The 243,793-nt window shown below is 41.0% G+C and overlaps 15 protein-coding genes and 2 non-coding genes across 23 annotated transcripts; 5 read left to right on the top strand and 12 right to left on the bottom strand.

The window, feature by feature from the left end:
- The first annotated feature begins 323 nt into the window (after positions 1-323).
- On the top strand, positions 324-4,752 carry LOC139199550 (extracellular calcium-sensing receptor-like). The gene is made up of 9 exons (XM_070828592.1): positions 324-433; positions 617-911; positions 1,068-1,154; positions 1,431-1,700; positions 1,858-2,064; positions 2,649-2,924; positions 3,310-3,537; positions 3,629-3,752; positions 3,842-4,752. Exons 1-9 carry the CDS (start codon positions 324-326, stop codon positions 4,750-4,752), a joined length of 2,508 nt encoding a protein of 835 aa, XP_070684693.1.
- A 2,228-nt stretch (positions 4,753-6,980) lies between these two features.
- LOC139200133 (extracellular calcium-sensing receptor-like) lies at positions 6,981-12,937 on the top strand. The gene is made up of 9 exons (XM_070829366.1): positions 6,981-7,105; positions 7,418-7,712; positions 7,869-7,955; positions 8,237-8,506; positions 9,283-9,489; positions 9,596-9,871; positions 11,500-11,727; positions 11,827-11,950; positions 12,027-12,937. The coding sequence occupies exons 1-9, from the start codon at positions 6,996-6,998 to the stop codon at positions 12,935-12,937; spliced, it is 2,508 nt and encodes an 835-aa protein (XP_070685467.1). The 5' UTR covers positions 6,981-6,995.
- Positions 12,938-14,946: 2,009 nt separating this feature from the next.
- Positions 14,947-20,170, top strand: LOC139199547 (extracellular calcium-sensing receptor-like). The gene is made up of 9 exons (XM_070828589.1): positions 14,947-15,168; positions 15,464-15,758; positions 15,920-16,006; positions 16,219-16,488; positions 16,848-17,054; positions 17,148-17,417; positions 17,904-18,131; positions 18,231-18,354; positions 19,260-20,170. Exons 1-9 carry the CDS (start codon positions 14,960-14,962, stop codon positions 20,168-20,170), a joined length of 2,601 nt encoding a protein of 866 aa, XP_070684690.1. The 5' UTR covers positions 14,947-14,959.
- Positions 20,171-21,669: 1,499 nt separating this feature from the next.
- LOC139199549 (extracellular calcium-sensing receptor-like) lies at positions 21,670-26,040 on the bottom strand. The gene is made up of 12 exons (XM_070828591.1): positions 25,775-26,040; positions 25,343-25,584; positions 25,144-25,235; positions 24,740-24,919; positions 24,426-24,614; positions 24,024-24,290; positions 23,733-23,951; positions 23,359-23,568; positions 23,119-23,242; positions 22,641-22,834; positions 22,171-22,452; positions 21,670-22,092 (listed from the first exon to the last, which is right to left on the bottom strand). The coding sequence occupies exons 1-12, from the start codon at positions 26,038-26,040 to the stop codon at positions 21,670-21,672; spliced, it is 2,688 nt and encodes an 895-aa protein (XP_070684692.1).
- Positions 26,041-28,026: 1,986 nt separating this feature from the next.
- Positions 28,027-32,475, bottom strand: LOC139199548 (extracellular calcium-sensing receptor-like). The gene is made up of 11 exons (XM_070828590.1): positions 32,210-32,475; positions 31,710-31,951; positions 31,452-31,543; positions 30,915-31,094; positions 30,619-30,807; positions 30,016-30,519; positions 29,635-29,844; positions 29,395-29,518; positions 29,021-29,214; positions 28,550-28,831; positions 28,027-28,449 (listed from the first exon to the last, which is right to left on the bottom strand). Exons 1-11 carry the CDS (start codon positions 32,473-32,475, stop codon positions 28,027-28,029), a joined length of 2,706 nt encoding a protein of 901 aa, XP_070684691.1.
- A 4,029-nt stretch (positions 32,476-36,504) lies between these two features.
- On the bottom strand, positions 36,505-40,635 carry LOC139200132 (extracellular calcium-sensing receptor-like). The gene is made up of 11 exons (XM_070829365.1): positions 40,382-40,635; positions 39,764-39,981; positions 39,562-39,656; positions 39,220-39,399; positions 38,916-39,104; positions 38,273-38,797; positions 37,935-38,144; positions 37,739-37,862; positions 37,441-37,634; positions 37,037-37,318; positions 36,505-36,927 (listed from the first exon to the last, which is right to left on the bottom strand). The coding sequence occupies exons 1-11, from the start codon at positions 40,633-40,635 to the stop codon at positions 36,505-36,507; spliced, it is 2,694 nt and encodes an 897-aa protein (XP_070685466.1).
- Positions 40,636-41,691: 1,056 nt separating this feature from the next.
- On the bottom strand, positions 41,692-97,214 carry plch1 (phospholipase C, eta 1). The gene is made up of 23 exons (XM_070829126.1): positions 97,028-97,214; positions 89,257-89,378; positions 73,956-74,102; positions 71,075-71,318; positions 70,495-70,624; positions 68,192-68,362; positions 67,571-67,664; positions 64,570-64,773; positions 63,718-63,838; positions 60,689-60,860; positions 58,306-58,413; positions 56,046-56,201; positions 55,236-55,298; positions 52,643-52,737; positions 51,460-51,557; positions 51,175-51,354; positions 50,505-50,612; positions 49,681-49,805; positions 49,388-49,472; positions 48,101-48,247; positions 47,586-47,665; positions 46,421-46,808; positions 41,692-45,546 (listed from the first exon to the last, which is right to left on the bottom strand). The coding sequence occupies exons 2-23, from the start codon at positions 89,333-89,335 to the stop codon at positions 42,839-42,841; spliced, it is 5,703 nt and encodes a 1,900-aa protein (XP_070685227.1). The 5' UTR covers positions 89,336-89,378; positions 97,028-97,214; the 3' UTR covers positions 41,692-42,838.
- A 1,337-nt stretch (positions 97,215-98,551) lies between these two features.
- c18h3orf33 (c18h3orf33 homolog (H. sapiens)) lies at positions 98,552-102,383 on the bottom strand. 2 transcript variants are annotated; one of them, XM_070829690.1, is made up of 5 exons: positions 102,222-102,383; positions 101,681-101,740; positions 100,835-100,994; positions 99,614-99,774; positions 98,552-99,460 (listed from the first exon to the last, which is right to left on the bottom strand). In XM_070829690.1, the coding sequence occupies exons 1-5, from the start codon at positions 102,381-102,383 to the stop codon at positions 99,206-99,208; spliced, it is 798 nt and encodes a 265-aa protein (XP_070685791.1). In that variant the 3' UTR covers positions 98,552-99,205. The 2 variants fall into 2 exon arrangements, with proteins under 2 accessions (XP_070685791.1, XP_070685792.1); XM_070829691.1 differs by having other exon boundaries at positions 98,552-99,463; positions 102,222-102,370.
- Positions 102,384-103,088: 705 nt separating this feature from the next.
- Positions 103,089-121,700, top strand: LOC139199668 (mediator of RNA polymerase II transcription subunit 13-like). The gene is made up of 30 exons (XM_070828760.1): positions 103,089-103,928; positions 104,684-104,918; positions 105,858-106,026; positions 108,892-109,037; positions 109,160-109,357; positions 109,593-109,787; positions 109,893-110,049; positions 110,147-110,254; positions 110,350-111,066; positions 111,177-111,393; positions 111,917-111,947; positions 112,063-112,184; positions 112,341-112,431; positions 112,523-112,719; positions 112,820-113,019; positions 113,403-114,292; positions 114,404-114,571; positions 114,703-114,926; positions 115,043-115,238; positions 115,329-115,704; positions 116,582-116,798; positions 117,892-118,083; positions 118,174-118,397; positions 118,510-118,652; positions 118,751-118,909; positions 119,021-119,203; positions 119,318-119,463; positions 119,854-120,018; positions 120,563-120,663; positions 120,761-121,700. Exons 1-30 carry the CDS (start codon positions 103,863-103,865, stop codon positions 120,891-120,893), a joined length of 6,366 nt encoding a protein of 2,121 aa, XP_070684861.1. The 5' UTR covers positions 103,089-103,862; the 3' UTR covers positions 120,894-121,700.
- A 7,657-nt stretch (positions 121,701-129,357) lies between these two features.
- LOC139199994 (histone H4 transcription factor) lies at positions 129,358-133,888 on the bottom strand. The gene is made up of 9 exons (XM_070829218.1): positions 133,703-133,888; positions 132,605-132,831; positions 132,411-132,522; positions 132,182-132,334; positions 132,014-132,088; positions 131,449-131,569; positions 130,619-130,757; positions 130,392-130,516; positions 129,358-130,239 (listed from the first exon to the last, which is right to left on the bottom strand). The coding sequence occupies exons 1-9, from the start codon at positions 133,851-133,853 to the stop codon at positions 129,807-129,809; spliced, it is 1,536 nt and encodes a 511-aa protein (XP_070685319.1). The 5' UTR covers positions 133,854-133,888; the 3' UTR covers positions 129,358-129,806.
- A 5,013-nt stretch (positions 133,889-138,901) lies between these two features.
- Positions 138,902-143,986, bottom strand: map6b (microtubule-associated protein 6b). The gene is made up of 3 exons (XM_070829689.1): positions 143,228-143,986; positions 141,807-142,020; positions 138,902-139,414 (listed from the first exon to the last, which is right to left on the bottom strand). Exons 1-3 carry the CDS (start codon positions 143,908-143,910, stop codon positions 139,205-139,207), a joined length of 1,107 nt encoding a protein of 368 aa, XP_070685790.1. The 5' UTR covers positions 143,911-143,986; the 3' UTR covers positions 138,902-139,204.
- A 1,460-nt stretch (positions 143,987-145,446) lies between these two features.
- thap12b (THAP domain containing 12b) lies at positions 145,447-149,117 on the bottom strand. The gene is made up of 5 exons (XM_070828580.1): positions 148,818-149,117; positions 148,019-148,139; positions 147,801-147,908; positions 147,655-147,691; positions 145,447-147,550 (listed from the first exon to the last, which is right to left on the bottom strand). Exons 1-5 carry the CDS (start codon positions 148,904-148,906, stop codon positions 145,599-145,601), a joined length of 2,307 nt encoding a protein of 768 aa, XP_070684681.1. The 5' UTR covers positions 148,907-149,117; the 3' UTR covers positions 145,447-145,598.
- A 620-nt stretch (positions 149,118-149,737) lies between these two features.
- Positions 149,738-149,809, top strand: trnap-agg (transfer RNA proline (anticodon AGG)). The gene has a single exon. It is a non-coding gene; the product is annotated as a tRNA-Pro (tRNA).
- Positions 149,810-150,086: 277 nt separating this feature from the next.
- On the bottom strand, positions 150,087-150,158 carry trnap-cgg (transfer RNA proline (anticodon CGG)). The gene has a single exon. It is a non-coding gene; the product is annotated as a tRNA-Pro (tRNA).
- A 238-nt stretch (positions 150,159-150,396) lies between these two features.
- dyrk1ab (dual-specificity tyrosine-(Y)-phosphorylation regulated kinase 1A, b) lies at positions 150,397-162,076 on the bottom strand. Of its 6 annotated transcripts, none has more exons than XM_070828581.1 (12): positions 161,253-162,076; positions 159,327-159,396; positions 157,459-157,655; positions 157,064-157,156; positions 156,731-156,919; positions 156,375-156,522; positions 155,982-156,268; positions 155,667-155,813; positions 155,373-155,513; positions 154,934-155,237; positions 154,473-154,597; positions 150,397-154,045 (listed from the first exon to the last, which is right to left on the bottom strand). In XM_070828581.1, exons 2-12 carry the CDS (start codon positions 159,337-159,339, stop codon positions 153,458-153,460), a joined length of 2,232 nt encoding a protein of 743 aa, XP_070684682.1. In that variant the 5' UTR covers positions 159,340-159,396; positions 161,253-162,076; the 3' UTR covers positions 150,397-153,457. The 6 variants fall into 6 exon arrangements, with proteins under 6 accessions (XP_070684682.1, XP_070684683.1, XP_070684687.1 ...); XM_070828582.1 differs by having other exon boundaries at positions 161,724-162,076; XM_070828586.1 differs by lacking the exon at positions 159,327-159,396 and having other exon boundaries at positions 161,253-161,331; positions 161,724-161,791.
- Positions 162,077-171,875: 9,799 nt separating this feature from the next.
- LOC139199907 (CD166 antigen homolog A-like) lies at positions 171,876-207,731 on the bottom strand. Its single transcript, XM_070829106.1, has 16 exons — positions 207,567-207,731; positions 182,057-182,163; positions 181,599-181,815; positions 181,383-181,447; positions 180,865-180,952; positions 180,447-180,620; positions 178,768-178,892; positions 178,524-178,656; positions 178,069-178,181; positions 177,848-177,974; positions 177,043-177,164; positions 174,562-174,694; positions 173,766-173,795; positions 173,191-173,302; positions 172,166-172,301; positions 171,876-172,074 (listed from the first exon to the last, which is right to left on the bottom strand). The coding sequence occupies exons 1-15, from the start codon at positions 207,628-207,630 to the stop codon at positions 172,199-172,201; spliced, it is 1,713 nt and encodes a 570-aa protein (XP_070685207.1). The 5' UTR covers positions 207,631-207,731; the 3' UTR covers positions 171,876-172,074; positions 172,166-172,198.
- A 31,146-nt stretch (positions 207,732-238,877) lies between these two features.
- LOC139200550 (zona pellucida-like domain-containing protein 1) lies at positions 238,878-242,700 on the bottom strand. Its single transcript, XM_070829869.1, has 10 exons — positions 242,604-242,700; positions 242,094-242,314; positions 241,576-241,760; positions 241,411-241,483; positions 241,180-241,277; positions 240,605-240,685; positions 240,136-240,304; positions 239,942-240,044; positions 239,184-239,204; positions 238,878-239,014 (listed from the first exon to the last, which is right to left on the bottom strand). Exons 1-10 carry the CDS (start codon positions 242,698-242,700, stop codon positions 238,878-238,880), a joined length of 1,185 nt encoding a protein of 394 aa, XP_070685970.1.
- Positions 242,701-243,793: the final 1,093 nt, after the last annotated feature.

Here is a 243,793-nt window from a genome sequence, read left to right as displayed (position 1 = left end):
ACAAATTCATTCTGCATCAATTCCAGATCAATCTCTGTTGAACTGTGTTTCAAGCCCTGCCCCTGCTTTTCCATATGCCCTGATGGGTGGTGTACAAGATTAAAGAATGCTGCAGGTCAATAAAAAGGGCTGACATAGAATTAAACTTGATGACTAGTCTCAGAAAAGGGGTGAACAGGAGACAAGTCATGTGGGCATTTTTTGATTTTAACTCGCTCTTACTCATGTGTTTGATATTGTTGTATTGCTCCTTTTCTTTTGTTGTGTCTTCCACTCTTCATTCTTCCTCCTGCCAGCTACAGGGACAGTTTCATCTAAATGGGATGCACAAGGATGGAGATGTAATTCTGGGTGGTCTGTTTCAGGTCCATTTCTTTTCTGTCTTTTCTGACCTGTCCCTTAACTCAGAGCCACAACAGCCTATCTGCCACGGGTGAGTCAGTTTCTGCTTTTTGCACAATGTAATTTTGAAAATCACATATTACGCTGAAGAATTGCATTGTATGTTCGTGCCATTCATTTTAAACATTACTTTTTGCACAGTTTCTTTGTTTTTTATCGTGTATTTGAATATTAGAACATTGTCTTTATCAACAATCAACTTTTTTGTTGGTAGTTTTGATGTTTCAGGATTCAGACAGGCCCAGACCATGGCCTTTGCTATTGATGAGATCAACAGAAACTCCAACCTGCTCCCTAATGTGACTCTGGGATACAGTCTTTATGATAACTGCCTCACACTAGGAATTGGATTCCGTGCAGCTTTGTCCTTAGTCAGTGGTCAAGAGGAGCAGATTATATTAGACAAGACCTGTGCAGGAGCCCCTCCTGTCATTGGGATTGTGGGTGATTCCTCCTCCTCACGTTCTATTGCCATCTCCACTGTCTTAGGTTTGTACCGAGTACCTATGGTAAGTTTTCTGCCTTACTGACTAATAATTATTTTAGATCATTTTTAATTTCATATTCAATATCAATTGTAATCCTGACATAAACTACTCAAAAATATAACAAAGCCGGTTAAGACCTTGAATGTTTTTAGGATGTGCAGTCTGTGTCTTTCACAGGTGAGTTATTTTGCCACATGTTCCTGCCTCAGTGACCGGCAAAAGTTTCCATCCTTCTTCAGGACGATCCCAAGTGATGCTTTCCAGGTGAACATGTGTCAGCAAAATGAAAATACTCAAAGCATGAACAGTTAAGAGAAAGAAAGTCCCTGCACTGCAATGAAAAATATATTTATCTTGTGTAATATGTCATGTTTTTATATAAAATATATTCCTTTTGCTTGATAAAAGTCACATTCTTTGTGTCAGTGAGGGGTTGTTTGGTCTCAGGTTACAAAGCTGAAAGGAAAACAGGTCCCGCAATGCATGTGGGACCTGTTTGCACTAATCCTGCACTAATCCCTCCACTCTGTGTTCATTCAGGTGCGTGCTATGATTCAGATTCTAAAACACTTTGGCTGGACTTGGGCAGGCTTGCTGGTCAGTGATGACGACTATGGACTCCACGCTGCCCGATCCTTCCAATCTGACCTGGCTCCAGCTGGTGGAGGTTGTCTTGCTTACCTTGAGGTTTTGCCTTGGGGCAATGACCGAGCTGAACTAAGGAGGATTGTGAATTTGATGAAGAAATCCACGGCTCGTGTGGTCATTGTGTTTGCACATGAAAGTCACATGATTAACATCATAGAAGAGGTTGGGCTTTAAATACAAGTTAATGATTACTCAATGTAAAGATTCAACTTTATGTTTTTTGTTAAACTGAAAGATTTATGTAACAATAGCATATTGGCCTTTAAGTAATACATTTGATTAAATTCTTCTAATTGTTCTTATTATTTTTGTTTGTTAGGTGATGAGGCAGAATGTGACAGGCCTGCAGTGGATGGCCAGTGAAGCTTGGACAGCAGCTGCTGTGCTCCAGACCCCCCGCCTCATGCCGTACCTGGGTGGTACACTTGGCATCGCAATCCGTCGAGGAGAAATATCAGGGCTCAGGGAATTCTTCTTACGAATACGTCCCGACCTACATCATAGCAATGACTACGAAGATAACTTGGTGAGAGTTTAACCTTACTACAGGGTTCACAAAAAGTTAGGGATATTCGACTTTCAGGTGAAATTTATGGAAAATGTAAAAAGTTAATGCTACAGTGATATTATATCATGAAAGTAGGACATTTAAGTAGAAGCATGCAATGGTAGTTTCTTCATCTTAAACAATTTATTGAAAAAAAATCTAACAACAGTGGAGGGTAAACGAGGGTAAATGTAAAATTGGGATGTGGCCAAAGGACGTCCACTCCTCTCCTTTCTGTGACTCTTCCAGTCTCTGTATCACTGTTGCAACCTCCTGATGACACTCTGTGACCCTCTAAGCTCAGTGGACACTTCTGTCTGAGGACCTGTTTGAAGCCTCCAGTGTTGAGGTGCTGCTGATCAATAGTCAGGTGTCGTCTTGGTCTCATGATGTCAGAATGTGAACAGCATGATGAGGAGGACTGTTAAAATACCAATTCTACCTGAAGCAGGAAATGTATTGATGGTGGTTCATCCTGAAATTTCACCTGAAAGTCAGTGTATTTTTAAGAATTATAATGTGTTGTTATTATGTGTGACTTTCTATTTTGAATATATTTTCAGGTAAATCGGTTTTGGGAATTCACATTTCAGTGTAGATTTGCACCACCTCCTTCAGGCTGGGTAGCTGCTGGGGGAGCACTATGCACTGGACAGGAAGATCTAGAGGATGTGGAGACTGAGTTCTTGGATATTTCAAACCTCAGGCCAGAGTATAATGTGTACAAGGCTTTGTATGCTCTGGCATATGCCCTTGATGAGATGCTGCAGTGTGAGCCAGGGAGAGGGCCTTTTAGTGAGCACAGCTGTGGCAGTTTGCAAAGACTGGAGCCATGGCAGGTGTGTTAACACTTTACCTTGTAATATGAATGATTTTTTTACAGATTAGCATTTAGGGTATTAAAATAAATACAAAGCTATGAGGCTACTAATCAGAAAGTGCCAACAGGTGAAAGGATTTCCCCTACCACTGAGTGATAGCAGTGGATTGTATTATCAGGTCCCAGGCAACAATATCTTGTCACTAGTTTTACAGTGATGTGGATCAACTTTACAGGAAATGCTCTCTTGGAATTGTTCATGTAAATTATATGTTTATGAGTGTAGTATGCACTTTGATTATTGAATACTGCTGTATACCACTGTTTTCACCGAGATCACATATAATTCCTTTTTTTATTTGTCCACTTCTATTTTCCATTATCCCTTATTCTCAAATTCATAGCTTGTGTTTTACTTAGAAAAGGTCAACTTCACCACACCATTTGGTGATCAAGTGTCTTTTGATGAGAACGGTGATGCTTTACCAATATATGATATCATGAACTGGCTGTGGCTCCCTGATGGAGGAGCTAAACTACAAAATGTGGGTGAAGTTAAGAGGTCGGCCTTCAAAGGTGAAGAACTCACACTTCATGAAGACAAAATCTTCTGGAACTTTGAATCCAAAAAGGTTATTTCTGCTTTTTCAGACAGCTTTCCTTTTTTGACTGTTGATCTTACTGTCTAGTAATATAGTGACAGATGTACTTTTCTCCCTATAGCCACCCCGGTCAGTGTGCAGCGAGAGCTGTCCTCCAGGTACCCGGATGGCCAGAAAGAAAGGGGAGCCTGAGTGCTGTTTTGACTGCATCCCTTGTTCTGAGGGAAAAATCAGCAATAAAACTGGTGGGTATTGTTTGAGTATTTTCATTTTATTTGACATATATTATGTACTGTACAGCAAGAGTGTATCACACTATTCCCCCATTTATTAGACTCCATCAAGTGCACCAGTTGCCCAGAAGATTTCTGGTCCAGCCCCCAGCGTGACCACTGTGTTCCTAAGAAAACAGAGTTCCTCTCCTACCATGAGCCTCTGGGTATCTGTTTGACAGCTGCTTCATTGATGGGCACATGTATCTGTGCTGTTGTCCTGGGGATCTTTATTTGTCATCGCAGAACACCTGTAGTACGCGCCAACAACTCAGAACTGAGTTTCCAGCTCTTGCTATCACTTAAACTCTGTTTCCTGTGCTCACTGCTGTTCATTGGCCGCCCCAGACTTTGGACTTGCCAGCTGAGACATGCAGCATTTGGTATCAGTTTTGTACTTTGTATCTCATGCATCCTGGTGAAAACTGTGGTGGTTCTGGCTGTGTTCAAGGCCTCCAAGCCAGGAGGTGGAGCCAGTCTCAAGTGGTTTGGTGTTTTGCAGCAAAGAGGAACAGTTCTGGTTCTTACTTCTATTCAGGCAGCAATCTGCACTGCCTGGCTTGTTTCTGCCTCACCAGCTCCTCATAAAAACACTCAGTACCACAATGACAAGATAGTTTATGAGTGTGCAGTTGGGTCCACAGTAGGTTTTGCAGTGTTACTGGGCTACATTGGCTTACTGGCTATCCTCAGTTTTCTGATTGCATTTATGGCAAGGAATCTTCCAGACAGCTTCAATGAGGCCAAACTCATCACTTTCAGCATGTTGATCTTCTGTGCTGTGTGGGTGGCCTTTGTCCCTGCTTATGTTAGCTCACCAGGTAAATACGCAGATGCAGTGGAGGTATTTGCCATCCTGGCCTCCAGTTTTGGCCTCTTGGTAGCACTGTTTGGACCCAAATGCTACATAATCCTGCTGAGACCAGAGAGGAACACAAAGAAAGCGATCATGGGTCGGGGAATTGAGTCGTAAAAGTAGCTCTTTATTTCATAAGACTGAATTGATAATGTATCCTCCATATAATACAAACAAACAGCCAGAAAAGTAAGTTAATAGTCTGATGCCAATTAAATGTTTTTGAACATGAAATCCCTCATCACTTGGATCATATGTGTGGGAATACTTAAATACAATAACATATTGTATTATTTCAGGATGTGGTTAAAATACAACGTTCTTTAATATTTGATTCAAATACCATTATTTCCTGTAGGACTTTTCATGGTGCAAATTAATCTTACACCTGATTAAATTATGAATTACTTTTTTTGAATTATGGAGATTTCTGAATCATTTGGGTTCATTCACCCTTTTCTGATGCATTCGTTTTTTATTTCAATGGAGCTGATGTGGCCTCATTGTAGCACTGTTTGGACCCAAACATTACTGAGACCAGAGAGAAACACAGAAAGCAATCATGAGTCGGGGGCGTCATAGAAAAAGAACTTAATTCAATAAAATGTAGGTTAATAATGATGGCGAATGTAATGATATAGAGAGAGTCGGGCTGATGCCGCATAAATGTCTACTATTTGAATCGAAAATCTCTCATCATATGTTTGAGAATACTTTAACACAGAAATTGATTAGATTTTTTTCCAGAATGTAGTTAGCCTATTTATCTGTGAATACACTGAGCCTGTTTTATTAGGCTATATTAACAAAACTGTATACATGTGTCATGTAGAGAGAATCTGAGGAAACCAGCTGAACGTGCAAAATTCGTTTGGAATGAAATGGTTAACATTTTGAATTAGTTATATTTTGAGTATTTTACAGGCTTACATCGACTTTAATTAAAAGAGCACAGAAACAAGTCAATGGTAAAAATCACTTTGTAAACTTACATTTTGTGTGGTGTATTTGTGTGTATTGTGGGGGGGGGGGCAACCAAGAACTGTTCTGTCATTGTCATATGAATAAAAATCTGAAAATTTCAGAGAAGACGGAGTGATGACTTCTACATTACTTAAGAAAGCTGATGTGATTTTATTTCAAAATGACCTTATTACCAACAAACAGGAAAACTGTATCCTTTGTAATTTTTGGGGTAGACCTACTTGACCTAACTACGAGGCACATGTGTGAATTTACTTGAGAACAGACATCCAGGTAATAGTCTATGTTTTTGGATATCATTGACAACTATCTGGTGTCAGCAAATTTCATCACTGAAACTTACTTGTGTATGGCTTTGTGGCTCCGCTTGCCATTAGTGGACAGAATTCACCCACCCTAGATGTCATTCACTTGTGTTTTAGTGTAACTGTATGTTGACAGTGTTGAAATGATGAAAATCATTTTAATAAAAGTTTGTGCAACTTGCATTAAACCTCTTCAAAAGGTAAGCATTTCAGCCCTGTACATGGCCTCCCTTCATTCTAGAAAATATAGTAAGATAAAACAGGATATGAATCACAACACATATACTGTATGTATATGGTATATGCACATTGTTCTCATATTGTTCTCTGTACTTACAGAGCAATGTGTGTCCTCAGTCATAATCTTGCCAAAAACATCCTGGCATTGAATAATCTGTATGTTTGAGTTCCTCTCAAACATAACTTGAAGGAACATGAAGGCGAAACATTATTTCACTACTGGTCTTAGTATACTGCTACCATCTAGTGGACAATTGATTAAACTCAGTTAATGTTTTATGGTTACTTCCACATACTTAGGGCTGATTTGTGCATTTGGTGATTTTAATTTGGTTATGCTTGTCACACTCATTAATTGGGGATTGTACTCGGACAGAGATCCTCTTCTGATTTGTATCTGCTTATGTTTTAAACTGCAGAGTAATGCAAGTAGTACAGTACTGAGTGTTTTACAGAAAGGTGAAACAGTATGTCAACTTTATCTACAATATCAAAGTCCACTGAATCTGAAATTCAAAAAGGAAAAAGAAATCAGTCTCAAATAAGATACATTTCAGGTCCTGCCCCTACTTTTCCTTATGCACTGATGGGTGGGAAAAAAAACAATAAACAACAGTACAAGTCAATAAAAGGGATTGGCAGAGCAGTAAAAGCCAGTAACTGGTCCCAGAAAAGGGATAAACAGGAGGAAACATCATGTGGGCATTTTTAGAGATCAACACGCTCTTGCTAATGTATTTCACATTATTTTATTCTTACTTTTCCTCTGCTGTGTCCTTCCCTCATAATTCCTCCTCCTGTCAGCTACGGGGACAGTTTCATCTAAATGGGATGCACAAAGCTGGAGATGTAATCCTAGGTGGGCTTTTTGGGATTCATTTGTTTTCTGTCTTTCCTGACCTGTCTTTTACCTCAGAGCCACAACAGCCTACCTGTCATGGGTGAGTCTGGCAGGGACACAGCAAAAAACAGAAACTGAGGAAAATCAATTTCATTCCTAAAATGTGTTTATGAAACTTAGACATTACTCTGTAAGAATTATGTTGCATATTCATGCCATTTTAAACATGTTACTTTATAAGCTTACTTATTATTGCATATTACTTTGTGTAATTATTCAATATTGTAATAATTGTTGCAATTCAACTGGCTTAATTGTTTGTTATTTCTATAGTTGTACAGCATGTACATGTCAGTTCAGTTACTTTATTGTGTTGTAGTTTTCAATTGTAATTAGTGGTATTTTTTGGTAGTTTTGATGTTTCAGGATTCAGACAGGCCCAGACCATGGCCTTTGCTATTGGTGAGATCAACAGAAACTCCAACCTGCTCCCTAATGTGACTCTGGGATACAGTCTTTATGATAACTGTGTCACACTAGGAATTGGATTTCGTGCAGCTTTGTCCTTAGTCAATGGTCAAAATGAACATTTTCTATCAGACAAGATCTGCATAGGAGCTCCTTCAGTCATTGGGATTGTGGGTGATTCCTCCTCCTCACGTTCTATTGCCATCTCCACTGTCTTAGGTTTGTACAGAGTACCTATGGTAAGTTTTCTGCCTTACTGACTAATAATTATTTTAGATAATTTTTAATTTCATATTCAATATCAATTGTAATCATGACGTAAACTACTCAAAAATATAACAAAGCCGGTTAAGACCCTGAATGTTTTTAGGATGTGCAGTCTGTGTCCTTCACAGGTGAGTTATTTTGCCACATGTTCCTGCCTCAGTGACCGGCAAAAGTTTCCATCCTTCTTCAGGACGATCCCAAGTGATGCTTTCCAGGTGAACATGTGTCAGCAAAAATGAAAACACAAAAAGCGTGAACAGTTAAACAGTCAAGAGAAAGAAAGTCCCTGCACTGCAATGAAAAATATATTTATCTTGTGTAATATGTCATGTTTTTTGTGTGTCAGTGAGGGGTTGTTTGGTCTCAGATTACAAAGCTGAAAGGCAATGGTTAAACAAGCTGCACTGTGAGACCTGTTTAGCAGGTTTTTTCCTGAAAGATTATTCCAGCCTCTACACTAATCCTGCACTAATCCCTCCACTCTGTGTTCATTCAGGTGCGTGCTATGATTCAGATTCTAAATCACTTTGGCTGGACTTGGGCAGGCCTGCTGATCATTAATGACGAATATGGACTCAACGCTGCCCGATCCTTCCAATCTGACTTCGCTCCAGCTGGTGGGGGTTGTCTTGCCTACCTTGAGGTTTTGCCTTGGGGCAATGACCGAGCTGAACTAAGGAGGATTGTGAATGTGATGAAGAAATCCACGGCTCGTGTGGTCATTGTGTTTGCACATGAGAGTCACATGATTAACCTCATGGAAGAGGTTGGGCTTTAGATATAAATCATTTATATTTATAACTTGATTTAATTATTAAATGTAATGTTTTGTTTCTCAGGATGAATGATTTAGGTTACGATAATATTCGATGTAGCTAATCTTTTAAAGTTGCTGTTAGCAGGGTTTTAGACTGACATCACTTACATTAATCACACTGAACTGCAGTTATGACGATATGCATCATTTTGCACATAATACTGTGTAAAACATAGGATCTGTGTTTGAATGAGCAATACAAGACATCAACTGTGTAAACTGTGTATAATATATAACACTAGACACTACTTTAGGAATCACTACTGACTCATATGAGTGAAGAATATGTGGGCAAGGGACAACAATTTGGGTGACAGAAGTGTTTTAGTTCCCATTTGTAGTCCAAGATGTATTGACCAGTCACATTTGAGTCTGTGTGAACAGCAAAATGCATTGACCACAATACAATCATGGAAGCCATCTGCTTTTGCGACAATTAAGCCTTTTATTGGCTCAAGATTTAAAAGCCAAATAAAAAGCTAAATTGTCATATGTAAATAATGAGATTAAGTGAAATGATTAGCGGGATTAGCTGAAATGTCAAAAAGAAGAACTCCAGATATCTGTTATATAAATATCCACAAGCTACACCAGAAACCCTAAAACTTTGGCCCTTGCACCTAGAGGTTAAATCGTTGTCAGACGATAACTGATGGCTTCAGAGATTACTGCTAGTGTGGAATGGTATTATGGTTTCATATATTTGGTGTAATTACATTACACAGGTGGTGAGGCAGAATGTGACAGGCCTGCAGTGGATGGCCAGTGAAGCCTTGATAGGGACTAATGTTTTCCAGACCCCCCGCCTCATGCCGTACCTTGGTGGCACACTTGGCATCGCCATCCGTCGAGGCGAAATACCAGGATTCAGGGAATTCCTGTCACAAATACATCCTAACCAACACTACAACAGTGACTATGAAAATAGCCTGGTGAGACTTTAACCTTACAATCTAATGACAAATTGTAACTGGTAATAATTGGGATAATGTGTTTTTATTATTTCTGCTAACATTTTCTTATTTTAATGCATTTCAGGTAAATCAGTTTTGGGAATATACATTTCAGTGTAGATTTGCACCACCTCCAGCAGGCTGGGTAGCTGCTGGGGGAGCACTATGCACTGGACAGGAAGATCTGGAGGATGCAGAAACTGAGCTCTTGGATATTTCAAACCTCAGGCCAGAGTATAATGTGTACAAAGCTGTGTACGCTCTGGCATATGCCCTTGATGAGATGCTGCAGTGTGAGCCAGGAAGAGGGCCTTTTAGTGAGCACAGCTGTGGCAGTTTGCAAAGGCTGGAGTCATGGCAGGTGTGGTATCAGTTTACACTCCACCAGTTTACATTGTGGCAAGCTGTAATTCACTCAATTCAGGAAGGCAGTAACAGTTTACACTCGCACACCCAGGCACTTCACCACACTTATGGTCTCTGCTAATAATGAATGCGTGTGAAACCATGGGAACATAGCAGAACACACTGTAAAACACACTAGCTTCATTAACATGGCAGGAACAGGCATCCGCATGAAACTTGTCCATGAATCTCTCATCCAGTAGGAGGCTGTCCCTACATGTCCTCTCCCTGGGATCCTTTGTAGCCCCCACTAAGATGCTTAGTTGTCGGCAGCTGTGGCTGTAGAGCTTCACCAGAGCACCAGGTGTAAAGTCCTCTCCTCTGCAGCAGGAGTCCAGCGTCCATTTCAGAGACGCAACATCTGCTTGGTACTGTCTGGTCAGCTTACGCACCTCCTGCAGCCGCCTTCAAAGTTTATAAAAGTAGTCCTGTCAAGGTTCACCCCGAGGCTATGGTGAGGAACCAAACACCAGATCCATAGGGGTGTAGTGGTCATCCCAAAACATGAGGGGAGTACTTCGTTGATTCCCTCTGTCTGCTGTCACTGCTGTCTGGTGTGTCCACAAGACCAAGGGAAGATGTTGGTCCCAGTACTGCAGGCTATGATTGGTCAGGATTGTCAGTTGTGTCAACAGTGTACAGGTCCCAGTTTATTTTTACAAAACGTATTCATTCTGAACTAAACACTAAGGTCTGGTCACTGTGCAGTTACTCGGGCTCACCAAAACAGCAGAACTTTTCACTGACTGGGCGTTCAGCTGTGGTGGGTGCACTTTGGTCACTAACTGTGAAAAAGGCCCAGGACATCAACACTCACATGCTACATAGAGCCCCCACCTGCTACTGTTGCTTTTATTGGTTATCAGCCAGTTTTTTCTCCTTTATTGCTGAGACACGTATTACTTATGGCAGAATTACACATTTGAATTTGAAGTGCTTGGATTAAAACAGACCTTGAGCAGATTGCTGCCTGTGACATTTTCCGTCCACCCAGATCAAGCACTACGCCAGGCGGGGTGATCACCCCAGGAGTGAGCTGGGATAAGAGCCAAGCTAACTCAGCTTGTATGTTAGGCTAACGTTCGGTTGCGGGAAGATCAATTGAATGAAATGGCACTTAGGCTGCCTAAGCAACAAAATATCAGACACAGTTTTTGATCATGTCTTAACAGAGACCTGGTATCAGTCTACTGCTCCTGACGGGCGTACTACCACGCACCAGTAGAAACCAAGGCTAATATATTTCTAAGACAAGAGGATAGGCACATAAATTATTTGATGTTTCTTAATTTAATGGCTATTAAAAAATCAAGGCCCATCTTAATTAACTAGCCCTTACTGCTCTGTAGACAAGCTGGAAGAGGTAAAGTAAAATACAATATAATTATACTGAATGCAGCAGGATGGACCACATTCTCATTTTGTTCTGTGACAGTTTTTTGACTGACTAATGAACCACTAACCAGTTGGACAGATTGAAAAAGGTGATGGCTTTCTTCATAATCATTTCAAAAAAGGATTAAACTCTGTGTAACCTCTGAGTCTTTTATACTATTAATCTGCATTTCTCTCATCCATTTGCAGCTTGTACATTATTTGCAAAAGGTCAACTTCACCACACCATTTGGTGATCAAGTGTCTTTTGATGAGAACGGTGATGTTTTACCAATATATGATATCATGAACTGGCTGTGGCTCCCTGATGGAGGAGCTAAACTACAGAATGTGGGTGAGGTTAAGAGGTCGGCCTTCAAAGGTGAAGAACTCACACTTCATGAAGACAAAATCTTCTGGAACTTTGAATCCAAAAAGGTCCCTTCTCATTTTTCAAACACACTTTTTTTTTGCTCATGAATAACTCATTACAGCAGTGAAATGTAGAATAACAGATAATTATTTTTCTCCCTATAGCCACCCCGGTCAGTGTGCAGTGAGAGCTGTCCTCCAGGTACCCGCAAGGCCAGAAAGAAAGGGGAGCCTGAGTGCTGTTTTGACTGCATCCCTTGTTCTGAGGGAAAGATCAGCAACAAGACTGGTGGGTATTCAGTTTTAAACATTGTAGTTTGGAGATATAATAAACACATATCTCAAGACATTCCCTGTTTTCTTAGATTCCATAGAGTGCAGCAGTTGCCCAGAGGATTTCTCATCAAACCTCCAGCGTGACCACTGTGTTCCTAAGAAAACAGAGTTCCTCTCCTACCATGAGCCTCTGGGTATCTGTTTGACAGCTGCTTCATTGTTGGGCACATGTATCTGTGCTGTTGTCCTGGGGATCTTTATTTGTCATCGCAAAACACCTATAGTACGAGCAAACAACTCAGAACTGAGTTTCCAACTATTGCTGTCACTTAAACTCTGTTTCCTGTGCTCACTGCTGTTCATTGGCCGCCCCAGACTTTGGACTTGCCAGCTGAGACATGCAGCATTCGGGATCAGCTTTGTGCTTTGTGTGTCATGTATTCTCGTAAAAACTATGGTGGTTCTGGCTGTGTTCAAGGCCTCCAAGCCAGGAGGTGGAGCCAGTCTCAAGTGGTTTGGTGTTTTGCAGCAAAGAGGAACAGTTTTAGCTCTTACTTGCATCCAGGCAGCAATCTGCACTGCCTGGCTTGTTTCTGCCTCACCAGCTCCTCATAAAAACACTCAGTACCACAATGACAAGATAGTTTATGAGTGTGCAGTTGGGTCCACAGTAGGTTTTGCAGTGTTACTGGGCTACATTGGCTTACTGGCTATCCTCAGTTTTCTGATTGCATTTGTTGCAAGGAATCTTCCAGACAGCTTCAATGAGGCCAAACTCATCACTTTCAGCATGCTGATCTTCTGTGCTGTGTGGGTGGCCTTTGTCCCTGCTTATATTAGCTCACCAGGTAAATATGCAGATGCAGTGGAGGTATTTGCCATCCTGGCCTCCAGTTTTGGCATCTTAGTAGCACTGTTTGGACCCAAATGTTACATTATCCTGCTGAGACCAGAGAGGAACACAAAGAAAGCGATCATGGGTCGTGGAATTAAGTCATAAAAGCAGCTCTTTATTTCATAAGACAAAATGAATCATTTTTCTTCACACAATACAAACATGGAGTCAGAAAAATTGGTTAAATAGCGATAGCAAAGTTAAGATACTGAGAAAGTGTGGCTGATGCAAAATAAATATATTTGAAACAGAAATCTCTTATCACTTGGATCATATATGTCGGAATACTTAACACATCTCTATTCTATATCCTTTGTGGTGTCCTCCACGGTGGAAATTAATTTTACACCTGATAAACTTCTCTCATTCACTCTTTTCTGATGCATTTATTTTTACCTGACTGGAGCTGATTTCGATATTGCTCCTCTAATCTCGTGAAATTCAAATCAGATCAAATGTTACAACTATTAATCTTTTCTTGAGTGTAAAGGAATTTTAATAGAATCATACAATATATATCAAAAGCAAGCAGTGAAGCTGAAGGCTGAATGTGAGCCTTAAATGTTTTAGTAATCAGTGACATACTGATTGTTCAAAGTCCATTGAGTCTTTTTTATTAATCATTACCAGATCCCTCAAAATATAGTATTGTTGTGGTCATTTTGTGTCTTAATAGAGTAAATGTAGGTGTTTAGGAATACAGTAACACATGAAGCAAAAGTTTACACAGGTAAGTGTAGTTCTATGAGAAGGAATGGAGCCTCCAGGTTGGCCCATAAAGGTTTGTAGAGGAAAATGAGGAAATCTGTCTCATTAGAATGGACTCATCTAATCTATGAATGAATGTTGTACCCTAACACAGCTTTAGTGCAGCATTTATCCCTGGTCAGATCTAAAATTAAAAACAAATCTTTGATATTTGCTTAAAGGACATTTCCAGCAATAGGGTATTACACTGAAGTTGGGGGACCAGCAAGAGACTAAAAATTGATCAGGATGCAAATGCAAATTCCTACATTTCCTATTGTGCAACTGTATGATACCTTTCATTAGACCCTTCCCAGTAGAAACCAGCTAGCTTGTAATGCTGGCTTTCTGTTTCTGTAACACAGGCTTTCTGCCGAAAATGTCTAGTCTCAAAACCAAAGCTGAAAATACATGATGAAATCATCATGGTTATTTTTTCAAACTTGAAACTGCACAATTGCTTTTACCGTCTGCATAGTTTCCTTTCTGTGATGAATAACCTGAATTTTATATGTAAAAATGTTGTAAGGTGTCTTTTAAGTAACACTTGGTAGGAAATGCAGGAAGAAAGATTATTTGCCTTCTGAAGTTTCAAGGACATTTTGGTGCGAAAGAAATGAGATGAGTGTATAAGTATATATGTATGTATAAGTTTATTTCACCAAATGTCTTAGTGTGCTGCTACCATCTAGTGGACATTTCATTAAACTGTTAATTTTGACAGTAAATTCCATATACTCAGGACTGATTTGTGCATTAGGTGAATTTAACTTGGTATGCTTGTCACAAACAAAGTTGGGATTATAATGAGCACAAAGTGGCTCTTTCGAACATAATTCAAATTGTGGAGTTTTTTGTCATATTGTTGACCCTCAGGGCCACCGTACTCTTCTGATAAGTATCTTCCCAGGATTTAAACTGCAGTGTGTTGTTGTATTTTACAGCAATGCAAGTAGATGTTTTACAGGGACATGAAACAATATATTTCACTACAACATACAGATCAAAGCCCACTTCCTGTCATATTAGCAAAAAAATAGTAAACACGTAATGATTGTCATTTACATTTTAGTATGCATCAGTCATTACGGTCATCCACAAGTTAGATAATGTTTGGAAAGGTTGCTAACATAGCTGTGTTGAGTTATTAAAAATGCACAAATTTATTGCTTCAATAACAAAGTCAGTCTCAAATGAAATGCACTTCAGGCCCTGCCCCTACTTCCTTATGCCCTAAAGGGTGATGTAATAGAATAAACAGAGCTGCAAGTCAATAAAGGGGGTTGACATAGTAGTAGAAGTTGATGACTGGTCCCAGGAAAGGGATAAACAGGAGGAAAAGTCATGTGGGCCTTTTCAGAGATCAGTCTACTCTTGCTTATGAATTTAATGTTCTTCTATCCTTACTTTTTCTCTGCTGTGTCTTTCCCTCATAATTCCTCCTCCTGTCAGCTACAAGAACAGTTTCATCTAAATGGGATGCACAAAGCTGGAGATGTAATCCTAGGTGGGATTTTTGGGAGTCATTTATTTTCTCTCTTCCCTGAATTGTCTTTTATTTCAGAGCCACAGCAGCCTACCTGCCACAGGTGAGTCTGTCAGGGAAACCGCTAAATGCAGCTACGGGGGGGGGGGGGGGGGGGGGGGGAATCAGTCTTATTTGCAGAATGTTTCTTTGAAAATTAGGTATAACTCTGAAAGAATCATTTTATACATTTATTTCATTTTAAACATATTTTGTTGCTGTTGTTATTATTTTGTTGTTGTTTATTTAAGTATTACAATAAGTGATGCGATTCCCCTGGCTTAGTTGTTTGTAAAATCTATAGTTGTATAACATGTTCATGTCAGTACACTTACTGTATCATGTTTCTTTTCTTTAAGTTTTGATGTTTCAGGATTCAGACAGGCCCAGACCATGGCCTTTGCTATTGGTGAGATCAACAGAAACTCCAACCTGCTCCCTAATGTGACTCTGGGATACAGTCTTTATGATAACTGCCTCACACTAGGAATTGGATTTCGTGCAGCGTTGTCCTTAGTCAGTGGTCAAGAGGAGCAGATTATATTAGACAAGACCTGTGCAGGACCCCCTCCTGTCATTGGGATTGTGGGTGATTCCTCCTCTACACATTGTATTGCCATCTCCACTGTCTTAGGTTTGTACAGAGTACCTATGGTAAGTTTTCTGCCTTACTGACTAATAATTATTTTGGATCATTTTGATTTAATTTCACATTTAATGCCATTTGTAATCATGACGTAAACAACCTGAAAAAAATGACAGAGCCGGTTAAGACCCTGAATGTTTTTAGGATGTGCAGTCTGTGTCTTTCACAGGTGAGTTATTTTGCCACATGTTCCTGCCTCAGTGACCGGAAAAAGTTTCCATCCTTCTTCAGGACAATCCCAAGTGATGCTTTCCAGGTGAACATGTGTCAGCAAAATGAAAATACACAAAGCATGAACAGTTAAACAGTCAAGAGAAAGAAAGTCCCTGCACTGCAATGAAAAATATATTTATCTTGTGTAATATGTCATGTTTTTTGTGTCAGTGAGGGGTTGTTTGGTCTCAGATTACAAAATTTAAAAGATTATTCCAGCCTCTGCACTAATCCCTCCACTCTGTGTTCATTCAGGTGCGTGCTATGATTCAGATTCTAAAACACTTTGGCTGGACTTGGGCAGGCCTGCTGGTCATTAATGACGACTATGGACTCAACGCTGCCCGATCCTTCCAATCTGACCTTGCTGAGTCTGGTGAAGTTTGTCTGGCCTACTCAGAGGTTTTGCCCTGGGGCAATGACCGAGCTGAACTAAGGAGGATTGTGAATGTGATGAAGAAATCCACAGCTCGTGTGGTCATTGTGTTTGCATATGAGAGTCACATGATTAACCTCATGGAAGAGGTTGGGCTTTAAATACAACTTAATTATTACTCAATGTCATGATTGATCTTAACATTTTTTTTGTCAAACTGATGGATTTAGGTGATAATCACATTTTGGAATGTAAATGATAGATTTAATTTAATTCAACTCATTTGTTAAAGGTGTTGTTAGGAGGGTTTCAGAGGGAGATCACTTACTTACACCAATTACACTGAATTCCAGTAATGATGATATGCATCACTTTGCCCATAATACTGTGAAAACACAGGATCGCACCTGTGTGTATGATTCAGAAGATTTGATTTTGATGACACTACTTTAGTGGCACAGCAATATGACTCTGTCTATTTATATATTTGATGTAATGCAATACACAGGTGGTGAGGCAGAACGTGACAGGCCTGCAGTGGTTGGCCAGTGAAGCTTGGACAACAGCTACTGTGCTCCAGACCCCCAACTTCATGCCGTACCTTGGTGGCACACTGGGTATCGCCATCCGTCGAGGAGAAATACCAGGATTCAGGGAATTCCTCTTACGTATACGCCCTAACCTACATCACAGCAATGACTACAAAAATAGCTTGGTGAGAGATGAGTTTAACATGACTGATGACAAAATACAACAATAATATATTGTTATTACTTCTCTTAACATGCCTTATTTTGATTAATTTCAGGTAAATCAGTTTTGGGAATTCACATTTCAGTGTAGATTTGCACCACCTCCTTCAGGCTGGGTAGCTGCTGGGGGAGCACTATGTACTGGACAGGAAGATCTGGAGGATGCAGAAACTGAGCTCTTGGATATTTCACACCTCAGGCCAGAGTATAATGTGTACAAGGCTGTGTATGCTCTGGCGTATGCACTTGATGAGGTGCTGCAGTGTGAGCCAGGGAGAGGGCCTTTCAGTGAGCACAGCTGTTTGCAAAGACTGGAGCCATGGCAGGTTTGTTATCAGTTTACAGTCAACCTGCTCACATTGCGGCGAGCTGTAGTTCACTAAACTAAGCAAGCCAGTTTGCTTTATTAACAGAAACACGCACATTAACAGTTAACACAAGCACACCCAGGCACTGGCACAATACGGAGTGTAACAGCTGTGCTAGTAATCAATGGATGTGTAAACTATGGGAACACAGAAGAATATAATGTAAAACACACTAACTTCATTGACTTGGCAGGGACAGACATCAACATGAAACTTAATTCTATGAATCCCTAATATTCATAGCTTGTTTATTACTTAAAAAAAGTTTAACTTGTTCACCTAAAAAATGAATAATGTAATAATACTAAAAATAGCAGTCTGAAGCACACTAGTATTTTGCTTTGTAACAGTGATGACTGAATAATGATAAACCACTGTATGAATGGAGTCCGTCACATTCTGATTATTTTTCTTTTTTTTATTGATTCTTTCATCCATTTGCAGCTTGTACATTATTTGCAAAAGGTCAACTTCACCACACCATTTGGTGATCAAGTTTCTTTTGATGAGAACGGTGATGTTTTACCAATATATGATATCATGAACTGGCTGTGGCTCCCTGATGGAGGAGCTAAACTACAGAATGTGGGTGAGGTTAAGAGGTCGGCCTTCAAAGGTGAAGAACTCACACTTCATGAAGACAAAATCTTCTGGAACTTTGAATCCAAAAAGGTCCCTTCTCATTTTTCAAACACACTTTTTTTTTGCTCATGAATAACTCATTACAGCAGTGAAATGTAGAATAACAGATAATTATTTTTCTCCCTATAGCCACCCCGGTCAGTGTGCAGTGAGAGCTGTCCTCCAGGTACCCGGATGGCCAGAAAGAAAGGGGAGCCTGAGTGCTGTTTTGACTGCATCCCTTGTTCTGAGGGAAAAATCAGCAACAAGACTGGTGGGTATTTAGTTTTAAACATTGTAGTTTGGAGATAAAATGTTGCGGAGCACCGGAGTGGCCACGTTTTATTACATTAAGCAAAACGAATTAGTATTGCGTGAGTACGAGATAATTCATTCGCACATTTTGATTAATTAATGTGCATTTTCTGATTAGTTCATGCAAACGCTTAAGCACGTTTGTGTGCGCGTTTTAATTAATTCGAACAAGCGGTTTAATTAACGAGTTTGCACGTTTTGTTTATCCGTGCGCACTTGATATGCAGTGTATAATGCAGTCTGTCCTCAGTGGCAGCTGTCACACACAGACATCTTGCACACTGTATGAGCTGGACTTCCAGCGTCTGGCTGAGAGCTTGTGCGTAATTTGCATTTCTCAGTCCTTTCGGGTCAAACCCCGCATGAGTTGCTCTTAGAGGGACTGAGGCTGACAGGCTTACAGAGATAGGGCCAGTAAAGAGACAGAGAGGACTGGACGGCCGACAAAAAACTTCATGGATTCTGCCGGAGTCCTGTAACGCGGTGGCTCAGCGCTATTTGTCACATGGCCAGTATGCTGCACCAGTGGAAACATGCCGAGTCAGAGGGCAACCACATGGTTTCTGAGAAGATCCTCCCGGGAAGCGCATTACGCACTATCTGCCAGTCCGGCTCACACAGTGTGCAGGATGTATGTGTGACAGCTGCCATTGAGGACAGGCTGTGTTTTGGGAAGAACTAGTCTGTTGTACTGGATGTCTGTTTATCCACTTCTCATGCAAATGCACAAGAATTAATTTATTGAACGAGTTATATCTCGTGCTCATACAACTCTATTTCGCGGGCCACTGTAGTAAAACGTGGCCACCCCGAGGCTCCATGTTGAAATAAACATGTATTTCAAGACTTTCCTCTTTTCCCAAGACTCCATCGAGTGCACCAGTTGCCCAGAGGATTTCTCGTCTAACCTCCAGCGTGACCACTGTGTTCCTAAGAAAACAGAGTTCCTCTCCTACCATGAGCCTCTGGGTATCTGTTTGACAGCTGCTTCATTATTTGGCACATGTATCTGTGCTGTTGTCCTGGGGATCTTTATTTGTCATCGCAGAACACCTATAGTACGCGCCAACAACTCAGAACTGAGTTTCCAGCTCTTGCTGTCACTTAAACTCTGTTTCCTGTGCTCACTGCTGTTCATTGGCCGCCCCAGACTTTGGACTTGCCAGCTGAGACATGCAGCATTCGGGATCAGTTTTGTACTTTGTATCTCATGCATCCTGGTGAAAACTGTGGTGGTTCTGGCTGTGTTCAAGGCCTCCAAGCCAGGAGGTGGAGCCAGTCTCAAGTGGTTTGGTGTTTTGCAGCAAAGAGGAACAGTTCTGGTTCTTACTTGCATCCAGGCAGCAATCTGCACTGCCTGGCTTGTTTCTGCCTCACCAGCTCCTCATAAAAACACTCAGTACCACAATGACAAGATAGTTTATGAGTGTGCAGTTGGGTCCACAGTAGGTTTTGCAGTGTTACTGAGCTACATTGGCTTTCTGGCTATCCTCAGCTTCCTGCTGGCATTTGTAGCAAGGAATCTTCCAGACAGCTTCAATGAGGCCAAACTCATCACTTTCAGCATGCTGATCTTCTGTGCTGTGTGGGTGGCCTTTGTCCCTGCTTATGTTAGCTCACCAGGTAAATACGCAGATGCAGTGGAGGTATTTGCCATCCTGGCCTCCAGTTTTGGCCTCTTGGTGGCACTGTTTGGACCCAAATGTTACATAATCCTGCTGAGACCAGAGAGGAACACAAAGAAAGCGATCATGGGTCGTAAAAGTAGCACTTAATTTCATTAGACAGAGTGAATCTCTTTTCTCTAGATAATACAAACATACAGAGAGAAAGTTAGGTTAATAGTAATAGAAATGTTAAGACACTGAGAAAGTGTGGCTGATACCAAATAAATGTATTTAAATCTGAAAACTCTTAGCACTTGGATCATATGCGTGAGACTGTAGGTCTAGATAAAGTACAAAGCACTTTCAAATGCTATTATTGCCTTTGTGACTTCCTATGGTATACAATAATCTTACAACTGATTAAAATGTAAACGACTTCCTCTGAATTATGGTATTCATTATTATGTTGTTTACTTTTGACCTGACTGGAGCTGATGTGGGTATTGCCCCTCTCAGAGTCTCCAAAGATCAAATGTCACAAGATCAGTCTTTAAAAGAAAAAGAAATCTTCTGTCTTGAGCGCAAAAAAAATTGCAAGCAACGTTAATAGAATTATATGTACCTAACCTAACATGTACCTAAGGTCGCCAATCGTACATTGCAGTCCATGGTTGATACCATAAACCTGTAGATCACAGGGTGCTCCTACCAAAGAGAAAAACATTTAATACAACCAAACTTCGTTCATGGGAGCTCAAACCCGTCTTTATAGGATCTCATCTCCCATTGTCTCCCACATAATTCGCACACTGTTTTGGCTCCCACTTCTGAAAAACCCAATCTGCTCTGAGTGGTCATTCATTGTGGGAACATCACATTTTCATTCAAAATAAAGTAAATTCACTGGATTTTCATTTCCTCAGATGATGGGAGGGTATAAAGACTGCGGTGTGGGTTCTTGCAGCCAACAACAGACTACTTGTTTTGCTCTTGCCTTCAACATCTTAGTGTTACACAAATGAAAAACAATGGCGGACAGTGAGGAAGATTCAGCTCTGGTTTGAGGAACTAGCGAGCAGACTTCAGACTTAAAAAAAATCAGGTCTGTTTTGTTGTGTTCAACTTGCAGAACATATATAGTAGCTTTCTGATTTGCAGCACGTTTCTGTTGTCCACTTGTCTTTTTTTGCAGTCCATTGAAGTCTCATTGCCACTGTAGTGAATGATATGTCTCCCCAGTATTGATTATAGGCACTTCACAACAATGTGTGCATCAAGGACAGATGCTGATATATTTCATTAATTTACATCCATGATACAATCTGTGGTCTGAAATTTAACAGAATCCAGTGCAAAATCCATATTTACAGATAGTAAAACAAAGACAACAATTTGATATAAATGTTTTTTTTTTATTCTTCCAAAGGTTTAATGTCTTCAGGCATTATATAGAGGGCCTCAGGTAATGAACAATAAAAACACTTAGCAACGATGTTTACTGTCATTATATGGTATTTATTATTTTTCGAAAATCAAAACTATAAACTAACTTTATTTTATTTATGTACAATACTATAATGAAGGCATGAAAACTGAAAGGAAAGCATGACTAGAAGGACTCAAACAATGGTCGTATAGTGAATATGTGTAATGTTCACTTATCCATGCTACTTGGCCAGCAGCTGCTTCTTAGTGTTTTTCTCTGGCCTCAAAAGAATGATGAAACACTTCGGTGCAAAAATGCAGAACAATAAACCGTAGCTAGATGCCAGGATTGCAAAGATCTCCACAGCAACAGTGTATTTCCCAGGAGAGCTAATGTAAGCAGGGACAAAAGCCACCCAAACAGCACAGAAGATCAACATGCTGAAGGTGATCAGTTTGGCCTCATTGAAATTATCAGGGAGTTTCCGAGCAAGGAAGGCCAAGAGGAGACAGGTGCAGGCCAGCAGACCAATGTAGCCCAGAACCAGAGAGAAGCCAACCACAGAGGGCATGGCACACTCCAGGGTGACCTTTGACCCTTGAAAACCCAGATTACGTCGAGGCACGGGGGGACTGAGGGACAGCCATACGGCACAGATGATAATCTGAATAAAAATACGTTATAATGAAATTGGTGTTGTGCTGTAGAAACATTGTAAGCATTAAAAGAAAAAATGGAGTACCTGTATGCAAGTGAGAAGGCAGACACTTCCCCTCTGTTGGCGAGGACCAAACCACCTAATCAAGCCTTCAGCACCAGGCCGAGCTGAGCGGAACGCTGCCAGAACCACTATGGTCTTGACTTGGAGGCAAGAAACACAAAGTACAAAACTGATCCCAAAAGCTGCTTGCTGGAACCGACAAGACCAGACTGCTGGACGGCCGATGAACACCAGTGAGCACAGGAAGCAGAGCTTCAGCGACAGAAGAAGCAAAAAGCTCAGTTCTGAATTGTTGGCTCGCACCTTAAAATGAGAAGTCATAAAACATAAAAGACAAGCACATTAACGGCCAAACGGGGAATGATTCATAAAAAATATTTTGTATACTAATGGAATAGTACACATTAGATATAAGGGAAAAAATGAAATGGACTATAAACAACAGCACAACAATGAGGTACACGTATTAGTTTTACAACAGAGATTCTCACCATAGGTGTCTGACGGTAGCAAAGGAACACCACAAACACAGCTGTTGTCACTACGGCACCAGACACAGCTGCTGTAGTCAGAGTAATGCCCAGAGTTTCATTAAAGGAAAGGAAGTCCAGCTGGCGAGGGACACAGGCAGTTCGTTCATCATTGGACCAGAAATCAGATGGACAGAGCTCACAGTGAAGAGAGCCTGAGAGGGAAAAGACAAAAGAGGGTAAAGCAAACAGGGGAAAAGTGCAGATTATCTTAAAGCAGACAGATTCAGGAGTCACAGTCATCACATTTTGCAAGCTGCGAGACATGAGTTTCTCATGTTTTATACTCTATTTTCCTCACCAGTTTTATTGCTAATCTCCCCTCTCTATTAAGAGTTATAGAAAGTCAGGGTTACTACATATTGAATTTGAACTCTGCTATTGTAGAGCTTATTAGTTAGAATGTTTATGGGATATTCTTGTGTAGAAATTTCCTCACCAGTTTTGTTGCTAATCTCCCCATCTGCACATGGGATACAGTCAAAGCAGCACAGAGGTTCTCCTTTCCTCTCTGCCTTTCTGGTGCCCGGGGGACAGCTCTCACTGCACACTGACATGGGCACCTAAACAAAAAGCCAAGCCCTCCTTTAAAGGTCAACTGTATTCTAAACAGCAGCAAAAAGTCAATGAATTAGATTTTGTTACTCATCACAATTTGCATCACTTTCCTATCTAATACCTGATTGGATCCTGTGCTCCACTGAATAGCTGTCTCATTAAGACGGAGGTAAAATCCATCCACACGACCAACCAACACAAGTTGTTGTGGCCCCTCAGGGGTGCTCTGCCAGTTGACAAGGTCATACTTTGCTGGAATATCAGCTCCTTCAAAGTATAACCTTTCACCCTGTGGTGTGGTGAAGTTCAAGTTGTTCAAGCGCTGCAACAGCTGGGAAATCATCAAATTAAATTGCCAGTGTAACAGCTCACATTGCAACTGATACAGCCAGCCATGCTTATGACCACTGTATTTTTAGACTATAGTAAATTTGACATAGAAATTTAAAAGCAGGTTGTCAGGGTACCTCTTAGGGAAATGCTGATAATGCTTACCTCGATGGGTTTGATGGGTTTTAAAGAAGAACAGGTGGAGCTGTTGTTTCCAGGAGGACTGTCTTTGTCAGAGCAGGAGAGAAGGCTGTGAAGGGCGTGGGCGGCAGCATAAACAGCAAGGTAGACATTGTATGCCACTCTTAGCTGGGAGGTGTCAGTGAAGAGATTCTGCACTCCCTTCAAGGACTCTGTCCCACTGCAGGGTGGTAGTGAAGCTTTCTGAAGAAAGCTATAGGAAGAAGATGAAGTATACATATTTAAAGGATGGACAGACCTGAGTGTAGGGGTTACAGAATTGAGGAATGAAGAGGAATGTGAAAAAGGAAGTGTGGCCCCAGGACTGCATCTGAACTCAGCTTCCCAGAATTCCCTCAAGAACCCATCGTCTGAATGACGAAATGGATGCAAACTTCTGAGATAGCTTTCAAATCCAGGTATAGGTGAACTTCGAATGGCCACACCGAGAACACCACTTGCCACTTTACTTGTGACAAGATTTTGCAGAAGATCAGCACTGGTGCTCCACGCCTCACTGGCCAGAAACTGTCTGTCAGTCACCTGGTGATTGCAAAAAGACATGATCAAGATAAAAAATATTTTTAAAAATCCTTAATGTTATAGAATAAAATGTCTCAGTTCTGTATTTACTATAATTTACTATATTCAATACACAGGTTTACTTCAATCACTCACATTTATCTTGGCTAGTTGCAGGAAAAGTTCCCTCACATCTGTGTACCAGGAAAAGATCAGAATCACTCTTGCTGTTGAGGCCTGAATAGTGAGTGCTGCACGTCTGGCATCATTCACAATGTTTTGCCTTTGGAGAGTCTCTACAAATGCCAGACACACCCCTTTTCCCTGAGTCTCCTCCTGAAATATCTGACATATACAGGTAAAAGGAACAGATTATATTAAAGATATCTATGTATCTATGTATATATATATATGTGTACATTATAGATATTGTAAAATACTGAAACAATCTACATAACAAATGGAAACACCTTCACTGCCATGTGGCCATAATTACTGTTTGCCACCACTGCACCAATCCAGGTCCAGTTGAACTGTACAGCAAGCTGAGCAAAGGCTCTGGCTTGGTAAATATCACTGGGGATGGTCCTGAAGAAGTTTGGAAACTGGTGCCTGTCACTTAGACAGGGGCAACTCGACAAGTAGCTAATCTGAAAGGTTAAAAAAGTTACATCATTAGTTACTTTAATTGAAATGTAAATTTTTTGTCTTAAAAGAAACATATTGTTGACACTGATTTCTATTCAGACTTTTTGTCCCCATGCCCAAAAGTTGTTATGTTGTTTCCTTGTTCTAGGAGAAATCAGAGAGCAGAACATAAACAGTGCTTCAGGTTACAGTATATTGTTAATGCTGTATTAAAAAAAAAACTCACTAAAGGTACAGAGAGTGGCCCCAGGATTCTGGAGAGGATCTTGCCTGTTATGGATGAAGCACCACCGATAATTAAGGGAACAGGGTGGTCGCCTGATGACAGGATTTACAGATCAAATTAGGGGTCGTTGCATTAGAAAATAATATTTATAGAACCAAATATTACAGACAAATTGAGATATAGCCACACAACAAGATACCTCTCCTTTTTCTGACTTCCTCTCCATTCCCAGCAGAATAATCTGGAGGGTCTGTTAAATTACATCTGCTGCTGTCTCCTCCAACCAGTGACAGCGCTGCCTGGAGAGCCCATGGTGGTCGGCCACAGCTATCAAAAATACGGTACCCCAGCTTCACACCTGGCAGCAGTGTTGTACTATTATTGATTTCCTCCACTGCAAACACCATAGCATATACATTTTGCAATGGAACACGTTCTAAACTGAGACCACAGGAGAGAAGGAGATGAGAAAAAGATCCGTCAAAATCTTGCGTGATGCTGTAGAGTCACCAGAGAAAATGCAGGTCTCATTTTTGTCACACAAAAAATACAGGAAATGCAAAGACTCTAAATATTCTTATACTATCGTTAGAAATCTACAATAATCACAGAGAACTGTAAAATCGTTTACCCAGTGCAAGGTTCGTAGTGCGGGAGCTCAGTGTAGTCGTGGTCTATAGCTGGAGGATTGTAATGAAGACTAAAGAGCCCTCCAATGACTACATCTCCATCCTGGAACAGACCCTGGTCACTCGGTGTACCCCACTGAGAACAAGTCACTGTCTGAACCACCTGCAGTCCCACCCTGAGCCCCAGCTGTCTGCCCACAAGCCCCACAAGGAGCAGGGATGGAGCTGAGGGGGGCCACAGAGTGAAGAGCCAGGTGAACCAAGACATGGATGCAGCTGTTCTGCACAATTAATTAGATGGCAATATTCAATATATGGCAGCACAGGTCCTGCAATGAAAATGTCAAATCAGATCAAATCCCTCCCAGTGCTGCAGAAAAAAGTTAATACATCCACCTGTAAAGCGAAACATTTGGAAGTTCAAAACTCAAACTTTCATGCACCAGACAAGACTTGCCTTTGCAAGTGACAAGGTATCTAAACTGTGACAGACCCCCTCCTCCTCTCAACAGTTGAACTGTTTATGTGGGTATTTATAATAGATGTAAAGCCTTTTTCCAAGCAAGTAAACATCATGGCACCTGCACACAACCCCAAATCACTCCTCTCAAGAGTGACCGTAAAAAAATAACAGCATGATTGCAAATGATTAGTGTTTGTGTTGGGAGATGGTAGAAGCAGAGGGTGTTTGTTGGTGCAAACATATTATTTCATCGTTTTTTGAACTGAGATCTTCAAAACTTTTTCTTATATACATGATCAAACATATGTGTTTTAACATTTGGTTCAAATAGCCTAACGTATAATTCTTGTTGATGCACAGCAGTTCCTGTTGTTTATTGGTGAGACAGACACAATGAGATAGTGAATGGACAAGAGAATACATGTAGCCCTTTTGAAGTTTCAGATTATAGCCTTGTTAACATTTATTAAGGCACACATGAAAGTACTCAATATGTGCCAGTTCCCTCAGTCCTTATTCAAATTCAGTTCAGTTTTACTTGTCCTGCATGGGAAGATTGGCTTACAGCGTGCCGTGCAGACAGTTCACATTGTAAATATTTTTGGAAGCCCCCGAGAGGCAAGTGAAAATCTGGTAATTGTTGTTGTTGTTTATTTGTTTTATTTAGGTTTTGGGTTTTTTTTTTGTTTTTATCTGTGAAAACACATTACAGTGATCTTTTTCTTTTTTTGGCCACAGCAGTCCACTGCTATCCAATGCTCTAAATATAACTAAATACATTCGTGTTTTCTTTCAAGTAAATTTGAATTTTTCCATGCATTCTAAACTCGTACATATTTTACTTTAATCAGTGTTAATCTGCCGTTATCTCTTGCTTAACTAACCTGTTAGTCCACTGCCTAGGGAGTAAAAAGCATGTTGTCCCTGGCTAACCAACAGCTAAAAGCTGGATTAAGTCGACTGCATAACTAAAATTGATATACTGTAAAATTAGTCAGGGTAACAGGCTCAGTTGGATTATCCATTCCCCATGGACTGTGTAGAAGAACATAGCTTCTCGGTTTGACAAATGATGCCAATGCAGAAGTGCCTTAAATCTGCATTCTTTCTAATTAGCAGCAGGGAGCTGCTCCATTGGCCACAAACAGTTTAATAATTATTTTTAGGTATTACTCTCAAATTTCACAAGTACTCCAACATGAAATGATAAAGTTCCATGGAATCTCCCATTGTCCGATAACCCTTTTATTACATTTCCTACAATACTTCAAATGGGCTCATGTCTGTGCAATTTAATGTAACTTGATGTAAACTCAAAGCTCAACATCAGCGTCAGTGGCGCAACCTGTGATGCAGACAAAAAAACACCACCTTGGGACTTAATTTATGTTTATTAATGTGGTTATTTTTCTTATTTTGTACAAAGCTTGTCACATTTAGTAATTGTTGTAAACACTGAAGTAAACAGACTTATGTTTTCATTTCATGTTATCTATAACATCAACAGTTAAGTGATGGGTGAGTACACCTCACATTGCATGGTTAAAAATTATAGCAGAAATTCATCATTTCAGGATATGTAACATTTTAGAAAATTCAAAAAGTCGAGATTTTTTACTATTTTTATTATATAGTATTATATGAATAAAATGAATGCATGCAGATGTCTTGCTTTATTGAGATAGGACAGTGAATATAGATTGGAAGACAGACGAGATGAAATGCAGAAAAGGGCCCAGACTAGATTCAAACCCTACTACAGTCAAAACGGCGTCTTATTGGTAGGTGATGCTACCTGCTCATCAAGTATTTCTTAGTGTTTTTCTCCGGCCTCAAAAGAATGATGAAGCACTTTGGAGCAAAGATACAGAAAAGCAAACCGTAGCTAGATGCCAAAATTGCAAATATTTCTACAGCAACAGTGTATTTCCCAGGAGAGCTAATGTAAGCAGGAACGAAAGCCACCCAAACAGCACAGAAGATCAACATGCTGAAGGTGATCAGTTTGGCTTCATTGAAATTATCAGGGAGTTTCCGAGCAAGGAAGGCCAAGAGGAGACAGGTGCAGGCCAGCAGACCAATGTAGCCCAGAACCAGAGAGAAGCCAACCACAGAGGGCATGGCACACTTCAAAGTGACCTTTAACCCTGGGATATCCAAGTCAGCTTGAGGCACTGGAGGGCTAAGCGACAGCCAAATAATACAGATGATAACCTTGATGGAAAAAAGCATTGCACAAACGTCAGGTTAATGTATGTAAAATGCTGTTGTAAGTAATAATTTTGTCATCCGAAAGTGCATCTGTAACTCTGACCTGTATACAGGTAAAGAGGCAGACACTTCCCCTCTGTTGGCGAGGACCAAACCACTTCATCAACGCTTCAGCACCAGGCCGAGCTGAGCGGAACGCTGCCAGAACCACTATGGTCTTGACTTGGAGGCAGGAAACACAAAGTACGAAACTGATCCCAAAAGCTGCTTGCTGGAACCGACAAGACCAGACTGCTGGACGGCCGATGAACACCAGTGAGCACAGGAAGCAGAGCTTCAGCGACAGAAGAAGCAGGAAGCTCAGTTCTGAGTTGTTGGCTCGCACCTTAAAAGTAGAATTGGGATTACAAACAAAGAGCAGCGCAATAACAATGTAAGATGGCTCGATTTGAACAAATATTAGTTATGATATACATTACTGCAGAATTCCACTTTACCAATGTAAATACACTGAGGACTAGGAGTTGCAGATAATAAATAGTGTAATCTCCATTACATTACTCTGGACTCTCACCATAGGTGTTTGACGGTAGCAAAGAAACACTACAAACACAACCGTTGTTACTGCAGCGCCAGACACAGCGACTGTAGTCAGTGTAATGCCCAGAGTTTCGTTAAAGGAAAGGAAGTCTAGCTGGCGAGGAACGCAGGCAGTTTGTTCATCATTGGACCAGAACTCAGATGGACAGAGCTCACAGTGAAGAGAGCCTGAGAAGGAAGTCACACATAAGAAGGAAGAAGGGAAAAAGTATATGAGGAAAATTGTAGAGAAGCATTATTAAGAGTTATAGAAAGTCAGGGTTACTACATATTGAATTTGAACTCTGCTATTGCAGAGCTTATTGGTTAGAATGTTTATGGGATATTCTTGTGTAGAAATTTCCTCACCAGTTTTATTGCTAATCTCCCCATCTGCACATGGGATACAGTCAAAGCAGCACAGAGGTTCTCCTTTCCTCTCTGCCTTTCTGGTGCCCGGGGGACAGCTCTCACTGCACACTGACATGGGCACCTAAACAAAAAGCCAAGCCCTCCTTTAAAGGTCAACTGTATTCGTAACAGCAGCAAAAAGTCAATGAATTAGATTTTGTTACTCATCACAATCTGCATTACTTTCCTATCTAATACCTGATTGGATCCTGTGCTCCACTGAATAGCTGTCTCATTAAGACGGAGGTCAAACCCGTCCACACGACCAACCAACACAAGTTTGAGCGGCCCCTCAGGGGTGCTCTGCCAGTTAACAAGGTCGTACTTTGCTGGAATATCAGCTCCTTCGAAATATAACCTTTCACCCTGTGGTGTGGTGAAGTTCAAGTCGTTCAAGTGCTGCAACAGCTGGGAAGCATGAAAATGTTGAAATAGTAAAGATTTAACTTTAAAGTACAAAAACAATTTTCATATGGCAAATACAACTGCCTAATGTCCCCATTAAGAATAGCAATCCCTTGAGAGAAGAGAATCCAAAATGTATTGCATAAAATTACTGGAATAGACATAATTGGGCACCTCTATGTGTTTGATATGTTTTGGAAAGGAACAGGTGGAGCTGTTGTTGCCAGGAGGACTCTCTTTGTCTGGGCAGGAGAGAAGGCTGTGAAGGGCGTGGGCTGCAGCATAAACAGCAAGATAGACATTATATGTCACCCTCAACTGGGAGGTGTCAGTGAAGAGATTCTGCACTCCCCTCAGGGACTCTGTCCCATTGCAGGGTGGTAGGGAGACCTTTTGAAGCAGCCTGTTAGCACGAACTGGTGATGAGGAGGCATATGAAGACAGAGGTGTGGCCCCGGGAGTACAACCAAACTCTTTTTCCCAGAATTCTCTCAAGAACCCATCGTCTGGATGATTAGATGGATGCAAACTTCTGAGATAACTTTCAAATCCAGGTATAGGTGAACTTCGAATGGCCACACCAAGAACACCACTTGCCACTTTACTTGTGACAAGATTTTGGAGAAGATTACCACTGGTGCTCCACGCCTCACTGGCCAGAAACTGTCTGTCAGTCACCTGGTGATTGCAACATGAAATGATCAAGAGAAAAATTTCTTCAATAAGATCAGTTCTGTCATTATTCACAGATTATATATATTTTTTTCAGTGGCTCACATTTATCTTGGCTAGTTGCAGGAAAAGTTCCCTCACATCTGTGTACCAGGAAAAGATCAGAATCACTCTTGCTGTTGAGGCCTGAATAGTGAGTGCTGAACGTCTGGCATCATTTACAATGTTTTGCCTTTGGAGAGTCTCTACAAATGCCAGACACACCCCTTTTCCCCGAGTCTCCTCCTGAAACACCTGAAATGTGGATTACAAATGAAAAGTATTAAATATTGTATTTATGTAGCTTTCTTATAGCCTGTAGATGTCATAACATGTCTCCTACAACAAATGGATAGCAACACCTTCACTGCCACATGGCCATAATCATTGTTTGCTACCACTGCTCCAATCCAGGTCCAGTTGAACTGTATGGCAATCTGGGCAATGGCTCTGGCTTGGTAAATATCACTGGGGATGGTCCTGAAGAAGTTTGGAAATTGGCGCCTGTCACTCAGACAGGGACAGCTAGACGTATAGCTCACCTAAAAGATAAAAAGAGAAATACATAGTTATTCTGAAATCTCATACACATTAAGATTGTAGTGATCTCATTTTCAAGACTGTGTGTTGCATATTACAGTAAACATGTTCTTTTTGCTGTGAGAAAAGCAGAAAGGAATTTATACATCTAGTAATAGAAAGGGAAGAAAAAAAGGTGGGAAAAGATAAATTAGCCACTACTAGTAGGTAAAAACTCTACATGTCATATTAAATACACTAGATGTTAAATCACAGTTTCACAATGTGACAGTGAAATTTTACCAATTGTTAAATAATGGTTTTTAGTTCTAATTTTCAAAATAAACACCAATAAATTTAGGGATTTTAGTAGAACTCACTAAAGGTACTGAGAGTGGCCCCAGGATTCTGCAGAGTATCTTGGCTGCTATAGATGAGGCACCACCAATGATCAAAGGAACAGACTGACCACCTGATGACATTATAAGATATAATGAAATAAAGTAGTTTGTTAAAAATAAAATGCTTGGGTCTTTTTCACATACAACATTGCAGTGTTTATGCTGTCATCAATTTACTGGGCTGCCATTAACAGAGAATGATGTAGGATCACTTCTAAGTGAATCTTGATTTAGTACCTTTTCTTTGTCTGATTTCTCCTCTGTACCCAGTAGAGTAGTCTGGTGGGGCTGCTGAATAACAGCTGGTGCTATCTCCTCCAACCATTGACAGTGCTGCCTGCATAGCCCAAGGGTGCAGGGCACAGCTATCACGAATATGGTAGCCCAGCTTCACACCTGGTAGTAAGGTTGTACTATGATTGATTTCCTCCAACGCAAACATCATAGCATATATGTACTGTAATGGAAGATTTTCCAAACTGAGACCACAGGAGAGAAGGAATAACAGACATAACAGTCAAAATGCTGAAGAGACTAATTTGTCATAATCTGTAAAAACTATAGGTATTCATGTTGTGTCACCATTTGATGAGCAATTTTAACAATATTGAAGACCACCACTAGTTAACTGCATATCGAACAGAAAAAAAGCATGGCCAATAATGGCTCTTCAATGTCAAACATATGTTTATCTATTAAACAGCGTTCACAGCAAATTATTTATTTCAGAGTTTTACCCAGTGCAAGATTCATAGTGCGGCAGCTCAGTGTAGTCGTGGTCTATAGCTGGAGGATTGTAATGAAGACTAAAGAGCCCTCCAATGACTACATCTCCATCCTGGAACAGACCCTGGTCACTCGGTGTACCCCACTGAGAACAAGTCACTGTCTGAACCACCTGCAGTCCCACCCTGAGCCCCAGCTGTCTGCCCACAAGCCCCACAAGGAGCAGGGATGGAGCTGAGGGGGGCCACATTGTGAAGAGCCAGGTGAACCAAGACATGGATGCAGCTGTTCTGGACACTTTAGATGTGTATAGTATATTCAGGTAAATCGTTACAACATGTATAAATAAGAGGTGCAATAAACAGTCAGCAGTTTCTGAAATGAAATAGGAAAGTTTGATGAAAACCCTCTTAATGCAGCAGGACAAAAGTTTTCGCCTCAAGATGTCCACCTGTAAAGCAAAATGATTCTTATGACAAAATGCATATTACAACAGATACAACTTGCATGAACATCTGACAAGGTATCTAAAGTATGACATACCACCCTCCTGCTCCGCACAACATAGTTGTTGTTCTGGGTATTTATAACAGCTGTAAAGCCCATGGTGGAATGACAGTAAACAGAATGACACTGCGACCAATCACTTTTCTCATAGGTGAGGGCAAAACAATAATAAAATGAGTGACTGCTCTGTGAAACAGAATCTAAAGTATATACCTGGAGGGCAGTGACCACAGTTATCCCAATGGAGTTAGAGTTTCATCTTAATGAATTAATCCACAGTGACTCATAAAAAACAGGACAGCACCTTTCTCTCCAGGGCCCCTCTAGGCTGCCTAACCGCACTGTTGTTTTAGTAAAGGTTCCTTATGAATTGAAATTAACTTGCTGTGTGCATTATGAATTAAGGAAAGTAAAAAAGAGAATGTGTTACATATATTTAAAAAAACATGGTGCAAATCCATTTTTTTTTCACTTAAGCAAGTGATTGGTTAGGTTTACTGGTTAGGTTTATATAGACAGCTAGCTAGCATGTGTGTGACAGCCGAGAGAGAGTTGGTTGTGGACCGCTGCCACTGACTTGTTGTTCACCTCCGAGCCTTTCTTGCAGAAGCTGATGGATGTTCAGCTCACCAGAGTGCAATGTGGCTATCCATGACTTCTAATTTGGTATCAGGCCTTGTATCATTGGCAACTAGCAAAAGACTTCAAATAAGAGGCTCAGACCTAAATGCTGAGATGTAACAGGTCTTCACACTTTTATCAAAGCATGGCAGAGGGTGGTGACTGGCAAGGCCATAGCCTCCGTCTAGATGGAGTCCCAGTCACAAGTGCAGGTATAGACCGGGTTTGTTCCCTTAGGTTGTCTTAGTTGGCATCTGCCATGTTTTGACCAGATGCTCCAGGCCCAATGCTGTCGTGCTCTGGAGATGTTGTGGATGCTTCAGGGTGTTGTTGTGATCTTATTACTTACTTTCTCCAAGGCAGACACCAGCCAACTTATTGAGATGTACTGTTTCCACCCCTTCTAAAGACAGTGAACCAGGGCCTTGAAACTGTACTTGATGGCAGTGGGGTACCCATGATCTGAAAAAATAACAACAAAATAACAACAAAACTGCACCAACTCCTCCAATTCAGGAAATAATGGTACTGAAATACGACTGGATGGTAGGAATGAAATAAATGCTCAGTGTCAGTGGCAAATCCTCAGCAAATAACAACAACAATGGCTGAAAGTTTAGGGAAAAACTGAGCTTCATTTCCAATGAAGGGAAATTCTGTGTCATCATGTTCAGATTTGTTTATGCATCTCAAAGAAAGTATTACATTGTAAACCAGGATGATTCAGTAATCTGCCGCTGGGTATACTTTTTAACCCACGACACACTGTCGAGGACTCTATATTATGGTCATCAACATGACACAGAGGGCAGTCACTGGAATCAACAGAATAACTTACTGTGAAAAACAAGGGATTTTACTCACTGGATCTGGGACAGCACAGGTTCAAAAGGCCAAATAGTGACCTCATCTCACGGGACTTTCATTTAGGGGGGGTTAGCGAGGTCCTGATGAGCCGCAGGTGTTCAACTCCTCACCTCCATCATTAATCGTTTTACAAGCAATTACATCTCATTACACACTCACAGAGGGGTGGCACAGAGGGAGGAAAGGAGGCTGTGTGCAGGTTTGCTGTTGTTGTTTTTTTCAGATAATAGCCAACTCACTGTCATTGTTTGAAACGAAAAATAAAACATTTCTACTGTAGATGAATTATGATATTGTAGCTACTATGTGCAACAGAAAACATGCACTCAAAAAACAGATTAAAGAATTATTATCATTCCTGATAAAGCCCCACTATGGCTGATCCAATATCTGCTTTAAAGACATCAAAAGATGAGAGGAACAAAAGAAGACGAGCAAGAAAGTTTGCAATAAACAGACTTTGTGTACCCATGCACACTTTGTGTCTCCATCATTACTATGGCGACAAGCTGCAGTCATCCCCTCTGAGGGAGAAAGCAGCCTATGTGAATGTGAATGTTATTCAGTCTCAAATCACTAGTGATGACATTCAATATGACATAAGCATTGTGGAAAAAATAACTGACGTACTACACCCATCCACCCTCCAAACAATATAAAATGTTGGCATTACTTTCTTTGCTAACATATTAAACTGCAATTCATGATTTCTTGAAGTGGAGGATGGTCATAACTACCATATGCAGAGAGTGATGCTTTATATTTTATGGCAGCCTATTACAATGAATGACATGTAGGTTTATTTTATTTACTCCAAAACTGACACAAGAATCGGGTAGAACATGTTGATAAGAAATCAGAGAGCTACTCTCAACAAGGCCACTCTCAACATGTCCTGACTGATGTGATTCACGAGTATAGAGGTCCAACAACTCTTCACCACATCCATCTGCCTCTCTGATGGGAACAGGAGATGGATGGGTGTCTCAGTGACAAGCTTAGACATATTGTAGCCACACTAGTCCTACTGCACACTGATAAGGGGGGAGCACAGCCACTGCCTGTGAAATCAGTTGTGAAAGCTTTTTTTTCTGCAGCTCTGAGGAAAATTTGTTTGACAAAATGCCATAGAGGGTGCTTAGTGTTGGGCTAAGGGCTAATAAACATGTATTGGATATGGAATTTGTTTATCCTCAAAGGTGATATCAGAGAGCAACACAAATACACAGCTTTTTATAAGTGCAATAAGCCAGAGAAACAGTGACTTATCATAAGGCAGCAGTGGTATATTCATATACTTTAGTTTAGTAGCAATGGTCTATCTGTAGCAATGTTTTTTTCATGACTTGAATTACAGTTGCGTATATATTCAGATGGTTTAATCTGATACGCTCACTTTGACTCCTTCTAATGAGTTCATTATAATTTACATTTGGACAGAAATTGATCTCTAACTTTTAAACTTCAGAAGAAATTAACTTGCACAGTACAAAGTTTACTGGGTATGAATTAGGGAAGTTACTGTAATACCATATTAACAGCGGGGAATGAACAAGATGCATGAGATAATTGCAAATCGGAAATGAGAAGTCCAACAAGGAAGAAAGCTTGTTGAGAGATGAGGAGAAAAGCATCAGAGCATCATTGAATGGTATAATACTTCCATCTAGTGGCTGTCCTTCAGTACATGTAGTTTAAGCAAGACAATGATGTCCATGTTCAAATACATAATAATGGGCAGCAGATTTTCATATTTCTGTCCCTGATATGATTTTGATTTCTAAAAGCCCTGCTTTTGAAGCACTTACTTTACATTGAATCACTGTGACAGCAATGACATTTGCTAATATTAACTTTGATCGTCATCATCATCAAGTGCCCATTTACCCTAATGTGAATAAATCAATCATTAAAATGTTGCGTTATTCTTATTGAAATATTTGGTTTTCAGAGAAACTGGAGACTGGAGATATATATTAAGTTGTACACTGAAGTATTTAATCAAACACTGAAAAAGAAACCAACCAAGTTGATACAAAATACATTAACAACATCTTTAGTGAGCAGCATTTAATATAAAGGTATGTTTTTCTTTAGTGGTTGATGAATAATGTAATTCTAGCCTTTAATGAAGTCAAAGAACAGCACAAATTGTAACTTAGATATTGATTTATCAATGAAAGCCACAACCATGCTGCAAGACATTTTTTTACCTTTGTACAGCAAAGTATTTTGATGAACATGACATATACCAGTTTGGAGGCACTGTCTCCACCAGACTAATATGATAAAGTGCCATATGCTAGAACCACTACCTGGCCATCAGGTGTTTCTTAGTGTTTTTTTCAGGCCTTAAAAGAATGATGAAACATTTGGGGGCAAAAATGCAGAGTAGTAAACCATAGCTAGACGCCAAAATTGCAAAAATTTCCACAGCAACAACATACTTCCCAGGAGAGCTAATGTAAGCAGGGACAAAGGCCACCCAAACAGCACAGAAGATCAACATGCTGAAGGTGATCAGTTTGGCCTCGTTGAAATTATCAGGGAGTTTCCGAGCAAGGAAGGCCAAGAGGAGACAGGTGCAGGCCAGCAGACCAATGTAGCCCAGAACCAGAGAGAAGCCAACCACAGAGGGCATGGCACACTCCAGGGTGACCTTTGACCCTTGAAAACCCAGATCACGTTGAGGCACTGGGGGACTGAGGGACAGCCATACAGCACAGATGATAATCTGGATGAAAAGTGAACACATTACATTCGTTATTATGTATTATTTATTGCTCATAAATATATGTTATTACAGTGTTTTGATATTTTGATAAATAAAATAATATTCACACCTGTATACAGGTAAAGAGGCAGACACTTCCCCTTTGTTGACTAGGACCAAACCACTTCATCAAGCCTTCAGCACCAGGCCGAGCTGAGCGAAAAACAACAAGAACCACTACGGTTTTGACCAGGAGGCAAGAGACACAAAGTACAAAACTGATCCCAAAAGCTGCTTGCTGGAACCGACAAGACCAGACTGATGGACGACCGATGAACACCAGTGAGCACAGGAAGCAGAGCGCCAGCGACAGAAGAAGCAGGAAGCTCAGTTCTGAATTGTTGGCTCGCACCTTGAGGTGAATCAGAGATGTTGCTGTTTAAAAACAACTTTTTCATTGACAAAATAATGAAGAGAAGAAATGTGACAGAATTCCAAATGCATACAACAAACTCTTGATTACATTACTCTTACCATAGGTGTCTGACGGTAGCAAAGGAACACCACAAACACAGCTGTTGTCACTACGGCACCAGACACAGCTGCTGTAGTCAGAGTAATGCCCAGAGTTTCATTAAAGGAAAGGAAGTCTAGCTGGCGAGGGACACAGGCAGTTCGTTCATCGTTGGACCAGAAATCAGATGGACAAAGCTCACATTGAAGAGAGCCTGAGAGAGAAAGAAACAGGACAGAGGGAAGGAAAATAAAACAACAAGAGTAAAATGAAGATTGCAAACAGAAGTGTCTGGTATCTTATGTGTAATTTCCCCACCTGTTTTATTGCTAATTGCTCCTTCAGCACATGGGATACAATCGAAGCAGCAGAGAGGTTCTCCTTTCCTGTTGGCCATTCGGGTACCTGGGGAGCAGCTCTCGCTGCACACTGAAACAGGCACCTACACAAAAATTCATTCATTTTAATAGCATATTTGTTGTTTAGCCTTGGGACAACTTGTTAATCTGACTACCTGATTGGATCCTGTGCTCCACTGAATAGCTGACTCGTTAAGGTGGAGGTCAAACCCGTCCACACGACCAACCAACACAAGTTTTTGTCGCCCCTCAGGGGTGCTCTGCCAGTTGACGAGGTCGTACTTTGCTGGAATGTCGGCACCTTGGAAATAAAACACATCCCCTTGTGGTGTGGTGAAGTTCACTTTGTTCAAGTGCTGCAGCAGCTGAAAGCACCAAATGTTGAAGAAACTGACATTTCAAATATTTATATGAAAAATGCTTTTACAACATTTATCAAAATTAAAAAGCATCAGTCTGGAAGAATAGATGAGGCAGTGATAATCGTGTTTACCTCTATAGGTTTGATGTATTTTGGAGAGGAGCAAGTGGAGATGTTGTTTCTTAAAGAGCCATCTCTGTCAAGGCAGGAGAGAAGGCTGTGAAGTGCGTGGGCTGCAGCATAAACCGCAAGGTAGACATTATATGCCACTCTTAGCTGGGAGGTGTCAGTAAAGTGATGTTGCACTCCCTCCAGGGACTCTGTCCCGCTGCAGGGTGGTAGTGAAGCTTTCTGAAGAGATCTATTGGCAGGAACATTTGACGAGTGGACAGAGAAATACGAAGAGAGAGGTGCTGCATGTGATTGTGTAGATCCAGGACTGCATCCAAACTCCTTTTCCCAGAAGTCTCGTAAGAATTCATCATCAGGACGATGAATTGGGTGCAAACTTCTGAGATATCTTTCAAAACCAGGCATTGTTGAACTCCGAATAGCAACACCAATAACACCACTTGCCACTTTAGAGATGGTGAGATCTTGGAGAAGATTATTACTGGTGCTCCAAGCCTCACTGGCAAGAAACTGTCTGTCAGTCACCTACAGTAAGAAGACACTACAATCAATTACGAGTTTTGTTTGTACAGTTTTGTATTTACAAATGTTATATTTTTGTTTAATGATGAGCTCTATACTAATTTCATTGTCAGTTGCTCACATTTCTCTTGGCCAGCTCTAGAAGCAGTTTCTTTACATCTGTATACCAGCAAAAGATCAGAATCACCCTTGCAGTCGAAGCTTGAATTGTGAGTGCTGCTCGTCTGGCATCACTCACAATAGTTGCTCTATGGACAGTCTCTATGAATTCCAAACAAACTCCTTTCCCCTGAATTTCCTCCTGAAATGTCTGAAATATGAAAGTCAAAACAACAGATGTGCTCATACATACATGTTATTTGTACTAAATATAAAGGAGATGCACAAGAAACTTTTCCAATTTACAGAATAATAAAACCAAACACCTGTATTGCCAGATGACCATAATCATTATTTACTATCACTGCTCCAGTCCACGTCCAGCGGAAGCGTATTGCCAGTTGTGCCATGGCCCTGGCTTGGTAAATATCACTGGGGATTGTTCTGAAGAAGTTAGGAAACTTGGGTCTGTCACTAAGACAGGGGCAGCTAGCAAAGTAGCTGATCTGAGGGAAACATGGAGAAATATTATTTTGACACTGCTTTTATAGCAATAATACTATTTTATGTTTAATTAAAATATTTTTAAAATAATGTCAGCCTTTTGATTTAGACCATAGAAAACAAATCTTTATCAGAGACTTATTTCCTAAGGTAATGAAACTCACCATTGGCACAGAAAGAGGTCCCAGGATCCTGGACAATAATATGCTTGTTGGAGACGCAGAAGTACCAATGAGCAAAGGAACAGACTGACCACCTGCTGAGGGAATCAGACATGTAATTAAATACGGACAATATTTTTATGCTATAATCATATCAGTTGTTTTCATGAATATAGCAAATGTTCTTCACACTGAATTATGCCACCTGCTGTCTTTTCAGATTGCTCAGAGGCTGTTGAATTGCAGCTGCGTGCCTCTCCTCCGACCAGCGACAGTGCAACTTGCAGAGCCCAGGGGTATCGGGCACAGCTATCAAGGATACGGTAGCCCAGCTTCACTCCTGGCAGTAGGTTGCTGTTATGATTGATTTCCTTCACTGCAAACGCCATGGCATGTGCATACTTTAATGCCTCTGGATCTAAACTGAGACCATAGGAGAAGGAAGGAATATTAACAGAATAAACTACCAAATCAGTGAAGTGAAAGATTAAATAATCATGAATAAAAAAAACAGAAAATGTCCAAAAATGTGCATATTCTAACATAAATGTATTACAGCAAATTTTAATAATTCTACTGCTATCAAATTATGCTCTTCTCAGGATATTTACTTTATATGTATATAAGAACTTGAACAATCTTAATAATGATGGACCCATTATAAAACATTATGAGTACTCTAAACACTGCATTTAATTACATAACTTTGTATCTCAGCAATTTGTAGAATAAAATATTTTAGTTTTTATCTGTATTCTAATAGAAACATATAATATGAGGAAGAGATCTTGAAACAACAATATTTGTTGTAGTAAAGTTATACCTTGTGCAAGGTTCATAATTTGGTCGCTCGGTGAAGCTCTGCTCAACAGCTGAAGGTGTGTAATACAGACTAAACAGTCCTCCAATAATCACATCTCCATCCTGGTAGAGGCTCCTGTTGGTCAGTGCACTCCACCGGGAGCACACCATCGCCTGAGTCTCCTCCAGCCCAATCCATCTGCCCACGACACTGAGAAAGAGCAGCATGAGGGCTGACGAGGACCACTGAGCGAGGAGCTGGGGGAACCAGGACATGGATGCAGTTGTTCTGGACATTTAACAAATATAGGTAACTGTTATCTGTGTGTCCAAACATGCATCAACCAGATGTGCAATAAATTCAGTCTGTGTAAAACACAATTGACATCAAACTGGACAACAGAGTGTATCAAGTGTAGAAAAAATGGTAAGGTACCTCATAAATAATGTTCAAATAAATCCCGTTGGATTCCACATGTCCGAATGTAACATCAAAGCCATGTGTCAGTTACCAACAAATGAAATGATATTATAAACACAAACCTTTTTCACATGTCTCAAAAGTTGCTATCACAAAGGTAAATTGTTAAATCTGAAAACGGTGTCTGGACTAAAACACACTTCCCTTCCTCCCGTTCTGCACAAGTGGGAGTGTTGTATTTATAATCGATGTAAAATGTTTTTGCAAGCAAGTAAAACTGATGACACAAGCAGCACACCACCCAAGATTATTCCTCTCTAGAGTGATACTGGAAAAACAATCGAAAGCAGGCAAGTGATTAGCATGCATGAAGTTAGCGCTGGTGGATGTGTGTATATGTGTGTACAGTGTGTTCCCTATTGATACAATACTGTATGATGTCATTCGACTTACCCAAGGTAACTGAGATCCTATACCTCAGGGTAAGCGAGTGAAAAGTTTGGGAGGCTGCTTAACTCTGATCTTAGTGAGCTGAAAAGTGGAGAGCAAACAAGCAGTCATTACACTGTATGTTTCCTTTTCACATAGATTTCCAAGGAATATTGTGCTATGATTGATCCATAAACAGACAGTCTAGGTCTGAACCAGTATGGGGAATTGTATGCCCAGAGCAACAGGTGTGCTGTTTGTCAGCTCTATTACACAGTAATTTTATGAGCAATTACATCCCATTATGTTTAAGGTGGCATATGGGAAAAGATGAGGCTGTTTTTGACTTACAGTAAATAGATTTTGAGCTTGAGCTGCATTCTTGATTAGTTGTCTGTAACTGGAGCAAAACATGAAATAAACATGAAATCTGTTGAAACCAAATACTTTAATATTTATTGCATTGGTAGGAAAATGCTCACAGTCCTCCAATGAGCAACAATACAAAGAAAAAAAGGATGGTGTAACACTGAAACATTAAAAAATAAAAAGTAAAAACTACTGCTTTGCCACTCTGCCCTCCTCAGCCTGGGCCTGTTGTCACTCTGTTTTTCCATTCCATTAAGTTATACAAAATAAAATAACTATAACCAACAAGAGATTATTTTTGCAGTCTGTATCAAAGCAATTATAAAAATAAAAACCTCCAAATCTTTAAAATTTGCAATCATGTTTTCAAATTCTACAAATCATAGAGAGCAACAAGTCCAAGCACGGAAGTTTATGTCCTGTATTGTACATAATACAAACAAGCCAATGTCCTCTGTTGTCCTCTCCAATGCAACTATTTGTTCTGTGCAAATGTTGTTGGGCAATGCAACATCTATTGTATAAATTGGTGCATAGTCATGCCTGACATGTTCACAGGTAACATGCACAAACATAAATGTACAGGTAAAATTGGTTCTCAACAAAAACCCATCTCGGATTAAAAACAATGACAGGAATATTTACACACAAAACAAACAAAGAAATACCACTAAAAAGAGAAGGAAGACATTTGATCTTCAAAAAAGACGAATTCCATCTAATCAAAGTAGTGGTCTGATTATACTACACATTCAAATGATACAAAGAAAGACATTCCCTCTCTGCTTAAAACCCAATTCTTCTTTTTTTTTTGCGTCACAGTCAATGTTCGCAGTTTGGACAGTACATCACAGGGACAAAGATAACAAGTATCTGTACAATCAGTCTAGGAAGCCATTTGGAGGGAATCACAATTCCCAAGTACATTTATACATTAAGCAGAATATAGACAATACATTGCCAGACTAGAAAGACCATTCACTATTGTATGGTGTACATTTCACACAGGAAATTCATGCTGTCAGAACCAACCATGGATTATATGTGATGTTTCACTTAAATTGTACAGACTATATCCTTCTACAGAAATAGCCCAGAATTACATTTATTTAAGTGTTATATGGGAAACCTACTGGTCTGTGAAAATGGGAACAAATAATGCCAAGTATTTACTTCATTGATCCTCTGGCTTTTAGGGTAACTGAACATAATCAGGAATTACGACTTGATTGGTAATGTCACTTTAGGTTATGGTGAGAGCTACAGTCTGAGTAAAAAGTAGACCTCAGGCTCTGACGCCGAGTGGCTGGAGTCAGCAGGTGGAAGGGAGTCATCGGTATAATACTGATCTCCATAATGATCCCCATTTCCATAACGTAATGATGTACAAGCTCCTTCAGGAAGTCCCCTGTCCTCCAGCTGACCTAGGTAGCCTGCTATGTAAGACCCAGTAGAGTGTCTGTTAGCTGGTGGATTCTGTGAGGCTGGTTTATTCCTCAGTACTACCCCCCCAATGCTGGCGGCGCTATTGATCACCACACCTGGCCGCGGCTTTAGAGCCTCTTGCTGTCTTTCACGGGCACGGCTGTTGATGTGACGCACCCGGCTTTGGCTCCGAGAGGATAGGCGACGGGTAAGGAGCGGAGGGGAATCACCTACATCCCTGGGAACAACAGGTGCTGTGCTTGCTGCCTGTGGCTGCGACGGTGGGGATTTTGCTTCCTGACACCACTGAGGAGCGTGGGGCTTATCTCTGTCACTGTCATCCCCCTCCAGACTGACCAGCTTTCGTAGCTGTTCTGTAAGTGGATCACACGACTGTGAATGGAAAGTTACTTCCCCCATGGCTCCCATCCTCTTTTGCTTCCTCATTTGGGGAGTGATGAAACTGCGACTAATAATGTGGTATTTGCTCTGGAAGTTGCATGATATGTCTTCAGAGGTCAGATCTCCCAGGGACTTGGACTTACATGCGCTGGGGGCTGCGGGGGCTGTAGAGTCTACGGTATCAGACCGGAGGTTTGTTGATAAAGGGCCTGAATCTGAATGCAGTGAAACTCTGGATTCAGGCTTTGACTGGGGCTTGGTATTGATGAGGGAAACGCTTTGCTTGGGGCTGTGTGATTGTGTGTGACTTTGGCAGTGTGGCTGAATGCTTCGAGGAGCTGAAGTGTCTGATGAAGGCGTAACACAGTCATAGTCCAGGTGGCTGTACACTGCGTCACAGTCTGAAGAAGGGGAATATAGGCCTCTGCGGCCTCTCTCAGAAACAGCAGATTGGCCAGGGAGGCTTTCAGAAGAGGAGAAACCATTGTGGAAGCACCTTGCTTGCTCCTTCTCCATCTGTTTATACCCTTGTCTATCTTGATGAGACCTGTTTAGGATCTGGCTGCCACTATGGCTCCTCTGCTGTGCGTAGAAACCGCTGAAGTCTCTGCTGTTGTTTAATGTCTCAGAATTGCTCTGAGGAACGGGGTAGCTGTTCTGACGTAGCGGACTAGGGTTGGAGGGTCTAGAGTTGACGGGTCTGTGGAAAGGAGAATGCTGGGAATTGTTCTGGTGTTGGTGGTGATTGGATAGTTGACAGGAAGGTTGGTTCACTGGGGAGGGACAGTGTGAAAATGCTACATGAGAAGCATGTGATGGGTATTGTTGGTGATGATCATGGTATGACGAAGGCCGTTTCTGTTGAGAGTATTTGGGAGTGGACTCGTGGTTTTGGTAAATTGCATGTCGTTTGGTTGGACTTACGAGCCCTTCCCATTGGCTGATATGTCTCGGAGAGGCCAGCATCATCTCCAATGGATCCTCATCGACATTTATCTCCACTTCTGCAAAGACATTTCCAGTCGAGTCATGGAGAAACTGGAAACAGTCCTCCTTTAAAGAGGAGCCAGGGTACCTTTTAGAAGTACCCCGCTCTGTCTCTGGTACTGGTGCCGGGGGATCAAATACTTCCTCATATACACTCTCCTCTGCCAGCATATCATTCCATCCCACATTGTTCCCTTTCCCTAAACCCTGAACCACCTTTGCTGGAGAAGACATCACGCTACTCGAGGGTGGCTTGTCCATAGTGTCAGCCTGAACATGGACTGTCTGTTTCTTTAAGTTATACACTGATATTGGCAACAGCACCTCCTCATCCAAAATGGTGTAAACCTCCTCAAGCTCAGCGGTTTCTGGGCTGAGGAGGGGGGCTGGAGCAGGAGCATCTGCCTGTGAAATTTTGCGTGGTGAAAGGATGTCATGTTTTATATCGTTTGTTCTTTGAGCTACTTTTTGGGGACTTATTAGGTGTGTCTTGTTAGAAGTGTTGGTCTTGAGAGGAGACCTTAAATCTTGCAGCACTTTAGGGGTGGTAGGCCTGAGGTTTGAGTGACGGAAAGGGGTATGATCATGAGATGATGATGTGAGATCGTCTTGGTCAACGGTACTTTCAAACTGACCAATCAGAGCTGAGATAGAGCCGCATGTATCGTGCTCATTGCCTAGGGACACAGCATCAATGAGTCTGGAGATGGTGCTGTCATGCACAGAGCTGGGACTCTTCAGATCGCAGCCCATACTGACAGGGGAAAGAGGGGCCACAGAGGAGGGGACAGAGGACGTGGATGAGGAGACTGATGTTGCAACTGTGAATGTTGTGCTGTTTGATGATGTTTCTGGTTTATCTGATCTCATATGGCTGCTTGTGGAAGAGGAGACAAAACACTTCTCTGTTCCTGCGGAGATGATCTTTGATTTGTTGACCCCATTGTCCTCTGACTGGTAATTGGCATAATCGACTTCCGCTCTCACTTCCCCTCCACCAATTACTAGATAAGAAGCCTCCTCTGATTGGTCCAATTTTTTATTTCTGTTGATGTATGTCTTAGAAGGGGTAGAGACGTTTGGCTCAATACAGAATGATGATTCGATGAAAGGGTCCAAAGAGGAAGACCTGGGTCTGTTGAAGGGGCAGCCTCCTGTGGACACAGATAATTGAACAGAGAGATTAATAAAGATAAGCTTATACACAGTTGTTTCACGTTGAACACCAAGCCAACCAACAATTGAATGACAACAATTAACACTCCAGCAAATACAAGGCAATAGCAATACACAGACAAATGGACCACCAAGTAAAACTGTGAAGGGGAAGCTGGAAAATGAGGCTTTGAGGGTTGAAAAAAAGAAAGGATCCATGTTTGCGTACATCGGATTAGGAAAGAGATGATGATCAGATGGGATTGGTTTGGTCAAATGGGATCAAATGACACAGAAATATATTTCTCAGACCACTTTGGAACAAAATACACTGGGTGGACGCAATACTGGTATGTTTTTGAACGATGCAACCTTCAGACAATAGGTATTTTGGATTACCTGCAGGAATATCCTAGTCAGTTCTCTACTATAAAGAAGCACAACAAATGAAGATGGGACAGAAAAGGCATGTTAAGGTATCATGGAGAGTAAGCTGTAGTCTGGCAGTTCACATGGTTACTGAGTTACATGAGTTTCAGAAAGTTGTAGCAGGATAAGCGAAGCAAAGGAGAGAAATTAGAATAAGTAACATCTTACATTAATCAGTGTGGAAAGCAAGTCAGTGTAAAATGTTGCTGAAAGACATGTCAAGTCTAAGCATTTTATCACAAAAATACTAGTAATTTGCAAAACACAGTATTGCTGTCCCTAAATCCAATAGTGACTCTTAATGCATCAGACTTTTGCAGATTGGTTGGTGTTGGCATTAGATAATGAATCATGAATCTTACATATTTCTTATGCTAATTAAACTTGAATTAATGTAATTTGGAAGCTTAGTTTTTCGACTGAGATAAAATGAAAAATACCCACCAATGACGGTGTCTACACCCATATCTTGCTGTTCCTTGTCTTGGGAGCAGAGGGATAGCTGCCCTTGCAGAAGCCTGTCTAGGGGCATGGATATAGGTCTGTGGGTGAGGGGGGCTCGGGGTTGAAAACGCTTCTCCATCTCTCCTTGCTTCTCAGACAAGCCCTGTCCTCCTGCTCCCGCACCTGTGCCATTCCTCTGTTCTGATATCGAAGCCACTGACTCGGATAGAGCCATCTTGGTCTTCTTCCGTCCTTTAGCTGGGGCACTGGCTGTGCGCCGCAGGAGGTGATCACTGATGGAGCGTTTCCGAAGGCCACCAGAGTTTGTATCCACACATGACTTGGAAGAACGGTTAAACAAACCCCGGATACCTCGCAGTTGAGGACCCTGAGAGTAGGAAGAACAAAACAGGAAGGAAATAAAATAAGATAACAACAAAGAGGAGAAGAAAGTTGCTTCACAAATGATAAATCAAGATGCACTTCTGACAAACACTGAACACACTTTTTCCACACATTACAATTTGATGTAAAACTGTTAATTTTCATGACAGTTTCAAGACAGTGAAAAGCAATGCCGTGTATTGAACACAGTTTACAGCAAATGTAACATGTAGCAGTCATGCTTTTACATACATCGCCTATAGATGGCACCCTCACTCCTTTAGTTATCACAACAAACAATTGTGTGGTAACTTGCATTGTGTATTATGCATGCTTACATTATGCATATTTTATCTTTGTAGAAAATGAGACAACCACAGACCACAGATGAAAAAAATATTTGGAATAAAAATGAGCTTATAAGCAAACTGCAAACTATGACTATGACTATGTTTAATGTCACACACAAACAAGTCACTGAGGATAGGGCTAAACACAAACTGCACTTTTGCATCATGCATTACTGTTTCATGCAGCACCAGATAGCACCTACAACATCAGGATACCTTGTTAGATCCTAGAAAGTGCATTATGGTAAAGCTGGGGTTCAGGACTAGGGGGCTCCACTAGAAAGACAAAGGATTGAAGGAGCATAGCTTAAATGGACTGATGTGTTGAGAGAAACACATTTATTTTCTGTTCGTCTCCAAGATATGATCTCAGTTGACAAAAGAGGCTCAGGGGGGTGCTACAATAAAAACATTGATTATACAGCACTTACCTTCCCATAGACATCATGTACTGACACATGGATGAAGATGGAAGCCTCGGTTAACCCGTCCAAGTAAACATGCCTGTAACCTGTTGTTAATGATGAAGGGAGAAAGCATGTGAGCAAGAGAGAGTGAGTGGCAGAGTGAGTACAAGAAAGAAACAGTTCTTATCAGGTGATTGTGTGGCAGTTGCCTGAGGAGAGGGCATTAGGAGTTCAGGGACATCTCTGATGGATGTGGACAACAAAAATAACATGCCCAGCCACAGGTCTTCTGCTTTACAAAGCAAACAAATCATGGTTCACTAGGCACAAGATAATGCACCCCATAGCCATAAAGCCATAAGGGAAATTATGTGTTTAAGTGTCAGTGAGTCTGGCTGTCTATTTGTGTTAAATAGCAGAACCATAGTGATTCTAATTTGCAGTGACAAACTGTGTCCCCTCTTAAGTTCATGTCATTCACACAGAAAAAGTTCCTTTGCTAATAAAAAGCAGAAAATTGTGAGGAATTTTGCACAAACCAGGCATCAGGCTGCTGAAGGCAACAGTCCGTTGACCAATAAAGTCCCGTCCAATGGGGTCGTGGTCCCAGACAAGGAAACGCACCAAAACCACCTCAGCCATGTGAAGTGTAAACGACAGAGTCTCCTCCCATACTGGATTAAACCCTGAGGAAAATACAGAAATAATTAAGATCTGTTTCATCAGTGGCTTATTAAAGCATGTATACACATAAGACATAAAACACTAGTAAAGATGGAGTTCAGTGATGTCTCGAATCAAGTATTTCATGGACCAGTGCCCTGCACACTAATCCTATAATACTGTTGAGCTCCCAGGGTTCAATAACCTTTCCCAGATGAGGCAGTTCCCCTGCCCCTGCCGAGTGCCCTCATCTGTGGAGAGAGGTTTGGGGGGGACACCAGCACACCCCTTCGTTCTGCTTCCTCTATGCCTCTAATTAATTAATCTGACTTTTGATCCCAGCAATGCACCACTACTCACAGTAAAATGCATAATCTGCGGCTATGGCACAGTTTCATCTCTGCTCTGCAGGAATTATGGAAATAATTATTTGAAGGTCACAGAGGTGAGATAGATCAGATTATATTTACCTTTCTTTGAGCGCCATACATGTGTGTATATTCTATAGTAGCCTACGTATAGAGCAATATACAGTGACACTGTATAAAACACAAGGCCATAAAAGTGTGCAGTGTTGGAAACCAACAATGGAAAAGTAATAGCATAATATCAAGGCATCATAAAACGTACAAAAATGTAGAAAATGGTGCGGCATGATAACATTATGGACAACCGATTTTTCCTTGCAGTGTATCAAAGTCTTGGGAGCTGGGTTAGATTGAATCGGGTAAAAGTCTGTAATTTAGCGTGTTGCCATTGCTTGATCAATAAAATATTTCATCAATACACCTCCATTTTGTTTTGTCAATAGAAGGAAAAGCTTGGGTGTTACTCACAACATTAATGTCATGTCAAAATGTCTTTATCGAAAAAGGCTTCTTGTTAAATGAAACAATAAGTATTTAGTGAAAAGATCCATAAATTGTGGAAATCTGATCTCCCCTACCACTACCTAAACTAGCATTTGTAGATTGACAAGATGTGACATGAAATACTCATTACCCCACCATCAGGAACCAGTCAGTCATCCATGGGAAATACATTTACAGCAGCTAGGAAGCCGCGAAGAAGGGATGCTACAATCAGATAATAAAGCTCTTATTTTCTCAGGGGTCAGCGTACAGTATTATTATATTCTTCAAACTGATCTGTGCGTGTCTAACCGTTGTCATCAACGACTCGTGTCTGCTCCTTGCAGCAATCAACTGGCAGACCGATGATCTCCACTTCAACGAATGGATCAATAATCTGAGGAGAAAGGGCAATTCATGTAACGATATTTTCTTATGTTTTTTTTTAAAGGGCAATAAAATGAATAAGATTTTATTTTATGATGCTGAATATATTTCGGCTGAGAGTAAGCTGAAAATCTGAGTAATCAAGTATACTAGTGTGTGTCTGTGTCTGTGCGTGTGTGTGTGCATGAGAGAGAGAAAAAGACAGATGGAGAATGTACCTCTCCACGGTCCCCCAGCATGGAGTCTGGCGGTTTGGGCAACTGCTGCCCACTAATGATCTTGAGAATGAGCTGCTTCTTGGGGTAAGCTGGAAGAGGGTCATCACTGAATGGGTTGAAGGAGCCTGGAGGTAATAATTGAATTATGTCATCACTCAATGCTAAACTCCGATCCTCTCTGATTGTTATGTTTGTTCCACTTTCCATATCTTTATATGCAAAACATTTAGCCTCCTCTCAATAAGCATCGGATCATAAAAAGCAGCTTTATGAAGTACATGTGCAGAAAGTCTGTGAAATCTATGCCTCTGCTTTGTTGTGCTAACTCTACTGTTGGATGGCTGACATAAAAACAGTCAGTGCTGTTTAATAATGGGGATGAGATCATCTTTACAACCTCATGTGGAGCAGAAAAAACAGACCTGAAACTCACAGCACTTCTAGTCTTCAAATCTAGTAAAGATCCAAAAGTTTCGAAAGAGTCCCATTGAATTACAGGAAACTGTACTAGTTATCACTTATAACTATTTCCTGTAACTGTGTACCAATTAAGCCAAATCTTGTGTCATCTTGCATTTGAGTATTTCACAACCTGAAAATGTCATGTATGTTCAACTGGGTAAGCCAATACAAAATACATGCAATAGTGTGCAATGTTTTTATGTAGATTGGGAATAAAAAGTGAGATAAAGAGATGCAATGTAATATTATACACTTTTCTAATGTACCTTTTACATGTAAAGTTCCCGTAGCCCGTGTTTGCGTTTGTATGTGGCGCATGTATTTTGTTTGTTTGTGTGCATACAGTGTGTTTGTTACAGTACCTTTACACATGGGAGGGGGTTTGAGGACGTAGCCACTACCTCCGTTCACCATGAACTTGGCTCTGTTGAGCTGCATCATCCTGCCCTCCGTCTGGTAGTTCAGAGCGACTGAAAGAGAGAACTTCTATTAGCTGTTTCCATTTTTTGTATAGCTGGAACGGTAAATTCCTAGAAAGTAATATTGCTCTCTGAATTTAATAAAGAAAAAAAACATAATTGGCCAGGACAGGCAGGGATTCCTTGGATCTTGGATTTCCTGGTGCTGTTTATTTCTGCACAGATAAAAATATTTAGTTCCAACTCTTTTTCATTAGCTTATCTTCTTCTTATTTATTTTTGTATTTCTCCCTAATCCTCACAAATTCCTGTTCCAACTGTAGCCCCACAAACAAACTTGCAGACACTCAGTAAGACACAACATGCAAATAGCGTTCACACTCAGACCGATTAGCCTCAGCAAACATGACCACTAGCACATTACGCAATATAGTATGTATACATTCAGTGTGTGGTGCGCTGGCTGTGTATGACATCTGCTTGTGCATGCATGTGGAGGCAGTCAATTAATTTGCAATGACAGGTTTGTGGCTGCAGGGAAGGCACCTGGTGTTTCATTAAGAGACAACCTCCACACAGGTCAAAAGCTTAGAGCAATAGACAGCTGTCTTACCCAGCTGACAGCCCACGTTCCAATAGAACTGGGGGTTGAAATTGGACGAGTCAATGCGATAGGCCGAGGGATAAATCCGTGACAGTTGCCTCTGGTTAAAAACCAGGAATTGTTCGGCTCTGTGATTGACCAGAGATTGGGCTCTGGTCTCGCTGAATGACAGAACGTCACCTGGAGTGCCTGAGGAGAAACATGGGCTAGGAATGAGAAAATGTCTTCAAGGTAAAGACTGCAACACGTCTATTTGTTTGTGGGTGTGTAGGTGTCAGAGCTTTGGTGTTTTACCTTCATTCAGACACTCCTGTGAGGCAACAGAGTTGGTGAACACCACCAGGTTTGACAGATCTCTACTCAGTTTCATTGTCTTCCTCTTCCTTCCTCCCCTAAAACAATTTCCAGATGACAGAAGACAATTGCAAGAGAGGACAGAGGAGAGTGAGTGAGCTCATGTAAAGATATGTGAAACAGCTAAGAATGATGTGAAGTGAGACATGCACACACTTGTATATGTGTTTAAGTATTTACAGTGGCAAAAGCATAGCAGGCAGGAGAGGATTGTCCATCAGTGAGGCAGCTTGCAAACCACAGGAAGGAGCATCAAAGGCAAAAAGCTTAATAAGGACCAGAGCGCATGCAGTGCAGCAAGACCTGTACACATTCACACACACACATACACAGCTACACACGCACACAGTCATGCACACGCAGTCTTGCACAAAGACAGTCAGTCACATAGCCACTCAGATGCTTGCAGAAATCTGCACTGTGACAGTTTCCCGAGGACATGCATACATGAATATGGAACCAGGGACAGAGACTGAGAGAACAAAGAGAGACAAAGGCCTTATACACAGAGAATGACTGAGGGAAGAAAACACAACTGAATCTCCATACTTCTTGCCCAATGCTCACTCATAAAGAAAGAGGAAAAATGAGACCGATGTGGACAAAGAATGTGTGGAATAGAGGACTGATGTATATTCATGCTGCAGTTGAAAATGAGCTCAATTAGAAATCATTCCCTTTCATTATTGAATCAGATCTGTTTTTTTCTAATGGAAAAAAGCACAGTGATTCTTCATTCTTCTCCACCACATTTCAGAGGGAAATATCACAGTTAACGTCACATCTATAGTTATTTTTTCATATTTACATTTTAGTCTGATAAATTAAAAAAAACAACTTGTCTGAGCAAGTAGATCTAGCCTATCCTTCCTGCTGTCCTTCATTTACGGCAACATATTATAGATAATACAAAAAAGGAATGGGACCTTTGCTTTCAGCGGTGACTCTGGAAGTCCATCATTCTTTCCCTCACACTAACACAAATGATTGCTGAAGAAGCTGTAGTGGTTTGCATGACACCACGGATGCCCTGTATTGTTCAATGCTCCCATCAGTCAGCAACAATTAATCCTCTCAGTTGTCTGGGATTGTCAGTGTTGTGGTGAAGAAGGTCAAAGGTCACCTGTTGAACTGCCCTCCGGCCTCCCGCCCAGCTCTGTCCTGACCGTCCTCCTCCTTGTCCACGCTTTGGCATGACAGCCTGGATTTGGAGTGCCTCTGGACAATGAACACACACACACACACACGCAATATGTAAACACACAACACACAAATTAGTGTGCAATGAAGATTTGCTTACTTGCCAATATCCTTGTCTTCAGTTGAAATTCTGATTCATGTTATAAATACACACCATATATGATGCTGCCTACACACAATCTCACAGTAAAGTACTTCTTCGGTGGTCAAGGGTTATTGATAATGTGCCTTTAGAAAATTACATGTTTCTGTGTGATTCACAGAGAGTGTTGTTATTGTAGTAGCAGTTTGAGTACATGTTAGTGCACGTTGGTGGGTGTAGGTACAGCGTATATAATTATAGCGACTGTGTATTTGGTGAAGTAGAGAGAGAAGCAACGTCTCTATTAGGGCTAAAGTGGAGTCGAGAAGAGGATGAGGGTCGCAGTAATAACAGGGTTTAGGCTGCTTGCCGACAGATTACATGCACCCATGTATGCACACACATATATATATACACACATACGTGGGAGGATGCATAATATGCAAAGGGGGAGACATAAAAGAATGAAGAGGAGATGTGAGTGGGTAAACAGAGGAGGGGATGGAGGAAGGTAAAGAAGCAAATGGAAAGAGGAAGAAATTCTGAGTGGGAAATAACCAGGCAGAGAAATGAGGGCATGTAGAGAGAAACAACCACACACACACACACACACACACACACACACACACACACACACACACACACACACACACACACAACACTGATGCATAAACGTACAGTATATTATACTGTAAAATGATTTTAGTTAGATTGATGCTAGGTGTGTCTCAAAAGAAGACCTGCCCCATTAGCATTAACACATTCCTTATGTGTAATTCAGAAATGCTCATAATGCATGTTTTCATCTGCAGTGATCCGCAGTGTGGAATTCGGAAACAAAGTGTGGCAGAATAAATTATGATCCTGCTGCCCTCCACAGCATGAGGATAACTCTACAAAGGGTGCTTTGTACAGTGTATGCATTTTCTGTCTATTAATGGAAGATGTATCCACTCTCTCGGCCATTTGGGAACTCCAAGGGAAAAAAAACTCGATTTGTTTGTGCAAACTGTTTAAGGGAGGTTTTGGAGGCTTTAGTTTGAGTCTCTGTTGTATTGAATACTGACACCTCTCAGCGTAAGTCGGTCTTTATATAGATACTATTATATAGATTAAGTGCTGTGAGTTTTAACAGGAAAACCTAAAGTTAAAACAGAACACACCGCATTATTTACACATTAAAAGCAGCAGCTCCTCATGGCTGGTTGGTTCTGACTTCCAGCTGTACGTCACACTCTGTATGCTGAGCAGTGGTCTGTTAGTGTCCTTCCTCTCCTCTGACCCCTGGAGTCCCACATGACAGTGCGTAGCCACGAGGCCATGCCCCCCACAGTGGTCACACTGTGGTTGTATTTTTCAAATGTTCTGAGAGGGAGAGTCCTAGCAAACTTTAGGGTGTAGTTACCCTTAACCACCATTTGAACTACATGTTCCAGCCTTCATAGTCACCTCGGTTAATTAGTGGTTCTCCTGCAGCTGCTGATTTTATTTCTCTATCAAAGCCCTGTCACACCAAGCCAAAAGCTGACAGTCGGGCATCATTGACATGTCATTGCTGGCCTTCACTTGTATTTTGTCTTGTTTCCAGCCCCACTGGCTCTAGTCGGCTCTTATAGTTGCCCTTCAGCAGATGGAAGCAGGCTAAATTAGAGGAACAAGTTCTGTCTGACTCGCTGTTCAGCAGTTCAGCTGAGAAAAATTGTGATTTTTTACAAATTTAGTGCGACTCACCTTCAAGTAAAAGACTGTGATTGTTCAAGTGTGGTGTGTCTAACAAGGTGACAGGTAAATACAACAAAGTCCAATAGATTCTGTCTAAAAAGAGAGCTGCAGAAAGTTCTGTAATTCTTCTGGTATGAACATAGACTGTATAAACATGTCGTAACCCAATGGACTGTCCTTTTCAATCCTTTTGAACAGCTGTGGCCATCTTGATTTTGGAGCCAGAAGTGGCACATGAGTTTTTTCTACTGCCTCTGATTAGTTAGTAGTCCCGCCCTAAAGCTTTGGAGTCAATTTTTCTCAACACAACGACAATAGTTTTTCAAAATGAACTTCATGCTGTTGAAGAAGTCTTGAAACTAGCAATTGAGACCATAAACTTGTTAGAAAGATGTTTGCTGACGTACAAGAATCATGTGAGAATTAAGGTTATTTTCTCATTGACTTCTATACAATTAGCTACTTTTTGTAGCCAGTGCAGTCGCCCCCTGCTGGCCATTAGAAAGAATGCATGCTTCAGGCACCGCTGCATTGACTCTTTTCAGACCTGGAGGCTGTGTCCACTTCTTTTATACAGTCTGTGGTTATGAAGTAGGGAAGTATTTAATTACCAACTAACCTGAATTTGCATTTCAGATCTCACATAAATAGATTTTTTTTTTTTTTTTTAAATGAAGCATAAATGAGAAAATTCCCCTCCCATGTTCCTCACCTTCTGCTTGAGCGTCGTGATGAAGGATCTGCTTTGGGATTTCTTCAGAACCCCTTTGGAGCTCTAGAGACGAGAAGAACACATTCAGACACTCTTTAAATCTGTGTTTGTTTGTGCTTGTTTACATTCATGTGTGTGGATCATTTGATGCGGATCTAATAACAACCGCATTAGCACCCAGTGAGTCACTTAAACCCTAAGGCTCAGTAGCTGGGGGGCTGCAACAGGCATCAGCCAGTAAAGCACAGCTGAAGAAGAGAGTGGGTGGGAAATGAGGAAAAGAGAGAAACAGAGAGGGAAATTAGAGTAAGGAAAACACAGAGGGAAAAAAGCTTTAGAGACAGAATGAGGTGAAGGGGATCACCAAGAAAGCAGGAATAGAATAAAGAGAATGGGAAACCCTGACGCACCCACTGCATTAAAATGGCTGTCAGGAAACTGAAGCTTCTAAAAATAGTACAAGAGGCATGCGGGGAAATTAAATATTAAGTAACACTGCAGACATTTAGTTTCTCATCACTTTCCATCTCTTTTGACATGCTTTGGATGAAAACACCACCTCAGCGCGAACATAGCAGTTGCTTCAGAAAAGCCTGGGGTGGTGCTGCTTCACTGTCCACTTTTATCTGTTCGTGTGTGTGTGACCTGTGAGTGGAGCAGTAACTGGTCTACTCTTTTACTTTCTTCATTTTCTTCCTCGTGACTAATGCCATGGCCTAGTTTTACCCCCCTTGTCTTCACTTTCTTCTTCTCATCAGTATTACTCTGCTCCATATGCAGCGCTACACACTGCCGGCGGGGGGTTGGTACCTGCCGCAGGTTCTTCTGAAGGCCCTGGTGCGTAGCTCGGAGCAGCGCTCGGATGCTGAAACTGTCAGTATCTTCCTTGTCTCCGATCCGAGACTCTTTCAGCAAAGAGTCCAGTTTCTTCCTGATGTGAGACTCCACCTGATGGTGACCATTGCCCTGTGTGAAATAAGAGGAGAGTTATAAAGACACAGAAGGAGGAAGAGAGGTCAATGATACATATGGGGACAGCAGATGGCAAAGAGTAGTGCAGTTTTGGAGCAAAGACACGCACTGTCTAATACCAAGCACATGAAACAAGCCGCAGCCAATATCAACAACCTGCAGTCCTGCAGCACTGCAGTCAGACCTGCTGTTCAAGACCAACCAGGACCACCTTTTGTCAAGAACAGTGACTACAACAGCAGCAAAAAATTGCAGATGTGCACATAGAGACGTGCGCCATCTACAGGCAAGGGAAGAAAATGTTTTTGAAAATTTGGCGTCTCTCCTTGCTCTCCTAGCTGTGAGAGACTGTTAAATACTAGAATATTTTCTGCTTTATTCTATACTTTAAACAGAAGATAACCACAGTATATATTCTGTTTAATGTTAGGAAGTTCTGAAAAAGCTTCATTGTATGCCCTCTTTTATGCTTTATGTTTTGAAGACATCATAAATAAAATCTCTTTACAATCATTTGGTTGGTGTTTCACGTTTTACTGCCACAGACTGCACTTTACCTCTATCAGATTATTTAATATCTATGATATGTTTCCATATTTGGTGTCATTATTTTAGCCAGAGGGAGGTGCAAGATTCCAATTTAAAACATAGACACAGACCCTTGGTAGTTTAGTCGCACAATGGTAATTTTCGCGTCTATAAATTGCAACACATTGCATTTTGGGATTTTTAGCAGAAAATAATGCACATGCCTCTGTCAATAATCTTTTCATTCAATTATAGAATTCACATAATTTGAACACACAAGTCCAAACACACAAGTAGAATGGCAGTGGGGGAATATAGTGAACGACATAGTGAATAAGGAGTGATTTCGGACACAGTCGTGGAGAACTGTAGCACTTGCGTCATCAACAGGTTTACATCTGTAGGTCTAAAATGCTACTGCTATAACTCTCCTTTACTACATCTGGCACAGATTGGAATATGTTGAATTGGCCTGACAATGGATTAACACATCGTCCTTGTGGAGAATCAGCTGTCTGTTAAATGTGAAAGAGAATTAGTCAGTGAGTTACAGCCAGGTCCACAAGATGCATTGCATTGTTTATTTAGAATGACAACTCGTAGCACTGTAAATTTTTTGCTTAAAAGGCTTACCGAAAGTAATTTTTTTCCACAGCCCGTGTATCAAAAAAGCTATTTCACACTATTAATACCATGCTGGTGGTGAGTGCTGTGAAAGCACACTGGTCTAATGAGCTCAATAGAAAACGTCTCATCAGTGGTAACCTGCCACCACCCTTTTAAAATGGCAATGATCATCCAAAGTGGCATCTGCAGCCTTGTGCCTCCAGCTAAATGCGGATGAATAATGCCATATTTGGTTACACAATGGACCCATCTGGAAAATAACTGAGTGTTTTTGAGCTTCAAATGTGGTGAGGGGAATCCTGGCACTACTGTATCATGGAATAAATGAACAGGATTAAGAAAAATGGCACAAAGCAAGTTGAGGAGAGATCTGTTGAAGCAAACAATGATGAGATTTAAACTCTTTGAGCTGTTTGTGTTGACGTAATATTTGTATCTGCACCATTAAGTATTGATTATCCACATGACGATGTTAATGATCAATAAAAACTTTACAATCATTAACATTATTACCAAATTAAGTCAAGCTCAGCAAAGTCTTTAAGATCCCATTATTTAACTTGTGTTTATGGTGCCCATATATGGAGGAAGATTCTCCAACATTACTCGCTTACTTTTATATCTTTATTTTTTATGAGGAAATATGTTGTAAAGGTTAAAATACAAAAATACAAATGTTAAAAAAGCAGATTTTTTAAAACGTCCTTTCAGTTATAATCTTTCTTATCAATCAAAACATCTTTTTAATTTGTTGGAGAATTTCATTATGCTGTTTTGCACTGATTTAAATATCAATAGCCTATGATATGAATTTTAAAAATCAAAATTAAAAGATCTCCCAAGCCCTTTTTACAAGTATGTCCGTACTGCTAACTTAAGACACAAATTTAAGTGCATCGATGGGCACAACTGGCCTGAGGATGATAAAACTAATCTGTCTTACATTACTGCTCTTAAGCTTGAAGTCATCCTCAATTTCATCAGCGCTGTCATCGTCAGACACCTCCCCCTCCTCTGCGTCCGCAGACAGATAGGCAGGCAGACGTTTCCCCTAGATAGAGAGAGGGCACACAGAAAGATGGGAGGTATCAACAACCAGAACAGCAACAACAGAAACAACAAACATACCTTTGACCCATGCATATGTCTAAGATGCAGCACTAATCCTCTCTCATCTATTTTATACACTGGAACACCCACATAGGTTGCACCTCCAAGACAAGAATAACACAACAAGAATGCAAGATGTTTAACTCAGACCTTCACTTAACTGCTCACACAAATGCACAACCTTATGTGGCTCCTTTATTGGTATTTATAGTCAGAGTGAAAGCCATTGCTGCCCCATACAAGCTCACAAGAGGGCACAAAGAACACACTAGTGCACACACGCAAACACACACACACACAAGTTGTACAATCAGTTGCAGATTCTCTGAGACATTCCCCGAGCAGCTCTTTCAGCAGAGTGGAAGCCCATTAGTGAGCCATTCTGAAGGTGTGAGTGGGAGTCAAGATTTTCTCTGCTTCTTCTCCAAAATCAATGGCAGACTCTGAGCCTCCTGCAGTACATCAAGTGTCTCACTGGCTGGCATCTCCGCCCTAGTTTTAACCACTGCCACAAGTAGTCTATGCTTTCTGCCTTCTGACTGTCAAAGACCCTTTCGCCATTTTTCTTTGTTATGTGGCTCTCTGGTCCCTCGCTCCATTGGGGGATGGAGAGAGGTGAAAGGCTCTCAAAAGAGGTCAGAGAGGGGGGAGGAAAGAGACGGAGGAAAACTGTTAGAGAGGAGCAAAAGGGCTTTATAGCAAATCAATAATGCTCTTTCACTTTTCAGACATCTGGCTGGGGAGGGACAAAGCTAGAGCCCCTTTTCCCAGGGAACAATGCATGCTTTTCTTCACATTACAGATAAAATCAATTTTATCTAGTTCCTATTTAAAAAATCCAATAAATGCTGAAAGCATTTGCTTTAGACCTCTGTTTCTTTTTATGAATAACTGCTCCTGTGCTAGAAGATAAGGATCTTCTGGGTCTGAGTCCGTCAAAGTGAGAGCTGATATATATATATATATATTTTTGTGTTTTCATTCATCTTGGTGGGTACCTGTCCTACCTTTTGGGAATAAAAGTAGGTGCTGTAAAGAGAAAAACTTGTGGAGGACATAATAACTTGCATACAGTAAAGTGTGCCATATAAATGGATAGACTTTTAAAATTATCAGATGGCTAAAAGAACAAAGGTAATGTTAGATATAAGTTAAGTCAGACAAAGACACTGCTATAAAACACCAAAAACAGAAAATTCATTTGGGATTTGTCCAAAATATAACAGATATGGAGCCAATGAAAATCCTTTTATTTAACCAGGTGAGGTCTTTGAGCCCTCAAACAGAAACAATGCTTCAGTTTTCTTTAGTTGATTTGGAACATTTCATCAGGTTAAAGTAATGAATTATCAAGCGGATAAAACCATCACACGTATTTATTTTGAGCTGTTAAAGAGAACCCAGAGTCTACAGGACCTCAAACAGAATATAAAGTTTTAAAAAAAAACTACATTGATTTTGCATCATTTTTTTTTTTACATCGAGCCGCCCACTCTGAAAAAGTAAATATGTAAGTAATAATATCATGAATCACTTTTTAAGTTAAAAATATTGCTATATTTTCAACAAATATCCAGTTGTTGCAGTCTTAGTTTTGACCAGGGAGAAATAAAGGACTTATTGAGATTCTGTATAAACTCTGCTGGGCAGCAGTGTGTATTTTTCATGGAATTTAAATATGTTTTTAAATATTCATCTATTCATTTTATTTAATTGCAGAATTGTTGCTACTAGCAGCAATTTTAAAATGAAGTAGATTGACAGCCACAACTGAGTCGCTACACGTGTTGTGTTTGCATGTGTGTGTTATCAAAAAATAAAAACCAACATCATCATCATTATCATACGCCGGCATCTCGTCCCTCTCTTCTTTCCCATCTGCGATTAATAGAATGACCTAGTTTTGCCCCCCCTCTCTGCTCTTCCTTCTCTTCATCTGTTTATGGGCAATAATTAGCTGCCTTGCAGTGTCTTTCTCATTCTCCATCTTCGGTGCAGGAACACGCACAAAGTAAAATATGGAGCGATAACGAGTGCTCCACTTTCTTCACTGAAACAAAAGGAAGGTTGTGGAGACGTGAGACACAGATGCTTTGATTTACGTGCACTGACTGTCTGGGCATATTCTTATTAAGCAATTTATTTATTAATTGAATTCAGCCCCCCTTCCATCCATCCACCCATCCATCCATAGTTTGATCCAGAGTTTTTCTTACTTTGATGAGTATCTTCCCCTGCAGGCTGTGAGGACTGGGCAGTGTTTTTGAGTCTCTGCTCAGTACATCTCCCACATCCAGTTTGTCTCCAAAGATTTCTCGCAGGTACTGAGCAATCTTCTTCTGCTGCTGGATGCTACAGTGGTTCTCTATGGACAGAATTACTGGGTACCTGAAAGACAACAAAATCAACATGCATACTTTCAGAAATTACATCAAACCAGCCAATGACCTGAAGTGAGACTGATCTGCTGACACGATCCATTTCTCATCTCCAACCAACAGAGGAGTGAGGAGGTAAATGATAAAAACACAGCTGCATAAACATCTCTTCACCTCTGTGGCACAGTGTGCAACTAGGAGCGGGGTCTGTGTGTGTGTGTGTGTGTGTGTGCGTGTGTGTGTGTGCGTTTGTGCGTGTGTGGTTGTGTTTTCGTTTAGAAAAGGTGAAATGACTTGTGGCCACACGGCAGCACAGCTCAAATGTCAGGTTTGTCAGACTGACAGCTCTCCCTCGGGGGACGGAGCCCTGCTCTCGACTCTGCTGATCCCAAAAACACACACTCACATGCGCATACACACTTATATATACACACACGCGCACCTAAACTCACAAACGGGTCCTCTGCAAAAGACAAAAAGAGACAACAGAGAGAATAACATCCAGAGTAATTTCATTTTGAAACACAGACATCCAGGAGCTCCTCTCAGGTGAAACAGTGAGGCGGTTCAATGAGCTGTGTAATGTGTGTGTGTGTGTGTGTGTGTGTGTGTGTACGTGTGTGTGATGTGGGAGAGAGCAGAGCCTCGCCTCATATCAATACAGCCAAGGGGCCATTAATCATATTAACAGGTGGCACTGATGATAAAATATAAAATATCCACTGAATGTGAAAGGTGAGAACAGCAGAGAGAGAGAGAGAGGGGAAGGAGGGGGAGATAAAACAGAGGACGTTCAATGTATTCATCTATTTTTGCTGACAGCTTTATTTCAGATTACTAATTGGCATGGTATGAGATGAGGAGAATATAAAAGGTATTTTCTAATCAGTATGAATGTTTTCTTTTAGGAGGCTACATCGAACATATGGTCTTATATCTATATCTATATATGGTCTAATTCACAGAGGAATACTAAGATCTTAAAGGTGCAGTGTGTAAGATATAGGACGATCTATTGGCAGAAATTGAAATAGTGTTTTTCTTAGGTTAGAAGGAGTCCTATATATCTACATAGGGAAATAGGGCCCTTCATGTTTTCACATTAAAGTGGCACCTTGAATGTGGTGGCGTAAATGCACGGATTGGAAAGCAAAGAAGAAAGAAGAGGAATGCCATTTTGTCTTGTGAAAAGTTTGAACGAATCATACTTATTATTTAGCACAAGAAAAAGCAGGATAGCATGAATCCACCTCAGCTTCTACTTCAGCTCGCAAAGGGAGTGGTGAGCCGAGGGGAGCGTTCTGCAATCTCTAAATCTTATACACTACGCCTCAGGAGGAAAATTCTTTGTCGACCAAAACCAAAAATAGTGCAGTGCAGTAGTAGCCCAGTCTGCTTATTTGTTCATTTGTTTCTATTTATTAGCTGATTGCTATACCAGTACCAAATAATCATGTTCCATGTTATTTTCTATCTCTAGAAAATATTATTCCTTCACTTTTCTGTGTATTTATTTAAGAATCTTTTTTTAGGTCTCAAGATGATACACATGCCTACGAAATTTGGTACATGTAGGTCAAACGTAATGTAAGGGCTTCAATTTGGGGGACGCTATCAAGCCATTTTGCCACGCACATGCTTAAGACCCATAAAATATATAATTTGTTACCACTTCTGATCCTTTGGCCCTTTGAAAAGAACATCTGAATGTTAAAAACTGGAAAAAGAATAATAATAACCCATGCATTATCATAGGTCCTCACACTGCTCGGTACTCAGGCCCTAATAACAACTGCAATAACAATAATAGTAAAAATAATGAATATCATCATCAGTTAACTATTGGCAAGAAAGCCTATATGCATATTTCTCAAAAAGTGCATCTATTCCTTTAAGACCAATATCAGTTATAGATTACCCGCTCATAACGGAAAGAACTGATAATTTGAAGTTGACAACCAGAGAATAAGTGAAGTAATAAACACACAAACTTAATAATTTTAGTGAAAGTTCCAGGCTCTCGCCAAATGTACTTGTGCTTCTAGTTTAATTATTGTACATGAACTGAATCTACTCCAATGGTGCCTTTGAATAAAATAAATTGTTTTATAGTACAGACGCAGTAAGTAGCTGCAATAGATGTCAAAGCGAGCCAATGCAGCAGCAGGAAACTGCATCATTCAGCACTTTGTTTGGGTATTGTTGGACCCAGCAGAGACAAACAGTGGCTCCTCGGGGAGCCTGAGGAAACGCTGCTAAGCAGATGGCTCAGTAATGGGTGCTAATTACTGCCAGGAATCACAGTGTTCTCTTACGAACGCAAACCTGCCCGTCTAAATGTTGCAACTTTTTTTGTTAAACCTTGTGGGGAAACCTTCCATCAGATGCATAGACATCATTAAAAGCAGTGTGAGAAATGCTAGTTTGACACTAGTTTTATGAGTCGTTCTGCTGTAGGCATATTTTAGATTAGGGTGGAACACCCTTTTATGAGTGGGCAGATCCTATTATATCTCACCCCATGGTGGACAATAATGCAACACAATTAAACAGATGAGGACACAATGTAATCAAGAATACAATCTGTGTGTGTGTGTGCATACAGAGGAATGGTTTGCTGTTAGTCCTGACGCACAGAATATTATTTGCTCTACTGAATGTCAACCAGAAATTATGTTTCACTGAGATTTCTATGTGTGAGTAAACTGAAAGAGAAATAAGTAAAACGGCATTTCCATTTGGCATTCTGGGCCATTTCCTCTCAGAACAATACCTATGGGATGATGAATGTGTGTCACGTGCAAGTGAGTGTTTGTGACATTTTATGGCAGCCACACATTCATCTACGATAGGGATCTTTGACTCACTGGTTATTTATGAAGGCATATTTATTGATGGTCTCAATGACAAACTTGAAAGGTATCTTGGAGGTCAGAGTGTAGCCGTGTTGGACCATCGGTTCTCCATCTGGACCGTCCCAACAGTCCACTGCAGGAAAAAAAAATCAGAAGAAATGAAGCATGAATAAAACACAGCATCAAGTTACTCGGTTTTCTTCCTAGGACTTGATGTGGCAGCTCCTTTGCTCAGCTATTTTGTACTCTCCTAATGAACACTGGTGTTGAATTAGTGTGAATAAATGTGACAAGCAATTGCAAAATGGTGCTATTGTGAGGAGTTTCAATGTTGCTTCGCCTGTGGGCCTGTTTCAAATTGTATTAACAAAAGTAAACATGGCAGAATTGGTGTCGGCTTTTAATTTAAAAATGTTGTAAATTGCTAAGCAGTAAACAACCTTAACAACCACAATCGTCCCTAACAGTGATTGTTTTATTCCAAACAGAGTGATAACTTTTGGTATAGGGTGAGAGAGAATTTATTGCATTCATGAACCAGTTCGTCCAACCGAAACTGGCTTTTAAAATTAGAATATTGAGGCTAATCTGACAGTGTGTGGGACCTCTTTCACAGCAGACATTTTCATATGTCACAGTAGGAGAAGCATGGGTGTTACCAATAGCATTAATAATGGATCACTTCTATCAAAGCGAGCCAGAATCCACAATACCAGGACCGTGACACTGAGGCAGCTAAATGGAATTCAGCCATGATTAATCTTATTATTTACATATGGGCTTTTCCTACTGTGACACGTCAAAATATCTTCTGTCAGATTAGCTCTGCATGGCTTCCATACTTTAATGCAGATGCATGCTTACCTTCCACACAGCGGCAGCCGGACTGCAGCACCCAGGCATACATGTCGGTCTTAGACTGAGACAGTAGCTGGTCTCCAGTCAGGTACGTGTTATGAGAGGAGGCGATGAAGTAGTTACTCAGAGGCTGCTCCATGTCTTGATTCACCGTGTGGTGCAACGGGTTGAAGATGTCACACGTTGGACTGCGCATGAAACTTGTAAAACCTAAAATAAAATACAGTTGGGAAAAATTATTTAGAATCAAAAACAGACATTGTTGAAGAATTTTGCTCAGTTTCAATCAAAATGAAATTAAAACTTTTAAAACATTTAAAATGTAATCCAAATTATCACTTTGGATATTGAAGAAAAAATGAATGGTACTCGGAGGATGAATCCCGCTGGCCTTGTCTTCTAGCTTAACCATGAGGTTGACATTTTCTTGGTGGAAAAGCTCAACAAGACATTTTGATAATGAAATTTGAATATTTCGTTGAATCAGATATCCATGGTGTCCAGAGGATGAATTCTAACGCCTGAGTCTTTCTATAACACCATCGGCAGCTCAAAGGTTTCAATTATCCATTGAAATATTTCAAGATCTACTTTTTGATTGGCACTAAATTTGGTGCTGACATTCATGGTTCCCAGATGATGGCTCCAGCTGGGTTTGGTGATCCCCTGACTTTTCCTTGATTTCAAATATTGCTATTGCTCATGCAACACTTCTGTATCACATTTACAGCAACCACCGCTGCCTCTTTTTTGAATATCATGAAATAACTTTTATATTTCAAGCTACCAACCACCAGATCATATCATGCACCTTTTAACAGCTTCCAACAGTGACATCTTCATCTTCCTTTATTAGCAGGTTTATCTCCAGGAATAAACCACAAGGATGACAGACAGCCACATTCAAACAAGAGCGCTGTGGTTTGAAACCATGCTCCTGGTGAATATACTTCACACAGCCAACTTTTTTTTTAGGTGGTACAGCATGAAGATGAATGAGAGGGAAGAAAGCATCCTTTCATCCAGAGAGGAAGGATAAAAATGAGACAGGAATACCAAGAGCAGGAGATAACCCAGACAGCAGACAAGGGAAAAGAAGTAGACTGTTAATGTGGAAAAGGAGGCTGAGGAGCAGAAACGGAAAAATGTGATGCAAATATTGGAAGAATTTTTTGCTATGGGAATTCAGTAATCAGACTGGACACGTAATCTCATGATGGTCCATCATGGTCAAATCTAGATTGTAACAGTACGCTGCATGACATGAATCCTTACACAAACTATACTGGATACTATATACAATCGCACAGATATAAGAAGACCAAATGCTGTAGGTAACAGCTCATCATATTGTAAAAAGATGTTAATGTGAATCTGTTTGTACATTGCTGTCACATCTGTGCACAATGCATGTTAAACACACACACAGTTCTGGCCTGCAGGGGAGACATCAGGCATACTGGTCTGATCAGTCAGACACACACAGTGCTAGCCTTCATGCCTTCGACAACAAGATTAGTCTCACCCATCTTCCTCCCCCTCTCATCTCCTCTCCCCATTCTCTCTCCTCTTATTTCTGTCAGACTCTCCTTTTCTCTTTCCCTCCGTCTTCATTCTGACTCCCCAATTTTCTCCCCTGGGCTATCATCCTCAAACCTCACTCCCTCCTCTCCCTCAAGCTCACCCTTCAGTTACATGTGGCGTTACTTAAAATGATGCTCATAGATGAACTCTTGCCAAAGACAAAGGGTTTTTACAATGAGGGGTGGAAACAGGGTTGACATAAATGTCAATCGAGTTGGTAAATTTACTATTAAATATCAAAATATTATTTAGCTATATTTTTTAATTTCCCTTAAATTTTAATTTAAAAGAATATGCGATTTTAATTGTAAAAACCTCAAGTGCAGATGTGTATGCATATTACAAATTTAAAAAAATCCTGCCTCATGTTACATCTCACTTAACTAGAAGATAAAGGTCTTTGAGGTTGGCAGATTCATAAATATTCAGAAGTGGTTTGATTTGGAAAAAGCAGAACGTGAGTCCCATTTTCTTTTGTACTTTGTACAGATTATGTCATTTTTCCATGAAATGGCTTGAAAATACCCAGAAATTGTCATGGGGTTAGTGGCCAGGAACAGGGGAAAAGGAACCAAATGAAGATGCAGCCAGATCTTTGAAAATTTTAATAAGAAAACACTCAACCAGGCAGGTGCAAGTGAAAATCCAGAAACAACTCCAAAAAACACAAGAGCAAAACAAAAGATGAAGTGAAGATGAATTTGACCAGGTATAATCAAAGGTTGAATGATGAGGAGAGTGAAGTCAGGAGAGGTGAACCAGGAGCAGGAGCAGACAATCACAGGGGTGGGAAAACACACAAGGGCAGGAAGTAACGAACTAAGAGGAAGCAATGAAACAATGAAAGGACAACCAGACTACGAAACACAAACACAACAGGGAAGTGAGAACCCAACTGACAAAAGTCAATAGAAGAGTCTTCAAGTGTCTTTAACTAAACATGAAGACAAAGAAGAAGAAGAAGAAGAAGAAGAGCAGATTACAGCTCCTTGTAGACTAATTTGAGATGGAATAGTTGAATACATCACTTTTTTTTTTTTAAACTTTATTCGTTCAAAATGAGCTTGTTTTGATTAATATCTTCATCATTAACCACATTCAGCATTTATCATTTAGTGTTTCAGTGTTTCAGTGTTTGCTATGATGTGAACATGTATTTTGTGCACTGGCCAATATCTCATGATTATAAACCAACCAGTTTATTTGATTGACGTCACCTGAGCAAACTTTTACTGGCATAAATCGTAGTACTATCTGATTTTGAGATCAGTTTTGAGAGGACGAAAAAAAATCTAACGAAATAACAGATTCACTGATAATGATGTTGCAAACTGACGGGTGCCATGACAGACACAGAGAGGAGAAAAGAGAAGGAATTGAAAGTAAAGATGTGAAAGAAGCCAGTGAAATGGGAGAAAGTTACCTTCAATCCCCATGACGCCTCTTTGTTTATTCTCGTCAGACGCCTCAAACTTGTCAATAATTTCTGCAACATACTCTGGAGTCACATTGGTCATCTATAGAGAAAAAAGATTAACAATGAAGACTCTTCAGATATATCAAATAAAATGGATGAATCCTAGAGTAAATGCTAAACAAATTGAGGGTGATTTTTCAACACATGTGTTACTATTAAATAAGTTGTCAGCCATGTCAAACAAGCAGAGTCCAGTATTAACATTAAGCATCACAGAGCGGAGACGGCAAATACAGCATGATGAAAAATGACACCGCTGCAGTGTCAGAGCGACAGGAGTGTGTCGGAAAGACAAAACGCACTGAAAGATAAAAAGAGCAAAGAAAAAGGCCCCCATGAGACAAACCAATTTTAGGTGTGATAGATTGGTTTAGTGGAGCAGATTCCTCTGGGCAGACAGCTGAGACAGAGGGAGTAACATGTTAGACTAAGGACAGGAACATTATCAGTCTCTTTTCTGTGGCTGGATCTCTGAAGACAAAGTGGTTTGGACACCTCATCATCGGGTTTCACGTCACCGGCCGAGCGTTTTATTGGCTCTAACTCAAGAACAGGGTAACCTCTCACCTTCTGCTCATTGCGCAGGAAGTTGGCCAACTCATCTGCTGTCAGGTGGTCCTTCCTGTCACTGTACGCCATCATCAGCAGGAACAGGTCCCGTCTCATAGACATCATCTTGTAGAAGACGGAGAACTCCTCGTATGTCAGCGTGCCCTGCTGATCGTCTGTGTCTGCTTCCTGTGAGGGTGAGGAAGTGATTTGTAATTGGTGACACATCTCAAGCTGCTGTACAAAATATGTTATGTGTTTTCCTTTACACTTTACTCATTGTTACAAGAACAAGTGTATCATGTTGTGAGTGATGTTGTATGTTCATTTGTTTCTCAAATGTAAGGATGGTTTTATTGTAGCGCTAATGTTGTGTCTGTTGCTGCCAGTGTCAGTTTAAGGAGACATTTTTAGCTTTGCTGTGTTATTCCACCTATAATCCTATCTTCCTATTTTCTCAACAGGTTATATAATAAAAAATACGACTTATGAGACGTTTCAAATTCACAATACTGCATATTTCTCTATGCATATTCAAAATATATGCAATGGCTGGTATCGTTGACAGCTTCCTCCCCTGGTTGTAGAAGCAGTCAGAGCTCAGTAGGTGAGAATTAATGTAAGGATGTCATTTTCTTACACTACCTTGCTATATTCATGGTAAATAATGACAGAAAACGGCGACAAATGGTTGTAAATCCACTTACATATTACATTAGATATTCTTTTCTCTCTTGATCTCTTGTTTTATCGATAAATGTGAAAAATGAGCTGCAAATTAAGGCAGGGTGGACATGTCACTCGCCAATATCAGCCCTGCTAGTATATTGATCAATTCACACAGTCCAAAATTACAAGGTGTGTAGACTTGTCAGCTGTGAACGTGTGCAAGAAGGAACAGCCCTCTCGTCTTTTTTTTTTTCTCTTTCATCTCTTGCCATGTTTCTCTATTTTTCACACTGTACAAACGCAAACTCACACCAGCAAGCACACACGCTGTGCCCGTCTTTAGGACACAAACACATTACCTCTCCATCCCTAACCTCATATCTCACTACATGTTGCCCGAGGACACACACAGCATGGCTCACTGCTCTCTCTCTCCTGCCACCTCGCTCTGTCTGCTCAGTGGGATCCGCCGTTTCATATTACCTGGATCTCACGAGGGCCCCATTCGACTCCACACCAAATCTAATAATACCAACTAATGCCTCTATCACACTCCCATAATGAGCTCGCTGTAGACATTGGGGACTCGATCACAGATAGAATCTACACACAACCAGCAGGATAAATCACTGTGATGGACTTTATCAGAAATGCATGGACAGAAAAGAAAACAGATTCACAGTATTTTAAGCAACTGCGCAAGCTGTTCATGTGGCAATGCTGTTATCTGCCAAAGCTTACTTGGAAAGAGATAAAATAATGAAATTTCCTATCTCATCTAAACCCAAAGAGTGAATTATTTTATGGCACGAAATTATAGTTTAGCCCATTATGACGAGAGGAAACCATTTAAAAATCTGCTGTAAACTACTGTGGGTGGAGAGGAGGAGGCTTTCAGGGGAAGCTTTCATCAACTGCAATGAAAATATACACTGCAAGGCAGTTTAAATTTTAAGTTTTAAGATCACTCAGAGCTGAAATATAGATTCCCTGTGGTCAGTAGGTGGTCACAAGTTGACCCATATTGTGTTTGTGGACAACAGATAAAAGAGGAAAGTGAAAAGGTGTCATTAAACAGTGCACTGTGTCACTGCACGCTGTAACTCATATTGGATAAGCCAGCAGACACTTCACGTGGACATCTGACATTAGTCAATGTGACTCTTTTAAAAATTGAAGCGAGCCTCTCCTTACACAACTTCATCCTTTTCCTCTAAGAGTGTCTCTTTCTCTCTTGTACGAACATATGAAATATTTCTCAGACATTAATTTGAATTATACAAATGCACATAAAAATAAAAAATGCAACAGCAATGTGATGTCCATGATCTTAAATATTTATACGTAAGGAATTGAATGTGTTCAAATGAAAGAAAACCTCTTTGTTATTTAATAAGAGGGCTAGATAGATGTTTTGGTAATGAATTTTCGTTCACTGATAAGGTGATGCCTTAAATTGAATGTAAGAACAATTTATTGTATATGTGAGATGTAAAATCATAAAAGTCTTTGTGAGTTTGTGTGGTTTTTGTTCTGCTCAGATGTATCCCACACTTTTATCTCATCTTATCTTGGGATTGTAGGGTCTTTTATTTATAAAGCACTGGCCAGGATTTAACAGTGAATGAACTGATGTGGCCTCATTTTCTCACCTGGAACATTTGTTTGACCTTCCTGCGCGGCAGATTGACATTCAGCTTGTGGAGAAGTTGGTAGATCTCTTCGATGTTCAAGAGACCGTCTCCGTTCTTATCAGCCTCCTCAAACGTCTGCTTCAGCCACGTCTCACACAAACGCACATTAAGGAAGATAAAGTGTGTATCGTGTGTACGTAGAATGCGTATGTCTGAAGAAGTATTTAAACGCATTATAATATTATTTTTAGGTGCTCTAATTCACACAAACACGCCAGACTCCAAAATGTGTCTGACCAAGAACGCTGGGTTACAGGTGGATCAAAACAAATATAGAAATATGTCCCTTGCCATCTATTAGTACTGCATATTTGTCTTGAGAGTGTTTGAGTAGCTGTTCTCTATATTTATAGAGAAAAACCTTGCAACTCATATTTTGATGGCCTTTCTTTTCAAAGATGTAGAGCTTCCTTCTAAGGTGATAAAAATCTCTCAAACAAAATGACAAATACAAAATTGTTTTCCTTTCTATAAAACCTGTGCGCACATGCCAAGGTGCAGTGCTTCACCTGACAGCAGTCATTTGTTTAAAGGATATTGGTCGTGTGTACGCTGCCGTTTGGCCAGCGAGTCCTCATCACTGATCCCGGCCATCAGGTAGCGGAGGCCAGTTATCCAGGTTCTGGCCTCTTCTGCATTCGATGTCACCAGGTCGAGGGACTCCATATGGTTTCCATGGTACACTGTGAAACAGCAGGCCGGGTCGAAGCTGCCATCTGCATGTCGATGGAAGATGTCCGACTGACCACCCTCTGTCACTTTGTACAGGGAATCAATGGTGACTGATGGAGAGGGGAAGTGGGATGGAAAAGAAAAGACCAGTTTGATTATTAGTGGAAAGACTGTAGACTGACACTGTAGTTTAGTTTGATTCAATCTCGCATTCACATTGCTGCAAATACTCACTAGAACACCAAATGTGTATTAATCCATGGCTGAAAATAGACACTAAAAAATGCTCTATGTACTCTTGTTTGCATTAAAACTTTAGTGTCCAGCTGCGTTCTAGAGATTTACTCTTCAGAATGAGCTTGGGGCTGAGTGGGAAAGAAAGTGTACAGAATATATTGAGAGATGGAGAACAACATTGTTGGCTTTGGTCTTTTCCTATGATTTGCAACAATAGTGAAAATACAGTCTAACGCTTGCCATCGCAATATAATGACTAATGGAATAAAGCAGAATAATCAGTTAAGTGTGAAATAAAAAAACTGGGAAAACAGCAAAAACTTGCAAAGCTTTTTGAAAAATAACCCCTATGACCAAAATTATGTGAGTTGCTCCTTTTCTCTGCTTTCTTCTATCATGTGTAAAAACAGACAATAAACAAACTGAGCATACAGTTTCTGTAAGCTATCACTGTCTAATTAGATCGGAGTCCAAAGAATCTTTGATTGGCTTTGCTGGGGAAGATAAACGGCCCTATGTAAATGTCGTGTTCTACATATTTACACATAAACTCTGGCTACCTCTTCACCACACCTAATTTCCCTGAAGTATGATCCATTAACTCTTGTCTCATTCACTTAAAACAATTAATTCATGATCCTGATCAATGCACTAATGTGTTTCCCCCAAACAACAAACCTTTATGCTTTGGAAAACACCATTATGTTTAAGTAATTGATTAAAGAATTCATGATATGGGGATTTAATTAAATTAATTGCCTTCTTACTCACCTCAGAATACTTTGTCATAATCCATCCCAACATTATCTACGTCCGTTTCTCCATTACACTCACTTCTCTCATCCCTTTACATAATCTCATCTCTGAAATTCTGCTATGACTAAAAGTAACAATATGGCAGCCTTGTTTTAATCCTTCTCAGGCTGATAGCATACACACACACACACACACACATACGCGCGCGCATACACACACACATTCAAAGAAAGAATTCAGCAGCTGTTGTGTGTTTCTCTTATTAATGTCAATGGATATTTAGAGGTTTATCTAATACATCTGCACACAAACACACACACTGTCATTTATACACATGTAAGGGCAGGTCCATAGAGAGATGTATGCTTCAGCAGGTCTTTTTATAAAACCAGTGAAGTAAAATGTGACAATGATGCTTTGAGGGGTCCATGAAATATATAATAATAATCCCCTCAGAGCCGGAGCAGCGAGCCTGACACAGATTTTAGAAATTCAACAGACGTTCTGGGAAAATAGGAGGGTAGAGGCAGAGACAATCTGCAATCTACAAAGCGCTTTCTAACGTTGTACATGCTACAAAAATAAAAGTATTAGTATTATTATGTAAGTTTAAAGAATATTTCCAGTTTATCCTTAATCAACTTGGGTCTTTTGCAGGAATAAGTACAAGTTATTGTTAGGTTCTGGAAACACAAAGTGAAACAGGAAAGCAAAAGGGGCGTTCAGAATATCAACTGTACAAAGTGCAGGACTATAATCCCAGTGACCGTGGTTTGCACTATAATTAAATTTAGGAAAAGATCGATAAATGTTGATAATACCATTTTGTGTCTTGTACTTCAAGTCACTGCAGACTTTTTCTGTATTGAACCAAGACTGTGATCTTTCCTCAACCCTGATAAAGTGCTGTCAGTGCCAAAACATAACCTTAAAAACCTTTAACAAGCATTTAACTTTTCCAAACTAGTTATAAAATACATTTTAAGGGGACATGGTTGTCATTGCACTGGTGTGAGCAACACCAGCAAGTACAGTTGTCAACGTTGGATGAGGCAATCAGCCTGTAAAGTTTAATAGATAAATGAATTAACAATTTTGTTCATAGTTTTATCATTTGCCTCCATTTTCTCTTCAAAATAAGTTTGTCTAACGTGGGTTTTGTTGCTGACCGCCCTTTAGACTCCTTTTTAGCAAAGTAAGCTGACTCATCTCAGCAATTAAAAAGACACTGCTGCAATTTAGAATTGTGCTTCCAGGTTAGGGTATTTTGGAGAGATAATTGAACAAAAAACGCCGAGATATCCTGATTTTTAGTCCCCAACATAGGTCAAGCTCCAAAAAGGCTGGAGCCTCCATTTCCCACCCACGATGCCACTCAATAACATCTTTCAATAGACCCACATTATCACCCCCACTTTGCAACAGTTACAACTTTTGAGTTTTAAGAGCTCTATCCAGAGACATGAAAGATACATCAAACAACTGTTTTCACAGGTTAAGTGTGACCCCCTGTGATGAGTGAACTGACCCTTATGTGTGAAATCAGTGTGGTGGCAACTTGGTCGATCCAATGTAGAACAATTTAATGATGGAAAATAACCAGGACTGAACCACCAACTGTAGCAGCAGCATATGAGACAAAAAGAGAGTGTGTGTGTGTGTGTGTGTGTGTGTGTGTGTGTGTGTGTGTGTTTGCATGTGTGCATGCAGGTAGTTGTGTGTGTGTAAGTGTGTGTGTATCCATGCATACTCACTCTTGGCCTTCTCGCTCTTGCGTGAGGGTTTCCAGCGAATGCAGGAGCGATGATCATCCAGGTAGAAGAGTCTCACCAACCCTTTGGATCCTGCCTTCAGCTTTACCATCTGTGTCCCGGACTGCATCACACTCATGCATCGCTCCACTGCAGAAGAAAACACACAACGGCAAACACTGGGGTCAGTGGAGCACTATATTAAAGCACAAAGGGAACAGGTGTCTGGCCTTGTTTTCTCAGGAAGAAGTGAAACAAAATGTCAAAGTGTCGCACAATTAGGGGAACAGCCAGCAGCTGATGTGGGTCAGAGTCCAAACTGCAACAGAGATGCCACTGTGCAAACGCACAGGGCTGCTTTTATGTTACCAACTGACTTGCTGCAGAAAGCAACGGAGAGAGACAAGAAAGAGAGAGATCTCATAGAGAGCGACTGAGTTCATGTGAGTCTCTCTGTTCTAAGTTTCACAGAGAGCCTGAAGGCTGTTTAAGAAGAAACCTCCACATCATGCTGAGGCAGGTTATATTAAAGGCTCCTCAAAACATAAAACATAAAATTGTTTTAATGATGCAGTGGAGCTTTAAATTACAAAAAAAACAAAAATGAAAAACCTACTCTGTTGATTACCTCTGCAGATTGTTTTATGTCCTTGGGTTTTGAGATATCTGTGTCTGTGATATCAGCCTCTTCCCCAGTACAACAGACATGAACGCACATTAGTTTGCAATGAAAAGTTGCATTTATCAAATTTAAATCTAGATCACCTAAAGTGACGGGGCAACTGATTTGGGAATGAAATGTTGCTGTTGAATTGAAAAAAATATCACAAACCATCTATGTTGTTGTTTTGCAATTTGGGTGAATTCACCCTTTAAAGTGGCTTAATTGAATGCTGATATAGGTTGCTGTTGCATCAGGGCTGTTTCATATACTGTGGTGTTTATAACCATCTCTGCCCCGTCAGCTTCAACGTGTGGACACACCCCCATGCCAAATGCAAACCGGTGCTTAACACTTTCACATTGAGCTTTCGCCTTCTGCTCTTGCAGTGCACTGCTGCGCTACTGTATGCAGTATGTGTGTGTGTATCATATCATAAGAAAACTGGCAGTCATCCACAGCCGAGGGTTCCATAAAAGACACTTGAAATAAACAAGTTGGGGGAGAAGAAAAATAACAGTGGAGCGTTCTGAAGAGGAGAACAGAGGGACTGAAACAATGGTGAGAGGGGACTTTGTGTTTGATTGTCTGGCATTGTCCAGTGTCGAGAGAGGATAAAACACGACTTCAAACTTTTTACTTTTTGCGACAGCTGGTAGCAGGGATAGAGACATGGAGGACAGCAGAGAGACAGCGAGATTTCCATCTTCATTAGTGGAGTGTGTGCGTGTGTGCATGTGTTTGACATTGCATGTGTATGCATGTAGTACGTTTTATGTTTGCATGCATTATGTCCATGTTTACATGCATTGGTACATACACATATAACTTACCAGATGTAGTCTTAACAGAAAAATTAAGCTCTTAAAAACAAAAAACACTATCACATTATTACTGGTCGTGAGATGAAATGTCAGTATTTAATTAAAAGACTTCACGCTTTACAAACCTGACTGTGAAATATTCAGAACACAGGTACAGAACAATTTTTACTGTCTGAGGCTGCATCTTGCAGCTCATTACAGGTACATGCACACATTTAAATTCTTTGCTGTTTAATAATAATCCTCACTAAAAGATGATACCTGCATCCAGTTTGTTAATCCCAGTTTCTCTATCTATCCTATAAAGGCACGAGTGAGATGTGAGATGTTGATCTTAATATGTAAAATAAGTGCAGTGGTCCTTTCAAGCACAACATTAAACATTATGCAAAAAGCACTTCCTGATGTCTTTTCAACATAAATATGTGTCCCCAGTGTGTCTAGAGAGCCTCAAACTTTGAGAAAAGACTACTCTCACTTTTTCTCCAACCCCATCTGTCAGTAAAGGTGTGTGAATACACCCTGATGATATCACAAGGGGACCTGACCTCCTCCAGCCCTTCCCCGCCCACTAAAAACCTCCTGAATCCACCTCGCTGTCCTCCATTGTTTTTTCATGAAACATTAAACCATGTAAACCAGTTCTGAAAGGAAATGCAAATACCAGTATGAACTTCAAACTGAGCAGAGTATGGGATCTTTAAATGCATAGAAACACACATATGACAATTACAATAGATTTAGGATGGGGCACTGATCTGTCGTACCAGGCCACACCACATCTTGTAACTGAGGGAGTTTTTGTTGTCGGCAACTCAATGTGTGCAAACCTAACTGCCAAAAAGAAGGGAGGTGAGCACTACAAGGCTTTACACACCTCTTTGAACTTTAATTCCTAATATGACATTCAAGACGACAGGCTCATATGTATGTACGTATGTATGTATAAGAATATATTTACACTAGATCTCACTACAGATGTTATTTTCCGCTTAAAAACAAAACCATAAAAAGAAGCATGAAAAATCCAGCAGTGGAACTTAATGTCTTAAAATCTTCAGGGTTTAAAACTACAGTACAAAATGTTCTAAAGTTGTAGGACATTGGTAATCCTCCAATACACACACACACACACGCTTGTCCCACAGACACAGACACAGACACGTACATATAAAACATATAAATGCATATTCTGAGAGGACATGGGTAATTATCTTCAAAGACAACCTAAGTCAAAACTCTCATGGATCCAAAACACACATTGAATCATACTTAACAGAGGACACGCTGGGCAGAGTACTTGTTAACAAGCTCTCTGTCCTGAGGAAAGAATTAGCTTTGACACAAATTTGGTTCTTAATATTCAATGAGTTCTTGGAGTTGTAGATGCTCACTTCAGGGACAGTATTATACACAAACACAAGCATAAGCACATGAACTCCAAGCCCTGTGTATTATCTCCCAAGTTACATTTCAAATCATGAGTGCACTAATGGTCACACAATCTGCTGATAATACAATGGAGCATGTGGGAAGAGAAACAAGCAGCCAGTAAACTTGGGTTGTAATTCCTATGGGGTCTTTCCTCTAACAGACTTCACTATTGTTCTACCAAGAGAAGTTTCCACCAGGGCATCCTGAGACAGATCAGCACTCTGCCAAGGTAAACTAATGGTCTGTTTTTGAGTTGAGAAAATACATATAAATTGAGTGCAGTTATCTGCTATTTCTTGCAGTTTCCAGCAAGTCACTGGCAAAAGGAATAGGTCTGTTCTAGAGGGACAGATAGATCTGGTGAGATTAGGTTTTAACCAAGATTAACGGTTCGTAAAGGTCACGTTTTATAGCATATCATGGCTTCTATATATAAGTACACGGGATTACTGATGTGAGTATCTGACTTGACAAATGGTACAGAAAGCCACCGCGGTCAAATATAACAGAGCAGCCGTAACTAAATACAACTCAAGTCTTTGCTGTTTCTCTGAACCATACTTCAGCAACTCTATGTCTTAGTATAACAGTTTAATGGTATAATGTTTTTTTTTGCCACCTCAAGTGAGCTGAATAAAAAATGCAAACACACCACTGACATATTATCACCTTTTAAAGTTGAAATAGTAAACTTGTTGCCTATTTAGTAGGGATGTAACAACATATTCAATGTTGTGATATTGCGGTAAGAAATGTCTCGATGCCTTCGTAGGAATGTGAAATCTACCACGGTATTATGTATTATTATAGAAGTTTGGTTAATGCAGCAGTTGTTGTGTGTCAGTGAGCATAGTTACAGTGAGTTAGTTACAGAGAAAATGGACAACTAGCATCAAAGTGTATGCCAACATGTCTGTGGAAACTTCAAAAATGTAATTTACGATGGTATCAGCTAAATGTGTCAGTGAGACAAGACAAAAAGACAAAAACAGACGGGAAGACGACAGACAGACAGATTCAGACTGTGCCAAATGAATAACTAATGCTATAAAAGTGTTTATCACTGCCAACGTGTGACCGTACTCTGTCATAGAGTAGTTAAGCATATGGTCAAAGTACGGGAGTTCTACAGTGCAGCTTCATTTGTGCATAGCAGTCAGTCCATTGTGCCTGTTCTGTATAAATGAGCACAAACTGCATTTGTGGTCTTTACCGTAGCTCAAAAACTCATTGTGTATTTATTAATTCCATACCCAATATGTTTTCAGTGAACTTTGTAAAGCACTATGAGACACTCTGTTGTGATATTGGGCTATACAAATAAATTGAATTGAAAAAAAATTATGGGCAGTTGTTCTAAGGTAAATCCAAAAGATGTGATGCTTGTGTGTGCTCCTTGCCGTTATGATGCAAGGCAAAGGTAGCCAATTAGCTAAATGTAATCTAAGCTAAACTAAGGTTAGCAAGCTAACGTTACAAAGCGATCAATTGGTGTCTGGTTGCCTTGCAAACAGTAACCTAGTAAGTATCACAGAACCAGTGGGCCAAAGGAAATAAAACATGTACCGGTCAATCACGTTTAAACTTGTGTTTGTTATTTCATTGGCACATGTCCAGGATGCTAACTCACAATTATGGAGTGCAAGCATGTGCATGCAACAGGGTGCTGACTGCACATCACTTAGTGGCCACCAGTGGCATTAATAACAGGGACTTTCTAAAGAAAATTAACTAACATCTGTTCGTAATGTATGAGCAAGTGCTGTATCGTGTCATGAGAACTCTTCAGAGATGCGGAAATTTACTGGGCACGGAGAGGCTGAGGAATTAATCGTAAACAAGGAAATAGGCTGTGTTGCATTATTTATCTCACATGGCCACTTCTGAAATTCACACCTTCATTAACGATGGAAGTCAACGGAGGTTACTGATATCCACAGTCCCTGCTCCAGTGAACAGGCAAGTTCTTCAGGGTCTTCAATCTCACACTGATTCAGGCCACAAAAAACTCAGACTATAGACAAGCTTCCAGCAACACATCTCCACCCCACAAAGCAAAAAGCTAAAAGGAAATAAATAAGTCTGTATTTTCCATCCAGCTCAACAGCCAGCATGAGACAGCTCTCCAGAAATAGAGGACTGACATGTACAGGTTTCATCGTCTTTCAAAACACAGCTTCAGAGTCTAAATACTCACTATCATAGGTTCTACGTCTGTTTTTTATATTTTCTCTCATCATGTATCTATCCCTGTTACTGCTTGACATTTCTGCAGATGCTCTGCAGTTACTTTGCTCTCCATCAGCATGATAAGGACCATGAAGAGTCAAATCTCAAACCTCGTTAGGGTGAAGATTGCGAAGCAGAAGACCAAAGTAGAAAACGTAGTGGGGTTAATATCTGGCTAGGAGAGCAGCGCTGCCTCGTAATCAAAGATGAGGACTAATGCGAGTGGCTCTCAAAAGACCAGTGATGGCTGAATCAAAGGATCAGCACCCTTCACATCTTCACTCCTGTCTCTACTCCCATTTTCCCTAAAACATTAATGCTCAAACCATTAAAATTTACAGTTTAAACTTGTAATTTCGTCATTTATCTTGCTGGACATCTCATGATTTCAATCTCTATCAATTGATTTTCTTCTAACCCCACCTGACATTTATATGCAGGTCATCACCAGGTGCCAATCTTCACTTTTTTTGCTGTCTATTGCTACGGTATCTATGTTTTTTAAGTTCTCTCCTTGCAACCTCATAGAAAAGGATTCAAAAAGACAGTTGAGTATAAAGAATGTTGTTTTCAGCTTAGGAAGAGAATAAAAAACATGTAAAACATCTTTTTTTCCTACTTTTTGACTCCCATTTCTTTTGAGTGAAAAAGCGTCTGTGTGTGTGCATTCACTTGTGTGTGTGTTGGTGTTTCTGTGCGTGCACATGTAAAAACTCATCATCTCTGTCGGCACAGAGCAGAGAGAGCAGATCAAAGCTTTTTCTTGCCACAGAGGCCCAGGCAATTCAAATATATTTTAATGGGGTAGGTGAGACGTCTCTGTGATAACCTGATGAACAAAGCCTGTCCTCACTTAGATCCAGACAATAAAGATCAGGCCGGGACAGCAAGCGGCAGCATCATTCATCGTTTTCAATCTTAACTGTCATTTTTAATCTCAACATGATGTGAGATTCCTTTCAGCCATCCGTGCAGCCTCATCTCTATGATTTTATTACCACTTAGGCCCAATATTGCAATTGTCGCGTGGGTCTGCAGGAAATCCCTGTTAAGATTTGGTCTGAGGTTGATGACTGCAATGGACCACAGAACATAGATTTACCATAATTTATTCCTAACTACATAAATTCATATTCAACAGCATCTGCCTGATCCTTCATGCACTATTCATGTGACATAAGGCAGTACCACCCAAACTATCCAAGCCAGTTCAACTGTTGATGAAACACAGCAAGCACAGCAATCAAACCAAAAGAAAACCGAATGGAAGCGTGGTGTCATCATTTTTCACCTACTGCTCTGTTTCTCCTCCTTGCTCTCATGACCTGAAGGTTTGTTGTGTGTGCTGAGTTTAATCGAGACGTGGTTCAGTTTTGTTTGACTGACTGTCCACAGGACAAAATGAATGACATTTACACATTGTTGTTGCTAAAACGCACAGAAATCGATACACAAGAGAAATCGTCTCTTGCGTGTAATGAGCAGCAGCTCGTTAAGACCAGCTTTCTGCAGGTTCAAAGTTATTGTAGCGCAAAGTGAGCGATTCGATCATCCCAGGGATATTCTGATACATAAACATGTGCTCCTGCTCTTTTCTGGTGCTATAAATAGCACCTGCAAGAAAATGCAAATTCTATATTCAATATGTTTGTCCACACACACATTTAGTCTGTAGCGGGCAATCAAAAATGGAATGCATGGATTCAAAGCAAAGATATGGTAAATGAAAGGTGTAGAATATGTCACTTTAAGTGTTCAGAGGTGGAAAATGCAGTGGAATAATGACTCACTGATAATTGTTAATTTTAATTGGTTTCGTTCAGAGAGGCACACTGAGTTATATTGTCTAAACATACACATGTAGACACATAGACACACACACACTTAACTTACCAAATTGTGTAACCCTGCATTTCTGTGGAACAGCCACGATGCCACCAATATGGTAAACGTTTCGTGCAAGGAGAGTCGCTACAGTTAACACGGCCGATTTTTCAGCAGGACCATACATAAAGGTGGATGGTACTTTATGAGCAGATAATGCAGTGGTACCAAAAAGAGAATAAGAAATTTCTTCCATTTTCTCTGCAGAAAAAAGGGAGCCAGTAGGAGTCCTCCTCAGCTCAGTCCAACCATTCAGCTCCACCTGTAGCTAAAAACTCACACACTCCAAAAAATAAGCAAGCACCCCCAAAACTCCAGCTGCTGGTCCTCCTCTGTACCGTCGTCTGATCTAGTGCTGCACCTTCAACTGACTATCTTCCCTTCTCACACACACACACACACACATTTCCACCTGTCTCCTGGTCATGTGCTCTCCACTCTCACTACCTGCTCTTCCCATCTACCTCTCTCTGACACTGTTGGACAAAATTAAATTGAGCATTTAACTGCTCCGGTATTGTTTTGTAGTTTATAGAGTGATTATGAAGAGCAGGGGAGGAGGGGAGTGCGGCAGATGTGTATCTCTGCATTTCAGCTGGATTTATTAGGGTCAACCAGTGGAATACAGGGATAACAACGATGACATAACATTCATGATAATGCATCAAGTATTACTTGTAAGATCTAATGGGTTGACATGTGGGATGTGTTTGTCTCTCTGTGTGTGTGTGTGTGTGTGTGTGTGTGTGTGTACAGGAAAAGTCACCAGCAGCACATCTGTCCGTCCTGTACTAAATGCTCTTCTGTTTTACACAGGCTTTGATCTCCTGAGGTGAAGCCCTCTTCACCCACACTCCACTGTGTGTACTGACATTTTAATGTACTGGATCAGCCCATCAGGAGCAACACAATACCATAAAAAAAGGAGAATACAATTCAGTTTCATACTATTTGGAGCCTTTCCCAGCATGCATTATAGGTGCGGGACACGGAAACAGTCTGAATCAGTTGTCAGTCGCAGCTAACACAAATAGACAGATATTCACATTCATACCTGTGGGAGAGCTTGTGTATCTAATCCCCCTGATGTGTGACACTGGAAGAAAACACAGAGTAAAGGGATAATGTGCAGACTGCACACAGAAAGGAACGGAGTTAGATACTCAGCCACAATTAAATTCATTGGCTAATCATTTGCTTTACAAAAAAACAGATAAAATACAGTACCTCTGTGGTTAATGTTAGGTTAAATTTAGCCAATTAAAACTACTTGTTCAGGGAAAAGTCGCGATGATGGTTTGAACAAACTAACTTTGACAGTGGGTGGGAAAAGGGAATGTACATCTAACCACCCACCCTCTGCCTGGAAAGGTTTCACAGTAAACAGCATGACTCTTCTTCTGCTTTTGCTCATGAGAGACAACAACAATGATTCACACAACCACAGCAGGTCACTTTTCTGGAGAATGTGAGCGGGGACACCTTCGTGGCTCAGGGGTTAATGGGGAATCCACTTAGAGAGTGTTTTTAGAGTTGCTTTTGATGTCCATCACTCACATGTCTCTGATTCCGTGAGATGCATAAGGGATGCGCGTCTTATGTAGACCCCCCCCTGTTTTTTATGCTTGGAGTTGCATTCAGTGCACAGACAGCTGTTTAAATCACTCAGATATCTTATTGCACACATGTTTTGTTATCTATTTTGACTGATCAAGGCTACCAGTCTGTCCGTGAGCTTGTAAATACTAACTTTACAGGCCGATTCCCTGTACTCACTGTGTGGGCAGGGAAATAAAATCAGTGGATCAATAGGCTACATACAAACACTGTTGATTTCTTCCCATGGAGCTGACATGAAAACTATTTTGGTTCAGCAAAGCTGTCAGTCATCCTGGTCGAGGCAGGTTAGCTGGCCGCTGTCCAGCTCCCCAGGAGCTGCTGACAGAAGTCCACACGCAGGCAGCTGTTTGCAGAAGATGGAGTCGGTGTGGATTTGATGACAGATGTAAGACACTGACCATGAACCACAACATTCCTGGTTTGAATCTAAGTGGAGACTTTCTTTGCAGCTCTTTCTCCCTCATTTCCTGTCATCTCTCTACTGTCACTGCTATTTAATAAAGACATACTATGCCCATTATATAATTTTAAAGAGTATTTATTCCATTCTGGACCAGTTTGGTCTGCTTTGGACTACTTTGGTCCAGAATGAAATATCTTTGATGATCCTCTGACTTCTCTTCCAGTGCCGTTACTTACTTTGGGCAGATTGCTGGGAAATTTATACACATTCATGGCTCCCAGAGGATGAATTGTAATAACATTTCCTTACTATTCAATGTGGTGAAATCTGATCAAATTTTCATTTTGTCTGCTGGTTTGAATTACAACCAAATACCTGCAAAATTATTGACATTCCCATTATGCTACGCTGTAGTTTGTGTTTAGTGCTAATAGACCCACAAAGTGAACACAGTAAACATCATACCTGCTAAACATCAACATGCTAACATGATCTTAGCATGACGCTAATAAAAGGATGCCACTGAATAGCAGTAACAACAATTAATTCATGTCGATGAAAATGGCAGCTTATTACTGGCATTTCCTCACTATTACAGCTTCAATGCTTCTCATTCGAATGATGCTGGTGAGTCTAAACTATTGGCACCTGCGGGGACAAATTCAAATACAATTAAGTTTCAAAGCCAACTAATTACACAAAACCTGTATGGAAGAAGTGAAACAAAATTGGCATGCCCTCTTATTACCAACATAAAAGGTTAGGAAACACAAGGAATTGATGAGCAAAAAGAGGGAGAACGCACACTTATCTCACAGTCGCTCCCTTCCTCTAATTAAGAGCGCTAAAGGGAGCGCTCAAGCCACCAAAGCTACAAATGGGTTCCCAGGTCCCCCTGGGGCACAGAGTGTAGAGCGGCACCGGAATAAAAATAAACACATGACAACTGCAGCATGATAATGCATTCACCAAAGATTCTACAGGGGGCTCCCTGACTGGAGGAGTTCACAGCACTGACATCAAAGGAGGGAAGTGAAGCCTGGGTGCATGTGTGAGAAAGAGAGAGAGAGCGCATGTATGTTCGTGCATGTGTGTGTGTGTGTGTGTGTGTGTGTGTGTGTGTGTGTGTGTGTGTGTGTGTGTTCAGTATATATTGATGTTGAATGTTCCTGCAATGTGCAGGCTTCTTCTTTCTTCCCCCCAAAGCCAGGCTGGATGACAGTGAGTAAATTGAGATACAGTATCTCTGGCAGCAGACTGCCATGCAAACTGTCTGATCTCTACTGCTTCAAATGAAATGTAACCGCCTTCCTGGTGCTGCATTTTGGGACACAGGAGGATCCTAAAAGTGTCGCCTATGTAACTAAGTGGACCAAGCTTCTGGGTAGCTCATTAACTGCTGAGAGGATGGAGGAAAATGAAATAATAGCCAGTAGTTGTGGATAATTTGCTGTCCATTTCTCATTCACAGACACAGGTACACAAATAGAGCACTCTGCCCAGCTGCAGCTTCTAACCGCTGATAGCCTTAAGAATCCCTGGAGGTTTTAGAAGCTTATGCTTCACACCCACATCCTATATGCTTGATGCAAGAACAAATGCGATGTGCTGAGCAGCCATGTCAACATACAGGCAGATAAAATAGCTAATCATCAAAGAAATCCTATGTAAATGCAAATGAGGTGCTCCCTGTATATAAAAAATGTAAAGCTCGCTGATGAACAGTTCTGAACGCCATACGATTTTTGCAGAACTGGGAAAAAACAGGCAAAAAGAGAGGAGAGGAATATCAAAACCATATTTATTTTGTTACCTTACTTACATAAGAATAGACTTCATTTACATCAGGAACTACCTGATCAGATAGTCAATACCAGCTTTTGGCAGTTGACAGTTTTGAATACTCTGTGTTACGGACACGTCTCAGTCAATACCAAGAGAGTATTATGGTTTGATGATACCCTGCCATGAGGAGAGGAGAGGACTTGCTTGCAATTTGCCTAAATTTGCCGTTTGATTTTAATCTAAATTGCCAACTACATTCGATTGCCATCGCTTTCAGTACTCGAAAGTGAGTGCCAGTGAGTGTTGAGTAAGTGAGGAGAGATGATTGAAAATACAAAGAAATTGTATAAAAAAGGAGGAGAACAGCTGAAAGGATGAGAGCATGTTCCCACCCCTGGTGTCTGTTTTTCTGCCCCGGAGTGACAGAAAAGACGAGGCAGAGAGAAAGAGGGGGGGCATGCTGGGATTCATCATCATTGGTACAGGAAAGACACATGAGGAAAAACACATTTTGCATGGAAAAGCCATTTCCTCCATGTGGAGGAGATTAGCAGCCATGCATGCTCCTCCAAATCTTCCACCCTCCATTATTCTCTCTCTCAGCAAGAACTCGTAGTGCCGTGCAACTCTTCCTCACAAGTGTTGCCAAAATGAATAGAGGTAGCCCTCTTGTCCATTGAAGAAAGCAGGGGCCTCCCTCTCACACCCCAACGCTCACATAGATAAAGAAAAGCAGGCGTTGCAGGGGTGAAGACTGACAGCTTGACACATCCTGCTCTCCAAGTGCCAAGGATGCGCCATATTTTTGACAGCGAGCGGGAGAGAGTAAAAGGGCTGCTCCAACAGCCCTGGGACTGCTGGGGCTTCAAATCTGCCATCAAAGCTCGACCCAAAGCTCTGTCACAATGTGTGGTGCTAACATGCCCTGTCTCGGTTTTCAAGAGGCTCCTGTTTCTGCTGATGCCAACTACAGTCCAATCCAGCTCTGTTACTGAGCCATGGCATGTAGTAGTGCTATGTGGTCTATCAGTCAGTTATTGCTCACCAAAGCAATACAGAGACAGAACCTATAAACAGCTCATGGTTGGGTTTCTGCGAGCAGTGCAGAGGATGCAGGACCGTAAAGGATGAGGAACATCTTCACCTATGTGCTATATGGACTGAGGGCACAGCAAGTCTTGTCAAATGGACAAACTAAGAGGCTTTTCTGCCCTCTAGTGACAAGAACAAAGAGGCATTTTCAGCACCAGGGACAGTTTCAACGTTGCTGCTCTTCATCAAGACCTCTCAAATAAACTGACAAATCTGACATCAGTTTGTAAAATCACACAAGAATAATGAGAATAGTGATATCGTGCAGGCCTAATTATTTCTGACACTTGTGATAAACATTAATTATTGCACAATGAATTTGTCGTGCAAATTGACAAGCCTCAATTAAGATTCATTTCTCAAGTGTTGGTAGTTGGGTTAAGGAATTTTTCCCACAACAACATGGGCAATGGAGAAATTACGCATGGGCTTCATCCTGCTTGCAATAATAATAATAGGCATCCAAAGGAATGCGTGAGTATTCCTTTTCCACATGGGATTGAAAGATGAAATAATCAAACGACAGAAAGATTGAAAATGATCACTTACCCTTTTCCAAACTGAGATTTCTGCAAACTTCAAGTTCTGCCATTTAGGACTGGAGTTGTGTCTCTTACGAGGTCCCTCCATGCGTTTTGGACATCATGTTTATCTCCTAGTTGTAGCGATTTGAAAAACACGCCGGACTAGTAGATTTCTCCATGCTGCACGGACGTTCACATGAAACGTGCCATGATGATGAAGTGTCACTTCTTTTTTTTTTTGCCACCACACCCCCACCCCAGAAAAGAAAAACGAGCCCAGGATCAAACTGCTCCTCCGATCCTGCCTCCCTGTGCGATCTGCAGAGTGGATTCACAAACCATCAGACCCCTCACATCCACAGTCCCTGCGCGCACGTCCTCTCCTCTCACCAAGCGCAACACTGAGGCAAAACGATAAGCCGATTTTTCACACGCTCGATGGGGATGGAGAGTGGTGGTTAATAAGCAAGAGCTTAAGACTGGTGAGGAATGAGCGGGTGTGACTGATAGCGCACACACACAGCAACGGCTCAGCCGAGTTTGGCCATTTGGACATTTCATCAGCTTTGCCCGACAGCCTGGCTGAGCTGTTTTGGCGACAGTTTGAATTCCCCACCACGCTGAACTCGTGTCACCCCTGCGTGTGTTGAGTTGTTTTTTGGTCAGCTATCCCTCGGTGTAAATCCTTGGGGGGGAAAAACTTCCCCATTGCGCAGGGATGGTGCTATGACCCACTTTACGCTCTGTGTGTGTCTGCTTTCTGTTAATTTGGGTATCGATGCATCATCGGAGGCACAGCAGGAAACGGGCTTCATGAGGGGTCCGCAGTGCGCATACCGAGGATCCAAGTCCCGAAAGAGAGACAGAGAGAGAGCGCAAGTTCTGTGTGTGTGTGTGTGTGTGTGTGTGTGTGTGTGTGTGTGTGTGTGTGTGTGTGTGTGTGTGTGTCCAGTCCCGAGGGTATCCAAGTTGAATCAATTCCCTAATGAAAGTTTGGTCAGTCTGGGGCCTCCAGATTAGTCATGTTCACTGGTCCACATTAAAGCCATTTAATTTAGGATTGCAAGAGACGATTATTGAGGGACCGAGCACATACACACACACACACACACACACACACACACACACACACACAGTTGTGTTCAAATACTGAGCCAGAGGCAGAGGTTACCAAATCGATTAGTGCTGTCTGGAAGAACAAAAAGAGGTGTCTGAACACCAGTGTCACCCTCAGTTCAATTCTGCACGTGTGTGTGTTTTCCATGTGCATGCTGTGTATTAGCAAGTACTTCCCAGTGACAGCTCATTTTGATTTAAGAGTAAACTTCTCTTCTTCCACACCTGCATCTGATCACAGACAGACAAACGCCCTTCTCTCAGATTTATGTACTGTGACCAAACAAAAAACATCAGCCACTCTGTCCATTCACAAAACAACGGCAAGAAACTGGGAGGAAGGGAAAGAGGTGGAGTGAAGCAAAATCATGCGGAAAATAAAAGGGACTGGAAGAGGAGAAGAGAGGCATATGGCAGTGACAGGGAAGGACAAACTGTCAGGGACTTGAAGGAACGAATGCAGACAGACATTAACAGGATCTGAAGTTTGGTGAGGATGCAACAGCTGGTTGGTTCTGTTTTTCTCCCCCGTGTCCCTCTGAAAAACTTAATGGCAGCTTGAACATGAACACTGAAGGCTACTGCATTCGTATCAGAATATGTTATCTTCTATTAAATGGATTGGAGGGTTTGGAAGAGTGGTGCAAGCTCGCTTTTATCGGACTTTATTTCTGATTTCTGATTTCATGCTCAGTTGGCTATTAACCATTATAAAGCACCACTGAGCCATTATTTAACCAAACTTTGTGGAAGAGGCCATTGTGGCTAGAAGAAAGGGAGAAAATGGGTGAAATGCTTATAAGTGACAAAATCTTTGTTTGCAAGCATGACAGAAAGTGAAACAGGCACTTGTGTGTACTCTGCATCAATCACGTCAATCCATCATCCACAAAGTCATGCCTCATTCCTGCTACAGTTCACAGACAAAAAGAAAACACACTCGTACAGTGTGTAGCCATAGTGTAAGCACACAGTCTGCACGGGCGGTCATGGACGCTGGCTGTGGTAAGTGAAGATGAGGCTTTAAATGGTTTGTCTGCTGTAGGTGTGACAGCCACAGAGGCAGAACAAGATCAGAGATTTGTCATCGATTTGTCTGGCTGATGTGTCGGTCTGCAGCCTCACCTCCTCGAAACTCATAAATCATGATCAAAGTGATGCCATTACTTGTCTGAATGAAAAGGAACAAAGTGCACTATTTGCTCTGGTTTATTGAATCATATATACTATACTGGCATAAACAGCTTTGCATATCACCCACGAAGACAATCGTGTAGCAATACAAGAATTTTCAGCGAGGACCAAATACAGTTTCAGATCAGCCGAATTCAGCTTCATAATATTACATTCAGTTTAAGGTTTATTGGAACTCCAAACTAATTCATTCAATTAATCGGGATTCAGGATCAAGTTTCAGTTTCTAGATTCAATCCTTCAAGTTAAACAATGCAAATTCAAAACGTGATTCAAATTCAGATTTTGCAATGCAAATATTCAAGATTAGAAATTCTAATTCAAATATAATTGATTCAAATTCAGTTTCTGGTGACGCATATTTCTGCCCATTAAATCTTGGCAGTGCTGTTGGCAATTAAACGCCTGAGTACTTGAGGCAACAGTGGAGGTGAGTCTCCCTCTACTGTTCATTCCCATGACATACAGTTACCAGAAAGAACAATCTGTGAATTATATAATTCACGTGCGTGTGTGTGTGTGTGTGTGCAACATTTACCGTGAAAGACACTGTTGTCTGTCAGGAAGTGCCGGCGGTACTGCGGCTCTCCTTTCCTGTTCACCAACCAGGAGCTCATGGTGAGCAGAGAAAGGATGCAGGAGGGAGAACGACTGGATGACCTATGAAGGAGAAAAGACATGAACTGTGATGTCCAAACATTTTGCAGTGATTGAATGAATCTAAAGGGTACTTTTTAATTAAATGTAAATGATTTATGAGCCAACTCACGAATCTCAAGGCAAACAGCGCAAGAGTTTGAAAGAAGAAAACGGGTTAATGGGATGAACGATACATCATGTTAAAAGGGAAGGAAAACAAACTGGGAGCTTTCTGGACGGGGAGACAGAGTTACGATGAGGATGAACAGGAAAAGGTTTTGAGATTTTGCAGGGATTTTGTGGATTCTCGCAGCTTTTGAAAGGTGGATGTTAAATGTGTTATTAATGGAAAAGCTATGCCTGACAATCTTTGCAGAATGAACCTTTAATTACTGGAGCTGAACCAAATGTGGTGTCAAAATGAAGGCAATTAGAAGTTAATTTAATATTTTAGCACCAATTAACCATTACAATTACAGAATTTTTTTAAATCATCTGTATGTAGGAAGACACATTGACAGAGTTACACAAAGAAAGGTCTGGGTGGAATGACAAAAAAAAAACCCTCTACTGCTGTTAAACCTCACTTGTAGCTAAATTATACTAATGCAGAAATTCACCTGCATTTATCTTTGAATCATTGCTTCCTTTCTGTCTCTACATCTCCAACGTAAAAACCCTCTCTGATCCTCTTTACTACACTGTCATCCTGCAAGGTCCCATCCCTCAAGCCAGCTCTCTCCACCTTTTAGTCCCCTTTGAATTTCTTCATCTCCCTCCATGTGTTCTCATTCATCTTCTTTCCGTTACTCCCCACCATTATTCTCGGATTCCTCAATTTTCCACCACTTCCTCCTGATCACTTCTCATTCCTGCCTCTCCTACGGCCAGCTTCACTTCTTAGGGTTTCCCCACCTGTTGCTCATCTGTCTTTCTGTGATTTACTGCTACACACACACACACACACACACACACACACACACAGGAGATGTGTAGATCTGGAAAGGCTCGGAGCCTCTCGGACAGTTATAGACGCCTGGTGCCGGCTGACCTGAGGAGAGGTGACTGTCTGGTTGAGCACATAGAGCTCATGGGTCAAGAATCTATGAGGTGAAAGTACTTTCCGGTGACCCTGCCACCGCCGCACTTTAAAACACAGAAGCCTGTAACGCCTGTAGCTGTCCATATGGGGAACGACCCACAGTGCAGAGTTCAGCCAACCATCTCCGCTCTCTTACTATAGTTCTAAATTAGACAGGCAATGTTTAATATCTGTTCCTTTGAATAATGTAAGAATAACTTTTTTAATCATCAGTAATATTTTATTATTATTGATTAAATATTAAGCTGTACTCTGGAAACTCAAAGTTAGTGCTGGTGCAGGAAGTTTAGAAATAAAATGAAGAAAAGAGGAAGAAGCACCCTGAAAAAACTAAAATGAATTTAAAAAAAACAAATCATAGACCTTGAGAGAAATATAATGCTGAAAGTGCTTAAAGGAAAAACAGCAACAAAGAAAAGTAGAAAAGACCTTTAAGACTTGAATCAGTGCTCTCTGATGCTTTGGTAGAGAGCCAGACGCAGCTTTTTGACTTCATAATTTCTGCTTAACAATAAAATATTTGCTGTATGGAAGGTTTGAAAACATTTGTGCAGTGTTCATGTTACACACTCAACAAGTCATCTTTTCTTCAAAGTCATTAAACTTCACCTTGTGCCTCTTTGCTGCTCTGAACCGACTGTTGAGCACAGCCCCTTGTGGCTTACTGCTTAATTATAGAATAATGTTTCTAAATTACTGTTTGTTTTCATAACAGAGTCCAAATTAGAGATGGGAGCCGAGCAGAGGTAGATGACTACAGGCGATGTTTGAGCAGCTTTAATGGCATGTCAGGTCGTGATACAGCTAGATTATATGAGTCCCTAAACACTGAAGTCACATGACGAGAGGAGGTTACCGCAATGTGCAAGTGAGTGAGCTTCACTGGCTTTACAAGTGAGTGTTACACAGTTACACAGAAAACATAGATCATACAGTGTCTCTAATGCTGGTGCATCTGAATTCGTCATTTTGTCCATATTACAATTCCGTATGTCATTAGTTATGATTAGCCTAATACCAAACTAAAGGAATAATTCAACATTTTGGAAAATGCACTTATTCGCTTTTTTGCTAAAAGTTATATAAGATTGTTCACTCAAAAGTTCAACAATTAACATGATAATTCTCCTTTAAGTGAAATGTAAAAATGATACATTGTGGATTTAAGGAAGGATCATGTGAGGGACTATTTTCTAGCTGGAAGCAGTGACTATCTCGAGTCTTAGTTGCCAGACAACCAGTAGAGGCAGTTTTTTTGTATGGATTAAACAAACAAAACATAATGTGTTTAGCTTTAGAGGTGCTTTTAGGTGGATTTTGTTAGCCTAGGACAGAGTCACGCTAGCTGTTTCCCCTTGTTTCTAGTCTTTATACTAAGCTAAGCTGACCTGGCCAAGGCTGCTGGCTGTAGCTTCATATTCACCATACAGACAGCCAAAAACTGTTCCTTTAAAAATAACAACAGGTTGATAACAACAAATATATAAACTGAACCGGCACGAACCAAGAGTGTGTCAGTGCATGTCATGTGAGTTAGTAAAACGAGTCTGCTTCCTCGCCTTCTGACTGTAACACTAGTAGGCTTCTCATCTATAGGAGGGCCAAACCCCAGGGGAATACACTCTGTTCTTTCCTGTCTATCAGGCTACTGGGAGAGAAAGTAGCCTAAAAATAAATGTTTCACTGCCAGACTGCCTGATGATACAATATATCCCAGGCCCTAACAGGAAGTAGGTCGAGGATGCCCCCGAGTTAAAGGTTTTGTTGTAGTAGATATTTAAATCAAACGGGAGTAATACAATCTGAAGCATGTGGATGCAGCATTTCAGTCTGTCGTGCATTCCTGACAGGATAGCAGCGCAGGTCCGTTCTATACAAGGTGTGGAAGTCCATGAAGTACTTTGAGAGCAGGTCTTTGGCACTGCTGTAAAAATAAGATGATAATAAAAATGGCAGTAACAAAAGAGACACAGCTGTCTTGTAAACATTGGTAGATGTGCACAACTATTCATGTTAACACCTAAAGCATCATGCCAAAACTCAAATTCAAATAATTGTATTTATTAAATAGATTGCGGGAACATCCCTACGAAATCAAGTAAAATCAAGTCGAACACTTTTATATCTGACTTCAATTCTAATTTAAGCTCCTGGTCTAATTTATCTATTATTATCTGCTAATCTGCTTAACTGTTTGGCTTTTATGCCCCATCAGATTACACTGTAGTGATCATTGAGGTGATCACTGTAGTCATATGATCTCACCAACTAACTTAGTCAACGTAATGTTATCACAGCAGATGGAAATTGTTGCCAAAACTATAAACAATGGCAATAATCTCTTTTAAGGAGCTGGTTAGTTTGCATGGCACGTGTGACATGGCATGAAACATCCCTCATACGAACACAATGGCCCTCTCATGACACACAGACCCAAAGAGAGCAGCATCTGTCACCCCATATTGACATATGCCAAAGAGCACTCTATAAAGACATGATTAATGAGATACACAATGGTTGGTCTATTTCATGTGACCAGCTGCCATAAATGGTGAGAGATTATCGAACATGTTTGCAATTTAAAAAGAAAACGTGTGACTGGCTTATGGCTTTCTGTGAAGCACAAGCACATTCTTACATGTTGCTCCCTGTAGATTTTATCTCCCGTAACTACAAGTCAGTTGGGATGGATGAGTATCCAGACGGCCTGTAAATCACCTTGCTGTCCTACACTGAGTGGCCTGTAATTGCTTGTTAAGCAGTTATCAGATGAGAGTGTAAACAGTCTTGGTATGCTGATGGCTAGACAGATGGTTTCACGGTTCAACCTGAGCGCTCCTTAACTCATTGATGTAGAAAAGTAGCCTGAAAAGGCAACACAAGGGTAAAAGGCATTTTAATTCACGCCCATTAATTCATGGGAGAATGCTGTCTTTTTGAAATACATTGTTACAAACTTGGAAATGCTTTGCTTTAGCGATTAGGAGTGCTCAGACTCACAGTGGGGGCATGTGAAATATTTCTAGTGTGTGAGGCATCACTAAAGTTTGCATTCCTGCTAACAATTAATGAAACGTAATCATTTGTTTATGGCCCACTTTATTTTCTAGACTTAAAAGGTCACATTATCAGGTTCCAGATAATCTACATAGAATATCCTGTTCAAAACTCTTGAGCTGCATCTGACTGATTTGACTCATTATTTTCTTTATTGAATCATTTTCAAATTATTTTCTTGATCAATCAACTTAGCGGTTGCCCAATGAAATGTCTGAATATAGTGAATTATTTCACTATTTGACATCTACAGTGACATCTTCAAATAGCTAAACCTTCACTTTATAATTATTACAACCAAATAAATCCTCACATTTAAGAAGCTGGAGCAAGAGAAGTTTTTACAGTTTTGCTTGGAAAATTCTTAAAACCATACAACAACCGTTCTTTTGAAATTATTCTGATGATCAACTAATCAACTAATCATGTCAGCCCATCAAAACAGCCGTGACATGTTTTCGCCTGGCTGAGAGGAAAGAAGGAGGAAGTTGTAACGTCTAAGTTGCCCTGCCAATGATGTTTCGGCCAGCCTTTGACCTGATAAGGAGACAGAGTGAGCCTGGAGTCAGTGAGGTTTACTGAGGGGTCAGAGGTGTGTTACAGAGGGGCAGAGAGGCTATCTGAGCTTGTCAACAGACACTGCAATAACAGCACAGAGTCATAAAAACAAAAACTGTGCAAACTGAGGAATTTCGTCTGCCAAAGTGCTGCGTTCCCTCGCTGATGGACTGTCTAAAATTCAAGCTGTGATAAATATCATGAGAGCAAATGAAGCACCAAAGAGAAGTGAAAATGATCAAGTGTCAAAATATTCACTCTATAGCAAAGTACATCCTTTTATTATTCATTTAATCCACAGATGCTATTGATTTTGACCATTTGTGAGAAATCACCCATTTCAGGAGAAGATTCTGTCTCCAGGGCCAGAATATCAAGTACACCCCGTGTTGTGGAAACTGTAAGAGCTCGATCTTATTTTAACTTTCATGCGTGCTGCTGTGTGCACATATGTGTGGTAGAACGTGTGTGTGTGTGTGTATGTGTGTGTGTGTGTGTGTGTGTGTGTGTGTGTGTGTGTGTGTGTGTGTGTGGTGGGGTCGTCTTGCTCTACCGGGGAATTGAGGGATGGTAAGGTCACAAGTCAAACCCTCAGATCTATTTCAAGCAGAGACAACTCACCCCCCCCCCCCATCTCTCCCTCCTGTTCCTATCCTTTACTTTTACTCTCAGGTTTTGGACTCAAACCGTCTGCTCCACGTCCTCACTGAGAAGACAGAACTCATCTTTTCCTGCTGCTGGAGCGAGTTCTGAGTTCATGATAACACATCAGTTTAAATAAAGAGGCTCCAGTACATGGACAGTTTTCCCATTTCAGTATTTGGAGGAGGACATGAGCGAGTGCATAATCGGCCTCTGACTGAGTACATTTACTCAGTTACTGTACTTGTACTGCACAAATTACAGGCACTTGTACTTTACTTGAGTTCTTCCATTTTATAAAACTTTATACGACTGCTCCATTACAGTTCAGAGGGAAATCCTGTAGTTTTATTCCTCTAAATGTGTCTGACAGCTTTAGTTACTTTCCAGATTACAGATTTTAGACCCTTCCTGTCCAGTGAAAACCATGTATATCAAAAGGTAGTGATTTTGGATTTTTAATTTTCTGATAAAGTTTAAGATTAAGAGCTCCTTTATAAGTGGAGGAAACTCTTCTACTACTTAAGCCAAATAAACTATTTAAACCCCCTCTTGGACTGACTGTAAAATGCAGCATGACTATGCTGAAAACAGGCTTTTTAGGGACAGGGGGTTCTCACAGGATGTATGATGATCCTATAGGCCATGATGCATCACTGTAGATTGAACTACCTAATGGTGTTTAGTTACGATTAATACAACTTTAAAATGCAACACATACATTAACTGCACCTGTAACATTAATCTGTAAACATCTTAATAGTGAAGCACTAACAGGGAGCATTGCAGTGTATAATAAGTAATTTTACTTTTTATTCTTTCAATACATTTCGCTGATAATTTAGATAATTTAACTTAAGTAAGGTTTTAAATCTAGGACTTGGGTTGTAGTTTTTTTCCCCCACAGTGTGTGGTATCGACACTTTCACTTATTCCGCCGCTGAAAATAATCTACTGGAAGTCAGAAAGTCACTCTCTGCCTTTATCTTTCACCTACACAGTAAACCTTACACACGTAGGCCTACATATACACACAACCACAGTTAAGTTCATTCAATCCCTGAGTGTTCAACCTCCTGCCTTCATTTCCACCAAGAAACTTCAATTATTCATGAGGGATCACAGCACCCACAAAGAGTCATGTTTCCACTCCTACAACCCTACACCAGCAAGCTGATACACTGGTCACAATACTTCATGTCACATAATAACAAGGGAGTCACTTTACGGCTGAAGCATTCCTTCACACACACACACACACACACACACACACACACACAACGTCTACAGTACATGTGGGTGTGTGATGGAATAGCTACCCAGTGTTACAGTTGCTTGCCAGTCTGTGTTTATTGTGACAGCAGGTGAAAGCAAATGTCTGCCTCATTTGGAAGCATTTTCAATTAACAAGGCCAAACTGTACATGAAAAGTGGCTGAATTAGGACCTGAGGCCTGTATGCATGTATCAATTTACATATAAGCTTCACCAACTCTGTCTGACAAAGGCTCTCCTTGTGTGAGATGTTGACAGCACTCTGCAAGGTTTACGAGGCAGGAGCAAAGACGAGAGTTACCTTTGTGCTCTTGGGGTGCATTTCGCTGAGTGTCACACTAGCTCTCTGTCTCTTTAAATCTCTTTGTCTTTCACACCCAGCCAACCGCACACAACCACTCAAATCAAATCAAAAAATCCCCAAGGACTCTTGCTCTTGGACGGGGGAGTGCCCCTTCTTTCTCTCTAGGATGGCTACCGGCTGAGGGTAATAAAGGCCTTTGTTATGCTGCCCTGCTGCAAATCTCTGTTGTTGAAGCACAGTGGGAAGGAGCACCAAAATGTGAAATGCATGCAGCGGAAAGTGCTTCACCAATCCCACAGATGACTTATTGACTCTAGCAGCAAATAAGAAAAAAAAAAAGTACATGACAAAATTATATGTGATCACATCAGATCAGGCAAATTGTGGTTGTCAAAATGATCCAAGACTTAAAAAAAAAATGTTTGACTGCCTGTGGCTGCAGTGGTACAATAAAGATAAGGACGGAAATGTCTTGAATTTCTGTTTTACTCAGCCAGTGTCCTGGCGCACAGGTTTAACAGGTGCACATCTGCTTGGATACTGTATACAGTCTCCCACCAACAATACATTTAAAGTGACAGCTAACTGGGTGAAGCTTGCCAGAGTTAGAAAAGTTCAGTGAAACAGGTTTTTAAGTTAGTAAAATGCAGATTGTAAAATATAATGTCATGCTGTGTTTCTTAAAAAATGTGAGTCCTTCATGAATCACATGAGGTGTCACAGGCTTACTTACTTGTGTCACTTCAGATTCAGGTTTTGAAGTCAGCTTCCTCACAAGATCTTGCCACTTTCACCAGAACAGCAGTCCTTCAGGCTCCGAGCATCCATGGCACAGCACGCAAATGTAGTATAAGTCAGCGATAGTTCCGGCAGAGTGGGTTCAGGGAGAGAGAACGACCTAAGAACTTGACTAGTGTGGGCAAGTACCCACCACTACATCAAGCAGGGTGCCTTTTCGAATGACTACTACCAGTGTGGGACCAGTGGATTTGAGAGAAACCTGGAATGGATCTCGGAGTGGAGTGGTTTGCGACAAGAGAGCCAAACAGTTGGTTTCCTCTTTCACTCTGTCCAGCCATTCAAATTTAGGAACAAAAAAAGAGAAAACACACTAATCAAATTCTTGCGAATCAAAATGTAACAACACTAAATATACTGATATCCTTATTTGTCTTTTTACCAGTGTGACAATACCTTATTTTACTTCATTTTAATTAGATGAAATGCTAATATTACTATATTTGACTTTGCAATTATTCTAATTCTAGTAGCCAAAAGTGATCCTAAATCCTCCCCTAAAGTTTGAACAAACTTCTGATTGCTGATTGCTACTTTAAAATGAGTTTGGACAAAATAATGTTCACTATAATCTATGACCAAGTGACCAAGCAGTACATTGATGCCCATATGAAACTTCAATCACATCAGTTAGGAGCAGCGATCCTCTAATCTGTCCAGCATCAGAGAGCGTACTCTGCCTTCCCCCACGTTGCCTGTCTCAGCCGTGGTTTCCCTCCCACTCCTTCCCTCAGTGACAGTTCAAAGTCCTGGCAGCAACAGCCATCAGCCTGAAATGCACCTTACAATTTAAACCAGCCCACCAATCACCAGCCTCTTCAGCCGTAACAGTCGCTAGTAACATTTGCACAACAAAAGAGAGACTAGCTGATTCATCAATCCCCCCTCCTCCCTCCCTCTCACTTCACTCCCTTTCCCTTCCACTGTGACTCCTCCTCTCCCGCCTTTGTGCTCAGACCCAAAATCCCCAACTACCCCTGTGACCCCCCCCCACCCTCCCCTTTGCACTAATCTCCTTGAGCCCATTGGATCGCCCGCCTCGATGCTACCTCTCACTGCACCGAGACCCCCTCACCCTGCACCCCACAGGACACACATCACGGTCTGGCCTCATTTGCAGGCCCTTCTCCTCCTCCTCTGCCTTGCAGTGGATGAAGCATGGATAACAATGACAACACATGGGAGCACAAGGTGTAATTTCGGCAATGGTACTGCAAACAATAATGACAATCACAGGAGCATAATCCTGGACACACAGGAAATTTGGTTTGGGGCTTATTCTTCGGCAGGGGTTGATGTGCACCCACTGGAACAAAATCAACAGATAAAAATGATTAATTCCCCCGTTGTGTGTTTTTCATTAATTTCTACAAAGATACCATATAATCAAATGACATCAAGGGCAATTAACAGAGCTGGACTCTTTCCCCGCTCCATTTCTTGTGCTTAAATACTCAAATGTCTTGGTCATGTTACGGTTAAAAGGGCCCTCTTTATAGGTGCTTAAAGACCCACACACACACACACACACACCCCCACAACATGTTTACGCTCCCATGGGGTTCGAGGATGGCTAATGTAGAGGTTAGCCTTTGCGCCGCTTTGTATTTCACATTTGGTGTTTCTATAGCAACAGTGATCTCAGAGAGGGGGCAAGTGGACCCCCCTCTCCATTTGGAAAATCATTAACATACCCCGCCCCCGTCTTCTGTTTAGTGGGGTGTCCTGTGTGCACACACACACACACACACACACACAGACCTACAGAGGAGGCAGCTAAACTGTGGTTTAATGGTGATTTTAGAAATGAAAGCCGGGGGATTAGTATCAGGGTTTGGGAGGTTTTAACTACCTTTATGATCAATTCAAACTTTGAAAGACTGATATGCAGTAAAAGTAAACTACAAATAAAGAGGAATGTAAAGTAACTATACCTGTCTTACATGAGTGACGGATGGCACCTGTTTTAGCCTGGATTAAGACTTCTAAACTCCTTTTATAGGTGTCAGTGAATCCGTTGGCAATAACAGGTGAACAGTATAAACAAAACAGATCGCGTGCTGTCACGTTTTGATTATTTCAGAGCTGAAAAGCATTTCAGTCGCTAAGTGCATCAAGTCTTCTTAAAGATCCTCCTCATCAGTCTGAATAAAGCGCTGTCCCTGACAGCCACGGAGGCCCTCTCCCATAGGCTGTCCTGCTTCCACAGTCCCTTCCCCTTCCTCTCAGCTCTGACCTCTGCCCTGTGCAGCCGTTTGTGGAGACGCCAGTAGAGGCGAGAGTCCGGCAGGACTCCGAAAACGGGTGCAGTACGAGCCAGACCGAGCCTGAGGACCTCTTCGTTCATACAGTAGCTCCGTATTGACCCCTGCTGGAGAGATGTGGGAAGAAAATAAGGTGACTGCATGAAATTCAAACTCCAGTTAGTTTGACATTAAGAGTAATATTATGACAGATAAAATATTATTTTTCGGGACACGGATATTTTCCCTCCATTGGTCTCAGGTATTAGATGCCTCACCCTGCTCTGAGACACCAAGCAGTGCAGGGAGTCGTCCTCTCGGCTGATTAGTTTTAACCAGACTGTTTGGGCAGGAGACAGGTTCTCCTGCAGCCATACCCTGCCCTCTGGAGTCAGCTCCACCCCTGCAAGATGCACCAGCATCGGGGATGCACACACACCTAAAAGAGACAAAAAAAGGGACATTTATCATATGTTTTACAGCAACGCAAAGGTTACTATTAGTGACCTGTGAGGTTTCACCTTCACTTGTACATACATAGTCTATTTTTGATCATAGTGCTGATATGATACCTGAGTTTTCAGTTCCTTTCCTTGTCACCTTACTTTGAGAAATATAAACATGGTTTTCTACGATCTTTTTTAGGTTGTTATAAAAAGAGATCAACTTTTCAAATGTTGTCCCAGCACAATCGGCTGCACAAGAACTTTGCCCTCAAAAAATCGTCTAAACGTGGCAAAGATTTAGCTTCAAATCAGAGAATATGTACTAAACACTAAACAAGACAACAAATTTGACCAAATATTTGATGCGAGCTTGATACTCGTTTCTACGGACACAGTTCACTTTGTACCAAAAGACTGAGACTTTATATGAAAAATTGCAAACTTGGACCACAGCTATGAAATAAATAGTAAATTATCTGTGTGTAACAGCCACGTGCACAAATGATGGACCTAACCAGCTTTACAATGTGAGAGGTCAAGCAGGACAAAGGTAATATTTGAAATAGCCAATCTGTCAATCTGTCCATGTGAGTCCTTCACAGTGAAGGTGCTGATGGAGCGCTCTCTCTCTCTCTCTGTCTCTCTCTCTCTCTCTCTCTCACTATATTTATATATTTATATATATATAAAACTCAAGTTGCTTGTATCATTGTATCGTTCAGTGAATACCATGATTTAATAACACAGCTAACAAGCTTACCTGCCACTTTCACTCATGAAAAGATGATCAAATGCGACAGAGGCTGACTTTACAAAATAAAAAATGTCACAATGACATTCTTGGTGTAACAAGATAAAAAGAGACAAGACAAGCAGTAGGTGGGATTTGAGAGTCTGACACAGATTTGATGTGCTGATAGGACTTTTTTCATTTTTCAGAAAGTAGTTTATATGTGTAGAAAGCAACAAGCTGTTTTTCATCATTCGTCCTAATTTGTGTGTGTGTGTGTGTGTGTGTGTGTGTGCGTGTGTGTGTGCGTGTGTGTGTGTTACCTTTGTGTTTTGAAAGTAATGGAGAAAGGACTGGCAGATGAATCGGGACATGTTCCACTTCGAGTCCTCTCTCTGTGACTGCATGAACTTTCCCTCGAAGGCTGACGTTCCTCTCAATAAAACGAGCCGGGATCTCAGACACTGCTCGAAATTTGGTGAGCTGAACAGGTGGAATGAGACGAGACAGTTGAATGGAAACATTCAATGTGGGTAAAATAGCTGAAAGCTGCATAACATTCACGTCGTATAAGTCCAATATAATCGTACACAATAGGGCTACTACTAACAATTATTTTCATTATTGATTAATCTGACGATCATTTTCTTGATTAGTTGTTTGGTCCATAAAATGTCAGAAAATAGTGAAAAATGTCAATCACTGTTTCCCAAAGCCCAAGATGATGTCCTCAAATGTCTGGTTTTGTCCACGACCCAAATAAATTCAGTTTGCAGTCATAGAGGACTTAAGACAACAGGAAATATTCACATTTGAGAAGCGGACACTAGAAAATTTGGACTTTGTGGCTCAAAACCATAAAATAGTGGCCAATTCATTTAACAGTTAACACCTAATCTATAAATCGACTAATCGTTGCAGCTCCGGTACACAATGAGATTTGGATCGAAGATGATGGAGATGATGATGAAGATGGAGCATTATGGTGTTAATCAAACTTTTTGTCTACAAGAATCTACACTCAACATTCCCATTTTACTGGGGAGTATTAGTGTCACCACTCAGCCTGAGACAAAGTAGAGAAGCTATCATTTTACTCATGGACTGAGCAACGACAAATGCACATTAAAACCAAAATGTGCATCTGTGTGTTCGCCTTTCTCTCTTACCAGTTTGATACTCCGCGCTATTACGATAACACCAGCAACTGCCAGCCCGGTGCTTATGTTCTGTGTGAGAGACAAGAGAGCAGCGAAGGCTTTAGAGTTGACAGGATGACAGAGACACCATCAAACCAGATGAACATGTGCAGGACAATGACAGTGAGAAAGGCTTTGACAGATATAGAGAATAATGACACGAGGGGCATCAAATAACCCCACTGGGGACAACTGGTGATGCCTGAGAAGATATCTGGTCAGTGAGGGGATTTTTATATGTGACACCATCTGTTACAGAGGAATAGTTTGGAGGGAATTGGTCCTGAAAGTCCAGATTTCAGATTTTTCTTTTTTTTTTTTTAAATGTAACCAGATCTCCTCCTCTTATACCAATAAAAAGGCTGCCACCAGCTGAAAGACTAAATGATGTCACATGATGTTAGATGCAGGTGGCTCACGCACACTGGGGCTTTGGCCAGGGTTACCACAGTGCACGTTCATGCCCCATGCATCTGCAGTCAGCTGCAGGTCACACGAAGGAGACTCCTACCCGCACGAGTGTTAGATTATCATCTGCGAACTGGGATATTAAAGTCACGATGTTCGGAGATGACTGGTTTCCTTCCTGCCTTTGCGGTCTCTCCCTCCTTCCCTCTGCAGTTTCTGTTTCTCTGTAAGTCTCCGGCATGTTGTTGACATTTTGTCGACGCATCTGACGCTCCGCCTACGTGGGAGGGACGTACGCTGATGCTGCCTGCGTAAAGTCTCCGCCCTGTGGTTTGCTTTGGGAATGACAGGATGGCGTTGAAGTGCGCTTAAATGCATAAAGTTCAACATGTTTCTTCCAAAAAAAAAAATGCAAATCCATGCACTTTGCAATATGAATTTAAAGGTCTTGAATTGCCAAGAGTTATTTTGATCACATTAATGTAGCGCAGGTCAGAAATTGTTCATGCACATTGCAGCTCAGCTTCATAGGATGAATCTATTAGGCTAATAAAAATAACTGAGATCACATTTGTCTGCACAACTTGACCTAGATAATTTCATATTTGCAGCATAAGTCAATGCACAAAGCCAAAGGGCTCTGACAGGAAATAAAATTAGCTTCCCATTTATATTCATATTTATAATAATTAATATTAAGTGCAAAAAAGAGGATATATCTTCCCCCTACGAATCTAAATTTTCAGTTTTTTTCCAACAGTCACATGCAGCAGATGTTGCACAGTGGAGCGTGTTTAGCAGCAGACACCGCCGAGGACTGAGCACTGACTGTATGACAGATGCACCGGAGCTCTCATCTTGTAAACTGTGAAGTCATGGAGCTACTTGAAGACGGATGACGCCCCCATTACCACAAATTGGCCAATAGGAGTTGAGAGGCAGAGTTGTCCTCCTGGCCGCCATTAAAGAATTCAATCCATGAACTGAAATAATGGAAATCTGCAGGACCCATGGATCAGGCAGAGGAAAGTAGCCGATGAGTCGTCTCGTTAATTTGGCATTTCATCCGTGTTAAGAGTAGTTTTACTATGACGGAGCGCTGCGGTGGTTTTAGTGAGAAGGAGGGCGGCGTAGCTAATTGTTTTATTTAGCTAGCAAGCTAGCGCTGGAGCTCTGGTATGTTAGCTTTTGTGCTAGCAGGCTAGGAGAGATCAGGGGGAGGGGAGAGTTCCTCTGCTTTGAAATTGTTTCAGATCAGCTAGCTTGTATTAGCATTAGCACACCAGGGACTAAGCTTTCGGGGTGAAGTTTTTTTTTAGTTTTCGAGCTCGTATTTTTTATTGCGCATACAACTTTTCTAGTGTTTGATTGAACGTTAGTGTGTCCAGGTCACGTTAACGTTGACTGTTTGCTGTTTCGGTAATGTAGCAGCAAGCTTGCGGCTAACCAGATCAGACAATACATTTCAAATACGATTGATGAATCGAAGAGCTAGAAGCGTACAGTTGACGCTATCTGGCTGCCTGTCTAACGTTAGCTTAGCTCCCAGGCTAGTGGTGGCTAGCGCCGGTTAGAAGTTGTCTGTTTGACTAGCGTTAGCTAGCTGCACTTAGCAAGTTGGTCAGCGCTTTAACGGGATAATTACAACTGAACATCGCCTCGCCAGCAAGTTAAGAAGACCAGCTATTGCCCCCGATGGTGATTGAGACAATGGACCTTAACGTTACAACCACGCAGTGAAAGGATGAGTTCGTGCTTTGTACCAAACGGGGCCAGTTTGGAGGATTGCCACTCCAACCTCTTCTGCCTGGTAAGACTCTGCGCTAGCTAGCCTTAGCCATGTACTGAGAGGCCAGAAAGCCATTTTGGCTAATCAGGCAACAAGCTTTGTAACGTCAGTTGCAGACTGGCGTGAAGGCATCGGGCCTGCAACTTGCAAATCGTGATCTTGCTAACTTTCATAACAGAGACACCACATACTGCAGGGTAACCATATTGGAGAGTTTCTCATGAATATGGCATGATCGCGTGTTTACATTGCATTGGTTACAGAAATATCCAACTAACAATAGCGTTACTTACATGATGGTAACAGGTTAGGCCAACAGGGGAATGATTGGAAACCTGTTAAAACATCACATTTTTCTTAAATACAAGTGACACTGCAACATTAAACAGCATTCCTATTGAGAGATAAGTCCCACAGTTGCTGCTGTAGATTAGACCACCTGCTCTGATTTTAGACTGACTTGCAGTGGTGCGTCACTAGTTGTTAATAACTGCTGAGTAAATTGCTGCATGACAGTTACGTTTTCAGGCATGATTGAAGTGTCACATGTTCAAAGTATTGTGAAACTATCCAATATGTCATCAGGTCTCAGTTTTCAACTTTTTTTCCCCCCATTGGATGTGTTTTTCTGTATGACAGGACAGGCAGTCTTCAGCTTCATATTACTGTGTGTGCAGAGGAAGAAACGCACACATTCACTGAGTTATGCAGTCAATAACAGATAATTGGCCCAATGCTGTGTGTTCGTTCTCACATTGTTTCTTCTTTCTCTTTAGGCTGATTTGACTGGAATAAAATGGCGGCGTTTTGTGTGGCAAGGACCCACCTCTTCGCCCATCCTTTTCCCTGTGACCGAGGAGGACCCTATCTTGTGTAGTTTCAGCCGATGCCTGGCGGCAGATGTGCTGAGTGTGTGGAGAAGGCACCACACCCCGGGTCGCAGAGAGCTCTGGCTGTTCTGGTGGGGGGACGACCCCAGTTTTGCAGAGCTTATCCATAATGAGCTCTCAAGTAAGTGCATGCAACATACCCATGTTTTCTAGCAGGCTTGAACTTCAAACAAAGATGGATTCTGTAAATCTAACAATATCAGAATTGGTCACTAAAAAAAAAAAAAGAAGTTTAATTCCTCAGTGTAAATAACACCAATATTTGTACATTGATCCTAAATTTATCTCTTTATTCTCATACAACTTAAGCTGCTGGTTCAGTGTTTTGGAATTGGCACACAAGTATTCGAGATGATTAAAAAACAAAAACACCAGAGTGTAACAGTTGATGTTAACAAAGAGTGTTGCAGGCAGAATTGGTCCATTTGTGGAAACTCAGTTCATGTTTAAACATGTTTAGTGTTTTAGGATGCCAACCAATTTAAACCGTGGGTAAAGAGTTCTAATGCAGTTTTAATGATACAAAGTCAGGTGATGATAAGTTATGATAGCTGAGCTGATTTGTGGCGAACAGGTCTTAAAGTCTCTAAAGCCTTGTGGAATCCATTTGCTCCCGGCCACCGAGGTACAGACTTGTATGGTAGCATAACCGTAAGCTGTGGTGCATCACAGTCGCCTACCATAGGCTTCATTTTTTTTGATAATGGGTTCCTTTTAGCTTTGTTGGCATTCATCTCTGTGAAAAGATTCCCCTTGGGGGCTGCCACACTCACCAGAGATTGTCTCCTGTCCCAAGAAGGGTCAAGTGTTACTCTACAGCAACTGTAGATTGGTCAATATCGAGACTGGGAGAGCAGCAACAATCTCAGCTAAACTGCTATGGGGCTTAAGTGTTTCAGAATAATAACCAATAAGACGGATGTTTGAATCACATTTTTCTTATGTTCAATGGTTCAAACTGTCTCCCCCTGTGTGAATACACAGTTAACATCAGGAAGAGTCGAGGAGTGTATGTGTGTTTGTTAAAAGTATTTGGTTTAATGTATCTGCCTTATTCCAGGTGAGGAGGATGGTGAGTGGGAGAGTGGTCTGTCCTACGAGTGTCGAACGCTCCTGTTCAAGGCCATCCACAACCTGTTGGAGCGCTGTCTCATGAACCGCGGCTTTGTCCGCATTGGCAAGTGGTTTGTTAAGCCGTACCAGAAAGAGGAGAAGACCATTAATAAAAGGTATGTTCAGCTTCCTAATAGATGGTCAAATTAAAGCAGACGCTCAACTAATGATCGGGTCTCAAGTTGTTGCCGGGGTACGTTCTGTTTGGTATTGGTCGGACATATTGTTCTGATGACATATCCAGCTATGTATTGCTCTGGTTTTCCCTTTTCCCTCTTCTCACTGACTGATCTTGTCAGTGTTATTCTGCTGCTAACGAGTCTCAACACTTCCTGCAGAGGTTTCAAAATAAAATCTTTCCAGTAAAAAAAAACCGAAGAGATGATGGTACCAAGACAGCCTGAACGGTTTTAAAATGAGAATGCTGACTTGCCGATGCTATTTTTAAAGTTAAAAAAAGCCAGAAAGTCTGCTTAGTAGTCAGGAAAGAGCTAAATTAGTCACAGCAACGCTATCAACCGATGAAGCGACAGAGAAAGTCCTTTCCACCTACATCATTAAGGTCCAGCTTAGACGTAACTCAAGGCAGTTTCTTTGCAGCACAATAGAGGCCTTAAACCACAATGTTGTGAATTGTACTCGTGCTGAAGGTCTGAACATTAGTCAGTGCTTGTTATTGAAGTGCTGGGTGAGATTTGCAGCACGTGAGGCTTGGCTCTTGCTGTTGTCTTTATAAAGCTGCATTTACTGTGAAAGAAAATATTTCTTGTTGTTGCAACATTTTGTGACCATTCAAGAAATGTTAAAGATAGATGACTATGAGTGTATATTCGTGCTGCATCAGTGGGCGCATTGTAATGAAAGTTGTGCTTTAAACTTCCCATAACAATTCCTAGCCTCTGATGGCCTTTAATCATTGAAATTCCCATTTAGGATTCAACCGGCGAAATGCTGCCTGCAGACGTATTGTTTCAACTATGTTATTATAAGCTGATGGCCATTTCTGGGAATGGGACATCATCTACTTCAGGAGAAAAATAGCTTGTACAAATACACACAAGGCTTTCCTTGAGCAGCGTACACGTGACACCAGACTGTTGACTGTGTACCTGCTCCTCCATTTTTACTCCTATAAGGTTTCATACATGGTGAATACTCTGAGGTCACGTTTAACTCGTATTAATGATGCATTTACAGCTAGATCCATGTGGCTTTGAGTCATTAAGATCCCGCAGTTCTCAGAGAAATGTTTGATTCCTGGAGTTAAATCAGATGTAATGCTGTGATAGAGTATGGCAGGATTGTTACAATTTTCTAATTACATCATCAGCGTGACACACTTTTAATCTGGTTTAAAAGTCATCAGTGTAGACTTTTCTGAGGCATAGAGCAACACTTCAAGGGTAATGTTAAATTTCCACACTTTGCTCAACTGCTAGATAAAACTGGTCTGGTTGTTGTTGAAGCTTGAGGTGAACCAGCAGCGGCACATAAATAACTGTCAGGTTCAGAGTGGGACTCTGTGCAGCTGTGTTTCCTTACCTCTCATACATAAGGGTGGTGACATAGATTTAGCGTCCCCCTTGCTCTCGAACGAGGGTGCTGGTGGATCCTGGAGTTCCCTAACAAGCTAATTTGAGCCTCCGCTTTTTGGCTGCGTTGATCCAAGCTGACTTGTGCTTGATGCACAAGCCCCTTTTGGCTCGGTTCCCTCTGGCAGCTTTGCCAAGGGCTTCAGAGAGTTTTAGCAGCTATATAAAAGAGTTGTTGCAGAGAACAGGAGGGGATTTCTCACTCACTGGCGTAGTGTTTAGCTTCTGTTTTTGCATAAAGATGTCTGCAAGTGTGTTGAAACAGCAGCACAGCACCTCTAACAGAAGAGTCTGGCAGTCTCGCTGTCGCCTGCCCTCTCTGGCTGGTAAACAGGGCAGTCTTTGGAAAATGCTGAGTGTGCACTGTGGTTTTACGGCAATCAAGTCAACAAGTACTATTTTGGTGCATTTAGCCGTCTGGCCTTCCAGGAGTAGCTAGAAAATAAATATGAATATTGTTTTAACATTCTAGGACTATAATAATCTCCCGTGTGTATTTTTGACTCGCTGCTAGGAAAAGATTTGATAAAGGTTCAAACTGTGCTGGAGCAGAGTGTGTGTTATGTGCACCATTTGGGCTGTCGCGGTGAAGAAATTTCCCCTGGGGTAATTCAGGGTGGCACAATATCACTGTATTAGCACCATATAAATATATATCTTTAATTGTTTTGTGCAGATTACTTTATTCCTACTGTATCCTTAGTGGTTATATAAAGAAGCTTTGTTGTTGGGTTATTATTCGGTGTTATCCGAGGGTTATGGGTTGTGCCTATTTTCAGGATAATAACAGTGGCGCTGCGTATTCTGAGCAGGTGATAACGACAGCCTCAGTAAAACAACTTCTTGAATAACAGAGATGAGGCAGTTTCAAATAGGCCTCCACCAGCATTGTCTTGATGTACTAAGTAGGAGCTCCGTGCAAGGGGCACACGTGAAGTGGGAAACATTATGGTTGTGGCAGTTCCTCAACATCCCCTGCAGTTGGATTGTCTATAGGGCGGTATTGCCTTATGGTTATTGCGACAGCCCTGTGCACCTAATTTTAGGTATTAGCAGGCCTTCATGTCTCTGACCAGTGTCAACAGAAGCAACAGTTGTCACCTGAAAGCATGATATGGATTGAACTGCCCAGCCAAATATGCAAGGAATTATACTTCTCACCCTTTTCAGTCCTATCTTCCCCTCTTCAGTCATTCCTTAACAATGAGTGATAGAGAGTACACTGATAACCTCAATAGCATGCAGGGGTTTACATAAGCTTTGGTTGCTGCCTGCAAAGTGAAGCTTGAGTCAGGTGTGTGTGTTTTTTTTTTTTGTTTTTTTTCTAAATGATGTGGATATGCTTCTGGACGTAACTATGTGTATGTCTGTTCTTATCTCACCTCGCAGTGAGCACCTGTCTTGTGCATTCACCTTCTTCGTACACGGTGACAGCAATGTGTGCACGAGTGTGGAGATCGCTCAACATCAACCTCTTCAGCGACTGAGCGAGGAGCATCTCAGCCTCGCCCAACAGAGCTCCAGCCCCTTGCAAGGTAGGAACACAGCAGCTGTGCACAATTTAAAAAAATCTTTTACATGGCTTGTTTTTTTTTCAAATACAATTTCCACCGGAGTTATCCTACATAAGTATTGTGACCCCCCCTCTGCCCCCCAGTCATCCTGAGCCCATACGGCTTGAATGGGACCCTCACCGGCCAGGCTTTTAAGATGTCAGACCACCCCACTCAGAAGCTCATAGAAGAGTGGAGGCAGTTTTATCCCATCAGCCCCAATCCCAAGGAGGTCCAGGAAGAGAAGATGGAGGATACTGACTGGGAGGACGACTCCCTGGCAGCTGTGGAGGTCCTTGTTGGTAAGACATCATAATGTATAAAGTAAGGTGTCGATGGTTGCTGTGCTAAACTTTGTATGTTTGAAGCATGTTAAAGGATAATTTTAGTGGAAAAATTTGAGAGACGATTTTGGTAATTTAAGAGGACTTGTTAACGCCTTATACTTAAATAAAAGGAGTGAATGAATTAGTGTCTCTGCACTTAGTGTCCAGCTGTAAGTTTTTGAAATAAATAATTGTGCGTGCTTGGTTGCAGCGGGAGTAAGGATGGTTTACCCTTCCTGCCTGGTGCTTCTCCCCCTGTCGGACCTCCCCACTGTGGTCCCTCAGGGCTCAGCCAACACCTCAGGAAGCCTGTGTGGTGCTCAGCAGGGCCAGGCTGCTCACAGAGATCCTGCCATGTCCTCCGTCACTCTGACTCCTCCAACATCACCAGAGGAGGCTCAGACCGGTAAGACTTGGAGCTGCACATTGACAAGAATTCAGCACATGTATCAGCCTTTATTTCTGAGAAATTCTTAATATTGCTCTTTTTTTGCCTTACTTTCCCGTATAGATTATCAGCCTGCCCAGAGGTGGCTCAAGTTGGCATCTGCGTCTGATGGCTACAGCTCTAACAACACTCTTCATGGGGGTAAAATCCCTCGCAGGCTGGCCAGCCAGATGGTGGAGTCTGTGTGGCAGGAGTATAACATAAACCGCACAGGGCACAAGTATGTTTAGCGTCATCTCTTCCTCAAAATGAGTATTTCCAGTAATAGAAGTGCCTCCATGCTGAGTGATAAATGTCAACCTGCACCTATTTAATAGGAGGAAGTTTACTACCTTGACCAACGGAACGTGTGAGGAGGAGTCAGACAAAACTGGGCTTTGGGATTTTGTGGAGCCTGCTCACAGGCCACATTGCAACTGCTCAAGGTATGTTGAATGGAATGCATTCACAAGTGAGACTAGATTTATGTTTGTAATTAAAAGAAAGTATCTTGCAAGCAGTATTTGTTTTTTTCACACAGACATAAGAATCAGAAACAGCGATCGAGCAGCACCTCAGGACACCCGCCTTCATCAGGCCAGCCTGCCCAGCCGCCTCCCAAGCACAAGCTGGGCGAGAAGCTGGAAAAGGGGGAGAAGCAGCAGAAGAGGCCGCAGACGCCTTTTCACCACCGCAACTCTGTCAGCGAGGAGCAGTCCCTGGAGCCACAGACCCAGAGGCTTTGTTTAAGATCGCAGGAGGAGGGCTCGTATCCCAGCCTGCACCATGTGGACACTGTGCCCTCCAAAGCCCCTACGCTGCACACCCACGGACCCCCCGCAGACCTCGTCGGATCCCCGCCTCCCCCACCTCTCAGCCCACATCCCTGCGATCACGTAGAAGGTGACATGACTCCAGGTGGCATGAAGAACTCGTCCACGCCTATTCACCAACCGTTCTACCCGCCGTCAGTGGAGCCCTGTCTGCTGCCACAGAAGGGCTCGTCTGAGGAGCCTCCACTGGAGAACATGCCTATGCCCCTGCCCTTCCCCCCGGGCTACAACGAAACCATGGAGTCCATCGTTTTTGTGGGCTCAGCCATCAATCCCAATGAAGACTCCACCCACAACCCGTGGAAGTATTTCAACCTGCCCAGGAAGAAGGCCTCTAACTTCCTGACACCCCAGCTACCTGTGGATAAAATCCGGGATGATCCTGGGGCAGGTGGAGGAACAGAAAGCGTAGTATCTGTGACTGAGTAAGTTTTTAGTTACGCATCATCAGCCACATTAAAACATACGTACCTGTTAATTTTAATCGCTTGCCTGCGTCTGTCTGAGCATCCCTGTGCAATTTCTTTCTCCTCAGGTTGATGTCAGGCTCCGGGCAGCCTATGAAGGTGTCCCAGGAGCTCATCAAGACTTACGCCCAGCGGAGAAACAGCCATCTTGCCTCCGCCACAGGAGATGGAGATCACAGTGAGGAGCCGGACCCATACGCCTTCGTAGAGGGAGACGAGGAGTTCAGCTTCACAGAGAAGAAGGACAAGCCTGGAGCTGAGAGAGATGGCACCAAGAAAAACAAGGTGGGCTCCAGAGGAGGGTTGAATGCCAAGTTGGGATCTTGTGCCCTAGTAAAGTACCAAAAAGAGAGAGATATTCCAGAAAAGTACCAATTTTCAAATCACATAACAACCTTCAGCTATATTTCTGACGAGCCATGGGGCTCCAAGCACATAAGCACGGCTAAGTTTTGTTTTTACAATTTATATCCAATCAGACACCCTGGCAGACAAAAGCTCATCACATTTGTTGCAGTAATAAAGCCGCAAATGAGCTTTTATTTGTTTTTGGCAAATCATGGCAATCGAAGGTGCCCTGTAGAGTGTTCTTGTAAACAAATAAATGTCTGTACATTCAGTGTAGGTGCACGGTTGGAACAAAACAGTTGCCCACACAAACAGTTGGACAAGTAGAACTTGAGCTTTTCACTTTGCAAGTAAAAATGGCAGCAGTTTCCATGATATATCTCCTTTGTGTAGAATTATGTAATGGTCTTCCTACGACATTACAATAACTCCTGCGAATGCTTTCTTTTCTTTGACCCAGGCGGAGGAAGGAGCTGGAACTTCAGCAGAAGGTGAGAAAGTATTCTCTTTTAATTGGATTAATTCAAATAAATGTGTTAATACTTTGTAAAATATTTGGAGTTTGTCGCATTCAATGTCTCCTCTCCCATTTGTTTTGCTGTGCAGATGGCCAGGGTCCATCAGGCAGTAAACCTTCAGCCTCGACCAGCCTCATCCATGAGAACGACTTGGCTGTGTCCTACAGTGATCTGGACAAAATCTTCAATTCCGACGAGGATGAGCTCGCGGTGAGTACATCAGTATGGAGAATTAAGTTTTATTTCTCACGCTTGATTTGTCTGACGCATTCAGGGACTGCTGCCGATCCGAGCCGTCGAGCCGGTTAAATCATTGAAATCGTAGATGTGTTGTTAGTATAGTTTTGTTTTTCCTTGTCCACACAGCCTGGATCCAAAAGAACTGGAGTTGGTGCAGAGGACAAGTTTGGCTGTAAAGATTCTAAAGCAGCCACGTCGGACCCCCTGTCTTGTATAAGTAAGGAGCCAAAGCACCAGTTAATCATTTTGCATTGTAACTTTAATACACATGCTGTTTCAAGAGAAGTAATAACATGTTGTTTCTGTAGGCTCAGCAGACCTGCACCAGATGTTCCCCACCCCACCCTCCCTGGAGCAGCAGGGTTACTCTCCCATGAACACCGGGAGCAAGGATAGCCTGGAAGCAGGGGCGGGCCTCACCCTGTTGGATGGAAGCCAGCTCAACAACCACTTCAAGATGGAGGTGGAGGAGGGATTCTGCAGTCCGAAGCCATCTGAAATAAAGGTACGACATGTCATACACCTGCAAAGTATGGAGCAAGCGCAAAATTTAGCTACATCAGCGTTTTTCAGCATTTTTTAAAAAAATTTTTATTTGCCTTTAGGACTTCTCCTTTGTGTACAAGCCGGAGACGTGTCAGCCGCTCATCGGCTGTTCTATGTACGCCCCCCTGAAGACGCTACCCAGCCAGTGTCTGTTGCCGATCAAACTGCCAGAAGACTGTGTGTACACGCCCAGCTGGACCCTGGGCAAAATGGAACTGATACCCCCAGTGGCGAATGTCAATCTCCTCACCAAAGACAGGTCGGTGCATTTAGTGTTAACAGTGTGTCAGTGCTTTTATTAGCAGAGCTTGTTCGTCACAGATTGTCGGTTTATTTCAGAGCAGAGAGGAGGGGGGGACCATTTGGGGTTGAGACCACTAACTTAATTTGTGTCAGGCACCAGTATAGAGATGTGACCTAACACTTTAATCGTGTTCATTATTTGAGAGCAACACATTTACTTACTGTACATCTTCCTGTAACAGTGAATGTTTGTAACCTCATCTGATGATGGTAAAATAAAGAAAATTGATAAACATTAAACTCCAGTTATAGTATAAAATATAGTCTGGAAATGGCATTTATGACTTGGGAACCAGAACATGATATAAATTCTAATCACTGATTATTTCTCTGTAACAGTAACGTCCCCAGTGTGGAGCCAGACTACAGCCAGACCTATACCCCTCAGACCCACACACCCTTCATGTCCAGTAGTGCCCCTCCCAGCAACAGCGGCACAGGCATCCTGCCCTCCCCGGCCACGCCGCGCTTCTCAGTGCCCACGCCTCGGACACCACGCACTCCACGCACTCCCCGGGGCCCATCGAGCGTCCAGGGCTCGCTCAAGTACGACAACTCTGACCTTTACTCCCCCGCCTCCACTCCCTCCACCTGCCGACCGCTCAGCTCTGTCGAGCCGGCCACCGTACCCTCCATCCCCGAGGCTCACAGTCTCTATGTCACCCTCATACTCTCCGAGTCGGTCATGGACCTCTTCAAGGACTGCAACTTTGACAGTTGCTGCGTGTGCGTCTGCAACATGAACATCAGAGGAGCAGATGTAGGCGTGTACCTCAAGGACAACGGCGAGGCCCAGTACCCCTGCACTTGTGGCTTCAGCGCAGTCACCAATAGACGCTTTGGCCAAACAGCCGGGCTCTTTCTGGAGGACGAGCTGGAAGTGGTGGGACGGGGCTCAGACTCTAGCCGGGACACAGAGCGGTGTTTCGAAGAGCTGCGAGCAACCACAGCACACAAAGCTGGTAGCCTGACGGAGAAACCTCCAGATGAGCTAATCCTGCTGCTGCAAGACCAGTGCACCAACCCTTTTGCCCCGATGGCAGGTGTGGAGTACCCCAAACAAAGCTCAGCCCCTAGTTCATTTCTGAGGGTGGAAGAGAGAGACTGTTACAATGACTGCTACATGGCACTGGAGCATGGCAGACAATTCATGGACAATATGTCAGGAGGCAAAGTAGATGAAACACTAGTGAAAACCACCTGTCTTCATCAGTGGCCAAAATGCAAAAGTATGTATTTTTATATCACTTTCTTCTTTAAACTTCCTAACCTAGAATGCGACAAAATGTAAGACTTTGATCTAAGATCTAAGACTTTCTCATTGTTTCTTCCTCTTGTAGCTGCAGACATGAGCAAGCTATTCTCTCAGGACGTCCTGCGGGTGTTGTTGTCCCTCCAGCCTGTGCTGCAGGACACCATTCAGAAGAAGAGGAGTGTGCGCTCCTGGGGTGTTCAGGGACCGCTCACCTGGCAGCAGTTCCACAAGATGGCTGGGAGGGGATCATATGGTACGCGCAGAGCGTTTTTACTTAATCTGTCTCATCTCCAACAAATGTAGAAATTTGTTTTTGAGTGCTGTGTTTGGTCACATTGTTGTTGCAGAAGACTAACGTGAGCCCATGTCGTCTTTTCACAACAGGCACGGATGAATCTCCTGAGCCTCTGCCCATCCCCACCTTTTTGGTCGGTTATGAGTATGATTTTGTGGTGCTGTCTCCGTTTGGGTTGCCCTACTGGGAGAAGCTCCTTCTGGATCCTTTTGGTTCTCAGAGAGATGTGGGATATGTTGTCATCTGCCCAGAAAATGAAGCCCTGCTCAGCAGAGCTAAGAGCTTCTTCAAAGATCTGAGTGCTATGTATGAGGTACGCACCTGGCGGGTTCAAACTCATCCTTCTTGTACCGACATGCCAACAAAAGCAGTTTTCGTTCTCCTGAAATGATTCACAGTTTCATTTTCATATTCCCTCTGTCCTGACAGGCATGCCAGCTTGGGCAACACAGGCCCATCTGTAAGAGTCACCCAGAGGGCATGTTGAAGGTCGGCACCACAGACGGCAAGAGCATGACGGAGCAGCCCCTAAGTGACTGGTTCCTTAAGATGGCTGCCAGAGAGGGAAACAATGAAGCCTTTAATAAGCTCAAACTCTTTGCTCAAGTGTGCAGATATGATCTAGGTAACATCTTTACTTCAAAACCCAAAGTTTGCTAGTTGACACGCTTTGTAGAAATCATAACTGATCATGTTCTTTTTTACCTTCTCACAGCTCCATACCTGTCAGAGCAGTCTTTGGATAGTTCTCTATTGTCCCAGCGCAGTCCCACTGTGGCCTCCTCCTCCCAAACCTCCAGCTCTTCCAGCACCTCCTCAGGACCCCAGAGCACCAACACTACCAGCTCCAGCACCAGCTCTGCCCAGCCTGCCCAGGTCAACAGCACCCCTCCCTCGTCCTCCTCAGGCCCCCAGACTATCGGGGGAATGGCCTCGGCCAAGCCAAGCTCCTACTCGCCGTTTGGGACGGCAGGCTTGCAGAGCAACTCGTCTCAGAATGGACCCCAGTCAAACTCGCAGGGTGCAGGGGGACTGGGAGAAAACGGACCCTCTGCCAACCAGCCGCAAGGGCCCACTGAGGCACCAGAGAGGTAGGTTACCACTATAAGAGTCAATTAGTCATCCAGACGGTGGCATTACTTTTGTTTGTTTTAACCACTACAGGAAAGCATGTTTAGTTGTTTAAATACTTATAAACTGACTGAGAGAACTTCATGAGAGAAGCAGTTTATATAGGATATGCTCCAATTGCTCTTATGACTTTTAATCTCAGTAAATTAACCCGTAACCATTTTGTAATGGTATGATATGGATTTATGACATGATTTAAACTCATCTGTGTGCACTTGTTATTATATTTTGTGTTCATTTGGCTTCACTTGATGCACTGACAGTTTGGCCCCAATAATAATAGCCCTTTTTTTTTAAAAAAAAAAAAAAAAAAAAACTGAATTGATACAGTTATCTTTTATTCTGAACGTTCATGTTTTGGGACAGTGTCGTTTAAATTGTCTTGTCTTTATTAAGACATTTTTTAGGTTCACTCATTTGCAAAAATGACATGATGAATATTTTCAGCTGGCAAGAAGGAAAGTAAGGCTTCTCGGAAGTTGGAGAACAGCAGCTTTTATGCATTCTGCACACTAAGTACTTCCTGTACGGAGTACTGCATGTACACGTGTGCTGGGTATTCAAGCACAAGTGACTTTGGAAGAAAATGTGACATTGAATCCTGTCACTTTGCCATTTAGCTACTCTGACATGCAACGATATTTTATCATTTCCAGACAAACATTTTAGTTTGGATAGGCTCCTCCTCCTCTTCTGTATGTTGTTTAGAAAATGTCTCCCCTGTGGGGCTGTTTCTTAAGGGCGCAAATATAATGGTAGGATTCTGATTGCGCAGTGGTCTCTGACTGGTCTCTGTTGCACTGACACACAAATCATTATCTGCCTTTTTATCACCAGCACAATGGAGAGAGACAAAGTGGGGAAGCCAACAGACGGAGAGTCCCACGCTGTGTCATACCCGCCTGCCATCGTGGTGTACATAGTCGACCCTTTCAGCTACGAAGACGCAGACAGAGAGGTCCACTCCAGCACCTACACACTGGGCCTGCTGCGCTGCTACATGGAGATGCTCCAGTTCCTGCCTGCTCGCATTAGAAACGCTGTCTCAGTACAGGTACAGGCCACCGCTACAGCCTCAGTGTTATGATGGCTTTCTTTCACAATGGAGCGTGTTTAAGGTTGAGAAGTGTATCACGGTATTAACTCTCTGGACAAGATTAGTTCACACAGTTCTGCTGTTGAGCTTTGATTGTTGTTGTCTTTGCCCGTCTACTTACAAAAGAGCAGGTTACCGGCAGGCACAAAGGGAGGTGAGAAGGAGCAGGGGACTCATTAGCAGCCACTAATAGAGGTGGTAACTGCCACACCTGTGACATAGTGACACAAGATTACATCAACATGCCAAAGGGAGTTTTGAAACACCCGAGGTGTCAATGTGCTAATGGTTTCAGTAGTCTTTAGAGTAGTAATGGGAGAATTGAGCAGCTTTAATATCCCTCTACTTATAGATATGGCATTTCTGTATATTGTCTTATTTTGTAGTATTTATTAGAATATAATGCAGATTAAACATTTTATTTCACCAAAGCTAGCACAAGTTTCATACACTAATAGTTATTAACAACATGGATGCAAACTGCATTCAGTTTATTTTAACCTAAGCAACGCTCCAGTGGAAACGGTGTCTTATCTGGAGAACATGGTAATTGTGTACCATGTCCTTTTTTTCTGATAGTTAATAAGCCAGTATGCAGGCACACACGTGCAGTGCTGCTGCGATATGACAACGTGCTATTGATGTCTCCTCTGCAAATTGCAATTTACTCATTAATGGAGAAATGCGCTTTAGAAAATGCGTGTACCAGACGAAGCTGAATATTGTCAATGAACCCAGGCAAATACAACATTGCTGGAACCTGAAATTAGCATTTTATTTTGACTCCAAAAGAGAAATCGTTCCATTATCCTTCTAGCTGTAAGTGCCATTTAGCTGCTTTGTAAGTAAGCAAGAATGACTAGACATTACCATGTATTTAAGGGAAACTCCATTTGATCATAATTCTTTCAAAAGCAAACCAGCCACTATGACTGAAAACACAGCAAACACAAGCACTACACTCAAAAGTTGCTTACTCTAGAGCACATAAGCACAGCGAATGTGTGATCACAACTCTCTCTAAAGCACTGCTGCCATTTTTTCTTGTTAGATTGTTCCCTGCCAGTATCTGCTGCAGCCGGTGCACAGTGGGGAGCGTCACCTCTACGGCCAGCACCTCAAGTCGCTGGCCTTCTCTGTGTTCACTCAGTGTCGTCGGCCTCTGCCCAACTCCACCAACTTCAAGGCTCTGACGGGCTTTGGCCCTGGCCTTGCCATCGACATGGCGCTCAAGAACCCAGAGGTAACTGCATGTCTGAAACTGATGTGACTGTTCGTACAGGCACTCAGCCAACACAGAGGCTGACATTGTGGTGTTCTCCCCTCTGTGCAGAGGCCCGAGTGTCTGCGTCTGTATACGCCACCCTTCATTTTGGCTCCAGTGAAAGACAAGCAGACTGAGCTCGGGGAGACGTTTGGTGAGGCCTCCCAGAAATACAACGTCCTGTTTGTCGGCTACTGTCTGTCTCACGACCAGCGCTGGCTGCTGGCCTCCTGCACCGACCAACACGGAGAACTGCTGGAGACCTGCATCATAAGTATTGATGTACCCAACAGGTACGCGCAGTCATGCATAGAGACAAAAACATACGTCAGTCCCACCAGATCGATAGTTTAGTCACTGATCAAATTGTTTCTACATTCAAAGGACATGTTGTGTCTGTTACAGGGCTCGCAGGAAAAAGGGCTCAGCCAGACGAGTGGGTTTGCAGAAGCTGTGGGAGTGGTGTCTTGGTCTGGTGCAGGTGACATCGCTGCCATGGAGGGTGGTCATTGGGCGGCTTGGCAGAATGGGCCACGGCGAGCTCAGAGGTACACCCACCTGCGGTGTTTGCAGTACATGCAGTCACGTAGCTTATCTACAGTCATGAACACACACTAACGTGCTCTCATCTCTTCCCTTGTTCCAGACTGGAGTATCCTGCTGAGCAGGAGGAACTTGCAGTCTCTCAGTAAACGTCTGAAGGAGACATGTAGGATGTGTGGCATCTCCGCTGCTGACACTCCCAGCATCCTTAGCGCCTGTCTAGTTGCCATGGAGCCCCAGGGTTCATTTGTCATCATGCCAGGTAAAAGGAAATGGGAATATGGCTATTTAGACTTTGCACAGAGAGCCCAGTTACGTTTATAAACTCAACTTGAATCCAAATCTGAGTCTCTCCTCTGTCTTGTCTCTGCAGACTCTGTGTCAACAGGTTCCGTGTTTGGTCGCAGCACCACACTCAACATGCAGACATCACAGCTGAGCACACCTCAGGACACGTCCTGCACACACATCCTGGTGTTCCCCACCTCGGCCATGGTGCAGGTCAACACTAACACTTCAGAGCCCATTGACATCAACTTCAATCCTATAAATCCTGGTATGTTCTACAGCTGATGAGGCCTCAAACGAAATGTATCACTCCAATATCTTCTCGCTCAACATCAAGAGATGAAGTCAAACGCTGAGCTCTCTGCATGTTTTTCCTCTGCAGATGGATCTGATGGAATGGGCATCTTTGACCTGTTTGACAACGACATGGTGGATCCAGACCTCATCAACATCCTGCCCAACTCCCCCACAACCTCCCCCGTCCACTCTCCTGGCTCCCACTATCACCAGGGGGGAGACGGAAGCAAGGTCTGTCACCTTCTTATAACTGTGTATTATCTATCTTGTTTTTACCCTCAGATTGGAAAAGAAGTCAATATAATATCCAAATGCTGTTTTGTACGTTGTCAAATTAAATCATAGTTTGCTTGTAAATGAGGGAGAGAGAGAGATTGGAAATGACCTAATGTATTTTAATAAAGACGCACACTATTCGTGCCTTGAGCTCATTATATTATAATCTTACAGTGACTCACACAGTTGTTTGTTCTCAAGGTTACAGTATCTCACTAACAAAACCGGAATTGGTATCAGAATTCAAGTCAGTTCATTCAAACTTTGAAAGAGAGTTGTGAAGAACTCATGGAGCAGAAAACGAGTCTTGCTGTGTTCATTAATTTCATCGACGTTGCCTTGCAGGGCCAGAGTGCAGATCGTATGGAGTCCCATGAAGAGGCTCTGAACATCCTGCAGCAGCCGATGGCTCTGGGCTACTTTGTCTCCACAGCCAAGGCTGGACCACTGCCCGACTGGTTCTGGTCAGCCTGCCCTCAAGCCCAGAACCAGTGCCCACTCTTCCTCAAGGTACATTAGCACCACGTTAGTCACTCTCAAGCAGGGCTACAACTCACACTTATTTTCATCATAAGTCACCCCCCCACCCCCCCAAAGTATGCAAAAAACTGAAAGGTTCCTTCAGCCTGCTCTTGTCTGTGTTTCCACTGTGGTAGTTTTTACACGCAACTTGATGACAAACACCTCGACTCCTCAGTGACGTGGAGCACAGTGAACAAACCGTATATACTTTATAAATAGTGGCTGGAAGAAAACACTGGGAGAACTCGAGCTGTCAGAAATGTCCAGGGCTGAAGGCCCCACCCCCAAAGCTTTTGGCTTTTTGAGAGGCAAAATAATGTTGGAACTTAATTTAAATCCTGGACCCTTTGGTTTGGAACTGCAGCTACAGATTCATTGGCTGTTATTTTTCAACTTTTTTTTAGTTTATAAAATGTAAAGAAATACAGAATGCCATCACATTTTTTTAACATAATTCACATAAACCCACATAATTACTTAAACACTGCCTCAGGTTTGGCTTTAATTTGCATCTCCACCTTTGTTTTCCCAGGCCTCTCTGCACCTGCACGTGTCTTCTGTCCAATCAGATGAGCTTCTGCACAGTAAGCACTCCCACCCTCTGGACTCTAACCACACCTCTGACGTGCTCAGGTAAGCTACACAGACCGGAAGAGCCGCTTTCATAACTGCATGTTAATAGCACTTGCATGTGTTAACATTGCTGCATCTGCATCCTTCCACACGACAGATTTGTGCTGGAGCAATACAACGCCCTCTCCTGGCTGACATGCGACCCTGCGACCCAGGACCGCCGCTCGTGTCTGCCCGTTCACTTTGTGGTGCTCACCCAGATGTACAACTTCATCATGAACATGCTCTGAACTCTAACGGGATCAAACTGCGGAGATGTGATTGGATGGATCGCTCAGTCGAACCGTGGATTTCCTGCTACGAAGGATCCCCGACGCTCACGGGACTTCACACTCCATCAGGTCAAATGTGGAGGAAGCATCCCTCCTCCTCTTCCTCCTCCTCCCTGGTGTATCTCACACAACACTGACTGACTGGAAGTTTCCAATCAACCAATCAATCAATCAGATGCCAAGAATCCATTTTAGCATTTTGGAAGATCAAGGGACGTTTCATAAAGGAGAATAAATTGTCTTTTTAATGACTGTAGATTGCAATCTATGAAATTTTATCTTAATGAAATGCCTGCATATATTATTTATTGTAAGTTTTTAAATGTGGAATTTTTAATGCTTAATATCTTTTATAAATTACAAATCCTAGAGGGTGTGTACATCTCACTGTAAAGGAATTGGTTTAAAAAGTGTAATTTTCTCAATTACAACACAGAAAACCTGTTCAAGTGAATTTGCTGTAGATTGCTTTTAGAATATTATTTTTTCAAAGGGTACAGACCTTTTTATTGCCATGCTGTAAAAATGAAGTAAAAGCTGGCCTGGGCATTTGTGTCCCACCCAATGAGTGGATGAGACTTACCTCTCTTACCGCTTTGGCTCCAGAGTCTCTCGCACAGTAACTCAATGAGCTCTGAAGAGGAATTAAAAGGTACATTGTCAGATTATATATTTTATATAACAGATTTAGGTAATTGTGTGTGTATATGTGTACATATAATTGTGTGCCGCTACTGATGGTGCAGCTTCTGTTTTAGGAATAAAGTGCGTCTACCTTATTCTGTCTGCTTGTTGACTCGATTTGACAGATAAATATTTCTCCAGCAATTTTCAAAAAATAAAAAGGTCAAAAACAACTCAGGACAGTGTCCCAATTCCATACTAATGGCACACAGAATATACTACATCCATCTTTATGGCGGCTAAGATCTTACTTGATTGTAGTGTACCAAAAAAAAATCAAACTTTATAGGTTTATACTAAAAAGACATTATGCAGTACACTGATGTTAAACTGCAATTTATCTTCACAGATAAAAAGAAAAATGTCTTAATAAAGATGAAATCTTTTTTATCTTCCCAAATATGTTTTTGGAGCCATCGCATCAATCAACATTATTTTACAGCTGTCAGTGGCTCCATGTCTTTAGAACACTGCATTGTGGCACAATAGGGCATGTCGGCACTATGTTTTAATTATGCATATCAATTGTTCTGAGTATATTTAAATTCACAATACATACACTTAACTCAAACCTGCACAGAAATAGTAGTATAGAAATGACCCGGCTTTGTAACACCGGCTTTCTGTTAAACATGTAATTTCTGAGGCAAAGTTACTAAAGCGATTCCCCAGAATCCCTGATTACTAAAAATTGCTCCTCATTGAACCTCACAGATGCTCTGGCAGCACTGGTACAGAACATGTTATTTGCTGAACTATACAGATGTACAAAAAAGGCACAATGCATAGAATTTTCCATTTGGCATAATGATGAAGCCATAAAGATAAAAAAAATTGTGTCTTGGACTCCCATCCAAGAAAAAATCTTAAAAGGTACTTACAGGGAATAATGGCAACAAAGGGGCTGAACTGGTGCATCAAACACTGGATGTTCATGTCTTGGCATCCACTTCTGAAAGAGAAAGAGAGCAACATTACTTTCCCCTCCACAGCTTCCACATCAGCTGGACAAGAGTCATTTGTAATTTGGTGAATTAGGCTTTCCTAATTCACTAAATCCTACAAAAACAAGATACTGGAGCAACATTTTAATGGCTGTGCATTTACACAAAACCAGTCTAGAGTAACTTCCATTGCTGAGGGAGCTGCTGTAAGTTGTCTTGGCACCCGAGTGAATTGAGGGTCACAAAGGGCAATGGTTCGTGGCCGGGTGGGGTGATCACGGTTCCTCGACAGAGCAGCAGCTTTAACCCTGCCCATAGTAACAGGATTTGGATGGTTAGTGAGAATGGAATTAGCTAATCAAGGAGAACATGTCATCGTAAAGCCTCATCCAATCACCGTCTTATGTTCTGCTTAATGGGATCCAATTGAAGGGTAGCCTAATTTGTCTGGGGCCAGCGTCAGGACAGCGAGCCAGGTCGCAGAATTCCAAGAATCTGTTTCAATAATTAGACGCATTTCATCGGCAAACCCAAACTCTGAGGCTATATTGGGAGTTGATGTTTTTGGCAAAACAGATTTACTTAAATTGATTATGGTCTGTGCCACCTGTGCCCCTGCACTGAGCTCCAAGACATTCAAACTATCTATCTATCCGTCTGTCTGCCCGTCTGTCTGTCTGTCTGTCTGTCTGTCTGTCTGTCTGTCTGTCTCTCAAATCAATTAATCCTGACTAACTTCCTATTAGGTCATATTATATTTTATCAATCTGTCCTTTATTCCTACTGATTTTAATGATTATTTACATACGTCTTTAGGAGGACATTTTGCTCTATTTGCTCTGTTTGTATACTTTAATAAGCAGTGTAAAATTTTAAGTCATCACTTCAATGATGCATCACTTCCTGTCAGTATAAAACAGGAAAATATTTCTTTCTTTCTTAGCCTATAATGAACAGTTAGTGTGTGTTATAGAAGTGAGACCCTGCAATGGTGTTGTCATTACATAGTGAGACTTACTAAACATAATTAAGGAAGTATATGATAAATATCTCTGAAAGAAAACTAGTTAAGTAATATTATTTAATGGAATACTTCTTGCATTAAAATGCATTAAATAAACAGCTACTAAAGTACTTTTTAAATAAGCGTTGTGTTCGGTCTCTTGAATGTTGCCATATGTTGGAAATGTTGATTCTGTAACTTCAGAGCTACTTAAACTGACCTGTTGTGTCCAAAAACATTAATCTGTGTAAAACGTGTCCGTTTAATTAGGAACTCATACAGCAAAGTCAACGTTCAACACTGCTCACTTCTAATAAAACTATAATACAAATAAGAACATATTAAAATGCACAAAGTAAATTAAATACAAAAGATAAGCTATATTATATATTATATTATAAAGGTTTGCAGTTTAGGGGTAAAATATATTGGAATACCCAAAATACCATAAAGAATTACTTTTAAATAAAATAAAAATAAAAATAAAATGTTAACTAGAGCGGGGGTGAAGGGTTTGATTATGAAAAACAGCCACCACACACACATACATTATAGTGTTACAGGGGGGGGGGTCTGTTTATTTATTTGTCCTGCATCTCAATTTGAAACCCCTCCTGCTGCCACATAAGATGTCTTTCTCTAAACTGAATCAGAAGGGTTTAGGGGGCTGATGGGATTAGTTTAAGCCATTAGGAGTAGTTAATGGTCTTTCCTGGTGTTGGTAAGTAACACTGACTAATCGACCAGGGGTAGAAGACAGCTGACACTGGCTCACAGCAACAGGTGGTCCCCGCCGCTCCGGAGTCACTGTTCAGGGTCTGCACAGGGACAACAAACGGGACTCTTCCTCCTCTTGGCCGAGTGCGTCTGTACAGTTAACGTGGCTGATATTTAAACGTGGGAATATTTGTCTTCACTTTGTTGTGCTGATAAACAAGCTGGAGGAGCTGCGTGTTGTTCTCTGGATTACAACCCTCAAAACATCAGGAAACGTCAGAGATTTCACACTCACTTCATCACACAGGTAAGAAATATAGTAAATATGTGTTTGACTTTGATCAGAATAGGGAAATATTGTAAGTACAATAAAAACCCAAATATATCAGGTTTCAGTCAAAAAAACAGAAAATATGAACATATGAGAAGCTGAAACTAGTGATTTCTTTTCTTTAGGTTCACCAGGGTTATTGCTGATTAATTTTCTAATCAATTAATCACTGCGGCTTTAAGGAAAGTACTGAGATAAAGATGGAGCTCATCTGCTGGAAAATCATGTGTTTTACTAATTAAAAGTGTTTAATAGGAATTGAAATGTGTTAACCCCTGATACATGAGAATTATTTACAATGTAAAAAGGCATCAATACATCTCAGGAAGCTCTAAAGTATTAAGATTCAGCTGATGCATGATGGAGCGTGTTTTGTCTTGGCGCTCGCCGTGCCCTCTGATGACACAGCGAGCTGTTTCTGATGCCTCATTCACTCTGTTTGCGCTCCTAACAAACAGCTCCTTTATGAGATTAAGAGATTTCTGTGGCACGCTGACATGGACGAAATTTAGAGAACATAGGATGTGTAACCTCCAGCTAATCTTGTCTTTATGAGAAAGGAGGGATCAGGCTATTGGATTGCTGTGGCCTATAGAGGTTTAAGGTGCACTGACACCAACAGCAGGCTGGAGGAGTAGCTCATAAACAGGAGAGAGGCGAGCGTCTATGTGGCCGAGAGGAGGCAGCTCTGTTCTTTCATTTCAAAGCAGGTAGGGAGACGAGATTATCTACAATTACTATTTACTGAGTGACCGAAAGCCAAGATGCTTAAAACTTAAGTCTTTATGTATCTCTGGCTCCTTTTGGACGTCCTGCTTTCTGACTTCTTCAAACTTTGGCTCAGTACTCCACCCGATCATTTAAGAACAAAATGAGAACATTAAAATACAGTAGATTCATAATGTGGCTTCTTCTCTCTCCATATTCAACACAGGTATACTGTATATCGCAGTGCTCCCCATTCACCAACAGCATTACTAATCATGTGTCCTTGGAACGGATGGATACTAAATTAATTAAATGGATTGGCACACTGAATGCCACAATTGGATTACCGTCTGTAATGCAATTTAAGAAGATACTGTCATTTGCATGTCATTTGCAAGGCAAATTGCCTGATTATATATTTGACAGTTTGCATTTCTAAATACGAACGTACTGCTACTCTTAAAGAAAACAAACAAAACATGACTACAATTCTGTGAGTGTTCACTGATTCATGCCGTTTGTGTTTCTGTCTCGACTGTAAGGAGGATCCCTGAGCTGGAGAGAGAAGACATCCAGAAGAGTCTGAACCTGCTGCTGTTTGCCTGGTTTCTCCTGAACAAGTGTCACACATTACTAAAGACCAGCAGGTCTGGACTCCAGTGAGCCTAAAACCAGCTTCATTTATGCCAGGATTAAACCCGCTGATTCAAGCTCCTCAAGCTCCAAAACTCCCTCCACATTCTGGTATGACCACCGACACTCTCAGTTACATCAAAACGCTTCAAATGTTTATACTGCTATATTTGAGTTCCACCATGTCAAACTAAAAGGTTGTTTCTTTGTGGTGATTCCCTCTAGAGCAGAGGTTCTTTCAAGTCTATTCTGAGCACCAATATACACACGATTTTTTTGATTTTTTTGAATCCATCATGAATAAAATGTCCATAGATCAACTCACAAAATCGTAGGAGGGGAAAAAGTTCTTGTAACTGCAGAACTTGCTTGAGAATCATCATGTTTTTAAGTTTTCTTCAGTAACAAAGTGCTCCAGTGATAGTTGTCTTTACATCCATTAATACGGTGCAAATAGGAACTGCTAATAGCTAACTCGGCATACTTTTAATGGGGATAATTTGCCAATATGTTAAAAAAAAAAACATAGGGTAGGAAAACAGGCCGACTCTGTGGCAACATTATACTTTCTGTTAGGAAACATGTCAGACTCTTTGCTCTAGAGAGAACCATCCTGCCTGACCAGGAACTGAAAGCACACTCTCTCCAATTTCAGCAGTCCACATCATACGTGCACTCCCACCCTGCACCAATCCTTGACCATCTCACCTGCTCCAATGGGAACTCAGAACACTAGCGTAAGGAGATGTGACACAATGCTGTGCTGTTTTTGCCTGGTCATATCCACATTTTTGAGATTTCTCCCATTTCTAACAACAGCCACCAAAAATAATTTCAGCTCATTATCTTTTAACTCTTGCTACAGTTCAACACGCACCTTCCCAGAGGAACACAGAGGCCCTCTTTTTCTCCTGTCACTTCCTTCCACAGACCAGCACAGAAGTCTTTCCAGTCATCAGTGAGTCAGACAAACATCCATCAAAACTGAACTGTTCCTCATGTTTGCATCTCAAATATTGTGCGATAAACTTGCTTGGATTTTTTTTTTTTTTTTTTAAATTGGTCAACCACAGCTAATAGGTGCAAAATGCTTTCATGTGTTTTTCAGAAACGAGGAAAGTGGGGTGCACTTCATGTCTGCATAGCATGGAGGATTTATTACCACAAACAGCTCAAGGTGATAATCAAATGCATCCAAATTTTAGTCACATAAACTAGTACACCCAGGAAGTACTTCACCTTTTTTCAAAATTATATGACTAAAATGAGTCAGTTAAACTGGTTTTGGGGGATATTTGATAATAAAATCAATAAAAAGAAGACACAATGTGAAAATATATTTGAAATATGTATTTTTATATTTTTTGTCTTATTGATAACTACAAAATGTTTAGAATTAGACATGTATATACAATATTTAATTACATATAGCCTGTAGGACAAACGTCTACATTTTTGTAGTTTATACTTGTCCAAAGCTCTGGTATCTTTAAGTTAAGACATTTTGTCATAGTGAGTTGTACACTTCTGCATCCGATTCCAAAACTTATTTGTGCTTTACAACCTGCATTTGATGCATCATTTAACAGAAAATGCAGGAAAAATCCAGCAGTTTCCATCAAGAGCAGACCCCAGAGCATCCTGCTACCAGTCTACCTAACCCGCCACAACACAAAGAGTTAGACCGGCCGTCCTGCAATCGTCCAAATCTGGGTGAGTTTAAGTTCGGCACCGTGAGAAACACCTTTAGCAGCAGTATATGTCCCCTGTGTCATATTATTAAAGCTGCTTCTCTTTTTAGACTCTCTAAGGGGAAAAGCAGCTGAAAGTGTGGGCAACTTCAACAGAAGTTATCCCTCTGACCTTTACACACCTTCACCGGCGTCTTGCCACGGCCACATGACCAAGAGGGAGAAACTGGACTGGGAGAAACTGGAACAGTTCCCGAACCTGCACTGGAGAGAGAAGCTTGATGAGAAGGAGAAACACAGGGGCCATCAAACTGACACAGCGAAGGATCTACCTCTCAGAGACAAATCTTGGCCTCAAACGGTGACTCCTGAACTTGACTCACTTGACAGGAAAAGGCAGCTCGAGTGCGACAGCTTCATTAGAGCCAAGAGGGTGAAGCAGGAAAGTGTGGAGCAGTTTGATTCCTCGAAGACGTTGCACCCTCGGTTGCATCCGCCAGCGCAGCATATGAACATAAGTCATTTGTCTGTCTTGCATCCAAACAAAAGTAAATGTAATGTCACCAGAACCCCCGGGGGACTCATCTCTTATCCAGAAACACATCCCCTCCAAACTGCATCATGGGAGCCAATGTGGGACGTTCACAAGAGAATGGATCTTTACTCTAGACAACATGATCTAAAAGACTGTTCACAGAATGCCTGCAGGCTACCTCCTACAGCGCAGAGGCACAAAGAGGCTTTTCACGGGTTCCTCTTGCCAACTCTTTATCTCCCTCTCGCTCTGAGGCAGCAGGAGACGGTTTATCTCGGAGGGAGAGAGCTTCTTCACTCACGTCACGAGAGCTGTCATCTCCACCGCTGCAGACATCAGCTCCCTCATCCTGGCTTTCTGGCAACGTCCTACCTGGGGCCGTGAGTCTCTGAGGTCTGTCTGACAGAAGGAGAGCAGCTATTCCCACAACAACAATCACTCAGTTCACAGTATGTCTGGTCTGTGCATCAGTTCAGGGGAAGTCTGCACTGTCCTAGGCATTTAAAAAAAAACATTAAGGGAAGCTTTTGATTAAGGTTTCATGTACTTTTAACAAATGGTACTTTTTGCACTAGAACAGCTTTATTTGGGCAACAAAGAGTTTGGTGGTCTTGTGACCGCATCGATTTATTAAGGTGGATTTTGGCATCTTAGACTGTATTGAGTCCGTCCTTAAATCTGATCATGAATATTAAAATGCACGTGCTTGCTCATTATTTGTTGTGTTTTTTTCAGGCCTACAGACAAATACAGAAAATATCAATGCTCATGCTTTGGAGATAGGAAATGTTTTAAAATGTTTGAAAATCTGCAAACCGAAACTTGAATGCAGCCAAGTTAAGACTTGATGGAGTCTAAGCGACGCTAGTAACTCTGTAAGGTCGTACATTGACACAGCAGTGAGCTAAATGCTAGCACATTAGCATGTTAATTAGCACTAAACACAGAGTACAGCTGAGGCTGATGGGAATGTCTTGCAGGTATTTGGTGCTGGACAATTTGAATTTTGACCTGATGATGGCACTGGGCGAAAGGAGTAAACTACTGTATATCTCATCAATAGTAAATGAGGACTTTCAGTCAGGACCAAAATGGCGGGCCGTCCGCCCAATCAAACACCAACATTCCTACAACCGCGCCACAAGCGTGACTGGAAAAAATGAACAAACAAGAAAAACTTTTGTATCAAAAATGCATTTAAAATTTTAACAATAAAATTAATGTCTTCTGAAATCCTCTGTCAGGCAACATCATGGAAATATCACAGAAGGTGGAACATGGCGTGTGAAGAACATTTCGTAGAACTGTCTTTTAACTCATCTCGTTCATGTAAGCGCTGTCAGAAACACTAACTTGTGCTGAGCATTAACGCGACACACCACAAAGCTAAGCTGAGGCATCAGAGCTGCTGAAATGAAAGCGCTGCCCGCAAAGCCAGTGTAGAGATAATCATCTCACATCTCGCTGCAAAAACACTGGAGAACTTTGGCTGGAATAAAAACAGTTCCAGTGTCTCCACTGGCAGCTCTACTGCAAAACAGACTACAACAGGCAAACCAATTTAATTGCATAAAGGCTACAAGAGAGCGTACAATGGATGCATGGAGCAGCGCAGAATGGAGGAATCAGACTACGTCCATGCCAAGGCCCCTCGCCACCTCCGTCAGGGCCTGGACTGCTCCAGATGTCCCACTAGCATCACAGTCCTCCTGGGATAATCCTCCGGGCTCGTCCTCAATATGAGGGATGGTGCTCATGACGCAGTAGACAGGAGAGTCACTGCCTCTGGGGCTGGGCTGAGACGAAACATCCTCACCTCCGGAGAGCTCCGAGGAGTACGAGGAGTAGGAGCTGGAGGAGGGTGAGGACGATCCTGCGGGCGAGCTTCGGCCACTCTCCGGTGTGACTGCGGCACTCTTGTTCCGGCTCCTGGTTCTCGGAGTTTTCCGAAGGCTCTGCGGCTTTTTGGCCATGTTCTTCATGATCTCCTTCGTCACTTCTACAGTCTCAAACCGCACCATGTTTACTTTTAGGAAGCCGTCTACGTCCTTTCTGTATCTGCGAGGAAAGCACATGGAACCATCACACATAAAACATTCATTTTAATCTTTATTTATCTTATAATTACATTTGATTTACCCAATAGGGCTGAGAAGTAGAGTGGATCTATGAAAAGGTTTATTCAGCAGTAATTGGCTGTTGTAACAAACCTAAAGCGGGAGTGTCCAGAGGGCCATTTCAGCTCATGCTTCTTTCGAAGGTGAAGTGTGAGAGTGTAACACCAGGAGAAAACCTTGTCACAGATATGGCATTTATATTTGGACATCCCCCCGACCTGTTGGTAAATATTATACAACAAAGCATCATCACAACTGTCTTTACAGCAGCTTGTAATGATGACATGCTTTATGTTGGACGACATTTGGCGCTAACAAACCTCGTGCACTCTCTTGAAGTGGTGGCTCATTGTTTGGAATGTGTGGCAGGAATAATCACAGCCCTCCACCGTACAGTGATACACGGTGCCCTCATTGTGAACCTCTGTGTGCTTTTGTAGATCACGCTGGTTCTTAAATCTGCAAAAAAAGAAAAAGAGAACATATGACAACATGATTTTCTGATATGAATCCAGAGCAGCACGCTGCTTATGGTTCTTAAAAACTACTTAACATAAACTAACAACAATATTACTAACAATATATTTGGTCCAATTGTCCATAAATAGATACCATATAAATGTACTGTTGACTGTGTTTAACGTATGGGTACAGCAGCATTCCCACTGTGTTTTCAGCGAATGAGCTGCCAGCAGAGGCGATACTCGGAAATTTTTTTGTGTCTAGCTGTCAAAACCGAAATATGTAAAGATGGAGCCCAGGTTAAATAACACCAGAGTTAATCTTTCATACATATGAAAATTATTACAAAATGTTGAATTAATTCGCTACTAGAAAGGTTTTTCCATCCAATGAAATGGAGTAGGATAAGCAGATTCCTCCATAAAGGCTATATATTGGTAGTTGATTGAATTGATTAATTGAATTGAACTATATGAAGCAGATGCGACTGAGGGTATTTTGACTGAAAACTCTGTGTAGTGTCCGCCTCTTCTGTTTTCTCTGTAACTCCTGTTTTGAAAAGTGCTATACACATAAAACTGTACGTAAATAAAGTTTACTTGAATACTTTCTCAGATGTTGTTTGACGAAGTATTCAAGTACAGTTATTGTCAGCTGGACACCTAATCATCTGTTTTTGAAAGTCTACCTCTTGTCACAGAAGTCACATGGGAAGGGCCGCTCATCACAGTGGCGAAACCTGATGTGGATCTTCAGAGCTGCCAAAGTGGTGCAGGTCATGTCACAGAAGGGACACTTCACCTGATTCACTAGAAGGAAAAGACACGTAATATCAAAATATTATACCTGCTAAATGGCTCAACAGACATTTTAATTCCTTTAAATCATTACGTATAATTTTGTCTAATTAGATGAGGTAGTTCTGGGAATGTGTTACAATTCAAAAGATTATGAAATGGATCAAGACTTATCAATTTAAATACGTTAATGACAACCTCCTTCAATCTTTAAAAATACTGAGGTCAGTGTGTCAAACTTCTATCATCATAATCTGATCAAGACAGAAAAATGCACATTGAAAATTTTACTGAAACAAAACCACAACAAAATATTTCAAGTAGTGATTAGAAATTAGCTCGTGATCGAACAAAAACAGCAATTAGAAGTGTCGTTAATTAGATCTGACCAAAGCATTCCTGAATATATGAACATGTTACATTCAAACAACAGTTTAACTTGCAGAAAATGATTACCATGCTGACGAACGTGATCCCTCAAAAGCCTCTCGCTGGAAAAAGCTTTGCCACAATGTTCACATACCAGCGACTCTGTTCGAAGGAGATGTATAAAAGTACAGAGGTCAGCATTTATGCAACGCACCAACATAATAGCATCCTTGAAAAAAGAAGCGTCCCTCTCACCTACTGGCTCGGCCTGCCTGTGAAGGTGGTCGAACAGCTTTGTGTTGCTGGAGAACATGCTGCCACATGTAGGACAGGCTACAAGTCTCTCCTGAGTGTGGCTCCGCATGTGTTCTCTCAAACGGTATCTGATCTTGAAGAAAGCATCGCAGCCTGTAACACAGACATGTGATATAGACAGACAGACACACCAGGAACATCTCTCTAACCTCCACTTCCTCAGTCATACCTGTCCACTGGCAGAAGAGGGCCTGGTGTTGTTGCGAGAGAGTCTGTGACTCGGCACTTTCAACATGATTGTCCACATGTCGGTAGAACCACTCAGGATTGTTAAATGTACTCTGTACGAAGGCAAAAACAGAAATTCTATGACGACGGTGCAATCAACCATTTGATGACAAATGAATTACTAAAAATACCTACATCACACTGCTCCCACTGGCAAACGTATCCATCTGATCCTTCGGGAACCAGGTTGTTGCTGTGCACGCCTTGGTTGCAGCTGGGCAGATCAGGACGGGACTTGAGCAGCTGTGACCCGACGAACTTGAGCTTACCGTGGTAGTTGTGGAAGTAAGCATGGACCTCCAGCTCTGCAGGGCTGCCCATGGATAGAAATTCACATCCATTCCAGAGACAAGCATACTCATCTGAGACACAGAGAGAGAGAAGAGATCATTATCGCTGTGAAGAAATAACAGCTATTACAGACAAGGAGGATATTCAGATTGGCTGAATAAGGCTGGACAATCAGCTGAAAATGTACCAAAACAGATACACACCTTTAATCAGCCTAATATAAGTGATCTCAGTATGAATGACACAAAGTATGAGGAGTGCATGGTGAAGAAGTAGTAGAGAGGTAAAAATCCCAGCATGTTATAGACACAGCAGTCTATTGCAAATCTAAGCTCCTGTTAATGCCACTGGAGTACTTAAAATGAGAAGATGGGAGCCATACATGTGCTAATTAAATCCAATTGCAATATTACTTATTCTCATAGTTACATTAGATATGAAAGAGCATATTTTTATGTTCAGTATTTTAGCCAACAAATGCCTTAAAGGGCTATGAACGGCTATGTGTTAATTAAATGTTACTAAGCATCACCATTTGTGATTTCATGTATATTGGTTAGCACATAGAATTAATAAGATATTGTTCAATCTATTGTTTTTGGGGTGACTGTGACAGTGTTTTCTCTCTCCACACTGTCATTTTAAAACATCTCTTACTAAAGGTGCTTCTGCGCATCACATCTCTTCTCAAATTTGAAACTACAGTCCACAGATGAGACCCTGAGACTTGGCTACATCTTGATCCCCTCACAGGTAAATACTGAAAATGGGAACTCTTAAAGCTAATTGTCTCTGATCCTGCTCACTGTGCTCATTTCTCCTGCTGTGCTGTGATCTCTTGCGCAGCACAGACCTTGATCTCAAGTGGTGAATGCATTGGCCTGTCGTCCTGATTTCAGGTAACATCTCCTATGGGGTTTGTCTTGAATCCTCCTCACTCACCCAGCTCCTCCAAGGCATCGTTATCTCCCAGGTAGTCCTTCAAATGCAGTGACATATGATCGCTCAGCTCCTCCATGGTGTGGCCCTTGAAGTTGCACGAAGCCCACTCACACACCACCTCAAAGTTGTCCAGTCTCTTAGTTGTCATCATGATGGTGGTCGCGGTGTGCACACCCACAACCCAGACCGAGCCTAAGAACCAGATAACAAACAGCGAAAGACATTTTAGAGACAGAATAAACGGTGGCCTTTCACAGGTTAGCATACAATGCTAGCTGGAGAGGTCTGAACATTTACACACAGATTAGCTCGCCCAGAAAATGTGTAATCCGCGTTAGCTACAGTTAGCTGTCGGTCTGAATGTTACATTACCTGGAAAACAATTACGACAGACTGTTTACTAGTTAGCGAAACCACTGCAGCTACTACCTGGTCGCTTATAATTTCTAGCTCAGTGGGTTGTGTTCAGATAAAAGTTACTATCTTGGCTAACAGTCTCGCCACCGCTTAACCTCATCATATTTTCAACCGTGTAACGTGAGAAATATTTGATAACTTAATTTGTAAACACGGGCTAATTTGTCTGACACTTGTGATACACGTCGTTTCGTAAATGCTTCTTACGGGTATTAGTGTCACTTGTAGCAGCAGCAGCAGCAGCAGCAGCAGCTCTGTGTCTGTTCCCTCCTCTGAGCTTGTCTTTTGTTTATTTCCTGTCAGAGAGCCTCAAAACGGAAGTTGTTCTTCTTCGTCTGTTTTATCAAACAGCGACAAGAGGAGCCCAGCGCCACCCAGTGAAACCGGAGTCATCCAACAACTTTAAAACTGTCGAGGTGAGGAGATTTAACTCATTAAAACCATATACTGTGTAAAAAAAATTACTTCTTTTATATAGTCTATGAATAAATCAACTGTTGTTCAATTTTAGAGAGATGAATCCTGCTTTCACTGAATAAGCCAAGATGCTGTTGTTATTGATTATTTTTTGTTTGATTTTTATTTGTTCACGTACATGAAAAAGATACAAACTGATGTGTACATGAACAATAAGATGTGATAGAGGTGTGCTAAATAACCTCAATGGGGCTTGATGGACTCTCAAATAGACAAAAGATAAGATTGCACACACTAGCAGACACCCATATATACAAGTAGTAGCCTACAGAGAGTATTGAAATATTATTAAAATGACCTTTTAGTGGGCAGTTTACGAACATAAATCCATGCGGATAACATCGGAGATATAAACTTTTAAAGGCTTTCCTAAATTTTACAGGATTGTGGAAAACTGGATTGTAGGAAAACTGATCAGGTAAATATAAGCGAAGGTTCCTGTTCACAGAAATGCAAGCACTCGTTTTTTTTGGCCTTTTACCACCACACCAAACTCTACATATAGACTTCCATTAAGTCTGCACACTCCTGTGAGGCCATGACACTCTTCCTCACAGACACCCCTTTGCATCAGTGAGTGCTGAGCAAAGAAACAACCAGAATCAGAATTTTATTGCCAAGTAGGTTTTCACATACAATTTGCTTTGGTATTTTGATATTACTGTGTGATCACAGTAAATATGGTGAGATATAAGAAAAAGAAACAAATATTGCGTAAAGTTAAGATTTTCAAATATAAAATAAACATTTACAAGAAAAAATATGTAAAATATATGCCATTTAAAAGAGCTACAGTGTTTAAGAGACTTAAGAGTCGGGTCACTGCTCTTTTGAGAATTAAGGAATGTATAATTGTTTAAAGTATAAAGAATATAAAAATATGTGCAGGCTGGTGTCTATGATGCAGGATGGGAGTTAGTTTCAGTGGGAGGAAACGGTTCTTGTGGCCTTAAGTTTTGGTTTTAATGAACCAAAACTCTTAATTCAACTTTTATCTTAAGTGTTTATGGGTTTATATTGCAGTCATATTAGATTGCAATGTTTAGTAAGATCCAAGGAGGTACCTAAATGCCTAAAAGACTGAGAATTAAGTGACGACCTGATGAATTCAGCCTTTTCTTTGGTGGTCTGATTTGTACTAGTTTCTTTGTAATATTTTCATGAAGGAAACATTATCCACACATCTGTCCTTTCTTGATTGCCGCCAATAAAGAGTTTACCATGTTGTTTTTTGCTCTGGCAAGTATTCAGATGTCAGTGATATGATCAGAGTTTAGAGCCAAGCAGGAAGAGAGGTCATTTATGCCTGAAGGGATCACATTTCCCATCCAGCCTTGGGACACTTTGGACACCCTCAATAACTGGAGGTCAAGGGAAAGGAGGCCTGAGCTACTTTGGCTGACTAGCAGCCCTCATATTTCAGGTTCACGTGACGCTATGAAATTGTGCACTAGATCCTTTCCACTAGAGGTCATAATTTGCCGAGTATCAGCACCACACCATGACATGTCTTGCATTGTCTGTCCATGGACATTTCCGTGTGGGTGCGTGTCTGCTAATGTGAAGTCGATATAACTCGAATGAAGCCACACAATGTTCTGCACTGCTTGGTCAACAATGCAGGTGTTGAAAACAGCCGACTGTGTTGTGGTTCTCAATTCGTCCAAATGTGAATTTCTTTCAGGTAGGACACATTTGTGTGTCAGAGAATGATCGGGTGCAGAATCACAACCTGGGAACTCTCATCTGTATATTCCATAAACAGTGAAACAAGTGTATGAAATCCTTATTTTACCCTTTCAAGACAATATAATAAGCTATGTGGGCGACTCTGCAGCCTGCCAGACAAGTCTTTTAAAGAGAGGACAGAGCTTAGGAAGCTCCCGTGCCAACGCTGATCTGTTATTCAATATTTCATGCTGCTCTGCAAACATAAGGGCCCATAACAACTGAATTATTCATGCAGTTTTATGTCAGGATGACTGATTCACAGGAAAACTACCACCAGCATCCAAAAGCTTGTAAGTGAATGAACTGAAAAATGATCAAATAATGTTTCCATTTCGCCCTTTATTTCGGTTAAGATGGGTCTCTAGTTTTAAGACGACGCCATTTTGCATCTCTTAATTAGTGCCTGTAGTGTAAAACTAATGGAGAGAGCAACACATTGATGACATCTCATACCTACAAAAACGACCTTTAAATGGCTCTGAATGTTGGCTGATTTGGGATTAAAAGATCTGCAGGGCACAACATGCCCACTCCTTAAAAAATCTTCCATCCTGTGCTTACTGTCCTCTAGGAGTGCTGTGGGAAAGGAAACCAGGCCTGGTAAAGATTTCACTGGTTCTTAACAGATTAAACATATTGAGCTCTCTAACCCTGAAAGCTTCTTCTTCAAACTACATTATTAGCTAAGTATCAGCCTACATTGTGGTATTCTGCTGGTGCAAATTAACATAAGTAAAAGTTTAGTTTATATGACTACACGGAGGTGGAAATTCATAAACAACATTGTTAAGATAGAATTCTAAAAAAAACATGTTATTAGAGCATTCATACATTACACTTTAGGAATAATAGCTTTTCACCTTTTGGGTTAATTCTGTGTTCTCTGCACCATAGTTGGTCTTCAGATTTAATGTGATATTAATTCCAGGCCTTAACATTTTTCTAATTATTTAAAATACATATTTGAAATTACTAAATTACTCCTTATTACTTTAACACTTAAAGAGTGTCGCATCAAATCCAAAAAATATACATAAAATATACATATTTGTTAAAAAGGTAAATATCATTTAACATGTGTGCAACATTTCTGCCACTCAAAGAAAATATTTTGGTGGAGTACTGTTATTAAACTTACAAACTACATTTAAGAAATAGTCATGCCTGATATGGAGGATGCAATAAGCCATAACACAGGATTCTGTTTCATCATTTTAATCAGAGTTCATTCAGAGCAAGCTGAGGATACAAGCACAAAATCACAACATGTCTGCAGCTCTATGACATTGTCATATCATCATTTCACTCTGGTCTGACGACACACGCAGTCCAAGCCAGACAGCATATACGATGAGAGATATAGCACCAGGGTGTTGGCGTGCATGGCCGCACGCCTAGTGGTTGGGTAAGACTTGATGCTAGCAGGCAGAAGGCTGTAGAGGTCAGACACTAAAAAGTCACTCACTCTCACACACACACACACACACACAATCAAAAAGCAAAAAGTGGAAGCAGACACACGGTGGGTAGTGCTCAACTTGGCCCTCAAACACTACGGGTGTCATGGTAGAGTGTGAGGACATTTTTAGTAAAAACACCTCATGTCACGCTCACAATGAAACAGATGTGATTTGCGCATTTTCAGACAGCAGCATTATTAAGAGCTGAACTTCAAGTCCTGGCCCATTCCTTGTCCTTCAACACCTGGAGAAATCAGCCCATTCAGAGTGAAATTTATTGAGTAAATACAATAGGTTCTCCTTTTTCAGGCCTGTATGCATCTTGGGTTTTTCTTTTTTTTTTATATTTAGCACAATTACAGCGTCACAGCTCAGAGGAGAGGATGGAGTACAATGTCATCAAATACTGAGTCATTGTTAAAACCGCAGTATCCATGTTAAATCAAAATCTCTATTTAGATTGCAGGAAATGTGTTTGTGGGTGAAACCATATTGCTGGTGTGTTTATTTTATAGCTTTAACAGCCACTAGACTATGATTTTACTTACTGTATGTACTTTAGTTTTTCAGTGTGTGTGACCAGAGTCTATTTACTACACATGCATTTATATTTGAAAAGGCCTTGCCCCTACACATTTATCTTTAATGGCTCAATTTACAAGCTAAAATGTGACTGTGACATAAAGTCTGCTAAAATGTTGCTACTCAACCAAAAACTGGGTCCCGCATGCAAGCCGTAGCAATTATATTACAGTTCATTTGGTTTCTTAGCAACCAAACTGATGAAACCAGATATCATCCAGAACAATGAAATGAAAACCAGGACCATACAGCGGAGGCACTGTAACTAGGAAACGCAACCGTAAAACAGATTTTGTACTTACACAAAACCTCTCATGTGATCCAGCATCCCCTCGACATTTTCTACAATCATTTTAATATTGATCTGAATTGTCATCCATTCAGACAAAAGGTAAAAATGCCCTTTCATACACACCGTGCGTGTGTACTGTACTGATGGCTCTTTTTTTATCGTTTGATGCCAAAGAGAACTGATATAAATAATGTGCAAATTATGTGCTCAATAATATAAAGCGGTTCTGTGCACCAAAATACAAGGACTCACATACTTTCACACGTTTACACACACACACACACACACACACACACACACACACACACACACTCACACACACACTCACACTCACACACACTCACTCACACACACACACACACAGTTTACAGTGAAATTAATTGCATTATTCTAAAAGCTCAACATCAGTGCCCATTCAAAGGTGAACAATATATGACAGGACAGCAAAAACAACAGGTAAGGAAAAAAACAAAGGGAAGAAATTTGCCTAATTCGTCATGTAGCCTTTGATCGTGCACTTAAAAGTGTAGAGATGAACTACTTTTACTGTTTTGCTTCAGCCAGTCTATTGCTGATCTCTTTGCTCTTCTTTGTGACAGCTGCCTCTGGTTTGGGTTCTGGGGCGCTCACAGATTGTTTCTTCTTGGCTGACTGGGAACTAGCAATCTGCTTCTCTTTTGCTTTTTTCACCATCTTCCCTGTTGTCGTTGTTGGCGTCTTTTTTGGCTTGGTGCGAGACACTGGTTTGTCTACCTGAAGGCAAAGAGACATGAAAATGCTGAGATTACACGCGGTTTCAAAAACAGTTCGTTGAATTCAGACTGACCTTAAAGCAATAGTTCAACATTTTGGGAAATGCACTTATTTGCTTTCTTGCCAAAGATTTTGGTGAGAATGTCGATACCCCTCTCATTACTGTCCATTACATATGAAGCTACAGCCAGCAGCTGATTAGCCTAGCTCAGCAAAAAAGACTGGAAACAGGTTGGTTTCATGGCTGGTGGCCGTGACTCCAGGAAGTTTCCAGTCTTTGTGTTAATCTACTATCAGCGGTTGACCTTCTCATCTAATTCTCTGCAAGATAGCAAGTAGGGGCATTTCAAAAATTTCCCAAGTTTTACTTTCGCATGCAATACATACCTTTTTATCCTGCTATGTAAAATAATGACAGGCAAATGACACCATATGATAAAGGTGATATTTGCTTTACGTGGTTAGTGCAATGAAGATAAAAGAAATTTAAAAAGAACAGCACAAGAGGTGTATTTGTGCCTTTCCTCTTATAGAACAGTGGGTCGTGCACTTTAACATTAAAATCAACACTTAAAGAAAGCATAACATACAAAGTACATGGTTTATATTAGTATATGATGTTAGTCTCACAATTTAAAGAATTAAATATTTTGGTAACAATCCAACCATCTATAGTGGTGACAAAACCTAGAAGCTTAAGAAGCAGACGTGTGACTGGAGGATTGCTGATTTATTTCCCATACGAACTGGGGAAATGTGGATGCAGACATGAATGTGCTCTTAAGCAAGGCTCTGAGCTTCTTTCTGCTCTTCTGGATAAGTTTCCAAATGATTAGTTTGTATATATGAGTTGGTATACAGCAAAAAAGTTGCAAACATGCTCAACTTTTGCTGAGTAAATAAACCTTAAAGACTTGTATAATGTTAGAGATGAGAAATGTTTGTGAAAAGCTGTTTCTGACAGTAAAAATGATGGGCTCTATTTCTGTGAATAAAAGCATTATGATGCGTAGAGTGTAAATTTTGTTGCCAGGGAGTTAGTCAAGGTGGACTTCACACTGAGCTCCAAACTGCTGCTACGCAAATCAGACATCTAAGGCCTAAAGGATAACATCATCTGCAAACAAATGTTACCAATGTCTGATATCGAAAATGCATTGCACCACCTGCCATTGACATACACCCTCCTGTGCCTCTCTACCCACTTCTATGAAGTCAAATTCACAGTGAGCAGACTCTGGAAAACATATGAACAAAATACCATTTTGCTTAATGTAATTTGCACCATAAATTGTCACCAAAATAGAGCCCTAAACAGCGTAGATCTCTATAAACTAATCAAATATGCAGACCGCTTTTGTCTTGTTGGCCTCCACTGATTAAATAAATCCACCTCTTTTGTTTAGGTTCTTCTCTGTTACTTGATAATATCATCTAAGCTTCTTTGTTTCTTCCATTTATTAAGGAACCCACCCTCTAGCATAAACTCACAGAATTTGCTCGGCCAGTTTCTGAAACTATTGATCTGAATTAAGGGTGGTGGGTGGTGCAGGCCAAGAGGTGGGCAAACAGTGAAGATGTGGCAGATACGTTTTGCTGGGTTGTATCTGGGAGCTGGGTGATGCATGTGACTGTGGCTTGCACTGGCCAAGGCGCATACTGTGTGTGTGTGAGTCCGTGTGTGTGTGTGTGTGTGTGTGTGTGTGTGTGTACAGTATGCACGTTTGCGTCTGATCAATTTGAGGTCAGCCTCCATGCCTTCTAGAAGAAACAGAGAACACACCTGACTACAGCAGATTTAGAACAGAGCTGCTCTCAGTCTCTGAGAAGTCCTACAAGAACGAGAGAGGGAGTGGCCATATGAACACACTACGACAGAAACATTATCAACCAGGTTTTGTCTGAATTGTCGATAACATGCACGCAAACCTATGTTAAGAATATATTCAAATCAAGGCCCACTTTAATATGGGATGAAGCCATTTGTTAGTATAATCCAACGTTGGGGTTTTATTGTAACATTTAAAGTGATGCATGAATATGTTTCTGTATTCGTATCTAACATTTGCTTAATTAGCTAGTTATTGTATGTTTAGTTACAGTGTGCACAGACTGGCTGTGTAAACATTTTACAGGCTGATTATATACATTATATGCTGATTATTCCATATGCATGATGAGTTGTTTTATGTAGCTGTTTTGTTAATGTTTAATAAGTCTGTGAACCGATCACGGCGTCACTTGGATGACGTGCAAAATAACACAACATTTATGCAGCAGCTAATTTATAACTTCATGACTATAATTCAGTGTAACGGTAAATGGTGGTATCAGTATTTGACAGACCTACGCTAACACCAGTAGGTCTGTCTGTGTGCACACATGCTCTCACCTTGGCAGGTTCCTTGCTCGGCTCACTGTACAGGCTGCGTATCCTCCTGCGCTCCACCACCTTATTGTCGGTGGGCAGCGGCTTCACCTGCTCCCCCTTGAATGTGGCACTATAGCTGGTTTCCAGACTGGTCTCCTCCACTGGGGGTTTATACTGGGATGGAGCTTTGATGGGCTTCACTGGTTTTACATCCTTATACGCCTTAAACTCAGTCCTGAGAAAAATAGAAAAATCAGACAGGTTTTATATGGCTGCAACTTATTATTCTCTAAATTAATCAAATATCTTTTGGATTTTGGCTCGTTATTTTGTTGTGAGCATCTTCACTTATGATGGAGGTAGTTGCTGATTTGTTTGTCCACTTAAAAACTTTGCAGGACTAAATTGGATGGATCATATATTGACAACAGGAGACTTTTGTAATGAGCACAATGTCTCATGTTAACTACAGCTCAGCAGAGCTCTGCTGCCGGTTTATTGCTGAACTCACCGTCTTGTTTCATATCACAGGATCATATTCGCCCAATAATTTCTCCATGTTGGCTAACTGTTATTTTTAGCATCAGTGTGAAAATATGATCTTTAGATTTACTTTCTAAGCTCTCTAGGACCTGAAATGGCTGCATGTATTTTCTTCCACATGGACTTTTAAACACACCTATTATAGATAATCTGCATTATACATTATCTATTGCATTAAGAGACTATTAAAAGAATACTCAATACTCCAGTTTAGGGAATAAGAAATAAGATAAAAAGGGTAAAAAAAATAAGTATTTCTTCTTCTATACAACTGCTTGTAATCATTAATCACGCATTTCATTAATTATGTAATCAGTTTTATTGTGTACATTGTTTCTGTTATACAAACTAAACATAAAAATGAGTATTTCAGTGAGGCACACTGAAGCCAACAAGTGTCGTAAACCTGCATGCGTTACGCATCCCCAATTGAATTCAGAGGAGGCCTGTGCAGAGAAACCATGTTAGGATACATGATTACATTCAGGCCCTATTACTGGCTGCACTCATTCATGGGCCACTGCATTGATTTGGTAGTACTCTTAGGGAGGATAAAGCAGGAAAAAAAAATCAATAATGCAACCTTCATCTGTGGCAATATCAGTTCGCTTTCAAAATCACTGGAGATTGTAACAGGAGACCATGAAATACCAAATATCCCATGATGATCTCTGAGTGATGGACAGGGCAGTGTGGCATACAGAGGCTACCCAGTCAGAAGTGTTGTGTAACAGAGGATACCATGCAGCACTGTTGATCACAACACTCACAAGTCACAGAAAAGCAAAAGGAAACGCAGGCTTTTATTTCAAGGGGCTTAGAATAAAGTAAAAACACACTTCTGTCTCCTCTTCTGCTACATGATCATGTCTCTCTCTCTCTCTCTCCCTCTCAGTTACCTGTAGCTGCTGGAAGTCGACATAACCTCTTTTATCTGTCTGTTGAGGGCGTCTGCAGCTGCTCTGCCTTTCCTCTGCTCGGCGCTCACATCTGCGGGCACCTGCGCCTCCGTCTTATCCGCCGCTTGTCTCTCCGCTGACTTCTCCCTCTTCGCGCTCCTCTTCATCGTCTCCTTGGCCTCTTTCTCCTGCATCTTCTCCTCGATCTCGCTCTTCTCCACGCCGCACTCCGCCTCGGCGGTGGGGCTCGGCTTGGGGATCCAGGGGTGGTCGTGCTTCTTCGGTATAGGCCAGGGCTTGTAGTCCTTCTGATACTGAGTCTCGTTGTTGAAGGGGGCCGCCGAGCGCTGGTACTCGTTCCTGGGCTTGCAGCTGGGCTCGGGGCGCACTCTCCACGCCTTGAAGTCTTGGCGCATGACGGACGCAGTAGAGCCATCTTTGGCCGCTGCGGCACCCGTCGCGGGCGGTGCCTTCCCGGCCTCCTGCTCGCCGGGATGAGGCTGGGTTTCTATGGCAATGGCAGCGGCCCTCTTCTGCCTCGGCTGCGGGTGATGGGGGATATGCTGCACGTCGGCCACGTCCGAGTATTTGGTGAAAACCAAAGGCACCGCGATGTCCGCTTTGTCCAGCTCGGTCCAAAAGCGGTTGATGCAGCAAGCACGCGTGATGCAGGGCCATGCCATGGTGATGGAGGCTGGGAGGCTGGCAAGGACAAGATGCTCAGAATAAAACCCTTTAATGCGGGGATAATAAACGTCCTACTCACGACTCGAATACTTGCAAGCGCTCGGTCCCTCCCTCACCCTGTCCCCCCTCTCAGTTTCTGTCCAGTCAGGGTTATTCCTCTTCCAAGCTTTATCTAATTCTCACCAATCTTTGCCAGAGACTGAGGAAAGTAGAGCCCCACGCCTCCCTCTCTCTCCTCCCGCAGGCTATTTGTTCTTACTGGAAGTTTAAATGGACTTTGGGGCTTGCCGTGGAGTGCACATTGCTGTCTGGTTGCGCATCAAGGCGACCCCACCCACAGCTGTGTGATGCCTCCCAAGATGCCCGGGGTGTGCACTGTGAGTGTGCACGGTGAACTATCACCTGAGCGCGTCACAGTCTGGCCAGAGAGGAGGGAGGAGACACGTTTAACCCCTCTGCTGCCGTGGCGCACGACGCCACCTTCAGCCTCCAGCGGGTGTTAACACGAGCCTTTTGTTTCCAGTTGAAGGAAATGGCCGAACTGCAAGAGTTCTCGTTTATTATTATTATTTTTTTAAGACTACATGTTGTCAGTGTAATTTTCATTTTAAGGTCGTACCTGGATGGATCCACAACTTAAGGATGCAGGTGATTTAAGGGAGAAAAATAAAAAAAAAAGATTTTGACACAAAGTGCCTTAATTTTTGCAATCCACACAAAAAGGATTTTACTAGACCATACTAGAAAACAGGTTTTAATGAGGTTTGTGTTAAATCAGACAAGTTAATACTTTAGGTGGCAACAAAAAGATCTCTTTCCATTAAAAATTGATTAGAACATTTCCACCCCTATAAAACATAACATGGCGAGGCAAGCATTTAACTTTAGTCCACATCAGGACTCCGTTGTCCTTCTGCTCAATGCCTGTTGTCAGATCAAGTGCTATTTCAATCAGAATGGACCCTTTAAAAGAGATGAACTTTCAAGATACTGGCCAATTTAATTATCCAAAATATGCCATGCTGGCGGTACAAGCTTTTATCTATTAAAAATGGCTTCCCAATGAGCCTTAATTCAGTGATACTGCTGATGTTGGTGTAACTGCTCCCTCTTGTGCTCTCCCTGCCTCATAGTCAGTGAAAAGGCATCGGGGTGTTTCAGGGCCTCTTGACTTCATCGTGTGGTCTAAATGAAAATACTTCACTGTGAAGAAAAACTGCAAATATTTTATGGCAGTTAATTTGTACAGAAAAAACAACATCTAAAGAAAAGTTGGCTATGTCACTGGCATCCTTACAGAGATTAGCCTAAAAATAAAGCCTGACAAAGACTCTGAACTTTAGATATTTACAGCTCACACCAGTGGCCTTATGTTTCTAAACATTTTCTGGTGTAACATTTTCTTCCTGCTTACTTATTTACAGTCCAAGATTAGCTGTGATGCATTTATATACGTTACTTTTACAACAGAAAGTAAGAACAGTCATTTCTTTTTTTCTTAGAAACCGCATAAATGGCATCCATTGGTTCTTTACATCTGCATTAAAATTATTAGTACTTGTGTATATCCATGTGTACATACACATAAGACCATAAGTGAGCAACCAGAGGAGTGTGTTTATGACTGACAGTGTTTTCCGTCTCACTAATTTTTGCCCAAGAGCATCTTGATGTCTGTGACACATCATGTTGTTGCCACATCTTCCTCAGACATTTCCTCAGCCTCAGCTTCGGCCTCGGCCTCGGCCTCAGCCTCAGCCTCAGCCTCGGCCTCAGGATCAGGATCATCCTCTGGATAGAGTCTGCAATATTTGTCCACCATAACATCCAAGTCATGCTTGACATGCGTGTTAATGTTAAGCATGGCAAGGCTTTTGTTCCACTGCTTGGCTGGCACGCCGGCAAGATAAGCCTGCAGCCGTTGGCTCGCTGTGTCGCTCTTGTTGTCCTCTAATTTCAGCACTGGCAAGGTGGAGAGCACCTTGAGGAAGGAGTTCACGTTGGGAAAGAACTTGACGTCTGGCAGCTGAAGGGTTTCGTGGATGGTGGTGGGCAGGCGCACCTCTTTGCCCCTGTGCTTCCACTTGATTCTCCAGCAGTGAAGCTCTGCGGGAAGCGTGTCTGGGTTGGGCAGGTCATTGCGGTAAACGTCGGCGTAGTTCTCCTCTGTGGTGTTGAACTTCATTTGGCCCATGACAGCTGGGACCAGTGACAGACACTTAAGAGCTTTGAGGTTGGTCTCGGAGAACATGTCCTCCACCTCCTGCATGATGCCGTGAATGATGGGGACGGTCACATACTCCTTGAAATACGCCTCTACTTGGATTTCACCCACTTCGGCAGCACGTTGTTTCCGGAGAAACAGTCTCGGGAGCTTCACTGGAATCTCCAATATACTGGCCACATTCACGGCCTCCTCATACCAGAATTCATGGTAGACGTCAATGTTATCATTGACCTCGTTTAGTGAATGCAGGACGGCAGTTAGGCTATTGGCAGCAAAAAACACGTCGAGCGTTTCCCCCTGGAGGTTCCTCCCGAAGGCTCTGGTGAACGTGAGAACATTCTTCAAGATGACGACAGTGACGATGATCTCAAAGTCAGCCAGAGTTTCTGTGATTGAATACGCGTCTCCGGTGGTATCCTCAGTAAACTTCCCATCCCCGTTGTCCCGAATGCTGTCCATGCAGAGCAGCAGGGGTGGCAGCATATCCAGCAGCACGTCAAACACATTGTGCTGCTCTGTCCACCCTGAGGCACAGGCTTGTTTCAGTGCCGTCCCTTTGTCTTCGTTTTTCTGGCAGTGAGTAAAGATCGCCTTCTCTAGCTCATCCTGAGTAAATGGGGTTCTGAAGAAAGCACCAATCCTTCTCAGAGTCTCCATGACGACCTGGACATTGGGAAAAGGCAGGCTGTTCGCCAGGTGGATGTTCAATGGCGTATGAGAGCAAGGCATGTGCAATGCCAGCGGATACTTCTCCATCGCTAATACTGCCACAGCTTTCATCTTGGTGGTGGAAGTGCCAGTGGCCTTGTGGGCCTGACCACGGCAGTCCTCCATGCTGAGCCCCCAGCGGTCAGTCAGCTGCGCCTCCAGCCTCTCTACCAGCGCAGACTCATCACCATCAAACAGCATAAAGTCCAAAAACTCCTCTCGGAGGACGTTCTGCTGATTCACAAAGCGTAAAAATAGAGGCAGGTGCTTCTCGCCGGCAAATTCAACAAGGTCACCCGTCACGAGGGAGAAGAAGCGACTCTCTCTCACCTCCATCAGCATCTCCTCTCTCACCGTGTTCTCACAAACATCCAGGAGCTGGCTCTGCTGGGTCGCAGAGAGATATTCTGTGTTCACAGCTGTCGCCTCAAAGCGCTTCTTTAAAGCCTCGTCTCCAGCATTCATGCGGTAATCTAAAAGGGCCTGGAAGCTGTTGGACGCGCGTTCAGCTTCAGGCGTTTTGACAGCCAGTAACGGGATACTTTGTTTTCCTAACATGACCACAACCTCAAACAAGGATCTCAGGTATTCTCGAAACTCCTTCTCCTCTGTGGACAGTTGAGGTTCATCCTCGTTGGCTCTTGTGCTGTCCTCAACTACAGCGTCTTTTTTAGAGACGAGCTGCTCAATAGAAGATGCCACTGAGGGGAGAGGGAGACAAGGGGGGGAGCAGTAATCACTGTAAGTAAATGGATACTGAATAAAATAAACATGCAATTAATATATAAATGTTCCATTTACTTACATCTCCTTTCTTTGATCTTCCTTATATCTTCCTCAGTCTGAAATTAAAAAATGAAGTTAATGTACAAAAACAAACATTTGGTCAATCTTTTATACTTTAGAGGTGCATTTACAAATGAGCTAAGAGCTGATAAACACTCTTCTTACAAGTTCTTTAATCCGCTTGCGATGTCTGGTGTGAGGATTTCTTAGATGGCTTGTCAGATCAAATATAGTTGGAATGGCTGTATCCTTTAATACAGTCCTATAGGGGCTCTGAAAAACAATAAAGTCAAATAAGCCTCATTTGGGATGCTCACAGTTTTAGGCAAATAAGTGGAAACAACGCTCCCAGGTCATTACCTGGAATCGTGCGAGATACTCACCGTTTTACAAACCATAGCTGGGTCGAAGTGTTTGGCACATAATCTGTAGTGCTTGTTCAGCTGGTCTGATGTTTTCGCCTCGAGGTCGGCCCTGCGGCAGTTCTCTACCCAGATTCGGCATCTAAAAAAAAAAAAGACACATGATAGCAGATTTATGTGACATTTGAAAAACAGTAGCTGTCTCTGCTTAATCCTCTTCCATGAACATGTTTACAGTCAGATTCATATAGGTGTGAGTGTCCTGGATATCAAAAAATGTTGTGTTAACTCCAGCGTCCCAGTAACTGATGTCAAAGAGATAATTACAGCTCTAAGATTGAGTTAATAAATCATTGGAAAATTGTTTTCTTTCTTTATGTTGACCTATAAATATGGCACTGGCCACAGTGTGTATAGCTGAGATAACTCAGACTACATAACATACAAGTAGTAAGTGCTCATTACCTACATACAGTTTGTAGCCTATACTAGTGTCTGAGTTACCCACAAAGTAAATGAGCTCCAAACTTACTAAACTTGCCACAGTGTTTAAAGATAAGCCTGGATGTGCAACATCAACACCAACTGTGTCCACTAGTTAACATAGATACACACTGCTAAATGTTGACATATCACAGGTATAATAAAGTTGAGGACAAAACCTACCCTCACCATGAAAACAAGTTGCGTTTGGTTAGTAGCTAATTAACAGAAATATTATGATTTATCATTGTGGTATAACTCTGCCTAACAAATCGCAGACGGTTAACAGTCGTCACTTGAATAATGAAGCTGGTTAATGTTAAATAAGATGCCTTACCTCTCTGGGTCCCGCGGAAACCGAAAAAACGCCAAATCTGATTGAGTGCTTTTCCGTGTACAGTTTGGGGCCGCGCAAAAATTCGGCATGTTTCAGGCTAGGCAGCTATCTTAGCTAACTTAGCTGACTATTGTCATCTGCTAACTTTAGCGCTTTCCCTCTAGGGTCTCACAGACGGAGGTGGTCCCTAACACTAACAGACAACGTATATGAGCTAAACTTAAGCCAGACAGGCGTTTCCAGGAGTAGACTACCAAACAGTGCAGGAATAATTCACGACACATTCACAACGGTTGAATTTTGAGTAGCTCGTTTGGGAGCGCGATGTCCCGCCTACAAGGTACATGATTGGCTGTAGCTAAACTCTGAGGCACAACTATTGGTCAATCATGTTACACCGATGTGTCCTATGGGCCAATTAGAAAACATCTAACGTTCTTCTTCTTCTTCTTCTTCTTCGTTGTTTTAATACTTACAGCAGCTCTTCAAGGCACACTGCCGCCATCTACTGGCTGACTCACTACAATACAAAAGCTAGCTATTAGCAAGCTAGCTACGAGGATAACGTCAGGGCGACCAGTTTGGTTGTCTTTTTAATGACTCATCTGGATGATTTATGCAAGCTATCGTGCGATGATTCGTTTTTGGTGTAGGTCTGTAACTGACCAGATGCAGTGAAAACAGCTTGTAATCAGTAGGTAACGCTATGTGTCGCCATCAGTTCCTTATTCATTCCTCCCGTCAGTATTAACGTTAGCTACTTAAGCTAGCTAGGTAGCTAGCTAGGTATCTACCCGTGCCAGTAAAAGTTGTCGCTATAATGCCTGTGTGTAAAATAACCAATACATTAATCAGATAAAACAAGAATATATTTTTTTGTCTGGATACTAAAATAGCTGTACTTGTAACAAGGGAAGCATGGCTCGTTGGTCTAGGGGTATGATTCTCGCTTAGGGTGCGAGAGGTCCCGGGTTCAAATCCCGGACGAGCCCTGATTTTTTTGTTAAGATGAAAGGTTTTTCATGCATCGTAGCCCAAATGTGTCCACACAAACCTAATGTGTGGCCTTTGAAAGCGATACCGCCGCCAACACGTGAACATACAAAACGTCACAGGAACACGACAGAGAAATAAAAAATAAAGGCGCTGTCTGACAACTTTTGACATCACGTTGTAATTCCTCGCATTCACGTAGATTATTTATCAGTGACACTCTACCTGCTTTGTTGTCCCATTTACCCGCTTCGGTCCATGGGGTAAAAGGTTAGAGGGCTCGTCCGGGATTTGAACCCGGGACCTCTCGCACCCGAAGCGAGAATCATACCCCTAGACCAACGAGCCGGAACACTATGGGGTAGCTTCTCTGATTTTATGAAATGCTGTAAAAACACAATGTTGAGCATTTCTACTTTTCTTATTTCTGTTGCCTTCATTCATGCGGTCTAGACATGTCACCTTAAACAAAAGCACCGTGTGATAATGTACTTCAGTGATTATGTATGATTATGATACTAGGGGTGAAGAGTGAACACCTAATGTAGATGGGGTTGTCAGGGAACAATAAAGACACGCAGAGCAATTCAATTAACTTCTTTTTATATATCATACATAAGACTGTCTTAATATAATACAAAGGGCATTGTCATAAACACAGCAAAGTCTTGACTAGATCTTACAATCTGTGGATACATGGACTTATCCTTTCCCCCATGCTGTTCAATTCTATAGTGCATGTTGCATGTACAAAAAAAGTGAAAAAATGTGAACTCAAAAATGAAAAGGATAGATCCAAATTAAATACGAGGATTTCAACTTCTGTTGGGTGTTCAGATATGTCGACAAGTATACGTGTTTGTGTGTAACCCACAAACTCAACAGGCTTATGAAAGATGGAACCTTTTTTTTTTCAACCATGTGCTTCTCATATAACCAAAAAGTAAGGTTTGTGATGTACATGCACTTACAATATACCCTGTGAAAATTATTAAGGTTTGAAGATCTAGCTTTCCCTGTTTGATTCAAACCCTACCTCATAGTGTTGTCCTGATGTAGTCAAGTACCTTTGCCAAAAGGCAAGGTTTTGCCACTAAGAAAACAGGAGTTCCTGCCCACTGAATGGTCACCAAATTGACAAACATAATCAACATACCAGCAGGAGCAAGGTAGTGAGTTCTATACTTCCTTTATTAAAAAAATATAAATATATACATAAATTCTATTTCAACTATTAAAAAGGGGCTGCATTTCATGACAACTGCTCTAAATAAGAGGTCAATCAGCATGATCTGAAATAGGCGCACACTTACGAGTCACTGCAGTCAATTTTTTTTCTTTTTCAGTCTTTATTTTTGGAATGTTTAGTACCAGTATGAGTGCCAGTAATAAAACCGCTGGCAATTTCTAAATGTCTCAAATTCTGCGGGGTATGAAAAATGATTGCAAATTTGCAATTAACCTTGACATCCAGATAAAACCCCAATCTCAATATAGGTAGCTTTACATTTGTGTTTGTGGAAATACCAAGAATGATTTCTTATGATGGTTTCTCCTTTAAAATGGCAACAGCATGACCTGTGGCCTGCCCTTAATTTGAAAGGTGGCTGTGGGCAGGTATTTCTGTCTAATTTCAAAGCTGGTAAAATGAGCAACAGAAGAAAGAAAGCACTTCAAAATCCCTGATATAAAAAAAAAAATCTGGTTATTGACTGTAATGTTTTGAGGACATGCATGTCTGCCTGGGCAAAGCATGTGATTGTGGGCTGACGGACACCCTTTCCCTTTGAATAGGACAACAATCAGGGGGGATCTGCCCTACCAAATCAGAAAAATACCATTCAACACAAACTGATTTGCCACAATTATCCTTACCCTGCCAAGACAATGACATAAAGCCTTGCTTCACGGCAGAAACTAGCCAAGTTGACCAAATGATGTATGAAAGGCAGCAAAACCCTTTGAAATAGTATGATGGGGGCAAAAGAAAAACGACGACACAGAAATAGAACGCATTAGTCTCCTTTTTTTTTTTTTAAACCATCAGCTTCTATCTTGCTACTCCGGAGCCTGCAGAGTAACTACCAAATTCTCTAACATACCAAAGTTTTAAAAGACTCCCAAAATAATCTACCAATTAATATGGAAACAGGTTTGGTAAAACGTTGCAAACAAATCTGGCCAGAATACACAATAGCCAACGGTCTCAACAACGGTCTCCAGTTTTGCTAAAGTAATATATTGCAGCTGTTTGTATTGACGTTAAAATAAGATCTTGATAAACTTTGCGTCAAAGTGGTGAACTGCTACATTATTGGTTACAGACACCTATATGCTATAAAACAACTGCTTTGGTATAAAAACATATCCAAAGGGAAAATAAATTCTTGTAAAATTCACAGCATAATTTGAGGAGAAAAAAGGCAGTCACTTAACTCATTTTTTTCTTCAGTTTCCATGTTTTGGATGGAGAGACTTGTGCAGGTGGTTCTGATGAGGAACTACATGCAAAAGGGAAAAGTAACAAAACATAAAAGGGTAGACTCTGGAATAGATAGTTCTTTCCACTGCAAAATCCTTAACCAGTGAATAAGATTTTCAAGAAAGTAATGTTTAGGAGGTTGTTGTGTACAATAAGACCCTGTTATGTGGGGCCCTGCTGAAGAAGAAATCTTTGTCGTGAAAGGCCTCAAATTACCATTCTTATTTACCTTTTCTAAGTTGTTTTAATTTCCTTAAAGAATTAAGGGCTGTCTAGAGAGAAAAATAGAGAAAAGCCATCTTAATTCAAATGATAATGTCCAGCTCCATCCCATTCCAAGTCCATGAGTCATAAGGCCAAAGGGTTATCTAGAACCAGCCACTGACTGTCTTCCTTTCACTGGGCTGGATCCTTTCGTCTCCCGTGCCCATCGCTGCTCTCATCTGTGCCGGGCCCGGTTGCAGCTTGCAGGACTACGGGGGCCTCTAGGCCTGAGGGGTGGTGCTTCCCTCTCCTTTGACCCGGCTGGTGTCAGTATCCACCTGCAGGGTCTCCTCTCCACCCGGCCAGCACACGCTATAGGGACTCCACTGCTATGTGCTCCCCTTTAACAGAGTTACACAATACCGACCAACAACAAGAAATATCACCGCAAACACTTCCCCTCATTGTCAAGCTACAGGATTTACAAGCAGCTTTTTTACGAGAAATTTCACTTAAAAAGGGCAAAATAATTAAGAACCAGTGGAACAATAATGTCAGGCAGTCCACGGTTTGAACCGAAAGAGGACGCCAAGCATTTCATCACCAACAGCTACCTGCAAAACAGCTTCAAACTTCGCTCTGAAATGCTCCTTAGAAGATTTTGCCACATAATACCATATGGTGATTACTTGGTGGTTACATGAAACTGGTGAAATGGTAAGATGGATGTCTCAATCTCACTATGGTTATTCCGCAGTATTATTTTGTGCCTAATGATTGCAAAAGAAAAACTGATGAAAATTACATATATACTTTTTAACAAAGGTTTTTCTCTGTAGTAGCGGTTCAGTGATATCTCCCTTCTGACGTGAGCAGCTTTTGTTCTCAACACACCTTGTAGTAAAAAACACCACCTTAAAAATGACGCACAGGGGGAACACACAGCCAAATGTCAGTGCAGTCACGAGCTGGCCATAGAACTCTGCTGCACACACACTCCAGTCATTGGAGACTCCTCCCGGTCCATGCCCTGCCTCATGCCGAGGTGGCCTTCCGCTAGGTAGTGGGCAGGCCCTGTGTTCGTGCCCATGGAGAATGCAGGGTGCGCTGCCATGCCAGTCTCCTGCCGTGGGTTCGAGAAGGCACCTAGCCCCATGCTCAACCCACCATTCTGACCAAAGTCAAGGGCTCCGGCAGGCAAATGGCGGAGCTGGTAGGCCTGGTTGCCATGGTTCCCAGTGGAAGAGGACGACGTTGAGGAAGAGGAGGCAGAGGAAGACAGGGAGGTCATGGACAGATGGCCATGAACCACCTCCATGGAGTCCTGTGTCGAGGAGCTGTGTGTCGGGGAGGTGTAGTGGCGTGGGCGTGGCCGTGTGGCCATCATCTGCCCGTGGTGGTGATGAGTATGTGAGTGGGGATGCAGGGCCTTAGGGTGCTGAGGGGGAACATGGAAGGTGGTCTCCTGGACTGGGTGGGTCTCTCCAGTGACTGACTCTGGTCCAACGCCACCGCCCCACACCAGCGGGGGTGGGTAAGGCTGTCTTGCCTGTCAATGTCAAGCAAATAACACCAGTCAGTTGTGGAAAATGTCTGCACCATTTTTAGGGTCTCAAGTCACTATTGCTTAAATGTTATGATCTGCAAGATTCAGACGTGTCATTTTTAGCACATTTACTGAAATAAAGTTAAAAAGTTGACATAATTCCCCATTTACTAGGAGGAATGACAATTTTGTACTTTTTTTTTTTAAATGTGATTTTAAGACCACAGGTTTTCTAATTTGATGTTAACCCAGTCTTGTATTAGGACCATTAACAACAGTCAATCTAGCAACATGAAAAAAATATTCGATACATTTTTAAGTAATTCGTTTATTAGTAAAATGTATCAACTTCTTTTATATCTTAATTCACCGCCACCATAATAACTCTGCTCAGATAAAATTTCTCACAGCTCCCGGAGAACTTACTGACCTGTGGGCAGAGGCTGTCACCATCGATGGCAGGCATGGCCGTGCCGAAGTGTCCTCCACTGTGCAAGTGGTGATGGGTAGGGTCTGATCTTGCTCTGCCACTGGTACTTGTCCCAGATGACCCTCCTGAGGGTTAAACAAAAGTGTTATGAGTGTAGCCTCATCAATGCCTCACAAAATGTGTCAAATAGTGCAATAGGATTAGTTAACATTAGAATTGTCTCAAAGTTCAAATAAATTGATTTTATTAGTTTTAATGTTGTTCTTTCTGGTTAATAAGTTGCTTCAGTTCACAGTATTGATGCCGAGCTCCACAAAATCAATACCCCTTACTGAATAGATAATTGTAGGGAAGTGACATGATACGTTTGTCATGTTATCTTAGAACACAACATATGACAATGTGTTTCACTTCTTTAAATGAATGGCAGAGGAGTGGCTGAGTTTTCAGGTGGCAGTCACCTGAACTGGAGGAGGTGCTGGAGGTGGTTCCTGAAGACTGGGACTGCTCTAATGCGGGGCTTGTAGACACGCTGCTGCTTGTATTGGTCCCCTCATCCGCAGTCTTCTTGAAGAAGCTGTGCTGCAGGGCATAGTAGGGCTGGATGCGGCTCTTGGGGTCATAGTCCAACATCCGCAGGATCAGGTCCTTGAACTTCAAGTAGTCAGCAACAGCATGGCCAGACTCCCCTGCCCGTCGGCCACCTGGACCCCCTGTCTCCACACCCAGGATGGAGTGGAGCTTCCGCGAGGCTGGAGGCTTATACTGTTTAAGACAAAGTACACAAAGATTAAGAGATTTACTCAGCTGTGACTTCTGTGTTTTATCACACAATCTACCTTAGTTTTAACTCGAATTGCGAAACACAGTCAGATTCTTGGTGCAGCAAAGTGAGCTCACCCTTTTGCCGTCTTTGGTCTTCTTAACACTCCATGTACCATCCGAAAGCTTCTCAAAGAACTTCCTGGCTTTTGGGGCTAGGTCCATTATGTGATTAGGTGGGATACCAAGAACCTCGACTATTTTGTTCATCTGGTCCACCTGGGGGGGGAAGTTATTAATCAAGTTAGTGTAACATTTAGAATGTGCAAATGAAAAGACAGAACTCAACTATCACCGTCAATGAAACATCACCATTCTCAGTTATGTTACAAAACACATGACAGCTCTGAGTAGCGTTTCAGTTTCTTATACCTCATTGGCTCCGCTGAAGAGAGGTTCTCCAGTGTGCATCTCTACCAAGATGCAACCCAAGGACCACATGTCGATGGCCAGGTCATAGGGCATTCCCAGCAGCACCTCTGGGGAACGGTAGAAGCGACTCTGGATATATTGGTATATCTACAAAAAGAAAGTACTGCCAGTTAGACTCCACATTTGTCTGTCAACTCTGAATTACCCATTCATCGCGTCTACTGCTTAGAATCAACAATTATCACACACTTCACAGGGACATTCTTGCACATATTCATTTAAGTGGTGATAGAGAAAACTAGAGCAGCTAGATACCCTTTGTCCCAGTTGGCATGAGCTGCCAAAGTCCACTATTTTGATGGCACTCCTCTTGGGGTTACAGAGGAGGATGTTCTCAGGCTTCAGGTCACAGTGGATGATGCTGAGCTCAGGCGTGGCCAGGAAGAGCAGCGCCGTGCATAGCTGCTGGGCAAACTTCCGGGTGAGGTTGAGTGAGACACCGCGGAAGTTGGTATTTCGGAGTAGGTCATACAGGTTATATGAAAGCATCTCAAACACGAGGCAGAGGTGGTTCCGGAACATGAAGTGACGCTTTAGGTGAACTGCAGAAAACCACATTGGTCCCATGTTAGTTAAATACAGAAAAAAGCCTTTTAATTTCATATACATGTCTTGTCAGATCAGAGGTAAATTTCAAGAGTGGGTTACCGATGTAGTATTTCATCTCGGTATCATGTTTGTTCATGAGCTCTAGGAGGCGCACTTCAATCTGGGCTTGATTGAGGAAAGCTTTCTTGTTCTTGATGATCTTAATGGCAACCCATTCCTGCTCAGCACGGTCATATGCTTTCACAACCTAAAGAAGCCAGCAAAGCCAAGTGTCAGTGTTCCCAAAGTTTAAATCGAAATTGTTTGTTTGATAATAAACATTGAATGTTAACTGCACAAGAAAAGTAATTTGTGAGAGACCATCATTTGTTTCTTCAAACACTAGACAATTTTCTCTTTTCATATGTACTCAAACCAAGTCTGTGTGTATGTGTAAGAAGTTTGTAATTAAGCACCTGTCCAAATGATCCTTTTCCTATCAAGGAATCAATCTCATAGCGGTCCATCCACTTCTCCCCATTCTTGACGATGTAGTCATAGTTATCATCGTCATAGCCATCATTAAAGACTTTCCTCTCTTTTTTGTGACTGGAATCTTCACCCTGACCCTGTTGGTGCCGTCGCTTCTTTTTTGCATAATACACCTGCAAATAAACCATAAAACATTTAACATGGTCAAACTTAGAAGAAATAAAATATTACTCTTCAGTGCTCAAAGTTTTATGAATACTTACAATACAACAAAATTAGGATTTCAAAAGATGCATTTAATCATAAACAAAACTAACCTCATTGATGTGTTTGTATGTTTTGATAAGGTCAATGGAGAGCTTCCTCAGGGGAGCTGAAGTTGGGTCACGAAAGCACTGGGGCATGTGCCTCTGAAGTATCAAAAGGGAAAATCACAACATTTCATAAACAAATAATATGCACTATAACATGGGCTACTCTATATTGCTGATGCTAAATCTTAGTGGCCATTCATTAAATGTAATATATTACATTTTTGCACAGTATTAAATGGCTAGACTGAAAGAGCATTTGACAGGCAGCTACTCTGCCTGGTGACAGCAGCAAAAAGGGAAGGAGGCTTTCATATTACATTAAGTATTGCAATTCTTGTAACACGACACATTAAGACTTAAAGAAATCCAAGAGCTAAAGTAGGGTAGGGTTAGTGTACCTGATTGGCAGTGAGCTGTGGTGTCTGGTCGCTGTACGGTAAGACCGTAACAGATTGGTCAGTGCTTGGCTGGTGGCGGTCACTGTACTGCTGGTGCGTATGGGGCATTGGAGCAGCCATCTGAAGACCAGCAGTGTGTAAAGAAAAAGAGGGCGCAAGCCGGACGGACGAAGGTTTGCATGCTGAAGTCTCTCCTCCTGGAAGAAATTAGCACTGTTATGAGTTGCATTATTGCCTTTATCCAATAGTATGTGTAGCAAAACACTCAAAGAAGGAAAAGGGTAATAATCATGACATAGAACAGCTGCATTTCTTCATCCACAAAAGACATTTTTGGCCCAAAAATAAAACCGGTGTAGATATTTGCTACTTACTGTACAGACTTCATATAAATATGCATTATGTGTTGCTTAATCTAACCACTGAGAGCATAAAAATGCCTAAATTTACCTTTGGATGAGAAGAATATATGCAAAATGCAAATTATGCATATGTAATATTCAGATGTATGTTGAAATGATCAAGCTCACTCTTAAACACAGACAAAGATGATCATAATATGTTGAGAATAACAAGGATTAATTCATTGTTAAAAGAAAATGTCAGATTAATAAAGTGTCTTTTCTTAAACATGTAAAGTCAGAAAAATGCATCAAAGGATAAGCACAAAATAAATTGTAACAGTAATATATCAACCTTTGTGAAGAAAAAGGAGCAAAACAGCAGCTTTAACAGTGAAAAGGGGTGAAAATAAAGCATCTCCACACTATACAGTGAATCATCCTTCATTTTAAGCCAGAAGGAATCAAAAAATTATCAAATAGCATGTTCAGCTATCAGCATCTCTCACCAGACAACACAATTCACCAGTGCTACACAGTAACCACTATTCAGAATCCCAGCAACAGCACCTAATTAGCATAGCCTATCACCACAGAGATACAGCGTGATTTGGCAAGCCCATCAATGCACAGACCAATCACAACGCAGTATGCAAATAGCCTACTTTTGTTGCCAGGGCAGAGCTGCTCCCATTTTCCAATGAGAAAACAAGAAATAAACAAGAAATAAAATTGAACTTTGGCACACTTAGACGCTGCTTTCAACACAAGAGCCTGACAGCAAAATAGCTGCACAGCCCAAAACCTGCACTCCATCTGAGAGCATTAGAAAGCTGACCCAGCTTTGGAAAAGGAAAAAATACACATCCACTGACAGAAATAAGAGGAACTGTAAGATGATAGAGCACATGCAAAGACTGTATTTTAAGAAACTAAGACATCTCACACACATATATATATATCTTCATATAGATAGATAGATATATTTTATATTATTATATATTTTCATATACTATCATATATATATATAGTATTTATCTATTTTTAATAAAAAGCTCATGCTGCAAGGCTGGACCTAAATAACTGTTAAATTGTTAAATTAAAGCAAATTTCATCAAAATACAAAGGACTAAATCTAATGCATTTTTATTTTAATGTTTTTATTCACATTACACTTATAGCACTAAAATAATAAGACTGATCTGTCATGATGACTAGTGTGTTTATTTTCTTGCTTGTTCAGCTGAGGCCTAAAAACAATTGTGTCAAACAGATTTTAATCACTTTGAGTTCTGTCTTCAAGTAAAGTTAAATTGCATTGAAAGGAAATTTAAAAACAGTATCGGCCAATCTCAATAATGATTTAACATTGTTTGTTCACTTTTTCCCTTTTCAACACATAACACATATCCCTTTTTGTCCCATGATCTGTGAGTCCAGATGTCAAATTCAAAACAGTAAAATAAGTGAAAGAGAAGAAGATCTTAGGTGCACCAAAGGGTTAAGGCTTAATATATAGCAGCTAACCTGGATGCATCATCTCCTGTAAAATTTCATATCATCCTGGGAGGAGAGTCCAGCAGCAAACCACAACCCACTACAAAGAATAAAAACAGAGCATTATCATTGTGCATCTTTGTAGGGTATTTTACTTCATGGTGGTTTAACTTTTGTTAAAAAGAGAACCTCTAAAGAACAGAGGGCACCCCAAAACTTTAAAAAGTGTGCTTCGGGTAAATGTATGAACTTTGGGGGAAATTTAGAGATTACACAGAAATTCAGAATAGGTAAGTTGCTTGTGGTGAAAAGCAATTAATACCTAGGCAATGAAAATTTTCAAAACACAAAATATCTGAAGCTGTAGTGAAACTATTAAAAGATGAACAGTACACTGAGAGAGGCCCAGACTAAATAACACTTAACAAAACAAATCAGGATTAATATTGTTGTGGACTTAATAGCACATGATCTCCTCTCAGCATGTCGACAGTCAATATACCTTTTATATTATAGTGGATTTTAAGACCTGAAATACACTTTTTAAAAATAGGTAGGCCAACTGACCCAACTGAAATTACTGTACAAGATTATGCAAATTGACAAAGAACAGAAAAAGTTTGGTTTGAGCCCATTTTACAAACACAATACCTGACAACACACTAAGATAACTAGAGGGTGAATTTGACATTTTAAAAATCACTAAAGCCTGTTGGGAAAATTCATCTGTATTTGACCACAAAGCCATTTTGCAAGCGCACTTGTAGCTCTTTACTCTCCTCTAAACGTTTGATTATTCTTCATTTTCAGTACTGACATATGAACAGTTCCTTTCCTGGCTCTGCTCATCACGGCATCAACGGGCCTATTTAGGTGTAAATATAACGACAGCTAGCTTGCTATTAGTAGCCGTATCATATCATAAGTGATAGCTAAAGACCTCTGTAACAAGCCTATGTGTCATCTTCTCACGCCCAACTGATTAGACCCATTACAAAGCTGAATCAAATGTAACCCATCCAAGACAATTAAAAGCCAAACGTCCGTGTATAAAGACGGCGCCCGAGTAGCTCTGTACTTACAGATGATGGGGTAGATCTCGTCATGGTTGGGATTTAGAAAGCATATTCAGTGTTAATTTGCGTCCTCTCTTGCTACATATCGTCCGTTTTGTGCCTCCAATTCCTCGTCTAAATGGCAAACGTATTCAGGCTCACGTTACCGTTAGCAGTCTAACTAGCTAACGTTGTCGTCGTTAACGTTACCCTGAAAACTGCGGGACAAGCAAGCATATCTCTCACCAATCCAACGTTAACGCTAGCTAGTGACGCTGTGTTCAGCCAGCGGGTTGTGGGGCCCATTCAGCTGGTTCGTCAACAAGTCAACGTTAACCATTAGCCAGGTTAGCCGAATTAGCTACCAGGCGTTAGCCAGGTTAGCTAGGTGAGCTTCCGTACTGTGCAACTCTAAAACCCAAACTACACATCTAATCTAAATAGAGCTATACATTGCATTGACACTAAATCAAACGGGGCCGTTAAGCTAGCTAACACGGCAACATCTGCTTAAATCGTACAATGACAGTGTCTAATATCGCAGGGTTAACGTTAGCTGTAACGTTAACACCGTGCCAGCATGACTCTCGGTCCAAGCCCACACAATCCGCTGCACCCTCTAGCTCACAACAACCTGGAAAACCGTCCCCGTCCAACATTAAAAATAGTCCGTTGACCTACTGACTGGAGGCAAAATGTTAACGCTGGCTTCAGCGGAGTCGGCACCGCCACAAAATGTTAGCTAGCCGCCATACCATAAGCTACCATTCTCAACTTCACTGTCGCGTCCATCATTGATAACCATTCACGTTCCATATAACATACATCTTCGAAATCCGTTAACGTGAAATGTGGAGATAGCGAAGGCGAATGTCAAAGATAACATTTTAAAATTGCTCACCTCTGATGGCACGATCTTCATTTAAAGTCCAATAACCTGTATGATGAGGAAACTTATCCAGCTTGAGATTCTCCCCTCCCTGCACGGTTAGCGAGTAATGTTAACGTTAAATCCAATCCTCGTCCTCTGGTCGGCAAACTCTAAAATTATTCGCCAGCCAGATTTAATACGCTTTTCATATCCAAAGCTTTGATGAACAACATCGGCGATCGAAGCAACTTTGACTAACGTTACTATCAGCTGATGACTAGCAACATGCTAACGTTAACTAGCACGCATAACTCACTAGCTAACCTTAGCGAACTGGCTAGCTAGTTGACAAAATGAACGCAGCTAACATTAGCTACCTGCCCTGGCTAGCTCTAGCTTCTTTGGCTAGCCTCAAGCTAACAATTCTAGCTACCGCTAAATAAACGTTATGCCAAATTCTGATTTTACGTTATCTTTGCAAATTTAGCGTCGGCTACTTACGATAAATACGACAACGCAGTTAACTCCAGAGTATTTTAAACATGAAACAGAAACCGTGTCCTCTGATAATTTTGGTTAGGAATTTTGTGTCAATTTTCACAAAATGGCGCGCGGTCCAAACCTGCGCAGTGAACCGGCCCGGTGGACCAGAGACACGGACAACTGAGTTAGTGCGGCGCCGCCTAATTATTTCAACTATGTTAAAACGTCGGCCTCTTGATCTTCTTAATCCGATCCACTAGACGCATTTCGATATCCAAAAACGTCAAATATATATCCACTGACAGCATTATTCCGGCGGGAAGGGAGAACATTTGAAAAGACTGAGCTGGGAAAAAAACCCTCCTGACAAAATGGCGATGCTCTAGCTTGTTGCCATGGCAACTGTCAATCAAAAAATAAAGTACCCGGATGTACCAATGACGAATAAAATCTAACTGGCCAGAGTTGCAGGACACATATAATAACTCCAGTGGTGTCCCTGCCTGTCTTTTTAACCGTGTTTGGCCTGTTGCTACCATCCGGCAGAGATATATATCGCCTGACTGCGTTCATTTTTCCCATTTGAAACCACCATGGCCTTCATGATTATAACTTTGTGACACCTTGCTGAGTTTTCCTTTTTTTTATTTAGTATTGGCCATTTTAAGAATAACTCATTTAGTCAGGATTTTAGAAATAGAAATACTGAGGTCATAACGCCCTACACAGCCCTTCGGCCCACATATAATTGTGGACAGGGAGAGAAAAAAAAATATCTAGAATAGTGTTTTATTACTCTTCATTTATTCTTTACTCTGTTCTTGATTTATCATGATGTGTGCATAATTATTCCATCTTTGTGTTTACATTTTGAGCTGCCGTGGAAGAATAGTAACAAAAGACAGGGAATTTTGTTCTAAAAACTTTGGAAGAAATCTTCTGTATTTGTCTAAATACGAGTCTCAGATAAACTTGGAATATATTTTGAGGAGTCTTTTTTTAAGTTTTATTTAGTCCCCCATCACTTAGGTTGAAATAGCTTCAGGAACTTAATGGCCAGTTTGAACAAGAGGAATGCTTACAGGAAGGCCAGCCTGTTTCAATGCACATATGGACACCTGATTATTGATTAAGTTAAAGATACAATATGTCACTACAATATAAGAAATAAGTGCACTTCAGTTTTAGTGGGTAAGAAATAAATTGATTAGGGCAGCTTGTCTGCTGAACAACAAGTCAAATCTATAGCCATTTATCACAAGCCTTTTCAACATAAGCCAAAACACTCTTTAGTACGTCTCTGACTGACAGCTTTGCATACAAATATTATTTCCCTGAATGGTCCATTCACAAGAGGTTCAGGTAACACACTAGCATGATATCTGTGATCTGAGTGAAATTGTCAGCTTATGACTTCTGCTGGTTGAATTAAAACCCTTTAGGAAGATAATTTTTGTGTTTCATTTTAGCTTGACATTTTCAAAAAAAAGAAAGAAAGAGAAAACAGAAAAAACTACAGCTTTGCTGGAAACATTTGAATGGTCTGTGACACTGGAGTCGTCACTGCAACAGGTCTGGACTGTATTTTGGAAAATATCAATCCTGCTTTTACTGCCAAAGATGTAATGGAGAGAGCTATCCATCCTGATTTATTTGTAATCAGAGGATGTATGTCGCTTTATTGTTTGCTTTAGCTCTTTAAGTGGTGATATAATTATGTAGTGATATGTGTTATGTGTTGAATTATTGTGTTGTTTTGTCTTTATGTTTAATCTTAATGTATTTTTTTTGCTTTTGTAGACCCCAGGAGGAGTAGCTACTGTTGTTATCGTAGCTAATAGGGATTTGTACGCACAAAATGTAGAGTCTCTGTCGGCCCATTTGCAGATGCAACTCATGATTGGCTCTAGTGCATCACTGTCACCTTCTCCATCACTACTGGTGGAGTTTCCAGAGTTCACAACAGCTTAGGGCTTGTTTTACTATAGAAGGAACCATTTTGGCCTCATCGTTAGTGTGGTGCATGGCTGCCATTTGTATCTTGACCAGTATCTCCATTTACACTGGCCAAATTACACGTGGGATCAACATGTGATCAGTACAACCAGAGAGTGCTGCAACTTTTATGGTTGCAAGTGAGACTTTTTTTCAAGCCTGCAGTAAACAAGTCAGTAGCTGATATTTCAATGCAACATTTCTTTTTTTTTCAATTCTCTTTCTTCCATCCTAAGGGTAGATGCTGTGAATAAACATTGCAGTTTCCTTTGTGCTAGCAAGTCACGTGGTTTCACTGAACTTTACAGGACTATGTCAATCAGCCAATTAACCAAACTTTATTAGTATGGCTTCTTTTGTACAAGTTAGTGCAGTTCAAAGTGTTTTAAAGATGGCTGACAAGCTGCTAACACGAGAGTACAAATATAAACTAAAATGATTTGAGACTAATGCACATGATAAATAAAAATGTAGAAATAAAACAAAATAGATAACAAATAAAATGGATAAAACATTTGAAACAGTAATACAGTAAAATGAATATTAAATAAAACAAATAATGGCCATTAAATATTCTAACCAAAATTCAGGCTAACACGTTTGGTTTAAAGTTTTACTTTTAAAGATATCACTGTCTGTGGCTCACCACAAGTTTTTGTCCTGCACTTTGGAACAACTAAAAAACTCGGTCCAGAGGTCCTGAGCGTCCAGGTTCATACACTGAAAGCATGTCAGACAAATAGGCCGATGTAAGACCATTACACCCTTTAAAGACAAGTTAAAACAACTTTAATATCAATATGGAAACTGACAAACTGACTGGTCCCAGTCAGCACTCAGGCAGCAGAGTTCTGAATGAAGCATAACTGACTTGTGACTTTTTTTGGTTCGACCAGACAGGAGAACATTAAAATAGTCTGGCCCCACTGGTCCCTCTGTGTAGCTCAGGGAGAGAAATGGTGGCAGTTTAGTTTACCTTTTGAGAGGATAAACAGCAGATACGGTGTCATATCCCACCTGAACCCTGAAGTTTATTTCTGACTCTAAGACAGCACTAAAGTGTCTTGCCTGTTGGTTTGGTGTAAATCCTAATGAACTGATTTTGTGGGCAGCTTCTCTTATCATTACCGTTCCTTTGGTTTCACCACCACACAGCACAATTTCCTGTCCCACCAACCAAAAGCAGTCAGCTAGTAGCTGGCTTGGTAGCATCAAACATAGTTACAGTAACTTTTGGTAAATAATGTGTGCGTCCATACTTTCATACATCCATGTATTCTCTAAAGGAATAATTTATTCCAATGGGGTCATGGTGTTGGCAGCATGGTGGTGTCGTGGTTTCGGGGTTCAAAGGTTTGCCGTTTGCCTTTTCTGTGTGGAGTTTGCATGTTCTCCCTGTGCTTACATGGGTTTTCTCCGGGTACTCCAACTTCCTCCCACAGCCCAAAGACATGCATGTTAGGTTAATTGGTGACTCTAAAATGTCCGTAGGTGTGAATGTGAATAGTTGTCTGTCTCTATGTGTTGGCCCTGTGATTGACGGGCGATCAGTCCAGGCTGCACCCCGCCTCTCAGCCAATGACAGCTGGGATTGGCTCCAGCCCCCTGTGACCTTTAAGAATAAGCAGTATAGACAATAGATGGATGGGATAGCGGTGTGCTCGTAGTTCCTAGAGCACCTACCTTTGGTGCCTACCCCTATGATAGGCAGCATAGCTACATTTTCTCACTTTGAGAGCACACACACACACACACACACAGTGAGGTGCAGCCTTAGTTCCATCGAAATTAAAACACCTTGGACAACAGTTCACTGGTGCTCAACACTGCTATCTAAATAAAAGCTAACAATATGACCAAGTAAAAGTAACAATATGACAAATGTGGAAATATTCTCTTACATGTGAAATTCCGGCATTCAGTGCAAAAGTTTTAGCATCAAAATATACCTAAAGTATCAAAAGTACAAGTACTCATTATGGAGAATTGCCCATTTCAGAATAATGTTTTTTGCATTAGGCTGTATAACTGGGCCATAATTGTTGGTGCATTCATGTGCATCTCTTTAATGTTATAGCAGATAGATGGGGCTAATTTTAATTACTATAAATACTGCTAGGTAGTTTGTGAATTTTCCCCTGGGAAACAGTAAAGTCTTATGTTAATCTATGATGATGAATCACAATGCATTTGTTGATTATACTTTGTATTATTAATCTGAATCTTCAAAGCATCACAAGTGACTGGGTAAATGTAATGAAATAAAAAGTACAATATGTGGAGTTAAAGTATAAAGTAGCAGGAAATGGAAATGCTGAAATAAAGTACCCAAAAGTTGTACTGAACAGTAAACGTACTGTTCTAAGGTTGTATTCTTAAGCAGATATTGAAGCCAAAAATCACAATTAATTTCTAGGACATTAACATTGTTTTTGGACAGGTCTGTAAAACATATGTTGAATCTATTTTATATTTGATTCATAAAACAACGTGCTTGGTTAGTTAACAATACACAGTCCGTTAGCCTTTTTGAAAACGTACTCTCCGTGTCTATGAAATTACATATAAAACACATCTGAGACTGAGGCAGAGGACAATAATTTACCACTTTCCTATATGGTAAAATGAAGGCAAACTGCCCTGCATGGCAAAATAAAACACTTTAGCAAACTTGTCATCTTTCCTGCCTCCCCTTCTTCATTTCTTCATTTTCTTATTACCTCCTATTTCACTTTGTCTTTTGTTATTTCTTTCTTTTAATGTTCCCTTCATCTTTTAAATACTTCCATCCTTCTATTTCCCTGTTCTGCTGGACCAGACAACAAACAGCACAGCGTACTACATTAAGCCAGTTTTGATGATTTGCAGGTGAACAGACCTCTGGTTAAACTGTCCCCAACCATGATTCAGTTTTTAGATATCTATCGTACAGAGTAAGCATAATTCACTTTCCATTACTTTATTTCAACACATATCAGGTTCTACTAGATTCTTTGAACAGATTTCTGGACCAAGTTGCACAAACATTTTCTAAAAAGCTGAACCATATATATCATTCACGGTGTCCTTGCTCAGGTTTACAGCGTACTAGTAGTAATGGTATTGCAGTAATGGCATATACTTTTGAACAGCATTCATCAAGTTAATCAAACCTGCTTCTGAGCCAAGACATTAGCTAAAAGGAACACTTCACCCCAAAATTATGATTTCTCCAATAACTTCTCAACTTTCATTAGCCAAGATTTTTTAACAGAAAAGTTTGAGCTTGAAACAAAAGCTTTGTAATCTCATTATCTACTGTTTGTTTATCTAAAATGCATGTATATTCACTCATCTCATGCTCTTTACTATGTCGTTAGTGGCACCGTAGACAAAGATTTTCAGTGCAGAGTGTCTTTGAGTGAGTGCTATGAGTGAGGGATGTGTTAATTGTGGTCCACAACAGGAGTGTGCAGTTGCCACAAAGAACCTAATGCATAAAGCAACAGAAAGATGAATACACGACCACTGTCAAACCACACCTAATGCCCAAAGCCCACAGAAAAAACAAAAAAGTTCCCCCATGTTCCTGAATGATCTTTCCTACTGGCCATCCTGAGACTTTGGGAAACACAGACAGCAGTGAGATATGCAAAATAGACTGATTAGGATGTCAGACAATCAGTTATTTTATAATTTGAATTAAGATAAAAGATTTTGCCAATATGGTGGACAGGTAATTATTTCTGTACACACGTTTAACGTGCATAGAAAGGGTGTAAAGTAATCCAGCTGTAGGTCTTAGTCTAGAACAGTTCATAGTTTTTAGAAAACAATTTTTGATTTGTAATAATTACTTTTTTATTATGAAGTCCTGAGTGAATTCTAAGTTAAATAGGTGTAATGGTTTTTAACAATGTGGTTAAATTATGGGGCCAAAGAGATGATGGTACATAGAATTTCAGGTTTTTAATTAGCACTAGTAAAATGAGGTTTTCTCCTTTGCATATGTTGGCTTAGTGAAATCTTCATCACTGCATTTGCTTTTCATGTGAAAATGGTAAAGTACTGAGTCAGCTGCTCATGTCAGTAGATACTATACTTGTCTGGTTGGTGGAGCCTGTTGGGTTTCAATGAATTGATCTACATTGTTTCTCCTCTGGCGGACAGCATTTCTCTGAGGTCAAACCAGCTTGGCCACTGCAATTCAAGCCTTCTTTTAATCTTTAGTTCTTAAAGCAATTGTTTAGTTACTTCAAGACTATGTTGAATCCAAGACTGCTCTTAAACGTGTCTGAGAAAGAAGATTGTTGTTCATCAAGTTTTATAAGACATTTTAGTCATTTGTCTTAATCCTTAATCTGAAAAATGTCACATCATGTCACAGCCATGCAAAGTTGAAACTTGAAGTGTTTGGTGCACAAATTGTCTTTTTGTCTGACTGCCGGAGGACATACAGGATTTACTGAAGGTCACAGAGGTCATGGACATGTCATGTTTTTTATGTCATGATCCCAAAATAATTATTCATCAATTTGTGTGTTTCAAGGTCATGAAATACTGTTTTAACAGTGAATTTAAGAACTGTCAAGATTCTCATTTGGCAATTTTCTACAAATGTGACAAAAATAATAGTTAAAGTGCTACAAGAAATGCTCCAAATGTGTGACATCATGTCAGTTTTCTTTCTTTTGCACGCATACGAACAAGACAAGAGAGGAACCGTGAACCCTCACAATGTTTTATACAAACATCCAGAGATCCTGGTAAGCAGGATTTGAACGATTGTCAGTTGTAGTTTTTAGTTTTTCATTAACTTAATGTTATAACAGAGCTTCGGTCTTTAATCAGTTTTATCCTCACATTCTCAAAAAGTCCAGTTCAATGTGTAACTTATGGGCTCTGACCTCAGCTATGCCAGTAAAGTCTCTGTTGTCGGAAAAAAAACAAAAAACTCACATCTAACAGGTTTTTCTTGAATTCGAAGCTGTCTGTTACAGTATATTCTTTGTCCACAGGATGGCAGCAGAAGCTAATTTTGAGGTTGGTATATGCAGACCATCTGGTGATGACGTCTGATGATGCCTAAATTTTTTAGTGTACACTTTGTTCAGAGATTGGACTCAGTAACACAGCTACTAACTGGCTGAGTGGAAGCTGGTCCAAGGTATTGACTATGCTGAGGCTATCATTGCCACAGGGTTAAGGACGTGAAGGCCATTAGCGTCACTGACCTGTAAATGACCTTGCATTTCATGTGATTATCGGATAAATAATGTGTTTTCAGACGTCTTTTAGGTGTCTTTGCTTAATGGCATGGGTCATGTCCTTGTAGGCCTTCGTGGCTCAAAATGTAGAATCAATCACATTAAACATTCCTGCCTTTTCTGTTCATGAATGTGCTCACAGGCCTTTTCCACTTCAACCAGTGAATATACAGCAACAGTTTTTCCATGATGCTGTCCACTATGATGTAATGTGGAAGGCCCTGCAAAGTCACCAGACTGACTCACAGTAGTGTATTAAGTGATGGAAGAAGATATCAGATACTGTACTTATGGAAAACAGCAAACAGTGTTCTCAAAATCATACAAGCATCAGCAAGATATACTTTAATTATCAAGTTATTATGTAGAATCACCCCTTACAGATTGTCACGTTTATATACATGATGTAATTGGATTTTTATTATTAATGATGTATTAACACGTAAAAGGCATTTTGATATCGCAGCTGTTTGAGGTGTAGCTAATTATTTCTTTTCGGGTTGTTTTTTTTCCATTAAAAATAAATAAATAAATATGAAAATATTAAATAGTTTTGAAATTAATGTACCGGAGGCAAAAAAATGCAATAATTCCATCTTAAATGTATTTAGATCGAGGGATATTATAGCAGAAAATGGAAAGAACAAGTAGCTAAAACTTGTACTCTAAGCAGTACTTGAGTAACTATAGTTAATGTCACTGTTACAAAGTTTTGAACCTGATATGAACACGATCCATCCAAATTTTTGTTTTCCAAATGTTTGCAGTCGCACTGCCAACAGGATCACATCTATTAGGTTTTAGTTTGACATACCATCTCCCTTAAAAGGTGACGCCTGGCCCAATAGTTTCCAAAACTGTGAAGCTTGTCGGGTTTCCTGTTAATGGAACATTTTTAATAATCCTAATATTGTGGGAAAAAACATATAACAATAGTAACAAAGTCTCTTTAGGTTCTGCTTTTGGCAAAACTCATCAGGTTTGATATCAGTTGATCAGATTACAATTTTGACATAATTCTTCATAACAGAGGTACATGTTGCCTTCTTAGTGTCAAAGATTGAATGTATTTACAATAAGTTCTACCGCAAATGAATCAAAATATAGGAATAAATCTATCTTTTGGTTTTATGTTGTACCTCTGATGTATTTTTTAAAATCAAATTCCAAGATTGATTCTAATAAATCTGTTCCTGCACAATTCATTACTAAGTTCATATAACGTTTGAAACTCTTTGTCTGCTCATGAAAAAGATCTATTCTCTCATGGTCTGTTTTCCACATCTATAGTTTTGTAGAATTACTGTACAACGACAGTCTTCATGCAGTCGTTCTGCACCATCACCTCACACGTTCTCTGCACGTGTGCAAGTGAATAACAGATCTGAACCGTGTTGCTCTTTATTTCAAAAGATGATCAAATGAAAGAGGTGAAACTCTCACAACATAATTAATATTCAGTGGACTTCACTTTTCCAAATGTACACTTTATTTTAAACAAAAGTACAAAAAACAAACATCAGATATTTACAATACTTGCATGGCAATGTTCACTTTCTTTGGTCATTCTTCCAATTTTGATGGTTTTAACACAAGGTAGGCAACAAACAGCAGCTTGGAGGTCTGAGATTATCACATGCTGAATCTATAATTCAACCAGACGCTGAGCAACCTACTTATGACTCAGAACTTAATTACATTTTTGTAAAAGTCTGCAAGCAATTTATTAACGGTTGAAATCCAAGTTATGAATGATGCAACGATTAGTGAATTTGCCTACCAGGACAGTTTTATCTTGCACAGTATAAATAGCAAAAAGAAAATTAAAATCACACTTCACAATTACATCCTGTTCTTGGTACATTTTTCAAATTTAGTAAATGCTCTCGAAGGACCAAAATTGTGACGTACAGCTGCGCTTATTCCATCGTATTCTACACAAATCTGACATGAAAACATGAACCCTAGTGCACATCACAAACTGAAGCAATTACAGGTAGATTTTCAAAAGAAGGCAAACGTATCATAACAGCTACTTTGAGACAGACATCTGGCTCAACAATCATACCTCCACACCCATGGAGCGCTAATTGATAATTCACTTGCAGCTATGACAGACAAACTAAAAAAAAAAAAAATTATTTCTCAACTACAGGCTCAAGGACTATTTTCTTGGGAATAGCATGAAAACAAACAACTTTATGTAAACCAATTTGTGCAGCCAAACTTTAGCCAGTAAAATGAGTTGGCTTATGCTATTCATTCTCTCAAGAATCTACCTGCTTGTGTTATACAGTGGTTATGTTGAATGTATAGTACATTTGAAAAAAAAAAGAACAAAATGAACTTTTTCTGAACAACAGCAATGAACTGAGTTATCCTCATTTTCTCTCCTTGTTATTTTACAAGGAGGTACACATGATCGAGACCGAAAAAATAAAAAGTCATGTAACATCAAAGAACTCTGTGGCACATCATCTACTTCCTGAAAATCATATCATCATCTATGACTAATGCCGAGTATAACAATATACCCTTAGCCCTTTCAGGAATTTCATCTCACTTTCAACATGTTTTTACGCCTGAATGAACAAACTGAAATGAATGCACAGATAAACGGGTTTAGTACACCGATGTTGAAGGCAGAGGTTGTTCGACCGTGATGAAGTGAAACTAAGAAGCGATGGCGGTGACGTCCCTCTGTTCCTGCTATGTCTCCAAGGGCCAAACACTCAAACACAGGCTAATGTGGGCCTACACATCCTTACAGCAAAGGCAACTGGTCTAGTAGTAATTTTAACTTGCATCAACTAACAAAACCAAAAGAAAGATCTGCATTTTCTGTTTCCCAGACTCCATTCTAAAAAACATGAATCCTAATAGTAGACAAGTTTACACGTGTATCAGTAGTGCAGACAAGTTATGTATATCACATAAAGTATCCATTCTTTTTTTTTTTTTGAGGAATGGAGGAGTGAGAGTTTGAGGGGCTGTGGGGGTGTTTGGATATGCTTTTTAGCAAAATTCTCCCTGAAACCAAATCCAAACGGTCTTCATCCTAATGTACACTGTTTTTTTTCCCCCGAAGACAGAGGTGATGAGAAATGTGCAAAAGTTCCATGTTCTCACTGGAAAGAAAGGAGCGAATGGAAACGATGTTATTTAAAAAAGAATGACTGTGTTTATTTAGATGAATAATTGAAATCTTTTGTGTTCTACCTTTCACATTCCCAAAGGGTGGTTGCTGTTTCTTTACACCTCAGCTTTTTGGCTGTTCTCCTCCACTTTCTCCTCCAGTTTTTTCTCCTCCTCAGAAGACCCGTTCTCCTTTTCACCAGTCTTCCAGCTTCCTTGCCTGTTTAGAATAAAACATTGTTACCCGACGTGCTGATAAACCTTCCCTCTACAGTCACTCAAACTTATACACACTAAGTACTTATATTAGCCAGTTATGTGCTCATGATCAATCAGAGCAAATTCCTTTAATTTGGCAAATGCAAGGTTGATTACTAAGTAGGTAAAACAGGACACCGCCTCGGTGCCAAAGACCCTGCATGCTTTTAAAAGCCCCAGATCCCCTAAGGTGAATTCTCATTAATTTAGTTAAAGGAATGGCCAAAAGTTGGATTAGAAGATCAATACCACTTACAGCTGTCTGTCAAATACGTATCAGGAGCCAGCAGCCAGTTAGCTTATCTTAGCATAAAGACTGAAGGCCAGCCAAAGATAACATTATCATTATCCACTAATTACCACATAAAGCATCGTTTGTTTAATCCAAACCAAAAAAAAGATGGTTCCAGGTTTACATTTTGTAGATTATTTTCATTAGCTGTAATCCTAAAATTCATAATCCTAAATTAAGGTGCATGTAGATGTAGAGAAAACCTCAGATACTATTATTCCAGCATATGAACACTCCTCTCTGGGCATTTAATGAAGCTGACATGTATGATTTGCTGTGTACTAGATGGTAACTTGGTGGTGACTGGGAATACACTGTGGGTGTAATGCAAAGCTACTATTTGTGTCTGTTTATTACACATTACACATTTTTCTGTGGTTGTCTACTGTCAAAATACACCTTTTACATGAATAGGTTAAGATGCTCACCATGTATACAAAACAATATTCATGACATGATACTTATTATCTCTTTGTGCAATGTTGGATTCTGAAGTGAATCTTGAGTTTGTGACATAACTTTATTATGATTTGTGGACAGGCTTAAATTGACTTCTTACTTGGATTTCTTCATGTACACCCAGTATGTCAGGCCTATAACCATAGTGGCGACGAGGAGGCCGACTACAACTCCAACCACCAACTTGGTTTGGTCGCTGTCATCTGACTGGTCTGTAACAGAGATAAAAACACAAGCATCAGAGATCTGGGACATGCATTTCAGTAAGAAACCCCAGCCTGAATGCATGTGAATATGGGGAAGAAAAAGTCATTAAGTGCAATAAAAGCATTGATGAGTGGACACATCCGCACTGTACATGGTTATGACTCCTTGAGTTAAATGTTAATGGCAGGTATTCTTAGTTTATGACTTGTTTCATCAGCCAATGGGATTATGGACAATGTTGACATTGTGTCAGGATGCTGGTAGCTCCATTCCTCTTATTTCTTCATATTTGTATTTTATCAAAGGAAAAACACTGTCCAAATATTGATTTTCCAGAGTCCAAGGTGATATCAAGGGTAAATATTTGATCAAGAGCCTTCTTTCAGTAAGCAACAGTTGATTCCCCCATAGTCTTTTGTCACCCCCCTCCCGCCGATTCTTACAAGCAAGAAGACTGCTACAACTTACCTTGTTTATCCATTCTCACCTCCTCAATTACTGAAATCAGATATGAAATAAAATTAACGTCCAACGAAAAAAAAAAAACAAGCTTGATGTCCAGAAAAATTACTACTCTACTTCTATTCTACTTTTGCATGCAAGTAGTTCAAAGAGAGAACAGATTAAGTCCAGCATCCCAACATACACACACTGATCGAGGGAGAAGAGAGAGGTGGAATGCTTTCTCAAACACGCGGGAATGAGTAAGCAAGAGAGAGAGAGCAAAGAACGAGGTCAACACTGCACGCTTATGGACAACAGTGTGCACAAAGTGCTAAGTGCATGCATTAAATACATTTTGACGGTGATAGTAAAAAGTAGGACCTTCACTCAGTGACTTTTAAAAGGCGAATAACCACCCAGATAACAAAACAGAAATCTGTCAATACGTCAGTGGCAGCATTCAGTTTTCCTCGTAATGTATACATCATGTATTGATTCATATTTTATTGGATTAAAGCTGATTAGTTGATTATGCAAGGAATGTTATACTATACTATAAACCTTATCGAAAGGTTTATGACAGCCTTAATGGTTTTTTTTTTTTTTACTACAGAAAAAAACTTAGGTGCCTCACGTACATACCTGCTTAATCATTGTGGTTTTATTTAAGCACCAACATCATGTAAAGTCAACATGCAGACAGAAAGAGTTAGTGAGCAGAGTAGGAATACACCCACAAAGGCAGAGCACTAGGCTAGGCTTCGGCGAGGAATAGAAAGCGGAGATAGACGAGAGAACTACGCTACCACTTTCTACTTACAGGATAACACAGTTATAGCTCTGGTATCCACGCCAAAGTCATTGGACACCGTACAAGAGACGGTCAGATTGGCAGTAGGCACGACTGTGATCTTGTGCGTTATCTTTCCGTTGACGAAGGGACTCTCATCAAACTGAAAAATAACAGAGGAAAATATACACAAATGTTAGTGTGAACATGTCTGACTTAGAACTGTTGCATTTATAAACCTGCCCACTGCATGGGAGGGGTGTATACTAATACCACTAGGGGGCGATGTTGGATTGATATGTGACTCAGCCTTTCCATGACAAAGACCGTCTGTGTGCCTCTGGGATATAGACACTCGTGTCTCAGAGGAAAACCTCAGACACAAAGACAAAGTGCCAACACCCTTTTTACATCCTCTACATATATAAGAGGATGTGGCAATTTTGTAAATATCCATTACTGAGCCTGTGTTATTGCATTATTCTGCCTGAATAGGATCTAAACCATGCAATATGAGGAGAAAAAATAAACTTTGACTGACATGTAGAAATGTGTGTTATTTCCAAAATGCTTTGTCCTTCAGTGAAAGAGTTCCGTGCACCTTTGGATTTGATTAATAATTACGCACAGGTTCAGGTTTTGAGGTTGTTATCGAGGTTAGACACTGACTGAAAGGGCTGAAAAGAACTGTAACCATCCTACACAAACACCCTCGGGTTCATATGTAATTCAAACTGCTTCATTGAGTGGTTCTGCTATCAGTGTGCACACAGGTGCACCACAGAAACAAAGGAGAAAAAGGGTCTGTTTAAAAAAAAATACCTTCATGACAGTCTGGTGCAAAATACTGTGTTTGAGCCTCAGAGAAAATGATGAAATGTACTCTTTCGAAACACTGAGCAAAACCACCTAGATATGTTTGGACTAGATAAGTTCAAAAGTGTGACAGCCGGGGAAAATACTAACAGTGTAAACTGCTATGCACATAACAGGGTGAGTATTCACTCACTCTGCAGCACAGGGAGAGTGGCAAAAGCAAAGCAGGATCTGTCTCAGGACCAAGACACTGACAAACCTTCGATTGTTTAGCTTCCTCTCAGAGTCCAAGGGGAGGAGGCTCAAACAGACTCTGTTTAGTCACACCTTCATATCTCTCCTGATGTTATTTATTCAGCAGACAGAGCCATTATGTTTAAACAACCATATGGGCATCTCAGTAGTTTGTCTTCACTACTAATGGAACCATTCATAGCATCCAGTGAAGAAACAAGTGCATTTTCAGAATGTGATTGATGAAACAGACACCTAAATTGTGCTAAATATATCATCACAAAGTGTAAAATAATCTACACACTGGCTAACATTTAGATGCTGTTGGCTAAAGATGCTGCTACGGTTACTTACAGCACAAGAACTGTGTTGCCATCTTAGTCAGACCATGAATTTCTATGACAACCAGTATTGATCAGCAAAAGAATGACCGCTTTAAAGGGGGAAAAAATGAGAGGCTTTGCATGCAACTTTCAGTTTTAAGTGTGCTTCTAAGTGGTCCGGAGGTAGACCTGAAGAACTAACAGGATGAGTGCTTACTTAAAGCAGATATTCATCCTGTTTTGAATCAATAAATTGTTGCTTTAACTGTGTCAGAAAAAACACAAGTTTTGCAAAAGGCTGTTTCAAGGAAAGGACAGACTTCTACAAAAACTAGACTAAACTAGACTGGACTTTTTCAGCAATAGCCATTCAGTGTATTTATATTCATTAGGTTTCATTCAAACTATCTACACACAAGGTATTTGCTGGAAACGATCCAGCATGTAATCCTGCTTTACTGTTGGCAAATTACTCAAAAACTTCTCAACTTCTTTATTAAGACAATATGGGTTTGCATAGTTGTGCTGTAAACAGATTCACCAGCTGCTCCTCTGTTGTATATCTGCCAAAGTAGCTGCTCAAGAAGTGTTTGCTGTTTCATGCCACATGCTTCAAGTCCACTTCTCGTTTTGAGGAGTGGTGCGAGCTGCATCTGCTCCCACTACAACTCCCCCAACGCCCAAATGCTCATCACTCTGGCGTGGACACCGTAAACAAACTAACCTTGAATACCAGCGAGAAAATTGGTTGGTTTGCATTCAGCCCAACAACAAATTTGATTTATCGATCTAGAAAAGTCCTGCGTGTAAGTACTGGGAATCTTGCAGAAGACTGCACGTGTGTGTGTGTGTGTGATACGTCCAACCGTCCAAACATCCTCCTGCAAAGCCCATCCCAGATAAATGGTGGCAATGAATTTACACTACCGCATTTGAGCTTTTATCCTTTGTCATCTATATACGGTACTTCTGTAGTCTATTTATCACTATTATGGCTATGGTTGCTTTCAGTTTCTTCAAGCATTGAGGTGAGGAATGTGAAGAATTTTCCTGCACGCTGGAACAAGACAAGAAGTTGAGCGTACATGAAAAAATAAAACTGCCTTGCAATCATAAAAAATAAATGCATGACCAATACCGAAGTGCCATTGATGCTCCAGGAAACGGCTGGCTTTGGAGATCCTTCAACCTCACAGATCAAGACTTCATGCTGGCCGTCTTCACCGGGCTGTTTGGACAGCTGCCTGATAACTGGAGCACCTGCAACAGGACGAAACTCTTCAGATACATCTGAATGAGAGAATGATTCTCATTGGCTGCTTTTCATTCCTGAACACACCCGAGAAGGAATAGTTTGATATTTTTGTGTAATATGCTGACTTTTTCTGCAGAGAGTGAGGAGAGGCCATTGATACCGCTCTCGTATTTGTCTGTTAAATGTGTAGCTTCCACGGGAGACTAACCCAGCTTAGCTTAAGCATCACTATAAAGACTGGAAACAGAGGGAAGCAGCTAGCCTGGCTCCATCTAAAGGTAAAATGTTATACATAGTTTGTTTGATCTGTACAAAAAAAGAAAGAGTGAAAATGACAAGTTGTGATTGTGACTAACTTCCTGGAGTCTCTACTGGTTTCCTGGCAACCCTCAATCAACCTGCAAGGAGTCGTTTTGACAATTTCTTTTAATAAGATTTAAACAAACAAGCCACAACATATTAATTTGTGAGCTTTAGGGGTAGTTTTTCAGCTGATTCTCTTATCATTGCACAGAGCCAGGCTAAGTGTTTCCCCCGTCTTTATCCTAAGCAAAGCGAACAGGCTGTAGCTTCCTGTTTGCTGTACAGACATGAGTGTGGCATAAATCCTCTCATCTAACTCTCAGCAACAAAGAGAACAATCATATTTCCCAAAATCTCTAAGCTTCTTCTTCTTTTCAGCCCTTACCTTCAACAAGGAGCTCAAATGAAGCTTTTCGGCTGAGGAGCCCCATTGTCACCTCACACTCATAGCGGCCAGAGTCTGAGTAAGTCAGCTTGGTAAACTCGGGCTCTTTATCCAGTTTAATATTATCCTGAATTCAGGGAAAAAAATATGACCACTGTCAGTGACATGCACAAACGTATCTTCATCGATTTCAGCTCTGCTGTACCGAAGATTGATTTTACCTTTGTCCAGGACACCTTTGACTTTCCTGAAGCAGCAATGGACAGAGACAGATCCAAGGCCTCACCGGCGCTCTTGACGATATTTCCAGAGGGGCTTAAATTGATGTCAAGGTCTAAAAGGGGAGGAGAGGATTGTGAAAAGATCGTTCGAAGGCCTGACAAGGGTCAAAACATTCCTGTTCTTAACCATACAACCCTACACTTGGCTCACAGCCCCGCGGATGCAGCTTATTAGAGGCAGCACGGTTGACACAACAATTTTCCTTACAAAGCACAGCAAGACAGGTAGGCTGGCAAAGAGAGACATTAGGCTTTCTATTCTCTAGCAAGCATTTTTCACAGTAACAAATAAGATTACAAGCAAAACAGGAATTACAATGACAATGACACTGGTGTGTGGCAAAATTGCAGTTATTTCTATTTTTCAGGAAATACAACATGTTTTGGTGTCTTACAGTAAACTGTGATCTTCTTAGATGCTTCCATTGTTGGGTTGTCAATCAGAGAGCATTTGTATTCACCAGTGGTGTCACGAGAGACATTCGTGATGGTGTAACTATCCGTGTTTTCCACTTTCACCGGCTCACCCTTCATAGACATACAGCCAAACAGCGGCAGGTGATTAGTTTATGACGTCTTGTCGAAGAAAAACAACATAATACAGTTTTATATACAGTTCTAAATGCTGAGAATGTGTACCTTAAGGTGGAAAGTAAAGCTAGTGGGAGCTGGGTTACCGTCCGCCACACACTTCAGAGTCACGTCGTCTCCCTCCACCAGAGGGTCCTGAGCAATGACCTGAAGGACGACGTTCTCTGTGGAGTCTGTGCAGAAAATAGGTGATAAAAAGTCAGAGAGGGAATGTATGCGAGGGTGGAGGCTGTATTAAGTGGAGCGTGTGCCCCCAACAGCTCACTGTGGGGACTGCAGAGACGGACGGCGGCTGTCCACTACAGTGAGCTGTAACTTTCTGCCTCAGTGTTGGTTATGACCAACTTCAAAATGCAGCAGAGGAGATGGTTGAATTACAGTCATATTCTCAGGCACTCAACCAAGCAATCCTTTCAGAGCTCAACGCTTCTGCTCCAACTGAGACAAACTCTTCACATTTCATCTAAGAAAGTCTTTGCACCTCTGATAAGGCCATGGCGAGCAGGTAACTTCAACATTGAATGCCGTGTTCGGTATAAATCCCACTACAGAGTTAAAGAATCCACACCTCATTTTTTAGCTGTCACCATTAAAAAGTGCCGTTACTCTTGCCTTGCTCGGCTGAAATCAGAAGAATTGTTAATACAGTCTGAAAAATAACAGAGGCGGCAGTCTGTCTTCACTGGCTACAGCTGAGGATTTTAAAGAGCTTTTCTTGGGCTTCGTTGAGAGCGTGTGGGTCAGGGACTGCTGCTGCTGATGTAGTCTTGAAAAAGCCCAGTGAGACGCTGAATGCGATGTTGAAAAAAACCTTGATATCAATTTAATAGTCAGACTTTGAGTGTATTTTTTAATTCATGTTAGGTCATATTAAACAGCATTTGGCAGCATTGCAGTCGATAGAACCATACCCACTTTAATAATTGATGCTCAGATTTGAAGACAGCACTACTGTTCCTCTTCTGTCAACACGAATACCAAACTTTTTTTTAAATGAAGGAAAAAAAATCCAATGCTCATGGGGCACAACAAGTCAAATACCACTTGGAAAATTCTTAAACAGATCAACGTGGTATAAAACAGTATGGCCAGAGTGAATTTCTGAAAGTGGAAACTTTTCAACTTTTCATATTTTCAACAAAACTGGAGTGCATCTAACCTCCTTTTAATCTGCACAACTATCTTTTTTCTTCTCTTTTTTAAGAATAGAACATATTTACTGCCATGTGCCAGATTTGAGAAAATACATAAAGGAATAGTTCGACATTTTGATAAATGCGCATCTGCTTTCTTGCCAAGAGTTACACGAGAGGATCAATACCACTCTCATATCTGTCTGCTAAATGTCAGGCTCCTGCAGGGGACGGTTAGCTTAGCTTTGCATTACGGCTGGAAACAGGGAGAAGCAACTCTGTGGCTTAGAACCCCTAATGTTCACTAATTAAAACGTTACATCTTGTCTGCTAAATCCATACAAAAACGGAAATGTTAAAACAGAAAGTTCTGGTTTTAGACGAGTTGCTTCTTGGCTGGCAAGCTGTTTCCAGTCTCCATGTTAAGATAAGCTGACCTGCTGACTGCAGCGTCATATTTACTATGGTGGTGATGATTTTTAGTATTTTTTGTTGTGCTGAAGTTACTCTGACAACATCTGGTCTGCAGGCAGCAGTTAGTGCAGTTTAGAAAGTGTGTCCGGTGAAAGTTGTTAGAGAGGTTTGGTGACTCACAGGTTATAGTAAAGGTCACCGGAGAGGACACCAGCTCGATGCCCGCAGTGTGCTGAGTGCTGCAGCTGAACTGGCCGTCTGCGTCTCCCTTCTCAGCCGAGTACTCCAGTACTGAGGTAGTGGTCGAAAGGCCTGTATCAGGGTCTACCAGCACCGATGATTGGATGGAAATCCCTGAACACAAAACAAACAACTGTGTCTGAAAACTGTAACAAAGGAAAAATGGCGTAGTGACCAAAAGACTGCATTCACACTATTGGCGAGTGCAGTGCAATTCATCACTGAAGAATAATTTACAGGTCCCAGTCAGAGAGAATAAATACATTTGTGTATGTAATATTTATAAATGTCAGACCCACTCCAAAAAGCAGTTCTGTTGGCTCTTATGAACATGTGACAGGATGAAGAACACACACACCTTTCCCATCAGCCACCAGAGGCTTTTTATTCTTTAACCATGTGATATTTGCAGCAGGATTGGCGTCTTCTGCAACACATGCTCCGAGCTGTGGAAGAAAGAAAAAATCTTTAAAAAAATAGCAAAAACCTGCATTCAAGGACAGAAATATTCTTTTAAAAATCACAATTTCATGCATTTCGAATAAATCTACATCTTTTTAAATGACCAAACATCTCAACATATTAGCTTTTTTAGTGCCTCTCCGGCATTTGAGGACCAAGTCGTTTTTCTACGCAACAGACCATGAAATGCCCAAAGCATTTCTAAAGCCCCTCAGATCCTTTGGGTATTTTAATTGCAGTAGGGGGGACTCTGCTCTTAACTAATTCATGAGAATCACTTCAAAGAACTCATTGCTGTGGTACCATGGACTCTGCTATGCCTCAAGATACCTTAGCTCAAGTGAGGGATTTCCCTTGATGGTTTACTGCTTAAAATAATGTAGGTATAAGCAATGTTTATCATTAAAAACTCACCTTTGTAAGTTTGCCAATCTCCAGTTCCTCAGCTTTGTCAGAAATCCTCAGGCTTGCAGGCATCTCTGCAATACATGAAAGTGTGTTAATGATCAGGGTGTTATTGTAGGTGATTTGCGTGCTGCGCATGTTAGTCATCCTATCACTTAAGTTAACGCCTCCCTTAAAAGGTTATTCTGAAGAAATTATTCTGTACTTGTGCCAGCTTGCACTCACTGTTGATCACCACATTAACGGGGTATTCTGCGATGTCTCCGCTGCCCACCACCATGCAGGTGAAAGTCCGCTGGTCGGTCAGCTTGGCCGCAGAAAGCAGCAGGCTGGAGTTTGCAGTCATGTCCACACGGTCCTTGTATTCATCATTGGCGCTGATTGAGACATTTTGGTTTTTCTGCTTGACCAGCAGGTCTCCTGGAAGTCCCTCTCCTTTGTCCTGGAGAGCGAAGCAGAGTGTGTTTGTTAAATGCCTGTCACATATGGCACTGGCTTCCAGTTCAAATAAAAGCACACAGTGTTTGGTTCCACGCCCTCTGTTCATGCAGTGTCATATGGAGGGACAGATGCATGGTCTAATGCACGGCATATGCACTCAGACTGGGCGTGGTTCAGACACGATAAGTGGGTGTCAGACAGACTTCACCATTTTGAATCTATTGACCTCTGCTGTGACTTACATATTTCCATTTAGTCATCTTGATGTCTTCTTCCTTTATTTTTTCATTGTTGCACGGGATCTCGAGTGTTTCCCCATACAGGCCGATAACAGTCTCTAAACCGCTGACTGTGAAAGAGAAAAGACACATTTTTCAATTACTTTTTCAGAGGGGCTAATCTGGTCAGCTCCAGCACAGCATGAAATTCTTTGACTGAAAATTGAAATCCGTTATTATTCTGAAGGCTTCAAAGGCCTTCCTTTCTGTACATATTTGACTGACATTTATCAATACCACTTAGTGTTCGCCTACATACACTGAGAGCCATTTCCAGAGAGTTCTGCTAATTCTACAGCTTCCTTGGTTAAAAAACAAAAAAAAAACAACCTCTACTGCCCTAAATTTCATTCAAAACATTGCCATGGAGACAAAGTGCTTGAGAGGGGGATGGGAGGAGGGTGCCAGCAGAATTGTTTCAATGGACTGCGATGAGGGGAGAGCCAGAGGGCCACAGGGAAGAAGAGGCTGCCATGGCCTGACTGAAAATGTGGTGTTGCTCTGTTTTTTTTTGGTATTCAGATTCACATTTCAGACCTCTAGGATTTCAGGCTGGGGTAAATGGATGAGTGGGTGTGTGTATAAAGGAAAATCTGACAGCTAAACCACAAAACAGCTCATCAGCATTTCAGTAAAGTGTGAGAGAACAAAGCAGTGGCCAACCAGTTTCTATCAGTAGATTCAGTGACAAACAATGTTGGTGTGTTTACAGGGAAAGCCCAAAACAATGAAGATGCTCAAATATTCGGTGTGCATTCAACCCTGAAATTGTCTGGTTATATTCATGCACAAAACAACAGCTGCAAACTGTAATGCCATTTCTGCACTGCTACGAAAGTTTAATTTCCAATTTCTCCTCTTAACTCATCAGACTTTTAAAGGTTTCCTCAGAGTGGTGCAAAGATGGGGCGGTTAATTCATTTGCTTTGTGCGTGACACTCATTTGAATCCCGTTTGAATGAAAGTAAATGCTTTTACTATGGTTACCATTGTCTACATTGGGAGAGAGTAACAACTGGGACCCTGAGGGCATATTTGCACAGTTGCTTGTGATGTCAGGATGTTCGGAGGTGCACAAACGTCTACGTCCTGCTCTGTTTTGTTCCCACATGTTAAACCACCTTTTGTCAGGTTTCATTCTAGCATCAAATTTCAATTCAATTTCACATAATCAAATAAGTTCATAAAACGGTTATGGGCTCCTGTAATGCATTACAAGATACACCACAATATGAAACGGTTTGCCTCCAGTCAACAAAGTGTGCTGTTACTGCCATCCTCCTGACATTCAGCTGAACAAGTTCACACTAAGACACTTGTCACTCATCTTTATGAACTGTCAGCTCTGAAAACAACACCAGTCAAGCGCTGAACTAAGTGGCATCTGAAGAGCCTGTCAGTGAAACCACTACGGCAAGCAGATGACAAACAACAGACAATTTAACAATATCATTTTCAACAGGAAATATTCCGCCTCATGTTTAGCTCTGCTGTGCGTTATCTTTAAGTCGTTTCCTTCCATTGCTGTCGCTGATAAGACTGTCCTGTGCCGTGGCCACTCGTGTCACTTTAGAGGAATAGCTCGACATTTGGAAAATGCATTGATTCTCTTGCGGAGAGTTAGATGATAAGATCGATACGGCTCGTGTGCCTGTTAAATATGAAGCTTCAGCCAGCAGCCAGGTTGGCTTAGCTTAGCTTTAAGACTGGACGCAGCTCGCCTGGATCTGTTCAAACATGACAAAGTCTACCTGCCAGTACCTCTAAAGCTCAATTTAGCATGTTACACCTTGCTTCTCTGATCTGTACAGAGAGTAAAGAGTAAAAACAACAGGTTTTTTGGTGATTTTACAGGGTCCAGAGCCAGGCCAGGCTGCCATCTCTACATATTTATTAGACATATACGAGAGTAGTATCAATCCTCTCATCTCAGCGAATAGTGTATTTCCAAAGATGTCAAATTATTCCTTTAAAAAACACAATAGCTCAACATACTAGTGGCTGATTTTGATTTCTTCAAATGGGACAAGAGGCAATAATCAAACCAAGAGACTGAACTAAATACCATTTTCAGTAGGTTTCCTAATTCACTTCTATATGGCATCAATATAAAATCACCTAGCCCTTCAAAGATGGATGCAATAACACCAGGAATAGCCGATGCAGAGACAGGAAACAGAATATACACAGAAGAGAACAAAAGGTTTATCTGTGGTGATGACAATAACCAGTGCTTGGAGATCTATCCATGAAGCAGGAGCATCAAACAACCCACCCAATAAAAACTATTTGAGAAACGCAGACACCAAAGCCCCTTCCCTTCCTTCCCATCGATACGATGCCTGCATTTAAATAAGGCTCGGCGACATTTAGTGGTGACAGCACGAGACAAAACAAACCTCAGCACATTTCAACTGTTAACAGTCTCACCAGACATTTTTTTGCCACACACAGGGTTAAGCTCTGCCACTTGTCAAGTACAGCACAACAGAGCCATTTCTTTATGACATAATGATTGGCTGCAGGCCGGAGATTTACACATAATAAAATGTAATGATTTCAAATAAACATTACAGCACTCAAATTTCATAAGCTTTGTGCCACGAGTTCAGTTTGTTACTATGCTATATCATCTTTTATTAGATTTTAAGATTTGTTTTTACATTTAGTTTCACCGAGACAGTGATTGAGAATGTCTACACCAAAGAATTGATATTCTTTTTAATAAATAATAGTCCAAGACTGCAGCAAGACATTTATGCACACAGAATAAATTACAGCATTTCAACAGCAATTTCATTTGTACAACCATCCGTGATGTTATAATGTGTAAAGTCATCCGTAAACGCAGGGCCTCGAGCAGATCTAACGGGCAGAGCACATCTGGTACCTACACCTGCATTGATTCCTGTTAATTTCCGTGATTTGCCACACCTAAAATATGTTCCTCTCACATTCAAAGTTAATTAAAAGAATTAAAATCATATTTAGAATCACGTCAATCACTGATCTCAATAAGGGATTCTGGTTAGTAAAATCAAAAGAGAAATATCCAGCTTTAGGTATTTGCACTCTGCACAAGTTAATGCCTGCATTTCACAGTCTTGTTCACATGCATATTTTGGCAACTGGGTGCACATCAGTCCAATCCACCTGAAATGGTAATGCAGACTACTGGTGTGGACACAGCATCCGACACTCCCTTGTTTTGTCTATCTGTAAATCTAATGAAACCGACTCTCATGCTTGAATGAGCTTCAGCTACATGTGCATGTTTCTGGCCCAAGCAGAAAAGATTGTACACGCTGGGCAGAAAAAGGAAGATGGAGACATTGTGAATCTATTAAGAGGAGGAGGTTAATGAGCCCTCTGTGCAAGACATGGGGACATGTTTTGTATGATTGTGTCAAATCTGATGATATTCTGCTACACTACATTTTTGGAGTTACTCAGGTTGCCAAAAACATTCTGCCAGCATCTAGATTATGTGCTACAACTGGACGTGCTGGTGCCGGGATACTCTAAAGGTTGAGGAAACATCCACTGTTTTTCAGAATCTAGTTGGCAACCAAGTCCACACATGTTTTCCTGATGTTGAGGCTCTAATTTTTCAGGCGATAGTGCAGCGCAACCTCTTCTGCTGAATCTTACAAATGTGAAATAACACGAGTCAGTTTTATGCAGGTTACACTGCAAGCACTGCAGTGCTGGAAAGGTTATCGCGCTTCCTGTATAATGGACTCCTTACATTTCAAATTCAAATAGGCATTTTTGAATATTCAAATAAAGCTGTGTTCAGCCTCTCTGAGAACTTTAAAAGAGTCTGTATTAAGGAAAAGGCTTTATCTGCACAGATTACACTGTTACACAATGAGAACTAATCGCACATGTTGAGTTACAGAAGACAAAGCTCCTGCTGCTTACTGAGATAAGGTAATCCTTCGCTACAAAAGTAGGTGAACAGAATGACTTCACGTTGACAAACACATGCACACACCATGCATACAAAATATGATCACTTCGAACAGTTGTCTATAAGATGAGAGGGCAATGGGAAGTGGTAACAGACAGTCCGACGCTTGTGTTTCATTATGATTGGCTTCACACCTTTATTGTTTGGGGTCTGTCTGTGTAATAAGAGTAATAATAATTCCAACTTCCTCACCTTTAAGTACCTTTTTTTGTATGACCTTAATAAAACGCAATATTTAGACACACATTGAAGTGGTAACTCCTCTCTTTGCAACAAACAGAATGGAATACACACGAATAAATACATATCCAACACTTATACAAAGAAATCTAACATTTGCTTTCATTAATTGCAACAGTACTAATGTTGTAGAGAGATTTAATGAACAAACTGTTCAAAAAACTGCTTTAACAGAAATATGAATGGACTTATCTGAGATTTGGGAGGAACAGTGCTGTGCAAATAAACTACTGTCAAGGCTATTCACAGAAATAAAGCATGTGAAAATCCATGGTACTTAACCATGTTTTATAGCCGGATTTTCAGTGGCTCCAATTATAAGTAATGAGCCATTTCAGACCGTTGAAACACGCAATCAGTTCAAAATCATGTTTACAAGCAATTCTCAAGTTGGCAAGTATCAAGCTGATAAAACAGTTTTTTAAGCTGTTAAAGAGGGCTTTGGGGTCCCCAGGACATCAAAAAGAAGACTGGGCTTAAATATATTACTATATTCCAATGCACTACGTCTGCGTCTTCACAAATCATTTATGGCCACTTTAGTCACCTGAACCTGAAATAACTTTGCTCGCCAGGTTTCAAGTGAATTTCTCTATACTTATGAAAGCAGAGTTCTCATACTGGACACAAAAAAAAATTGCTAATACTCCGGTGATGGTAAATCAAGTAATAGACAGGCGAGCGACAGAGACAGGAGGCAGCGCCACAGGAGACACTTTCATGTTCATGATTAAGGCGCTTCTATCCCAGAGAAGAGACAGGTGACGACAGCTCTGATATAAGCTCACCAGGGAAATCAGCTACCTCTCCGCACTAGTCTCTATATCCCTGTTTTGCTACCTTACGCCCTCCGGTTTGTGTGTGTCTGAGAGTGTGCGCACGTCTTTCAGCTGCAACATCAACAAGAAAACGCAGGCCCAAACTTATTAAGTGCTGAAAATGAGGATTGTGCAGTGAATGGAGATCCCATGGCACATGCCCACGAAGACTTGATGGCAAATAGCCTCGCTTCAGAAGCGGTTCAGCAGTGAGCAGGGCAGACAGAACCACTTCAGCTGGATCAATAACACTTGAGGAAAGGCTAGATTCTTATAGTGAACGGTGCTTGCCTAAGGAACGAGAAATCAAAGAAAACCTAACCTTCCGTGACATTCAGCTTCTTGTCCTTGTCTTTTCTTTAATAATTTAACAAGTGCTGAATTTTGATTAGCTATATCAAGTATCTGGAATGAGAAGAGATCAGTGGTTTAATAAGCTCAATTTGTCATTACTTGCTGTCAAGAAAATAGAGGAGCTGCTGTCATATGGAAAGGTGTGGGTTTTGGAAAATTGCTAAGTCTACCACCCAGGGGCCCCAAAGCATCCTTGTAGCTATTTGCTAAAATATGAGCTCTATATGCTGGTATTTTGTCAGCTATTTCACTCCGTACACCCTAACTCGTTACTAACTACGACAAGCATGTGACTGCATTTGAATTCTGTCACAATATCAGTTCATGCTGAGAAAGTGTTCCAGACAAGCTAGCAGAAGATATATTTAAAGAAAAAAACAGCTACATCCTCACTATCTCCTCTCTCTCTCTCTCTCTCTCTTTCTCAAGGGAAGGGGTGTAATCATGTCACTGATGGATAACTGACAGCACACTTGCACAACATCCCTTTCACACAAATTCCCTTTTTGTTGCAGGCTGAACCATGGAAGCACCATTCCAAGCATCAACATTGTCTGCACTATAATTTTACTTTTTCCTGCCAACTGTAATTGCCCGACAGCAACTTTATAGCATAAAACTAAAGGCATCGGCTTGTATTGTTTTTCTGGACTGTCGAGAACTAGCATAAAAAAACTAATGTCCATGGTTGACACTCTACTGTTGAAAAGTTTAATGAGGAGGCAGGCAGAACAAATTGTCCAGTATGTTCTGTTCAGTATGTTGCTTTTAGAGGAGCGGGGTAGGAGTATTTTTCAAAAACATTACGCATCCCTCACTTTTATGTGTAGGCAACAAATGTTTTAGCCGTGCTAGTGGTTTGCTCATGTGATGAGGATGTCTGTCCCTGAATAAATCCACCACTTTGGTCCAGAATGAAATAGCTCAACAATTGTCGGATGGATTGCCTTCAAATTTTGTACAGACATTCATGGCCCACAAAGTCTTTCAGGACCCCCAACCTTCCTCCAGAGCCTCTGTGGGGATGATATTTGTAGTTTTCAACAAGTCTCTACAACATTTAGATGGACTGCCATGAAATTGGGTTCAAACATTCAAATTCCCAATGGTATGAAGTGTAAGCACTTTGGTAATCCCTTCCCTTTTCACTTAGCACCATCCAGTCAAGATTTAAACTTGGCGAGCTGCAACAAGCAGTTTTTTTTTTTACATAATTTCATTATCATCATTATAAATCTCCTTTCATGCAATCAATAGTCTAAAAAGTCTGAAGACAGTGTAATAGTCAGTGTAATATCATATATGACAAAGTAAAGCTGCAAATCATTACATTTCAGACTGCAATCAGAGAATATTTGGTATTTCTGCTTGATAAATCAAATAGTTTATTGATTATGGAAATAGTTGGAATATAATTGCTGCAAATCGTTTCAGCTCTAGTGCTGATGTTGACAAGCTGCCTGAATTCATCTATTTTGCACAAGTAAGCAGCAGGTATGAATTTGTTCAAGTAGTTAGGGGTTGACAAAAGCTGTATTATGTGAGATGAAGTGCACAGCATCTGTGACGTGTGTAGATTTTGAGCCATTTTCCAAGACACATTTTATGCCACACCATCTGTTTCAGGGCACAGAAAGCTACCCAAGACCCTAAAGATACTGCCCTGAGTCCCTTTGACCTTCAGCAGGCTGTTAATGTCTGTTAGAGGGAAGCTGAAAAGGTCCTTTTATGGACAAAAGGACTTAAGACAAGGTTTCATTTTCAGACCATGTTCCCCACAGGCTCTTTCTACAGTCCAGCTGAACTGGGTCTGTCTAGTCTTTTTTTGTTTTTAATAAGGGATCCACTCTCCAAGGATTCTTATCTACAGGTTCCATGAGAAACATGGTCCAAAGTCTAACACATTTATTAATTTTATGATGGAAAAGCGTGTGTGATATTTTCTGGCATTAATATAACACTGAATTGATGCACAGCCATGCAATGAAAAAAATACTGGAATGGGGAAATTAGTCTCAGACAGCAGACCAATTTATTTTGTGCAAAATATAGACAAGACAAGCCTTTTTCAAGGCTTGTGTCCTCAAACTTTGCATAAATTCATGTGCTTCAAACATGAGCATTAGCACCGACTTTAGAGCTGAAACAATTCACTTCGCAAAAAAAGTTCTCTTTAACTTTGATAACCACATGAGTCATTTTTCAAGCAAGCTAGTGTCAACTTGTCAAATGTGAAGATTTACTGCTTTTCTTTTTGGTTTTCTATGATTGTAAATCAAGTATCTTGGGTTTGGAACTGTTGGTCAGACAAAATATGCAAAGTGAATATATCACATTTTTTATAGACATTATGATTTAACCAGACAATAATTGGCAGATTAGTGATGAAAATAATCAGTGATTAATCTCCTTAATTTATTGTTAAGCGGTATTAATGATAAAGCTCCACAAGTCTTAATATGATTGCATATGTTGCCAGACAGAATTCAAAGATTTAACTTAATGAAAATGTAAACATCTCTTTGCTGAGGCATCATCCTTAACGCAGTTTCATTTATAACTGGGGCTGCCGTTAGCGATTATTTCCAGTATTGAATTAGTAATTATTAATTTTAAGAAATGTCAACATTCATCCAAGATGATCTCTTTGAATGTCTTGTTTTGTCCATTCAACAACTTACACTTATATAACAGAGAAAAGCAGCGAATCCTCACCTTGGAAAGGAGGAGGGGATGGACAGAAAATGGAGAAATATGTATTCACCACACAGTATCATTAGTCCGAGTCTATTAAGCATAATGGCTCCGCTCCTTCACCCCAGCAGCATGGACACATTTTTAGATCACTGGGGAACCAAACCAGCAATAACATCCATGCTTGTCAAACAAAAAACTCAAGCAGACAAATCACTTTCATTCTGCATGTTATTCAGGAAAATAAAGCCGTTGCTCTAGTGTGCATGTAAGAGGTTTCACAAAATCTAATGCAAAGGCACAGAGGAGTAATAAGAAAATAGCCCTTATCATTGCTTCATGCACCTTTATACTTTAATGTACCTGAACAATGAATAGCCCAAACCTCTAGCTAGATGTAAAACGCAGTTTCCACTGTGAATTTTCTAGAGAGATAGATAGCTCTCTCCCCCTCAGGCAAAGAAAACAATGTTCATTTGCTGCATCATGTGTGGTCAACAGACACCTACGGACGACAGCAGGCGGGAACAGGGCTAATGCATTGCCTGCAGTCCCACCTGTCGGGCTCCCATTGTTGCTTTGTGAGTAGAAATGCTGGCTCCATTTTCTCTGGTTTCATACTTGTCTTGAGGAGGGCTCAGTACCTTTGCAGACCTGCTGCTGAGGGATCAGGTTGCTGCTTCCGTCTCTCGTCAGGGATTGAGGCAAGAGGACAAAGAAACAGAGGACGGCAAAAGAAGGAGGAAAAACCCTATTTATTTTGACAGGATAGTACAGAAAGGCGGGGGAGAGAGGGCTGGATGATATGCAGCAAAGGGCCCAGGCTGGATATGTACCTGAACCTCTGTGGTAAGGAGCCCACCTTAATGGTACGCACTCTACCAGGAGGGCTACAAGGGCTCCCGTGCCCTTGGGTTATTCAAGCCACTTGTGTTATAAATGGCTGCTTCCCTAAATAAACCCCATGTTGTTGAGGAAAAATCTTTCAAATAATAAATCTGTGATGCTGAGCAGAGATTTTAAAGGCCCCCCAAAACATGTTTTTCAAACAAGCCCCTTGAAGTGACTGACAAGGTCTTACATGAAAACAATACTTTCTGCCCAAGTTGGACCAGTTTTGGTTATTTGACATGAAATATTTCTTTATGTGTGCTTTTTATTTTTATTTTTCACAAATTTTGACTGGGTGGTGCTTAGCTGGACAATGTTTGAAAACTAGGTTTCAAGTAAAGTGAGTTCTTTTCTTTCCCTTCTTGTTCCAGCCTCATTAATCTAAGAGCACTCTGGGTGCACACTACATGAGTTAGATCATATCTTGTTTGCTTCTACTTCTGTGATTTCCTACAATTCCCAGAATACCTGTTGCTAATCCCCATAGAACAGGCGCAAACACTTTGCATCATACTATGGGTGAAGAGAATAATAGTGTGTGCACTGGAATAATAAGCCCAAAGGAAGAAGCGAGTCCTGCTCTCCAGCTCGAAACACAGGAGGTTTCATGCCTGCACTGCATTCTGGTCCATTAAGAAGACTGTCAGAGTAATTTATCATTTTATTATCTACAATGATTTTCACTCTGTTCTCTAAGTAGTGAGGAAACTATGTGATTCTGAGGGACTGGCATCAAAAATTGATATTTGCTGTTGAAGTTTCATATATTGAAGTTTTCCATTGAGGCTCGAAATATCTCCACATGGTCTCAGGCTGTCTGTGTTTGACCCGTTATCGAAGGTATTAAGAAAAACGCAGAGCAAAACAACAAAACACAGACTTTAAACTGCCAATTACATTCCCCAAAAGCTTTTCCACCGCATTTCCTCGCATACGTCCAACAATATGCAGGATATAAGTGCCATGTCAATTTCTGCATCATCATTAATTGACAAACAGTCAAGCTTTGAAGCTGGATAATAACAGACATAAATAAAAATTCACAGAATACAGAAGAAACACTGCAACAGATTCAAGAACCTCCTGCATTTTTCCCTTTGATATGCAAGTGAGTTAAATATGAGATTTTAAAAGGGAACCATTGTCAAGTGCTTTTAATAAATGATGTTCAAATTCTTTTAAATTACTATCTCACTACAGATGCTGACAGCACAATCAAAGTGGACAATTCAGCTTTGATTTGGCTTCAATTGTCTCGCAAAGCTTCGGCAAAGAAATATAAGAAAACTATTATGTCTTGAGGGAAAAGTTTTTGTTGGTGCTGAAATTGATGGAAGTACAAATAAAAATTACAGTAAGACAGAGGAATATATGTATATGCAATTAGGAAGGGAAACAAATGCCTTTTTAGACAGAATATAGAATATCTGTATAAAAGTACTTTGTACATGTCTCGCCACATTATTGGCAGTTTCACAGACTCATTTCCTTACATTGTTCTCTTGGCGAGACAGATGGGAAAGATAAAAGCATAACACAAGAAGGGTGATTATCACTCTAAATGACGTGCCATAAGGTTTCCTAGAAATTGATCTTGTGCCATGGTCATTAGTCTTTAAAACGCTCTCCCCTATACACTCGACCACACAAGCATCCGTTAAAAAAACCCTCTTAAAAAATGTCATAAAGTGTGTCAGCAGATGAGCTGCACTGGCGCAGCAACTGCTCTTAAGACAGCAGCCTGCTGGAGTGATCGGATGGTAAGTGCACTCAGAAATCACGTCCATTATATTGTGAATTATGTATTTGAGGGGCGCAGGCCGGGGGACCTGAGGGGAGATGTGGTTGTGAGATGCCTGTGGGTAGACTTGGGGCTGACCATAGGAGAGCTTCCAGTTCTGACTCAAAACTTCCACCAAGAGCTCCCATTAACGAAGTGCCATTAAAGGCAACATTAGGCCATTAACAAAGCACAACCACACCACTTCTTACTTATCCATTAACCCTTCCTAATGCAACCCACTGCCAAACATTTTGATAATGACTTCATTCTCCTGTTTCCGGAAAAGCTGACATCACCTCATCCATGTCTATGGGTTATGAATGAACAAGACAGATTTTCATATTCAGTCATTAGCAGAGACTGCAGCAACCTGATGTTTTTCCACGTCTCAACTGTGTCAGGATGACCGTGTTTCTCAGGTATGAATTGTTCTTCTCACGCATTTAGGGACATCAGGGGGTTGACCCGGACATCTGCTTTGACAAACGGCTCCATTTTTATGCTTTTTTATGCACCTCATTTCGATTCAAAGTACACATCTTACTCATTGACAAATTAAAATGTGAACCTCGAAAACTTTGTTTACTTTGCAGATAAATAATGAATAGTGCTGTTAAAAATTTTAGTAGCTGTTAGTAGTTAGTATTGAGTATAAACAGAATACTTCACAACTGCTATCACTGCACATTCATTGTGTAGTTTTAGAAAAGGTTATGTATTTAATGTATTTATGTATTATTATTATGTATCAAATGTATTTATGTTATCTATATACATTAGTTTACTACAATATTACATCTGTTTTCTTTCACTTATTCACAAAAAAATGATCAGATACAGTTAATGTACTAGTGCACTGTTCACGTCTCCAGTATCTGCTGCTGTTTCTCTTCTCTCTCTCTCTCCATTATCTGCTGCTGTCTGGCTGTCTGTCTGTCTGTCTGCATAAAAGTAGTGTGTGGGATCAAACAAACGTGGCCCACTAGCTAAACAATGGCACCTACGATCATAATGAAAAGACGTGCACCTCATACTATAAATCAACAGGCATTTCCAACCTTTATTGAACAGTTACTGCACTGGTTAACTTCTTACCTTTGCTTCTATATTGGAAATTCCAAAAAGATTATTTTTTTTCCACCTGGACCTGTAGCTATACAATTTCTCCTCTACTCCTACACCCCCGTTATAAGAGTAGTGCAGCTCCTTTAAAGTCTAGGACAGTGCGTGTGTGCATAGCGGGTGTGCGGTTGAGCGAGTGGGAGAGAGCGAGCGGCAGCGTGTGACGGTAAATGGAAGACGAGCAGAGGGAAAGGTTAGCAGTGAAGTGATCAGTCATTATTTACATTTAAAATTATATTTGGTACCTCACTCAAAAAGTTCAGGGCTTAAGCCTGGCAAGCCTAAAGATGCCACTGACTTCATTGCTGCAAAGAGTTATTACAAAACCCTTGCTCCCTCCATTGAAAAGCAATTTCCTAAAAATAGACACAGCCTGCAAGTAAATCAGTAGTTTTGGGGGCAAATGGGATTATAGAATAATTTCTAGCAATCAAAATGAAAAAAAGACTGGGCATTGCCAACTTGAATCCCTCAGCTGCACGGATAGAGCTCCTTTTAATTAGGGTTGTGACATGTGCCAATGGTTGTATAACACCTTTCTGCAGTTAACTTGCGCTTAAATTTGGGGTGAGCTTGTATGAGGTTCTTACCCATAGTTAGTGTATCACTTACAGTAGATTGTGGTCAACACGTCCCCAGTTTTGAGGAGCAGGCAGGAGTTCTGGCACAGATGCAAGGCAATGTACTGGGCAGCAGAAAAATGTTTTTTAGCCGAGTAAAAACCGCCCACTTAAAAAAATCTGTATGAGATTAAGTGTGCGCCATATTTAGAGAATATTTTACATTGCTGTCAGCCCTTTCTGATGGAGAACTGAAGCTATTGTCTCTTTCTCTTTCCTTGCATCAAGGCCACCAGACTCCATTCATAAAAACTGTGATTTTATCTTAGAGAACATTGGAGTTCACTGAGCTGCCTTTATCAATCAAATAACATGTTAGAACACCAACATTCCACAATAACACAAGCAAAATGTCTCAACCAACTCCACTTAAAATGATCTGAACTATCCCTTTAAGACCATCTGAACACTTTGACAGGTGAATCGAGAGTTTAAAACATTTCCAACATTTGAAAAAATCATAGAAGCTGACACAGAATTAAGTTACACTGTATTTTACTATCAATAAACAAAGTAAAGGACATTAAACTCTACACTCAGCCATTCAAGACTAAACCTTTTCACTTCTATTCCTGCAGCTGCAAAGAAAGTACGACTATTAAATCTGCTTATTAGTTTATTTCCAATGTTGCTTTTGTGCAGAGGACAGCGAGGCTGGGGCCTGTTCACTCTCATTTCAGTTAATTCAGACATGTGATTAGAAGCCACTCATTCATTCCTAATTATTTCTGAGTAATTTAAATGTGATAACTTTCTCATATGCCAAGGAGCCTTCAAACTGTATTATACTGGAGGATCCTATAAGCAATATTGAATTTGTCCTTCTCATCTGTGCCGAATGAAGAGCTTGCATCCACATGCCACCACTCTGCTTCTAATCACAGAGGCCTGGACTTCAAGTTACTTAATCTTGCAGTTACTGAAACACTTCAAAGTGTCTTTTGGAGGTGTGTGTGTGTGGGGGGGTGTTATAAAGTTGAGCTAAATCTTAAATTCAAAAGATTTATATCACTGCTCTCCTTCTATCTCTATCTGTTCGACAAAGTTTCAGCAGCACTTATGTTGCGAACTGCAAGTTTTTACAGGAGAATAACGCACATGATCAGATCACTTCTGATTAATATTTGTAATGTGTATTTTTAGTCTTCAGTGCATCTATCTGTATTCACAATACTTCAGTTGCATGTATCTAACTTTAGCGGAGCCTTGATAACAGGTATCTCGTCATATGGTTCTCTGGTGTTTTTACTGGGTTTGAGATTAAGAGGCGCAGATAAAGGAACGCAGTTTCTCAGAGGGTAGGACTTGCTGTTCGAAAGTTCTTTTTTTAGCCTATGTAATTAAAATCACAGACCCTTTTCCTCCAGCAATCACAGAGAAGTATAATTAACCCAATTAAGCCTTAAAAATGCAGTCACACTGATAAATAATATAATAAATGTTTACAGCCTAATAAAATAAATGTAACGGTTAAAGAGCTGCAGCAGATGGTGTGATGCTCCAGATGGAGCCTTTAATGCTCCTCGCTAATGAATATAGTGCTCTTTGAGTTACTGAAGAGTTTGAGCGGGTATCCATGAATCTAAGTGCAAGAGATGAATACTCAAGTTCTTGTAACATTTCCATTTTTCTCCCCCCTGTTCAGCCAGATGTGCTAATAGGCAGCTTTAAAATATTCCTGACACATTCAAAACAACCTTCTTGACATCAAAGTGCTCGTCGTTTCACCAGGTCTCTTCAAGTGGTATCACATCAGACAGGAGGTATCAGTTTTTTGCATACAGGCCATAAACCTGCCAGCCTCACTTGCCAGAAGCAATCGAGCCAACTAGAGCAGGACCGACTCCTAGCACAAGTGTCTGCTCTCCAGATTACAGATTGAATGTTGCTTGTAATCAGTATAATTATTGGGCTAAAGGGCCCAGACCGACTGGTACTGGAACCACTAGTCGATTCATTCTTTGATCAACTGACAGAGAACTTTTTGATAATTTATTCACTTTTTATGTCATTCTTGTTCCAACTTCTAACATCTAAGGATTTGCTGCTTTTCTCTGTTTTAACTAACTATAAACTCTGAGCTCTATATTTATTCATTAATTCGAATAATCTTTCAGTCTGTGACATGTCAGAAAATAGTGAAAATGTTCCTGAGAAGTTACAAATTAACTATTGATTATCAACACTGTACATTCTTCGGCGCTCGATAAATCATCTTATCTTCTCCTAATAAACCTCCTTGGCTTTGGGAGCATGTGATTATTATCATTATTATTATTATTTGGCCATTTCTGACAGAAATAACTGCATAATTGATCATGAAAATAACTATTAGTTGCAGCCCTAACCAAGAACCATGACAAACCCTCACGCTCAGCATATTACACTATACATGCGAACAGACAGAGCGTAACAGGACGGTAAAGATGGAAACATCCACTGCACCATCAGACTAAAAGTATTCTCCTACTAGTAGCAAAATCAGTGAATTTGATTTTTTCATTATTCTTTTTTTAATATTGACACAGCTGGCAGCTACAGATTCCACTATTTACCTAAGTGCAATCAGCTTTTTGTTCAAGTACCTGCCTGTCTGTCTCTACCACAAGAGCTCCCTTTCCTGTAAAAGGGGCCCCGCCCTGTCCCTGCCCCCACACCCTCTATAGGAAACCCTTTGAACATCTGTAGCTCTGAAGAACAGTTGTGTTTATTATACTATCTGTTTGACCATATTACAGTTGCAGGTGGCGCCTGAGGACACCAATCAGACGTGCTGCCACAACACACCCCTGCTGAAGGTAAAATGAGCCCTTTCTATACAGCAGAGCTGGCAACACACCCACACACAGCCTTGACCAGAGCATAGGAGAACCAGATGAATCAGCCCTGGGCCCATCACTTTTCTACGTGGGTAAACAAGAAGGCATCCACTTATCGATCTTAAAGTGCTTCATTACATGCTGCATGAGGCATGGATGAATATTTTTCCGACACAAAATGGGTGATTAATGGAAAAATGTGCAATAGCTTTATTATTGTCTGAATATAATGCAAAACACCTACTTTGCCCTTTCAATAATGTATGCCTTGTTTAGCTGTAAACAACAGAAAATCTTAACAGGTAGATATTCTCATTTGTTCAGCAGCTGGCTCGAGTAGCTTTCGTCTCTGGTAATTGCCAGTGTGAGGCTGATACTTCCACATTAGTTGAGCAAAGAGTCATGTATGCTGTTGTGCACTCATAATGACAGCCCTGACCTTCTAACCCTTCACTGTGAAACAGAGCAGGCAATGCTCCCCATTCCAATAAGCCAAACAACCTGGTTGGTATTAAGAGGGCATGACGGTTTCAAATTGTGTCCTGCTTCAGCTTCTGGCTCTGGGGGGGTCCTAAAGCCTCTGCTGGCTAAACAGAGCAGAGAGCGGTGGGAGGAATACATGGAATGCAGATAATACACACAAAGGATTATGTACCTGCTTGCACATCAAATCTGTGTGGTTTCACATTTAATACCCGTGGACCAACGTCTGCTTTGATGGAGTACTGTGAAAGGTTGGAGATTAACATGCACTGTCACACCACTGAGTCTTTCTACGACTTCGGGACTTTCAGACTTACGTGGTGGGATAACTGCTAACATGATTTGGCTGAAAGGTTTTAGTAGTGTGAACTCCAATGGCGCCACGCTGGTTTTTGTGTATGATGAATTTGTGTATTCTATAAAGGGGAAACTGATTTTTTTATCTGAAATGAATTCACTTATTCACTTTTGTCCAAAAGACAATTTATCTTTTGTCGAAGCAAGGTCACTAATGTTATCCAGCTTTGTTCAAAGACATATAACAGATAAAACTGCCACAACAAACCCAATCTTGTTCTTTTGTTTGAGTCTTTTGTTCCTGTAAGATGAGATAACCACTCTCAGTTTATGTAATTCAGCATATGTCACTGTCGTCTGGGGTACACTGGTCCTTTAAAGTCATAATAATTTCATTAGTAGTGGCTATTACATTTTCTTCTCCCATAATGTCACGAGGAGAACCCATACATCAAGGTAAGTGCTTTTAACCATTTTGTCTAGAGTTGCACATCTTTAACCACTCCCATTCTGCTTGTTGGCCTGTGTGGAACAACCAGAACAAGAACAGAAGAAGCCCTGCAGATCTAACTGAGAGAAAAGCAGAGAAAACTCCCTTCTTCATACAAAACCTGTCAATAAGCAAAAAAAAAAAAATGCCAACACCTCCTCTACCACTGAAACATATCAACAAAATATCAAAATATCCACAATGTGGTCTAAAGAGCCCAGGGGTAAAAGGCTCCATGGGAGTTTTCTGCACAGACTCTCCCCCTTCAGCAAACTGAGTCAACACACTGTTCAGAAAGTCCTCTGGAGCGATGAGCTGCTTCTTCTGCCAGGTCAGACAAAAAGACTTGAGCTTGGGGCTAAGGCTCCCAAAAGTACAGAAAAGACTATAAATTGCAACAGAGCAAAACACCACTCATAATTAGGAGTGCCTTTGCTATGATATGAAAAAAAAAAAATCTTAGCGGTATAAACTATACACACGTTTGGAGATACACTGCGAATGTATTTTTAGACATGCTAGCGGCATGGCTCTATGTATGCCTGAGTTGGTTTGTCTTTTGTTTCACCACTTTGTTCCAACCTGAAATATCTCAACTATTGGAAGGATTGCCATGAATTTTTTTTGCAGACACTGGTGGTCTGGTTAAATTAAGAAGGCTAACAGACTCTTAGTCTTGTATTAGAACTTTTTACCAAATTGGAAAAATTATACAACACAACATACAAAACAAGAGAGGAAAGAAATCATAACTTGATTTCAGTTGTTATTAACATAAAAGACAGGCATGGTTGCAGATGTAAAGACCTGAGATATGAAAATGCAGTGAACACAAGACATTTCCACAGGACAATAGCAAATATATTGATTCTAGCATGATACCTGATGCAACGCCACAGAGGGTAGAAAGGTAACAAAGTTGTTATTAGACAGACATTGGGGAATAATATTGTCTGAACAAACATTTTTTGTGATGGCAAACTGTGGCTGTGGTGTTATCTTGGGTTGGTGTTTGTTTTGGCTCTGTTTATAGATGAGCGTGCTGTAACAAGGTACTCCACAGTGAGGCAGGTAATCCTCAGATTTCCTCAGAAAAGAGTAGAAAATCCAAGCTGCCCTACCCTAAACGTCCCTGACTCACACATAAGGAAAAAAAAATCTGTTCATTTTTCAGTGTCACATTTTTTGCTGTTACTCTGCGTGTTCAAATGAAATCACCATCATTATAGGAGGAAATGATGTGTCATCTCCTCTGTATGTACTACATCTATGCGGGGGAAAATGAACGGTAGCATAATGGGTTATGGCATCTTCATTACTCAAAATTAAATACTGCAAAGCTCATTTAATAACATCCTCACTCTATAGGATAGCCAGGCACGTTAATAAAGCAACTTCTATATGACAAGGGCCTCTGGTAGACAGGCTGCCTGTAACTTTTTTGGTAAACGTTTAGGCTTTTTTCTTTTCTGACCCACTCTCACTCAGTCAAACCAAAGTAAAATCCGAGTCATGAACGTAGATTTTTGTGCTAAGAGGAAAAGCCAGTACAAAAGTTGGTATTTAAATTGCACCAGTGGGATACTTTTAGATTCTCCCCAGAAACATGAAGCTACTTGACCTCTTAAGATGTCCCATTAGAAAATTAAGTATTGCATCCAATTACCAGACAAGCATCTCTTCACCTTCTTTGTAAGGTCTGCCAGTGAAACAGCGGAATACTTAACAGCAAGGCAGAGCTTCTTATCATAAAACATCTAACACATCCACAAGTCATGCATCAGCAAAAGCATCGCTAGTGGGGTAATTGCCATGCAAAAAGCCACCACTTTGCTTCTTTGAACAAAAACTGCTATTGCTGATGCATTTAAACAAGATAGCTTTGAATAACTGTACTGTAATCTGTTGTGAGGATTACATTCTTTTCTCACTTACTCAGGGTTTTTCCAAAGAGGTTGAACATTGTGCGTGCCCTGAGGCCAATACTCATGGACTAGAATGTGAAAATGTCTTGCTTTCAAAAGAGAATGAGATTTTAATGATTTATGTACTGTTAAGAGGAAGGAAACCTTCCAGACAGGGTCAAATAATAATCCACATTTTCATCCATGTAAACAGTAAACATGTTCTGTGAACCATACAATGATCAGTTTGTCGAATACTGCGAGTGGTTCCAAACCTGCCTTACTTGTATCCCACTATATCAAAGCACCTCTTGTATGCCATCATTTATCATTTCTAAATTTAAAAAAATACACAATAAATTGTGAATGTTGCATTTGCATTTGTACAACTACCGCTTGGAGTGAAAAAAGCTGCACATTTCAACCATTTATCCACACTTTTAACTTCTATTTCAAATGTTTACTTTCAGCTAATTATTCCAACCATTCATCCATACTTTTAGCTGTTTCACTTGTATATTATTTTAAGTAATTATTTCAAATATCAATCTTCTCTTGGCCAACAATATAAACCTAAATGCATCCCTTTGTTAAAACAGGCTCAGGCTGGAGGCAGGTGTGGACTGTGCAGTCAGCCCATTGCAGTTGGCAGCTTGCTGGTTATTGCGACAACAAATTTAGATCAGCATCACGCCAATTTATGATTGTGTGGTTTCTCCTAAACACAAATATGTGGATTTTGTTCTTTTAAATTGCAATTTATGTTTTTTTCTAATCAATTATCTTCCCCACAATCTTTCCACATCTACTCCTCTGCAACTTCAGAAGTACCCCTGATTGAGAATCTAATATAGAGTGCAGCTTGAAATTCAGTAAATGAGTTTTACAAAAAGATAACTGCCATTGTGAGAGTCATCTTGCATATGAGAGCGGGTTTGGGCTTTTTTCATCTCCCAAAGAGCATGTTTTCGACCTCTATAAAAGTTAAATGGTGGTCCCAAGTGTGCTGATCCCTGATGACCCAGAGACATGTGGCAACCATTTAATCTTTTATCTTGTTTTGTGTTTAGACACTAACAGAATGACAGACTTTTAATTCCAATCAGGGATATACTCTTGCCATCCCCTGTGACAGAAAGTCTCCCTGAATGAGATCTCCTGTCTCCTGCAAGTGCAACTGAAGCAGCATGTAATCAAAGATAGCTTCGGGCACTGCAGACTGCTGCTGCACTCTATGAAGGAAAGATGGTGGACATCAGCACAGGACAAAGAAACAGCATTTAAGATGGCAAGAATGTGAATACCGAGGTCAAAAGCAGACACAAGGCCGTTCTGTCGAGTCACAAAGACAGTATGTAACGCAGAGCAGCGCGACATTTCATGAATGAAAAATTGCCAAAGAGCATTTGTGGGAAGAGAAGCACTTCTCAGTATTGCTAAAGAGCTCTGGACTCAACAGAGACTGATTCAGAAATGAATAAGAAGACAAAACTCCATGTCATTTTATGAGTTAGCCCGGGGCTTCAGATGAATGTTTCACCCTTCACACAAAAGCTGTGTCAACCCGACTGACTTCCCTGAACCTCAGACAAATTCAGTATAAAGGTTTGATACAATAGTAACCTTCTGTCTTGCCACTTGACTCTCATAAATAGGCGGAAATAATGACTTTATGGAAATGCAGGCATAAATATCAGAGCTTCACCAGTGACCCTCCTTTATTCTGCTGACACTCTGCCGTGAGTGGTGGGAACAGTGTTACAGCTTTGTCTTTGCTTAATCTATAATATAAATTTTAATGAGAAAAAGAAGTTCATTAAATGTGATTCACAAAAACAAAGGGCATGTAAGCACCCAACCTTCGGTTTTCCATACACATGTGTCCCTTTATGGCGTTCCTTAGATATTCTCTGAGCTCCAACGATTACCATCACAGTTAATGGAGGCCTCTCAAAGCATTCATTAAAACAGAGCAATGACTCTAATGGAGGATTTGAACAAAGATCCCGGGCCCTGTTAAAGATGGGTGTGGCCACGGGCTTTTCAAATGGAGGAGAGATGCCTCCCCTCCCCAGTCAGGTTGCACATGTGAAGTGCAGGGCAGGCGGCAGCTACTCTGTGCCCTCTCCGAGGGGTGTGTGCTGTTCCATATTAATGACAAAGAGAGGAGCGGGAGCAAGAAGTCGCTATCTTACACTCATTTGTTTAAAAAGAGCCAGCCTCACAATACAGTCTGCAGGAGTCCACAGGAATCCAGTGAAAGCTGGGGGCTGCGTCAATGACAAAAGACAGAAACAACCTCACTTTTTGTCCCTGAAACAAGGGCTGCCCAATTTCAGAGTGCTGTTGGTCTTTCACCAAAACCAAGGATACCTCTGTGCATTTCAATGGGGGTATTCCTGCATAAAGAAAGAAGCACTACTGCATAGCACAGTCATCTCTCTCCTGTTGTTCAGCCTTTCTTTATATCTGAAACAATGGGACTGTGGTCCCTCCCCTTGGATAACAAATAAACCATTATTTTGCACGGCAGAGCGAGCAACCTGTGTGCAAAATGAGGGGAAAAAAAGAGGATGACAAAAGAGAAAACTGACGTCTTGGTCTGTTTTGGAAAACATTATAATGCTTTGCCTCGCTTCAAAATGGTCTCACCTCAGTATAGGCAGGTAAACTGCAAAACAACATGTACAAAAAGTCAATAAAGAGCTAAATTCAACCAGCCTTTCTTAACCTGGCAGACAAATGACTCCAAAAAATGGACAGCTGAAGAGGCAATTTTAGCAGAGATTATAAAAAAAATTGAATATAGCTCACACTCCGGCTCTAAAAGTGGGGCAAGGCAATCACTAAAGTGCAATTAAGATTCAGTAGCTGCTGTTTTACTGATAATCCTGTGTGTAAAACTGTCACGGGCGAACAAAAGGCCTGTTTCTCATTGAGTCATTGCCCGAGAGTGATTACATTTGCCACACAAGTCCTTTTATTTTCTAAAGGCAAAGCCACTCTTACACCTCCCTGCTCGGTGAGTCCAGCTGAGAGGGAATTGTTCCCTCCGACATGCAAAAAACTCAGCGTGTTCATGTGGTGGCTCATGTCTCTACACCGTCTCTTCACGATTTTGCGCGGTAATGAGAGTTGTGGTTAAAGTCTTAGAGCTTTCGCCATGAAACAACTAACTCTAAAAGTTCTAATCAAGTTGCTAATGAGGCTAAAGTTATCAGAGTAAAGTTATCTCGTTGTGAGTGATGGGAGCAAACTGCTTTTCTTTCAACAACTGCACACACAAACAGGAATCATAAAGAGACACTCGTCCCCTTCATGGCCCTAAAAATCGACACTGCTCCACCTGTTCGGTGTCCTGCTGTGGGTGGAAATAAGAGTGTGTGGGTGTCTGTGTGTGTGTGTGTGTGTGTGTGTGTGTGTGTGCACCACTTAAGCCCACTGTGTGAGGGGTGCAGGGCGGACAAAGACCAAAAGAAATCAGTAATGCATGTCTCTGTTCTAGCCGTGTTGCATCTGAATTGCAGTTCCGTGCAACTGTACTCTCAAACTTGCCTTACCATATGGTCCAGACGCATGTGTTATGAGCATCATTTCTCTGGGGACAAGCTGATGCATCGGCCTAATTTGATGTAACAAAGATTTGTCTCCTCACAGAACTAGAGCAAGTTAATGGTCGAGTCTTATCTGAGGTTTACCAATTTTAGATTTGGCCTAAAACCTGCTCTTTGCTCTTTTTTGTGGATCATGTAACAGCCGCATTTTAATTTCATCATTACTACAGGTTATTTTTAGTTCTACCCCACCCAAAACCCCATCTTCATTTCTAGTTATCTGCAACTTAAAGCTAAAGTTACCATGTCACTGGTTAATTAAGCTTGATCCCTCACATCCTGGCTATAAAACGCTGCTGCCAGGGGCGCTGGGAGGAATCCTGCACCCCCTGATGAGAAGTGACACTGGCCTCCCCACCTTATGCTGCTTTAATTTACAGTACGGCCTCGTCTGTCTGAGCAGCCCCCTCTTGTTTGAGGAGCCCATGAGAGCACCGCCCCTTTTCCTCCCATCAACAACGCCTCTTCCTTCCTCTCACATTTTCACTTATTTCTCATTCCGATCAAGGCCCGAAAAGCGCATAATGCACAGTAACGAGCCTAATTCTGCTTATTGAGCACCTGCTTCTTTCTTATGTCTTGCTTGCTCCATACTGAGATCATCTTCGCCAAAAACACAAGTATACTAACTGCGAGAGACTAGACAAGATTCCACTTCACACTCTCGCTCTACACACAGGACTGAGAGTCCTAAAGAGCTGTTTGAGAGACATTATGAGCTGCCAGATTTGGGTTAAGCACCCAGGATAATGAGTTGTATAGATATCAAATTTGGGGCCATTTCAAGCATTTCTACTCTAATAAGTGGGAAAACTATGGATTAATAGGAAGGTTTTTTCCCTTTGTTAGTTTAAGATCCTTTGCAGCCCAATTCATTTATTTATATTCTGCAGATTCCACGATTTCCTCTCGTTTACTCATTAAATCTTGATGTCATGTCTTGATCGTTCTGTATCTAGCAAGCCATTTGCGATATCCGATCAACAGAGAACTATTTTTAGAGGAGAAGAAGTGTTAAAGTGATGGCAGAAAGTGAAGAACGGATGCAGCATTTCTATTCAAAGCCATGATTCGGCTGAGTTGCCATACTTCTCATGACTGCATCTGAATTTTGCATGAAGGGACACAATACTTTGCAAGTCACAAAGAAATTTCTTGTCAAAGAAGACACGACCACAAGCAGTCTTCAGACATCAAGGGGAAACCGCCTATAAAGACGCAGCGTGCGCAAGCACACAAATGCACAGTTGTACAAAATCTTACGTGTAACACAAACGTACAATTAAGGCTGTTATTTTCCTCTTCCTGTGCATCAGCATCACAACATTCATGAGGCAGGTCTGGACGTAACCTAGTTAAAGATGAAAGAAAGGAGAACGAATCTGTCTCAGGTGAAATTGGGTGACCCCCGCAAGAGATTAGTCCATTAGCAAAAGGGAGAGCCCCAGCTCGCTCGACAAGTAATACCAGCTGTGACACCGAGCGCTTTCTGTCTGTTCAGGAGGGGGGTGAGGGTGGTGGTGGTGGGGGAAGGGTGGAGACAAGGCAGCGAACAAAAAAAAAAAACAGATGCATCTTTCTAGACTATTTGTTCCAAGAGTGACTCTGGGCTCTGGTTGTGGCCGTGGTTTGGCCTTTAACGTCTATGCCCCCGGAGCTGTTGCTTTTTCATCTTGCTCAAATATAATAAACGCAGGCCTGTTTTTCATTACAAGTATCGATGCAGTTTTTATTGCAAACCCCAAACTCAATAAACCCCTTTCAGTTAGATTTTGCTCATATTGAGCAAATTGACAAAGAATCGCGAATAGTTCTGTTTTGTAATAATCCACGAGAAGCCTTACAAGGTCCACTTTTTACAGGAACGTGGAGAAGACTCTGACCATCTGTTGTGTGGGCAAACACACACGCACACATGTTTTGACCATCACTTCAGTGTGGATGACCGTAAAGTCTAACCTCATTACTAACTCAGTGCACTCTCCTCCAGTCTCAAGCACACAGCACTGCAGCGGCACAGCGTTGTAAAAACACCTTGAAAGGGCCTTTTCGTTTCCTCTCAAATAAACCACCTGAGCCTGACTGATAGGTGCTGCATGGTGTTAATTTACAACAACAGGCGCCACTGTAGTGCGACGAGGTGGAAGGGAGTACAGTGAGATCAACCTCTCCGCCCCTTTCCTTTCCAAGGGAGTACCCTGAGCTGCAGCTTTGCTTAATGGCCTGGCTGAGTGATGTGAACACATGGTGCTGCTACCTGTTGGACAGACGGAGCAGACAACAAGGAAACCCAGAGAAAGGCACAAACAGCTTCTGTGCAATAAATACATGTCCTCGTTTAATCTTTTTTTTTCTTTCAGAGAGCCACCAGGGTTGAAATAATGCATTTTTCAGAGCATTTTTTAAAAAAAAAAACAATCAGCACTGTCAAGCTGCTGCATTCACATCATGCCCAAAGAGCCACATTTCTGTGCTAAAACTTGGAAGCATTCACTTGTACAACTGCCCACATCTGAAATGAGCCCTATCTTACGTGTAATTACTGGAGGGAGCCTGTCAGGAGCGCTACCCCCCCAACAAGCAAGCAGCCAATAATTACAATAAATCAGGCAGGATGTGCACAGCATCATGCTGCTCAACAGCCTGCGTTAACAGGAGAGAAAGCACACACACACACACACAAATGAGGCATCAAGATGACATCATGGCAGGAGCACATGTGAAGGCTGGATGATGATGACTACCTCACTGCCTGCCTCTCCCATCATGTGGGGGGGTATAAAGGAAGGGTGGCACAATGGACAATACTTCATGTCACATAAGCATTTTATACACTTTTATAGATATGAGCAGGAATTTACAATAACAAACCATTTGCAGAGGTGAGTTAAGTTAAAGGAAACTAGTATAACTGGTCTCTTATCTTGACTTTTTTTCATACAATATAGATTTTAGAGATTCTTCATAATTTAACTCCATTATCACGGGGGACGGGGATCACTATGTGGTTTATAAGCCGCCAAAAATAACAACAAGAGATTTTATACGATTTGTAAATTTTAAAAAGAGAGGGAATTTTTCTATCATGAATTCACATGCAAACCACATCTGAGACAGCCAACATGAAGCAGCACCAATAATTAAGTACTTCGATGGTTTGCAGAAACTATATCAGAGATCACTAAGTCAGACACAGGGGCCACAGCGTCCCTGCTCCGCTTCTCCCTGGAAATGTGGTCGATGGGCCGGGCTGAAGTTTTGGAGGCACCTGCGGGAGGCTGCCGGGACTTTGCCCTCATACCTGCGGCTTCAGGGCACGGGCGCACCCCGCGTGAGCACCGCCACCGGCCGGTTAATGAGACAATGGCTTACCTTGGCGGAGAAGCGCACACATGACGAGGAGGGCGCGCACGCAGCTGGCGGACAACAAGTGCATCCTTGCGGGTCTCTCAGATCCTCAGACGGCTCAGTTTGCTTCAGAGGTTTTCTTAGAACCACTTGGTTGAGAGTGGTGTGTTTTTTTTTGTTGTTGTTGTTGTTGTTTTGGAGGTGGACTGAATTCAAATGCTCCTCGCGAGTCCCCGTTCAGAGCTGGCTGTTCTCCCAACGTGGCATGTGCTCGCCAACACGCGCTCTCATCAGTTCTGGTGGAACAGGTAATTGCGAGGGGCACACAGACGAGCACGAGGGCGGGGGATGCTGTCTGCAGCTCCGCCCCCGATACCCCCCCCCCCCCCCCTTCTCCTTTCTCCCTCTCTCCCCCAGTCACCACCACCCTCCCTTTCCCCTCCAGCAGCACCTCCCCCCTCCTCCCACACATAAGTGTGCGCCCCCCCTACATCCCCTTTTCTTAAGACCCCTCTCAGCTCGCCCCCTCCCTTCCTTCTCCACCCTCTTACCCCCTTTACTCTCATCTTCACCTCCCCTTTTTCCCTCTTCCTCTACTCCCCCCTTTCTATTTCCAACATGCACCCTCACTCCACACACACACACACACACACACACACACACTGGAGGAAAACTTCAATCAAGCAGCACCTCATACTTGTTTCATGCAGAATACCCAGAGGAGGAATAAATATCCTGATCCTTCACCTGCATTAAAAATGTAACTGACGTTCAAGTACGTATTAGCGAGCATTAGCAGCGCACTGTACTCTGACAAGGATTTCCTCAATGCATCAATGAATCCATTGGTCCACTAAATGTCAGAAAACAGTGACAAATGAACACTTTTCACAATTTCACCGAGCCCACACAGAGGTGACATTTTTTAACTGTCTTTGTTTGGTCAGATCCACAGGCTGAAGCCTAAAGACATTCAGTTTACTTTGATTCAAGGTGGAACCACAAAATGTTTGTCACTTTTAAACCATTAGTCGATCGTTAAAAGTGTGCAGCTGCAGATTGATTTTTCTGTGCGTCGACTAACTGACCCACCATCTAATCGTTTCAGTCAAGTATTAAAGGAGTAAACAATCATCTACTTCTCAGAGTGTTAAAATACTATAAATGAATAATGAACCCCCCCAATCAGGTAACTCCTCCTTAATTCACTGTCAGTTCAATGTCTAAAATGAATTGTGTCATCAAGAGACAAGGCTGTTTTTGAGGGTTCCTGAAAAGCTGACAATGAGCCCACTTATTTATTTATTTATTATTTTTAAGTGACAGTAGTGACATTTTATCACAGTGGGAAATCTGAAGCTGTGAGGTAACTTTTAACTACAGTCTTCACATAAATGCCGTGAAGTAATAAGTAAAACGTCTAGACCCGAACATTTAGTAAAATGTGCGTGTTTGTCTAAGATAGAAAGCATGAAAAGCTAAAAATTGCGCCTAAATGCTGTGCTGGGGTTATAGTTGTCAGGCACCGTGCCTTTTAAATTCATATGATACAATTCAATAGAAATACAAATAAGATAAATACAAATGTTTCTTGCTTAAATCCCAGTATACTTGACTTAATGTACATCCACCTCTGCTGTCTCCAACATGCACTCTTACACACCCACATACACAATGAGCTGCTTTCAATCAACCCTCACTTTGGACTTGTTTTATGCCTCACAGGCACAGAACAGAGGGTCCATGGTAAAGCGAGCTATAGGATGTAGGTTCAAGGTTAATTATAATGAGGAAATTTCCATATAAATAATTTAGCCTTAATTAATTTTTAAAATCCTTGTTCATATCTCCTTACTTTTCAATTATCTCTCTGAGCACATTCAAGAGCAGCACCACAATAATTAATACCCATATCCACAACTATGCTAATAATTAGAATTAATGTGAGTGCCTTGGCAGACAGAGAGCTTTTACTTCTTCACACTTGTACTCGTTTTTGGCTCTGTGTAAAGTCTGTAGTTGTCTATATTTACTCGCATGACATGTCATGGTTTTAAGTCTGGCTTTCAGCATGATGACAAATAGATTGTGACTATATATGAGGGCTGTTTTCTGCAAGTACCACACTCTAAAATGGGCATAACAGTGACAGTTTCAGCGAGTCCATTTCAGAAGTTGGTAAAAATAACATCAGAGCATGTAAAATGTCATTAAAACCACACTTGCTGCAAATAAAATGATTTACCACTGTGCTGTAACTGCATGATCATGCTTGTCTGATCACAAAATGTTTGTGTCTGTGTGCGCGCACAGCGTGTGTAGGACTGGGGGCAAAACCTATCGGGGTGAAGAAGTAAGTATTCCTCACACTGGGTGTGAAATTCATGTAGGTCTGTGATGGCTTGTGCAAATGGAGTGAGGGCACAGGCTGTGAAAACCTAATGCAATTTGATTAGAAGTTAACTGCAAAGCAATATTTTTCCTGCCTCAGTGCGCAGAGAGAAAAAAAGAACTATTTGCTTTTTTTCCGTTTGGGTGAAAGTGAATGAGACTGACTGATGACCAAGCCTGAAGCGTGGTGTTCAATTACCAAACAATAACATCTCCGCCATAATTGGGATTTCAGGTGGGGCTGGTCAAGGACTAAATATTGAAAAACACCAAGCAACAAAAGCAGAGGAGCCTTAACTTCATGTAGCCAAAATAAATGTACATGAAACCTGTGAGCCGTCTGCTAAAACTTCATGTCATGCCTTTTCATTTTAGTGGGATAAATGCAGCTGTAGCTCACCTAAATTTCATATTCACAAAAATGCATTTTCAGTTAGTCCTCATGACCAGAGAAACAAATTACGCACACACTAATGAATTACAATGTGTCTTGTCATATCGTAGGAACTGTACCAGCTCCTGCTGTCTTTTATTTGAGGAAAGAATGAATGCTCCAGTTTTGACATCTTGTGAGACATCTTGTGACACTGCCTCTGCTATGAGCATGGAAACAAACAACCTTGCGTTGCTATGGACTCGGGCAATGAAAGTACATATTTTTGACATTCAGGGAAACTGTAGACAGGAAATCTTTTTTTCCTTTTCCCCTACTGACTCCTGTTGCAGGTCCACACTAATTATCACAGGCGAGTGTTTCAAATGTAGAAATAATTAAACTCAGTTTTGTCAGAATGAACACCAGTAAGCAGAAGTGGCGGTGTGGCATGGGTTACCGACTGAACAGGATACTGCTCATTTGCAGCCCTGTAGTGGTCAGTTCTCTTTTGCATTCCTTCATTTCCGCCCAGCCAGCAAATATGGCACAGGTTAATTTGGCTCCTCTCCAGGGTTTGTGAACGTCAAATTTCTCCCTGATCCCATGGAGGTGCCGGCTCCTTCCTCACTCCTCCTGGGAGCCAGACGAGTGATTAGTCTCCTACAGATTGGGCTTCAGTAAACTGTGTCGAGCAGTGAACACAGTGACCCTGACATTTTCAGCATGGCTAAGGGAGGGGAAGATCCACTTAATGGCCAGTCCTGTGCCGGCCAGCAGCCCCACTTTGGATCGATAATTGCTTCATTAGTTAATCTGATTGAGTGTGTGAGCAGCCCGTAGTCGATGCAGAGTTACCTCTCTTTCTGCGAAGAGTCTGTGTTTTATTGATTTCATTGTTCTCTGCAGAGCCTAACTTTCCCCCCAACTAATCCTCACATTTACACAAAGAAAAGGAGAATAGATCTGTTTCTTTGAGCTCCTCATGCCATCCATACTTCACTTCTATTAAAGTCGATCAATAGAAACTGCTGCTTGATAGCAACAGTAAAACAAATGAAGAGACCAAGTAGCATGTCTTATGCTGTCAGGTTGTTATGTTCCTTGTGGGTTAAAAGGGCAACTGTGCCAAAAATATTTAGCATGCTGGCAATGTGAAGCATATTTCTAAACTGTAACTGTTGCTATGCTGTTGAGTGAGAGCTAAGGATCTATGCTGTTAAGTATTTTTAGTTTCATTATGCAGGACCTGTAAAGATGCATTAACTGGCATATTAAAACCATAAAAAGCTGAAATGGCAGAACTGTTAATTAAGTAAATATTTAACTATTTTACTAATCCAGCAAGTGACATTAGCTTTCAATTGAAGATGTATTTTAGCCACCTGATGAATGTATAGTATCCAATTTCATATTAGCTCTGTTTTTGGTCTCCACCAATTCCTGAGAAAAACATCTCGCTCTTCAGCTGCTAAATTCTCCACTGTGTTCACCAGCCAATTGCTAACTTTGTCCTTTTGTTGTTTGGTGCTGCACAGGTAGTATACAGTTGGTTTTTAAGGTTTTTCACTGAGAACAGCTGCCTTCTACATGTTGAAACAACACAGATGGGAGAAAACAATGTGTAAAGAAAACAATGAGCTGAAAGACGCCAAAAGAAACTGCAGAATTGGGTGACTTTGTAACTACAAATGACTCCTTTAACGCAGTCATTTAATCCCTTGTTAATAAAAAATGTTGATTACAGCAGCTTAGATTTTTGACATGTCAAGTTTTTGCTTATTAATGGATGAAAATCTGATGTCTGATGCACATTGAACTCTGTGGTGTTATCACAGTAGCGCTTACTGATGCTTCAATTTCATTGGCTGGCATCTGTTTTTATATATTCCATTATTTCTCTGCCATTCATGTGTCTTTAACCATCTTTTATCCAGTCAATTAGTAGCAGTTTGAATGGGGAAAAAAGGAGTGGATGGCAGACATGCAGTGCTATGATGTTTCATAGAAATGCAATCATTAGTGAAATAGTGAAATAGGGGGTTTTGCCACAGTGGCCTCCACTTAAATCACACAGAAGTGGATCTTTCGAATAACACACATGAAAAACTTCATTGGCTGCCCGGCTTGTGATACTTCTTCCAAGAATGATCAAGAACATTTCATGGCATTAGCTGGTGCATATTTAGCCATTAGCGTTATGTCACACTCGTACTTTTCCTTAGTTTTTAACTAATGTAATTGTGCTTTATTCAGTTTAATCTAGTGCTGTATGTCTTTTCACTACGTGTGAGGTTTTCATCCTGCATGCAGTCAGTTAATCCTGTATTGAGGAACTGTGTTGCGGCATGTCAGCGCAAATTTACCGAGACAAATTCCCTGTGAAACCATTGTGCTTGGGGAAAGAAAGCAAATCCTACAGGCCTGTGACCTGTTGGAAAGAAGCTACAGAGAAACTACTGCAGTTTTAGCAGAAGAGTGTCAGAAAACTGAGAATAAAAACAGCCGGTTTATGCTGTCTGGCATTATTATGTTTGATAATAATACAAGTTATGATATAGGTCTGCCGAAGAGGAAATTACACACATTACATTTATACAGTGGAGTAAACAAGGCACTTATCTATGTGTGAGACACATGCTTTATCCTGACATTTAAATCAAGGCAGTTGCAATATTTTTATCAAGACTTCAAAGACTGTGATCGTTTTGATATAAACTTATCTATACTTTCATGCTGTTGAACAGATTTCTGTCTCTGATTTCTGACATTTTCCCACCAAATAGGGAAACAAAGTATTAACTGAGAGCATTAACTCAAGTAAGGACTGTTTGAGGAAACCATCTGATTTTGGATAAAATCTGTGAGGGAGAATCAATTACATCCTGAGCTGAGGGGAAAAAGTAGAGTTCAGATTTAAAACAGGTTAAATGTTCACAGTCTGGGTGCATTTTGCATTGGATGCAGCTGTTGGTGTGTGATATATTCGACCCAGTCTGGCAGGCATGGCTGCTGGATGTCTCTGTTTTCCCAAATTACCTAGTAGAGAATGTATAAATGTAATTTATTGACAACATGAAAGGTAGAGAAATTATTCATGAAGTTGTAGATCAGTCTGTCACAACTCAGGCATCTGTCAGCTGTCAGTATTGTTTATTTCTCACCTAAGCCTGAAACTATTTGTTGGTTTGTCAGTTAATGGCGGCTCGTTGCCAGTGGAATCGGCAGTACTTAAATGCCGCCTGCTGCAGGCTGGAACTTTGAGCAACAACCCAGAATAAACACAAATGGCAAATTCTTGTTATTCCTCTTTAATATGGAAGTGAATATTTTGGGAACATGTCTTCAGCCTCTTTCTGATAATGATGTGCAACACTCAAATGTTCCGTGAAATTAACTCTTAAACAAAAGATAAGTCGTGTTATGGCAATTCTGTTAGAATTAGAAAAAAGTTGTAACTCCTTGCTATGCAGGGATTTCAAAGACAAAGTTTTTGGAATAATTTGTGCATTTGCTGATGATTTTTTTTCTCTTTTCCAATGCAGTGGTGAAAGCAGGTTGACATTCTGTTCGCTGGGTAATCTTTAAAGCAGAAGGGGTAGATACCAGCCGAAGTGAGATACAATCTCCTGATATATTGGCGTGAAAAGGGCATGTCGAGAATATCAAAGAGATGACAAAGTAATCAAACATAAACGATTAACGTTTTTTCCCCCTAAGAAGTGAATCAGGTGGTGCCATTTGTGGTCTGGGAGTAAAGACTGTTGGGGTCTCATTGAAATGTACTTTCTTCGGTGTACAAGTAGAAAAAGAACTCCTGCTTTAAGTCACAGAGGCCTAAGAGTTCTGTTTCTGAGCTTTGCATACATTACAATAATCCTGCTCTCATTTGGCTGTTTGAAAATGTGTCACCAGATGAGGTTTTGAATGTTATTTGTTGAATTGTAGCTATATCAACTGAATGTTGTCATTGTTAGAAATATATCTATCAATTTGTTTGGAATAGCTTTGACAAATGCAGCATAGTACAGCATTTATAGCCAAATAAAGCTCCTACTCTGGATACATACACAATACAACAGGGAAAGGCTTACAAACCAGCACAATAATAGAAAAATACTGTAAAAATGAAAAATAAAAATACAACTGAAAGCATTTGTTCATCTATGACTACATATCTGATCCTGGCTAATTGCTCCTTCTTAAGTTTTTGACTGTCGTGAGGAGGTATGGAGTTCCACATATTCATCCCACAAAAAGAAAAAAGACGTTTTACTAAGTGACACAGTTCCCCGTTGATGCCCCTGAGGGACTGTGCCAGAAACCCCGAGAGGTTTCTCCATGTCAGTGAGTGCAAGAGGGACCTGGTTATGTTGGCATTTACAGATAAGTATAACATTAGCAAATGTGAAATGATGAAGTGACATCTTACTGGCTACCCATCCAAACTGCACGATCATCTTATCGGCTTAAGAAGCTTCTAATTATCTGATGCATTGCCTAATGTTTTTTGTCCACTTGTGGGCAGATACAACAACTCTGACATGTTATTTGTCACCTTTGAAGTTTATATGGCAATCAGGTTCGCAGTCAGTTGCTTATTTACACATCCATCACATGCAAAGCAACATATTCATTTGGAGTCACGATTCTGCTCAATATTAGCACTCTTTTCAGCTCTGTTTTTGGTCCCCACCAGCTCCTAGCTGGTAGCTTCATCTGTTGGTGACTGTTTGGTGCTGAGCAGGCAGCAAGCGTTGGGTTTACTAGACCATTTCTTTACTGAAAACAGCTGCCTTTTCAAAGCTTATGAATGTGGAGAGTAAAAAAATGCTGAAAGATGCTAAAGAAAAACTGTAGAGCTGAGATGAATTGCAGCATTTGGAAATAATTATCAATAAGCTCATTGTGACTGATGCCTTTCACATTTTCACATACACAGTCATTGGAATGATAATACAAATTAATTGATTATAGTAGTTTTAAATGTGAAAGAAATCATATGATTTGTGTAGGTTTGTAAAACCCTGCTCTGCTACATTTTGCTGTTTTGCTCAGAACATAGATGGGAGCGCAAGACCAATATGTTGTATAAAAATAAACCTTGTAATGAACGATATAAAACTTTCAATATCATGGAGTAGTGCTAGTGATAGATAGCAAATGCAGAATGACCAATGACCAGAGGTATGATTCCTTGACAGAGCTGCTGATGTCTTAAAATCCCTTGCTGTTATTCAGTTTTATTGCTTTAAACCTCTGCCTAAAATTTGGCGGTCGACGCTTTCATCTTCTTATTGCCACTGGTGATCAAACCCTCTCTTGATTTATTACAGTTTACCATGAAATAAATATGGAGCTGTGTCCAAAATAGCCTGCATTCATCTCCACTGAAACTAGTTTACAGTGAAGGAAATAAATATCTGTAGCTCCCCAACCTTCTCTGAAATGATGCTCTTCTCCAACAGAGAATAGGACTTGTCTCTTATTCTGAAGGGGTGTCAGATTTCTGAATGCACTACTGCTCACAAGCCTAGTGGAGGCCCCAATTGATGACAGTCACACACAAATAGAAACACACTGCATGCATTGCATTTTGTTGCTGAATGTATTAATTAATTTCCTCAGTTGCGAAGCTGTTTTACTGCTCTTTGTATTTTTCCTCAACTAGAAGTTGCAATTACCGGATTTCTATGATTCCAAAATGTTTCTGCTATGCTGGTTGATTATTCCTTCGACTTTTCTGATTGCTAGATGTTTGCTAGATGTCTTAAGTGAATCCCTTGCGAAACAATTTCACACGAAGCATCTTCCACATCTTACAGTGATCAAATCAGTCAGTTTGAAATGCCAGAAACCGAAACAAACAACCTTCCAATCACTTTACAGACAATTGTTGAATTAGCTTTACCTTTGGATTACCTTTGGATTTTAAACTGTATCAATGGCAACATATCAAATTGAATTATTTCAAATTAAAAGCAGCTTTTTACTAAGATGATTCCTGTATATTTTCTGTTCTTAATGCCTTTAGTGCTATTGTCTGTCTATGTTCATGCCCTTTCTTTGGCCTCTGTCAGGAGAGCACTTTGTTACTCCTGTTTTGAAAAGCGCCACATAAATTAAGTTTGCTTACTAACTGACTTCCTAATACCTTGTTTGCAGGGTGTGAAAGAAGCACCTTACAGGTGTCACCTCACACGGCTGCTGTAAAGCCGGTCATTGTCTAAGGCAACAATGCAGATCCAGCCCTGCTCTCAACAGTCCGACACATTGATCTGATAAAGACTGTTTAAACACAGGCGGTTGCACTGCAGAGGAGGGACGACTAAAGCCCCACTGACTCAGGAATGTGGAGGGACTGGAGCATCTTTGCCCTGCAGGTTTAATACCAGTCTGGGCCAAGAGCCCTGGTCTGTTTGTTACCTGACATTATCTCTTCAACGCCCCCAGGCTCTGAATAACAAACCATACAGTTTATGCTCACTGGCGGTGACCTATGAGAACACAGTGCAATTAGCCACACCTACATTTACACCACACCTCCAAACAAACGGATGTTACCATAACAATCAGCTCTGTTTCTAACCAGTTCTCCCTACGCCTCATGCCGTGTAAATGACAATGCAACTTCAGCTGCAGAGAGAGACAGTCGGGTGATGCAGAGCGAGCTGCTGTCGTAGCTCGCAGTGGATGAGGGCACAGTGTTTGGCGTTGTTACATTTGAAAGAATGCAAATGGCACTGAAACCTGCCTGAGGCCAAGTCATGGAATACAAAAACAGGCCATATCTGACATCTGGCCTTGTAAATGCTGCCTCTGTTTAGTGTTTACATGTTTTGCTATGTTGCCCATGTTTACATTTTAAATAGCTGTGCCTTAGGTAACACTGATTTGTGTGACTTGTGTTGGCTTTGGGGTGCACTTTTAATGACATTGTGTAATTTTGGTTATGTCCCAAAAATATTGAGATCAAATGATTCCAGTGACAAAGAAGTGTTCATGGCATTGAACAGTGAAAGGTTTTATAAAAACCTGAAAGCCTGAAAGGCTTAAATCAGCTTTATGATTGAAATACTCCAGGCTCTGGGTTTGATTCTGCATTTTCAACTCTCCAGTCTCGTCAGTCCTATTTAAGAAGTCATCATGGAATTAATTTAGCTAAGCACCGACTTCGGATTTTTCTAATATTACTTTGGGCAAAAACAGCTTCTATGTGTGAACTTGGGGGACATTTATAGGGTAGTTCATTACTACACTAACGCTGATGTGTCCCTTCTCTGCTGTCTTTACTCTCTCGTGCTTACTTTCCCCTCATTCTAAACAATTACTCTTTGCAGCTAATTTTCTCCTTTGTTGTATGCTTTTCATATGGAGATTAGCTGGCTGTGCCATTCAACCCAAACCTGCTCTGGTGAGACAGCTCTGAATTTCATGACTTTTTATTACTGAGGCTGATTGACTCTAAATAGCCTTTTAAAAAGTAAAGCAAGTCGCAGAAAAACCTGATAATTCTAGACACAGATGGTGTTTATAAGAAACACTTTGAGGGCTATGATGCATGTCTGTAATTTATAAGCAGTTAATTTAGCCAGAAGCTAAAATATTAAACGACAAAATCTTAAATTTGATGAGAAAACATTGATTGGATAACCTTTAACACAGAGTTATGTAAGACGCACCAAGCTTTAAAAAAATGGGAACTTTTAATGAATGTACTGTCACCATCTAAAACTGACCCCTTCACCCCATCCGTAATTGAAATGCCCAGCACTCCTTTCCCAAACTGTGAGAGATTTGAGTTTTTGTTCTGTGAAGGGCAAACCTTTCTTTCAGAATCAAAAAGTACGTCTCACACTGGAAAAATACAGAATAAACAGAGTAACTCTCCATCTCTAGTAGGGTGATACTCACAGCTGTGGACAACAATTTATACATATGCTCCGTTTTTAACATAAATATATTGAGCAGCTTTAAGTCTATTTAAAAAGATTTTCACACGTGTTGTCATATTCACAATATAAAGATATCTAACACTCATTACATCACCATATAAGCGAAACTGACGTACTCTGCAACTGCCATTCAAAAACATGCCTTATGTTAGTGAAACAGAAAACATTTAGTGAAACCTGGGTGTCTCAGTGAACCATTATTAGCTCGTCGGGCTGCTGTCAGGCTGAATCAGGAGGTGCAGCTTATCATGCACTGCAGAGAAAGTTTCTTCTGTGTCTCAGTCAACCATGCAAATATCAGAGTCATCGTAGGGAAAATATTCAGCTCTAAAAAAAGAAAACAGTCCTATTTTTAAAAGTCCTTGGTGTGAAGGATAATATTTTGAGACATCCATTAAATGCTCTGCGTGCCTTTGCGCTGCCCATTACAACTGTTACATGTAAACCTCCATCTGCTTTGTCCCTGACTGACATCACTGGCATTTCTACGATAACCACATTTCCAAAATTGAATTTATTAGTCTGTAATTTAACCAGATTAACCTTAAAAGGTATGAGAGGTCAAAAGCAGGCCAAACAATCGCTCAAATTTGTATTTTGATCCATTCAGGGTCTGCTTGCAGCTGCAATTAAGTGCAAGCAAATGCATTTGCAAAGTAAAACAAGATTAGCTGTCTCTAGTGAGGCTGGGCTACTACCGTGGTTAATGGGCTGCTTACACCTCCCATGAACCTGCTACACCTCCGAGCACGCACACAGCAAAATACTTAACATCGGGGCTAATGTTGCTGGTGCTGAATACGTTTCTCCTGCACACGACAAATCATCAACCAGGCCTTTTAAGGATCATAATGGCAGTTTTGCATCTTCCATCCCATTAGCTACAAATCATGCATATATTGTATTACTGGCTATTTTTTCAGAGCAAACCATAAGATTGCAGATTGATTTCCTATCTGCCAGCCTGCCATTATTTTCCATTCATTTCAGTGCACTATTAAAATCAGCTTGCAGAGATTTGAAACCTGCTCGAGACAGGTAATCCATCACCGTGAACAACCTGCTGCCTCCCATTTTGTCAACGATACATTTGCATCATGTGGCACTAAAGACTGCTTCGAAAACTGGCCATTAGTGCATTCAAGGACACTCTGATGTCTAACATTTGACACGTTGGAAGGTGGACTAACGCTGAATTAATTAGTCAAATAATCAGTTAGTTGATCGACAGAAAGTCAATCTGCTGTCATTTGTCATTTTTCAAGCTAAAAGCCAAACATCTGCTGGTTCCAGCTCTTCAAATGTGAGGATTTGGTGCTTTTTAGCAGTGCTACACGGCTTTCGGGATGGTAAGCTCTGACGGTCTGTCTGTTGTTCCACTTTGATTCCAAACTATAATATCCAGACGATTATTGGATGAAATGCCATGAGTTTTTGTGTAAACATTCATGATCCACAGAGGAGGAATCCCACTGATTTTACTGACTATTCCTCCAGCGCCACCATGAGGTTGGTATTTTCTGAATCTGAGTTAAGCAACAGTTATAGGATCTAGATATTTGTATCACACTCATTTTGTAATGATCTGGATGAACTGTGAACTTTATCTAATACTTTGGTTTATGGCTAGATAGCTTCAAAACATCAGGCTCAGCTGTACTTTGTACTTTTGTACGTCTGCACTTGGCTGGAAAAAACAAGCAATTTTAGGACATGGTCTTCAGCTTAACTAGATGGTTTGATATTGAGAATAAACATTATTTGCAGCCCTATGCTGAACATTTTGGAATTAACTCAAAAACCAAAGAACAAATTCACATCATATTCTAGTCATATTCTGAATTGATTTTCCAACAACAATACAGCTCGTCATGGCCGTTTTTTTCCCCACAGATGACTATCAGACTGAGACTATCAGCAGCCACAATGCCTGAAAAGTAATAAAGAAAAAACGATCAAATATCCAACAATACTTTGGAAAATGGTCAGCAGAAAATCCAAACTATACGCTACAATAAGTGCCCTTTGATGTTCAAAAATACCCGCATTTTGCTTTAGATATGTGGTTGTTACTTTGAAGTGTCTTACTTTCTGCTCATGTTGGGAAATCGGCACCATGGCACATTGTTGCAGTGCACAGGGGAGATAGAGGTGAGGGTTAACGCAATTACTCACCAGTGTCAAACCTGTTTTTCACGTTGGGTGTCTGTATACATTGATAATGAGTGGGACTGCCTTTATCTATCTCTAATTAGACAACCTCTTTAAATCTCCTTCTTCGTGTATCCTGATGTTGCTTCTCTGCAGAAACAAGTCACATTTCATTCATCTTGCAGCAGCCTTGGCAACTGCCATGAGGACAACAAACCATTAATCTGGTCTGATACGTGGACGGCATAAAAGCCCATTCACATTCCTGAATACACCTGCAAGTGCCTCTGATCTCGTTAATTTCTTTAAGCAGAGTAGCAACGCTAATCCTGGGTCTCTATTTGTCCTTTTACTCATAGAGTTTAGTGAAAGAAACTGTATTAGATATATACAGTGTATATATACATATATATAGATATAGATACATATATTCATGTGTGTGTACTACAATTCTTGTGTATGCAGCACCTGCTAAAGTATTAAACATCTTAACATTGCTTTGAGCAGTTACTTTGATCTTAAATCTGCTTTCAGCTTTCCTGCTCAAAATCCTACATGAGTGTATTAAGGATCACTTTTCACAACCTGAGTGCTGGCCATCACTCATGCTAGTTATGAAACACTTCAGTCACCAGTGTCATTGCGGATCCGAGCACATGTAACATCACCACAGAAGATCAGAGAAGTTGTGAGCCCATCGCCAGTCTTATATTATCTTTAAAGAGGCATTTCACCAATTTTACACCTCAAGATCAGTTTATTTATCATGGGGACGACACAGCTGGTGAAAAAAGAGATATGATGATGAGAGCTTTGAAAAGCTTTCTAAGGAGTCCAATGAAAGATGCTACAGAGTGTTTTGGAGTCTGACACGTACCAGGAATTAAAAGTCTCAGCCTCTGCTGTTTCTAATTGGGCTTTTTTTTTTTTTTTTTTTTATGTAAATGCTGGACTAAATAACTGGAGTGCCCCTTCAAACACAACCCTTGTTTATATTCTGCTAATTTGCAACAGCATATATGTTTTGAGAGAAAGAGAATTCTGCTTGTTTTACATTTAGAATACATACATCATCAACATAATAAAGAAACATTTTTGATAAACATGTCGGCCGAGTGACAAAATGTTCATCCAGAACATATTTGCAATGCAAATATGTTATTTTCTGTAGAATACTCACTTGTAGAAACTAAAGCATGAATGATGCTCTTATTGTGACAAGTTCTGCGTTGAAGTTAAAGATTGTGGTCTTTGAAGCACGAGAGAGGATGTCTTTTTTTTAGGACTAAACCACGACCTCTCCTAACCTGCTTTTGCTGCCAAACCATCGTCAATGTGGGAGTCAGGATGTGAAGCCTCTGAACTTTGAACACCCACCATCCATCCCAACTGTCTCCCTACAGCTTCTGTGCAGTAGGAGAGCATAGCATATTTGGCAAAACAAATTCTATACATATTTTTAGGAGTCACAGTTGTTAAAGAAGTTTCTTTTTAAGTGAAAAGAAGGGTGAACTTTCTACAGAGCTACTTTGTGAACCAAGTTCGAGCTATTATGCATTTTTCTAAATTTTCCTAATGTAAAACACGGTTGTAATGAACACTCCAGGTGCATTCACCTTCATTTTCACTTCCAAGTAATTTTGCTTTTGTGTGAACCCGGGGGTTTGCTTACAACCTTTGTGATAATCTAATGACTCGTGTTTGTTGTCCCACTTGACTCCATTGTAGTGCTAACGTTGTCACGCCACTATTACATTAGTGGGAAAAATGTTATTGTAGCCTTGTGAATCATGGCCCAAAGTACAAAAAATGAGACAGGTTGAAACAAAACACAATTTCCTTGAATGTCAAGTTATATTATGTCCAGTAAATGATCCCCAGGGTGGTTTTTCTATGTGGGGGGGGGGCGATTAACCATACTGGGGCCCACGCATGACCCTCTGGCACTTTTTCTCCCTCCAAACAAGGCATCCTTGCCGACACCGGGTACATTCCTCTCACAAGGGTCAGAGGTCGGCTCCCCAGCCTTCCCTGAGTCTTGACAGCCGGTACCCTCTCCAATTCAGAGAGGAGACCTCTATTTCCAGAGGCTGTAGACCAACAATGATGTGCTTGTGAGCGAGTCCATCAAGTTTCCTGGGTAATGAATCACAGTCCACCACTTCAACATTCATCTTTGACTCACTCACTTGTGATGAGGCAACTGCAGAGAACACATCTTATAAAAAATTCCTATCAAGAGACTACCAGCTCAAGGTTAACCCTCATGTCCGCTGAATCTGTATTTATATTTCATCCTTGTTTCTTTCACTTTGTTGAGCTGATCCGATGACACCTGTGTAGGTATTTGAAGAAATATTGATGAACAAGTTTTAAAAACCAATTAATCAAAGAGGTAATTCGTTCCACCTGATTCCTGGATGTCACTCAGCAACACATCACCGAAACCAATTTTTCACCGAATAAGGAAGCATTTGCGATGGAACATTCATCCTGTACTTTCTCATTTATATCTGACGACTTTCTAAAAAAGTGGAACATCTTTAAGCTTTTGCTCCTGCAAATCAGTGGAGAATTAAAGGACTGAGAAAAGGCTTTGCATTTTGATTCTCTGACGGAGAGACCAATTAAAATCTGTGGTGTTGTCCAAGGCTGCGGGGCACAGACAGATTGACACCATCAGTTGAAAACAGCCCACTCAGGTGGATATGAACCAACAGCCTTTAAAGCAAAATTAGTCCCCTCATATATCAGCAGTCTGTGATGTTTAATGCATTTGAGGAGGTGATTTGTAATCCAGCGCTGTAAATTATATTTGCTGTTTTCTCTTTACTCCAACCTGACTCTCTTATTTTGACCTCAGGTTAATGTTTTCCATTTCCAGAGAAGTTTTCAACATCCCCCACTGAATCAGCCCAGACTTGTTGTGTGCATTCTGAGTGAACAATTGTGCCGGTTATAGTGAAATCAATGGCAAGAGCAGCAGTGTATCCAGTTACACTACATTACAGCCTGCAAATTACAGTGTAATTATTTTGAACACACTTGGTGTGCTTTAGAAGTAGAAGGGAAGAACACAGCAGGTTGGGAAATAAGGGGGTAGCAATTCTGCATTTCAGAGCGACTTAATGAATGAATAAGACACAGAGAATAGTATACAAAATGTACTTAAACTGTAAAATGAGTGACACTGTGTCTGTTACTAGGTGCCTGTTATCATTACACAGCACAGTGATATTGTTACTGGGTAAGAAGACAGACACAAGACTGCAGGGTTTGCAAGGTTATTTGGCTATTTGCAGCTGCATTCAGACTTTATGATGGTTCAACTTGCTGCCACGGCTCACTGTGTGACTATGGCAACCACAGAAATCACAGTGATGAAAATGAAACATGAGCTCATATGACTGGTTTCAGAGTTCACTGGGTTATTCACGTCGTAACAGAGAAACGGTAGTGAAGCAACAACAGCTGGAAATTCTGACTATCCCGCCTGCGACAGTCATGCTGCTTTCAGGCTACACTATATTCGCCAGACTTGACAGTCGCCGGGCATTGGGCACGACATTTGATCATTTTATTCCCCGTAGTGTATCAATGTGGATGAAACCCGCTCGCTGTCTGATAGCCCCAAATGTTCATGTCATTATCAACCAAATCTACATCCATGCTAGAAGCTCTGTGAGGCTGCACAACTTTGAGCTTAATGCTAACTGCAACATGTTGACATGCTCATAATGACAATGCTGTTTAGCAGGTAGCCAGTACCATTTTTCATGTCCATGTTTCTCATGTTTATCAGGTCATCAGTTCATTAGCACTCAACACAAAGTACAGCTGAGGCTGATGGGTGTTTTGCAGGTATTCAGTCATAAAAACAAAGTATTGGACAACATAAAATTTGGTGGCAGACAGGCTAGATGTTGTAAACATCTAGGACCAAACCTAAGAGGGTCCAGTGGCATGCCCCCTCACTGACATTTTATTCCTGATTTATGACAGCTATAGGCACTATTTTTAAAGTTTTTGAGATGCCTGAAAATCCTTTGAAAAAGCATAATAGCTTCCCAGGAAAAACATCCTGTAGAGCTTACAGAGCTCACTTCTTTATCATTCTGAAACCATAACACAACAAATGTTGAGGATGACTAATTTTCCCTTCTGCCACCAAGAAAGAGGCAAAAATTGTCTGATTTACTATTTTTTAAATTACACACAGGAATTTGGTATAAGAATTTTGATATAAACAGCATTACTAATCTTGAAACCTGTTTTTGTTATACTATACTAGAATAGAGTTCACAGAATGAATGCTGACAAATCTGCTGCATTTCAATCCACCCTATAATAATCTGGGCCGGGCTAGATCATCAATAATACCAAGTAAACATGGTCTTCAAATAGTTCAGTATCAGTCCATCTAATGACCAAATGTAGCTATGACAAGACATTTAGACAGGTCAGAGTGGTAAACAATGATAAAATGAATTATGGTTGTGTTCCATTTAGCTGTTTAAATTTCAGGGTGCTGGTTATTTGTGCATACTGATTCACTGTCACACTGTCATGGTCAACTGGGACACTGGAACAGGACAGAATCATTATTAATGTCATTAGTAACACCTGAGTTTTTCCTATGACAAGTCAAAATGTCCGCTCTGAAAAAGGCCTATTTTGAAAAGGACACACACGCTTTGTGTACACTCTAATTATTTTAAGGGTGACTGGTATTTTTAAACTTGGGCCCTATTTTCCCACATTTTAGGTTCAAAATAACAACAAAATGTACATGATACAAAATGTTTTGTGCTCAGGGTGCCTCAAGTGAAGTACTTCCAATAAAAGTACTTGTTTTTGCCATTGATTGGGTTAGATTGTTATTTGAAGTGTCTGGCAACATTGCACAAAGGATCCCTTCAGAGACAGACCCTTGAGATCCACGGTGTTTGATCAGAAACAGCTTGTATATCGCTCTCTTCAAGGCCTCCTCAGGACTCCATTGACAAAAACAACAATTTTACACTGCAGACGACGGGGTTTGCTAGTCTACCGCTGCCTTGAAAGGTTAGTTTTACTGTGTTATTGTGGGAAAATTATGGGGTTATTTTGGATCCAACACACTATTTGTGTAACACACAATAATACATTATTAACATTAGTGGACATACTTAGATGGGTGTGGTTGTTGCAGCCTCTGTAGCCCGTTTGTAGCTCTACCTACCATTTCAAACTCAAAATATGTAAATATGGTGTAGAAATACTCAAAATTATCCACTGATATGTGCCGGGTAAGTCAAAATTTTCAAGGTCTAAATGCAAACCGATCTACCTACCTTTGCCTATTGGTTGGTGCCCGTAGGTAAATCTTTCATGAAAATGTTTACAGTGTAAATTGTAGGCTGTAATCTAAAGAGTCACAATATAACCATGTTTATTATATCAGGGAGGAAGCCTTCTCTTTTAATCGTAACTAAACGAAAACATTTCACATTTCCTGTGTAGTCCCATTAAACTGTATCACAGCTATACTGAATTACTTGGATCCTCAAATCCTCAAACGTTTAATCTGTGGGCTTTTGCTTGTAATAGGTCATATTATTCACCTTTCATACATTTGTTTCCAAGTGCGTCATCATCTCTCAGCATGGAGCATTGTGCTTCAGAGTGTTTTTCACATAAATATGACTTGATTATTGGATGAATTTTAGTGGGAGAAATGCACACGGACAGCACAATAGTGGACCATGATTTACAGACAGTGCAGAGCCATCCCCAATTCAAATGCAAATAAGCTGAGTGGAGGCTTTTAAATATTTGTTTAGAACAGAGAGTGAATGGAGTTCAACTCCAGTCCAGTCATGCATTCACTGGAGATAATCCAAATATGAAAATTAATAGAATTTTTCAAATGTAATGCTTTTCACTCTGTTTCAACACCAGAAATGGCTCTAATATTGGTCCATTACATCCTTTATTACTGTGTATTTAACTCAACCAAACATTAAAAATCTACACCTCTGTTTTTTGGGATTAGAGATGCTGAAAATTCGTAGCAAAACAATTGAGACAGGAGCCACTCCCTCACCTTAAACAGCTCTCAGCAAAACGCAGGAGATATGGTTTGCTAAAAATGAGAGAAAACATGTCTGAAAGGGTATAAATCTTTAATCAAACGGTGGTGATGTGCCTTGCCTCCAGCACTCACAGTGCCAAAGTGGAGAGCAGATGCTGAGATCTCAGATCTTGCTTCCCCCAACGCAGGATAAATCCCCTTCTCCAGTACAAATGTGTCATGGGAGCAGCTCTCTGTGCACTGAAGCTGCTGTGTTTTGGGTTCCCTCCTCAGAAACTCCCACTGGGACTCTGCACTATTTCAGCATTTTTAAAAGGGTAAGGAACAGGAGGTAGTGAAGCACATACTTAATCATTTTGCCTCAGGTTAAAGATCTAAAACAGTCTTCATATAAACATGCAAAAGTGAGATTGTTTAATAAGTTTAGAGCAGATTGAGCATGAGCTGAATAAGAAAATGACACCCTAAATGCATGTAGGAGTCATGAAATGTAGATTTTTCTGATTTTTCACTGAGTCAAGTTTTATTTTGCACATATTGATGATACGTCCACACTGATGTCTTATCTAATACAGATTTGCGTTATTAAATTTCATTTTTCACACAATGATTGTAATATTTCTATATTACACATATATTGCTTATTGATTACTCCCTGGAGCACTACACACAAAAGTGTCTCACTCCTTCAGTAGTTTACATTACAGGCGTCTTGAAAGTATATAGATTTTATGATAAGTGCTATTTGCAAGCCATGCATTACAGCTGCAGTAAAAAGAGGAAGTGATTATTTATTAATGAAACAGATTAATGGGAAGAAGAGATGGAAATTTCGGAGACATAAGCATGTGGTGCATTAGACTGTAGACATGGTTTCATAGGGTTTGAGCCATCGGTTCACCAGTGAGTGCCATTTGTATTATGGTGCTCATGTAAAGTCTTATGATACACTGACAATATATGCATCATGGGAAAGTGTTTTAGCAAAGTGAAGCTTTATGGTTTCATGTAGCTCTGAAGAACAAAAGCATTCTAAACATTTTTTTTCCTCTTGATGTAACTGCCAGTGCCTCTCAAGAAATTTAACTTAGAGTACCTTTGCGAGTTTTCTGCCACACACTCGTATGTACAAACACAAAACACAACATGTCATAATTTCCCTCAGTGAAGTGAACAATCACTTCAAAGACGTTTCGTTCTACTCACTCCGAGTGTTTACTTTAGCAAAATCATATGCACATGCACCCAAAGGAGCAGACACACACATACATAAGCAAGATGAAAAGAAAAAAATAAATAGCAAACAAAGGCAGTTGGGTTTCCCTAATTATACAAACATGCATATGAATACATGTTTGCACAATTGCAATATACATATACAGCATGAAGGGGGGTAGAAGTCATATATAAGGCCCAATCAGTTGTTTTCAATAGGAGTAAAAACAGAAACAGGATCAGTATTATTATGCATAATTAGTCCAAAAGTCTTACTGAATATTTCAAACAGAAACAATGTAAGAGAAAACAGAAAGAGGTAATCAGACCGAGACAAAAGGAGACAGATGCTGCAGGTAAAATGAGGAAAAAGAAAAAGGGAAGTCATCGAAAGTTTGCACCTTAAAGTGAGCAATCACTTGTTCTCACTCTATCAGAGAGAAAAATGAGAGAGCGTTTTAAAAAATGCCGATGAAGACAGAAGAGACAAATGAAGAGCATAAGGTGTAATTTATCATTCTGCTCGACTGAAGGTGGAATCAAATATTTTAATGTGTTAGAGAGTTTTGGAGTGTGTTCCTGGACAAGCAAACACTTCTACTTTGTCAATCTATGAACCATATCGAAAATGTGTTATTAGCTATCATGTCCTCTGGTTATAACTTCATTGTCATCAATGACAGACACAATACATGAGTAGCTTTAACGTATCTGTTCTTCCTAATGTAATTTAAGTTTGTTTATCCAGATGAAATTGTCAAATAAATTTAGTCAATCAATGAATTGATAGCTAGGAAGGAAATGCCAAGCGGATACAAACAGCTTCACATTAAAATAAATTATTTAAAGTACAATGCTGTGATATTTGATCGGTCCCACTAGAACATTTGTGTTTCAACACTTCAGCAGGATGAAACATGAGATCCTTTTGTTGGGAGGTGGATCTTGCTGCATAGACCGAAAAATGAGAAAATACGTCTTTTCTGGTTTTTTTTTTTATTGTTTGTTGTTTTAATCATGAAATGTAAAGGCAACATTGGAAAAGTTGTTAGCAACTAGTGGCTTATTTATACGTTCAGCAGACATGGAGCGATGTTATCATTGATCTGGAATCGTGGTTCTGGCCACCTTGGGAATATAAGTCAGTATTTTCTCTCCTTTTAGCTGTTTTGGACTCCACAAACTCTGGTTCTTTAGCTGCTAACTAGCTAATTGTCAGATTTTTCACTGAAAACTGCTGCATGTTGCATCTTAAATGAAACAACACATTAAAGTTGCAAAGCATAAAAACCAAAACACTGAGAAAAAAAGAAGCTGAAAAGCTCCATAATCCTTTGGTGGGGTAGTTGTTGACAATAGAGTTGATAATTCTTCTTCTTGTGTGTTCGTCACTGCAAGCAACCACTTTTACAATACCTAAAATAATTTGGTAAATTATTAAAGGAAAGTTATTGATAAGAGCAGCGTGAAGACCCGTCCGTGAACGTGACCAGCACAGTCAAATTGAAGACCCAAACGCAATCCGAGACCTGAGGCTATATTTCTGTTAGCTTTGTAATACAGCACAATGGCTCCACAATCTTTTACTGTTCTCACTGGGACTTTGTACCCTCTTGCCCCACATGACACATTGGCACAGACAAAGGGTGAAATTTCTCAATGAATTATACTTGAAAATGACCAAACTGGACCTGAGCCTGAAGCTTTAGACCACAGCGTGACCTGAAACTGATAGAAGACCGTTTGGTTATAGAGTGCTGGACCTCTTGTGGTAGATTAGCCTTTTACCAGAGAAATACAAATATAAAACGGTTAAATGACTAATGTGTGAACCAGTTGGTGTTATAGATAAAAAAAAACCTCAGAAGTATTGTACTGTTGACTGAATAAAAGATGTGAGTGGAGAGAGCAGGAAACTGGCCTAATCCAGCTGCATCCCACCAAAGGGGGAAGTAACAAGGAAAGAATGTGAAATGCGAGAGAAGTGAGAAGGGAATTGTGCAAGAAAGGTTTAATAGAGTGACCCTATGAAAACAGAAGGTCTGCAGGAGATGTTGTTTTTATGTTCCAGTTTCAATAAATCTAGAATAAAACCTATAATAATAGACTACTCGTTCTTTTTGCAGCAGAAAGCTAAGACTTCGGTCTTGACACTGTAAGCCCGTGTTGCAAGTTGATGACGTCATTAAATCACGTCACGAGCTGCGCAAAACGCCATGACAGTCTTTGAGAGGCTCTAGCGTGCCCAGTTTGAAAGCTCGAGTAAAAGATATCGGTGTCATATGAAACTAGATGACCCAGGGCATCCACCGATACCAACCACATCGCCACATCATGGCTTGTTGATTGAGTCAGCAAAGCCAGTACAGAAGTGTATAAAAGAGGACAAAACAAAAGATCGACAACAAAGGATCGTCATTCCCTGCGGTGTGGATTACCTGCGCACCAACTTTGGACCGACACCAGAGAGATGATGCTGATAGAGTCTACCACCAAAAGTATTACACTGGTGAAGAAAGAAAATGCAATACAATACATTTTAACTCTGTTGTCCACTGATTTAAGACATGAGATATCTGAGAGAAAACAATAAAAACATCACCTAAGATGGGACTTAGGTGAATACTGAGTTATTTCATTCTGGCTTCAGCTTCCTATTAGCATTTCTCATCTGTCTTAACACTTGAGCATGCAGCTCTGCAGGATTTAAGTGACAAGTGGGAGTCTGACTTAACACTGGGGATTTATCAGAACCTTTAGTGCAGCTCTGTTTGTCACTGCTTTACATCCCAGGAGTTCTCCAGCTCATCTAGCTTAATCACTGACCTATGCAAACACAGAGTGGAGGCTACTTCACATTGGAATTTGTGCAATTACTGTATATTTCATATATCCAGCCAGCCCAGAGGGTCTGACTGTGTGCACATGTCAGACTAAGCTAATAAGCCGTATTCACAGATCTCAAAAAATCACACAGCGTTTGCATTCTGAGTGTCAGAGTCTGAGATCCAATGCATAATGAAAAGGGATGGTTCATTCTGTGAAGCTCCCCCCCACCCTCCTGTCCTGCCCCCCTGCCTGGGGTTGTCTCTCTGGATGTCTGGCTCCTTCTATGAATTATGAACCATGATCCTGACAGGCTCTCCAGGGGCCACAGATGGATTGAGGGCAAAGCTGCCCATCTCAGCCAATGTTGTTGATGGGCATTTGTATTGTATGAGGGGCTCCAGTTGTTTGTGTTAAGTGCAGCATGTCCCCCTGCCCTCTGTGAACAACGTTGGTGTCGGGTTAAAAGAAAGGCTAAATGGGTCAAAGATTCCTGAATGTGAACAGGTGTGACTGCTGTTTGTCCCTAACAGGCAACAGCAAAAAGCGCTGCGGCAAAATTATTTCATGGCTTTTGATAGTGACAGAGGACACATGTGACATGTAACAAAGATGTCCAACTTTCATTTCATTGTGTCATCCTGTGTTTGAAAATGATAGATAAATGGCATTGACTTGCTGCTTATGGCCACCAGGATGGCTATTATTAGGTTTATCCTGGTCAACACTCGAATCCCCAAGCAGTGTGAAGCTCCTCATCCAGTCCTTAGGGACACAGCCAACTTCGCTTATGGTCCTTGAAATGTTAATTGCTAATCAGTTGATTGCATTCAGGAATATAAATAATTTTTTCGAGAAATTTCAGTCTGGACTTTTAAACCCACTTTATGAAAGCACTAAATGGCTGTCTTTTAGCAGCTGATGGGAGGAAGGAAAGCATCTGTTTTGATCTTTCTAGATATTTTTGTGGTTGTTGATGCCATTGATCATGTTATTTTTCCTGACAGTTTCAAACACCGCCATGAAACAGCTTTAAAGCAGTTTGACTTTTTCTGTTGGTTAGTGAAAATTGTAGATCCTCTCGAGTTAAGAAGCCTCTGCAGGGTTCCCCTTTAGGTCCATTTCTGTTTTTCTGTAATATGTTGCCCTTGGTCCATTTGACTCAAACACATAACCTCACCTCTAACTCTTACGCTGACAACACGGCTGTATCTTCTGATCCAAGTGAAGGAGCCACAGTTGAAACTCTCCTTCACTGTCCTCATGACCTTCAAAATCGAATGCTGCAGCTTAATACAGATAAATGTGAGCTTCTCATTGTTGGACCAAACAATATGATTGTCACAAATGCCAGACGGTTTGGACCAACGTCACAAAATATTGGCTCCCATTTTTGGCCACACTTGAGATAGGGTCGCTATGAATGTCTTAGTGTTAGCATTCAGGTCAAAGCACTGCATGCTAGCCTCACAGAGCTGCTAGCTGGGCTGTAGATTCTTAGTCTTGGTAAACTCTTCCTAAACTGTCTTTGCATGTGCAAACATTTACACTTCTTCCAAATTTGGAAACATTAAAGGATTTTAATCTGCCAAAAACCTGGAAAGTGGTCGTCCTGCTTCCATCAAATGTTGTCCAAAATGTTAATGGATTTAATTGATACAAAATAGATAACCTCATGCCCAACCGGTACAGAACCGGCACTGTTTCTCTTTCTTTAGTGTAGATATTGATTGCTTTTAAAGCACATTTGGGTTTATACCCAAGCTATGAGCCTGACCTTTAAACTATCCATTAAATATTGAGTATAACCTGAGAACATCATATGGGGAGTTTCCGGTTGTCCTGAAGTCTTGGATAAAAACTTAAGTTGTCTGTGCTTTTGCACTGCTCAACTCAGTGAAGACTAGATCAAAGACTTGTTTTAAGGCCTATATTTATAGCCTTGTGTTTGTGCGATTTGATCTTACTACTTATAATTTAGTGATTGCTGCATTTTCAATTTCTTTGTTTTCTTTGTTACCCCTTCCTTGCTTTTATCACACTGTCTTTTAAGTGTTTTTATATAAATGTATTTAAAAAAACTCTCAAAATGTCAGATTTTATACGGCCTGGCTTCTACTTAAAGCAAAAATATTTCCTTTTTATAGACAGTGTGTGCAAATGTATGAACTGGGTGATAAATCAAAAACTATGGCATCCTTCTTATCTTGCTTTTGACATATTCTCCAGTGCCTGGGCTGCAGCCTCCAGAGAAACAAAGCATCTCACAGGGGCTCTCAGACATCACACTGTCACTGCCGTGCAACAATAAATAAAACGATGATACCATACATGACTCAGTGTTAAGATCCAGAGATAATAAACCTTTCAAAAAACATTGTCATGCCGCAACAATGGTGTGGCCTTTACAGGGCTCCATTCGCAAAAGGCCTCCTCAGCTGTACATTATTGATGGAGCTTAAATTGAATGTGCCTTTGTTCCTCCATCGATGGACACAAGGCGTGTGTCTCCTCTACATGGAGAGGAGTGGTGAGTGGTGGGGGAGGGGAGCAGGGGTGGGTGACTCACCCCCGTCCCATCATGCAGCAGGCGATTCATCCATCACATTAAGAGGTGGCGCATCAATCATTAACAAGTAGCCCCCTGTTGAAAGGATGATGGACAGCTTGACAAATAAGTTAAGATGAAGTGGGACAAGGTGATGCTGGCATTTTTCACTTTTCAGGCAATTTATTCAAGACACAATAATGGGATATCCAAATGCAGGCAATGAAATGATCCTGAATAGAAATTGCCATAATTCTAGGAAGAAAATAATGGATAATGGGTTCTCCCCCAGAGAGTTTTAAACTAGACTAAACTGAACTTGCAGAGTGATTTTGCTGATGCTTTCAGGGGTCTGAAGTGCTCGGGCACAGACGACATTTAATACCTTTCTCATGGGTGGCCAGCTCTGCTTGAAATTCCAGTGGTTTTTCTGTACTCAGCCAGGTGTAAGGGATGCGTACCCTGATAATCTAGAAGTCCTCAAAAAACCTTTGAGAGGATTTTGACTGCAGGTACGGAGAGCAACTGGAGCTGTTCATCCAGAATAGGATTATTAACCCTTTTGGAGGGATTTGACATTTTAGCTTTCTTTAGTCTGACTAAAGTTTGCACGAAGACCAAAAACTCAAATCTGTTTATCCTCAGCCAGCATACCTCGGACCTGCACCTACTTGTAATTTTATCTGATGAGTTGTGCAACCAGGTGCCAGAGACAAAGACAACACCATTTAAAGTTCAGTGGATCACATGTGTAATGTGAAAGAGGCAGAGAATAATCACCCAACTCTGCACTGTCCCTCAGCTCTACACAACGTTTTAGCATCTTTTAGCAAATTGTTTTGGTTATACAGGTCCAAACTTTACTGGTTTACTGAAATTTGAATAATTCAAATTCATGAAATTTGATAACAATTAGAAAAAACAACAACAGACTCATTATTTAAGGGTTTTTTGTGAAATTGCTTTATTTCAAAATAAAACTCACTTTACAGCCCAAATTTCTAATGAGAAAATGAACACAAGGTAGAGTTTGAATGTAATATTTGGTTTCATGTGAAGAAAAATGCTGTAAAAATGTATTTCAGGGGCTTCGGAGATAACTAAATTTCTCTTAAATTTCAAAATGTATTTCTCAGATGAACAATTATCAATCAACACTTTGTGTTATGTCTTATTTTCTGTTGCCAAATTTTCCTCCTCAGCTTGGCAGTCAGAGTTCTTGATTGCCCTCATTTAGAGCCGAGAAGCTTAATAAATCCAAAAACTGAAACACATTTTTTGCAAATAAGTGTTTTGGTCCTAATTTTGATAATATTGACTCACACTGTTCCTGCTCTCATTTGAATGTGTTCTCATAACTATTTTCAATGTTGGCATTTATTTTCATTATTGCCCTAAGTTTAGTATTTATCCCTTAAATCAAACCAGCCACGTTTTTATTCCCAGTGTTAAAAGTCTGATTCTGATTCTCCACAGCAACTGATTTACTTTAAAAAAAAATCAAAAAAAGAAGCTAATTAGAGATTCAAGTTCTCAAATTCACGCTTGAAGCTACATGCCAGTCACACTGTCGTAATGATAGGCTCAGACTTTTTTCCCTTCATTTTGTTTCTGTTTTTGTGTTACATTTTGTGATCAATGATTGAAAATAATCTTCCCTTACAAGACATTTACGGCTATGTGAGTACCAGCATAGAGCATGTTGACTATATCCCGCAACACCCCCTGAAGGCTCAACACTGTGTGTTTGTGTTCTACATCCACCCTTGTCCACCCTCTCCACACTAATTGGATCAACACTAACTCACACACTCCACATACACTGACTGAACTGGTGCTGTACCTACACTTGGGCATATGCTGCATTCATATTGTATCACTTCAATACCAGCTGCTGACTGTGGAAAATTTTTCAAGTTGCAATCACAGGTAGGATATTTTAGATATGTTCTGCCTACCCCAGTATCCTCCACTTTGGATTTTCCTAAGTGGGGATTGCATGAAATAGTTGGGCATTGTGGGAAATATTCTTATTGGCTTTCTTGGTGAGAGTTCGAGTTGTGGGACAGATATCGCACGTTGGAGCTTTCAGAAACATCTGACTTTCCGAGTTGTATTTAAGTCTGGGAAATACAATTTTTTCCTAGATCGACAACTTTCTCATTCCTATCCATTCACTGAAGCTAACTGCGAAGTTGAGCCCAGGCAGCCTCGTATCTTAGAAATTACATTTATATACAACTCATTTGCAACAGCAAATACAATTAGACGGAAACACAATGAGACCGAAGTAAGTTTTCTATTAACATAATGTTAATTAATGTTCTATGCTAGTATTTCATTCGTATTTCATTTGTTTTCTGTTTTTCAATTCATACAGACATAATTTGTTTTCCCCCCAAAATAAATAATGATCTTTCCTTAGCCTTAAACTTTCTGTGTTCATTTGTTGCCTAAACTTAACCACAAACGTGAGCTCTGGACTCTGGACTTTGTGTGCCATCTGCCCCGCCCATCCACCTCATGTGAGTACACGCTGGTACACAAACATGGTTTCATTTACTGAAAACAACGCTGTCTGTGAACATAATTCATGTTGCAATTATGTTTGTGAGAAAAACACAATTATGTTAGTAAACAAAACACAATTAGGAAAGCAAGGATCTATAATCATTTCTAAGAGATGGGATCAAGCCAAGAGACGGTTAGCTAAGCTTAGTATAATGGAAACAAGGGGACACAACTAGCTTAGCTCTTTCCAACAATCTTTGAAACTCACTAATTTACATGTTTACTAATTTTACATGTTTAAGGGGTTGTGTGCTGCGCCTTTTGAAGAAATGGTCAAATGAGACACAACTGCTTAATCAGTGACCTTTAGAGAGACTGTAGTGTCGATCTCCTCATCTTCATAACTCTGTTGGAAACCAAGTAATTGTATTCCCCAAACTGTTGAACTATTCCTTTAAACAACTCAGAAATGGTGTCCCGTTCGTTCTTCTGCTCCCTCGGATATGATGTGAACATGACATTACGCTTTGCCCACAGTTTCCCGGCTTCACTGTCTCATTACAAAAGGTTAATGGAACATCTGGACCTTCCAGCGTGACTTTGCCTGCTCAGCAGTCGAGCCGAGTCCTACCTTTGTGAAGTTTTTCACATTTACCTACCTTGAACCCATCACAGCGCTCTTTTTTTTTTTTTTTTTTTTTTTTACCACATTAGCACATCACATCATCCTATTAGCATGACTCAGTCAGTGTTTATTCAAAGTTATCATAGTCCTAGAGTATTCATGTTCATGTGCCTGACCTAAATTACAACTGGCCCATCAATTTTTCATGATTGTGCTGTCTACTAAACTTAATGCATAGCCTACAGACAGACTCATATGCATATTAATTAGAATGGAAATGACAGGGCAATTATTCTTTCAGCTGAGAACAAAATCAACCAAAACGTTAAGGCCAGTGAAAAGGAGCAACTTTTAACAGAGATTTCATGTCTTGCAGATAGTCAGAAATAAACAGAGTCTTAATGGCAGCAGTACAACGATGCTGCTTACAAAGACGCATCACAACATGAGCTGACTTTGAATATGGTAAGAAACAATAAAATATGCACTGTCAGGAGCAACACTAGCAGCAAGTGCACGACAAATTTCTAGATGCTCCTCACTCCCGTTCCCTCATAGCTATTAACATTATAGAGGGCAAAGCAGCTGGATCCAAAGGTTAATGTCCACGCCATTAGTGAGCTACAGAGCATGCGTTTATTCCTGTGTGTTTAATTAAATTACAGGGAACTCATAAAAGGGGGATTTATCCTGAACATACAGTTACTGCAGTCCTAATGGAGCGCTAGCTTCCAGCTCAGCTGATTTATCCCCTTCACGTTTCAAAGTGGGTCGTCTTGTCATGGAGTTTGTCATGGCCTACTTAACAATACAGGAACTTGTAATTAGATCATTTGTCAAGCCAACAGATTGCTTTGCATGTTCTTTTTATGGTACAGGAGAAGACATCTCGTTTTTCACTGGGTCACTCAGAAAATCCTCGATCTCACCCTCCCATGGCCACATAAACTGGAAATATAGGCAGCTTGTGAACTTTCCAGCCCCTCAGACAGCTGGTTTAAGGAGAAACAAGCTTCTGCTGCACCCAATCTAATCCTGATTGACTCAAAGATTTTTAAATTGACAGTGACATTTTTTCAATTCTCAGGAAGTATTTTGGATATTTCTGCATGCTAAACTGTTCGCAAAATGTATTGATCAATGACACTGTGGACAGTTGAACCTGAGCTGTGGTGCAACCCTTTAAAAAAAGGGTTAAAAAATGGTGATTAGACACCCTCTAGTGGAGGATCATTACAAAAACATCATTGCATAAACCTCAACACAAACTTTCCTTTGTCCTCTGTGGCTCCAAAGCAAAGCACATCAAACCTCAAACTGAACTGGAAAGGAATCTGAACTACTGATATTCATATTGAACAGCTCCACTTTTTGTACAATCTACATTCCTCCAGTTATAGAACAACGTGAAGTGTCTGCACTACTTACACTCAGTTTGATGAATTAATCCTTTTCATTGCCTTTAAATTCCCAGAATGCACTGAGGATAACCAAAGCCTCCTCCTATGTCAGGAATTGTTTCATGTGGACTGTGAAATGCACTCTAACATGGGATTGTAGTTCACCGCATGCAGGTGGGAGGTGAGTGTCTGCTGTTGGAAGACACAACCTATTGTTTCATATCTTGCAAGCTTTAATAGCAATAATAATGCATGCATTACATCAAAAAATGCATCAAATATATACAACAGCAATCAACTACTTTGCAGAAATATGCAAACTTTCCCAGAACAGCTGCCAGAGTAGATTATACATTATTACAAGTGATAAAACTATGTAAATTCCCCTGATATAATGCAGGCGTGAATGCATCATTCAAACAAGTGAATTGTGCAAACAAGTAACTACATTTAAAATGGATTCACGTAGTGTGAGTGTAACCAACAGGACGCAAGGTAACGGCACAAAAATGTTGCATCTAGAATTCGATTAATTACACATGCGTTACAACATATAGCATGCAACATGTCATCTCTGACTCGCACAAAATCATCTATGCTGCTAGTCGATTAGAAATTGTCCCCTTTTGTCATGTTTTATTCATTGACTATTGTCAAATAAACAGGAAGTCTGAGTACTTGAATCAAAGAATATTTACTCACTGACAATAAACTAAAGTTAATGACAAAAATGTACGTTTATTGCCATAAGTTTTTGCTTTGACCCTAGCCGTAAGTCAAAGGAAAAGTTCGACATTGTGAAAGAGGGGTAAACAGCTAGCCTGGCTCTATCCAAAGGTAGCAAAGGTCACCTACCAGCTCCTTTAAAACTCCCTTAATGGACACGTTACATCTTTTTTGTTTCGTTAAAAAAACAAGGCTGAATTTAAGAAATCACCATTTAATGGGGAGCTGTGTGCCAGACAGCAAATAAGTGTATTTCCCCAAATGTCGAACTATTCCTTTAAGATGACAAGTGAATTTCTTTCTTTCCTTTTTACCATGCAGTGCATCAGTGATAGGTGCATTATTCAGACTTCACCTTCCATATCTTCTAACAGTCTGTGAAGGATTGGAATGAAACCGTAAGTGCTCCAATCAATAGTTTGATTCAGTACAGCAGAGTCCTACATACATACATTATGCACCTCCACCAGTATGTGAATGTCACCCTGTCAAACTCATTTAGCCTGTGCTGACCTCCGTTCATCAACATCATGGGCTGCTGCTAGCTTAGCTGCTTCAGTTTTCGATAAAAAGATGCCGCCATCAAAATGGCTGCCACCCCTATCACAATGAGGACAGCCACAGCAATTCCCAGGCCGACAGACGCGCCCTTGCCATCAGACTGGCCACCAGACAGCGCTGTGCACAAATGAGAGTGACACCATTATGGGATGCTCCATTTCAACAGACAGCAGAAGACATTATTACTTGCTGCAGATAAGAAATGCTTTTCATTTCTGGAGGAATCTAATTAGTAAAAACTTTGTGGATGTCTCACAGCAGTCAAGTTAATCAATAACATACTTACCCTCTTCTTTGGAGAGAATGGCTGCAAGAAAGACAGAAGAGTCAGTATTTCATTATGTGAGCGATTGTATCCAAAGTATTGGAAAATAAATTAAATTATAGACAGATAGTGAAATAGAAACAGCAAAAGCAGAAGAGAAAAGTCAGAAAATTATGATGAGACGGTTATAAAATGGTTCAAAAATACTGTTGCAGGATCAAAAATATGGATTGAAGGCAGGACTCAGACTATGTTTTTATTTACTATGTTTTCCATCTTGTAGTTTTCATGATAATGTTTTTGGATGTTTCCTTTTTGGATAATAGATGTGATTCATGTATTATATTTTAGTCAATGTTTGTTATGTAGCAGACAACATGTTTTTGTATAATATGTATGTATACATTATTTTTTCTCTACTTTATTCTGTATTCTATATTCTTTTTCTCTATTTCTAGCCCATCTTATAGAGGCATGCTTTGTCACGTCTAAGCAAGCTTCATGTTTAACATACAGACATAAGAGTGGTATCGATTTTCTCACCTAACACTCAGCAAGAAACTATTCCTTTAATCATGAACTTCACAACCGCCTTAGTGATGTTCATGGTTGTCTCTCTATATAGATATACATCCTGCTCTATGGGCTTAAATTGATTATGTCTGACAAAGATTTCTGTTGCTTTATTAAATCTACTGCGTGCTAGTGTGTGGGTATTTCGTGTGACTCATTCGCAAACCACTCATTTGCTTAAAAAGAAAGACACACTGGGGACATACGAGTATCTGTCTTGGCCTTTATAGCCACTGTGAGCACAGACGGCTCAGTGACGCCCTCCTGGACAACTGTAGTCTCCACACTCCTCCTCTTCCTGTTGCATTGCTGTGGATCAACCAGATGGAGAGACGTGAGTTGATGACGGTCTGGCCACAATTGTTAATTTCTCCTCGAAATGCATGCGGTGCCTTCCTACCTTGAAGGTGCTACAGGTGCTGCGCTCGCAGAGCCGGGTGATGCAGTGCAGGTAGTAGGTGGAGATGCTCTGATTCTGCTGCTCGATGAAGCGGAAAGCCGAGAAGTAGAAGCGGGCCTTTTGGCTGTCCCCGTTCTCCAGCATGGTGGTGAGCTGATCTATGGAGCACCTTTCAATAAAAGGCGAACCTCACAAGTGCCCCATTTGCACATCACACGGATACATACAGGTAGTGTATTAATGATTAGAGAAAGGCAGGGAGACAAAATAAAGACTAGGGCTCCCTTTGGATTGTAGCTGTGGTGCACTTTGGAAAAGAGGAAATCCTGTAAAATATGTGTGGATGTTTAAATTTAGAGGTTGAAGTTGGACTGCTGAGCCCATTATCAATCCTTGAGGGACCAGAAGAAATTCAAGCTGCAATTAGGAGGTAGCTCACAGAATTTTTTAAGGTGTTTTTGTGACTTACGAGACAAACAGATTAAAGAAGGTGGAGTTGGAGGGCTGCGGGTTCACCGAGGCGTAGCACCGGTCCAGGAGAACAAAGTACCTGTGGAGAAAGAATGAGGTCCCCAGCACCGAGTCAGAGACTCCAGGTCACAGGTGGAATCCTCAAATTTACAATCTATCAAGACACAGTCATGGGGTTGGAGACTCGGAGAGTTGGAAAACATCTAGACGTTCATGCATGCAGGATATCCAGGACCTGAATTAACCAAAATCTGTTATCAAATTTCTAACAAGTAAAAGATACTTTTGAATTAAAGCTAAAATCTTTCTCTGTAAAGTAACTAGTCATATAAATGTAGTTAAATACTACTAAAGTAATTGTCCCTTGAAATGCAGTGGAGCACAAGTGTAAAGTATCCTAAAATGGAAATACTCAAGTAAAGTAAAAGTATCCCCAAATTGTACTTAAATACGTAGTTACAGTCTTTTCCATATTATTTAAGAGTCATTCTTAGAAGTTTATTAAATACTAGCCCAGGTTTAAAGCAGACAAAGGAAAAGCTGCAGGTGTCATATAATGTTAATGGTTCTTACTGTGATGTCAGGTTAGACGCAACCACCTGTACGTAGATGTTTGTTCTCAGCTCGATGCCCAGAGGTGGTATGACAAGGGGAGTGGTGTAATTTATATCCTGGCAAAGGAACAGGAGGTAAAACAAAAAAACATTATATAGGCTTTTATATAAGATCAGTCTTGAGTTACAGTTTACATTGATACCAGGCGGAAATGAGGGTACAGTGGGTGAGGAAGGTATAAGGTGGCACCTTGTACAAGGCCATGCTGAGGGTACTGATGAAGCTCCCATTGTTGTCCTTCAAAGCAATGGAGGAGGAAGACCTACGAGGAAGAGAGGAATGAGATCACACTTGGCACGCAGGTGAAATCCTAGAAGTGTTAATGTATTTTTTAACCCACATATCACAACTTACACGTCCACCTGGGTGTTGTTAATGAGATACTCCAGTGGATAAGCGCATGAATAGTAATACTTGAGCTCTGCGTTGTAGGTGATCGTCCCGATGGTGGGGTCAAATGATCGGACCACCCCGCTCACGTTGACCGTCTGGATGTTGGAGAAGTCTGAGAATATTCCCGTCCCTGGCGCGCTCGTGGTCTGAGGAGTAATTTAGTGGAAACATGATTATTTAAAAAATGGTTAAAAATAAATGTCGGCCAATGTCTCTGGCAGAGCGGGCAGCAGTGATGAAACCACAGCAAGAAAGTGGAGCAAGTTTCTCCTCAGAAAAAGAGAGAACAGACTGATTGACCTCATGAATTTCAGGCTGAATTATTTCATTTCTTCCCAAAGTACTCTCTTTTTCCCTTCCTCTTCTTATCTGGCACTCTTTCAGTTTCCTAAATCTGCACTAACTCTCCTCAGCTAAAGGTGCCATGATCACCACCCCTCATGACTTTACATCAGGACACTTCACTTTGCAATACTCACCAAGAAGTTACTCCCACAGGCGTTTCCCTGTCTGATGGGGAAGCTGAATCTCACCACAGGAGGTGCCACTGAAGTATCCAGCGTCCCCTGACAGTCCAAATTGTCCCGGATGTGGTTGAGGATCAATAAGCTCGTGTTGTATCCGGTGTAGACAACCGGACAGATTTGAATTGCCAGGTCAATAGAAGATGTGCCACAAACCACAGCAATATCGGTGTATGCTGACGGTGATAAGGGGACGTTGTTATTGAAAGATTCTGATATGATTTTCATTCACTTTAATATATGTGCATATATATGAAACAAAAGCGACATTAATAACATAAAAAAACATCTATATTTCTTCAATAAACACATTTTTACCTGCGCACTTTCTCAAGTTGCTAATTAAACACCCGAGGTAAAGTATAATCAATATGAACTCCTCAAAGGTTTACATATGAGCTAAAATCAATATGACCACGTCAAACCACAGCAAAAATGTGGGTGTGAAGGTCACGGCCATCTTACTTGGTCGTCTGGCGTACGCTCCGCAGTCAGATATGCTGAGGGCCTCTCGGCCCGCAATACACAGGGAGGTCAGGATGAGGAAGCTGAATAAAGCCATCTCACTGCTCTGCCCTGTGTGAAAAAACTGATGCAAACACACAGATGTCACACAGAAAATCCTAATGAATCCATCACAATGCAGAAGAAAACATGTGTAAATCCAGTGAGGCGATTTTAACCATAAAAATCCAGTTTTAGATGCTTAATCCATAGATGTCAGTCATGGAAACTTTGTTTGTATCTAAGCCTGGATCTTACCTCCTCAGTCTCTTTGCTGGTTTAGATTAAGAGAGCAGTGGGCTGTTTTATATACGCTGAACGTGATCGTCGTGTGGTCACAACACTGTTTTAGGATTGGATGGAAACAGGGTCAATGCCACTTTGGTGGGGCTGCCTCAGTTTGCGTGAACAATTCACTTTTTGTGGTGGAGGTGCTGTGGTCCTTTCCTGGAGGCAAATGATGAAACCCAACACAGCCCCCTTCAAAGTTACATGCTTAAACAATGTCCATAAGGCTTTGTGACTTTGTGTGTGAAATGCCTTTGCCTACTAATATGAAACTTAATAAAGTAAGAGTATGTATGGTTTCTATTCACTAGGGACCTCACACATAATAGAGGAAATGGGACCTGTTATTTTCCAAGGTGTTTGGTGGTTTAATGTGACCTGGATGACCCTTAATTGGCACATAAGAGCTTTTATACGGCAGCTTTTCATGCTCGTAATTTTGTGACAAGGTATTATCAATAAACTCGCTTATCAGACTGACAGCTTGTCTGACATTTTTTTGTGTTAAAGCCTTGTGAATTTCTTATTTTTGAAGTATGAAAAGCACTTGTTAGCAAAGTGTTAAGCAAGAATATTTGTGTTCATGGTTGTGAGTCAAAGTGGAAATTCTTATATATTTTCCACATTTTTTTGATTTGGGTCATTGTTGAGGTTTAAGTGAGAGAAAATGATTGAAGGACAGTTGGAAACCTGATCTTGTCAGGTGAGCTACCTGGGAAGAGAAAGCTCTGATCGGGGTCAAGGTGGAGGATGGGCGTCTCCGTCGATGTTTTTTCAAACATATGAAACCACAAATACAGGACACGTTATTATGGTCATGACGTGTGTGCACATAAACATGCGAAGAGTCCTTCTGTCCTCTG

Source organism: Pempheris klunzingeri, chromosome 4 (genome assembly GCF_042242105.1).
Source record: "Pempheris klunzingeri isolate RE-2024b chromosome 4, fPemKlu1.hap1, whole genome shotgun sequence".
Lineage (NCBI taxonomy): Eukaryota > Metazoa > Chordata > Actinopteri > Acropomatiformes > Pempheridae > Pempheris > Pempheris klunzingeri.
The sequence above is the reverse complement of the archived record's forward strand: the minus strand, read 5'-3'. Positions and strand labels throughout refer to the sequence as shown.

What these genes read in the sequence shown, in the direction of transcription:
- LOC139199550 (XM_070828592.1), top strand. Translation starts at nt 324, where the DNA reads ATGCACAAGGATGGAGATGTAATTCTGGGTGGTCTGTTTCAGGTCCAT. An exon ending in GTTTGTACCGAGTACCTATG is followed by an intron (nt 912 to 1,067) that starts GTAAGTTTTCTG and finishes TGTCTTTCACAG; the next exon opens with GTGAGTTATTTTGCCACATG. An exon ending in ATGACTACGAAGATAACTTG is followed by an intron (nt 2,065 to 2,648) that starts GTGAGAGTTTAA and finishes ATATATTTTCAG; the next exon opens with GTAAATCGGTTTTGGGAATT.
- LOC139200133 (XM_070829366.1), top strand. Translation starts at nt 6,996, where the DNA reads ATGCACAAAGCTGGAGATGTAATCCTAGGTGGGCTTTTTGGGATTCAT. An exon ending in TGATTAACCTCATGGAAGAG is followed by an intron (nt 8,507 to 9,282) that starts GTTGGGCTTTAG and finishes TACATTACACAG; the next exon opens with GTGGTGAGGCAGAATGTGAC. An exon ending in AAAGATCAGCAACAAGACTG is followed by an intron (nt 11,951 to 12,026) that starts GTGGGTATTCAG and finishes CTGTTTTCTTAG; the next exon opens with ATTCCATAGAGTGCAGCAGT.
- LOC139199547 (XM_070828589.1), top strand. Translation starts at nt 14,960, where the DNA reads ATGAATTTAATGTTCTTCTATCCTTACTTTTTCTCTGCTGTGTCTTTC. An exon ending in GTTTGTACAGAGTACCTATG is followed by an intron (nt 15,759 to 15,919) that starts GTAAGTTTTCTG and finishes TGTCTTTCACAG; the next exon opens with GTGAGTTATTTTGCCACATG. An exon ending in AAAGACTGGAGCCATGGCAG is followed by an intron (nt 17,418 to 17,903) that starts GTTTGTTATCAG and finishes ATCCATTTGCAG; the next exon opens with CTTGTACATTATTTGCAAAA.
- LOC139199549 (XM_070828591.1), bottom strand. Translation starts at nt 26,040, where the DNA reads ATGTCTTGGTTCACCTGGCTCTTCACTCTGTGGCCCCCCTCAGCTCCA. An exon ending in GGAAGTCAGAAAAAGGAGAG is followed by an intron (nt 25,236 to 25,342) that starts GTATCTTGTTGT and finishes TCCTGTCATCAG; the next exon opens with GCGACCACCCTGTTCCCTTA. An exon ending in GGAGATTAGCAACAAAACTG is followed by an intron (nt 22,835 to 23,118) that starts GTGAGGAAATTT and finishes TTTCCCTCTCAG; the next exon opens with GCTCTCTTCACTGTGAGCTC.
- LOC139199548 (XM_070828590.1), bottom strand. Translation starts at nt 32,475, where the DNA reads ATGTCTTGGTTCACCTGGCTCTTCACAATGTGGCCCCCCTCAGCTCCA. An exon ending in AGAAATCAGACAAAGAAAAG is followed by an intron (nt 31,544 to 31,709) that starts GTACTAAATCAA and finishes TAATGTCATCAG; the next exon opens with GTGGTCAGTCTGTTCCTTTG. An exon ending in AACATATCAAACACATAGAG is followed by an intron (nt 29,845 to 30,015) that starts GTGCCCAATTAT and finishes CATGCTTCCCAG; the next exon opens with CTGTTGCAGCACTTGAACGA.
- LOC139200132 (XM_070829365.1), bottom strand. Translation starts at nt 40,635, where the DNA reads ATGTCCTGGTTCCCCCAGCTCCTCGCTCAGTGGTCCTCGTCAGCCCTC. An exon ending in GACCTCTTTCTGTGCCAATG is followed by an intron (nt 39,400 to 39,561) that starts GTGAGTTTCATT and finishes TGTTTCCCTCAG; the next exon opens with ATCAGCTACTTTGCTAGCTG. An exon ending in GCCTCTTTACCTGTATACAG is followed by an intron (nt 36,928 to 37,036) that starts GTGTGAATATTA and finishes CTTTTCATCCAG; the next exon opens with ATTATCATCTGTGCTGTATG.
- plch1 (XM_070829126.1), bottom strand. Translation starts at nt 89,335, where the DNA reads ATGAGCTCCTGGTTGGTGAACAGGAAAGGAGAGCCGCAGTACCGCCGG. An exon ending in TTCAGAAGAACCTGCGGCAG is followed by an intron (nt 55,299 to 56,045) that starts GTACCAACCCCC and finishes TCTCGTCTCTAG; the next exon opens with AGCTCCAAAGGGGTTCTGAA. An exon ending in TGCTGGGGGACCGTGGAGAG is followed by an intron (nt 49,473 to 49,680) that starts GTACATTCTCCA and finishes CTTTCTCCTCAG; the next exon opens with ATTATTGATCCATTCGTTGA.
- c18h3orf33 (XM_070829690.1), bottom strand. Translation starts at nt 102,383, where the DNA reads ATGCGTCGACAAAATGTCAACAACATGCCGGAGACTTACAGAGAAACA. An exon ending in ATTACTTTCAAAACACAAAG is followed by an intron (nt 99,775 to 100,834) that starts GTAACACACACA and finishes TGTCTCTTTTAG; the next exon opens with GTGTGTGTGCATCCCCGATG. An exon ending in GCTTGGTGTCTCAGAGCAGG is followed by an intron (nt 99,461 to 99,613) that starts GTGAGGCATCTA and finishes TCTCTCCAGCAG; the next exon opens with GGGTCAATACGGAGCTACTG.
- LOC139199668 (XM_070828760.1), top strand. Translation starts at nt 103,863, where the DNA reads ATGAGTTCGTGCTTTGTACCAAACGGGGCCAGTTTGGAGGATTGCCAC. An exon ending in ACTCCAACCTCTTCTGCCTG is followed by an intron (nt 103,929 to 104,683) that starts GTAAGACTCTGC and finishes CTTTCTCTTTAG; the next exon opens with GCTGATTTGACTGGAATAAA. An exon ending in ACCAGAGGAGGCTCAGACCG is followed by an intron (nt 109,788 to 109,892) that starts GTAAGACTTGGA and finishes TTTCCCGTATAG; the next exon opens with ATTATCAGCCTGCCCAGAGG.
- LOC139199994 (XM_070829218.1), bottom strand. Translation starts at nt 133,853, where the DNA reads ATGATGACAACTAAGAGACTGGACAACTTTGAGGTGGTGTGTGAGTGG. An exon ending in GGATCACGTTCGTCAGCATG is followed by an intron (nt 131,570 to 132,013) that starts GTAATCATTTTC and finishes TTTTCCTTCTAG; the next exon opens with TGAATCAGGTGAAGTGTCCC. An exon ending in TGTGACTTCTGTGACAAGAG is followed by an intron (nt 130,758 to 131,448) that starts GTAGACTTTCAA and finishes CTTTTTTTGCAG; the next exon opens with ATTTAAGAACCAGCGTGATC.
- map6b (XM_070829689.1), bottom strand. Translation starts at nt 143,910, where the DNA reads ATGGCATGGCCCTGCATCACGCGTGCTTGCTGCATCAACCGCTTTTGG. An exon ending in TCGACTTCCAGCAGCTACAG is followed by an intron (nt 142,021 to 143,227) that starts GTAACTGAGAGG and finishes TATTTTTCTCAG; the next exon opens with GACTGAGTTTAAGGCGTATA. An exon ending in CGAGCAAGGAACCTGCCAAG is followed by an intron (nt 139,415 to 141,806) that starts GTGAGAGCATGT and finishes CTTTGCCTTCAG; the next exon opens with GTAGACAAACCAGTGTCTCG.
- thap12b (XM_070828580.1), bottom strand. Translation starts at nt 148,906, where the DNA reads ATGCCGAATTTTTGCGCGGCCCCAAACTGTACACGGAAAAGCACTCAA. An exon ending in TTTCCGCGGGACCCAGAGAG is followed by an intron (nt 148,140 to 148,817) that starts GTAAGGCATCTT and finishes TTTTTTTTTTAG; the next exon opens with ATGCCGAATCTGGGTAGAGA. An exon ending in GAAGATCAAAGAAAGGAGAT is followed by an intron (nt 147,551 to 147,654) that starts GTAAGTAAATGG and finishes CTCTCCCCTCAG; the next exon opens with TGGCATCTTCTATTGAGCAG.
- dyrk1ab (XM_070828581.1), bottom strand. An exon ending in CACAGCTCACTGCCAATCAG is followed by an intron (nt 157,157 to 157,458) that starts GTACACTAACCC and finishes TTGATACTTCAG; the next exon opens with AGGCACATGCCCCAGTGCTT. An exon ending in GAAAAGGATCATTTGGACAG is followed by an intron (nt 156,523 to 156,730) that starts GTGCTTAATTAC and finishes TGGCTTCTTTAG; the next exon opens with GTTGTGAAAGCATATGACCG.
- LOC139199907 (XM_070829106.1), bottom strand. Translation starts at nt 207,630, where the DNA reads ATGCACTTGTTGTCCGCCAGCTGCGTGCGCGCCCTCCTCGTCATGTGT. An exon ending in GTGTGCGCTTCTCCGCCAAG is followed by an intron (nt 182,164 to 207,566) that starts GTAAGCCATTGT and finishes TCTCTTTCACAG; the next exon opens with TCAGCGGTTTAGAGACTGTT. An exon ending in TCTGGTGGCTGATGGGAAAG is followed by an intron (nt 180,621 to 180,864) that starts GTGTGTGTGTTC and finishes TTTTGTGTTCAG; the next exon opens with GGATTTCCATCCAATCATCG.
- LOC139200550 (XM_070829869.1), bottom strand. Translation starts at nt 242,700, where the DNA reads ATGGCTTTATTCAGCTTCCTCATCCTGACCTCCCTGTGTATTGCGGGC. An exon ending in TCAGCATGGCCTTGTACAAG is followed by an intron (nt 241,278 to 241,410) that starts GTGCCACCTTAT and finishes TTCCTTTGCCAG; the next exon opens with GATATAAATTACACCACTCC. An exon ending in GCGTCTAACCTGACATCACA is followed by an intron (nt 240,686 to 241,179) that starts GTAAGAACCATT and finishes CTTTCTCCACAG; the next exon opens with GTACTTTGTTCTCCTGGACC.